The sequence below is a fragment of the Callithrix jacchus genome, chromosome 5 (genome assembly GCF_049354715.1).
Source record: "Callithrix jacchus isolate 240 chromosome 5, calJac240_pri, whole genome shotgun sequence".
In the NCBI taxonomy this organism is placed as follows: Eukaryota; Metazoa; Chordata; class Mammalia; order Primates; family Cebidae; genus Callithrix; species Callithrix jacchus.
The window spans coordinates 39,796,531-40,083,467 of record NC_133506.1 but is presented as its reverse complement, the minus strand read 5'-3'; the positions used below and the strand labels follow the sequence as shown (position 1 = coordinate 40,083,467).

Sequence of the window (286,937 nt, the reverse complement as noted above, 5' to 3'; positions counted from 1 at the left end):
AGTCTCTCTGCATCTCAGTTTCTTCGTATGTAAATTTCCTCACAGTGGATGGCACTGAATAAAATAATGGGCATGAAGTGCCTAGCACAGTGCCTGGTATTTAAGATCCCCATAAATATTAGTTATTTGGCAGCCAGAGTGTGTGGCTCGCCATGGTCCCTCAGTGTGAACCGCGGCTTTCTCTTCTCTTTGGATAAACAGCATCTTACAGGTAGGGGGCGCCCGGCTGTGTGGAGTGGTGCTTTGACCCGGTGGCAAGGATGCTGAAGATTCCAGGATTCTTGTGCCTGGAACAAGATGGCAGGTTCGCCATGGTCTAGCTTTTTCTCTGCTCCACATCTCCCTCTCTGTGAATATTTTGGTGTCCTTCCTTCTAGTCTTTTATGCCAGTAGTCCTCAACTAGGGGGATTTTGCCTCCCAGGAAAGGTTTGGCAATGTCTGGTGACATTTTTGGCCATTGCAATTAGGGAGGTGCTACGCGTATCTAGTAGACAGAAGCCAGGGATGCTGCTAAGCCCCCACAGTGCAAGGAAAGACCCCTAACAAATAATTACTTGCCCCAATTGTCACTAATGCTGAGGTTAAGAAACTCTGATTTCTACCCACATGTGTGTGCTGTACGTGCATGTATATGTGTAGATACACCTGTATACATGCATAGGGATACACTTAGTGGAGATTGAGTTGGAAATACACCTCTTTTTCTTTTCTTTCTTTTTTTTTTTTTTGGTTGAGATGGAGTCTCACCCTGTCACCTCGGCTGGAGTGCAGTGGTGCAATCTTGGCTCACTGCAACCTCCACCTCCCAGGTTCAAGCGATTCTCCTGCCTCAGCCTCCTGAGTAGCTGGGATTACAGGCACCCCCCTCCACCCACCACGCCCAGCTAATTTTTTTGTATCGTAGAGATGGAGTTTCACCATGTTGGCCAGGCTGGTCTCGAACTCCTGACCTCATGATCTGCTTGCCTCAGCCTCCCAAAATGCTGGGATTACAGGCTTAAGCCACCATGTCCTCTTTTCTTCTTTCCTGCTTTTATCCATAAGGCAAATACGCTTTCTCTCCTGCTTTTTATCCATAAGACAAACTCATTGGTGTTTTTCTATGTATTTAAATAATTCTATCATATACCATCACAGGGACAGTAAGAGCTACCTCTGATACAGTACCATGTGCCAGGCTACAGCTGCTTGGTTTGCACAAACCCATGTGGTTCTCACAACGCCATGAAGTGGATGCTCTTATTGTCCCCATTTTACAGCCAGAGAAGCTGAGACACAGAGAAGTTAAGCAACTTTCTCAGAGACACAGCAATGAGGAGGTGGCGGGGCTGGTCAGAAACCATGCACCTGACCTATAACACTTGACTGCCTCTCGTGGGTGGCAGCAGCATTTATGAAATTAATCCTCCTCTTTTCAGTTGCCTTTTTGAAAAAGTCACATTCATGTAATAATTTTCAAAAAGCAACACAGCAACAACAAAAATCTCTAAAATTGAAGAGTTTTAGTGGGATGGTGGGAGGTAACCATCTTCTCTCCATCTCCAGCCCCCCCAGGCCCATCTCCCAGAGCAGCCACCTTACCTGGTTCAGTTTTGAGTTTCTTTTTTAATAACCCCAAATAATAATAAATTAATACATTATTGATATGTATCCATATATTAAAACACAGTCATATTATATATTCTAAGCGCTTACCTCTATTACATCTCTGAAATGTGAGAATGTGGTTCACGTACCCTAACCCTCCTTTCCTCTCCCCACTCTGTCACCCAGTTTTTATTTTTAGTTATTTGTGGTTGTAAATTACACATCTCGACGGCGGTGGCTTTTTGTTTATCAGTTTTAAAGAGGCCTGTTGACCTTCCACTCCTCTTTCTTTTTTTCTCTTTTGGGACGGAGTTTCGCTCTTGTCGCCCAGGCGGGAGTGCTGTGGCGCATCTTTGCTCACGGCAACCTCTGCCTTCCAGGTTCAAGCTATTCTCCAGCCTCAGCCTCCCAAGTAGCTAGGACTACAGGCGCTGCCCCTATGCTCGGCTAATTTTTGTAATTTTAGTAGAGACGGGTTTCGCTGTTAGCCAGGCTGGTTTCAAACTCCCAACCTCAGGTGATTAATTGGCCTCGGCCTCCCAGGCGTGAGCCACCATGCCCCGCCCTCCACTCCGCTTCTAACTCCCTCTTCAGCCTCTGCCCCTCCCAGCTCCTGATGTGTCCCTGGGTCCTGGCAGCCAGGAAGCCCCACCCTGCCCACCCCCCCCAGGTGGTCCTCTGCACCCTCAGGCAGTCCTGCCCCGACCTGGACCAGCACTGCGCTCACCTTGGGCTGGAAGGGGCTGGGCTGCCAGTCCCCCTCCTTGGTCGCACACCCACTCAGGGCAGCACTTGCCGGGGACCTCGACCCTCCTGGGGTGGGGGCAGTCCCAGCTGGGCACCCGCACATCCTCAGGGCACAGAGGCACACAGGTGAAGCCCCCATCCTCGCAGCGGCAGCGGATCCTGCAGTGGGGCTGAAAGATCTCCCCTTCCCGATACAGGCGGCCGTTCACCTCACAGCTGCCGTCCTCCTCTGCCACTGTGGAGGAGAAACCGCACCCCCATCAGTGACCCGCAAAGCCGCACAGGTCTCTCTGCAGAGCTGCCCAGATCCCCCTGCGGGAGGCAGCAGCCTCACAGTAGCTGAGCCCTGCCCAGGGCTCCCACTAGGATATGCGCCTCTCCCCAACCCTCCCCTAGCCTTTTGGGGCACCCTGGATCCTGGCACAGGGATTGCAAGAAGACGGGCCTGGACCGACCGCCCCAGCTCCGCCCTTTCTTAGCTATGGACCTGGCCAAGTGATTTCCCTTCTTCTTGCCCCAGTTTCCTCATTTGCAAGCTGGGCTATCATGGTACTTATTGTCCAGGTGGCATAGAGTACTTGGAATGGTGATCCCAACGTAAACACCTTCCGCAGGTCCTCGCTGCTGCTATGATCATTGGTATAATTACTGTCTGTTATAACGCTTAAGTAGCCTGTGCCCACTGAGATTTCATGCAACAAACTCATCCTCCACGGGTTGTGTTGTAGTCATCACTGTCAGATCAGGACTTAACTTGCTGGCTGTGTGTCTTTCAGTAAGTTACTTAACTTCTCTGAGCAGCCTGAACAACAGCAATGCTGATCTTGGTAATTGTACCTTCAGGTTCCCTGGGGTGACATGTGCACAGCCTCTAGCACACAGTGCTACGCATGGCCTAGGTACCCAGGGAACACTCTTTCAATGAAGCCCTCAAGGTGTGGGCGTTACTGCCACTTCCTCCACTGGACATGAACTCCATGAGGGCTGGGGCTGATGGTGTTTGTCCCTGCATCTCTCCAGCAGGCTCAGGGCCTACATTTGACACATAGGACCACAGGAAATGCCCCTTGAATGAATAATTGGCATAGGCTTGGCACAGGAGAGGCACTGATGGAACAGCCCTACTCCTGATCATTCCAGAGGTATTTACTGTTTCCCTCCTGTGTGCCGTAGCCACTGTGCTCCTGGACAGAAAGAGGACAGATCCTGCCTCGAGGGACTCATGGGCGGGGCGGGGAACAGGTGTGAGAGCCTCACGTCCAAGACAGAATGAAGTAAGAGCTCTGGAGAGGTGTGTGAGCTGCTCAGGAAGTGCAGATGGGAATCAGTGTGTGTGTGAGACCTGGGTGGCCGCTGAGCTGCGTCTGGGGAAAGGACTTCTTGGCAAGCAGGTTCTCCCAGCTCTTCTGAGAATACCTTCCAGTGGGTCTACACACACACACACACACACACACACACACACAGGGGTTTCAGAACCACACAGACTGAGGTTCAAACTCTGGATGCCACTATGGTGCCTGGGACAAGTTATTTTGCCTCTCTGAGCCTTGGTACCCAGCTCACAGGACTGCTGGGGGAATAGATGAGCTAGGGGACTTATAGCATTTTGCCCCGAGCCTGGCGCATGGCAGATGCTCAATAAATGGGAGTGGGTTATGCTTCCATATAGCATCTGCTATGCACCAGGCTTGGGGGGAAATGCTTTACATCCCCTAGCTCCTCGAATCCTCCAGCAGGGAAGGCCTCACTGAGAAATAACGCTGGTAGAGGGAACAGCCAGTGCAAAGGCCCTGAAGCAGCACAAATACCACACCCTGGGGTATCTAAGAAACAGCAAGGGGCCAATGCGGCTGGAGCAGAGAGCAGGAGGAGATGAGGTCAGAGAGGAAACAGGAGCAAGATCCTGTGAGGCCTCGTAGGCCACTGGAGACTTCGGCTTTTACTCTGAGGTGGGAAGCCACCAGAAGGCTTGGGGCAGAGGAGGGAGGTGATCTGATGTAGGGCTTCTCAGGAGCTCTCTAACTGCTGTGTTGTGAATAGACCAGGGGCAAGGACAGAAGGAAGGAGACGATTATGGGGCTACTGCAAAATCCAGGCCAATGATGACAGGGCTCGCACCAGGGTGGTAGCCACCGAAGGGATGGGAGTGTCGGATGCTGGAAATCGCATGATAAATTTGCTGGTGGATGGCATGTAGGAGGTGAGGAAAGAATGACGTCTAGGCCAGGTGCCGTGGCTCACGCCTGTAATCCCAGCATTTTGGGAGGCCGAGGCAGGTGGATCACTTGAGGTCAGGAGTTCCAGACCAGCCTAGCCGACATGGTGAAACCCCATCTTTACTAAAAATACAAAAATTAGTCAGGTATGGTGGAGTGCATCTGTAATCCCAGCTACTTGGGAGGCTGAGGCACAAGAATCACTTGAATGCAAGAGGCAGAGGTTGCAGTGAGCCGAGATCATGCCACTGCACTCCAGCTTGGGTGAAAGAGTAAGACTCCATCTCAAAAAAGAGAAAGAGATTGAGAGAGAGACATCTAGAACGACTCCAAGGTCTTGAGCTTGAGCCATGAGACGGATGGATGGGGAGGCCGATCTGCAGGGCAGGAGATCAGGATCCTGGCATTGGATGTACCTTTACCACGATGGTGAATCTGCAGCACATCTCACAGCTCAAAGCTCGTCCTTAGAGAAGCATGTTCAACGAGTAAGTGATAGGACTGAGGTTTTTGGCAGCATGTTCCCTGCGAAGCCCTAGACTGAGCCTTTGCGATGTCTTAGCTGGACTCTGACTCACCTTTGGGGCTCACCAGATCCCAGCCTCTAAATTCAGTTTAAATCATTAAACCCTCACGAGCACCCACCATGTTGTCAGACCAAGGTGGGGAGTTTTGGGAAGGACCAGGCACCCAAGTACATCCTTGGCCTGCAGGTGTTTGAAGTCTGAATTAAGATGGAATAAGAAAAGTCCCTTAATAAAGGTATCGACAATCACAGCCTATATACTAATCACATGCTGCATGTCAGGAAGTTGAGCAATGGAGCTTGTGAAGCCAGCTCCCTGAGTTCAAATCTCAGCTCTGCCACTTATGAGCTGTGTGAGCGTGGGCCAGTTGCTTAGCCTCTCTGTACCTCTTTTTTCCATTTATAAGAGAAGGGTGACATTATACCTACCTCATGTGGTTGTGAGATTAAATAGGTTTATATTTGTGAAGCCCTCAGTGTCTTGCATGTGGTAAGGGCTGTGCAAGTGTAAAATAAACTCTGTGGGTGCTGTTTACACGTGTCACGGGGAATGTAAATAATGGCTTTGTAAGCAAAGTGTTACTTACCTCAATTGTTTTTCAGATACATTTTCATAAGCAATCCTCCCTCAGTCTGTGTAACGAGTCACCTCCTTATACTTTCAATGCTTGTAAATAAAGCATTTCACATGGATTACCTTTTGTGTGTGTGTGTGTTAGGGTTTGGTCTATTGCCCATGGGTGCAATCATGGCTCACTGCAGCCTCAAACACCCAGGCTCAAGCAATCTTCTCACCTCAGCCTCTCAAGTTGCTGGGACTACAGGCATGTGCCACCGTACTTGGCTAATTTTTTATATATATATAGAGAGAGAGAGAGATAGGATCTCACTATGTTGCCAAGGCTGGCCTAGAACTCCTGGGCTCAAGTGATCCTCCTGCCTCAGTCTCCCAAAGTGCTAGGATTATAGGCATGAGCCACTGTGCCTGGCCTGTTGTTTTTTAACAAGGCTTTTCCTACAGATAGATTCGTTGTCAATGATTCATGAGCTCTTCTCTCTCTCTCTCTCTCTCTCTCTCTCTCGTTCTTATTTTTATAAAAGTGTGACATGCTCATAGATGAAAGAGGTAAATTGTTCTACAAGGCTTATTATTAAAAAAGGGGGAAAAAGAAGAACACACTCTTGTTTCTGCATTTCTCTAAAGGGATGGTTCTCAGCTGCAGATTTTGCCCCCTGGGGAAATTTGGCACTGTCAGAAGATGGACTGTCACAACCTGGGGGATGGGAGTGCTCCTGGCATTGAGCAGGTGGAGTTTGGGGGTGCTGCTAGAAGTCCTACCATGCATAGGACACCCTCCCATGCACGGGACACCCTCCCAGGCACGGGACACCCTCCCACGCAGGGGACACCCCCCCCACTCATGGGAAACCCTCCCACGCACAGGACACCCTCCCAAAGCAAAGAATTCTCTGACACCAAGTCACTACAGCCAGCTTGCAAAACCCTGCCCCAAAGCATCAGAGGATATCAAGGTCTAGAAGAGTGGGAAGGAATGCAACGTGCTCAGGTGACTGGTGAAGACGCAGCAAACCCAAGATTCCAACAGTGTTCTGAGGGCTCCCACACTCAGAGAAGACAGAAAGAAATGTTCCTTAGGGCCTATTGGATCCAGTCTCAGGCCATGTGACATGAAGCATGTCCCTTAATGCTGGTGAACCTCCGTTTCCTCATTCATAAAATGGATCTGAAAGTACTTCCCATCCTGAGGTTGCTGTGAGGATGATGTGATTTTTGTAGCAGGTGCTTAGCCCAGTTCTGGACACATATTATGCCCTAAAGAAGAGATGGCACTTTTCCTCATAGCGTTGTAAGGATCCTGGGAAGGGAACAGTGGCATCGGTTTGAAGAATCTGGGGAGAAGCTGTTTGAACTTGGCTTTGAAAGTTGGCAATGATACAGACAGGTAGGGATGGAGGAAGGTTATTGGGGTAGTGGGATGGTTTAAGCAGAGGCCAAGAAAGGAGAGGGGGTGGGGAGCCTTGGACCACCAGGTTCGGCTAGAATGGACAGGGTACCTGAAGTGAGCATCAAACGGGTTAGAGAGAGGAGGGCTGCGCTGTGATTCAGGATGCCATGGCCTTGACCCCCCACCCCTCTTAGACACCCCCCTCAGTCCTGCAAACCTGCTTACAGAGGCACAGGGCCCCGTGGCCCCCGGGTCCTGCCCTGGGCTGGCAGACCAGGCCCTGGCTGGCGTCGCAGACGTGGAGTTGGTCGCAGGGCTCCCCCAGCCGCCGTGCACATACCCAGCAGCAGCCACAGCCATCCATCACCAGGGGTACTCCCAGCGGGCATCGGGGAGGTGACCAGGGGCAGGCACATGGCATTGGGCACAGCTGGGCACACACCTGAAGAGACAGAGACCTCACTCAGCCACAGCTTTCGAGATGGGTGGTGAGACCCTCACAAATGGCCACCTCTCTGCTAGGCGGGGCAGTGTGGGGTCCACACCTTAGCCTCAGAGCCATGCAGACCTGGCCTCCAAGGCCAGTAGCCCCGTGGCATGCCCTAAGAGGCAGTTTGGCATTGTGGTTATGGGCAAGGACTCTGGGCTACAGTTCCAGCCCTTTTTTTTTTTTTTTTTTTTTGAGTTAGAGTCTCACTCTGTCGCCCAGGTTGGAGTACAGTGGCATAATCCCGGCCTCACTGCAACCTCCGCCTCCCAGGTTCAAGTGGCTCTCGTGCCTTAGCCTCCCGAATAGCCGGGACTACAGGCATATGCCACCATGCCCCGCTAATCTTTGTATTTTTAGTAGAGACAGGGTTTCACCATGTTGCCCAGAATGGTCTTGAAATCCCGAGCTCAGGCAATCCGCCCGCCTCAGCCTCCCAAAGTGCTGGGATGACCACGCGAGCCACTGTGCCTGGCGAGAATTCCAGTTCTAATTCTGCCCCTTATTAGCTGAGTGACCTCGAGGAAGTTACTTAAGTTCTCTGAGCGTCAGTTTCCTCAAACTATCTAACTCAGAGGCTTGTTGTGGGGCATACATGGAACTGGTTCGCAGCAAACCCTCAGCCCGGGGCCTGGTGTGCAGCAGACACTCAGTGCTCTTAGCTATGCTGAGCGTTGCGGTTAATTACAGCAGAGGGCTCAGCCCCTGCCCTCTGGGAGCTTACAGAAAGGCAAAAGCAACAAGTCAAGGATGAAAATGCCAGGCTCTGGTGCGTTTTCCAGCATATGGATACCTATCTTAGGACTGAACAAACTGAACAGTATCACAGATGTTTTTGGCCTTTGGATCCATTCAGCAGGTTTCCCAGCTCTGAATGCACATCTCATCAGCCAGGAGACTTGGGAAAATGCAAACCCCAAACCCATTCTGGGACTTACAAAATAGAAGTCCCAGAGTCAGGGCCCTGGAATCTGTCTTTTTAACAGGCTGTCCAGTGGCTTCTGAAGCTCAGCTAGGTTTTCAGCACCTCTGCCCCCGTCTAACCTCCTCCCCTGCCAGGCACAGATGGGGAAACTGAGCTCCAGAGAGAGACAGGGAGTTGCCACAGTCCATGTGTTTGATTCAGGGCTGGGGACATTCCCAGGTCCTGCTCCCTCAGTGAGGACTCAGGGTCACGGGGTGGGGTAGACTGTGTCTGTAATAGGAAACACCTAAACCAGGGACCCACTGCACAGTGACAGGATCAGGGTCTCAGCCCAAGTGACCTGCCTGCCCCACACCACCCACATCACAGAAACAACCAAACCTTACATCAGGTGCCGAGGGCTTTCTGTCTGCCCATTTAAGGTGTGGACCAAGAAGGAAGTATCATTCGGTACGCTCCCAGTTGGCCCATCTGTCAGGGGCCAAGTTTGAGTTTAGGAGGATTTTTAGGGGCTGAGGGTTTTAACGAGAGGAGGGGAGACTTGCAGCTTAGAATGATGGAATTAATGACCTTTCTCCTGTGCAGCTCCAAAGCAGGCAATGACCCCTTTGCCCTGCCTTGCCCTCTTCCCCGCCCAGTGCCCCCACTACCCGCAATCCTGCAAACCTGATTTCAGTTGCCAGCAACTCCCACACTGGCCACCAGGAGCCATTGCAAACTGGCTGACCAGCCTCTGGTGGGGGCCACAGAGTAGGACGTGATCACGGCCCCCACTGAGACAGTACTCTGTAGCGGACAGGCTCACGGAGCTAGGTGCCTGGCTGCCTCACGAGTTAGTGGTCCCATAGCTGCAGGCTGTTCAGATTCTAGAGACGATAGCCTTGCCTCCTCGCCCCTCAAGGTGTCTGAACTAGCCACAGCAGCATCACCTGGGAGCTTGTTAGATAGGCAGCTTCTGGAACCCCTCTATAAATCTGAAGCCAAATTTGTATATAATAAATCCGAATCTGCATTTTCATAAATCCACAGGTGATTCACATAGAAACAGTCAGTCTGGGCTTTGGGGTTTCCTTTTAAGTCAGAAGTTCAGCTCCCTTGGCTTGTGGAGGACTGGCAGAAGTGACTCTCAGGTCTCACCCACCTGAAAACAGCAGTGCCAGGAAGTAGACCAGCAGCTGTGCACCTGAGCTCCCACCGTGGCTGTCTCTACCGGCCATGCTTGGCTGGCGCAGGACTCTGTAAGCCCCAATACCCAGGAGAGGCTATGAATGATATCACCTATTCTAGTGAACAATGATCACATGTGATGCCCTATGTATGCCATGTGCCAAGTGCTGTTATCTCATTTACCCTCCAATGTGAGGTGCCATCGTTATGCCCATTTTAAAGAGGAGAAAATTGGAGCTCAAAGTGTGTAGTAACACAGCCAGTAAGAGGTAGATTGACATCCAAGCTCAAGCTGACATCTAAGACCCAAACTCAAGTTGTCCAATTGTGCCTCAGTTTCCCCAGGGCCTTGCCATGATATCTGGGGGAAAGAGAGCCAAGACTCATGATATCTGGCATAGGAGCACTGGACATGGAGTTTTTTGGGCAAGAATTACGATTCAGCTTCTGCCACTGACTTGCTACCTGGCTGAACACATGGATGAACAGCTTTGGAATATGGAGGTGAAGTTCCGTTTTCTCCTCTGTGAAGTGGAGTAGAGACCACCTATTTCTGTGATGATGGAGATTAAATGCGGTCCTGGCCAGTCCTTGACCAAAGTAATTTTGCTTGCGTCCAGGTGTCTGCCTCCTGCTCCGGTCCACAGCCAGGAGCCCAGGAGCCAGCAGCCAGCCTGGAAGATGCAGAGCTCTCTCTCAGAGGGTTGCTGTGGCTTTCCATGTTCGTGGTGATGACGTCTCTGAGTTTCTGTGCAGTCTCTGCTTCCTGGGACCAGGGAAGATGGTCCCGTAAGTCTCACCCTAACGGTGAGTCTAGAACGGCTTTACTTTGGTCTTTCATCATCCTGGGCCCCTTTTCCCCCTAGAACCCCAAGACCCCTATTCCAACTACCCAAGCCATCCCCACTGGCACCACATCCTACCCATCCCCTTTGGAAGAACAAACAGCAGGGCAGGATGCCAGCGTGGTTCTCAGCCTTCCCCGGCACCAGTGCTTGGAGCCTGAGGGAGAGAAGCTCCTGCCCGTGCACTTCAAAGGAGGGTGAAAATACAGTGAGATCGTGGCTTGTGGTGAGGCCAATTCCACGGTTCTGGGAACTCAGCATTTGTTGAGGGGATGACAAGCTTAGCAGCTGTGGCCTTGTTCCAGGTTAGGCTGCGGGAGGCACAGACTGGAGTGCCTCTCCCCTACAGCCATGTCTATTCTGGGCTCCACCTTGGCCCTCCTCTGTTGCTCTGAACTTCCTTTGCTGTGTGGCTTTGGACAAGTTGCTTACCCTTTCTGAGCCTCACTTGACTGAAAGCTGGGAATAATAATTCCTTATGGAGTCATTGTGCATGTTAGACAAGGGAGATGTCCCACAAGCTCTTTGGTGAATGTCCTTTGCAGCATTCCGGCATAAGGCCATTACTCCACAGAGGTGTCTCCTGTCCCCTCTAGCTAGGGTGGGCAGGTCACTCACTGCCTAAGAGTCCAGCAGAATCGATGTCCTTGCAGAATGAACCTTCCAATCACTTAGGCACCCATCCAAATCCTGGCTCAGAGTTAGGCCAAGAGTGTCCCCATTCATAATGAAGATACATTAAAGTCCTCTTTAATTTGCCTGGTAAGTTTGATGAATGATCATGAATGGTCTTCACAAACACCTCACAAACTGTACACCCTTCACCTGGGGAAGATGCTGAGAGGCCCAGAGAAGGTGAGGCATGTGCCTGACGTCACACAGCAGGGCTGGCCAGAGGCAGCTCTTTGGGTGCCAGGGAGAGAAGCCTTGCTTAGGCACGGTGCCCAGACTGTGCCTGATGTGTGGCCCTGGAGGAATTCTGCCAAGGGGGTCCTTGGCTGTGATTTTACACACCCACTCCCACCCAAACAGTCAGCAGTGCCTTCCAGGGCCCATGCCTCCTTACCTTTGGGAGGAGGCAGAGGAGGGAGAAGGACAGGAGGTGGGTCTGCAGTGTGCCTCTCATGTCCCCTGCAGAGCCAGCTTTCAGCCTGGAAGGCGGACCTGTGAGTCTTTATGTTCCAGCAGCTGTGAGGTCACTCCCAAGCACACACACGCGCGCGCACAGGCACACACACACACACACACACGCACGTGCGCACACACTAGCTTTTTCGTTCCTTGCTTTGCTTCCCATCCTCTTGGCCCCAAGGATGAGCCCATTTACCTAAAGGTGAAACTGTGAAAGCCACCAAATGGGTCCCTGTCCATGTGCGTATGTGTGTGTGTAAGCCCGAGCCAGTGCCAGCACCAAGAGCCTGTGACAGCTTGCAGAGACCTCTTTAGCTCCTCCCAGCCCAAGAGGGTCCTAGCCCTGCTATAGTCGTGACGCCCTACTCCAGACCCCCTGTCCGAACCCCAGGGGGGCTGCAGATACAGGAAGCATTCAGCAAACACCCCCTTTATAGAACTGACCCGAGGTCTCCTAAGCCCCGTGGCCCTGACTCTGGGTAGCTGCGGCCCAGCCTGCGGTTTCTGGCAGGCAGATTGGCAGCCATCCAGAGGCGGGTGTGACCCAGAGCAAAACTTCCCTGGGCGGCCTGTCTGCTTTTGGCAATGAGGGGTCTCCCTCAGCCTGCCTCCCAGCTTGGGAAGGGGGTCCATGGTTGGTGAGTTCAGGCAGGCTGGACCCACTGTGTGCCAGTGCTTGCTGGGGACCGCTAAACGATGGGGTCAAGCCAAATCCATTTGGTTTCATTCAGCCGCCTCTGAGGTCACCTCTGCAGGAGCTGGAGGCACAATCATAACCTGAGGACAAAGCCCAGAGAGGGAGATGACAGAGGGAAAGCAGGTGGAAGTACAGGAATACCAGGCAAGGTCCCTGGCTCAGACCAACAGTGAGGGATGCTTTCTGATGGAGGTGCCATTTCAGAAAGCCAAGAAAAGAGAGGTGAGAGAGGGCAGAGTGTTCCAGGCCAAGGGAACAGCATGTACCAATGCCAAGAGGTCGGACATAGCATGATAGCCTGCTCATTCTGGGAGCCAGACTGCCGGGTACGAGTGGAGCCTTCTGTGCAACGGGAAATGGTGATGTCTGTGAAGGGTGAGGGGTCACACCACCAAGATTTGGGGACATCTATGATGTTCCAGCCATGGGAGCAGGGGATGGAAATACACGAGCTTTGCTTGTAGAATTTGGCAAAGATAAAAGAGGTGATGTCTTCAGCTGCCTGGTACTCCCATCACCTCCATCAGTAGTAGCCCAAGCCTCAAAGTGATCTAGCTAGATGGCAGAAGGTTCCAGAATGGGCGATTGGTGAGAAAGACATGTGACTTGATGTAGTGGCAAGACGGGGATTGTAAGCATGGAGATTCCCTCACAGCTGCTGTTCTGGGGGAAGAGGCAATGGAAACAGAAGTTGAAGATGAAAATGTGGGCTTTGATTGTTTGTGGAAGGAAGAGGTGGCCAGGATGGAGATGGGGGTCTAGAAACCTGGAGGAAAAGAAACACAAGGGGTCTCCTTTTTAATTTTGTTTTATTTTGGGCTCCTTGTGGAAATGCTGGTGTCTTAGAAGCATGCCTAGAGCACTTTACATCCACGATGGATCCTCTCCAACACACCTCTTCCTTCACATGACAAAATTATTTTCAGTAATCATCATGAAATGAAACAAGTATTTTTCAAGTATGAATTAAAATTTGCACTTACCAAACAAAATCATTACCACTCACTGTTCACAGCGTTTTACTCTTCTAAAAACTATAAATGCAAATCAAAAATCCAAGTAGTTTCGTAAAATGACAAAATCACCACTCTGCATTCATTGTTGATTTCACTCTACTGTTTAAATATAGAAATACATCCGGGCCGGTGGCTCATGCCTGTAATTTGGGAGGCCAGGATGGGAGGATCACCTGAGGTCAGGAGTTCAAGACCAGCCTCAGCAACATAGTGAAACCCCATCTCTACTAAAAAAAGGTACAAAAATTAGCCAGGTGTGGTAGCTCACACTTGTAATCCCAGCACTTTGGGAGACTGAGGCGGGTGGATCACCTGAGGTCAGGAGTTTGAGACCAGCCTGGCCAACATGATGAAACCCTGTCTCTACTAAAAATACAAAAAAAAAAAAAATTAGCTGGGTGTGATGGCAGGCGCCTGTAATGCCAGCTACTTGGGAGGCTGAAGCAGGAGAATCACTTGAACCTAGGAGGTGGAGGTTGCAGTGAGCCAAGATTGTGCCATTGCACTCCAGCCTGGAAAACAAGAGTGAAAGCATGGGTTTTTCTTGGAACTTTTTCTCTCTGATAACTGAGGATGGGAGAGTATTGTCAGTAGAGGCCCTGGGGCCTGGCCAGATCAGGAAGCAGGCATCATTGTCAAGGGTGTTGGGTAATGAAGTGTGAGGGATGGATCTCAGTTCAGTGTGGGTGGGTGTGGTGGGAGTGGTGGGAGCTGCCACTTTGCTGATTGGTTTTCTGTGGTTCCGCCCACCTTCTAAACTGTCCAGTTTTGGCACTGGAGGGACATACGCACCCAGGGAACCCATGAGTCTTTTGGCTGCAGCCACAGCCCCCACATAAGGGCCCAGGGTGAGTGTGGCTGCCCTTTGCTTTCCCGGAAGAAAACACGAGCTCAGGAGTCAACAGGTCCCAGCTTCAAATCCTGGCTCCCCCCACCAGCTTATAGGGCTTGGGCCATGGTGAGGTGACAGAGGCATGTAGGGTACCACATTTAGGGAGGCTCTCATTCTCAGCTGCTGACCTTGTACATGCAGGACCCCAGGAGCGAGTGCCTTGTTCAGAATGAGGCACCCAGGTCACACAAGGAGTTCATGGTAGGAACTCAGTCAATGTTGGCTGATGAGTAAATGACGATTTTCATAAGACAATGCTGCAATCACAAACTAATGCCCACATCTCAGTGGCTTATCCCAGTGAAGCTTATTTCTTGCTCATGAATAGTCGAAAGCGGGCCAGGCACATCTTCTGGGGCTAAGTCCTGTAGCTCCTCCCTACTCAAGTGTGTAGGGCCAATGTAGTGTAGGACTCAGATGTGTCCAAGGACCAATGGCATCAGCGTCAGCTGGTTGCATGTTGGAAATGCAGACTCCTCAGTCCCACTGTCAGAATCTGCATTTTAATAAGACCACCAGGTGATTTGCAAGCACATTACAGTTTGTGAATCCCTGTTCTAGTCCAGGGGCCTCCAAAGCCACCTTGGCAGAAAAACAGAGGGATGGAGAAGCCACATCATGACTTCTACTCACATCTCATTGGCCAGAGCTAGTCACATGGCCTCAACTTAACTGCAAGGGAGGCTGGGAAATAGCATCATTTTATGTGTACCTATGAAGGAGAACCGGAGCGAGGGACATCTAGGTAATGTTCTTTGCCACAGTTCCCTCGGTATCTGGGACACACACTTTTGCTTCTCTGGGTCTCAATTTCTCCATCTGTTAAAAAAAAAATAAAAGTGGCCTACATGTTCAGGCCTGGGCCAGGCTGAGCATTTTTAGCATCTAAGAAATGCATCTGGCTGGGCACAGTGGCTCATGCCTGTAATCCCAGCACTTTGGGAGTTCGAGGCAGGCAGATCACTTGAGGTCAGGAGTTCATGACCAGCCTGGCCAACATGGCGAAACCCTGTCTCTACTAAAAATACAAAAATTAGCCAGGCAGGGTGGTGTGTACCTATAATCCCAGCTACTTGAGAGGCCGAGGCAGGAAAATTGCTTGAAACTGGGAGGCAGAGGATGCAGTGAGCTGAGACTGTGCCACTGCACTCCAGCCTGGGCCACATAGCAAGATTCCATCTCAAAAAAAAAAAAAAATGCATCTGAAAAGTGAAACTTATGAAACATGGCCATCAAGGCATAGCATATGGAAGCCACAAGTAAATATCTGCATTTGAAAAGGGGAAGCCAGTCTCAGCCCTTTACAGTTTGTCAGCTCCCTGGGTGTGTACCTGCCTTCCCGCTTACAATCTCTGCCCCATGCCAAGTCCCAAGCTGACACTGGGGAGGTGGAGCTCACAGGTATGACATCATTTGGTCATGGGGACAGAGAAATCCAAACAGATCCTGACCCCAGCAGGGCTTGAAGTGAAGAAGAGCAGTGCTCTAGAGGCTAGATGTACCAGGGTGTGAGGGGACACCTGTACCATGGGAAGGTCAACAGTCAGGAGAACATCCCAACTCTGTGGCTACTTTGCTTTGTGGCTGTGCCTCAGTGAGGCAGGGATCTGTGGCAGAGCCTGATCAATGCCTGTTCCCATATCCTTCTTCCTCCTCCCTCAGTCACTGAACGCTGATTTTTTGTTTGGGGTGGTAATGCACTCAGCGTTGTAGGAGGCACGGCCATGGGATAGGTGTCAGCAGTGAGATACGAGCAGAAGTGGTGTGTGCCAATCCTGGGAAGGCTCCTTATAATGAAGGACTTCCCTTTGGTGACCCTGCCACCACTCATTGCTCCCTCCTGCTTCCAGTCAATAATATGGACGTGATGGTGGAGTTCCACAGCCATCCTGGACCATGAGGGTACCCTGAGGATGGACTTCGTTTGCAGAAGAGGGTGAAGGGGAAATAAAGAAACTTGGATCCCTGGTGTGCTGACACCCAGAGCTGCCATATACACCCTGGACTCTATGTGTAGATTTCATTTATGTGATTAGAAACATAATAATGTGTGTGTGTGCATGAGGGCGTACAGAGACACTATTATGTATACACACACACTATTTTTATACTTATATATATGTACTTTTTTTTTTTGAGACAGAATCTCACTATGTTGCCCAGAATGGAGTGCAGTGGTGCAATCACGGCTCACTGCAGCCTCCATCTCCTGGGATCCAGCAATTCTCCCACCTTAGCCTCCTCAGTAGCTGGGACTACAGGCATGTGTCACCATGCCTGGCTAAATGTTTGAAAAAAAATTTTTTTTTGGCAATATGTTGCTCAGGCTCGTCTTGAACTCCTGGGCTCAAGCAATCATCCCACCTCAGCCTCCCAAAGTGCTGGGATTACAGGCATGAGCCACTATGCTCAGCTGTGCTTTTAAAATGTGTGTGTGAATACGTTATATATAATATATATATTTTTGTATACATTATATATAATATATATGCTTATATATATTATATATTAAAAAAACCTTTCTAGGTCAAAGTTATTTTGTTTTTCTGGCTAGTTATTGCTGACGTAAAAGTGTCATTGATTTTTGTTGTTGATTGTGTATCTGGCAATTTTGCCGAACTCTCTTTTTGTTCTAATATTTTCTCAGTTTATTTGGTTAGTTTTTCAGGGTAGACGATCACACCATCTACAAACAATGGGAGTTTCATCTCTTCCCTTCTGATAATTATACCTCTTATTTTCTTTCCTTATACCTCAGCCCAGCTCTCCAGCTCTATGTATAAACAGCAGCAGTAGTAACTGGCACTCTTTCCTTGTTCCTCTTCTTCAAAGGCATGCACTATATATGAAGTTTCTCCACAAGGAATATTCTCTGTAGGTTATTGGTGTTAAAAATCCCTACTAAATTAAGGCACTTCTCTCATGCTCCTAGTTTGCTAAGAATTTTTTTAAATCGTAAATACATCAGGACCTTATCAAAAGCTTTTCCTGCATCAGTTGACAACATTGGATTTTCCTTTTGATCGAATAATGTAGTGAGTTACACTGGTGGATTTTCTGGGATGCTTTTCTGGGATAAACCCTTCCTGATGGTGATGTGGTATCATTATTTTAACTCTGCTGAACTCAGTCAGCAAATATTTTGCGTACCATTTTTCTCTCTATGTTCATAAGTGAAAAGGGCCTATAATTTCCTTTTTTGTAATGATCTGGCTTTTATAATCAAGACAATACTTTTAAAATAAGCTAGGTTGGTTCCTTTTTTTCTTTTGTTTTCTTTTTAAGCAACTTGCATAACGTTTCTAAACTGTTCCTGCAGGCCTAGTGCGGTGGCTCACGCCTGTAATCCCAGCACTTTGGGAGGCCAAGGTGAGTGGATTGTTTGAGCCCAGGAGTTTAAGACCAGCCCAGGCAACATAGCAAAACCCTATCTTTACTAAAAATACAAAAATTAGCTGGGTGTGGTGGTGCATGCCTGTAGTCCCAGCTACCTGAGGGACTGAGGCAGAAAGATACCTGAGCCTTGGGAGGTGGAGGTTGCAGTGAGCCATGATTGGGCCACTACACTCCAGCCTGGGCAACAGAGTGAGACCTTGTCTCAAACAAACAAACAAAAAATAGTTTACCAGCACTTACCCATAAGACCATCTGGGGTTGATTTTTGGAGAGTGGGAGGGCTTTGATACCATTTCAGTTTCTCTGATTGACCTATTGAAACTCTCAATTTCTTCTTGAGCCAATCTTTTGACATTTTATACCTATCTAGGAATTTCTCCATTTTCCCAGAATCTTCAAATTTATAAGCATCATAAATACAAAAGGACCCTATCAAAAGTTTTTTCTGCATCAATGTACATCATAGATTTTCCTTTGGATCTAATGATGCAGTGGATTACACTGGTGGATTTGCTGGGATGCTTCTCTGGAATAAACCCTTCCTGATGGTGATGTGGTATCATTATTTTAACTCTGCTGATATTTTGTTTAGTGTTTTTCTATAGACATATTCATAGGTGAAATGAGCCTATACTTTTTTTTTGTACTGTCTTATTCATAACAGCTCTTAAATTACTTCAAATTCTGTGGTTAATGATGTTCCCCCTTTTTGCTCGGCATTTGATTTTACTCCCTTGCCTCATACCTCTTTCATCTTGATCAGTGTCATCAGGAGTCTCTGCCTCGTGTTAATTTCATCCTAGACATGGCTTCTGATTCTGTTCATCTTCTGCCATCTTCCTTTGTTCTCTAATTCATTGATTTGTTCGCAGAAGCTTTTCTGTTGAACGCAGCTGAGCCTTTCTTTGGCTCTTAATGACTCTGAGTAGTTCCATGTCTTCAGCGAGGTCACATACTTCATGGAAGCCCCATAGAAGGCCCAGCAAATTACCCTGGCCCACTCAAGGCTGGGCTCCATCTCTCCAAGCCTGGCTACCCCCACACTGCCCCTGCCTTGGCCATGGTGGGGCGGGTGAAGGGGGAAGTGCAGCATGCTGCCTGCTCAGCTGGCTTGCAAATATCCAGCCTCCAGGCACCTCCCTACGACCTCCTCTCGCCACATACTCCCTGGTTTGGGCAGGAATTCAGAGGTCTACTCCTGCCTGTGAGCTCCCGGTTGCCATGCAACAACTCCCCTGGGGCAGCTGTGGGGCTTGAACAGTTTAATGCCTGGCTTCTGTCTGAGCTGGCAAAGATGAGCGTGCAGGGACTAACACGGTCACCACTGAGGCTGAGGATAGAATGTGCACCTCACAGCGCACACATGTGACTGCCTCCTCTGCACACGGCAGCCCACACCAGTGCCAGCCAGGCTTCCTGACAAGGAGGTGTCCTCATTTGCTGGGAGACGGTGTTGTCATAGGGGGCATGCCACGCATACAGCTAGTGAAGCAGAGACCAGCCTGCTGGAGAGCTGGAGGAGGTCATATGAAGCATGGAAATAGCTTTTAAATTAGCATGAAAGTTTATGTACAGCCGTAGCATGTCCGGGAAAAGGCATTGAGCCTGGCATTTTAGGAGCTAGATACATACTTGCTGTATGAATGAATAAATTAATTGAAAGACCCAATCTCTAATCCCAGCTCTATTACTGTGTGTCCTTACGCAAGTTTCTTGGCCTTGCTCGGCCTCAGTTTCTTCATCTGTAAAATGGTAGGTGGGTGAATCTCATCTTTTTTACACCTTTCTGGCTCTAGGGGTATATGTTTCTATGCTTGAAAGCATTTATGAGGCAACAGCTGTGACCTGAAGAGTGGCAGGGAGGGAGGGCCTCAGCATTGCAGAGTCCCTGGATGTCACAGGCAGGGTGATTCCTATAGCCTCCTGTGTCAGATGAATTACCGGAGTTCAGGAGACCCCACTGAGTTGGAACCAACTGGTCGGAAGGAAGCAGGCACCAGGGCAGGGGTGCTTTGTTCTTGACCAAATATCTCTTGGAGAAGGCAGATAACAGGTTAGGTTATTCCCTTTCCATCCAAGAGACCCTTCATCAATCAGGATATTCAGGCTCCAGGGATTTACTTCTCACTGTCTGAGTCCCTACAGATGCCATAATCTGCCTGATTTATTCATCCACCTGTCCATCAACCCACCTGTCTACTAATCCACCTATCCATCAATCCATCTGTCCATCTGTCCATCCATTCATCTGTCCATATATCCATACATCCATCCATGTTTGTTGGTCCATTTGTCCATTCATCTACCATTTGGTCATCTATCCATCCATCCATGTATCTATTCTTCCATCCATCCATTCATCCATCCATCCATCCACCCACCCACCTATGCATTCATTCAGCAAATGCTGAATGTAATGGGTCATTCCCTACTATTAAGAACAAAAACTAAGGTCACTTTCCACAATGAGCTCACAGACTAAGGGCAATATAGGGACAAGCAAAGAGATGATTCCAGCACAGTGAGTGGGTGGTACCAGGTCCTGAGGGAGCCTGGGAGGTGGAGGAGGTGGTTTTGAAAGGCTTCCTGGAGGAGGTGACATCTGAGCTGAGTCTTGAAGCAAGATTAGGAGTTGTCTAGATGAAGAGGAAAATAAAACAGAGCAGCAGGAGAGTACGGAGGCCTGGAGGTGGCCTGAGAGCAGGAGCTATTTGAGGAGCTGTGAGTAGCTGAGCCTGGATGAAACCATGAGAGCCAGTTGGAGGTGGGGTGAGATGAAGCTGAGAGGCTCTGTGTAGTTGGGGAGGACATTTGCAACTGGAGGTTGGAATGGGGACCAAGCCTTTGGGCACATCCAAGAACTATCTGGAGAGGTAGAAAGGCTCTGGGTCAGGCATGGGAACTCCAGGTTCCTTCCTCCCTTCTTCCCCCGAGGGACATTAGGCAGTTCACCTGGCCTCTCTGGGCCTCAGTTTCCCAGCTGTGACATGACATGTTGCCCTTTTAGCCTCTTGGGACTCTTCCAGCTCTGAGGGAGCTCCTGAGTCACATGTGGTCAGCAAAAGCAATGCCCACGTGAACATGTGGCCTGGCCTTAGGAGGGAGTTAATCGTTCCCAGTCTCTATGTGTGTTAGGGGCAGGATGGGGGATGGGCCTTGGTTACAGGGACCTTGGTTGGGAGCCACCCCCGAGGGGCTCCCAGTCATGGGATGTCAGGATGTGCCGAGAAGGGAGTGAGTCACTGGCCAGTCAGTAGCTTGGGCTCCAGGGTCCCTGAGTGGGGGCAGGGAAGCCCCATTCCCTGCTCATCACAGAGCCTCCTCCTCAAGACGGCTGACCCTTTGTTAGAGCAAAACCCCAGTCACGCTCTAATATTTAAAACAGGCCCAAGGACAGTGGCTTGGGATGAAGCAGATGGTGACAGCCCTCGCCCAGAGCATCCCCCAAGGCCCCACCAAGGAGCCGCTCCAAGTCTAAGAGTCCAAACGCCCAAATCCCTCAGCAGGAGAGACAGGCCCAGAGTCAGTAGGGACTGACTGGGACTCACACAGCACATTCATCCACTTCTCTCCTCTTCTGGGCTCTGACACTGCCCTTCCCCCTTCCCGGAAGACTGGAAGGTAAAGCCAGCCTCCTCCACCATCCCCTGTGCTCTGCAGAGCCTCCCTTCCCTAGAGCGGGTCATGTGTGGAGTGCCTGGAGGCTCCTTTCAGCTCAAGCACATGGTGACTTCTTGGCGACACCATAGGAGACATAGCTGAACCATGCTCTGCCCTGGGCATGACCCCTCAGAATTTGCCTCCATCTCTGGGCCTGCGTCTCCACCTCTTCAATGGGAAGACTGAGAGGCTGGAATAACTAGCATGGTACAGGGCTTACTATGAGTCATGCCATCCTCACAGAAACCCCCTAAAGCAGGCATCATTATCCTCATTATACAGGTGGGGAAACTGAGGCACCAAGAATTTGAGCAACTTGCCCAAGGTTACATAGCCAATAGGAAACAGCTGGGATTTGAACCCGGGTGCCTAGCCCTCGAGTCCCTGCTCTCACTCATTGTGCTATATTGCCTCTTAAAAGATGACCTGAGGCTGGGCACAGTGGCTCATGCCTTTAATTGCAGCACTTTGGGAGGCCGAGGCAGGTGGATCACAAGGTCAGGAGGTCGAGACCATCCTAGCCAACATGGTGAAACCCCGTCTTTAGTAAAAATACAGAAAATTAGCTGGGCATGGGATTATAGTGCCTGTAATCCCAGCTACTTGAGTGGCTGAGGCAGGAAAATTGCTTGAACCCAGGAGGCAGAGGTTGCAGTGAGCTGAGATCGTGCCACTGCACTCCAGCCTGGTGACAGGGCAAGACTCTGCCTCAAAAAAAAAAAGATGACCTAAAAGCACCTGCCAGTTCCTGCTGCCTGTCATTTGGACAGTAAGATGGACGTGATTTAAGGGAAAGGAAGAGACTTGGCCATGTCCCAGCTCCGTCATTTACTCACTGTGTGACCTTGGGCCAGTCACTTCCTCTCTGAGCCTGTTTCCAAGCAGGATTGTTGTGAGAATTGAAGGGCTGGGGCAGTGGCATTCAGGAAATGGTAGAAGTGACCATGGTTAGTATTCCTCCAGTGCCCACGCCTGCCCCACGGGCCCCTGCAGACACTGTCTTTGGGAGGGAAGAGGTGGCAGCTGCAGTGGAGACCTCTTCAATCTCGGAGCTGCCTGGGAGTATCACCAGGAGAAGCAGTTCCTCTAACCCCCTCAGATCCCCAGAAAGGACCAGGGGAGAGTCTAGCCACACCCTGTCTCTTGGGCTTAGCCCTGCTCCATGCCCAGAGCCCAAGACCTGGTCCCTTAGAGGCCAGTTCATCCTCAGGGACCAGCGTGGGGCTATGGGCTCCCCAGGCTGTAGGAAGGGGTGTCTAGACCTGCTTCCAGAAGCCCAGGGTGAGGGTACATGGGACAGGAAGACCCCAGTGCCCCACCCCACCAGCCCCATCAGCTCCCCTAGCCCCAGAGAAAACAATTCATTACTGAAAACCCAGCCAGGCAGAGGGGGTGGATGGCCTTGTTAGCGGAAACCGTGCAAGGTCAGCCAAACCTCAGGCCCTCTTGGCCAGCAACCCACAGACCAACCACGTGGGGCTGGCTCACTGGGTGTTTACGGAAACGCTGGCCCTGAGGTTGGCCCAGCTGCTGGGCTGGGATCTCCTGGGACACCCCCACGCCTCAAAGTGCCAGCTTGGCAGGAGTCATCAGAGGCTGCAGCTGGGACCTTGTTTGCCTCCACAGCCCACCTGGGAAGCAGAGTACAGAGAAGCCCGGTAGGCAGTAGAGATGGGCCAGGTCTCCCTGGACAGCTGCCTGAGCTAGTACCAGGGGCCAGGCCCTTTCTGGACACCCCTGGGAAGGGGCATCATCTCGGGAGAGGGACATAGAAAGTGGACGGTGGAGGCAGATAGTCTGGGTTTGAATTCTGGCTGTGGCCCTTGCAGGCTCCGTAACTCTGAGATGTTTACTTAGCTTTTCTGTGCCTCAGTTTCCCCACCTGTGAAATGGGAATGGTAAAAAGAGTATATACTTCACAGGGATGTTGACATAATTAAATGATTTTAGTAAGTTATCTAAATAAGTGATCATTGGCCGGGTGCAGTGGCTCATGCCTGTAATCCCAGCACTTTGGGAGGCCAAGGCAGGCAGATCACTTGAGGTCAGGAGTTCGAGATCAGCCTGGCAAACATGGCAAAACCCCATCTCTTAATACACAAATTAGCCAGGCATGGTGGCTCATGCCTGTAATCCCAGCTACTTTGGAGGCTGAGTCAGGAGAATCGCTTGAACCCAGGAGGAGGAGGCTGCAGTGAACCAAGATTGTGTCACTGCACTCCAGCCTGGGCAACAGAGCAAGACTCTATCTCAAAAAATAAATAAATAAAATGTACAAATAAATAAATAAGTGATCATTTAATAGACTATATAAGTGACGTGCTTAAAACAGTCCTCGTCACTAAGCGCCACCCTTAGTGCTGCCGTGTTCAGCCTAGAGTGTCCTCCCTCCTCTGAGATCCTCATGCTCTGCTCATGAACTCCCAAATGTTTGTTATGGAAATCCCTTCCACTTAAACATTTGCTGAGCATTCCAACCGCGAATAATGAGGAACTGAGGTTACAGAGACAAATCTGATTCAGATCCTGCTCTAGGGAGCTTCAAAGCTCAGGCAAGGATAGGAGGTGAGGCCTGAGCGGCTGGGCGGGTGACATCCCTAATAACAGACCCTATGGTAACGGACTGGGGTAACTAATTGGCTGTCCAGTGTCTGTGTTTGTAGGAGCAGGAGCTGCATGGTCCATCCACTGCTCTGTCCTGGAGCCCAGCCCAGAGCCTGGTACCAAGTCACTAATGACCGCCTGGCTCTAGAAGGACTACATGAACACCCAATGCATTTAGAGCCCTGGCCGAGCTGCCCACACTGAGCCTGCAGCCTCCAGCCCATGGCTCCTTCCCCCTCAGCACCTTAACGGCGTAGGGCATATCATTCTATGTTCAGAGAAGCAAACCGAGGCTCAGAGAGGGCAGTCCAACGTCCCACAGCTGGTGGGAGATACAGCTGAGGCTGAACCCACATCTAAGTTCAAAGCCTGCATTTTTAGCTACTCAGCCATACATTATCTTCCTGCAATGTCAGTGTAGTACCAAATTACAACAGCCCTCAGCCTAGGAGTTCAGAGGAGTGCCCAGCCCGACCCAAGAGGATCCAGAGGAAGGGAGGGAGGACTTTCTAGGCAGAGGGATCCACCTGCAGAAAGGCAGCACTGGCCCCTGCGCTGCTCCCAGTGACCTGTGTGTGGAATAGCAACTGTGGTGTGCAGGGCTGGCGTGTGTGAATGTTGGGAGCAATGGGCGGTGGGGTTGTGGAATGTCTGCAAACAGCCTCAAATGCCAGGACAGGGTTTGACTATCCTGTGGGGCTTGAGTCCCCAGAGAGTTCCCAGCAGGGCCTGCCTGTGGCCAGGCTGAAAGATGAATTACAAAGAAATGAGTAGGAGGCTGGGAGAAAACCAGTTTGCCCAAATAACAAGCCTCAGCATCATTATCATGGAGGAGCCGTCTCCCCAAATCCAAACTTGCCTGCCTGGAGTTCCACTGCATTTAAAGCAATGTGTGCATGCCTTGGTGGTCCAGAGCCTGGCATGGAGCAGCCAGACTTCAAGTCCTTGGAGCCCCGAAATGTGCTTTCCTCCCCACCCCAGCCCCAGCGCCTTCAGTGCCTTCCTCTGGGGTTAATCCCATTGTGGCCATGGTGGCTGCCAGCAGGGAGGAGGCACAGAGGTGGTGGGAACAGGGCTGAGGGATACACAGGGCCCTCAGAAGCCATCCTTAACCCCCAGCTCATCCAGGATTCAGACAATACTTGTCTTGGATCTGCCACATACAGGACCTTGGATCTGCCATACACAGGAGCTGTAACCCTGGGCAGGTGTCTTGAGGTCTTGACACCTGAGTTCCCACACTTGTCACCTAAAGGCAATAATAAATGCAAAGGCTGCATGAGGACTGTGGAGACCCTGAGCAGCAGGCATGGAGCCCAGCACTACCTGTGCTCTGGTACAGTGTGAGCGCTCGATAAACAGGAGCCCAATGCTGTTGTTATTACCATAGCCTGCAGGAGAAGCCGCCATCTGGTCTGGGAAGGACTTGGAAATGGCCTACTGTGACCTAGAGATGCACAGAGCGCATCTGGTCCCTCTGCCTGTTCTCAGGTGCCCAGGGCCTGACTTAGCTCAGGGAGGCCAGTTTCCGCCAGTGAGCAATAAGGCCCCCTCTTGGAACCATCTGTTTGTACCCTGCAGGGCAGAAGCTGGCAAAGAGTGGAAGAGGCAGTGTTCTGGGTTCCACCTCATGGGTTCTGGGGATTAAGCCATCTTGATTCTACACTCAGCTCCATCCTTTTCTAACAATGCATCCTTGGACAAGTTACTCAAATTTTTTCTTTCTTTCTTGTTTTTTTTTTGAGACAGAGTCTTGCTCTGTTGCCCAGGCTGGAGTGCAGTGGTGTGATCTTGGCTCACTGCAACCCCCACCTCCCAGGGTCAGGTGATTCTCCTGCCTCAGCCTCCCGAGCAGCTGGGGCTATAGGTGTGCACCACCATGCCCAGCTAATTTTTGTATTTTTAGTAGAGACAGGGTTTCACCGTATAGGTCAGTCTGATCTCAAACTCCTGACCCCATGATCCACCCACCTCAGCCTCCCAAAGTGCTGGGATTACAGGTGTGAGCCACCGCACCCAGCCAAGTTACTCAATTTTTAAGTGCCTCCATTTCCTCATTTGAAAATGGGTATAATCATAGTCCCTACTTCATAGGGTCATTGTAAAGATTTGATGAGATCTGGTGTGCAAATGCTTAGCCCAGGGCCTGGCACATGGGGAGCACTTGGTAAATATTAGCAATCATTGCTTCCAGGCCATCAACACAGAGCAGGAGAAATAAAACAAGGAAACAGTAAATAGTGGGAATGAAACCATGCTATAAGAGATAAATAATAAAAAGGGTATAATATGTACAGTTGGAGGGAGAGATGGAGGCCATGGTGAGAAGTCCAAGGCAGGGCCACGGCTGGGAAATGGGCCCAGCTAACCTCAGAAAGGCAGTCAATAAAAATAATTGGAATAGGCTGGGTACAGTGGCTCATGCCTGTAATCCCAGCCCGGCACTTTGGGAGGTCGAGGCGGGTAGATCACTTGAAATCAGGAGTTCTAGATCAGCCTGACCAACATGATGAAACCCTGTCTCTAAAAATACAAAAATTAGCTGGGCATGGTGGTGCACACCTACAATCCCAGCTGCTTGGGAGGCTGAGGCAGGAGACTCTTGAATCCAGGAGGCGGAAGTTGTGGTGAGCTAAGATTGTGCCACTGTACTCCAGCTTGGGTGACAGAGAGAGACTCTGTGTCAAAAAAAAAAAAAACCAATAAGAGCATTTTTCTTAAGAGTGAGCACTAAGGGCATGCTAGGTGCTGTGCAAACATGCTTTGTATAAAATACCTCATTTCCTTCCTACGACAATCCTGGGAATAAGGGATGAGGCAGCAAGGTGACCAGGGTGCAGATCCACTGAAGTGCTCACTCTGGGACCCGTGCAAGTGCAGGGTTGGCGCCTCAGAGCAGCATCTCCTGAAATGTTATGCCTTGAGCATCTGGCTTGCTATACCCTAGTCCCAGGCCTGTTGAGAGGTTGGTATAATAATTAGCCCCATTTGATGGATGTGAAAACCAAAGTTTCCCTACATTGGGTACCTGTCCAATGTCATATAGCCAGTGAGAAAGAGGCAGACCCCAGGATTTTGAAGCCTAGAGTTATTTTTATTCTGAGGAGCTGCCTCCCAGCATGTTCTCAGGTGCCCAGGGCCTGACTTAGCTCAGAGAGGCCAGTTTCCACCAGTGAGCAATGAGGCCCCCGCTTGGAACCATCTGTGTGTACCCTGCAGGGCAGAAGCTGGCGAAATTCAGCCTGGGGATGGAAGGTTCCAGTCTACCTCCCAGTGGTCCAGTAACTGGAAGAGCTGCCTAGAACTGCCCTCATCTGGCTGGACTGGGTGGCTGGGAGAGCTAGCTTCTGAGGGGGAGGTCTGGAGATTCCTCTCCACATTCCTGGGGGTTAAGTCTGGGGACCCAGATTCTCAGCATCAGTCATCACGTTCCCCAGAAGGAATCTCTATTCATAACAAACCCTAAAGGTCACTCGTCTGGGAAGGAGTGTTCTGTCTCCACCCCAGAGTAGAACAGAAGGTCCCAGGCTTTGTGAGAGCACTGGGTCCCCAGAGGCAGATCACCTGCTTTTGGCCAGCCTATGAGTCCCTCTTCCTCCTCTGGGTCTCCTCTGTAGATGGTGTCTAGAGGGGATGAATACATACCCCAGTTGAAGACGAATGGACATTCCCCCCAGAGAGCAATCGTGCATTAAATGCATGGGCTCAGCCTGCCTGAGCTAAAATTCCCCTCTCATCACCTCCTAACCATGTGGCCTTGGGGAATTTCCGTTTCCTCCCCGTGTCTCAGTTCCCTCTTCTGTAAAATGGGGGACAATTATAATACCTACTGCACAGGGTTGTGTCATGAGGATTTAATGCCATCTACCCACTCAACAACTATTTACTGAAGGTCTACCAACTTCCAAGCAGTGAGTAATAGGGCAGTGAATAAAACAGACAAAACTCCTTACCTTCAAGGTTTTTAAAAGAAAAGTTTGTGATGAATATTATTTACTTCAGAAAATGCCAGCACCAAAAACATGACGCAAATATAGTAAAATGTTAACAGAAATCTAGGTGATGGGTAAATGGTAAATGGGTCTTCGTGATATGTTTTCTGTAAGTTTGAAGGTTTTTATGTTTTATTTTGTTTTGGGGTTTTTTTTTTTTTTTTGAGACAGAGTTTCACTCTTGTTGCCCAGGATGGAGTACAATGGTGTGATCTCAGCTCACGGCAACCTGCGCCTCCTGGGTTCAAGTGATTCTCCTGCCTCAGCCTCCCAAGTAGTTGGGATTACAGGCATGTGCCACCATGCCCAGTCTGAAGTTTTTTATAAATAAAAGTGAAAAGAGAAAAGAGGGAGAGAGAGGACTATCTGCCATTTTGAAACTTACAGTCACGTGGGGGAAATAGACAACAAACACATAAGTATAACTGGGTGTGGTGGTGCGCCTGTAATCCCAGCTATTTGGGAGGCTGAGGCAGGAGAATTGCTTGAACCTGGGAGGTGGAGGTTTCAGGGAGCTGAGATCACCTCTTTTCAGTCTTGGTGACAAAGTCAGACTCTGTCTCAAAAAAAAAAAATGTAAAACATGGTATGTCAGTTGATGTTAAGGACTCTGGAGAAAAATAAAGAAGAGGAATAGAGAACGCGCAAGGTGGTGGAGGAAGTTCCTTTTAAGTCAGGCGGTCAGGGAAGGCCTCTCTGGGAAAGTGACATCAGGCAGGAGAGCCTAGTTCTCCTGGCTTCCAGGCCTAGGTACTCCTAGTGTCCATGTACAACCTTCTGCCCAGTGAAAGAGTCATTGCCAAAGCCCAGGACTGAAGCCTCTTGGGATTGTGGAATCTCAGAGTTATATGCAGCAGGCACAAATCTCAGTCTGAAACTCAGATGGGCTGGAAATGTAATCTATTTTAAATTCATTTCATTCCAATGCTCCATTCCATATGTGGGCAGAAGATTCCTCTTAAGCAATGTTATTTTTCCCCCCCCAACCCCTTCACTTTCCCAGCTCCATTCATTTTTCCCATGATTATGTCTAGTGTGAAGTTGTCTCAGGCCCTCTTGGCCATTTTACCTCTTGAGATCCTCCCTGCTCTCTGCTTCTGAATTCTTCAAAACTCTGTGGGGTCCACTGACCAATAAAATCCAAAATATGCTCACTCATAGCTTTTTCTCTGACCTCCTTCCCAGCCTTCTTAGATGGGAGGCAGGAGGGAGGGCAGGTAAGAGATGTGCATCAGTGAGGGTGGGGTGGGTTCTGCTGCAGTAACAGCAATGCTCAAGTCCTGTTTCTCAGTGGCTTGTGCTGCACTTCCCCAGTCCTGCTCTATGTCTCCTTGCTCCTGGATCCCAGCTGATGGAACAACCACCATTTCAACTCTTGTACAGCAGAGGGCAAGAGAAAGCATCAAGCCACAGACTGGCTCCTAAAATCTCCCCCAGGAAGTGGCACACTTCAATTCTGCACACATTTCATTGGCCAAAGCTTGTTACTTGGGGCCAGGCGCAGTGGCTCATACTGGTAATCCCAGCACTTTGGGAGGCCGAAACAGGTGAATCACAAGGTCAAGAGATTGAGACTAGCCTGGCCAACATGGTGAAATGCCGTCTCTACTAAAATACAAAAACTTAGCCAGGCATGGTGGCAGGCGCCTGTAGTCCCAGCTACTTGGGAGGCTGAAGCAGGGGAATTGCTTCAACTCGGGCAGCAGAGGATTCAGTGAGCCGAGATCACGCCACTGCACTCCAGCTGGGTGAGTGCAAGACTCCCTCTCAAAAAACAAAACAAAACAAAACAAAAACCTTGTTACTTGGCTCTACCTAACTTCAAGCAGAGGAAATCCTACTATGGGCCTGTGCTCTGGTCTGAATGTGTCTCCCAGAGTTCAGATGTTGAGACCTAACCCCCACAGTGATGGTCTTAAGGGGTCTTTGGAAGTTGGTTAGGTCAGAGGGTTCCACCCATGAATGGGACTCATGCCCTTGTAAAAGAGGCTTGAGGGAGCCCCTCTGTCCCTTCTGCCATGTGAGGACACATAGAAGTCACCATCTATGAGGAATAGTCCAGATGCTGAATCTGCTGGAGCCTTGATCTTGAATTTCCCATCCTCCAGAACTGTGAGCAATGAATTTCTGTTGTTTATAAATCAGCCAGTCTAAGGTATTTCATTATAGCAGCCTGAACAGACTAAGACGGCCTAAAGGGAAAAGAAACAGAATATTTTGGACAGTCCCTAAAGACAGTCACAGAAAGTGAGAGCCTCTTTCAGATTCATTAGGTGTTCAAGATGCCCAAGTCCCTTAGGAATGTTCTTTTCTGACGGGAAGGGGGGCTTTCAAAACCCATAAATGTGTTCTCTGCTTTCACGAAAACATCTTTTTCCTGAGTCAGTACATGTTCTGCAGTCTAACTGCCTAAATAGGGAACAAAAAATTCCAGGGAATGCAGTCTTACATTCCTGGATTTTGAGTATCATGTGATCTTAGACTCGAACCTGAGCAAAGGGCTCTGAGAATCTGCCCACCACAGATTTTCAAACCTGAAAGGTCTTTGAATCCAATGTCACTTTCTATGCAGGAGCTGCCCTAATAACCTTCCTTGCAGGTGGCCATCTGACTTTCTCTGCTTGTTTCCTCCCAACACCAGGGAGCGCATCACATCCCAAGGCGGCCTGTTCCATCATGGATGAGCTCAAAGTGTTTGAAAGTTCTGCTTTATCAAGTGATAAAACTTCCTCTCTCGGGACCGTCCACTCCAGGTCCCAGTTACTCTACTGGAGGAGCGAAGGTAAAGCCATCACCAGGACAAGCGTGGTGACAGACAGGGTGGATTGGCAGCCAGCTTTTGGGGATGAGTTCAGGGAACCCTGAACAGCCATGAGACCCAAACGTATTACTCTCCTGACGCCTAAAATTCCACTCTACTAGTCTGGTGGTTTCTGTTAAGGAGGCTTATACATGGTGGAAAGAATGAAGGCTTGGACTCAGCCCTAGGTTCAAACCCTGCGTCTTGGCCTGGCCTGGAGGCAAGTCTCATCACTTCGCTGAGCTTCGGCTTTCTCATTTGTCCAATAGGAATAAGAGTAATAACAGTTATAATACCTCCCGTGCAGGATTGCTGGTATTTTCAATGGGATAATATATCCAAACACCTCACACAACGCCTGGCACATAGCAGGTGCTCAGTTAGATCTGTATTGAAATCCAGGCTCTGTCTAGATTTTATATCTCCTTGGTTTATATGTCCTTGGACTTCATTTCCTTGAACCCTAGACTCCCCATCTCTGAGGTGGGGTTGCTATTATTCACATCCCACCAGGTTCTGGTCAGAATTTTTTAAATGCTTATTTACAGATAATGTGCCAAGTTCTTGATTGGGAATTGGATGTAATCCTCTACTCTGTGGGTAGAACATTTATAATCACCCAATGTTTTTAATGGGAAAGCTAGGGCTCAGTGGGATTGATTGACTTTGCCCAAGGTCACACGGCCGGTGAGGTGGCAGAGTCAAGGTTTGAGCCAGGCATTTTGCTCCCGCATATACACTATGTATATAAAGGACCTGGCACAAAGCAGCTGCTCATTTTGTGCTTGAACTACTGTACCTTCTGTCACCGCCTCCAAAAAACCACAACATCCAGAGCAGGTCAAAGCTATGTTACTTGGCTCTACCTAACTTCAAGCAGAGGAGGGGTTTCAAGGAAACCAAGCATTTGTGGTGCAAAGCCACTGAGGTGTTGGAGTTATCCGTTGTAGCAGCTGGCATGGCTTAACCTGCCCTCTTAGCTGTTTTCAGCATTTGCACCTGAGTGTCAATCAGTCAGGAGGTTTTAGGCTTGCAGCCTAAAATAGGTAATAGAATACCCTATTATCCTGAATTCAACAATAGGTGCCTTCGCAGTCAAGAAATCTGGAGGTTGGGTGGCTCCAGGTTTGGTTCATTCAGAGGTTCAATGATGTCACCTAGGTCCCACATTTTGGCTCCAGCACCCTCATTTTATTGGCTGTAGCCCTCAGGCTTGGCCCCTCGTGCTCTCAACATGGCTGCCAAAGTTCCAGACATCACATTCTCATGCAACCTCTTAAAGGGAAAGAATAGGGGACCTTCCACACACCCCTTTTTATATAATAATTGAGGCCAGCCCTTCTCAAACCTGCTGCCCCAGGAGACTTTCTTTATGTCTTATTGGCCAGAACTGGGTCATATTCTTGTGGACAACTACCAGGGCTTACTAATAGTTCTTCTTCCTGGGCACATATCTGGGATACATTTCCCAGCCTTCTTTGCAGTTAGATATGGTCATGTGACTGAGGTCTGGCCAATGGGATGTAAGCAAAAATAAGTGTACAGATTTCAGGTCTGGCTTATAAAAATCTTCCCACAGTCCTTGCTCTTTCCACCCTCCGCCTGCTGAATGGAGAGGACTCTGAGAATGAGGAAAGCCACAAAATAGGAAGAGGCTCAGTCACTACACGACCTGCAGAAAACAGCCCTCCTGTCAAGACTTATTGCAGTTTGATGTGAGAAAGAGCCAAGCATTTACCATTCAAAGCCACTGAGGCTTTGGAGTTATTTGTTACAGCAGTCAGCATGGCTGAACCTTGCCCATACATGCTAGCCAGGGGTCCAGAGAGCTTTGAATGGTTTAGCTCCTGAGTTTGGGAAAAGATTTATTCCTTGAGTACATTGCCCACTCCTTGTAGAGAAGGATGAAGGCAAGAAGGGGAGTAGGCATTGGGGTTTAGACTTGAGCTAAACCTAAGACATAGGAGGATAGAGCTTAGGGAGACAGCTGCCTTCCTCATATGCTGGGGCTATGAGGGGTGCGAGCAGGGAGGAGAAGGGCTTCTGCAGATCTCCAAATCTGACCCAGTCAGACCTTCCCACAGTAGGGTCATCAGCACCCCGGGGCACCCAGGACCTCTGCGGGCTTGACCCTCTGGACTGTACCCCATGTCTCCCTTAGTGGACAGCAGGGAATTGGGCAGCTGTTAAATCATAGCATCATGGTCCTTCACTTGAGAAAGTTCCATTTCTTTGAAGCATGCATCTGTGGAGTCTCAGGGTACCAGAACCTCAGGGCCTGGGGGGCTGCATAGTGGGGTGTACAGGCTGCTTCTCTCCCATTTCCTAGGGGAGGCAAATTTGCATAGTGGTTAAGAGGCCAGACCTTAGCATCTCAATTCCACAGCTTCTCAGCCCAGTCACCTGGACAAGTGAACTTACTTCCCTGAGCCTAAGTTTTTTCATCTGTAAAATGGGTACAGAAAACAAATTTCTTCAACCTGAGTGAAGAAGAAATGAAATAATCAATAGGAAGTCTTAAGCCAAGGTTCTTGCACCTGCAAGTGCCCCTTAAGTGCCCGGTGTCATCATTATCTCTCCAGGGAGGGTTTACATTCGGATCCCATCACCACCCTGTCCCCAGCCAATGATCCACAAGGGTAGGTTCCTGGACAGAGCTTTCTCTTTCTGAAAGCAGCTTACTGGACAGCAGCCTGCCCTGGCAGGGAGGGTCCCAGCTCCTTCTCCTCTCACCCGCATGCCACCAAGCTGCTCTCAGCCTCAGCTTTCCCGCCTGGACAATGGGCACAAGCAGCTCCCCCTGCCTCTACCTCACAGAGCTGTAACAAGACTCAGTGGAGGAGCAGGGCCTGTGTTTCGGGACAGACTCTATAGGATCCCAGCCCTGCTTCTGAATCCCAGCTCTGGCCTTCTCTCAATGTGTCACCTTGAAAATGCCATTGAACTATAGTTTGGGGACATTTGAATGAGAACGCTCATTGCCTCCTCATAAGAAGGATGAAATGTGATCAGACATGTGAAGTGCTCAGCTCTGATTAATAGTTTCAATATTAATCAAGATCTGGGGACATATACAGAGGGGCTGTAAGTCACAGGGTTCTCGAGCCAGGCTCTGTGAGACAGAGAAGAGGGAAGTTCCACCCTCACCTTGAAGCCACTTGGGTCCTCCCGTTCTGCCTGCTACAGAGCTCACCTCTGAGTCCCCTCTTCCTATCATTGGGACCATGTGGGATTCAGTGCTGTGCATGGCTGGGAGCCTGAGGTTTTGAGTTCCAGGCCAGCTTCCACTACTCTGTAGCTGTGTGACTCTGGGAAAGTACATGACCCTTTCTGAGCCTCCTTAACAGTTATGTGAGGCAGTGGGACTGGAGGCTCTCACCCTAAGCACCCATGTGATTATGACATTCACTGACGCCTTCCTCACAGCATCCAGTGGCCAACGAGAAAGGGTGTGGCTCCCTCGGGGGCTCAGGGTCAGGGTCACTGTTCTGTGTGGAATCTGGACTCTGCTGCCCAGAACGGTCCTCCTGATGTCTGGAATTCCACCATGAGTGACTCATGCCTTTGGAAAGCCATTGCCCTGACCCCACTGAGTAATAACAATAACAGCCCCTCGTGGCTTTTCCTTTGCTGAGACTTTTCATAATCCATGGTCTCATCTGGTCCCCAGTCACGGCTGTGGGTAGGCGGTGAAGGTGGAGAGAGTTAGAATCGCCATACACGATCCAGAAAGCAGCGTGCGCACAGCTACACAGCAAGCTAGTGGCCAAGCCTAAAGTGCTGGACTGTGGCTTTTTCCCCAAAAACACTTTGCTTAAAAAAGGCTACCTCTGATATCTGTGTGTCCATGTTCATAGCAGATTATTCACAGTGCCAAAAGGGGAAAGCCACTCAAGCCCTTTGCTAGATTAGTGGGTAAGCAAAATATAGTGACCCATATAATGGAAGATTTTCAGCCTTAAAAAGGAAGGAAATTCTGATGAAGGAAAACAGGGATGAAGCTTGAGGACATTATGCTAAGTGAAATAAATCAGTCACAAGAGGAGGAAAACTGTGCGATTCCATCTACAGGCGGGATCTGTCCAAAGTGGTCCGATTCATAGAGACGGCAAGTGGAATTGCCAGGGGCTGGAGAGCGGGAGAGGAGAAGTTTTCTTAATGGGTCTAGAATTTCAGTTTTGCAAGATGAAGAGTTCTATGGAAGGATGGTGATAGAAACACAGTAATGTGAAAGTACAGAAAGCCATGCATGGTACATTTAAAATTGCTTAGATGGTAAATTTTATGTTCTGTGTGTTTTGCCAAAATGTAAAAAGTTAAAAAAAAAAAAGTCTTCTCCTAAGAGGTAGGTGGTAAATTCTAATATTTTTCAGGACACATAGATTAGCTTATCATGAGTGTATCAGTCAGGATACACTAGGTCACGCTGCCGTAACAAACAGCTGCAAGGTCCGCCTCTAGATTAGAATCCCCTCACTCTAATTCTGTTCCTCCTGGGGCATTCCTCTTCGCCATCCTAAAACTTTCCCAACTCTGCCTGTACCCCAAACCCAGAATAAGGCAATAGAATCAGACATACTCAACCTTGTCTGGCTGTTTGGCTGTGGGCAACCCAGTTAACCTCTCTGGGCCTCAGTTCACTCATCTGAAAAATGGGGACAATAAATGAACCTTGAGAAGAGAATTCAAGAGTATGGAAACATTTAGCATGGTCTAGGGCAGGGTGTCAGGCTGTGGGTATATTTAAACCTCATGCCGAGCTTGGCACCCAGGCAGGAATGGGGTGGGCTTCAGTCTCCTGCCAGTCAGGCCCTCAGCTTGAACAATCCCAGGAACACCTTCTTCCAGCCAGCCTTGCGTCAGGGCCGGGGAATGGGTGGGACAGGAGCCAGAGGCTGCGGAGACAGCCGTCTAGCGCCTGGGGTACTTTTCTCCCCAATAATCTGTTTTCAATTTTTCATTATTATATTTTTTCTTTTTCAAACCCATCCTGCCAAGGAACAGGAACACAAGTGTGGTCAGCTGCCAGCGCAGCCTACATCAAACTCTTTGAGAATTTCTGCTTTGAATCATGGGGAAGGGGACCCTGCCATATGTCATGTGTGTCCAGCCTCCACACCTTTGCATGTGCCGTTTCCACACCCTGCCAGGCCCCATCTCCTCTGTCTTTCCCGATTCTGTTCAGCATCAGTCAAGGCTTGGCCACAGGACTCTCCCTGGCCAACAGCTCTCTGATCTCTTTCCCTCTCGTTACCTCACCCCCTACAGTCTTACCAGATCTGGGGACGTGTCTTGAATCTCATTTTCTTGATTTAACACCTTTGAGGGCAGAGACCGAATCATCCACATGCTCTGACGACTTTCATAAATTGATAAAGTGTTTTTATCGCCGACATACCAGTGGCAGGAGAGATGATGAAGATGTTTATTCCCATTTTACAGATAAGAACATGGAGGTCATGAGACCAGAAGTGATAGTCACCCAGTTGGGGAATCAGCACCTCTATCTCGATGCCCCCGCTCCCTCTAACCTGCCCTGCTGGGCTAAGCACACAGTAGATGTGTGCCTAAATGTGCATGAGTGGGGGCTGGGCAAAGGCTGGGGACTGGCAAGCTCTTCCCTCAACTCCCCCCTTCTTCTGCCTGGACAAATGGTGAGTCTGCATTTCCAGCCTTCCTTGCGAGGAAAACACAGTCTCTCAGTGGACTGATGATGAAAGTAGGCCTGATTCTGCACCACTGTTTCCACACCCCTTTGCAATGTGACTTTCCCTTCGTTCCCTCCCATGGGGGTTGGCCTTGGGACTCTCTTTGGTCCATTGAGTGTGATGGAAGTGACCTTGTGTTAGTTCTGAGCCTGAACCTCAAGAAGACATGCAGTCCTTGCAGATTCCCTCTCTCAATCTCTCTCTCTCTCTCTGTCTCTCTGTCTCCCCACCTTCCCCAGGCCCCCGAACCTGACCTCCCCCTGCCCCACCGCTGGCATCCTCCATCACAAGACAAGCCCAGGCCAGCCCCTTGGAGAATGGGAGAGCCCAGAGAGTGGGACCAACACTTTTTTCTTTTTCTTTTTTTTTTTTGAAATGGCGTCTCATTCACTGTCATCCAGGCTGGAGTGCAGTGGCGCGATCTCCTGCTCATTGCAACCTCAACCTCCCGGGTTCAAGCGATTCTCCTGCCTCAGCCTCCCAAGTACCTTGGACTACAGGCCCACGACAACACGCCCAGTTTTTGTATTTTTATTAGAAGCAGGTTTTGCTATGTTGGCCAGGCTGGTCTTGAACTCCTGACTTCAAGTGATCTGCCAACCTTGTCCTTCCAAAGTGCTGGGATTACTGGTGTGAGCCACTGTGTCCGGCCCCAATTCTTACATAAGACAGTTCTACCATCACTTTAAGTCACAAACATGGTCTCAACTCAAATTTAAAATGTCCAGTCAAGCTATTAATCCAAACTCCCAGTTGGATTTGGATTTAAACCTTCACCCCTTGTCCAGCTCGGGCCTGTTGTGGGGCAGCGGTTTGGGGGGTTCTTTCGCTAGCTCTCCTCCCCTCCCCCACAGGTGGGGGCTGCGGAGATAGCAAGGGGAGAGAAAGGGTCTCACTTGAGCTGCTGCCATCCTGCTAGCTTTGAGCTGACAGTGTCACAGATGTCCCACAGATGGCCATGGCTGCAAGGCCCCTCACTCTTTACCCTGGGGGGACGCACCTCTTCTCCTGGAGTTCTCTTGCGAGTCCTTCCTTGGCCCTGAGGAATCCAATATCCAACTCCAGTTTCTTGCTAAGACCACTCCACTTCCAAAAGGCCCTAGGGGACAAGACTCAAGCTGACCCCTGCAGGTTACCCCCACCCCAGCCCACATCTAATCCCCCAAACCCTTCCAGATCCCCTGCCCAGCATCTGGAGGTGAGGAGTGGTCCCCTCTGGGTGAGGTCTCATAGCTGGAGCTGCCGCTCCTCCTGCAAAAGCTCCTCCCCAAGCCCCAAGCCCTTTATTTTCCCACCGTCAGTGAGGGGTGAAGGCTGCGGAGAGAGAGCTGTGACCACCTTCTTTGTAAATCCGTCGTACCTGATGACCTAGTCTAGAATTTCGTGTCTTTCCTATCCTGGGATCTTCTGTTGAACATTTTAATATATTTCAACAGCAGGAAACAGCCCTTGTAGACCGTTCTTGCTCTTGATTTTGTTATCTTTATATCTTGAATATTTTCTCACTTTTCCTTACAGATGCCTCACTTATTTGTTTTAATTGCAGCAAAATATACATAACATACAATTTAGCTAATTAACCATTTTAACTGTACAGTCTTGTGGCATGAAGTAGTCACATGGTTGTACAACCGTCACCACCAAACCTCTCCAAAATGTCACCTTGCAAAACTGAAACTCTGTACCCATTAAACACAAGCATCCTGTCCCCTCCTCCCAGCTCCTGGAACTGCCATTCTACCTTCTGTCCTTATGAATCGGACTAGAATTGGACTACTTTTTTTTTTGAGCCAGTTCTTGCTCTGTTGCCCAGGATGGAGTGCAAAGGCACAATCTCAGCTCACTGCAACCTCTCCACCTCCCAGGTTCAAGCAATTCCCTGCCTTGGCCTCCTGAGTAGCTGGGACTACTGAAGTATGCCACCACACCCTGCTAATTTTTGTGTTTTTAGTAGAGACAGGCTTTCACCATGTTGGCCATGCTGGTTTTGAACTCCTGGCCCCAGGTGATCTGCCCTCCTTGGCCTTCCAAAGTACTGGAATTACAGGTGAGAGCCGCCGCGCCTGGCCAAAACCAAGTTTTAATCCCACCAACAATGTATGGAGGAGTGTCTCTCCATATCCCCACCTGCATAACCTTGCCAATTTGAAAGTAAAACAGTCCCTGCTCAGGTGGTGTGGATTTAACAGGTGTTTCTCTTCCTAGGAGTGAAGATAAGCATCTTTTTATCTGTTAAAAAGCCACTGCACATTTTTTTGTGTGAACCATTGGCTCACCTCTTTGAGGGCTATTTTATACTTCTCTGCACCCCTCTCCTTGTTCCCCAGGTCCCACCAGAGCTGAGACTAAATGAGGGCCCAAAGCCAGATAGTTCAGAATCATGCCTTTATGCTGGGCAAATTCTGTTGGCCTGAGTTCTGGGAAGCAGGGCTTATTTCTGAGGGCACACCTCCCCCTGCTGGCCAAGCTGGGTGTTTCCTCCCCAGCTAGGACCAGGCGAAGAGGCAGAGCGGCTGGAGATTGAGGGGGCTGCCTCTGGAGTCTGGGTTTGATTTCACGTTACCATTGACTGCTATGTGACCTTGGGTAAGCAACTTTACCTCTCTGGGCTTTCCACCTCCTCATCTATAAAATCAAAATCTCAGCAGTGAGCTGAGATTGTGCCTTTGCACTCCATTCTTCTCACTCATGGGGTTGTTGGAGGAATAATCCAGTGATAGGGCGTGAAGGTGCTTCACAGTGTGTGACACAAAACAAGTGCTAAATAAATAGTAGCTGGAATTCTTGACATTCAGGAAGACCCTGCGGGAAGAGCGAAAGGATGATGGGAGCCTAGCGAAAGAAGCGGCTGGTGCAGCTGGAATCTCGTAGGTCTACTGCCTCGCCAACCTGCTTCCTCTTGGCGACCTCACTTTCCAGCCATAGGCTGGTCATACTGCAATGCTGAGAACTCCGTGCCCACACCAGGCAGGGCTTTGACCTCTCCCCTGCGTCTGGCTGGGTACACTAGAGTGTTGAGCAAACTCAACCCCCCCCAAACACACACACACACACACACACACACACACACACAAAGCATCTGTATATCTTCTTCCAGGGAGCTTGTAGACACCCTACTAGAGGCCTCTGTGATCACATCAGCTGAGCACCAGCTCTCTGTGTAGTGCTGGAGAAGGGGAGTTTTATCTGAGCCACTCTGGCCCCCCGCTGTAGGGCCCTGTCCTCTTATCTGACATTCAACTCTTGCCTAATTGACAATTACATTCAAATCCTCCCTCTGCTCTGCAACCTTCCATAGCTCCCCAGTGCCTCCCATGTAAGCCCAGATTCCTCACCCTGGCATTCAAGGCCACTCATGGCATTGAATGGTCTGTGTGTGGAGGGGCCCACTAGGCTACATGAGAAACACCCTCCAATCCTGCCCTTCCTTCAAGACTGAACTAAATGCCACTCCCTTCCTTCCTTCATTTCTCTACGCATCCAGTCAACATGATTTATTAAACACAAAGTGTATTTACGAACAACACATTTATTACCTACTCTGTGAAGACATTATGCTAGGCAGTGGAGAGTCAGTGGTCTTAGCCAATTGCAAACAAAATGTCTTAGTTTTGCAAATGTTGTAAACCATATGCCCATGTGCACGCGTTGGAGATTTCCTCCACGGCCCTGGGAGAGGACATGCAAGCGAAGAGCCCTCAGGCATTGCTGGCCTCACAGTAAATTCACTTCTGTGCCCAACCATGCCGGGCCGTCCAGGATCGTGGCCTCTTCCTCCTCTGAGCTCCAAAGACTTTCACTCTCAGCTCTGCCACTGACCAGCTTTGTGATTTGGGAAGTCATTTTTCCAAGTCTCAGATTATGTACGTAAAGTGATATATAGGAAGTGATTCCTACCTTGAGAGAGGAATGAAATGTTAATTTAATTGTTTAAAGGGGTTAATTAGATTAGGTGTAAAAATGCCTGCACGTGGCAAGTGCTCATTGAGCGGCAGCCAGTGTTATTATTACCATTAGCGGCAGCTGACAGCAGCTGACACGGCCAACACTGGCTACCGGCTTCCCGATGGATCCAGAGCTTTGCTTTCTTTGCCCACTGGAGGGCAGCAGAAAGCACAAACCTGCATTCCAGAGCTTTGCACCCAGGCTGACGCCTAACACAGGCCTCCCAAGCGGCAGGCGGAAGGTAAGGGGTTTCCGGGCTCAAAAGTGAGGCTGGTCAGTGAAGAGCCTTGTTCATTTCCTGTGTCCCTAGGACTGGATGTTAGTGGCAGGGGTAGGCTCCCTAAACAGCTCCAGCAAATGAAAAGGCAGCCAGCTCACCCAGACCAAAGCCCCAGTGTCGGTCCCAGGCTGCATCCCACAGTCCCGGACAGGGTGGGCTGGAGTTCTGGCCTCTGGAGCTGCTCTTCACATTTCTGTCTGTGTGACCTTGGGCAAGTGCCTTGACCTCTCTGTGCCTCCATTTCTTTTTCCATGAAATTGAAATATTGCTATTTCCCCCAAAAGGAAAAGCTTCCATATATGCAGAGGGATGGCCATGCTTGTGTTGCTTTTCATCAGGCAAATCTGTTACACTGTAATTAGCTTTTTTCATCTGATTACAAGTGCAATGTATTAATTGGTTTGAATGTTTTATAGAGTGCCCTACAGCAGGCCAACACCTGTGTGAGCTGATGAAATTAGCAAAAATGAAGCTAGTTGTGTTGTTAAGGTGGTGGGATCCTGGATGACAGAGTTCCCCATGTCAGCACCCGCCACCCCGTTCTCCAAACTTCCTATAATGTTGCATCACCTTTATGATGATAGAAAAGGGAGATCAGGAGGAATGCTGACTGAGCACCTACTGTGTGCGGGGTGTTTCCATTGGTCTTTTCCCGAATTCTGCAGGTGCCACACAGGCCAGGCCACGTCTGCGTGGCTTGCCACTGTATTTCCAGTGCCCAGAACCACACCTGACATGTAGGTCCTCAAAACATACTCATTTAGCACCTAAAGAAATGATTTGTGCAAAGTTTGCAAATGAGGAAATTGAGGTTCAAAGACACTGTGTGACTTGTTCAATGTCACCTAGCTAGTGGGACGCAGGGCCAGGATCATCGAACCTCAGGTCCTGAGGAAGGCCTTTCTACTCATGCCTGTGTCTCCTCCTCCTCACATTCCCACACCCTCTTTGTGATGCCGACTTATTTTTCAGGCCTCGGGTGCAGGTAGCCTGCAGGAAGAGTGCACTCTTAGCTAGCATGGCAACGCTTCCTCCCTGAGTGTGCCCTGCATCTTCTCAACCCCCTGCGGAGACCTCGATAATCTGAAGCATGCCCTCCAGCTGGGGCTTTGCCTGCAGGCGAGGCCCCTTACTTGCTGTGGTCCATTTGGAAGTTCGGCAGGTGGGTTTCTAGAGCAAGGCCAGCTCTGCCCTTTGAGCCCGGAGCCATCTGTCTGGGCCCCGCCCAGTCCTGCACACACCTGGTAGCAGGTGTAGAGGAGGCAAAGCCAGACTTTGTCCCTTTGTCTGCACCCCTTTTCCCACTCTCAGGCAGATGTGTGTCCAACAGTGTTTGACCTGTGTTGTGTGCATATGGGAATACGCACATGTCTACACGGGTGTCTCAGGCACATACCTGTGCATACAGGCAGCCCCGTGTGCGAGCACATATGTGTGTCTGAGTGTGGCTTGTGCGATCCTCCATGTGCCCATGTGTGCAGATGTGAATCCGAGTGTGAACATGAGCTTATGTGTAGCTCTGTGTGGGTAACACCAAAGAATGGCCCACCAAGTAGAAGAGTAACTCCTTGCCCCACCTCAGTTTCCTCGTCTGTAAAATGGGGACAGCAATGGCATCTAATAGGTGGAACCAGCCAGGCACACAGTAAGTGCCATGATAGTAGCTCTTTTTATTTTGTTCCCCAGGGCTGTGTGCAGATTCCACAAAATAATAACACTGAGAAGGACTGGGGCAAGAAACTTTTCTCCCATCATTCTTAGGTCCATAAGTATTTCTTCTGTTCTCTTGGTTTTATCACTGAAAGGCAATATAACAACAGTAGAGCAAGTTTGGGAAAGAGACATGGGCAAGGGGGGGATGCCTGTCGCCCAGAAACCCACCACTCCCAACACAAGGGGGAGTTTGGTTTTGCTTTATTTTCCTGCCTTTGTCCATGAGCTAGCACAGAGCTTGGCACACAGCACAGTGCTTGAAAAAAATATTTGGATGTTTTAACGAAAATATATTAGCTAAAATCACACACTGAGTATTTTTCCATCCTGTGTTTGTTCACACATCATGCACATTTTCCATATGATAGCTGGTCTTTGTAGTTATTATTATTATTATTTGAGATGGACAGCCTGGCTCTGTCTCCCAGGCTGAAGTGCAGTGGCACGATCTCAGCTCACTGCAACCTCCGCCTCCCAAGTTCAAGTGATTCTCCTGCTTCAGCCTTTCTGAGTAGCTGGGATTACAGGTATGCAGCTGCAATGCCAGGCTGATTTTTGTATTTTTAGTAGAGATGAGGTTTCACCATGTTGACCAGGCTGGTCTCAAACTCTTGACCTCAATTGATTCATCCACCTTGGCCTCCCAAAGTGCTGGGATTACAGACATGAACCACCACACTCAGCCCAGTCTTTATAATTATTAAGGATAATAAAAGAAAATTAGGAACTACCCAATGCCCCAAACAGGCAAACAGTTCACTCAGTTATAGAAAAGCCACTGTATTAAGGAATGTCATGTCACAGTAATGAACATCTTTTTCCATTAGAATTTTTTTTCTTTCTTTGGGACAAGTTAGTGTTTCTACATTGGGAATAGGGTGTCCCAGGATCTATCTGCCCCTGGACACAAAGGAGATTCCATTAAAAAAAAAAATTAACCTTTAAGGAACTACAAATCAAAACCACAATGAAATCCCACTACACACACCCCTGAGGATGGCTACAATCAAAGACACAAACCATAACAAGCATTGGTAAGGAAGCAGAGAAATCACAACCCTTATACATTGCTGATGGGGATGAAAAAAGTGAAAAAAAAAAAAACAGTCACAAAAGACCACCGGGCTGGGCACAGTGGCTCATGCCTGTAATTCCAGCACTTTGGGAGGCCAAGGCGAAGGGATCACTTGAGCCCAGGAGTTCTGGACTAGCTTGGGCAACATAGGGAGAACCCATCTCTACAAATAATTTTTAAAAATTTGCTAGGCCAGTGGCTCACGCCTGTAATCCCAGCACTTTGGGAGGCCGAGGCGGGTGGATCACGAGGTTAAGAGATCGAGACCATCCTGGTCAATGTGGTGAAACCCCGTCTCTATTAAAAATACAAAAAATTAGCTGGGCATGGTGGCGCGTGCCTGTTATCCCAGCTACTCAGGAGGCTGAGGCAGGAGAATTGCCTGAACCCAGGAGGCGGAGGTTGCGGTGAGCCGAGATCGCGCCATTGCACTCCAGCCTGGGTAACAAGCGTGAAACTCCGTCTCAAAAAAAAAAAAAAAAAAAAAAAATTTGCTAGGCATGTTGGTGCACCTGTGGTCCCAGCTACTTGGGAGGCTGAGCAGGGAGGGTCACATGAGCCCTGGAGTTGGAGGCTGCAGTGAGCTGTGATTGCACTGTTGCACTCCAGCCTGGGCAGGAGAGGGAGACCCTGTCTCAAAAAAAAAGACAGAAAGAAAGAAAAGGGAAAAAAAGACCACGGATTGCATGACTTCTTTTATATGAAACATCTAGAATAAGCAAATCCATAGAGACAGAAAGGAATGGGCAGTTGCCTAGGGCCAGAGAGGGGTCAGCCACAGGAATGACTGCTAAAGGGTACAAGGTTTTCGTGGGGATGATGGAAAAGTGTAAAAATTGACTGTGACAAATACATGAGAAGTTATTGAAGTGTACACTTGGTTGTTTTTGAGACAGAGTCTTGCTCTGTCGCCCAGGCTGGAGTGCAGTGGCACAACCTTGGCTCACTGCAACCTCCACCTCCCGGGTTCAAGTGATCTCCTGCCTCAGCCTCCCAAGTAGCTGGGATTACAAGCATTCACCACCATGCCCAGCTAATGTGTGTATTTTTTGTAGCGACGGGTTTTCACCATGTTGGCCAGGCTGATCTTGAACTCCTGACTCAAGTGATCTGCCTGAACTGTACACTTTAAATCAGTGAATCGTACGGCCTGCAAATTTGATCTCAATAAAGCTGTTATAGTAATGTATTTTTTAAAAAAGGATGGAGACCCAAGATGACAATTAAAATACACAGCATCATTGACTGGGAGCAGGGACTATTGCCAGGACTCATTAATCTCATGTATCTTTCACAATAACCCTGTTGGGTTATTTTCCCCGTTTTATAGATGAGGACACTGAGATTCAGAATGACTAAGTAACTGGCCCAGCAGCACTTAGTTCTTTATAGACCTGTGATGTAAACCCAAGCCCATGCTCAATTTGAAATACTTTTGTTGCCTCCTTAGAAGGCACCAGGAGCTAAGGCACCAGGCTGACGGGACAGACAGGGGCCCAGATCAGGGCCTCCTTTCTCCCCTGCCACTATCTGGCCTGGGCAGCCAGAGCTTACCATCTCTATCTCTCTGTCAGGCCTTCTCCCTGCATCTCCCTGTGTATGGCCCCTCCAGCAGAAACCCAGTGGAGGCATTGATCTGGTAAACAGATCTGACTCAGGCCTCTCCAAGGCAGCTCTCAAGCCTGTCCACCAAGTAGCCTCCAAAACTTACTGCACAGAAATAATAATACACGTGTACAAAGATGGACAGACAAAGATGTTCATCACAGCATCGTTTCTAATAGAGAAAAACTAGAAAGAACCTAAATGTCCAACACTGAAGGACTGGTTATTCCATGACAGAATGTGCAGTGGAATAATTCTGTGCAGTCCTTAAAAATCCTATGGCAGCCAGGTGCGGTGACTCACTCCTGTAATCCCAGCACTTTAGGAGGCTGAGGTGGGCAGATCACAAGGTCAGGAGTTTGAGACCAGCTTGGCCAACATGGTGAAACACTGTCTCTACTAAAAATACAAAAATTAACCAGGTGTGGTGGTGGGCACCTGTAATCCCAGCTACTCAGGAGGCTGAGGCAGGAGAATCACTTGAACCCGGGAGGCAGGGGTTGCAGTGAGCAGATACTGTGCCACTGCACTCCAGCCTGGGCAACAGATCAAGACTCCATCTCAAACCAACAAACAAAAAAAATCCTATAGCAGAAGAATCCAAAATCCTATAGCAGAAGGATCCTCACGGACATAGGAAAATGTTCACAGTATGTCAAGTGAGAAAGGCAGACCCCTGCTAGCTGCTGCCCCTGCCACCCAGGCCCACCCCTGCTTGTACCTACAGTCCAGCCACATTAACCCTCTTCTGCTCCCCCAAATGCCCCAGACTTTTCTTCTCGGGTCTTTGCAGTTGCTGTACCCTCTGCCTGAAATCCACTTCCCATCTCAACCCTTGTCATTCTCTTTCTTTTTTTTTTTTTCAACCTCTCGAGTAACTGGGACTATAGGTGTGCACTACCACACTTGGCTAATTTTCACTTTTTTTTTTTTTTTTTAGAGGGAAAAAGAGGAAAAGAAGGGGAAAAAAAGAAAGAGGGAAAAAGGAATATTACTTCATTCCTAAAATGGGTTTCAATAATGGCCGATCAATATTTTGAGTGTTGAAAGTGGTTAATGCATATTTTATGTGTTTAAAATGGAGACCTCTATTGTGTTTATTTGTTCTGGCTCTGAGTTCAAGTCCTGGATATCGTTATCAATTTGTTGTCTCGTTGAATCTAAATCTCATTATGTGTCTTATGTATCTGGGTGTTAAGATCTCTTATTGTTACATTAATCCTTTTACCCTTGCATCCTTGTAGCTTTGAAATCTATTTTATTAAGTGTGAGAATTGCAACTCCTGCTTTTTATTTATTTATTTTTGCTCTCCATTTGGTTGGTGAGTTTTTTTCATCCCCTTGTTTTGAGTCTTTGTATATCTTTAGATATATCGTTAGATTTTGTGGATAATGTATATTTTGTGTGTTTAAAATGGAGAGCTCTATTGAGTTTATTTGTTCTGGATCTTAGTTCCAGTCCCGGATATCGTTATCAATTTTCTGTCTCGTTGAATCTAAATCTCATTATGGGTCTTATGTATCTGGGTGTTAAGATCTCTTATTATTACATTAATCCTTTTACCCTTGTATCCTTGTAGCTTTGAAATCTATTTTGTCAAATGTGAAAATTGCAACTCCTGCTTTTTATTTATTTATTTTTGCTCTCCATTTGGTTGGTACATTTTTTTTTCCAACCCTTTATTTTGAGTCTATTTATATCTTTGGATATACTGTTAGATTTTGTCTGTATCTTTTGATTGGGAGATTTGGTCGATTTAAATTTAGGGTTGCTGCCATTTGATATTAACTGGCTATTTTGTCCTTTCGTTGATAAAAATTCTTCTTTATGTTAATGCTCTTTACTTTTTGGTGTATTTTTAGAAAGGGTCATACTGGTTGTTCCTTTCTGTGTATAATGCTTCTTTTAGAAGTTCTTGTAAAGCAGGCCTGATGATAATAAAATCTCTGAGTACTTGCTTGTTCCTAAAAGATTTTATTTTTCCTTCAAATGTAAAGCTTAAATTGGCAGGATATGAAATTCTGGGCTGAAAGTTCTGTTGATTAAGTATATTGAATATTGGCCCCCACTCTCTTCTAGCTTGTAGGGTTTCCATTGAGAGATCTGCTGTAAGCCTAATAGGCTTACCTTTATGGGTAACTTGATCTTTCTCTCTGGCTGCCCTTAATATTTTCTCCTTCGTTTCAATCTTGGTGAATCTAACGATTATGTGCCTTGGGGTTGGTCTTCTTGAGGAATATCTTTGTGGTGTTCTCTGTATTGCCTGGGGTTGAATAGTGTCCTGCTTTGCTATTAGGAAAATTTTCCTGGATAATGTCCTGGAGAGTATTTTCCAGCTTGACTTCATTCTCTCCGTCACATTCAGGTACACCAATCAAGTGTATATTAGGTTTTTTCACATAGTCCCATATTGCTTGGAGACTTTGCTCATTCCTTTTTATCCTTTTTTCTCTATTCTTGTCTTGTTGTTTTGTTTCATTAAGTTGGTCTTCGACCTCTAATACCCTTTCTTCTGCTTGATCCATTCGGCTGTTTAAGCTTGTACATATTTCACTAAGTTCTCGTGTTGTATTTTCCAACTCCATAAGTTCATTTGTATTCCTCTCTATATTGTCTATTCTTTTCAACATTTCATTGAACCTTTTTTCCAAGTTCTTAGTTTCTTTACATTGGGTTAGAACAAGTTCCTTTAACTCCCAGAAGTTTCTTATCATCCACCTTTTAAAGCCTACTTCAGATAATGGAACACAGTCCTTTTCCATCAGGGCTTGTTCGGTTGCTGATGAGTCCTTTTCCATCAGGGCTTGTTCCGTTGCCGATGGGTTCTGATTTTGAGTATACTCGGCCTTCTTAGGCTGTTTTTTTCCCCTTCATTGTAGATGAACCACCTTTCTAATTAGGTTTCTGAGTTGACGTCCGACTTATTGATTCCCAGTGTTGGGATCCGAGCAACCCACTGTGGCAGCCTAAATAGCAGCGGTAAGACTGATTGGTGCTCTTCTGCCCGGGAATCTCTGGTCTGGCTTCCCTCTTGAGTCCGCAACAAGCGGCTCTGACTTCCCGGAGCTCCAAACTCCGGTCAGTAGGGGAAGCAGTCCCGTTGGCTCTGCATGAAGAGCTGCTGCGCCGAGGTGCCGGCAAAACTGCTGCGGCGGCCACAAGAGTCGCGCTGGCGACCCGTGGGGCTCCTCCACTGGGAATCAGCTAATCGGTGAGTGACGAAAATTCGTCTAAAGATGTGGCGTCGTCTCGTTCTCTGAGCTTTCACTGGGAGCTACAATCCTGAGCTGTTAGTGGTCGGCCATCTTGGATCCCTGTCATTCTCTTTCAAGCTGGCTAACTCTGCCGCAGCCTTCAGGTCTCAGCTGAGCTCTCTATTCCCCTGGGAAGTACCCCTGGGCCCTCAGGCTGGGGCAGGGTCCCTCCCTGTGCCCTCACAGCCCTGTGGGCCCCCCATCATGGCACCTATCACCCTGTGACTGGCCATTTAACTAATGCCATCTGCATTTGACTCCAGAAGACAAGTCCAGACCTGTCTAACTGGACTGACACTGTTTTCTTAGTGTCTGATCTCAGAGGAGGCCTCTTCCAGTGACTTCTGTGGCAACTGGAGTGAAAGCCGGTCTCCTCTGCATGTTCTCCAAGGTCTTGCGTGGTCTGGCCAGTGTCCATGCCCCAACTCATCTTCTATGTTTTTTCTCAATCATTCCGTTCCAGCCTCATGGGCCTTCTAGATGGTTCTCCTACATGCCGAATGCATGCCTGCCTCAGGACCTATGCATTTGCTGTTTCCTCTGCCTAGAATAAAATGGCAGAATAACCAAGACCTGAAGCTTCACCTCAACTGGCCCTCCTCTGGGCCCTGCTCTTCTCACCTGTAAAACAGAGGTGACCACCTGCCCAGTCTCTCTCTCTTCATCCCCCTCCCTCCCCTGCAGGCCATTGTGAGGGTCCCATGAGGCCAGGGTTGAAGCATGTTTGATGAAGCATGCAGGGCAGAGGAACCTCGAGATATTTTAGGGGCCTTGAGAAGAACTCACCTAGTTAGCACAGGTATCACAAGCACAGTCTAATGGCCAATACTTGATTGGCTTCGTGTCCTTGAGAGGCTTTTCAAAGTCTCATCTGAAACTCCTTATAAAAAAGTTCTGGTAAAGCCAATTTAAAGGGAGCCAATCACGATTCTTGCTGCACTTTATGCAACAAATCGGGTCAAGTATAATAAGTCTAAAATTTATTTTACAAAGAAATCAGTCCTACTACGATTTATCTTTGCTAAACTTGGGGGACTGGAGAGGGAAAAATTGTCATGATTAGTTGTTGTTATAATGGCATAGAGAGCTGGGGACCCAGCTTCCTCATGAACCAAGAAGGGTAGGAGGAGGGCAGGAGGAAAGACAAAGGCAGGCTGTTTCCCACTTTGCCCCAGGCTGGGCCCAGCTAGGCTTGGCAGGCCACGCTCTGAGCTCATTGCCCCAGGTGCAGCCTGGCCTTTAGCAGGGAGTTGCTGAGGCTGGGCAGGGCTTCTGTGGAATCAGGCATCTGGTGACTGCTTATCTAACCTTCCCAAGCCAGGAGGGCCTGGGGCAGGTGGCAGGGTATCTTCAGCCCTCTGCCTTCCTGGTGTGAGTCTCTCTCTCTCTCTTTCTTTTGTTTTTGTTTTTGAGACAGGGTCTCACTCTGTTGCCCAGGCCAGAGTGCAGTGGGGCAATCACGGCTCACCGCAGCCTGGACCTCCTGGGCTCAGGTGATCTTCCCACCTCAGTCTCCCCAGTAGCTGGGACTACAGGCATGTGCCGCCATAGCCAGCTAATTTTTTGGTGTTTTTTGTAAAGATGGGGTTTTACTGTGTTGCCCAGGCTGGTTTCAAACTCCTGGGCTCAAGCCATCTGTCTGCCTCGACTTTCCAAAGTGCTAGGATTACAGGCATGAGCCGCCATGCCTGGCTGAGTCTCTCTTTGTTACAAACTTAATTTTCTCTTCTCCCAGGAGAGGCCCCAGATGCCAGATGGGATGCCAGAGGCTCCAAATAATCAGCTCTCAGGGGTCCCTCTGCTCTTTTGGCCCATTCCTGGCTCCCTAAGTGTTTAAGGGGGCGCCTAATGTCATATATACATACAATAGGCTATTTTCAAATTCTTACTAAATGGCTCTACCTGAATGTCTGACAGGCTTAAAAATATTTTTCAGGCTAAGAAAGGAAGGACATTCTGACGGGTGCCACAAGATGGATGAACCTTAAGGACATTGTGCTAACCGAAACAAGCCAGTCACGAAAAGACAAGTACTGATTGCAGGTATATGAAGTATCTAGAGTAGTCAAATTCATAGAGACAGAGGGTAGAATGGTGATAAGCAGGGCAGTGGGGAAGGTGAATGAAGAGCTACTGTTCAGTGGGTGCACAGTTTCAGTTTTGTGAGATGAGAAACTTCTGGAGACCTATTGTACAACAATGCAAATATACTGAACATTTTCAACCTAAAGAAGGCAAATTAATATAGGTAGAGAGTTTATTTGGGCCAAGGTTGAGAATTGCAGTCCAGAAACACGTCCCAAGTTACTTTAAGAAATACTGTGGAGAACAAAGAAGATGTTCCAGGTTTTTTAGAAAGAACAAATCATGAGGGGGGGGGCAATTACAAAATTGTTTTTCAGGAATTCTCATTAGTTTCCAGAAATGACATTAACTGTTGATTGACTCTACCTAGTTGTACTATAGGATATGAGTTATGGTGTCTAGTGGGGGTCAGTGTTAATTTATAGATTTTGGTGGTGATACTCAGCCTAGAGATAGCACAGCAGGCAGCTTTGAAATGATTATTTAACTCCAAGTGGGCGGGAAAACATGATTGCTGTCTCATTCCAGTGCCTCTCTGGGCCTGATCATTTAAAAGAACCTTGCTTTTCTTGGATAAAATAATTCTTTTCTGTCTCATTTCTCCCTTTCAATCAAAAATCTTTTTTCTTGAGAGCATTGATTAAAATCTAAGTGTCAAGGTGTCCCTCGTCACTGGGAGGGCTCATTCCTGGACAGTCCTGTCTCATATAGAGGGGGAAGGAGAAAATGTCTCAGTGAGGAATTTTAAGGGTGCCCAGAAGCCGAATTGGTACAGCATCACAGCGTGGCAAAAAATGAGACCTCAGTCAAGTCACTGATTTATATAGCTGCTGTCATTTGTTAAATCATCTCTCATTTTCAGAACCGGGATTTTAGTTTTCTTTGGAGAAGTAAAACAATGAGAGATATTTAACATTAATAATTTGAATAGTACAAATTTAACATTCATAAGAATTATCACAAAGAGAATTTGTTTGCCAAAAAAAAAAAAAAAAAAAGAACCTATTCCATTAGGAAGCCAACTTGAAACATCATGAAGAAATTAAATCCAAGTTTTTCTTTAGAAACTTGTAATGAAAAATAATTCAGGATTCAGTTCAAATTTTGGGCAAAAAATAAAAACTCAAAGACCATGGTCAGGGCTAGAAGCTAACAGGTGTGCTATTGAAACAATTTTTCTCTCTCCTGTCCCCCCAATTTTAGCAAAGATAAATCATAGTAGGACTGATTTCTTTGTAAAATATAAATTTTAGTCTTACTATACTTGACCTGATTTTTTGCATAAAGTGCAGCAAGAATCGTGATTGGCTCCCTTTGAATTGGCTTTACTGGAACTTTTTCATAGGGAATTTCAGATTAGACTTGTCAAAGCCTCTCAAGGACATGAAGCCAATCAAGTATTCACCATCAGACTGTGCTTTTAATATCTGTACTAACTGGGTGAATTGTTCTCTCCTTAAGGTCCCTAAAATATCTTGAGGTTCCTTGGACTTCTCAGAAAGTGACATTCTTTACTTACCTCAAGGTCAGGAACCCTGTAAAGGAACCACATAGACAAGATATCAAGCCAGTCTTTTACCAAGCCTATTAGCTTTATAAAGTCAACTCAATCCCTCAAAGCAGTCTGAAAATCTATGAAAATCACCCATTCTAGTCAAAGCCTGAGTAAAATAACCAGTGTTCTCAATGGTGTCAGGTTCTTATTGAAATAACTATATTGCAATACAGTTTGCAATAACTATGCAAATAGTTACTTTAGAAGTGCAAATAACTATATTGCCATAAAATAAGAACACTCGCAAATAGTTTCTGAGTTCTGGAGCAATCAGATAGAAAAGCAAATGTGGCCGGGCGCAGTGGCTCACGCCTATAATCCCAGCACTTTGGGAGGCCGAGGCGGGTGGATCACAAGGTCAAGAGATCAAGACCATCCTGGTCAACATGGTGAAACCCCGTCTCTACTAAAAATACAAAAAATTAACTGGGCATGCTGGTGCACGCTTGTAGTCCCAGCTACTCGGGAGGCTGAGGCAGGAGAATTGCTTGAACCCAGAAGGCGGAGGTTGTGGTGAGCCGAGATCGTGCCATTGCACTCCAGTCTGGGTAACAACAGCGAAACTCCATCTCAAAACAAACAAACAAAAAAAGAAAAGCAAATGTGTTAATTTGCTCACAAAAGTATAGTTCACCCAATTGCTCTAAGTAGCTTAAAAGAAAAGTTTTCTTGACTCTGGAAAACAAAACACAAAATGAATCCACAATATTTCAAACAACAAGTAATAAAACATCATTTTAGACCTTCATTAGTTAAGTACAATGTAATTAATTCTTATTCTGGTTGATGCTGGGTTAGCAATCTAACTCCTCAGTGTTTTAAATTAAGGTTCTGAAAGTTTTTCCCTAGACCAATGTTATGATCTTAAAACTTATCAGAAACCTGACAACTATTTAAGGATACTTGTCATTGTCCTTTCCACAAATTTCTTGAAGAAGCAGCTAATTTTGGACTATCACTGACTATAAGACACTTTTTGAGAAAAATCAAAGTCAAATAATAATTGTCTACAGATGATAAAAAACTTAGAATAGCCATGGTTAAAGACACAGCTGATAAGGAAATTTGGTTATTTTTGTGGCATACAACAATTTAACATAATGTTCATAATTATGACTGATAACATACCAAGACATATCATATTTTTTGAAATTTCATACAACTTCAGCACACATATTAATAACACATTTATATAAATATAATTTGAAGAAAGTTAAACACCATTTCTTATTTGGTAATGCTTCCCATATGATTTTAACATACCAAATAAACTTAGTATGTCTCTCTTGGACTTTCAAGGGTTATTTTTTTGAATGTCCAAAAGTTAGTTTGAAGTCAAAAAGATTCAATTTAGAATTTTAAATTTGATTTTGAGAAGTATGTCAAATCTAAAGGCTTAAAACATTTGATATCAAAATAAGATCACAGGTCAGTGTAAAACTATAGTCATTGGTCTAAAAAGCGATTATTCAAATATTTCAAAAAGCAAATCTTTACCCTTTCATAGAGAGGAGATTCAGTTTTTAATCAAAAGACCTGATAAAGACAGCTTAAGTCTAACAGAATATCTCTCCCTCTCCCCCATTTCTTTTCTTTCTCTTTCTTTCCTTCCTTCCTTTTTTCTTTCTTCCTTCCTTCCTTTCTTCCTTTTCCTTTCTTTCTTTATGAAGCTTACTCAAAAGGTAAACAAAAAATCTTTTATTATCTCTTATTAATACTATATGAGACTGGACATAGTGGCTCATGCCTATAATCCCAGCAATTTGGAAGGCCAAGATAGGCATATCAACCTGAGGTCAGGAGTTCAAGATCAGCATGGCCAACATGGCAAAACCCCGTCTCTCCTAAAAATGCAAAAATTAGCTTGATGTGAAAAAAAAAACATTATCTGGTTCAAAAGAAAAAAAACAATTCTACTTTTTAAAATTAAAACATTATAAATATGATGCACACATTTATAATGTGCATCAGCACATTATAAATACGAAGCCTATTTTTGTTGTTGTTGTGGTTTTTGAGACAGAGTTTCACTCTTGTTGCCCAGGCTGGAGTGCAATGGCACCATCTCAGCTTACCGCAACCTCTGCCTCCCGAGTTCAAGCGATTCTCCTGCCTCAGCCTCCCGAGTAGCTGGGATTATAGGCATGAACCACCACACCCAGCTAATTTTGTATTTTTAATAGAGACAGGGTTTCACTGTGTTGTTCAGGCTGGTCTTGAACTCCCGACTTCAGGTGATCTGCCCGGCTTGGCCTCCCAAAGTACTGGGAATACAGGTGTGAGCTACCATATCCAGCCCTAATTTGAATAAAACCTTATAAATAAATCCATCCAATCCCAATCAGCTTTGACCACATAAGATAATATTTCCATAAACCTTTTGTAACCTCTTACAGTTTTTCCATTCCTCTTTCTTTTCTCAACTTTCTGTATTCATTCAGTTAATCTATTTCATTTTTTCCTTCTTTTATCCCAATTTAATACAGTCTTTAACCTCTAAACTAGGCAAAATCACATTCTCTTTAACAAAAACCATATAATTACGTCTTGTAATCTTCCATCCTAAAAATATATCTTACTTTCCTTATATATTCTGAATACAGAATTATTTTCCTTCTGGTCTCTAGTATTAGTTACCATATATTAGTCAGAATTTTAAATCTTAGTAATCATAATTTATGCTGAAAACCTAAGAAGTAATTTTTTTTTTTTTTAGACAGTCTCACTCTGTCACCCAGGCTGGAGTGCAGTGGTGCAATCTCGGCTCACTGCAACCTCTGCCTCCCAGGTTCAAATGATTCTTCTGCCTCAGCCTCCAAAGTATCTTGGACTGCAGCTGCACACCACCACACCAGCTAATTTTTTGTAGTTTTAGTAGAGACAGGGTTTTACCATGTTGGCCAGGCTGGTCTCGAACTCCTGACCTGAGGTGATCCACCCACCTTGGTCTCCCAGAGTGCTAGGATTACAGGTGTGAGCCACCACACCCAGCCAGAAGTAATTTTTAACTGTCAGTTATGTACTAACAATTTATGAATACACATTTTATAATAGTTGGAAACAGGCTTTCTACTAGAACAATTTTTCAATGTGGAATAGGATATTTTTACTAACAAATCTTATTTATTTTATTTTATTTTTTTGAGACAGGGTCTTACTGTGTTGCCCAAGCTGGAGTATAGTGGTGTGATTATAGCTCACTGCAGCCTCAGACTCCTAGGCTTGAGTGATCCTCCTGCCTCAGCCTCTTGAGTAGCTGGGACTACAAACATGCACCACCACTCCTGGCTAACTTTTAAACTTTTATTTTGTAGAGAAAATGTCTCACTATGTTGCCCAGGCTGTTCTCCAAATCCTGGCCTCAAGCAATCCTCTTACCTCAGCTTTCCAAAGTGCTGAAATTCTAGGTATAAGCCAGCACACCCAGCCCCTAAATATCCTTTGTTTCTATGAAACACGAAATCAAAAGTATATGAGCTTAAAATTATATGTAGTAATTAATGTCTTAGAATTATGTCTTCTTTGGGAGTGATCTTGATATTCAATAAATATTCATAATTTTTTTTTTTTTTTTGTGGAAGAGCGATTTATTAGAGAGAGAAAGAGGGAGGGAGAGAGGGAGAACAGCTCCCACGCTGTTGTGGGAGGGGAACCCAGAGCGAGAAATCTCAATATTCATAATTTAATTTAGCTTGGCAAAACTCTAAAGGTATAGTTACCAAAAAGGTTTGAAAAACGTTTTCCCTTTTGTAGCCACTGCCAAAGCGGGAGGAGCCAAAACAAAATTTGATCCCTTTGTGACTTTCTTTTTGTTTGTTTTTTATTTTGTTAGTTTGTTTGTTTCTGAGACGGAGTCTTGGAGTCTCAGAGTCTCAGAGTCTCACTCTGTCACCCAGGCTGGAGTGCATGATCTTGGCTCACTGCAGCCTCTGCCTCCCAGGTTCAAATGATTCTCCTGCCTCAGCCTCCCAGGTTCAAATGATTCTCCTGCCTCAGCCTCCCAAGTAGCTGGGATTACAGGTGCGCACGACCATGCCCAACTAATTTTTGTGTTCTCAGTAGAGATGGGGTTTCACCATGTTAGCCAGGGTGGTCTCAAACTCCTGGCCTCAGCTTCCCAAAGTGCTGGGATTACAGGTGTGAGCCACTGTACCCAGCCTTAATTAATTTTATTAAATAACATATTTTTGTTCTTTTTAAAAAAAGAAAACTTCAGAATTTGCATGTCATCCTTGCACAGGGGCCATGCTAATCTTCTCTGTATTGTTCCAATTTCTTTCTTTCTATCTATCTATCTATCTATCTATCTATCTATCTATCTAGAGACAGAATCTCTCTCTGTCACCCAGGCTAGAGTGCAGTGGTGCAGTCTTGGCTCATTGCAACCTCCAACTCCCGGGTTCAAGCAGTTCCCCTGTCTCAGCCTCCCAAGTAGCTGGGATTACAGGCATGTGCCTCCACACCCAGCTAATTTTTGTGTATGTAGTATAGTTGGGGTTTCACCATGTTGGCCAGGCTGGTCTCAAACTCCTGACCTCAGGTGATCCACTCACCTTGACCTCCCAAAGAGCTGGGATTACAGGTGTGAGTCACCACACCCAGCCCTCATTCCAATCTTCATATATGTGCTGCCCAAGTGAGTACCTACCTCACTGAATTTTAGAGAACAAGGTAGGAAATTTACATTTCAAAGCACAGAGAAGGAATTTAAGGTTTCCAGAAGGCCACTGAAGTTTTCCATTTTTTTCCTTCAGCAAAAAATCATACCAACAAGAAAGGAAGGGAACTGAGAAAGGGACTCACCAGAGAATTAAAAGAGGGGTTTCAGTCACTTGGAAGAAATTCCCCAAAACAAGATCCAAAATAGAAAAAAGCAGAAATCCCCTATTTAAAAAATTATTGTCTGAATATCTGCTTTTAATTAAGTTAACTTTGGACTATAGAGCCCTTAAGAAAATCTTTTTATCAGGTTTTAGACAGGTAAATAATGAACATTCTTGTGTGTGTGTGTGTGTGTGTGTGTGTGTGTGTGTTGGCTTTTCCTTTCTGAAATTTAGTTTAAGAAGAGTTTTGGAGGAGGGGCATATTTGTTTATTAGAGGTCTAGAGTAACCACTCTTTTTTTTTTTTTTTTTTTTGTGAGATGGAGTCTCACTCAGCCACCTAGGCTGGAGTACAATGGTGCATTCTCGGCTCACTGCAACCTTCACCTCTCAGGTTCAAGAAATTCTCCAGCCTCAGCCTCCCAAGTAGCTGGGATTACAAGTGCCCCATGTCTGGCTATTTTTTTTTTTGTATTTTTAGTAGAGATGGGGTTTCACCATGTTGGCCAGGCTGTTCTGAAACTCCTGACCTCAGGTGATCTGCCCACCTCGGCCTCCCTAAGTGCTGGGATTACAGGCGTGAGCCATCACGCCTAGCCACAAGTTACTCAAAGCCAACATATATAGGTGTGCATGAGACCAATAGCAGGAGCCCATAGAGCCCAGTAAACAGTAAGCACTCAGTGCTGGCTAGCTGTTCTCTTTATCATCATCATTGGCATCCTCATCTATGTATGGGTGGCTGATAAATCTTCGAGATCATGGATGAGGAAGACTTTGGAAGTCAAGACCCAAACTGTGAAGAAGGACAGGTTATCCCAAGCAAGGGCAAGATACTAGAGCTGCCTTGTAGCACTGTAGAGTTATAATAAAATGGAACCAGCAGCCCATTATTTGTGGGGGTGCTGGGGAAGATGAGGACCCAAGGGGAAACCACTGAGAGCTAGTGGTCAGCTTGACTCAGGAACTTCCCACAACCAGAGTTTTGACCCATGATAGTACAGGATTTGGAGGAGGGGTGAGTTCCCCATCCCAGGAAGTGTGCAGAGCCAAGGCTCAGTGGGCAGCTGTCATCAGGAAGAGGATTCATGCACTGGTGACAGGTTGAAGGAAGTGGCATATCAGGTTCTTTATTTGGTCTTGGTCTCTCTGAATAAGGGTCCCAAGATTCTCTCCCCTGTTGTGGTCACTGAGCCAGCAAGGGTTCATAACATAATATGTGATTAAACATATTAAGGCTGGGCAAGGTGGCTCATGCCTGTAATCCCAGCACTTTCGGAGGCTGAGGCAGCACTTTCCCAACCTGAGGTTGGGAGTTCGAGACCAGCCTGACCAAAATGGAGAAGCCCCATCTCTACTAAAAATACAAAAATTAGCCAGGCATGGTAGTGCATGACTATAGTCCCAGCTACTTGGGAGGTTGAGGCAGGAGAATTGCTTGAACCCAGGAGGTGGAGGTTTCGGTAAGTCAAGATCATGCCATTGTACTCCAGCCTGAGCAACAAGAGCAAAAATCTGTTCAAAAAAAAAAATTAAGTTACATATAGCATAATAAATATATTTACATAATAACATTACATTTTCATTTATAATTACATTAAAATGTACACATTTACATTCATATTTACATTAATATGATACATATCTATAACTATTTCATTCTTACATTTTGGTTGTATACTTTTAGGTTGACTTCTTCATGTGACATTGATTTTGTAATGTCATTTTCTTTAGAGAGAATAAGAAGATTTTAGTCTTTTCTCTAGCACAGTTGACCAATTTTTTTTTTTTTTTTGAGACAGAATCTTGCCCTGTTGCTGGACTATAGTGGTGCTATCTTGGCTAACTGCAACCTCCACCTCCTGGGTTCAAATGAGTCTCCTGCCTCAGCCTCCTGAATAGCTGGGACTACAGGTGTGCCATCATGCCTGGAGAACTTTTGCAATTTTAGTAGAGACGGGATTTCACCATGTCAGCCAGGCTGGTCTCAAACTCCTGGCCTCAAACGATCTGCCCACCTTGGCCTCAAAGTGCTGGGATTACAGGTGTGAGCCACCACACCCGGCCCCCATTTTTTTTTTTAAGACAAGGTCTTACTCCATTGCGCAGGCAGGAGTACAGTTGTCTGATCTTTGTGCACTGCAGCCTCAAACTCCTGGGCACAAGGGATCCCCCTGTCTCAGCCTCCCAAGTAACCAGAACGCTGGGCATGCGTCTCCATGCTTAACTAATATTTTAAGATTTTGTAGAGCCCACTCTCACTATGTTGCCCAGATTGTTTTTGAACTCCTGGCCTCAAGCCATCCTCCCACCTTGGCCTCCCAAAATGCTGGGCTTACAGACATAAGCCCCACATTTTTTATGGTCCCACATATTTTATAGTTAAAGTTTCTTTCAGCTTCACAACTTATCATCGGCACAGTAACTCCCTCTTGTGCAAGGTTTTGTTTCCTGAGGTTTCAGTTGCCCATGGTCAACCAGAGTCTGAAGATATTAAATGGAAAATCCCAGAAATCAACAGTTCATTAAGTTCTACATTGTATGCTCATCTGAGTAGCGTGATGAAGTTTGGTGGTGTCCCACTCCACCCAATCCTGTCCCACCGGGGGCGTGAATTGTCCCTTTGTCCAGCATCTTCACTACCTGCCCATTAGTCAACTTACTAGTTGTCTTGGTAATCAGAACAAAAAAAAAACATAGTCTAAATAGGATTCCATACTATCCAGTTTCAGGCACCCATTGAGGGTCTTGAAATGTGTCCCTCGAGGATAAGGGGAGACTACTGTAGAGTCATAACATTCTAGGATTGCCGTCAAATGTAGAAGAACCTCTATCAAGTTGCTTTCATATCAGAGCTGTAAGATTTCTGGACTTGCTATGTTTCCTTCATAACTAATCTTAAAAACTTTCTGAACTGATGCCATCTATTACACCCTTTTTGTAGTGGTATATTTGGACTTTTGTTATTTTCATCAATGTCAGTATTCTGTGACAACTTCTCCTTAGCTAGATCCCCCAAAATACCAGAACCACTTGGGCAGAACCCAAAAGCAGGGGAAGTGTGACAAAGAGGGAAGCTGGAGGGGAAAGAGGCAGCATTCTTGATAAATTACAGCTAAAACATCTTACGTTGGCAAATTCGACTAAGACATGTGATGCCTAAGTAGGCATTTCTCAGCCCCTCCCAGGACCCTGGAAGGCGCCTGGCAAGTGAGGGACTCTAAGGCTTAAGCTTGTGACTTTCACAGTAAGTTTGCTACATCCACTTCTGCCTCTCCCCAGCATAAAATCCCTACCTCACCCACACCGGATGAACATGCTCAACAGTGCCTCATTTTGTCCACCTCCACTCAAGCATTGTTTCTTACAGGAAGCCTCCAGAACAAGTTAGCTGCCCCTGCCCCCACCCCATTATCTGTGTCGTGAGGCTGGAGGCCATGACTGTCTAGTTCCCTCTGTACCCTCAGTAGACTGAGCAGTGGCAGGTACATAGAATCAGGCTCAGAGGGCTGAAGTAAGCTGCTGGGGTCATGCAGATAGGAACTGCCAGACCTGGGGGATCAGCCAGAATTAATGAATGAATGAACTCCAGCTTCCCAGGCTCAGTCAGGGAAACCTCATTTCTTTCTTTCTTTTTTTTCCTTTTTTTTTGAGAGAATCTCCCTCTGTCACCTAGGCTAGAATGCAGTGATGCGATCTCAGCTCACTACAACCTCCACTTTCTGGGTTCAAGCGATTCTCTTGCCTCAGCCTCCCAAGTAGCTGGGACTACAGGCACACTTCACCACTCCTGGCTAATTTTTGTATTTTTAGTAGAGACAGGATTTCACCATGTTGGCCAGGTTGGTCTGGAACTCCTGACCTCAAGTGATCTACCTGCCTCAGCCTTCCAAAGTGCTGGGATTACAAACGTGAGCCACCATGCTCGGCCAGAAGCCTCATTTCTTACCAGAGCCCTCCATGGCCTGCTTCCCATCCTCCATCCTGGAAGAGTCATCTGGAACCCCAAGAGGAGGTTTTCTGCGCCCTGAGGCAGAGGCCTGTCACCTTGAAAATGAATCTAATGACTGCACTTCCCTTGCAGCAGGAGAGGACTACAGATAGCATGGGATTGGAGGAGGAACTCTGGCCCTGGAGACAGCATCGTCGAGCAGTAGCTTCATCTTTGTGAGCTGGGGCCTCGGCAGAAGCTTCCTCTTCTCTACAGGCTGAGCCTGTCTCGACCCGCCCCCCTACCTGCACCCTAGTCCTTTGGGGTCACCTCAAGGCTTTGGCTGATGCTTCTTTGCTGATGTCAACCAAGGTGATAAACCTGTTTGTCCTCATAAAGAAACTCTTGAACGGGCATGCACTTCTTCCTCCCTCCTCTTGCTTTAAAGGCTGGGTGGGCACCTGCCACCATGGGCAGGGTGAGAGCCAGCCCCATACCTTCGAGGTCAGAAGGCAGCTGTCCCTGGCCTGTGGGTGTCTCTCAGAGGGGCCAGGCCTTCCTCACCATCGGTCCCCAGCACCTAGCCTGGGGCCTGGCCCAGGGGCACGCTCAGTAAATGCTGGCTGAGAATTAAGGGGGACTTTCCGGTTCCTCTCCAACTCTTTCATTTTCTTTCTCTTTCTTTTTTTGAGACAGAGTCTTAGTCTGTCATCCAGGCTGGAATGCAGTGGCATGATCTTGACTCACTACAACATTTGCCTCTTTCCTGAGTGGGTCATGATCCTCATGTTGCTCATAGCAAAAGAGGCCAAAAACTAGAGTGATCAAACCATCCTGGTTTACCATGTCTGAGGAGTTTATCGAAATACAGAGTTTTCAGTGCTGAAAACAAGAGTCCCAGGGAAATTCCCAATGGTTGGTCACCCTACAGAACAACCATACCAACAGGATTAGCCCTCACACACCCGCCTGGGCACGCACGGTACACAATTACTCCCCTTTCTGTTGCTATCATAGAACCCCTGGGACTGGGTAATTGACAAAGAAAAGGGGTTTGTTTCTTACAGTTCTGGAGGTTGGGAAGTCCAAGATAGGGTGGCTGCATCTGGTCAGCTTCTGGGGAGGGCCTTGTGCTGTGTTGTAACATGGCAGACAGCATCGTAGGGTGAGTGGAAGAGAAAGCTGAGGCAGCCAAACTCACTTTTGTAATGACCTGCTCTCAATAACTAACCCACTCCTATGAGAATTAACCCACTCCTGTGAGAAAGGCATTAACCCCTCCTAATGACCTAATCCCCTCTTCAATGCCCCACCTCCCAATACCATTTCACTGGGGACCAAATTTCTACATGCGTTTTGGTGGAGATGAACCACATCTGAACCATAACACACACACAGCGTAAAATGGTTATCCCCTGTTGCTTACCACAACCCCCAACCTCCAGGCCCACCTCAGCAGCCCTTTTAAGAGAAATAGATGGTAAAATGGTTCAGAGGGTAGCCTCTGGAACTAGGCTCTGGGAGCTTCAGTTCCAGCATTCATTAGGTATATGTGTTTGGGCAAGTCACTTTGCCTCTTTCTGCCTCAGTTTCCTCATCTATAAAATGGAAAGAATAACTGACACTAAGTTCTACCCTGTCAGGTCATTGTAAGGATTGAGTTAACAGATGCAGAGCAGTTAGAATGGTGCCTGTCATGGAGTAAGCCACACAGGTCATGACTCCTTAACTGAAACTCCAATGTCTCAGGGTCCTGATGCATTTTGGAATTTGGGGAGTTTCGGGGTTTTGGAAAGCACATGACTTATTTAACACACTAGTGGGTAGTGGAATCTGGCTCAGCATCCCATAATGGAACACATTAATATTTCTGCAGAAAACAATATGTGAGTATTCATTCATCTATTCAGACTAGGTTTTTGCTACTGAATGAGTTTTGGTATTAAATTATTTTGTTCAGAAACGTTGGGATCTCTGAAGTGTGGATAAGGGCTTGTAGATGTGTGTAAGGGTTTTTATCATTATTGTTCAATGTGCATCTGATATAACTGCCATGCAGTTGCTTCTTGAGGACAACTCTGAGCTTTCATGCCCAAGGCCCTTCTGAGCTCTTGGAGTTTTCTAACAGGGCCTTCCTGCACCAAGAGCTCTGAACAACCTTTGAAGGCTGACGGGACACTCTTCTTCCTTCTCTACCCAGGTCCTCAATTTAGTGATGTCCCCCTGATCCTTTCAGTGTGGTAGTAGAGGTTGGCAGGAGAGGGGTAGATTGCAAATGCCATCTCCATGAGCCTTCCCCAGCCTGACCCCCCACCCCTCAATCCCAGCTGGTCCCAGCGTGGGGGAAGGGGAACAGGTTATGTGGAAGTGATGCAAGCCACTCTTCTGGCAAAGCTATCATGGGTTCAGGCACTTCTGACCTGCACAAGCAAGATAATGGAGCTGAAGGAGGCTTATGACCCCACGGCTGCCCGTGGGCATGCACAGATGTCTCCGTGGCAGATACTGTAGCACTTTCAGAAAAGTGTTGGGGCTGGGTGCGGTGGCTCATGCCTGTAATTCCAGCACTTTGGGAGGTCAACGCAGGTGGACCACTTGAGGTCAGGAGTTCAAGACCAGCCTGGCCAACATGGTGAAACCCTGTCTCTACTAAAAATATAAAAATTAGTTGGGTACATGGCACATGCCTGTAATCCCAGCTACTCAAGAGGCTGAGGCAGGAGAATCACTTGAACCTGGGAGGCAGAAGTTGCAGTGAGCTGAGATCACACCATTGTACTCCAGCCTGGGTGACAGAGTGAGACTCCATCTCAAGGAAGGAAGGAAGGAAGGGAGGGAGGGAGGAAGGAAGGGAGGGAGGGAGGGAGGGAGGGAGGGAAAAACTTGCCCCGAAGCCACAAAGTTGTAAGTGATCATCTACATTTGATCATGGCCTCAATCTGGCCACCTGCCTTGCCCTCTCAAAGTGCTGGATTACAGGAGTGCCACTGCACCTGACCCTGATCATCTGTATTTGAATTTGAAACTTTTTAAAAATTTTGTTTAGATTCTATGTGGTTTTTACAAAAACTTAAATTTTTTTTGGTTCAGATTCTATGTGTTTTTAAACATTTCATTTATTTTGAGACCGAGTTATGAGACTGGCTAATTTTTGTATTTTGGGTAGACAGGGTTTCACCATGTTGTCCTGGTCTTGAATTCCTGGGCTCAACAGGTCCACTTGCCTTGGCCTCCCAAAGTGCTTGGATTACAGGCATGAGCCACTGCACCCAGCCTGAGTTTGCAACTCCTGATTTCTCAACCCCTTGCTCAAAGTTTCACCGAGGAAGACCCTAGAGCCCAAGGGAGTCTCACTCTGTTACCCAGGCTGGAGTGCCATGGTGCGTCTTGGCTCACTGCAACCTCCGCCTACCAGGTTCAAATGATTCTCCTGCCTCAGCCTCCCGAGTAACTGGAATTACAGGTGTGCACCACCATGCCCAGCTAATTTTTGTATTTTTAGTACAGGCAGGGTTGCACCATGTTGGCCAAGCTGTTCTCGAACCCCTGACCTCAGGTGATCCACGCGCCTCGGCCTCCCAGAGTGCTGGGATGATAGGCGTCAGCCACCATGCCCGAGCTGAAATAGATCTTGAACTAGATTTTTCAGGAGGGCTACATGAGAGGTGGAGAGACATTCTGAAACCTGCTCCATCTTTGCTGTCTTCTCACAGGAGTGGCATGCTGTGTGGTTAATGAATGTGTGGATAATGAATGTCTCTCTCCAGCCCCTCCCAAGCTTTCTGTAGTCGCTGGTCCACTGTGTATTGCTGTGAAGAAGCTCAAGACTAGCCTGTATCATTTGGGGTCACGGCAGGAACTAGGTGCCACACTCAAACTGTGTAACTGAAGAGGGTTTAAATTGGGAGTTATTTACAAAGGTGTGGGCTGGTGTAGCTACCCATATGCCCTCGACGTCACCTCTACATGACAATAATTACTTATTGCTAATACCTGAGCCCCTCTCTCATTGCTGCGGGTATTTTCTAGCCATGCAGGCAAGCTCAGCCAGTTATGTTGAACAAAGTAAGAATGCCAGGAAGTTAATGTCCTGGAAGCATTGCCAGAGGGGAGGGGCAGATAGATCCCGCAGCTTCCTCGCTCCTCAGTTGGGTTAAGGCTGTGATATAATCATCATCTCCATCCACCCAGGCATGGAGCTCCAGGTGCCCAGGGTGGTGACCTGCTCATGTATTTATTTATTTTTTTATTTTTATTTTTTTGAGAGGGAGTCCTGCTCTGTCCCCCAGGCTGGAGTGCAATGGTGCAATCTCGGCTCACTGCAACCTCTGCCTCCCGGGTTCAAGTGATTCTCCTTCCTCAGCCTCCAGAGTAGCTGGGATTACAGGTGTTCACCACCATGCCCTGCTAATTTTTGTATTTTTAGTAGTGACAGAGTTTCACCATATTGGCCAGGCTGGTCTCAAACTCCTGACCTCATGATCCACCTGCCTCGGCCTCCCAAAGTGCTGGCATTACAGGCATGAGCCACCGCACCTGGCCTCCACTTTCCTGTCTTATTTCTGCCCCCACCCCCTTCCCATGTTTCCTCTTCCCAAATAAACAATTGCATTCAAATTTTTGTCTCAGGGTCTGCTTCTGGGGAAACCTGAACCTAGAGAGGAGAGTTTAAGGAAAGCAGCAAAGGGTAGTGTGGTACTCTGGGGCTGGTGAAAAAGGGAGCCACTGCCTTTCAAGAAAACAGCAGGAGGCCAGGCACAGTGGCTCATGCCTGTAATCCCAGAACTTTGGGAGGCCAAGCTGGGTGGATCATTTGAGGTCAGCAGTTCAAGACCAGCCTGGCCAACATGGTAAAAACCCGTCTCTACTAAAAATACAAAAATTAGCTGGTCATGGTGGCAGGTGCCTGTAATCCCAGCTACTCTGGAGGCTGAGGCATGGGAATTGCTTGAACTCGAGAAGCAGAGTTTGCAGCAGGCACATATCAACCCACTGGACTCCAGCCTGGGTGACAGAGTGAGACTCTGTCTCAAAATCAATCAATCAGTAAATACATAGGCAAGAGGGAACCTGGAGAGGGGAGGGCATGGAGAGGAGGGCCAGGAGGACTGTCAGGAACTGTGGCCTTGGTAGAGACCCAGTGACTATGCACGGAGGGAGAGGGGAAAAGAACATCCTGACCTCTCTCCTCTCACCTGCTGATCTCCTGCTGGTGCTCCCTGTTGACAAAACCCAACCAGAGCCAGAAGGCAGTTGCCTCCTTCCCGGTATCCTGTCCTCCCTCACCCCCACTGGCTCCCTGTAATGCCCTCCCATCAGCAGGGAGCCCAGGCTTCACAAAGTGCCCTATGAGAGCAAGCCACCTGGGGATCCTGTTTGTATAAAGTACAGATTCCAGTTCAGTAGATCTGGGATGGGGTCTGAACATCTGCAGTTCTAGTCAGCTCCCAGGTGATGTGGGTGCCGATGATTCCTGGATCACACTTTCAGTAGCTGGAGAACATTTTTCCAAAAAAAAGTGTGATTCTGTCTTGCCTCCACTTAAAACATTCCACTGACTTCCTAGAAATCCCAAATCATCACTGGGTCCCACAGCCCTGGCAAGATTCAGCTTCCATCTGACTCCCTAGCCCCTTGCTCTCCACTCTCTCGTCCTCTCTTTCTCCCTTGTTTGTGGATTTGCTAATTTATTTATGATGAAATGAAATGAAGCTACCATCCACCCCAGTACTGGAACATTATCAATACTCTGTGGCCGGGCAGGGTGGCTCATGCCTGTAATCCCAGCACTTTGGAAGGCCGAGGTGGGTGGATCACCTGAGGTCAGGAGCTCCAGACCATCACGGCCAACATGGTGAAACCCTGTCTCTACTAAAAATACAAAAATCAGCCGGGCATAATGTTGGGCGCCTATAATCCCAGCTACTCAGGAGGCTGAGACAGGAAAACCGCTTGAAACGGGGGCGGGGGGCGGGGGACGGAGGTTGCAGTGTGCCCAGATCGCGCCACTTCACTCCAGCCTGGCGCGAAACCCCATCTCAATACATAAATAAATACATAACCTGTAGCCGGGTGTTCTTTCCCTCCGTCCTTACCTCCTCCCAGCTCCTCACCTTTCACCTGAGGTAACCACTCTTCTTGTATCTATGCTCATGTTTCCCTTGCGTTAAACTTTTTCCACCGCTGCATGTGTCTAAACATGCACACTTTTGGTTTTGCATTACACATTCTAAAAGATGCACCGTTGTATGCGCTTTTCTGCATGTTAGTTTTTTCACTCAACGTTGTTTCTGAGACATTGTTTCTGCTGCTGTCTGGTTGAAACATTGTTTCCGTTGTTGTATGGCTGAAGTTCATTCCGTTTCACTGCGGTCTAACGTTTCATGGTGTGGCTATTCCGGTTTATTTGCCCACCTGGCCGTGGAGGGGCATTTGGGGGTATTTCCAAAGTTCCTGTTAATCGGAATCGCGCCAGTGTGAACATTCTGCACAGGTCTCCGGCAGCGCCTGGACGGGTTTCTTAAAGGCGAATGCCCAGGTGAGGCTCCTCTGTGTTCTCCCTCCCTCCGTGCTCCAGCCTTCCTCGCCTCCTTTCACTCCCAGCTCCCTGGAGTCTTACGCAGAATATCCTCTCCACCCCCACCCACCCCTAGTGAACTCCTGCAGTTTCTGCAGGCCACGGCTGGCCCTCCTCGAAAGCGCCCTTACTATATAATTACGTTGTGCGCTTCTGCGATGAGCGTCCGTCTATCCGGTGGAACGCATGCCCCTGGAGGCTTGCGACGCTCCCGGGGTCCCCGCTTCCAGCTCGGGCCTGGCGCACCGCAGCGTCCAGGCTGCAGGGGGACGCTTGAAAGTTGCTGGAGGACCCGGGGGGGGGGCGGGGGGGGGTAAGGCAGCTCCCACAGGTGGGTCTGGTTGGGCGCCGCGGGGCCGCAGTTTTCAGGTCCGCGGGCGAGGACGCCGGCTCCAGAATTCCAGGAAATGCGCGACCCGAGCCGGCGGGGCGGGGGCTCCAGCACAAGGGCGGGACGGGGGGGCGGGCCCCGGAGCGGAGTGGGGCGGGCAGGAGGCGGGGCCCAGCCCGGTTAAGAAAAGCGTGGCAGCCAGGCCACTGCGGGCCCCAGGGAAAGTCGAGTGGCCCACGAGCCTGCGGACACCCACCGGGCGTCGGCGGAGGGATCAGCGCCGGTGCGCGCGCGGAGACCATGGCCCAGACACCCGCCTTCGACAAGCCCAAAGTGAGCGCGCGCGGGGGCTCTGGGGACGGGGTCCAGTGCCTGGGCGGCCCGAGCGGTTTAGCCGGGCCCAGCCCCGGGCGTCCGAACCCCGGGAACGAACGGGGTCTCCTGCAAGCACGTTCTTCCTTCGGCTTAGGCCGTGGCTCGCCTGAGGGCTAATCGGGGACAATGGGGCAGAGGAGGTCCAGAACCCGGAGGCCTCCAAGGTCTGCTTCTGCCCCTGACTTGACCCCTCTGGGTCTCAGTTTCGCCGTCTGTTAAGTGGGCATCCTAGCACCTTGAGCGCTGTGTGGGCCTGAGCAGGGGCTTGAGGTCTCTGAAGCTCAGCTGTGCGATCGGGCTGATGTCTACTCGCATAGGCACCTGTGCTGTGCCTGGCGCGTACTGAATGCTCAGGGAGTGGAAGCAGCTTTGTACGCCAATATTATGGTGGTGAGCGCCAAGGAGCCCAGGTTTGTGGATGCGCCCCGGTGCGGGAATAGTCGTGGGCCCTGCCAAAAAGGGAGGGAGGGGAGCAGGGCACCCCCTTCCCCACGTCAGAGGAACAGGGGCTAGGTAGGCCCTGGGTTTGGGGCCCTGACAGGGTTCACTTGAGGCCAAGCCATGGCCAGCGGCCCCAGGGGAGAATCCCCTTGTCCTCCGCCCACCAGCTGTGGCGTCTTGGGACTGGTGGGGTCAGAGAGGGTCCAGACCCCATTGGCCTGTCTTAGAGTCCAAGGGGAGGGACCCAGGAGTCTGCCAAGCAGGGTGAATCAGCCAGTAGGGTGTGAGAGTGGGGGGTTGGGGGAGGAGTAGCCAACTGCAATCAACCTCAACTTACCCTTATGAGAAATAGGTGTGAGTGGCCCAGCACAGTGACTCACGCCTGTAATCACAGCGCTTTGGGAGTCTGAGTCGGGAGGATCACTTGAGTCCAGGAGTTCGAGACTAGACTGGACAACAAGCTAGACCCCATGTCTCCAAAAACGTATAGGGGAGGTGAGTGTGGTGATGCACTCCTGTAGTTGCAGCTACTCAGGCACTTTGGGGGGCTGAGGTGGAAGGATCGCTTGAGCCCAGGAGATCAAGACTGCAGTGAGCTATGATGGCGCCACTACACTCCAGCCTGGGAGACAGTGTAGACCCAGTCTTTAAAAAAGGAAGGAAGAAAGGAGAGAGAGATGGAGAGGAAGGAGGGGAGGGAGTGAGTATGTGTGTGTTAGTGTGAAGGAGACCGCCTGTGGGAGTGAGAGCCCACCTGCCTTCTTAAGAAGGTGAGGCCTGGCCCCCACTGCTGATGTCCCCAGCCCAGGGAGAATGCTCAGTTACACCCTGGCAGAAGCTGGGAGCTTTGAGGCACTGTACAAGCCCTCCTGCCCCCACCCCTGCCTCCTTCACATCTTACTGGAGCCAGGGGCCCATCATTAGCGCTTCTCCTTTCTTCAATGCTTTGGGCTGGGGACCCACCATACCCTGATGTGAATCCTATGGCAGTAGCAAACCTCCTTGATTGCAAGTGTGTTGAGAGCTGTGGAAGGAAACAGCAGGGCCCACTTCCAGAACACTTGCCGCAGGCGCCCAGTGGGTCCTCGAAGTTCTTCTGTAATAGCCCCATCAAGGGACGGGCTTATATCATTATTCCCGTTTTTGGCGTTGCCTGGTCCTCTCATCCGATTCAAGCTGGCAGGTCATTTCCCCATTGGGGCCTCAGTGTCCACACCTGGGGGGTGGAACACCAGCTGCTTATGTGGGTGTCCTGAGGCCACAAGGTGATGCTTGAGAGTGAAAGTAGAATGTTACCTGCCATGTGTTTGAAGCACGACAAATCTTGTATGACTGTAGGGAGGAACTTACCTGAGCTGGCAGGAGAAGTGGGAAAAACTATGAATCTCAGAGCCACTGTGACCAGAGCCAGCTCCCTGCCCTCTCGTGATGAGATAGAACAGATGATAGTTATAATTATTAGCATTACTAGCTGCAGCTTATGTAGTATTGATGGTTCTGTGCCCGGCACCATTCTAAACACATTATCTGCATTACTTCACTTAACCCAGGCACAGAAAGGTTAACAAGGCCCAAGATCACACAGCTGGGAAATGTCCAATCTGAGGTTTGAGTCCAAGGGAGGCTGGCATTGAAATCCCATGCCCCTAACCGTGTTTCCTGAACTACCGCTGCAGAAGCCTTTGGGGATAGAGGTGCTATTGTGCCGAGTGCAAACCTCCTGAGACGGGAGCCTTTGCTGTGCCCTTCAGCTTCTCATACCTGCCACCAGCTGAGGCCGGGGACCTGGACAGCTAGAAGAAAGCAGAGCAGGGCAGTGCTTTTCAAACTGCACTCAAATCACCTGACTTTTCATGTTCACGCCGGGATTCTGTATGGGTCAGTGGGGCCTGCGATGCTGCACTGCTGACAAGCTCCTGGGAGGTGCTGATGTCACTGATCCAGGATCAGACTGTATGTAGCAAAGCCCCGGGCATCTGCCTTCTGTTGTGCAGGACCCCTCCTGACTCCAGTGGAGACAGCACCAGGCTCAAGGGGCCAAAGGTGAGGTAGCAAAGAAGCTGCGGGGTTTTGCTGGGGGCTTACATACGGTGGAGAAAGTCCAGTGGCGGCCGGCTGAGCAGAAGAACTGCAACTATTTGTAAAAGCATGTATTTTATATAGCTTGCTTTCTCTCTTTCTCTCTCTCTCTTTCTCTTTCTCTCTCTTTCTTTTTTTACCTGAGATGGAATCTTGCTGTCTTCCAGGCTGGAGTGTAGTGGCCTGATCTTGGCTCACTGCAACCTCTGCCTCCCAGGTACAAGCAATTCTCCTGCCTCAGCCTCCTGAGTAGCTGGGACTACAGGCGCCCACCACCGTGCCCAGCTAACTTTTGTATTTTTAGTAGAGATAGGGGTCTCACCATCTTGGCCAGGCTGGTCCTGTACTCCTGACCTCGTGATCCAGCCACCTCAGCTTCCCAAAGTGTTGGGATTGCATGTGTGAGCCACCACGCCCGGCCATACATAGCATTTCCATTTCACACCTTCCCCTAACCACCTCCACCTAGTAACCTTCATTTAACCCAAAACAAATGGCCTCTGTCCCCTATACCCCTACATGGCCAGTGTCCCATGGGATTGGGGTGGGGCTCAGATGGTCCTCATAGATAAGGAATGGATCTCCAGGTTGGCTGCTTCTGTATTCCTCCACTCGGAACTCTGAACACAGTCTGTGTCACACAGGGTCATTGTCAGGGGGTGCCCAAGTCAGGATTTTCCTGTCAGGCGCCTACCATACACCTACCTGGTTTGACTGAGCACCTGCTGGAGGAAGTAGAAAGGGGGATTGGAGGGGTGGCCTTTATCAGCCTGTGTCCACAGGTGGTACCAGGCACTCAGGCATTCTGTGTCCTGGAGGCCAGAGCTGATCACATGCCTCTTGTTATAATAACCATAACGATGACTATCCTTGGCATAGTCCTGAGTACCAGGTGCCTTCCGTGACTATGTGTTTGAGCCGGAGTCTCACTCTATCACCCAAGCTGGAGTGCAGTGGCACGATTTTGGCTCACTGTAACCTCTGCCTCCTGGGTTCATGCACTTCTGCCTCAGCCTCCCAGGTAGCTGGGACTACAGGTGTGTGCCATAGAGTCTCCCTCTGTTGCCCAGGCTGGAGTGCAGTGGTGTGATTTTGGCTCTCTACAACCTCTGCCTCCTGAGTTCAAGCAATTCTCCTGTCTCAGCCTCCCAAGTAGCTGGGATTACAGGCGCCTGCCACCATGCCTGGCTAATTTTTATGTTTTTAGTAGAGACAGTTTCACCATGTTGGCCAGGCTGGTCTCGGGCTCCTGACCTCAAGTGATCTGCCCGCCTTGGCCTTCCAAGGTGCTGGGATTACAGGTGTGAGCCTCCACGCCCAGCCAGGTAACTTTTATCTCAGAATCCTCTGGGTGACGTGACAAGGCATAGGTCTTTATCCCCATTTACAGATGAAGAAACTGAGGCTTAGAGAATAGAGAGACTTGACAGGGCTACACAAAATCTGAGAGCCTGGAAGCTGTAGACTGGTCCCGGTTGGGACAGCAGCTTTCAACTGTCCCTGTGTGCTGCAGAGGAGAATTAGGGCTAAATCAGCATGTGCCTTTTCTGTCTCATCTGAACGTCTACTCTGTCCTGCTTTGCACACCGTGACTCATTTAATGTTCACGTCAGCCCTCTAAGGAAGGTCCTGTTGTATTAGCAACTCTACTTATCCATGAGGAAACTGAGACTCAGAGAGGGAAGGGTACTTGCCAAAGTCGCACAGCCAGCAAGCAGCAGAGCTAGACTTGAACCCAGATCTGCCTGCGCTGAAGAAGCTGTTCATTGCTTTGCACATTTGCCAATCCCACTTTGTGCTAAAAACAGGAGGCAGTGTCGGGGGAAGAGTTAGAATCAGGGTGGCAGTGTGGGCCAGTGTGTTGGCCCCTGGCTTCAGATGTCCTGGGGTTGAATTTCTGCCTTGCTGCTTAGCAGCTAGGGTGCCTCAGGTAGGCAACTCCTGAACCTCAGCTTTCCCCTCTGTAAAATGAGATGACAAAACTAAGATCTTGAGGTTCTCAAGGAAACTGACATGCTGATTGTTGCTTGTGCAGTGCCAGGTTGGCACCAGGAGGCCCTCAGGGATGCACTTCCTTCTTGGGGCTGATGTAGGGGCTGCAGTGAACTCTGGGATGCTCCCCCAGCTGCAGAATCTCTCATCTTCCTGACACAGAGCTCCCCAGCTGCACTTCTTTGAGCTTGCCATGGCTTTCAGTTACCAGAACCACCTGTTAAAACAAAAATGTCCCTGGGAAGAGCCTGCCTTACCCATTTTAACTCACATGGCAATTGGTCGGGGAGGGGAACAAAGGAGAGTGAGTTTGTGGATGACTTTGCTTCACAGAAGAGGAAGGGAGGACCAGAAGGAGGAAGTGGTCTGTGGTCACACAGGGAGGCAGGGGGGGCAGACAGCCTCCCAAACCCATGTCTAGCCTCAGGGTGGACTTGGCCTGGGTGGCAGAGGGCCCTGTGATCTTCAAGAGACTTGTCCACCTGCCCAGGTGTCTTGAAGGGGTCGCTATGGTACCCCCTGGGGTGGGGCAAGGTAGTAGGACCACAGTCTGGCTGTGGGTGGTGAAGAGGAGCAGGGCGCAGCCCCAGAGTGAGACTAGAATCTATATTTATCCAAGGTAAATATAGACTGGGGGGAGGCTTGCCCTCACCCCTTAGTATTCTCAGGCCCCAGAGTGGTTATGGGGGATAAGCTCCGCACTCCTCAGCAGGGAGCTAGATCAGCAAGGAATTTGAACTTGGACACCAGCTGGGGCCAGGCTCTCTGGGTCTCAGTCCTGATTTCCCACTTCCAGCTAGAGGAGCTTGAATGAGTCATTTAACTTCATGGTGCCTCCGTTTCCCCTCTCTAAAATGAGAATTATACCCATGCCCACCTCTCAAACACCAAGTGCAGGCCTGGCTCAGAGCAAATGTTTCAGCGATAGCTGCCAATGGTCATCAGCATCGTCGTGGTTGGTAATGGCCCTGCTTAGAGTTTTGAGACGGAGTCGCACTCTGTCGCCCAGGCTGGAGTGCAGTGGTGCAATCTCGGCTCACTGCAACCTCTGCCTCCCAGGTTCAAGTGGCTCTTCTGCCTCAGTCTTGCAAGTAGCTGGGATTACAGCTGTGTGCCACCACACCTGGCTAATTTTTGTGTTTTTTAATAGAGACAGTTTCACCATGTTGGCCAGGCTGGTCTCAAACTCCTGACCTCAAGTGATCTGTCCACCTTGACTTCCCAAATGGCTGGGATTACAGGTGTAAGCCACTGTGCCTGGCTCCTGTTTAGACTTTAGCATGACTGACCCAGTACCTTGCTATGCAGCATGAGGGGAGTATGCTGCCTTTAAGACCTTCAGCTTTAGAGTCAAACAGTTTCCTGGCTGTGGTGTGCATTAGACTCCCTAACTCAGGGTCCTTCTACTCTCTGAGCCTCTGTCTTGTTACCTATAAAATGAGTATAAGTGTGCTGGGTCCCTACACTGTGGCTCCACAGGATTTCCCCAGGTAAAAGACGTACTTTGCCTTCTGTGAAACCTCTGAGCAGCAGAGCTTTCAGGCCCCAAGTCAGCAGGAGACATACTGCAGGGACTGCTCAGACCCTTCCACTGTGTACCTTGGAAGCACCAGAGCTTAGACGACGCTGAGCACAGAGGATTTCCTGGAGGAGGTGGAGCTGAAACAGTTTATCAGCCCAGGGCTGCTTTGTCTCCTGGCCTCACACTAAAAGTCAGCTGAGAGGCCATAGTGGCATAAGACACTGACCCTGGCACTGCCCAGCTCATCACCAAAAGCAGGGTTGGGGAGGGAAGGGATGTTCAGCTGGCAGTGGGCACCTGTGGCTCATCTGGGTTCTGGCCATGGTGCTCAGGTTCTGTGGGCTGGCCAGGTAGCCCTGGCTCTTCTGCCCTGTGTAGGTTTCACCAGGTCCCATGGGGCAGGTCAGCCCCTTCCTAGTTGCAGGGAGAGCACCCAGCATTGCTGCCGTAGGACAGGAAGAGGAGGAAATAACAGTGTGGTCACCGGACACATAGAAAGCACTTTGTGCTATGCAAGATGCTGTCCTAGGCACTGACAACACCACATGATGACACAGACAAGGTCTCTCCTCTCAGCAAATGGCTAGTGAGGGAGATAGACATGCTAAATACATGACCCCAAAAGTCAGATGAAAATGTTTGGGAGGCAAACCCAACTGCTGGAGGGCGAGCAGGGCCATCTACTTCTAAGGCAAACCCCGTCAGACAACTAAATTTTGTGTTTTTCATAGAGACAAGGTTTTACCATATTGACCAGGCTGGTCTTGAACTCCTGCCCTCAAGTCATCACCCACCTCCGATTAGACAACTAATCTAACAGGGTTCGCCATGGAGGTAGATGGCCCTGCTCGCCCTCCAGCAGTTGGGAATATGGGAACATGAGTCAGATCTGGGAGTATCTGGCCCAGGAATCCAAGACCCAGGTCCTCATGGTAGCTCTGCCACTGATGCAGAGTGATCTTAGGTAACTGAACCTACTGCCCTGGGCCTCTCTGGCAGGCATCTCTTGAAAGCAGGGACTTAGTACATTTCCCAGGGCCTCCACAGCGCCTGGCACATAGTGGGGCTTAGTAAATATTTGTTGGTAACTGAGGATGCTTCCTGTTCACATCAGCGCTGGGAGGATTTCCTGCTATTCCAACAGATGCTGGGCTGGCTGAGAGTCAGCCTTGCAGAGAGCAGAGGCAGTGGGAGGGGGGCATGAGATTCCCCTCCAGAGAGGTCAGGAGGCCAGGCACCTTCTCAGCCTGAGTGCTAGGGAGGGGGTGTGGCCTGTGGGCAGGTCTTGGGCTTAGAGGCAGGGAGCTTGTGTTCCACCCTAGCTCTACCAGTATCAATTTGCATAACCCTGGACAGGCCAATGAATTTCCCTGGGCTTAGCCTGGTAAGTCCATTTCCCCATCTGTAACATGGGCCAGTATGTCCATTGCCTAGGGATTCAGATTAAATGAGATAAAGCGTCTGAAACTAGTAGGTAGCTGCTTTATCATTATTGCTATATTATTGATGTCTGAGGCTAGGCCCACAGAGGCAGAGTAGAGTGGTCAGGAGCTCAAGAATCAGACCAGGATTCAAATTCTGACTCCATCACTGACTGTTTTGGGGTACTTTGAATCTGTTTCTTGATCAGTAAAATGGGAGTGGAGTCCCTGCCTTGCTGGTTGTAAGGATGAAATGCACGTAGATCATGCACATAGATGGTCTAGCACAGAGGAGATACTCAAAAGTTCGAGGCCATTGCTGATCCTTTTCCCTGAAAGGGGACAGGAGAGCAGGGTCCCCACCCCATTGTCATTGTCATCTGGAATAGGTTGACAGGAGACTTCCTATGGGGTGTTGCAGTTTTCTAGAAAGTTCGGTAGGAGGCTGGCCTGAGCCACCCGGGGAGGTGGCTTCCTGCCTCTGCTCCTCTCCTGAAACACACAGGGGCCTCTTCCCAGGCAGCCCTGAGAAGGGATGAGTGCTGTGGGGCCTGGTGGGTGGCTGGCTCTGCCTTCCCCCTCCCTGGAGGAGCTCCTGGCTCCCCGGGCCCTTTGCTCCTACACCCAGGCACTGTCTGGCTCCTGCTCACTGAGTGCCAGATGCTGCCTCGAGTACTTCCCTCGTGATATTCAAATTCCAATCAGCTCTTCCCTCCCACGGTAGCTTGGTAGCCCATCTTCTGTTCTGGCTTCCTGCCATCCTGTCCTCAGCACAGCAGCTGGGAAAGGCTTTTTTAAAGGGGACTCTCCAGTGTAACCCATTTGGGTGGAAAACCCTTTGTTGCTGCCTGTGCAATCTCCCTGCCCCCTCTCAGCTTTGCCCTGGCCTCATTTCTCACCACTAACCTCCCTCTGCACTCCCGCCAACTGCCGACTGCTTCCTGATTCAGACACTAAGCACATGCAGCTCCCTCTGCCTAGAGCCATTCTCCTTCTCCTTCCTTCCTTCTCCCTGGTGAACTCCTCCTCTAAGTGATCTTTTCCCCAGCACACTTTCTAAATTGCCCCAACCCTTCCTGGCCTCCCCCTCCACCCTGTGTGATTTTTCTTTATCTCATAGCACTTGGTTCTGCTTCTCATCACAGTTTGCAAGACTGAGTTCAGAAAAGTGTGTTGGCTCATTGTCAGGCAGGCGAAGCTACCTCGTGCTGCAATAACAAACAGCCCCCAGGTGTGAGGGGCCTGCAGCAACCCAGGTTGGCCTCATTCTTGCTCACACTGCTTGTCCCTCCAGGGCCTCCAGTGAGGTTTCTCACCTTGCTCACTCAAGGCCCCAGGTAGATGGGAAGATTTCACCCTGAACATTGCCAGTTGTGCCAGAGTAAAACAGAGCTGGGAGGCAGAGCTCTTGAATTGCCATTTAAATACTTTCTCCAGGCTGGGCAGGGTGGCTTAGGTGGCTTACATCTGTAATCCTAACACTTTGGGAGGCCTAGGTAGTTGGATCACAAGGTCAGGCGTTGAAAACCAGCCTGGCCAACACAGTGAAACCCTGTCTCTACTAAAACTGCAAAAATTAGCCGGGCATGGTGGCAGGTGCCTGTAATCCCAGCTACTTGGGAGGCGGAGGCACAGGAATCCCTTGAACCTGGGAGGCAGAGGCTGCGGTGAGCTGAGATTGGGCCACTGCACTCCAGCCTGGGTGACAGAGCCAGACTCCATCTCAAAAAATAATAAATAAATACTTTAGCCAGAAGTAGCCATGCAGACCCCCCCAGCCCCACCCACAAGAGGACGTGACCACCGCCCTCATTCACTGCCTGATCCTCATGTTCTCAGGGGCTCCATGGCCAGGCCTGGTTTTACCTTCTCACTTCCTCCTGCCTTCCCAGTAACCTCATGCAACTCTTCTCACCCAGCCTCAGATCATCCCCACGAACACTTAAACTTGCCCAAGACATCCCCATCTTAAAACGAGCCCCCATTCTCGACCCACATGCACGTCCTGCCCTTCCAGGCTGCTAGTTCCTTTAGGGGCAAAGTTGTGAAAGAGTAGCCTAAACCAACTTTGTCGTTTTACCTCTGCTTCTTTTTTCTTTTTTTTTTTTTTACGGAGTTTTTGCTCTTGTTACCCAGGCTGGAGTGCAATGGTGTGATCTCAGCTCACTGCAACCTCCGCCTCCTGGGTTCAAGCAATTCTCCTACCTCAGCCTCCTGAATAGCTGGGATTACAGGCACGCGCCACCATGCCCAGCTAATTTTTGTATTTTTAGTAGAGACGGGGTTTCACCTTGTTGACCAGGATGGTCTCCATCTCTTGACCTCATGATCCACCCACCTCAGCCTCCCAAAGTGCTGGGATTATAGGTGTGAGCCACTGCGTCCGGCCACCTCTGCTGCTTTCTTACCTTATTCTAGTGTGGTTTCTACCCTCACTCAGGCCTCTAGAATGGTTCCCAATCTTGACTACATGTTTTTTTAAAACAGGCTCCCCCGGGCCTGCCACCAAGGATTTGCTTAACCAACCTCAGATGGGACTGAGGCCTTGGGAACTGGCTAGAACTTTCTGTGCTCCTAACTTGCAGCCAGGGTTGAGAACCACGCCTCTGAGGTCCACAGTGTCTGGGCTTTTAGCCTGAGGAACATATTTCCGCTCTTCTGCCCTGTGACCTCCAACAGGGCCTGACCCTGTGAGTCCTGTGGCTGTGGTAACAAGTTACCACACCCTAGGTGGCTTCAACCAACAGAAACATGTGCCCTGGCAGGTCTGGGAGCCAGAAGTCCAATGTCAAGATGTTCTCAGAGCCACACGCCCTCTGAAACTCTCGGGGTGGGGGGATCCATTCTTTGCCTCTTTTGGCTGCTGGTGGTTCCAGGCATTCCTTGGCTTGTGGCCGCATCAATCCAGTCTCTGCCTCTGAGGTCATGTTGCTGCTTCTTCTTGCGTCTGTCTCTCTTAAAACTCTGCTTCTCCCTTAAAAGGGTACATGTGATTGTATCTAGGGCCCAACCAGATAATTCAGGATAAACTCTTTCTGTCAAAACATTTAATAATCACACTTTGCCATATAAGGTAATTTTTTTTTTTTTTTGAGATGGAGTTTTGTACTTTCACCCAGGCTGGACTGAAGTGGCATGATCTCAGCTCACTGCAACTTCTGCCCCATGGGTTCAAGCAATTCTCCTGCGTCAACCTCCCAAGTACCTGGGATTATAGGTGCCAGCCACCATGGCCAGCTAATTTTTATATTTTTATTAGAGACAGAGTTTTGCCACGTTAGGCTGGTCTCAAACTCCTGACGTCAGGTGATCCACTCGCCTTGGCCTCCCAAAGTGCTGGAATTACAGGCATGAGCTACCATACCCGGCCATAAGGTAATATTTTCTTTTTTGAGGGGGAGTCTTGTTCTGTTGCCCAGATTGGAGTGCAGTGGCTCAATCTTGGCTCACAGCAACCTCTGCCTCCCAGGTTCAAATGATTCTCCCACCTCAGCCTCTCGAGTTGCTGGGACTACAGCTGCATACCACTATGCCTGGCTGATTTTTGTATTTTTAGTAGAGATGGGATTTCACTATGTTGGCCAGGCTGGTATTGAACTCCTGACCTCAAGTGATCCCAAAGTGTTGGGATTATAAGCGTGAGCCACCACACATGACCCATATAAGATAATATTTACAGGTTCTGGGGATTAGGATTAGCATATAGACAGCTTTGTGGGGGCTGCCATTCAGCCCACTGTGTTACCCCTGTGAACCACTGTTCACCTGTCCCTGACATCTGACAGCATTCTGCACACCACACACCTGCCCACCTCTCTGGCTGTGATTCAGGCTTGGCCTCTTCCATAAAGCCACTAAGTGCTGGCGCTGGTCAAAGCTTCATCCTAGGCCTTTTCCTTACCTCCATTGATGTTCTCTCCCTAGATGAGCTCCTTCAAGCTCATGGCTTCCGTGCTCACCCACATTGCCACCTATATTCCCAGCTTGGGCTTCTCAGGACAGCTCTAGACTCTTGCACCCCATTAGCTTCCTCCCTTTACCTTTGGATATCTCAAAGGCATCTCCAGTTGGCCGGCCGAGGTGGTTCACACCTGTAATTCCAGCACTTTGGGAGGTTGAGGTGGGAAGATCACCTGAAGTCAGGAGTTCAAGACCAGCCTGGCCAACATGGTGAAATCCCATCTCTACTAAAAATACAAAAACTAGCCAGACTTTGTGGTGGGTGCCTGTAGTCCCAACTACTCAGGAGGCTGTGGCAGGAGAATCGCTTGAACCTGAGAGGTGGAGGTTGCAATGAGCTGAGCTAGAGCCACTGCACTCCAGCCTGAGTGAGAGAGTGGAACTCCATCTCAACAAAACAAAAGGCATCTCCAGTTTAACATAACTAAGACCAAACCAATCCTGCCTTCCTCCCCCACATCCTACCTTCTGGAGGGAGATCCAGGACTTGGTCTTCTCTTCCAGGGTCCTCTGTCTCAAACTGCAGGAATCACTGCCCACCCAAACCGAACCTGCAGTGTGATCCTTGGCATCTTCCATCCACCAGTTCTTCCCCTATGCACCTCACAACCCTGGTCCAAGCCACTGTGGTCTTTCAAATGACTGCATAGCCTCTAACTGGCCTTGTATGAGCCATCCTCTTTCTCTAACCAGCTTCCAACCCTGCAATGCCTTCTCTGTGCTTTCGAGACAAAGCCTGACTCGTTGTGGCCTGCACAGCCCTCCCTGGGTGGTCTTACCCTGCAGCCTCTCCAGTCCCGTGAACCCTCCCTTCTCTGAACCTGTATTTAATTCCTCACACACGCCATTTTCTCCTGCCACAGGGCCTGGCACATGCTGTTCCCTCTGCCTGGAATTTTCTTCCCGCCTCCCTCTGAACCCCTGGTGGGTTCTTCTCTATCCTCGCCTTTTAGCTCAGGCTCAAGGTGGGCCCTCTAGCTGTGTTCACATCTCTTGTTTGTTACCCTCTGTCATAGGACTGTGTTTGTGCTTCCAAAGCATCGTCTTGGTTTGTGACTGTATGTGTTCCCAATTGCTTAACGCCTTTCCCACTTTGGGGCCTGTACAAGCCCCAGGAAAAGGATTTGGACCCTTCTGTTTAACTCTACAATCTAGCATCCAGCAGGAGCACAGGCCTTCATTGACTTTTATTTTTGAGACAGAATTTTGCTCTTGCTGCCCAGGCTGGAGTGCAGTGGTAAAATCTCGGCTCACTGCAGCCTCTGCCTCTCGGGTTCAGGCACTTCTCCTACCTCAGCCTCCTGAGTAGCTGGAATTACAGGCATGTGCCACCATGCCTGGCTAAGTTTTCATATTTTTAGTAGAGATGGGGTTTTGCCATGTTGGACAGGCTGGTCTCGAACTCCTGGCCTCAGGTGATCCTCCCACCTCAGCCTCCCAAAGTGGTTGCATTATAGGCATGAGCCACCACGCCCAGCCTTCATTGACTTTTAGTTGACAGCTATTTAGCATTTGCGATGTGCCAAGAACTACCCGTGCACTAACACGGTTAACCCTCACGGAGCCTAGGAGGAAGGACTATCATTATCCCCATTTAACAGATGAGGATGCTGAGGCACAGGGTCATGCTGGGAGTGAGTGGAGGAGCCGAGATTCCAGCTCTAACTGCATGTGCTATACAGTGTGACTCTAGCTCACTGGCTGGGCCCTCTCCATAGCCCTGTGAGGGTTAAGGATAGAAAACAGAGGCTCAGAGAGATGAGGCCTCTTGCCTGAGGTCACACAGCTGGTTGGCTGTTCCCTGGGCTATAAGCTTCAGTATTCCCAATGCTGAGCGTATTTTGAGAACCTGAGAAACATTTGGCTGAGTGGGAACTGAACTCATTTTGTCAAGGAATCCAACAACTCAACTGGCCCCGAGCCTGGGGGTGAGGACCCCTCGGTCCCTTGCCAGCTGGATGACCTCGGGAGAGATCTGATGACTCTGAGATCCTGCTGATAGGACCTCTGGTGTCTCTGTTCCCTGCTGGCCTCCCATGGGCGCGGGCTGGGTTTCCTCTGTAGGAGGCAGCTCATGGATATGCGCCTACATGCCCCTGGGCCAGCAGTTCCTTGGCCAGGCAGTTCCCATTCCTGCCTGAGCCAGGGCAGCCAACTTATCCAGCTCTCAATGTTCCCCATCCCAGCATGAGATGTCAGCTGAGAGTTTTCTGGATCTCCCCTGGCTGGGGGGAAAGCTTCCATCATTTGGAACGGGAACAGCAAAAACAGCAAAGTCCCTTTCCCCACCATCTCCCACTGCCTGCTGTGCTTCATGATAAACACCCTGGCTGAGTGGCAGGGGCTATTTGCTTTGGGCTGTCCATGTCCACCTACACTGTCCTTTGTAATCTTTACAATTTTTCTTGGATAGGGGAGCATAATATTCCACTGTTTCTCAGTTGAGGAAACCGAGGCTCAGAGAGGTGAAGTGTCTTGTCTGAGGTCACACAGCCAAAGAAGGGGCAGAGCTGGGAGTCCAGCCTCATGGGCTACCTCCAAGGACCCTGCTCTTAAACTCTAGAGTACTAGAAAGATCTTGTATTGCCTAATATTGATTCCTGATAAGCTATGCCTGAGTAGCATCTCCTTTTGAAAATGGAGCCTGAGTTGGTCACAGTGGTGCATACCTGTAATCCCAGCACTTTTGGAGGTCAGGAGTTTGAGACCAGCCTGGCCAACATGGCGAAACCCCATTTCTACTAAAAATACAAAAATTAGCCGGGCATGGTGGCACCTGCCTATAGTCCTAGCTACTCAGGAGGCTGAGGCACAAGAATCACTTGAACCTGGGAGGCAGAGGCTGCAGTGAGCCAAGATTGTGCCACCGAACTCCAGCCTGGGTGAAAGAGCGAGACTCCATCCATCTCAAAAAGACAAGAAAATAGATTCTGAATTTTGAAATATACTGTGGCTCTTCCCTAGTTCAGGACATCCCTGGGTCAATCCCTTTTGTTAAAATAGTTTATTTAGTTGGCTGAGAGCAAGAGCTGCCTACGTGACCTGGAGCACAGGCCTTGAACTTGGGCTTCGGTTAGAACTCCACCTCTGCCACTCACCCGCTGCAATTAAGAACAGAGATACTGGGTTGGACTCCTGCTTCTATGACTTGCATGCTGTGTGGCCTTGGATGAGATATCTAACCTCTCTGAACCTCAGTGTCCTCAATCATGAAAGAGATAGAGATAACAGCTGAACCCCTTCCCCAGGAGCGGATTAAACAAGATAGTGCAGTACAGAGTTTACCGAGGTGTATGGAGTCAGTGGTCGGCCAGTAAATGGTAGCTAATGGTTATCATGATTAATGTTAACATTAAGCTCTGAAAGTTCCTTTGGGAACTCATAGGGATTTGTTCTCTCTCCCTTTCTCTCTCCCTCTGCCTCCTTTCAGGTAGAACTGCATGTCCACCTAGATGGAGCCATCAAGCCTGAAACCATCTTATACTATGGCAGGTAAGTCCATAGAGAAGAACGCTCTCTCCCTGAGATTTGGTGGGGGCCACAGCGACACCCCGAGGCCCCTGGGGAATCCCAGGGTCACTGTTCCTTCCTGTATCCCTGTGGAAATCAAGCTCCAGGCCAGAAGTGGGGCTGTGGGGTTGCAGGGGCCTGGGCACTGAGCTGGAGACCTGCAGACCAGCTCCTCAGCCTCTGGGCCTCTGACTCTTGCCCTGCTAGTGTCAGGTGAGCCAGGCCTGAGCCTGTTCTCCCCACCCACCCACATACATGCATGAAGGTAGTTCCCAGAGCTGAATCAGTCTGTCTTTTTTTTTTTTTTTTTTTTTTTTTTTTTTTTTTTTGAGACAGAGTCTTGCTCTGTCCCCCAGGCTGGAGTGCAGTGGCACAATCTTGGCCCATACAACTTCTGCTTCCCAGGTTCAAATGATTCTCCTGCCTCAGCCTCCCAAGTAGCTGAGATTACAAGTACACACCACCACATCCAGCTAAATTTTTTTTTTTTTTTTTTTGAGACAGTTTCGCTCTTTGTTAGCAGGCTGCAGTGCAGTGGAGCGATCGTGGCTCCCTGCAACCTCTGCTTCCTGGGTTCAAGTGATTCTCCTGTCTCAGCCTCCTGAGTAGCTGGGATTTCAGGTGCCCACCACCACAACTGGTCCAATTTTTGTATTTTTAGTAAAGATGGAGTTTCACCACGTTGGTCAGGCTGGTCTCGAACTCTTGACCTCAGGTAATCTGCCCATCTCAGCCTCCCAAAGTGCTGGGATTACAGGCGTGAGCTACCACACTCGGCCTAATTTTTGTATTTTTAGTAGAGACAGGGTTTCACCATGTTGGCCAGGCTGGTCTCCAACTCCTGACCTCATGTGATCCACCCAGCTTGGCCTCACAAAAGTGCTGGGATTACAAGTGTGAGCCACCATGTCTGGCCCCTGTCGTTTGACTTGGCTGAGAGCCTGTAGCAGGTGATGTGCCCACAGGAGATGCCAGTACTGTTTGTTGAGCATCTCCTAAAGCTGGGCTGGACTGTACCAGCTCACTGAACCCCTCACTGAACACACTCAGAAGAGGAAGATACACTCTGCATTTTACTGAGGTGGGAATGGGATCAGACAAGACAGTTGCCCAAGGCCACACAAGTTAACAGCAGATCAAGAGTTGAACCCAAGGCAGTCTGACCCTAAGGCTTTACTACATCATCAGGGTCATAACCTGCTAGGAGTCACGGAAAAGTGGTTCCCTCTCTCTGGACCCAAATCTCTGCATTTTCCAAGTGAGAACACATTTCCTGCTTCAGCTCTCAGGGATGCTGGTGGACCAGAGGGTCGCCCTGTTCCCCAGTGAGGAGGGTTCTTCCCTTCCTAGCCAGACCTCAAGGGCTCACGGCAGTTCCTCTTTTAGGACTAGCATTTAAGAGCAGGAACTTTGGGTGACTCACGCCTGTAATCCCAACACTTTGGGAGGCCCAGGTGGGGGTGGATCACCTGAGGTCGGGAGTTCAAGACCAGCCTGATGAACATGGAGAAATCCCATCTCTACTAAACATAAAAAAAATCAGCCAGACGTGGTGGTGCATGCCTGTAATCTCAGCTACTCAGGAGGCTGAGGCAGGAGAATCGCTTAAACCTGGGAGGCGGAGGTTGTAGTGAGCCAAGATCCTGCCATTGCACTCCAGCAGCCTGGGCAATAAGAGTGAAACTCCATTTCAAAAAAAAGTGCAGGGACCTTGAAGGCCAGTGGATCTGGAGTCAAATCTGGACACATTACCTCCTGTCTGTGAACTTGGTCTCTATCAACTGAGGCTAAGAACAGGGCCCTCCCTGACAGCTGACCTAGGAGACGGGCTCCTCATCCACACAGCCCTGCCCCGGCAGACCCGTGTCTCTTACATGTTTGCACAACACTCATTATGTTTGGAGCTGGAAGAACTCAGCCTCTCCCCTATGGTCTTGAAATTCAACTCTGGACCCAAATTTGAACATTTCTGCTCCATAAGCCAGAATCCTGTTATTCAGAGGCCTCCCCTGGGGAGAGAATGCGGGATTCCTGGGAGGCTGCTGCCCCAGCTCTGGGAGCATCTCCACCAACTCCCTGGGAGAGTTCTGGAAAGTCCACTCTTCTCCATCTGTTCGCACTTCCAGGGAACAACTTCTACTCCAAGAAGCTGCCATTGATTTAATTTATATTTAACTGCATGGCATAAGCATATTGGCATCTCCTGTGTGCCAAACACTTCTTTAAATGCTTTACCTGGGTTATTAAATCCTCCCAACAACTTGTAAGATAGGGACTTTATTGCTATCAATTTACCGATGAGGAAACTGAGCTGTGGTAGGGGAGTAACTTGCCCAGTAAGCACAGGGCAGAGGTTTGAACCCAGATGGTCTCCCCGAGTCCATGCCCCTGGCCATTAACCCCTGCCAGTTAGAGGTTTCGGTGAGGTGACGCACATGACATGCTTAGTTCAGGCCCATTAATGTGCTCCATAAATGTCACTTAATGATAATATTCTTATTAATTAGAACTTATGTCTCTAAGTGGGGTGAAGCTTATCTCTGCCTGGCCTTTGCCCATGTCAAGCTGCCAACTTGCCACAAGGCCCCTAATGAGGTTGTTCAGGGGGGCATCAAGATGAGATTGAACGGAGTCACTCATTAAGGGGTCACAGAGGGCTCATCGGCTGTAGCCAGGGGCTGGGAGTGCTGGGTGGGTCCAAGAGACAGGGGAAAGGAGTCGCCGGGAGGGGCACCAGTCTGATCATCCATTTCTCACACCACCTCTGGGGCCTGGAGATGACGTCCGGCAGGTGCCAGCTGGAGCGTGGCCTGAAGTCAGCAGGCAGGGGGATTGGAGAGTTTCTTACACTCAGATATGGGGAGTGGGCTGAGAATGGAGGGAAGAGGGGACCCCCTGGCCTGAGCCCTGCTAGGCCCAAGTCAGTAGCCCTTTTCCCAGCTCTGGAACTCAGGCCTGCCTCATTAACTGTTCTCACCCATTGCTTCTTCCTCCAGCTTCTGGGACTCTGCCCTCTTCAGGGGATTCTCTAATCTCGTTCTCCATCTTGTTCATAACCCTGTCAGCTATTGCGCCAAAGATTCTGAACCTGGCTGCTCTTTCCTCCTGTCACCACCGTGGTCTGGGCCACCGCTGCCCCTCACTGGTGCTGTGGTCTTCGGATGGGTCTCAGCCATCTACTCTGGCCTTCCTCTCTGCAGGCCCTGCAGTGCTGTAGCTGGAGCAAGAGTCTTAACCCATGATCTTCCCAGCTCATTCCCCTGCTCAAGACCCCCACCTCACTCGGGGTCAAAGCCAAAGTCCACACACGGGCCTTAAAGTTCTGCCAAGCCTGCACTGCCTCTCTGAGCTCTCTACGGCTCCTTGCTTAGTCCACACTGGATATTTTTCAAACATGCCAGACCGAGTAAACACAGAGGGTGGGTAACTTTCCCAGGGTCCCATAGCCTTTAAGTCACAGAGCTGGGATTCAAACCCAGACCACTGAGCTTCAGAGTCTGCTGTCTTTCTCATGACACACACACAGTTTCATTTCTTCCTCTGTGCACCCTTATAAAGAAAATATTTTTTACTGATGTGATAAATAGGGCTGGGAGATGGACTTGACCTGCAACCCCCTGAGCTCATCATCCCTCCCTGGGCTCCTGAGGGTGGGCTTCTTGTGGCTGTGTTGCCCACCGAGGCAGGAAGAAGACCAGACAATGCCCCAGGGCAGCAGCTGTGGCTGACCAGGGAGTAGGCATCAACTAAGAAAAGAGCGTGCACAGTGGCTCACATCTGTAATCCCAGCCCTTTAGGAGGCTGAGGTGGGTGAATCACATGAGGTCAGGAGTTCGAGACCAGCCTGGCCAACCAACCTGGTGAAACCCTGTTAGTTGTTGACAAAAAATTAGCCGGGGGTGGTGGCGGGTATCTGTAATCCCAGCTACTCAAGAGGCTGAGGCAGGAGAATCACTTGAACCAGTGAGCAGAGGTCGCGCCACTGTACTCCAGCCTGGGCAGCAAGAGCTAGACTCCGCCTCATACACATACAAAAAAAGTGTGGCCTTATGAGGAGCCTTGGCTTCTATGGGCAGCCGGGGACAGCAGGAGGTGCCAGGGCCCTAAGAACAACTCTATCCTGCTTCAACTTTGGGCCCCAGATGGGGCTTTCCAGCTTTGTCTGAGCAGCTTCTGGAGGCCGAGTCCCATGGGAGACACTGGAAGTCCCCTGTGCTGTCTGTCTCCAGTCGGGCCCCTGCATTCGTGCTCTGGCCTCAGCTCTGGCTTCCCGCCAGTTTCCCACACAGCAGCCAGAGGAGCTTTTAAAAAGGTAAATCATTTCATGCTAGTCCTGTTTGAAATCTTACTGTGCCTTCCCAGTGCTTTCAGGCAAAGCCCCAGCGCCTTCCTTAGTCCAGCCTAGCCCTGCCCTCCCAGGCGCCTCATCTGTACAAATGCCTGCTCTCTGAGAGCCAGACACCCTTCGCTTCCAATGCTCGCCACTGCCTGCCTGCAGTCTTTGCATGGACCCCTCCCCTGCCCAGAACCACCTCCATCCCAAGGCTTCTGCTTAAATGTCACCTCATTAGAGAGGCCTTCCCTGGCTGCTCTATGTAAACTCTGTTGAAAAGGTCTTGTTAGATTTGAGGAGTGTTGGAAATAGAAGTTAGAAACAGAAGCCCGGTGCTGCCAAGAAAAATCAGCACTGAGACAAAGGATCTTACAGCAATGCAATTTTTACTTCCTGTACTGCAGGAAGAGTACCCTCACTAGCCATTGTGCCACAAGAGTACAATGAACAAAGGAAAACAGACAAATTTATCCCTTACACATTTGGGGTCATCCTTACTGCTGTGTTTGATTTCCGTTGGCTACAGCCAGACCTTACCATTTAAACTAAAACCTGATTGGCTAATAACTTAAAACTTTTTTAAAGAGGTAAAAACCATGGAGAGTTGGGACATGTCTGTGAGCACCTCCAGCACAGTTATCTTGGTTAAAGTACAAGGACATAGAACGTACTATGTGCCTGTAAGCATGGCATGTCTAACAGCTACATAGGATAAGGCTTAACAAATAGTTATTAGCACACTTACTCTTTTTTTGTTTTGTTGAGATGGAGTTTCACTCTTATCACTCAGGCTGGAGTGCAATGGCTCGATCTCTACTCACTGCAACCTCTGCCTCCTAAGTAGCTGGGATTACAGGCGTGAACTACCACGCCCAGCTAATTTTTGTATTTTTAGTATTTTTGTATTTTGTATTTCTCCCTATTGGCCAGGCTGGTCTCGAACTCCTGACCTCAGGTGATCTGCCCTCCTCAGCCTCCCAAAGTGCTGGGATTATAGGCGTGAGCTATTGCGCTCAGCAGGACACTTACTCTTTAACAAGAAAAGAAACTTTGAAAAGGAACTTTTCTACTTCTCACAAGCAGGGAGGCTGGAGGAGAATCAAAGAGGAGAAATAGAAAGCAAAATCATTTGTTCTTGGGGACTGGCTGGCGGTGGGCAAGGGGAGGCACCCGTCTCTGGTGTGGGCAGCTGGGTAGGTGGAGGAGCCGTATTTGGAAATGTGGAACCAGGGAGGGGAGCGATCTAGAGGAAGGGGAAAGGTGGCATGAGATGCCTGCCTCCCAACTGGCAGTCAGACACAGGGGTCCATCTTGGTCACTGCTCTCTGCCCAGCACCCAGCACATCACAGGCCCTCAGGGGTGGTGTGTGGGTATAAAGGGTTAGAAGCTGTGGACCTCTGGATCCTAAGCTGAAGACCACCAGAGGAGATGAGTTGACCTGGCCAAGTGTGTAAAAGGCAGAGTCTGAGAGAGAGTGGCCAGAGGGAAGAGCCCCCACAGGTGGAGTCTCTGGAGTTGAAGGGAGACCCTTGGGAGCATCACACACAGCGGGTGCAGCAGGCCCTAGGCAAATGTGGTCACTGGGTTTGGCAGTATGGAAGCCAGAGCCCTAGTGTCATCTCCCTGCCTTTACTCAATAATTCTCAGAGTGATATCCAAAACAGTGTTTGACAACTGGTACAGGTTCTTCAGGGGCCACAGTTACTGGGCAAAGCCTTGCAAGGGTGACTGGGGCAGCTGGCCAGCAGCGGGAGTGCCAGTGCTGTACTGGGGTACCATTTCCCCCAAGGATCTCAGAGGGATTGGAGCAGCTAGGGAGCCATGGTGGGCTGACTGGCAGGCTGATGGGCACCAGGGTGACTCCTTGGTGGTACCCTCTGTGCGCTCTTGGGGACTGGGGCTAACAGGGAAGGGAGCACACTCAAGGGGTTTAGAAAACATTTATGTAGGGAAACATACATATATATATAAATTTTTTTTTTTTTTTTGAGACAGAGTCTTGCTTTGTTGCCCAGGCTGGCATGCAGTGGTGCGATCTTGGCCCACTGCAGCCTTGACTTCCCAGGCTCAGGTGATCTCCTACCTCAGACTCCCGAGCAGCTGAGACTACAGGTGTGTGCCACACACCTGGTGAATTTTTGTGTTTTGAAGGGGTTTTACCATGTTACCCAGTCTGATCTTGAACTCCTGGGCTTAAGCCATCTGCCTGCCTTGGCTTCCCAAAGTACCGGGATTACAGGTGTGAGCCACTCCGCCCAGCCTCCTATTTTTCTGTTCTTGCTTTGTGGATAATTGGATGCTTGGCCCTCCTGATTTAATCTTATCATTTTCTTAACTGTTTACTCCTATTTTTCTGTTCTTGCTTTGTGGATAATTGGATGCTTGGCCCTCCTGATTTAATCTTCTCATGTTCTTAACTGTTTACTCCTATTTTTCATCATCTTGCCTTTTTGTTCTACTTTGTGGAGGATTTCTTCACTTTTAGCTTCCAGTTCTTTTATTACATTCGGACGGTTGCTACCATATCCTCTATTTATTTATTTTACTTTAAGTTCTGGGTACATGTGTAGCTCGTGCAGGTTTGTTACATAGATATACCTCTTTTAAATTTGAGAGCTCTTTCTTATGTTCTGAATGTTCCCTTGTTTCACGGATGTGATGTCTTCTCATCTCTTTGAGGATACTCATTTATTTTCTGTTTTGGTTCTTAGGTTTTTGTCTATTCTCTGCATTGTTTCCTCAAAGTGTTTTTTGTCTATTCTCGTTTTGTCCCTCATGTTAGAAGCATTTCTTAATTTCTGGTGTTCTCTAGCTGTCCCTTTTATCTTTAAAAAAAAAAAAAAAAGGGAAAACTGAGGCTCAGGGTGACCTTGTGAGCTGGAGCAGAGCCGGGATAGGAGGAGGAGGCAGGAGTGTGTACAGAAGGGAGGAAGCCAGCTGGGCACAGTGGCTCACGCCTGGAATCCCAGCACTTTGGGAGGCCAAGGCAGGCAGATCACAAGGTCAGGAGGTCAGGATGTCCTGGCCAACATGGTGAAACCCTGTCTCTACTAAAAATATGAAAATTAGCTGGGCTTGGTGTGCATCTGTAGTCCCAGCTACTCAGGAGACTGAGGCAGAATTGCTTGAACCCAGGAGGCAGAGGTTGCAGAGAGCTAAGATCACACCACTGCACTCACACCTGGGGGAAAGAGCGAAACTCCATCTCAAAAAACAGAAAGGAGGAAGCCCCCTCCGAGCTCTCACCCTGCTTTCCAGAGCTGGGAGGGGAGGCTGAGAAGCTTGGGAAGAAATGGAGGTCCAAGCCAGGGGGGCTGTTTCCAGCACACCCTTACTAAGTGCTGCTATAGTCCAGCCCACTGTGGGGACTGTGGACAGGGAAGGGAGAGAGGTCTGAGCTGGATGGCGGCCCAATGGGCCCTTCCCCTGAGCTTCCACCAGCCCTCTCCCAGTGCACTGGGCCAGGCAAGCCTCTGATATGCCAGCCAGTTGGAGGGCGGAGGACGGAAATCCTGACGCCTGCCTCTACCCTGGGAATTGTGATGCTGCAGTTACTGCCCCTGATAACCCCAGACTGGGCATAGTACCAGCTGGCTGTGCCAGCTCCTGGGGCTGATGAGGAAATCATGAGCTTGCCTTGTACTTTCCTTGTCTCCAAGCATCCGTCCACCAGGGATATGGAGGGGGTGCGTACACAGGCGTCCATGTATGTATGCATGTGCATACACACACACAACTTCAACCTGTTTATCCCCCTTGAGATTTGCTGACTTGTGGCTGGGCGCAGTGGCTCATGCCTGTAATCCAAGCACTTTGGAGGCCAAGGTGGGCGGATCACCTGAGGTCGGGAGTTCAAGAGATTTGCTGACTTGTGCATTTGGGGCAGAGGGTGCTGGAAGAATTCTGGTCCTGGTTCTCAGTTTCCCCATCTGGTCAATGGGAACAGCTGGACTGGGAGATCCCCATGTCTCCTGCTGTGGTCCTGCAAGGAGGCTGGTGCTCCTGAGTTTGCTCCATCTGGACTATCAGGCTGGTTGGATCCTGCCCCGGGTTGGTCTACTAGTCACTGTTTTGTTTCCAGGAGGAGAGGGATCACCCTCCCAGCTAACACAGCAGAGGGGCTACAGAACATCATCGGCATGGACAAGCCGCTCTCCCTCCCAGGCTTCCTGGCCAAGTTTGAGTACTACATGCCAGCTATCGCGTGAGTTGCCCCCAACCTGCAGGTCCTGGGGCAGCATCAATTCCTATGACTAGGACCAGGCCTGTCCCTCAGCCTGTGGGGGCCGGAGAAGGAGCTCTGGGACCCTGACTGGCTTTCTCACCATTGTATACACTTAGTGAGTCTCTCCAGTGCCTTTAGGCTTCAGTCTTGCCTTCTGAGATGTGCATGTGATAGGCTGAAATTGCTTTAGCTTCTACAGACAAATGGCAGAATATAAGAGTTAAGAACACAGATCTGGCCAGGCGTGGTGGCTCATGCCTGTAATCCCAGCACTTTGGGAGGCCAAGGCAGGAGGATCACTTGAGGTCAGGAGCTGGAGACCAGCCTGGCCAACATGGTGAAACTCTGTCTCTACTAAAAATAAAAAAATTAGCCAGGCATGGTGGTGCATGCCTGTAATCCCAGCTACTTGGGAGGCTGAGGCAGGAGAATCTCTTGAACCTGGGAGGCAGAGGTTGCAGTAAGTCGAGATCATGCCATTGCACTCCAGCCTGGGCCACAGAGTGAGGCTCTGTCTCAAAGGAAGAAAGGAAGGAAGAAAGAAAACAGATCCTAGTATTAGACTTTCACAAAATAACTATGACATTGGATAAAATTACCCTTTCTGGGCCTCATTTCCCTCATCTCTACACTAGGGCTTGTGATCTTCCTGCCTCACAGGCTGGAGTTGGACCAGGCCCAGCACTGTCCTCAGGCCGCCCCCTCTTGCTTTGAAGAAAACGGCAACCTTTACTGACAGGCACTGTTAGATCAGCTGTCATGGCTTCCATTTCTTAACCGCAGAATATCTCCAGCATGACACTCACCTTTTGTAGCTGTCAACGGTCCTATAAGGTAGACACAATCTTCGTTTGCAGATGAGGAAATGGAGGCTCAGGGAAGTAACAGAGCTCACCCAGGACCATGCAGCTGGCAAGGGGTGAAGCCCAGATACTTGCCCTAGTGCCACTTTAAGCTTCCTGGCATGAGGCAGGCAAGAGTTTGGCCTTGGCAGTCACTGCTGCAGGAGCTCAGGAGGGGGAAAGGTAGAGGGGCCGGGGGCACTTGGGGAAGGCTTCCTGGAAGAGGAAAAGCAGGCTGGGCCTTGAGGAACGGAGAGGGTGTGTGATCTCGTCCAGAGAGCTCGATGCAGGGATGGTTTGGAGGCTGGGCCAAGTACAGATTGTTGGAGACCGGTGAACCAAGTCTTTGAGACAGATGGAGGCCACTGGCTGGGACAGAAATGAGGAGTCCTGGGGAAGGAAGATGTGTGCAGGGTGCAGAAGATGTGGTGCAGAAGCCTTTGCGCTCAGCCTGGAAGGTACCGACTGCCCTTATCCTTGGCCCTGGTGGGCAGATGCACAGGCGCACCCATGCTGCCTCCCTGGGGTACCTGATGTGTCTCCTAGAGACACTGCCACAGTGAGACACACGTGTAGGTGGAGCTTCTGTACACACTGAGGCATGTCATGGGGACACGCCACCCTACAGGCAGGTTCTACCTCTCTATCCTTGAAACAGAAGAGTCCCATCCCTGAAGGCCTGCGCTGGGCAGGCTGTCAGCCACTGTCTCATCTGAAGCTGCCTGGCCTTTCGGGCTTGACCTCCCCTGACTTCCTTGCCACCATCCACAGATGTTGGATGAAGTTCGAGCCCTCTGGTAGAAGTAAACTGAGGCCCAGGAAGACACAGGGTCAAAAACAATATAGGGCTTGAAACTGGCCCATCTATCTCTTAGTTTAGGGCCTTGTATTGTGAGCAGAGGGGAGGCCTGAATGTGAGATGGGGGCGGGAAGAGGCACGAAGATTCTCTCAAAGGCTTTTTCTTTTTTCCTGTCTGGAGTCACTGGGGAGCATTGCTAGGTACTGAAAAGGCCCAGAAGGGGTATGGGCAAGTGCTACAGAGAAATTCAATGATGCATTCATTCATTCATTGAGACAGTGTCTTGCTCTGTCTCCCAGGCTGGAGTGCAATGGCACTATCTCGGCTCACTGCAACCTTCACCTCCCAGTTTAAGGGATTCTCCTGCTTCTGCCTCCCAGGTAGCTGGGATTACAGGCACCCACCATCATGCCCTGCTCATTATTTTGTATTTTTAGTAGAGATGGGGTTTTACCATGTTTGCCAGGCTGATCTCGAACTCCTGACCTCAAGTGATCCACCCACCTCAGCCTCCCAAAGTGCTGGGATTACAGGTGTAAGTCACCACACCCGGCCTCCATCCTCATCCTGGAGATTCGAGAACTTCACATGACGCCTTCTTCTGAGAGTGGCTGCTCTGCCCTGGGGCAGGGCACTTTCTTCCCGTGCTGGGCCCTCCCGGTACTGTGTGTCTCCCTCACGAATTCTAGTAACCACTTCATTTTCACTCTTCACCGAGTCCACCGTCATGTAATCAACACAGTGGCCCTGACAGGCCAATTAGTGCCTTGCTTCTGGAGCAAAGACGCAGTAATCAAAACCAAAATGTTTGAGCATGTGTCTGCTCTGCTCCATGCCTGGGAGGGGTTGAAGAAGTTTGATTCCTTTGTCCCCACAATAACTCTTTGATGTACGTGACAGAGGGTGACTAAGCAGGGGCCACACAGCAGATAGGTGTGGGTACAAGGGTTCAAGTCCATGACTATATCCTGGGTGTCCCCCCATCCAAGCGTCCCTCTGGACTTGTCCAGCTGTGTCCTTTTCTCTTACTTCTCTTCCCTGCCAGCCTTATCTCCATCACCAACAAATATTTGGCTACTCTGTCCTAGGCACGGTCCTTAGCTGAGAGGTCACAGCTGTGACAAGACAGAGGAGTCCTTGCCACATGGAGACTGCATTCTAGTAGGAGATACTGCAAACTGGCTGAGAAGTCATATGACACACAGTGCTGAGTGGTGATAAGGACCTGGGAGTAAAAGCCCCAGAGAATGGTGGAGGGGTCATTTTAAGGCGGTCTGGGCCGGGCGTACCCGGTGGCTCATGCATGTAATCCCAGCACTTTAGGAGGCTGAGGCAGGCAGATCACGAGGTCAGGAGATTGAGACCAGCATGGCTAAGACGGTGAAAACCCATCTCTACTAAAAATATAAAAATTAGTCAGGCGTGGTGGCACGCACCTGTATTCCCAGCTACTTGGGAGGCTGAGATAGGAGAATCACTTGAACCCAGGAGGCAGAGGTTGCGGTGAGCTGAGATCATACCACTGCACTCCAGCCTGGTCAACAGAGCAAGACTCTGTCTCAAAAAAAAAAAAAAAAAAAAAAGGATAAGGCAGTCTGGCTGGGCGCGGTGGCTCACGTCTATAATCCCAGCACTTTGGGAGGCTGAGACGGGTTGGGTAGATCACCTGAGCTCAGGAGTTCGAGACCAGCCTGGCCAACATAGCGAAACCCTATCTCTACTAAAAATACAAATATTAGCTGGGTATGTTGGTGTGCGTCTATAATCCCAGCTACAGAGGCTGAGGCACGAGAATCACTTGAACCTGAGAGGCAGAGGTTGCAGTGAGCTGAAATTGCGCCACTGACTCCAGCCTGAGCAACAGAGCAAGACTCTATCTCCATAAAAAGATAAAGTGGTCAGGGAAGGCCTCTCTGAGGAGGTGAAGCTTGAGCTGGCTCTAAACCAGGGGACTGGAGAGAGACACAGTGTGGGACAGTATCAGGGAAGAGCAGGCCTGCAGACGCAAAGGCCTGGAGTGGCAACAAGCTTGACTGTCCTTAGATAGAAAGAAGGCTCTGGTGGCCTCGGGGAATGAGCGAGAAGGAAGGTAGGGGAGGCTGTCGAGGCCTGGAGGATGCATGCCTTTGGGTGGGATCTGGGAGTTGCAATTTCATTCTCTGTGGCAGGAAGCTATTGGGGCTTGGAGGGGAGAAGTGATATGCTTTGATTTACCTTCTTAAAAGATTGTCTCAGGTGCTGGGTGAAAAACAGGATGACAGAGGCCAGCATGGAGACAGGGAGGCCAGTTAGAGATGGCATGATTCAAGCCAGGACAGAAGGGTGAGAACTGTAACGCACTTCCGAAGTAGAGCTCATAGGACTTGCCCAGTGTCTGGGATCTTATCCAGTGGATGCCCAGAGCTTGGGTCTGGGGGATGAGGAAGGGCCAGAAGTGGGTTTAATCATCTGCCAAGGTTTGGGGACGTCATTTGCTCCCAGAGCTCCCAAGAGACTTAGGGAATGTTGTTTCCAACGCCTTTCTTCCCTTCCCAGGGGCTGCCGGGAGGCTATCAAAAGGATTGCCTATGAGTTTGTAGAGACAAAGGCCAAAGAGGGCGTGGTGTACGTGGAGGTGCGCTATAGCCCGCACCTGCTGGCCAACTCCAAAGTGGAGCCAATCCCCTGGAACCAGGCTGAGTGAGTGATGGCCCAGGAAGAGCAGTGCTGAGGGTGTGGCTGGGAGGCCCTGAGTCTGGTAGGGCAAACTGCTGGTCCCTGACCCAAGCAAGACCTTGCTCTTGCCCCTGCCCCTAGTCTGGTCCATGGGCTCAGAAAGATGGGTTTAACTGTCACAAGAGACGTGGTTCCAATCTCGCTTTGGAATTGTACTCTTACCTTGGGCACAAGTGTTTGGCTGTGTCTTGCAACCCACAGCTCTGGCCACAGGCCTGCTGTCCAGGAATGTTAACCTGCTTAGCCAGCAACTTCTAAAGGTCCTGCTCTAACTTCATAACTGGAGTGAGTCTGGCCCATTTCCAGCCCCCTGCCTGGACCCCCACAGATCCCTAAGTGGTATCACAGAACCACCCTGCCCCATTTTCTGAGCCATGATTCTGACACATATAGAGAGTGAACGTCATGCCAGTCCCAAGCTTAGCAATGCTCTCCCTATGGGGGTGAGGAGGGCTGTGTGGACACCACACACCTCCCACTAAGATCGAGGGGCACCCAGATGCTATAAGGGCCAGAAGGGACATGCTAGGGCTTGGGGGTGTCTCTGCCAGTCTTTCCTCTGAGGCAGTGGGTCAGTGCGGGATGAGGGTCCTCCCCAGAGCCTCCTCTTCCTCCTCTGTCCCAGTCCCAAAGCTGCCCTTTGGCCTTCCCTTTGCCTCAGGCCCATCCCTACTCCTCTCCCCACACAGAGGGGACCTCACCCCAGACGAGGTGGTGGCCCTAGTGGGCCAGGGCCTGCAGGAGGGGGAGCGAGACTTCGGGGTCAAGACCCGGTCCATCCTGTGCTGCATGCGCCACGAGCCCAGTGAGTAGGATCACCGCCCTGCCCAGGGCTGCCCGCCTGACCCTGGTCCTGACCTCCTGGCCTAGCACCCCCATGACCTGACCTCCCCTGTGCCCCACACCCCCATGGTGTCCCCTGGAGCCCACTGTCAGGAACTCGGGGCTTCCTGAAATGACTGGAGACCTCCTAGGCAGGCTCAGAACTTCCTAGAGACATACTTTTCTCTCCAGGGATGCCATGCCTTTATAGCCACCCTGCTGGAAACTCAACACCAAATAGGAGGTCAACTATTGAAAACAAAAATCTAGGCCAGATTCTAATCAGCCCATGTTCCTCCCTTGAGACCCCGTGGACCAGGCCCCATCCTGTCTGGGCCACAGAAATCATGAATAGGTCTGATTTCCCAGATTTCTGATCTCAAGTTTGTGCCTCGTGGTGCACAGCCTCACTGTGTGACTTTGGGCAGGTCACACCAACTCTGGTTGTGCACTGAGACACCTCAGTTGTGCACTGTCATAAGGAGATGATCACACTTACCTCATTCCTTTACCCCCAGGATTAGTGAGAACCAAAGCTACCTGCACGCATCTCCTCTAATCCTTACAGCAGGCTGTATAGTAGAACTACCATTGCTTATTCCCATTTGACAGATGAGGAAATTGAGGGGGAGTGAGGTGCAGCCTCTTGGAAGGCATGAACCCTGGATTTGCATCCAGGGACATCTAGTTCCAAAGCCTGTGTTCATTCTTTTTTAAACACTTTGTAATAACTTTATTAAGAGTAAATAATACATTAGCAATATGCCTCATAGTACTCACAAGTTCTGTCTTAGACGACAAGTTACACCGTCCTTCATTTCCTCATCTGCGCATGGGAGTAAGCCTACCATGAGCACTGTTGGAAACACAGGTGAGAGAAGGGTCTGTGTGTCATTTACTGAGCTCAGACCCTGTCGGTGGTGCTTTACACACATGGCCTCGGCAAAGCCTTGCCACGACCCTGTGCAGTAGCTGGCAGTGTTCTTTCTGAAAAGGGTGGAAACTGAGGCGCTACATAGCAGTTTTCCGCAGGCCATGTGGTTAGGACGTAGCACAGGATTTGAAGACACTGAGCTCTGTTATGTGTTGGTCTCCCATGGGGGGGTGGTGGGGGGGTTGGGTAGGACAGCAGGCAGGTGGTGGGGGGGTTGGGTAGGACAGCAGGTAGGTGGGCAGGGAGGTCTCTCCATGGTGCTGATCATAGAGCCTGGGTGGGCACCTTGCCCACAGACTGGTCCCCTGAGGTGGTGGAGCTGTGTAAGAAGTACCAGCAGCAGACCGTGGTGGCCATTGACCTGGCTGGAGACGAGACCATCCAAGGAAGCAGCCTCTTCTCTGGACATGTCCAGGCCTACGAGGTGGGTCCTGTGAGAGGGAATGGAGAGGCTGGCCCTGGGTGAGCTTGCCTCCCACCGTTGGGAGAAATCACAAGAACCAGGGAGCATGGGGTCTCCTGAATTCTGAAGTGTGTCTTAAGGCATGAAACTGGAAGTCCCCCAGGCCAGGAATGGTGGTTCATGCTTATAATCCCAGCACTTTGGAAGGCTGAGGGAGGAGGATTGCTTGAGCACAGGAGTTTGAGACCAGTCAGGGCAACATAGTGAGACCCCATCTCTGCAAATATAAAAAAATTAGGTATGGTGGTGTGTCCCAGCTACTTGGGAGGCTGAGGTGGGAGAACTGCTTGAGTTCAGGAAGTCGAAGCTGCAGTGAGCTGTGATTATGCCACTGCACTGGGTGACAGTGGGAGACCCTGTCTCAAAAAAAAAAAAAAAAAAGAAAGAAAGAAAAGAAGGGAGGGAGGGAAAGAAAAAGAAAGGAAAGAGAAAAAAGCCTCACTTGGTGTTGGGAGTCCTGTTTGAGCCTGCTTCTAGCTGTGATCTAAGCAAGACCCTGGGCAAGACTGTCTTCTCTGGGCCTCTGGTTCTTCTATTGGGATGACTGAGTTAGAGCCGATATCTCAAAAGCCCCTTCCAGCCTAATGATGAATGTGCTTCCTGTGGAAGGGGAGCACCATGGTGGTGAAGGGTCAGGGTTCTGGAGTCCCACTGCCCGGGCTCACCTTGGTTCCACACTTCCTGTCTGACCGTAGTCATGTTGACTCACCTGAGCTTCAGTCCCCCATCGTAAAATGGGTGAGGTAATAGTTGTGAATATTAGATAATGTACACAAGTCACTTCATATACTGCCTGACACATGGTAACTGGCTAATAAGTGACAGCCACCACTTAAAGACTTGGGGGGTAAAAGACAGGTTTCCCCATGCTGTTGAAGGAGGCAGCCTGACTGTGGGATGGTTCAAGCTCCACAGCGTGGTCAAGGCAGGGCCTGCAGGGGCCCTCCCTCTAGGGCACCCATGACCTGACCTGGCTCTACCCCTTCCAGGAGGCTCTGAAGAGCGGCATTCACCGTACTGTCCACGCCGGGGAGGTGGGCTCAGCCAAAGTGGTAAAAGAGGTGAGGACCTGGGCTGGCCATGGGGTCCTTCCTGTTTCCTCCCATACTTGGCTCCATTCTGCTTCTCTACAGGCTGTGGACATACTCAAGACAGAGCGGCTGGGACATGGCTACCGCACCCTGGAAGACCAGGCCCTTTATGACAGGCTGCGGCAGGCAAACATGCACTTCGAGGTGAGCGGGCCAGGGAATGGGGAGGAACCATCCCCGGCTGTCCCTACTTCCTGTATAGAGAGGCAGAAAGCAGGGTGGGTCCCTGGAGCTAAAGGGGTGGCCCCAGGCCCAGACATGGGGGGGAGGGATCAGCATGGCCTGGGCCATCCCTGCCAGCCACACACCTGCTCTTCCAGATATGCCCCTGGTCCAGCTACCTCACTGGTGCCTGGAAGCCGGACACGGAGCATGCAGTCGTTCGGTGAGCTCTGGTCCCCTATTCAGTTATGTTCCAGGAAGGCCAAAGAGGGAGGAAACTGTAGGAAACAGGCATCAGCCCACGCCGGGTCTCTTAGCTATGAAATCTCTTTGACGCCCTGGGAAGCAGGCATTGCTGTCCTCATCTTACAGACGAGGAATCCAAAGCCAGATGTGCTGTGGCTTGACTGGGATTAACCAGCAGAGCTGGGGCCTTACAGCTCATTCAGCTGCAGCAGAATGCTCTGCTGCTCTGAGGAAAGCTTCCACACTTCCAATTCCCCCAACTCCGCCTCCTGGGCATCACGTAGGAAGCAGGAATCTCTCCTGCCAGTATGTTTTCTGTACTTGGCACCCCTGGGCATTCCCCTGAATGCCATCTTAAAGCTTTCCACTGGAGGGTCTGTTCCATCCTCCCTGGCTCCCATCTGTAGTCTAACCAGGGCCAACCCCTAGGAGTAATATCAGGCCAGCACTGATCCATCTGCCAAGCTTATGAGAAGAGGAGGGGCTTGGGCTCTGATGTTCTGAAGACAAGGGGGTCTTGAGGCTTGCCTTAGGAACATGTGGCACCTGTGGAGGTTCTTGGAGGCATGTGGGTACACCATGGGCTGGAAAAAGATCCAGGAGTCATCTGCACAGATATGGTGGTTGAAGGAGCAGTAGCCCCAGGAGGTGGTATAGCAAGAGGGCCTAGGATAGAACCCAGAAGGACAATGATATTTAAGGGACCAGCAAAAGAGACAAGTAGGAGGAAAGTCCAAAGTGTGGTGTCAGAGAAATCTAGGGAAACAGTTTCAAGAAAGAGTCAGCATTGTTAAATTCTGCTATAGGAGTCAATTATGGTCAGAGCTAGGAAAGATCATTAAATATAAGATGATGGTCAGGGATCGTGCTAAGAACAGCTTCCGTGGTATGTTGGAATAGCCCACTCCCAGTGGGACTGAGGAAAAGGCAGGGTAGGGTGCAGAGGGGAAGGTTAGAGAGGGTGGCAGCTGGAGGAGGATGCTACTTTTTTGGCTTCCTCCCCCCACCACCACTGGTCATCATTCTGCATGGTTCTCACGTCTGGCCCCTCTGCTGCCTTTGCCCAGCTCTGGTCTGCAGGATGGGTTGGAGTCTGGAGTTTCCGGTTACATAGCCTTGGGCAAGTCATGGACAAGTCACCTGAGTTCTCTGAATTTATTTCCCCCTCTGCCCAAGGATCAGCTCTTTCAGATCTGTTTGAGGCTGCTGTGAGGATCAAAGGCGGGTGCACATCAATGTGCTCTGACTATGTAAGAGTAAAAGGAGGATCGTTCTCTCCCCTTCCCCTCCTGCAGTCTCAGAAATGACCAGGCTAACTACTCACTCAACACAGATGACCCACTCATCTTCAAGTCCACCCTGGACACTGATTACCAGATGACCAAACGGGACATGGGCTTTACTGAAGAGGAGTTTAAGAGGCTGGTGAGTGGGTGTGAGCCATACTGGCCTTGACTAAGGTTTGGGAGTATGAGATTTACAGGTCCTGCCGAGGGCCTGGAACCTTTGGGGAGAGGGAGCAAGTTTGCCTGAACAGTCCAAGACAAGCCCAACCTAGACACTTACAGAGAAGACATCTTTGGGTTGATGTCCTGACCTAGGACCAGGTTTTTGATCCTTTGCTTGGGTTGAGTACCTTTAAAGAATCCAATGAAAACTGACAACCATCTCCCCAGAAAGGTGTGTCTTTCTGGGTGAAAGTCACATGTCTTTCTGGGTGAAAGTCATCCAGCGATGAAGTCTTGCGTGCTCTCTTCAGGTTGTTCTTAGATCCCAGGCTGAGTCTGTTCCTGCAGGTGTCTTTGGGGTATTTCTGCCCCCCTCCATGCCACCCCGTCTCAAAGGTTTCCCCAACTTCCTTCTCGCAGCCCTTTATCACATAATGACACATTAAAAACAGGACCCCATGGTCTCCACTCTGGCATTTGCTGCTGTGTGACAGTGGACAAATCCCTCCCCTATAAGCATACCTGCCCATGTTCAGTGAAGAGGATGGACTATCACTACATTGCAAGAGCTGCCTTCTTTGTTCTCTGATTCCATGTTGTCTGGATTCTGGCCCTTCCAGAACATCAATGCAGCCAAGTCCAGTTTCCTCCCAGAAGATGAGAAGAGGGAGCTTCTTGACCTCCTCTATAAAGCCTATGGGATGACACCTTCAGCCTCTGCAGGTAGGTTCCTATCTGGGCTTTCTGTGGGACTTCTAGCAAGATGCTCTTCCTTTCTTGGGCAGCGCCAAGAAGCTGTGATGACTCCCTGGTTTCTGGGCCCTGGCCGGGAGCAGGGTCTCATTAGATTGGCTTGTTTTCCATATAACTTCTTGAGAGGCTGTTTGAAGGGGGGACTTTCTGAAGCCCAGTCCCAAAGATCTGGGGATCTTGGGACATCGCCATGGCTGCCCAAAGCCAAGGGCAGGGAGTCGGGCCCAGGCTTGTTCTGCTCCTTTCTACCACTGTGGTCCTGGCATGGCATCCCTGCCATCAGTAGGAAGTTCTTTTCTGGTTCTGGTGTCCTATGATTTTTACAACATCCTGGGTACTGCAAGTTGCCTGATTTTTCTGCTTCTCTGAACCAACGAGCAGGGCAGCACCACTGAGGACGCCACTCCTCCAAGCCTTCACCCTGCGGAGTCACCCTAGCTCTGTGGTGCTGAGCAACATTCTTAAATGTATTCCTTCCAAGAAGACCATGATCTCGATGGTCAGTTACTGATGCTCCTGAAGCCTGTGTGTCCATTTCTGCATACACGTGTACCTCGGCATGGCTGCATCACTTCTCTGATCATGTGCCCTGGACAGGGATCAGCACCCTTGCACACGGGTATGGTTGAATCTAAACCCCTCCTTCTGTGGCAACTTGTACTGAAAAGCTGGTGCTCAATAAAGAAGCCCATGGCTGGTGTCATGCAGCAGGTGGCATGTAATTTGGTCTTGGGCAGGGTGAGAATGGAAGGAGCTAGGTCAGCCTGCTCAGTAGCAGGGCTTGAGCCCAGGGAAGGCTGTGAATGCTAGGCCAGAGCTGCTAATGCTGTGGGCCAAGAGGGGTCCAGAGACTGTCCTCCTTCCAGAAGAAACAAGGCTTCTCTGGTTGTCTGCTCAAACATTCCCTCAACTCTGAGCCCCTCCTAATTCTAGAATTTAAGGAGTAAACCTTGCTTTTGAGTTCCTAAAACTGGCAGCTGGGGTGACAGCAGACAAGATGGAAGAGGGCTCATCAGACACTGGGCCTCGGAGTGGTGCTGGCCTCTGTGGAGCGCCGCATCGTCTCAGAATCTTACCCTCCAGAAGCCTGGGGCAAGTCGGCTAATTGTGGACTCAGGGAAAATAAGGCCCAACGCTGTTTTTGCTGCTTTAAGGAGAAATAATCTTAAACCAGTCACACAAATCATCAGCATTTATTTCCTGGGTCCTAGGTGTCACTTATCCTGGTAGAAAGGGCAGAGGTGGTCAAATAGTTTTGAGCCCAAATCCCTTTCCTAAAAATGGATCTGTGAAGCTCCATGAGGGAACCTCAGAGCTGCACAGACAATGAGAGTTTAGTTAAAATGGCTTAAAAAAATGTGGATTGTCAGCTCTCTCTGTCTCTGCTGAAAAAAGGTTTAAAATTTTTAAAAAGTTTAAAAGTGATTTCTAAAAAAGGGACAAGAAGGTCTTGACCCAGAAGGTTGGGGTTGGAAAGGAGGTGTTGGTGTTGGGACAGGGACCCTGCCCAGGCTGCTCGCGAGAGGAACGTTCCTACATGGGCTGCTCACTGTAGGGCAGGGCCCTGCCCAAGTCCCGGCACCAGCTCAATAAATAACATTTGTGGTTACAGTGTCTTGAAAGTGTACCTGGGAACAGTGAGAAGGTGGTGGGAATGTGGAGCCTGTGGGTGTGGGCAGAGGGCTTTCCCGGAGTGGAGGCCACAGAGGCCTCTTGGGAGCCTTCTCAGTCTGGCCTGATTTATCTGGGACATGGGGCTCAGAGAAGAGGCTGCTGGGCCAGTGCCAGGGTTCCCCCTCTGGGAGGGGACAGAAGGTATCTCGTCCAGCCTACTTGGACGAGATCAGACTCAAGACGAGGTGGTCCCATCGCTGCTCTGGGGCTGGTTGCCGGCTTCCTTGTCTTGGGCACTTCCCTCCACCTGTCCTTCTGGAGAGGAGAGAAAGGTTTTTCTTGGGCACATATACACAAAGTAAAGCACAGAAGGGGGTGTAAAAGGGCCCAGCCAAATCAATCACAATGGATATGCCCTGGGGAGCAAGACAGGAGCTGGACTGGGGTGGTAGTGACCAATGGGACTTTGCCCTGGTCTGTAACATCTTTTTACATGGAAATGCATGTGCTGTTAGTATAATTAAAAGTCAATTGAGGGCCATTTTGGATGGGTGCTTAAAGCATCTTGAAGGTCATTTTATTTGTGCAGGTTCCCAGAGGGGGAGGCCAAATGTTAAGTCCCCAGAGTGTAACAGGTGCTCAGCAAATGGCAGCTGTTCTTCTAAGACAGTAAAGAGCCCTGAACCAGGCCAGCTCAGGGAGTGCTAGGGTGTGGCCTGCATTAGGCCTGTGGCTGCCAACTGTGCAGCATGGGGTATGTGCTGGGACCCCTCCCCAAACCCGTCCTGCCGGACACCTTGGCAGCCTGAAGGACAGCAGCAGGCTCACAGAGGGGGAGCACCTCCCCAGGGAGGCAGGGTACAAGCCGGATCGCCACTCTCAGCTTCCGTTGAGCCCCACTGTGCAAGGTGGTTCAGGCAGCCCCTACCACCCACTGTACCAGCTGTGCAGGATGAGGGAAATACCAAACTCACACCCAGGCCCCCAGTCTCCATGCCCTCCTCCTCAGGCTTCATGATAAACATAATCTTTTTCACAAGGTGCCCCCACATGGGGCCTGGCATGTGAGCAGAGTTCTATCAGTAGTGCATTCTTAAACCCCAGTGACACTGTGCAAGCTCACTGACAGACTGAGTTCAAATCCAGCCCAAACAGACCACACCTTTGCATCCTTCAGGCTAAGCCCTTCACAGGACCAGGAGAACCACCACCCTATGCCTAGCTCCAGGGTCTGCAGACAGATGGGCACTTTTTCTTGCAATGCACACAGTAACATGGAGGTATAATGAGGGTCATGATATGCACAAGAAAACCGAGGCTCAGCAAGGTGAGCTGATTTGCCTGGATCAAGGGTGGAGAGCCCTGCTTGCCACCAAGGCCAATACCTCTTCTACCAAATGTCACCTCTTCCAATAAGCAGCATCCCTGAAGGTTTACAGAGGCCTGGCGTCATCAGCACTGCCTCACTGTGCCCTGCAGCAAGCTAGGAAGTGGGTGGTAGCTCAGTACCCTATCCTGGGAAGCCTGCTCTTATTCCCAGTGGGGCAGCACCTGGAACTCTGTACTCCCCCTGCCTTGAAGAATCTGCTGGACTGAGCCTGGCCCACAGCCCTGCCCGTGGAAACAGAACTGCTCACTGTGGCCTCCTGGAAGGCTCCCTGGCCAGTTGCTCTTGCCTGGACACCACCATGAGTGTTTCGTTTCCTCAGCTCCCCTTTTTAAATGTCAATCACCCTGGCAGGCAAACGTCATGTACGCAGAGGAACCCCACTGTAGGGAATCTGAGTCAGGGAAAACAGTTGTTAGGAAGGCCTAGGCACATGGGCCAGCAGCTCCAACTGCTGAGGTGTAGAGGGAGACAGAAACAAGTTCACGAGAGCTGAGGGTGAGGACACAGAAGCCTTGAGACACAGCCCAGGGCAGTGTGCCCAGTGTGGCAGCTGGACATGCTGGTCATTCAGTCAGTCAATGAACAGCCATTGACTTGGCACTGAGGGCACAGGACACAGAGCCTGTGCTGAAGAAGCTCCATCTAGAGCAGGGCACTATGCTCAATGGGCTCATGGAGACCGATCATGGAGGTGTCTGGCAGGGGCACCTGCGGTCAGGGAAGGCTTCTCAGCTGAGCAGATGCCTGGGTCTCTGAGAATGAAGAGAGGTCAGCCAGGCAAGGGGAGCGAGGGAGAAGCAAACAGAGGAGCAGTATGTGAAGGCCCACAGGGGCTTCTGAGCGATCAAAGTACTTTACTCTGGTTAATGAGAGTTGAGGCTGGAGAGGTGAGCAGGGTGAGCCCCGTGGAGGTTCTGCCTGGGCCACCTGACAGAGGAGGACTAACAGACCACGGAACAGGGAAGGCTTGGGGGATGAGGTTCCGTTGACAGGTGCTGGGGACTCGCAAGGTGGCCAGATTCTCATTCTATGTTAACTTCCTGGTGGCCCTGAGCAAGTCCCCCAACTTCTCTGGCCTCAGTTTGTCCATCTATAACATGAGAGGGCTGGTCCATGCCCCTGCAAAGCCTTCTCTGTTCCGTACTTTTAGTTCACTTCTGGCCAGTGAGGCCCAAGAAGACTGGAGCTCCCCAGGGAAAGGTAGGCTGTGACCCTCCAAGGACAGCCCCGGGGGAACAGACGCAGCCTGACAGCTGTGCTGTGATGAGACACACATCCTCTGTGGTGCTGCAGGAGCAGGAGGGAAAAGGCCTCAGCCAGTGCAAGGGTCAGGGAAGCTTCCCAAGGAAAGTCCCAGGCTGACCGTGGACTTGAGCCAAGGGGTTCTCTGGGTAGTGGAGGGAGGGCGGGGGTGTCCCAGTCAGTACTTGGGTGTGTGGATGCTGTTTCCTTTTGTCATTCAGTCTGTGGTTACCAAGCACCTCCTGTGCGCCAAACAGAACACAAGGCCTCTGCTCTCCTGGCACTCACATTTGGCCACATGAGACCTTGTCAGAGAGTGGTGAGGGTCACGTGATTGGGAAAGGGTGATCTAGCAGTCAGAAAAGGCCCCTGGAGAGGCTTGACTGAGAAACAGACCAAAGGTGGATGTAGCTGGAGGGTGGCAGGGAGAGAAGTGGCATCATCAGGTGAGACTCGGGCAGGGCCCGGCCTACAGCAGGACTGCCCCAGGGCACTGTGACAAGCTTAGCTTCACTAAGTGACACACGCGGGAATTTTTTGGCAGAAGCATGAAGACAGAATGGTTTAAACGAGGGCTGCCAGCTGCTGCATCGAGCTAAACAGGAAGGGCAGAAATGGGTGCAGGCAGGCCAGCGGGGAGGCCGCTATAGTCAGCCAGGTGAGAGCTGTGAGTGGCCAGAGCCAGCTATGGCTGTGGGGGTGGCGAGAAGTGGAAGGACCTGGGATGTACCTTGGAGGAGAACTGACAGGACTTATGGGTGGATTAGGGGGCAGGGGGACAGGAAGAGCCCTGGATGCCCGGCCAGAAAGTCCTTGGAGTCTGAGACTCAAACATCTTCCAATCTAGAGACTGCTGGACTCAGTCACTGGCCATGGGACAGGCCTGATTTAAATGCGGTTTCTTCTCTAGGAAAGTGTGGGCAGTCTAGGACTTGGAGGCCAGCCCGGGGCTGGGCAGAGGGCCTCTGGCATGCAGGAATGCCAAGGACCTGCTGGCTCTTACCTGCCCCCTCAAGTGCTAGCTCGCCCATGTCTCCAGCCAGCTTCCTCACGCTCACAGCCTCTGAGTCTCCCTGGATGTCGGGGACCGCATTCCGACGGCCTGTCCGGTCACAGGAGATGAAGTCCGAGTAGGAGGACTCGACCTCCATCATGCCTGTCGCATCGCTCCTCAAGCCTGTGGGGACAGGAGGCAGGGGGCAGAGATAAGTCCAGATGCATTCTGCACAGAGGACAGCTCCAGTTCCCCAGCACAGGTGGCTTCTGTCAAAATGACAGTTATTGCCTCTCAATGAAAACAAAGCAAAAAGCACAGAAAAGTACAAAGAACAAGTTACTCATAATTCCACACCCAGACAACCACCATCAACATTTTGAAGAACATGGGTTCAGACTTTTTTGAGATGGAGTTTCCCTTTTGTTACCCAGGCTGGAGTGCAATGGTGTGATCTCGGCTCACCGCAACCTCCACCTCCTGAGTTCAAGCAATTCTCCTACCTCAGCCTCCCGAGTAGCTGGGACTACAGGCGCGCACCACCATGCCCAGCTAATTTTTGTATTTTTAGTAGAGATGGGGTTTCACCTTGTTGACCAAGATGGTCTCTATCTCTTGACCTCGTGATCCACCTGCCTCGGCCTCCCAAAGTGCTGGGATTATAGGTGTGAGCCACTGTGCCCGGCTCATACTTTTCTTTAAGTAAAATTATTGACAAACATGTATATACATTTATCCATACCACATGCCAGGCACTGGCCATAGACTGCAGATGCCGCTATGAAGAGGTTGGCCATGGTCTCTGACCTCACAGAGCTTACCATCTACCACAGGTGGCATAAAATCACCTTAGACCTAAGACCTGGCCTTGGTGTGCAGGGTTTCAAGGGAGAATGCAGGCTGCTGGCGTGATCACTAGGGCTTGGCCAAGGCTGAGGGTCACGAAGTGACATTTTAGTTGAGAACCAAGGATGACAAGGCTTCATGTAGATGAAGAGTGAGGGAAAGAGCATTAAAGAGAGGGGAAGAGCATGTGTGCAGGTTCCGAGGAAGGCAGGCATGGGGGCTTGGAAAAACAAAGAGCCAGCAGGCAGGAGTATGGCAGAAGAGGGACAATGACAACAAGGACACTGCTGAGGTAGGCAGGGGCCAGACCACATCTGGAACTTGGTCCCTGAGGGGCTTTAGGCCAGGTCATGAAGGAGCAGCTGTGCATTTTCAAAGATGACTCCAGCGTTCAGGCAGAGCGTGCTGGGAAGGGGCAAGTTAGGAGGCTTCTGCAGAAGTTCAGACGCCAAGATGGTGGGTGGAGGAAGGTGGTGGTGGGGATTCTAGATGTAACTTGGAAATCAAACTAGCAAGATGTAGTGTTGGACTGCTGGGTAATTGATGTGAATAAAGGTGAACAGATGTGTGGTTTGCTGACATGAATAAGAACAGAGGAGGAATATTTGGGGGCATAAAGTCCTATTTGGCCACAGTGGCGCTGATATGCCTGTGAGCCCTCCAAGGGGAGAGGTAGAGCCTTAGGTACATGGAATGAGAAGGCTGGAGCTCAGAAGAGAGGTGGAGTGGGAGGAAAGATATGAAATTAGTAGTTCTTACTACAGAGATGGCAGTTAACAGCCCTAGTGGTTGGTAACACAGCCTAGAGAGAGAAGAGGCCACATATATAAAGAGCCACAGAGATTCAGAAATGATTTGGGGCCATACTTTATGTTGTGTTTTATAGCCTACTCTCTGGGATGCTTTAGAACATGTCGCTAAGGCTCCCTCCACATGGGTTTTGTGCCAGCATACTTGGATGGGCCATGATTTACTCTAGGATCAGTCCTCCAGAAATGAACATGGAGGTACTTTCCAGTTTTCTACCACCATATACGGCACGGGGCCTTTATGTAAGTCTCTGTGCCCATCCCTATTTCCTGAGAGTATATGCCTAGAATTGCTGTGCTAAAGGGAAGGGTGAAGGAATTTTTAGACTTCTGACACACTTCCAAGTTGCTTTCCCAAATGGCACAGTGGTATTTATGACAAAAAATTGGCAGAAAGACTTATAAAGTCAGTACTGTTTTTATTTATATTCCCACCAGTAGCACACAGGTTGTCTATCTGTACTCTAGGCAACAAGAAGTACCGCTACTATATTAATAAAAGGTTAATTTGCTAAGGGGATACTAGCATCTCTCTCATTGAGTGCCTATGGTTTTCTGAAGGCAATTAAGAAGCAGTCACTGTATGAACTCTGGCTACCTGACAGACCTGAATTAGGAAGTGGGAGGGGTGGTCTAAGCACTGGTCTGACTTGAGGAGTTCACAGTCCAGTGGGGTGGGCCCAGCAAATCCTAGTTCTAGACCCACTCAGGCAAATGCCCAGTGTTTTCTACAGTGTGAGGATGTCTATTGCACCTGGTCAGTAATAGCAACCTATAGGAAACCACCCAAATGTCCACCAGGAGGTTAGGCATTGTGTGAATTATGAAGTATTCATAAAAAAGAAACTTGCTGGGCAGGGTGTGGTAGCTCATGCCTGTAATCCCAGCACTTTGGGAGGCCGAGGTGGGTGGACCACCTGAGGTCAGGAGTTTGAGACCAGCCTAGCCAACATGGTAAAACCCCGTCTCTACTAAAAACACAAAAATTAGACTGGCATGGTGGTGTGAGCCTGTAATCCCAGCTAGTTGGGAGGCTGAGGCAGGAGAATCACTTGAACCTGGGAGGCAGAGGTTGCAGTGAGCTGAGATTGCGCCACTGCACTCCAGCCTGGGTGACAGAGCAAGACTCCATCTCAAAAGAAAAAAAGAAGAAACGTGCCATACAGCCACTATGGAAAACAGTATGGAGGGTTTCTGAGAAAATTAAAAACAGAACTACCAGATAATCCAACAATCCCACTACTAGGTATATATCCAAAGGAATGACATTGGTATGTCAAGAAGACATCTGCCTCCTATGTTTACTGGAGGACTATTTATACCAGCCAAGACATGGAATCAACCCAAATGTCCAACATGAGTGAATGGATACAGAAAATGTATGTATATGCAAAGGAATACCATTTAGCCATAAAAAAGAATGAAATTGTCATTTGGGACACCATGAATAAACTTGGAGGACATAAAGTGAAATAAGCCAGATACAGAAAGACAAATATGCATGATTTTATTCATATATGGAATCTTTAAAAGAAAGTATTATAGAAACAGAGAACAGTGGTTATCAGAGAATAGAGAGGGAAGAGGAGAGAAAAGGATGGAAAGTTGGTCAACAGGTACATAGTTACAGTTAGATAGGACAAATAAGTTCCTGTTCTATTGCACAGTATGGCGATGGTTAACAATAAGGTATTCTAGGCCGGGTGAAGTGGCTCACATCTATAATCCCAGCACTTTGGGAGGTCAAAGTGGGTGGATCACCTGAGGTCAGGAGTTCAAGACCAGCCTGGCCAACATGGTGAAACCCTGCTTCTACTCAAAATATAAAATTAGGTGTGGTGGCACACATCTGTAATCCTAGTTACTCTAGAGGCTGAGACAGGAGAATCACTCGAACCCAGGAGGTCGAGTTTGCAGTGAGCTGAAATTATGCCACTGCAGCCTGGGCAAGATAAAGCATTCTATATTACAAAATAACTAGAGAGGCTTTGAATATTCTCATCAGAAAGAAATTATAAATGCACGGGATAATGGATAAGCTAACTGCCCCAATTTGATTATTATACAACATATATGTATCAAAACATCAAGTTGTACCCCACAAATATGTACAATGACACGTCAGTAAAAAAATAATAATAAAGTAAGAAATGTGCCAGATGGACCTGTACTGACATAAGACGATGTCTGAGATAAACTGGCAATTGAAAAATGGAGGTTGCAAAACACCAAAAATAAAACTCAGTTCCTGTGGGGAAAGACAGCAGACATAAGAAAAAAAATCTGAAAAAACATGTATCAACCTTGTCAATTGTGGTTGTTTGTGATTAAGGGGAACTTTCATTTTCTAAGTCTATATTTTTTTCAATGGTTGAAGTTTTTATAAACCCAAATTATTATGCAAGGCTTTTATAAGGTAGCTGACATTGGCAGGAAGTACCCAGAAAGCAACTAGGGTGGGACTGAGCCAGTAAGTGCTGTAGAGGGGTGTGTGTGTGTGTTTGTGTGAGAGAGAGAGAGAGAAGAGGAAGATCATTATGGAGGGTTGGGCCCATATCCCCCGACAACACCTAGTGTGTGTGTGTGTGTGTGTGTGTGTGTGTGTGTGTGTGTGTGTGAGAGAGAGAGAGAGAGAGAGAGAAAGAGAGAGAGAGAGAGAGAGGAGAGGAGGATCAGTATGGAGGGTGTGTGTGGGTGGGGAAGAAAGAGCAATTGAGAGAGGAGAGGAGAAGAGGATCAGTATGGAGGGCTGGGCCCACATCCCCCCCAACACCTAGATCAGAGGAGACACCTAAAGAATGAATTAGGGGCACTCAAAGATCAGATACCTGAGACAGGGAGGTGTCCCATGGTAGAAAGAGCAAAGAATGAGACACGTGACCTTAAACCCAAGCTCTGCCACCAAACCCTGGGCAAGACCCTGCCTTTCTTCGGGCCTTCGTTTCCCTTGTATAAAATAGAGGAGGCCAGGACACTGTCCACAGCAATTCCCCCTGGCTGCAGCAGATGGCGCGCCCTGCCTATCTTCCTAGTGGCCTTGAGCACTGCCCTAGTCATGTTCCGCCTCCTCCTTGACTAAAAGAATTCTCAGAAGTTCCAGAGGTGGCTCCTTCTGCAGATCACAGAGGTTCACTCCTGTCCTCTCCCTCTGGGAAAACTGCTCGGTGATTCAGGACAGAGAAATGGCTTATGATAATAACAGTAATAACAGGATAAAAATGATGCCGAAATTATTCCTGCATTAAGAAAGGTACCACGGACCAGGTGCCGGTGTTTTCACACACATCATGCACTCAGTGGCCACAGCTGTCCTCTGAGGTGAGTGGGGCTGGTTTAGAGCAACAGCTCAGAAAGGCCTCAGCCCCACCTGAAACCCACTGCTCTGGGGAGGGACAAATGCTGAGCAGGCCACGCCGGCTCCTGGAGCCTCCAAGTCCTCAGCTCTTTTCCTCAGTTAGAATGTCAGCTCCACGGGAACAGGAATTTTGTATGGATTTCTCCCATGTCCAGCTGAAACCTAATCCGGGTAGCTGAGCCAACAGGCTCCAGCTGTGCCATTCCCTGATTCTCCCCCAACACCTGGTGAACAGCAGGCGCTCCGTGCACACTCGCTGGATTTCACTCAGGCCTCTAAAGGAAAGAGAGTTTGTATCTATCCGTTTTCTCCCCCAGTGCCTGCCCCACCCCCTCCGTGGGGAGGAGAAGCAGTTCCTTCTTGGGAGTGGTGAGAAAGGCCTCCATGCCCTGTGAAGGACTGTGCAGGTGTTCTTGTCCTAGGAACTGACACCATGGGATGGAGTTACAGGCTCCATCTGAAAGGCCAGCTTCCAGCTGGAATGTCTCCTGGTGCTTTGATCTCACGCTTGCCATCTGATGTTACAAGCTGCCCAGTGCAGGACATGACCCTCAGGACACGGAGACAGCAAGTGCCACACTCAAAGCCCAATCCTAGAAAACATCAACTGGGCCAACATCCTCCGGCTACCCTATCCCCTCAGGGAACAGCAATTCTGAAGACCGGTCTGGGGAGCTCTCCAATCCAAAGCAGAAACACATAATTTCACTTTTCTCCTACATTTGTATTCGTCACTCACTGTCTCATCTTTAAAGTCAACAGCAGGCCGGTCACAGTGGCTCACGCCTATAATCCTAGCACTTTGGGAGGCCAAGGCAGGCGGATCACAAGCTCAGAAGATTGAGACCATCCTGGCCAACATGGTGAAACCCCGTCTCCACTAAAAATATTTTTAAAATTAGCTGGGCGTGATGGCATGTGCCTGTAGTCCCAGCTACTTGGGAAGCTGAGGCAGGAGAATTGCTTGAATCTGGGAGGCAGAGGTTGCGGTGAGCTGAGATTGCGCCATTGCACTTCAGCCTGGGCAACAAGAGCAAAACTCTGACTCAACGAAATAAAAATTTTTAAAAATAATAATAAAGTCAACAGTAAATGGGGAAATAAAGAATCCTGAGAGTTGGAAAGCATGTCAGAAAATGGTTATTCTCAGGTGTAAACCGCCAGGACCTCCTCGGGCAGTGACTTGACAGTGTGTATCCAGAAACCTCAACTTTTTTCATATCTTTGAGCTACTAAATCAGTTTACAATAATCTATTCTAAGAAAATAATCTAAGATGTCCATGAAGATAAAGTGTACAAAGATGTTCGTCACAGTATGATTATTTTTTTTGAGACAGGGTCTTGCTGTCACCCAGGCTGGAGTGTAGAACTACAGTCATGGCTCACTGCAGCCTCAACCTCCTGGGCTCAAGCCATCCTGCTGCTTCAGCCTCCTGGGTAGCTGGGACTATACCATGCCTAATTTTTTTTTTTTTTTTTTTTTTTGAGATGGGAATCTCATTATGTTAACCAAGTGATCCTCCTGCCTTGGACTTCCAAAGTTTTGGGATTACAGCCCGGAGTCACTGCATCCGGCCCACAGTATTACTTGTAAATAGCAGGAAACTAAGGACACCAAAATGAGTTCCTAAATGGACATGTCAAATGTCCTAAACGGACAACGGAGAATTATTAATATATACATATTTAACTAATTTATATCTAAATGAAATCCCATTCAGGCATTAAAATTACATTTGTGAACATTTTTTAAAGACATGAGAAAATGTTCACATATAGTTAAATGAAAAATAATCTGATATAATTACCTACATTAATATTTTTATAAGATTTTTAAATCGGTTATATTTTCTTTTTTATAGTGAACACATTCACTTTGTCAAAATTAGATTATGTGTTGTGTGTGGTCTAAAATTCAAAAGGTACAAAAGGACAGAGATAAGAGCGTAGTCTCCTTCCCATCCTATCCAGACACCCTCCCCAAGGCAAGCATATTCTGGTGTCCTTCCAGACAAAAATCTATACAGTATACATGTTCCCTCTTTTTCTCCTTCCCTTCCTTTTTCCTTTATTTAAAATAAAATTTTGTTTTCCATCTTGCCTTTTTTTCATTTAAAAATATGTCTTGGCTGTGGGAGGCCGAGGCAGGTGGACTGCTTGAGGTCAGGAGTTACGACCAGCCTGGCCAACATGGTGAAACCCCATCTCTACTAAAAATACAAAAATTACCTGGGTGTAGTGCACACCTGTAGTCCCAGCTATTCAGGAGGCTGAGGCAGGAGAATCGCTTGAACCGGGGAGGCAGAGTCTGCAGTGAGCTGAGATTACACCACTGCACTCCAGCCTGGGTGACCAAGTAAGACTATTTCAGTACATACATACACACACACACACACACACACACACACACACACACGCCTTGGAAACAACTGTAGATCACTCTGAAGCCACTACAGCATTGATTATATCAAGACACTGAAAATAAACCCAAAGTAATAACTAAATTATTCCTTTTATTGTCCACAAGATATTCTGTTGTCTCGTTGTATATTCATTTAATTACTTCCCTATTGAAGGGCCTGAGGGTTGTTTCCATAAATGTGTAATTGCCACCTCAAAGGACTTTTTTATTATGATAGGTATTGCAAAATTCTTCCCAGAGAAGTTACTTCCTGTCTCTCAGTCCATTTTGTGCTGCTACAACAAAATAAGTCTGAGTAATTTCTAAAGAACAGAAATTTATTTCACACAGTTCTGGAGACTGCGAAGTCCAAGATCAAGGTGCCAGCCTGTGGTGAGGCCTACTCTCTGCTTCCAAGGCAGCACTGTGAACACTGTGTCCTCATAGGGCAAATGGCAGAAAGGCACAAAGGGTCAAACTCACTCTCTCAAGCGCTTTTATTTATTTATTTATGTGTGAGTGGAGTCTCACTCTGTCGCCCATGCTGGAATGCAGTGGGCACAGCCAGGGGTCACTGCAACCTCCTCCTCCCGACTTCAAGCAATTCTCCTGCCTCAGCCTCCCAAGTAGCTGGAATTACAGACTTGCTAATGTTTGTGTTTTTAGGAGAGACGAGGTTTCACGATGTTGGACAGGCTGGTCTTAGAGGTGGTCCGGCTACCTCGGCCTCCCAAAAGTGCTGGGATTACAGGCATGAGCCACGGTGCCTGGCCTCCAGCTCTTTTATAAAGGCAGCTAATCCCATTTACAAGGAAGGCACCCTCGTGATGGAATCACCTCTTAAATACCCTACCTTTTAACATTATCACATTGGCATTTTGGAGTGAACACATTCAAACTATAGCAATTCCCAGTAGGTTTATGAGATGAGCATTTTGTTTCACCAGAGTCTTCTTGATGCTGTTTTGTTCCTAATCTAAAAGGTGATTTTAAACATAGTGCCTGATTGTTTTAGTTCCTACTGCTCCTAGGAGTGAACCTGAGCCTCTTCCCATGTGCATCTCTTTTTCTGTTTACTGTTTCTTCACATCCCTTTGCCCATCTCTAATGGATTTTAGGTCTTTTTCTTAATGATTTGTCGGAGCTCTTAATATATTAAGGCAATTAGTCTTTTGTCTCATTAGTAGTTACTAGTATTTTTTACTTGTCATTTGTACTTTGACTATTTTTAGCACTTCTCCCCACACACATTTTTTATATTCATTAGTAAAATTAATCTACATTTTATTTTATGGTTTCTGGGCTTTGGAATATAATTAGAAATGTCTTCCCCACTCTAAGATTAGTAAAGAAACCCCCTTGTTTATTTTTGGTACTTGGTTTTTTGAGACAGTCTCATTCTGTCACCCAGGCTGGAGTGCAGTGGTATCACTTAGCTCACTGCAACCTTGAACTCTTGGGTTCAAGGGATCCTCTTACCTTAGCTTCCTGAGTAGCTGGGACTACAGGTACATGCCAACATGCCCAGATAATTTTGTTTAAGAGATGGGGTCTCACTATGTTGCCCAGGCTGGTCTTCATCTCCTGGGCTCAAGTGATATTCCTGCCTGAGCCTCCCAAAATGCTGGGATTATAGGTATAAGCCACCATGCCTGGCCTCTAGTACTTTTATGGCTTCACTTTTCATATTTAAATCTTTGATTGATCTAGAACTTATTTGTAATAAGCTATGAGTTACAGAGCCACCTTCATTTTACCTATCTGAAATCATTTGTGGAGTAATCCATCATTTCCTCACTGATTTGAAAAGCTATCATTGTTACGTACATGAGGGTCTGTTTCCGAATCTTTGAATCTCTTCAACTGATCTAGCTACTCATGTACTAGTAACATGTTTTCTATTACTTCAGCTTTAAATTAAAAAAAATAACTGTAGGTTTTTTTCTCATGGCTCAAATCTTTTTTGACTTTAGATTTTTTTTTTCTGGCTGTTTTTACTAGTCTGTTTTCTTATGAGTTTAATAGTCATTTGTCTCTAGAAGAACTTTTGGGTTAAAAGAAAAAAAAATCGTTATTTAACTTGTCCCCCAAATTCTCTTGTATTTATCAGGACTGCACTAAATGTATACAGTAATATCTGGCACCTGAATATAGGTGGAAATCACATTTTTATTGACACTTAGTCTTTTTTCTTTCACAATTCCTCTCCTACGAGGTCAAGCACTCAGACTTCCCTTTTGTTCCTCCGTGTACTCCAAAGGGCTGACCCAATGCCTGGCATGTGCTGGTGCTTGACTCTTACTACGGAATGAACGATGAATTACTGCATGAGTTCTACTGCTGATGGGCAAAGTTAAGTGCCTTCCATGTCTTCTCTCATGTAACCCTAAGCACAAGGAACAGGCACTATTCTAATCTTCATTTTAGAAATGAGGAAACTGAGGCTTAGGCAATAAAGCAACTGCCTTCAACTTCTTAGAATGCTCTTTTACACTCTCCTAGTATAACACCTTGACTACTTGTATACCCCCTTAATTCCATCCTTTACTCTCATCTACTGTTTCCTCTAATTGTTCTACGCGTCTCATCCTCTCTCATGACATTATCTTCCATTCATTTCAATGTCAGTCCTCTCACTGCTGAGCTGCAGACATCTGGCTGAACCCACCCAGAGGATATGAACAGAATTATGCTCTCCCTCCTCCAGGACTGTCTCTCATTCATTCTCTTAGTCAACAGCCACCTCCATAATCAATTATGCAAGTCAAAAGCTTATTACCATTAACACATGCCTGACTTCTTCCTCTCTTTAAAAAGCCATCCTGCACCTTAAAGCTCAATTACCCAGGTTCATTTATTTTCTCTCTTCAGCACTTCAGGTCCATCCTCCCATTTTTTCCATGCAATAATCATGGCTTCGGTTAGGCTTCATCATCTCTATTCGGTCTATTCCAACCTTCCCCAATTTGTTTTTCTGCCTCCAGTCTTCTCACTTATTCCTCGCCTTGTCCCCCCCCCACCCCCAATTCATCCTCAAGCTCTCTGTCCTTTACTTCAAGGGGGGACATTCCCAAACATCAGTTGGCTCATCCTCACACCCAGCTCAGAAACCTTCAATGATTAAAAAAAAAAAATCAGGCAGATCCATTTACTGACATGGAAGGATGTTCTCAATAAATTATTACTAATATGCCCTAACACATGGGTCTACAATCTTTTTTCTCTTGCGTTCTGAGTCTTTACTTAATAGCCCATGACCTATCTCCAGCAGGCAGACAGCTTTGATTCATTCAGGACTGTCACAGGGCGAACAGCTGTTTAATTAATGAAAAGTTGTAGAATCTAACTGGAAGACATCCCAGAGCTCATCTAGACAAGCCTCTCATCAACAGCTGCAGAAACTGAGGCTCAGAAAGGGAAAGGGTCTTGTTCAGGGTTCTTGATCTAGCGGTCCTAACTCCTGGTCCAGAGCTCTCTGGGCCACATCACACTGCCCCCTCAGGAGTCCCAGATGACATTACAAATCTCTGAGGGGAATGGGTAGCAGGGTAGAAGGCATCTAGGGTGCTCGTCCAGCCCAGCTCTGCTGTTTAGCAGCTGTGAGGCCGTGCACAACTCCCCTCACCTCAGCAAAGCAGGGCTAACAGTCACACCCTGCAACTCAGGGGCTGCTGTGAAGATTCAGTGAGATGATGATGAAGAAAGTATACTGAGTGATGTGGAATGTAAACGGCATGCAATTAATAAAATATTCGTATGGTTCATTTGTGGGCTGAGTTAGTAAAACCTGCCTTCGGACATTTCATTCAGCTCCTTTGTTTTTACTCTGTTTAATGGTGCTACCGAAGATTAAAACTTCCTTCTTTGGTGCTTTACAGTGTTGAGTGGTAAGAATATCAATTCCACAGAAGTGGTGTCCCTGGCTGGTGTGTTTACTGTTACATCCAGAAGGCCCGGCATATACTTGAAGTTCAATGAATAGTTGATGAATGAGTGAATAATAGAAGATGTTCTAGATTACAGGGAAGAAAGAGGAAAGAATGTGCGGCCCTGCATCATAACAGTGGGTGAAGATCTGGTTCAACACCCAGGCAGCAGGGTGACCCCTGATGAGTCCCCTTTTCTCTCTCAGCTTCCTTTCCTACCATCTGAATAATGAAGTTTGAAATATCATCTCCAAGCCTTCCAGGTTTTTTTTTTTGTTGTTGAGACAGTGTCTCACTGTGTCGCCCAGGCTGGAGTGCAGTGGCACAATCTCCACCTCCCCAGTTGAAGTGATTCTCCTGCCTCAGCCTCCCGAGTAGCTGGGATTACAGGCATGTGCCACCACACCCAGGTATTTTTTTTTTTTTTTTGTAGTTTTAACAGAAATGGGTTTCACCATGTTGGCCAGGCTAATCTTGACCTCCTGACCTCAAGTGATCCATGTGCCTCCGCCTCCCGAAGTGTTGGGATTATAGGCATGAGCCACAGCATCCAGCCTCCAAGTCTTCCAGTCTTGATATTTCATTTGTTCATTCAATGTACTGAGCACCTTCTATATGCCAGGCACTGTGCCAGGCACAGGGTATACACTGGAAACTAAAAAAGATAGTTACAATGTGAAAAAAGAAAAAGGCACTGAATAAGTAAATGAATCTATCATCACAGACTATGATATATGCTATGGGAGAAGAGGAGAAGGTTCTCTGCATGTGGATCATTCAGTTAATGGCTATATGATCAGGAAAGGCCTCTTTGAGGTTTTTGCTGAAATCTACAGAAAAGTTGGATAGAGAGTAACCCAGAGAGCCAACAGGCAATCTGAGTCTAAAAACAATCTAGAATCTCCTAGCTGAGCCTGAGCCCTATGGGGTGGCTAAAGAACAAAGCTCTTTCTTTTCCTCATCCTCAGGAGGTTTTGGTGTCTTGTGGGATCTGAATGACTGCCAAACATGTGACTGACCTTGAATGCCCAGGACAAAGGTTGAAGCCCTTATACTCTGTCCCCAGACCTTTTGAGGCCCTGGGGTCAGAGATTATGGTGCCTGCAGGTGCTTGCTCAGGGCATTTCCCCACAGGAAGCCACTTCTCCCCTGGGTTTTTAATACTCCCCCCAGCTTTGTAAATTTAAGAGGCCCCAGGCTCTGCCAAGAGCTACATGGTCTGTTCCAAGTCTGCAGCTATTAGTCCTCATTGCTCAGGCAGATTCCATTACAAGCTCCAAATTGTTTTCCAAATATACTAGAAAGGTCATTTCCTGTTTTTTTTTTTCTTTTTAAAAAATTCAGTATTTGCAGAGACCATACAAAAAGCAAACAGACTTTTGCAGAAAACACAAAGCATAGAAGTGGGACTTGGTCTCATGGGAGAAGTTTTATCAGGGGTGGTCGAAACACTCTCTAAGGCTTCTCTGAGGGAAGAAAGGGCCATGGAAACAGAAATGTCAGGGCCTACTGAACTGGCATTCATCAAATTCCAAGAGTAGCGGCTTCTCTCTGTGATGAAAACCCAGAAAAGAGAGGCACTGAGGCCAACAGAAAACTCAGGGCCCCAAATTGAGAACATTCCAAGAACCTGGGAAAGGACGGGGCTGCTGGTTCTAGCCATGTGTCACCTGCCCGGGGCTGGCTGTAAAGCCCTACCCAGTGCCTTAGGGGCACATCCAGCACAGGGTCACCAGAGAGGAGCCTGTCGCCTGCCTGGACAAGTGCCTGCTGCCATTCAAAGAGTGGCCCTGGGTGAGGCTTTGTTTGGAGGCAGAGAGGCAAGGCCCTGGCCTCTGCATCTGCAAGACCTAGACCCAAACAGGCCTGGATGCAGTGGTAGGGAGGGAAGGGTAGGGTGCTGGAGTCAGACAAGGTCCTGAGCAACTTCCACGCTGCCTTTCCCCAGGGACACTTTTCTGTCCTCCTTGTCCAACTCATTTCTTCTAGGACCACTCCCCTCATGGGACTTCCAGACACCACACCCTTTGGGCCTTTCTCCAACCACTCTGCACAGCCACCCCCTCCTGCTGGGACTTTTATCTTAGGACACTAGTCTCTTCTGTTTGCTCCCTAAGGGCTCTTATCATTCCCTGAAATAAACTAAGCTGGTGACCCCCAGAGAGCCCCAACCCTCTCTTAAGAGCTCTAGATTTGTGACTCAGCCTATTGAGCATGTCATTTGGCTATCCCACCAGCACTGCAAGCTTCAGATGTCAAGCCACCAGCCTACTTGCCCTGGCCTTTCCAGCTTATCAAGGGCACTGCCATCTGCCCAGCTGGAAACCTGGGACTATCCTTGACCTCCTTTCTCCTTCACCACCCATGGACAATTTTTCACCAAGTCCTGTCATTTATTTATTTTTTTCCTTAAAAAAAAATGTTTTTTTTATAGATAGGGTCTCACTATGCTGCCCAGGCTAGTCTTAAATTCCTGGCCTTTAGAAATCCTCCCACCTTAGCCTCCCAAAGAGCTGGGATTATAGGCATGAGCAACAGTGCCCAGCCTGGTTTTGTTTCTACCTGCAAAACAGAGCTTGACTCTGCTGACCTCTCTCCTCCACATGTACCACTCAGGGTCCAGGATGTCTCCCTGGGACCCTCAGCAGAGCCCCTGACCAGAGTCCTATGTCCCTCTTACCCCTAGCCCAAGGTCTGTTTTCTATATGGCAGCCAGGGTAATGTTCTCAAAATGGAAATTGGGTCATTGGAATTTCCCTGCTTGGTTCAACTTTTGATGCTTTTCTATTTCACATCTAGTGAAGTCCACATTCCTGATGCCAGGCCCTGAAGTCCTGCATGGATCTGGCTCTGCCTGCCTCTGCAAATAGCCTTTGTCTCATTTCTGCTCTCTTCTTGGTCCATTTTGCTCTGGTAACACTGGGCCTCTCTTTAAATCCTCAAACCTCATTTAATTCCTGACCTCAAAGCCTTTACTAGACTATTTTCTCTGTGTACAACATTCTCTGTCACCTGCTCTCTATAGAGCCTCTGAAGTGGATAAGCGGATTCCTGGCCTTGGTTTTTCAAACATTCCTGCTCTAGGACCTGACATGGGGCTCTTGTAGGGCACAAAGCCTCCTGAGTTCCTCCGTCCCCAGCTACTGCGTGTCAGGAAAACCCTGGTAGAGCTGGCTGGAGGCTAATGTGATGGGGTAGACACCACAAGAACTTCAGAGTCTCCACTGCTGTCCCTTCAGTGGCACATGGTGCTGGGCACCTCACCTGACTGCAGGTGCCCCTTCTATAAAATGGGAGGGCTCACACCTGTCTAAAAAGGTGGCTGTGGGGATTAACTGGAGCCAACAATTCTTTCTTACTGCATGCCAGACTGTGCTAAGCATCTTTTTTTTTTTGAGATGGAGTTTCGCTCTTGTTACCCAGGCTGGAGTGCAACGGTGCGATCTCGGCTCACCGCAACCTCCACCTCCTGGGTTCAGGCAATTCTCCTGCCTCAGCCTCCTGAGTAGCTGGGATTACAGGCACGCGCCACCATGCCCAGCTAATTTTTTGTATTTTTAGTAGAGACGGGGTTTCATCATGTTAACTAGGATGGTCTTGATCTCTTGACCTCGGGATCCACCCACCTCAGCCTCCCAAAGTGCTGGGATTACAGGCTTGAGTCACCGCGCCTGGCTGTGCTAAGCATCTCACAAGCATTATCTCATTTAATTTTATAGCAACTCTATGACACAGAAAGTATCATTATCCCACAGCACAAAAGAGGCAGCTGAAAGTCAGAGAGGTTAAGGAGCTTGCCCAAGGCCACATACTCAAGGAGTGTGGAGCAAGATGGAGCCTGTGCTACTGGGTTATAGAAGCAGGGAAATGAATTAGTATCATGCCTGGCATGTAGGATGGGTTTACTGAAAAGTACCCATTCCCTTTTCTGACCACCTTTTTCCCCTGCCCCCAGCTTCATAGTAAGGCATTTCTGAAGGAAGGACAAGCAAGCAAGCAAGTCCCTGGAAAACATTCTACAACGTTGTCTATAACATACACCCAGAGGCATTTCACCCATGCTTAAGCAGACTTCTGTTACGAATATTCAGCTGGAAATACAAACCTTCAGAATCTTTTCCGTGATGTTGGACTGATTCTCTTAATTCTACCACCACATTCTACTCTTTGGTATCTAACTTCATAGCAATAGTAAAAACAATTATTTGGGGGTATGATTTTTTTAAACTTTTACCTCCTCAGCAGTCATATCCTACTGGCAGGGCAGTGTTACTGTTTCACATAGGGCCAGGGCTAGGGACTGGAACTGTGACACCAACTATCTTTAACCCATGAAAGTCTGTGCTTCCACGGAGGTCTTTGGAAAGCAGCAGAACAGTCCAGCTGTATCACTGCTTGGTGCCTGGCATGCTGGGTCCTCCCCGAGCCTCCTGCTGTGCCTGTATTATCAAACTTGCTGAAGCCTAGTTACACAGCAAGGTTCCCAGAGATTGGCAGTCTCCATCCTACTGTGAGGGGAGGGGCAGGAAGGGAAAGTGAGGTCACTTCCTAGCAGGCCTGCCAAAGGCCCAGGGGCTGGGCCACACTCTAGATCTGCCCATGCCAGGCTGGGTGCCTCTGGACAAGGCTCTTCCCCCTCAAACCTCAGGAGTCTCAAGTGTGGAATGAAGGGGTAAACTGGGTATCTCTGTGGTTGTTCTGAAACATGTCTGCAAATTACCTGACATTCCTCCTCTCAGGAAGTGGAGTTTAATTTCAATTTCCCCAAATGACCTCTAACAAATAGGATGTAACAGAAATGATGTTGTGTGACCTCCAAGAAGAGGCTATAAAGGGTTATACAGCTTTCACCTGGCTCTCTCTGGGGACACCTGCCTCTAGAGCTTTGAGCTGCATATGGGAACTCTGAGGCGACCATGCCATGAGGAAGTCCAAACAGGCCCTATGAGGTGATTACAGGGGACAGTCCTGAGACAGCCAAGAAACAGCAGCAGTCTGCCAGCCTCCAGTGGTGCTGGCCCCAAACTACTCCAGTTCTAGCCACTGTCTAACTACAACTGCATAAAAGATCCAAGCCATAACTGCCAAGCCAAGCTATTCCCAATTCCTGACCCACAGAAACCACGAGATATCATAAAATACTGCTGTTGTTTTAAACCACTGAGTAACAAGGGTGACGGCTTACGCAGGAGTGGATAGCCAAAGCAATCTCTAATGTTACTTCTAGCTCTGGGGTAAGGGAAGAGCTTTCTAGCTCTGAAGGAAGGGCAGGAAAGCAAGGAAGTCCCTAGAAAACTGCCGCTCCCTTCACGGTAGGACGGAGATTGCCACTCTCTGGGAACCTGCAGTGTAGCTGAGCCTCAAGTCTGGATCACACATCCACAGCAGGAGGCCTGGGGAGGACCCAGCATGCCCGGCACCAAGCAGTGATCCAGCTGAACTGTTCCACTGCTTTCCAGAGACCACTGCGGAAGCACGGACTTTCATGGGTTGAAGGGAGTTTGTGCCAATCCAGTTCCTCTAGAATTCTATAAAATGCATTCTCAAGATACACTGTTGAAAATGAAAAGCAGCAAGATATCTCTACAACATTCATTCATTCCCTCAGAAAAATCTGATCCCTCAGTGTATACCAGATTTGGGACTAGATGCCACAGATACAAAAACAGTAAGAGAGCATGTGCCCCTGAGGAAAGTCCATGGTCTAGTTAGAAAGCTCAGTTCATAAACCCCTAATTCTTAACCAGTGGTAGTAGAAGGGCATATATCACAATTACCAGAATCACTAGAGGCCAGTTTCTAATAGTAATGCTAATAAGGCCAGGTGGGTGGGATCTGGTGGGGGGTTATTATTATTCTAATAATGCTGGGTGGGGGGAACTGGTAGGGAATTATTATTATTCTAGTAAGGCTGGGTAGGGGGACCAGGTGGGGGGTTATTATTATTCTAAAAATGCCTGCTGGGGGGACCAGGGGTGTGCTCTCTAGCTAATGTTCACTGTCCTCATCAGCTGCTGTTACTAATGGTTGGGTATCATAGCCCACAACACATGATGAGAGAGAGGAGGTTAGAAACCCCTTCTGTATATACATCTAAATATGCCAGGCAGAGAGAACAGCATGCCAAGAAGCAAGGGGAGCCTGGTGCCCAGAAAGACCAATAAGAGGCCATGGGGCTGGGGAGCAGTGAGGGGGAGAGGAGGTGAGTGGGCTGACAGTCACTGGGGCCTTTCAGGGTCTTCAGGGGCAAGAGCAGACTTTGCATTTTGCTCTGACTTTGATTTTACCCTTAATATGTTAATGCTTCCCTTCCATGCCAATATTCAGAGGCTTCTTGCTAGTGTAGGTGAGTGAAGCCCTCAGGCAGTGAGGGAGGGCTTTCACTCACTGCCCAGACACTGCACTGTGTGTCCACAGCCACTGCCAGTGATGGCTGGAGCCCTGCTATCTCCAGCTTCAGGAGGGATGTCCTCCCATCCTTCCTGCCTCCTGACAGAAGTAGGTTTCAGAACCCAGAACGTGCCACACAGGTAAATACTGGTTGAACAACAACCTCCCTTGGAACCTAGAAGAGCAACATGTGTGCAAGCCAGGGCCCATCACCACTTGAGCAGAGTGTAAGTGTCATCGTACCTTTGAACCACATGAACATCATTTACACAAGGTTCCTAAGCCCTTGGTTTTCAGTATTCCAGCCCTCCACCCCCACCTCCAGATACTGGGTCTTCAAGGGAGTGCCAGCCCCTGGTGAACTGTCCTGTGGAACTCCTAGTGGCCTGGGGCATAGACCCCTTAGCCTGAGTGCCTCTTCCCCTTCCCTGACCCACCAGAAGAGATGAATTTCCCTTGTCTGCCACATGCAGCACCTTGAATTCTTTCTAATAATGACTGCACTCAAAATTCATTCAACAGTCATTCAACAAATAAATATAGAAATGTCCTGTGAGCCAGGCACGATGCTGATATGGTTCAGCATCAGTTGATGAATCAGATAATGAACCATTATCTGCCATTCCAACTGATTCCAAGAGGGCAGGTACCCTGCCTTTCTTGTTTGTCACTGTATCTTCTAAATATAGCATAGCTCCTGACATATAGGTTTTAATCATTCAGTGACTAAATAACCATCTAAGTCCTGGCTCCTGACCAAATAAATAATAACAATGATAATAGTAAAACAAAACAAAAATGTATTTAAAATTAATTTATTTAAAATTTAATAAAATTTAAAAATGGTTACCACTTGCAGGGTGAATACACTATGTTCAAACATGTTGACATGTTTGGGGTGCTGGGCATGCATTTTCGTGATTGCATTGGGGGCATCACACAGGACAGTTGTACTTTTATGGCATAAAAAGTACTTGGGGCATCCCAAAGGACGGCTGTACATTTATAGTTATAATTGTGAACTTCAGCAGTATTTGGTACTGTATCGCAGTTCACACCTAAGCAGAACAACAGAGGCCTGGTGTGGTCTCCCACGATTCTGTCATCTGAGAGGCTGGTGCCCAAGGGAGCACACTGGCCCACAACACTCTGGGTTCTCTCTAGACCAGTGCTCTTAAACTTTAAGAGTCACAGACACATTTGAGAGTTTGAGGGAAGCTACGAATACTCTGCCCAGAAAAGTATATACTCTCTCTGTGTGTGTAACCATACCCATAAGCCCCTGGTTAAAAACCCCAGCTCTAGACTTCACATGACCCTGCATTCTTAAGGTTCGGAGGCTCTGAACCTCGACTCTCCAAGCACAGCTGGAACAGAAGCCTTCCTAAAATGGCCTTGGCCAGAAAATTAGTCCTGGGAGCTGAATGCATCCTAGTCACTGCAAACATCTGCAACCAGGGGATTCCCAGGGGCCCTGAGTCAGAACAAGTCACAAGATGGCTGGCTTAGAAAGTTGCTATGGCAAGGCCCTGAAGCCTTGCTGATAAGCAGCCGAACAGTTCCAACCTCAAGGCAGCTTTCCTCCAGTTGAGACCCTTGCTATGACAACAGTGTAAAGGACTCTTACGAGAGGTGCTGGAGGCAGAGTAGGCCAAAAGAAGGAATTCAAAGGAGCTCGAAATCCCCCAGACTCCCAAGACAACTAGGACCTGGAGAAGTAAAGGCTGGATTTTCTGTTCCAATTGCAAGGAGACAGAGCTGAAAGGTGGTGATAGGGGTGGGAATGGGGGAGGCAAGTAAGCTATGGATCAGAGCCTGTATGAATCTTGGGGAGGCAAGTGAGCTATGGATCAGAGCCTATACGGATCCGGGCTCCACCAATTGCTAGCTGTATAATGTTGAACAAATCACTTAACATCTCTGAGCCTCAGTTTCTTCTTCTGTAAAACAGAGATACCAACCCCCAACCCTTAGGGTTGTTGTGAAATTAAAGGAAATTCATGCATAATTTTTTTTTGAGTCCTTTCCTCCTAAGAACTTGAAAAAGTAAGGAACGAAGGAAATATAGGATGATAGTTGAGAGCTCACTCTAGTCTCAGAAGAAACTTGTTAAGCAAAATTCGTGACCTCTCTGAACCTCAGGTTCTTCATATGTGAAACAGGGACAATGATACTTTCCTTGCAAAGTTCTACTGGGATTAGAAGGGATGGATGTATAATGCCTGGCTCACATGACGAGATGCTCAATAAAAGGTGGTGGTTACTATTATCAGAAAAGCAAAGCTAAATTCAAGAAGTCGTTTTGGTGTAGCTGAAAAATAGAAGATGTGGAGCTAAAAAAAGCTCAAGTGAAATCTTGGTTATGCAACTTTCTAGCTCTGGTACATTGGCCAAATGATGTCATCTAGTCTCAAAAAGCCTCAGTTTCCTCCTTGGTAAAACATGGATAATAACAGAAGCTACCTAATTAGACACTGGATGTAAAGGTTTAGCCCAGCATTGGCACAAGAGCACTCATCCATATGCTATAAACCATATTCTTTGGGTTTACACACAGCTTAGGGTATGACTGATGGCTTCCTGTGACCTAGGCAGATTCTTTAATTTTTTTTTTCAGTTTTATTAAGTTATAAATGACAAACAAAAATTTTATATATTCACACTGTGACACGACTACCACAATCGAGCTAATTAACATATCCACCACCTCATACAGTTACTTTCTGTGGTGAGAATACTTAAGATCTACTCTCTTAGCAAATTTGGAGTATATAATACCGTATTGTTAACTATCATCACCATGCTGTACATTAGGTCTCAAAATGTATTCATCTTAGAACTGCAAGTTTGTACCCCCCATTTCCCCAACAACCTTTCTACTGTCTCTGAGTTCAACTCGTTTAGATTCCACATACAACTGAGATCCTGTAGTAGTATTTGTCCTTCTGTGTCTGCCTTATTTAACTTAGCATAATGTCCTACAGGTTCCACCATGTTCCTGCAAATGTCAGGATTTTCTTTTTTAAGGCTGAATAATATTCCTCCCCCCTTTCTCTCTCTCTTTCTGTGTGTGTGTGCATTGTGTGTGTTGATTACTATAGCATTATAACTTTTTTTTTGAGACACAATCTCACTCTGTCAGCCAGGCTGGAGTATAGTGGCATGATCATGGCTCACTGCAGTCTTGATGAGATGCTTGGGCTCAAGTGATCCTCCCACCTTGGCTTCCTGAGTAGCTGGGACTACAGGTACACACCACCATGCCCAGCTAATTTTTGGATTTTTTTTTTTATAGAAACAGGGTTTCACCATGTTGCCCAGGTTAGTCTCGAACTCCTGAGCTTAAGCAATCCTCCTGCCTCAGCCTTCCAAAGAGCTGGGATTACAGGTGTGAGCCACCACATCCAGCCTGCAATATGATTTGAAATCAGGTTGTGTGATGCCTCCAACTTAGTTTTTCTTGCTCAAGACTGCCTTAGTTATTTGAGGTCTTTCATGGTTCCATTTTAAGATTATTTGTTCTATTTCTGTAAGCAATGCCATTGGAATTTTGATAGGAATAGAATTAATCCTGTAGATAGCTTTGGGTAGTATGGACATTTTGACAATATTGATTCTACTGGGCAGATTCTCTAAATAGTTTGGTGTGGACACAGCCGCAACTCTTTCCAAAACTGGGCATTAGAGATCTTGTTCAGCCAGGCAGGATTCTCACTTTTACTCTCTCCACTGGCTTCACTGGCTCCTCTAAAGGAGTTTTCCTCATGGCTGGGAGATAGGGAGTGACTTTAGTGTCCATGGCAAACCATATGAGGGGGTGGCCTTCTGGTAGAAGGAATAACTATTCTTCCCAGGATGCATGGCCTGCCTTCCTTGCTGAGGTGCAAAGGAGAGTAGCCTGGGAGATAAGGGGGCATATTCCTTGCTGCCAAGCAGTTTGCCCATATGGTGGGAAGGTAGCAGCCCTGTTTAATGCACTTGGGGAAAAGGACTGATTGAGGGGAAGTGCTAAGTGGGCACGCTGGCCCCAGGATTCAGACCATGTTTTGTTTGTCTGAGGGCTCTGTATAGGATTTTCAAGGTTTGTAAGAGAATCCCTTGATTCTTCTGTGTCCTTTGCATTGTCTGAAAGGTCTGAAAGACCACCAGTGGAATGTCAAGCGTTGTGCACAGAAGTCAGAGAGCATGGCCTCTAGACTCCAGTTCTTCTCCTTCTTCCTGTGTCACTACCAGCAAATAGTTCCACCTCTTTGGAGGTGTCTGGCACATGGCTTAAATAATAGTTCTAGAAGCTTTGCCCAAACACTTTTTTGTCTGTGGGTGTGGCCAAGAACACACCTGGCTTTCACTCAGTGTTTGCTCTCTCTCCTCTTTAGACTGATCTTTATGTGCTGCAGAGAGAGAGCTGTGAGACTGATCCCAAGGCTAAGGTGTCTTCACGGCTCTTATCCCAGGAGATAAGCTGCAGCAACAGGACGCACTTAATATGCTCTTGAGGATTTCAACAAATCCTTACATAACAAGCAAACGAGCGATTTCTCTGGAAGCCATAGCTGGGCATGTAAAATATTCAGGTGAGATGAGAGAAAAGAAGAGTAATACTTGCTATCTTCATTTAATGGATGAAGAAGCTGAAGCTCACAGGTGTGGTGACTTATCCAAGGCCACCTGTATGCTCTGATTTACACTGCGTGCCCTGACCCACCCCCTCTCCACCCACCACCACTTCCTCTTTTCTCTCCAAGGAGACTATCTTATCTTAGACTTGGGGCTCTGTCCCTGCCTTCTTGATGGTCCAAGGTAACGAGGAACACGGCGCTAAGAGAGGGATGAGAATGCGCCGGGCAGAGTATGGAACTCCCTCAGTCCTTTACCCAAACTGGAGCTAAGCCTCTCTCCTGCTTAAAAGCCTCCAGTGACTTTCCATTCAGAACCATCAGGATAAAGTTCAGATTCGCTGACAGCCACTTCCAGACTCAACTCCAGCCAGGGCATCCCCTCTGCACTGTGTACAGCCCATGGAATTCCATGGAGTACCACGCCCCTGAGCCCCCAGGCCTTCGCCATGCTGCTCCGAAAGCCCACAGCCTCTCCCTGTGCCTGCTCCAAGTCATCTCCTGCACACCTTTCAAGCCTCAGCACCCTCTGCCTACTAGCCCTCTGGACCTACCACAGACTACTGCTACAAGTCTACTGTCAGCCAGATACATAAGCTTCCTGAGGGAAGGACTGTACCACTTGTGCTTTGTTATCTAGTGTCCAATTTATAAAAGATGCTCCATAAATATCTGCTAAATAAATGTCAAAATGAGAAAAGCTTTACCTGGCTGAGGCAGGAGCCTAAAGTGAGCTGCAGCAGACACAGCTAAACTGCGCCCCTTGTGCTGCTGAAGACAGAGAAACTAATAAGCTGCTCTCCTCATGCAGCTTTCAGTCCCCACACCATCCTTAGTTTATGGACAGATGCACAGTGGATTCAGCAAGCTCTTCAGAGCGAGGAGCTCACACCGAGGCTCTCTAGCCTCCTCGTGAAAATTCCAGCTATGGAGAAAGTCCATGTGGGTATAGGCCAATCTAGAATACCTTTCAATTCTGATACCTTAACAATTACATCCATGGAAGCTGATGGATGCCTAGTGGGTGAGATGTCATCTGTGGACCCGGTACTTCCAACTTGATGATTCAAAGAAATTCACCAGATTTGTTGATAATTACTGTTTTAGGTAAAAAGTTATGTTATGTTATGTTATGCTTTAGGTAAAAGGTTATGTTACGCTGAGTTTAAAAATATTAACTTATTCCAGAAACATTTAGATATCATAAACTATGAACACTGACCCAAGGTGGCGATACTGCCAGGCAGGCCACTCATGCTCTATTGAACGGCAACTTGTTCTCAGCAGGAGGGGCTACATCTTCATTTCTCCTCACCAGACTACTGGGCCGAACCCATTTCTTTGGGTTGGGTTTTGCTTGCTTTTGCTCCTCCTTTACAGCATTAAAATGAAAATTCCCATCATGTGCCCTGGTCTTTGTGAAAACAGCTTTACAGCAAACACTTGGTAGAAAAGAAAGCTGGCACCAGGCCCAAAGTTGGTAGTAACTCCTGTGTATGATTCCTGCTCATGGCCAGGAAACCCATTCCCTCTTAAGCCACTGGAGGTAAACTGTCTTTCTGATGCTATACATATTTTAAAAAAGAGCCTGAAAATGGAATCTTGATTGTGAACTTGCAGCGTGATGTTATGTATATAAATTCTGAAAAGAGCCCTCCTGCCTTTTCTTCATGGGGTCAAAACCTCCCTCTAACTTCATTTGGAACTTATGTACCTTCTTCCTTCAATCAGAAATAAAGGTATTCAGGCAGAAATGTGTGCTGCTCTGGCAGTATAGCATCAACAGCGTCACTACCCACCTGGTTTAATTTCTTTTTCCTGCTTGCATCTCTTCAAATTTTCCACCGTTGACTAATCAGTATGGGAATTCTAAAGAACCAGAAGAAAAACAAAAATTAGAGCCAGACATACTCTGGGATTATAAACTGAAACAATCTTTTGAAAAGACAAGTTGACAATACCTATTAACATATTACATGTGCATATATAACCTTTGGGGTCAAATTCCTGGACATATCACATTCCTGAAATGTCCAGGAATTTATACAACAGATATATTTATCTAATAAAAAGATACTCAGTGAAACATTGTACAGTAGCAAAACCAAGGGGGAAAACAACTTAAACGTCTATTAATAGAAAAAGAGTCAAATTATGGTGTATCAATACCATGAGACACTATACAGCTATTTCAAAGAATGAAGGAGATTTCATTGAACTGATATGGAAAAATGTACAAGCTTGTTAAAAAGTATATGGTAAAATTGCTTATATTATCCTTTTTTAATTAAAAAAAAAGAACTTAAAATATTTTTTTTTATTTTAAGAGACAAAGTCTCACTCTGTCCCCAGGCTGGAGTGTACTGGTGCTGTCATAGCTCACTGTAGCCTCAAACTCCTGGCCTCAAGCAATCATCCCCAGTCAGCCTCCTGTGTAGCTTGGGATTATAGGCATAAGCTACTGTGTCCAACTCAAATATGAACATGCTTATTTATGTTTAGAAAAAAGAACAGCATTTGTGTACATGCACATTTTAGAAGGTATATAGTTTAAATTTAAATAATTTTCAGTATACAAAGAAAAGAGCAAACTATAAGCAATGGTTTCCCATGGGAAATTTCTCTCTTTAGAAAAAAATTCTTTTCTTTTGAGAAATTGTGGGGAAAAAAATGAAAGACTTTCACTTGGTATATTATCTATTTGTTTTGATTGAAAACTTTTAAAGAGGCATGTATAACTTTCACATTCATTACACATGCTATGCAAAAAATTCTATAGTTAACATATCAAATACAAAGGCAAAAAATATTTTCAAACAAAGAATGGGCAAGTTTGCCATTCACAGACCCCAAGAATATTCTCCAACAGAAAGGAAACTGAACACAGAAAATAAGTGAGATTTTAGAACAAACAATGAGCAAAGGAATTAGTAGGCATATTGGTAAATTTAAATACATACTGATTTAATAAAAAAAAGCTAACAGGAGATACAACAAATGTGATATTTGATATTAAATATCTGAAAATAACAGGATAGAAGAGATAAAATTTTTAAGTTCCCTGAGTATTCAGAACACAGAAATACTGTTTTACTTTCCATAATACATCCATGATGCATATTAAAATTCTAAAGGTTAAAAACAACAAAAAAATAAAAATAGAATGCATAAATACCACACCAGTTAGCATGTGGTCAACTTGGCTGGAAAAGCCTAGTTATCAAGAAATGTCAATCCTTTAGAAATCACTATGTAATTTTAATTAAATTTCAGGAAGAATACCAATTGGTTTTCCAGTGGCTGAATGGATAAAATTACTTTAAGTGCATACAAAATAGCCAAAAAAAATTAGCCAAGAAATAGTCCAGAAAATTACAAAAAATAGGGGATTTGTCTTATGAGATTAAAAAAATGTACAATAAAGACATTTTAACAAAAAGATATGGTATTAGCATAAGAATAGACAAATAGGTCTGTGGACTAGAACAGAAAGTCCGGAAATATTAACAGATACAAGTATATAAAGAAACTTATTTATAAAAATATGGGATTTCAATGTAAAAGGAAAAGACCTTTTTTTAAGAAATAGTATTGGCATAATTAGAACACAGCTAGACCACTTCTTCTTGCTATCTATAAACATAAATTCCAAAGGAATTAAAGATTCTAGGTTAAGTTAATTAAAACAATACAAGTATTAGGAAAATATTTACATAAATTTGATGTGTGGAAGTTATTTTTAAATAAGGTAAGAAATCTAGACACTATAAAGAGAAACAGAAAATACATTTTTACAATTAAAAATTTTATATTTTGCAATAAAAGCAAATGATAGATTTGGAAGAATATTTGTAGCACATATGGTATCCTTAATATGTAAATATACAAAGAACTCCTACAACTTGTTGAGATAAAGGCAAACAAGACTATTCTAAGACTAGGTGAAGGAAATTCACAGAACGAAATGGCCAATTAACGTGAATCAATGTCTAATCTTACTAAGTAGTAAAGTAAGCAATTATCAGACACGATTTTCCCCCATTAGCTTGGCCACAAAATCAAACAATAGAGATAGAAAGGAAGGGAGGGAGAGAAGGAGGAAGGAAGAAAAGAAGAATAGTGAGGATATCTAATATTGGTAAAAATTCTGGGAAATGGAAGTACTTGTATATTGCAGGGGAGAATATAAATTATTACAACTCTTTGTAAAGTAGGATGGTATTATCTATTAAAATGTTAAATATGGCCAGGTGCAGTGGCTCATGCCTATAATTCCAGCACTTTGGGAGGCCAAGTGAGGAGGATCACTTGAGCCCAGGAAGTTGAGGCCTGGGCAACCTGGGGAGACATGTTTCTCCAAAAAAAAATAAACAAAATCAGGTGGGCATGATGGCATGTACCTGTGTTCTCAGCTACTTGGGAAAGTGAATAGCCTCCTCACTCCATTTCACTGTTGCCTTCCAATCCATTCCCCACACAGCAAACATCCCCCACAAAGGCCAACATCCCCCAGGCCGAGCCTAACTCTCTTAACCTCCTCACCCTAATTTTCACCCATTTCTTCCCCTCCTCTCCCTCTGTGCTTTGGCCACAAAGGCCTACCCTCAGTTTCTCCAACACTCTGTATGCTTTCCTGCCTCAAGTGCTTTCACATGTGCACTTCTACCTGCCTGGATTATTCCTTCCCACTCCACAAACCCTTCTTCACTCCCTTTCTCTCCTTTACTCTTGATATAACTGACTCCTCTTCTCAGTTTTTGTTTTGTTTTGAGATGGAGTCTTGCTCTGTCACCTAGGCTGGAGTGTAATAGTGCGATTTCAGCTCACTGCAACCTCTACCTCCCAAGTTCAAGCAATTCTCCCTCCTCAGCCTTCCAAGTAGCTGGGACTACAGGTATGCACCACCACGCCTGGCTAACTTTTTGTATTTTTTTTTTTAGTAGAGATGAGGTTTTGCCATGTTGGTCAGGCTGGTCTCAAAATCCTGACCTCAGGTGATTCACCCACCTCAGCCTCCCAAAGTGCTGGGATTACAGGCATGAGCCACCGTGCCTGGCCCTCTTCTCAGTTTCAACACGTCTTCAAGGAAGACCCCAGCCACACTCTCCTCTTCTGCTGCCCCTGCTTATTGATTTCTTAACGCCACCATTTGTGCTTGTAAACTTCATGCAGGTAAAGGCCATGCCTGTTTTATTTAGCATCGTCCACCTATCACCTTGCCCAGTACCTGGCAGATATTAGGTTCTCAACAAATATTGGCTAAATATGTGAAAAATTTATTGAAGGCTCAGCTCAAATGGTACTGCTCCTCCAATTTCTCAGGCTTTCTACAGGACTCTGTACCCATCCATCTTGGGGCACATTATCACATATGTTCATGTTATCTGAGTCCTTTTTCCTATCAGGCTGTGAGCAACCTCAAAGTCTTATTTACCCTGACATTCCCCACAGCACCTTGTGTAATGCCTAACACATAGGGGTGTTAGCAGTAGGTGAATCCATGTACACATACATGAAAGTACTAATGAAGACCACAGGCTCGAACCAATCCCAGATAGTGGTTTCTCTCCTCCCCAGTGATTGTAAGCCCAGAACACAAGCACCTTTGAGATATGCAAACAAACATGAGACTCTACCCAGGGAGAAATTAAAATTAGAGCTGAACTTGAAATATAGCGGTATGTGGGTGGGGGGGGGGATTGGGAGACAGGCCCTTATTCAAAAACCAGAGAAGTGAAATCACTGAGTGATGATTTATTTTAAGTATGTTTTTCTGTACTATCTAGCTTTTCTTCCCATGAACATATTCTAATTTTGCAATCAGGAAAAAAAAAACCCACAATAAATGTTATAAAAACAAACCAACGGAAAATCAGTGGTGATTTTAGACTACAAAAATCCCCCGTCCCTCTGTTTCCTTACTACAACTTTGGACTTCAGATTCAGGGCCCTGACAGGTGGGGCCCATACATTTTGTGAGGAAGTGTTCTTTCTGCCCCTCTTAAGCCACGGGAGATAGGAAGGTGTCAGAATTGAGTGCTTCACCAGGGGCAGCTCTCAGTTGCTCCCTAATGCAAATGCTGGCAAAGCTCCCAGAGTCAGGAACTACAGGGAGAGCGCAGGAGGAATCAACCCAGCACAAGATCAGGACCTCCACAAGGATGCTGATCCAGTGTCTGGCATTTTGGAGCACTTGGGCATATTTCCTTTGCAGTACTTTTCACATGCCATTTAAATTATTCACTCCTCTGCCTATCTTCCCTTGATGCACAGAGAACTCCACAAGACCAGAGGCTGTGTCTACCCCAGTCCTCTAGCCCAGTGCTTAGTACTAACAGGCCCTCAATGTACGTTTATTGAATGTTAAAGACCACATTAATAAAGTACTAAAACAGTAAGTGACCTAGATCCCTGGGACATAGTAAGAATGCACCAAATACTTTCTTCAGTGCTGTGAAGGGCCATTATTCAGTTCTGAAGAGCCAAGCTAAAGCTCGTCATTTCTTCAAAGATTACAGAGACTTCTTTTAGGAAATGCTGGCTTGTCCAGTAGAGCAGATCTGCAATTCATAATCAATGAATTGTGTGTTCTGATCTGCAATTCATAATCAATCAGCATCAGAGCTGACTGCGAATTCCAAAGAAACCACTCTTTGAAGGAGCAGTACTCAGTTTTCCTAAGGCATTTCTGAAGGATTTCCAGGAAGCAGTGAGCTCAGCCTAGGGTCATGATTAATAACCTGTTTCCCAGAACTTTAGATTTCCCCCCTCAGTTTCCACTTAGGAATTGCTTCTGGCCCCTCATGAAAGCACTTGGCAGAGTTAATTGTGCCAGTTCAACTTCTTGTCTGTCACACCCAGCACTTGCTACCAGGTTCTTCCTTAAGTTGCTGGGCCAGGGTCCTCTGGTCCGAGGAGAATAGCAGCCCCTTCTGCTTTTGGCCTCAGCACTGGCTGGCTGATTTGAGGCTCAGCATCACACTTGACTAGGTGAGAGGAAATAGTGCTAAGGCTTGGTTTGAAGAGCCAACATGGCAGCTCCAGGGTCCATCACAGGGGTTTCAAAATGATGAGTTCAAAGATAACTTCCGGTTCCTCATACAAATGCCATCCTATGTCTGAGGGGGCAGATGCCTGTGTATATTGGCTGACATTCTCTTTCTGGAAATTGTGAGCAGCTAATCCTAAGCTTGTATTTTTATACCAACTAAGTGCTTTATGATCCCTATCTCATTTCATCCACATGGCACCCCTTTGAGGTCGGTATGACTGTGACCCTCACCCCCACTTGACAGAAAGAGAAGTAGGTTCTGTAAGATGAGGTGATCAGTCCAGCATCTCCCAGCTAGGAGGTAGTGAGAGCAGAGCTCTTACCTGCTATCCCTTTCCAATTTCTCACTGAATTCTAGACTGTCAAAATTGAAAGAGACAGCGGACACCAACCAGACCCAGGGTTGCAAATGACTACAGGGAGCAGGGGCCAGGAGCCAGGGGCCAGGCAGGGGACTAGAGGGCGGGGCAGGTGAATGCGCAGACCATAATGAACTAGAGAACACACCTGCCTAAAGGCATTCAAATTAAAACCAAACACCACTCTGACTTCAGACTCTAGTTCACTCGTCATCATTTCACAGATGGAGAGACTGAGATCCAGGGAGGTGATACGGAAAAGGCAGTGCACTGTGGTAAAATGTTCAAGAGCTTCGGGGACAGCCAGTTCTCATTGACTCAAGCTCTATCTCTTGCCAGCTGTGAGACTCTGGACAATCCACTGCGCCTCTCTGTGCCTTTCTTATGTGTAACATGGACATGATCTCTGCCTCATATAATTGCTGTGAAGATTAAGAGAAGTCAGCATATGCAAGATGCCCAGCCCTGTATGTGACATTTATTTCAGGAATATACAAAAGCCAGGGAAGATCTCTGGACATGTCTTTTCCACATGCTACCTCTACTCCCAAGATAGCCTAAACTCACTGCAAGGGTGACTGAGGTGGGGTAGGTCAGGAAAAGCACACGGATAACAACAGTGACTTTGACACACAAAATAAGAATCAAAAGCCACCCTCGTCTGGTACATGAAAGCCTGGTTGAGGAGTATAAGGCATTCCACATTTCCACTCCCCACTTCTTGGACCACAAAGTCTAGGTTTCCTTCGAGAACATCACTTCCTCACACCACCTTAGGAAAAAGCATGTCTTTTTTGATTACTCCAAATCTCAAGATCCTGAGGGTGCTGGGATGAAGCAGAGGAGGAGGCCCTGGCCTTCCTAGTGCCCATGCCCATGGGTGGGTCCATGGCAGCAACAGTCCACCTTCAATGGGATGAACTGCTGGGGAAGACTGCAGCTTTAAGAAATGCCAAGGGCCGTTAAGAACCCTCCTGTTAACTAGTATCTTAATTCAAATAAATAGTTTCTAAATATCACAACTTCCTGAGGATTTGGGTCTCTTATGCCCTTAAAGAAAGGCCTTTATTTGTCAAGACCTAGGACCTTGGAAATTCAAAATTCAAAATCTGACATCTTTTGCTTTTCTTTTCTTTTTTCTTTCTTTCTTTTTTTTTTTGCACTCTGGCTGTGTCTATCCCTCCCTTGCGGCAGGAGAGGGCAGATCTATGTTAAATGATGAAAGAGAGGCAAACAGAGAGATGTTCCCCCTTCTTCTCCCTCTTTCTTGCCTAACTAGGAACAAGGATGGCAGGCTTTAAGTTTAAATTAAGTTGTGTCTCCTTTGTACCTATGTGCCAGGCTTTCTACTGGGCAATGGGGCATAGCGATGGGCTAGACAGACACACAGAGAGGGTGCACGTGGTCTAGTGGAGACACAGGGAACTGAAGTTATGCTGGTAATTATCTAAATACAGTTCAGTTAAACATGAAGGGGTTCAGGATCATAAGAGAACATGTAAGTAGATGGTTGCCCTCAGTCAACAGTGTTAGGGAATAATACTGACCATCTAGTGCTATGTAAATGGTTGAGCATAATACAGGGCCTAGTGCTTAAGAGATACTCAATAATGTCAATTCCTTCTTTCCTCTCTCCCCAAGTATACATGCTTGTGTATATGTGTGCACACATATAAACATACATATACACACACCACTAACACTTTACCTAAAAAAGACCCATAAAAACTCAGAAGTAACTTAATGCTGACTATTTTATGCCTTCTTTTAACTGCCCTACAGGCACCAGTTTTTAGCTCCTCTGGGAAACTGAAAACCTCAGGTACTTTGCTCCTAAAGCCATAAAGGCCCAACACAAAAGGAACAGAAATATGGACAGTTCATTTCATACTCAATCTGGAAATACAGAGATCATCTAGTTTTGTCCCCTCATTAGGTACAAACGAAGAAACAGACCCAGAGAGTGTGAAACACTTGCCCAAAGTGACAGTTTCCTTGGGTGACCCTTCTAATACATGGTAGTTTTTTGGTTTTTTAAGCTGAAATCTTACCCTGTTAGCTTTAACTTTTCAAATATATATACTTAATGTGCTAACTGGGAGGTGGGCCCCCACACATTCAAGCCATCTCAAGCCACCTGGGAACCCTCAGTTCAGGGACACCAAGTGACAGACCTGGGCACAACAAGGGCCCCCTCTTTTCCTCTCCACAGAGTAGCTTGCTTAGTTTCAAATCCTGAAAACAGATACCAACAATAAAACACCGAAGGGCTTACATGTCCTGTTTATATTCTAGGCATAAACAGCAAACTTTTTAAAGGAAGCAATAAAAAGATCACAAACCCAAGGTTAAAGATTTCCAGCCCCTTTCCATCTTGGAGTTTTCCACACGGCTGCTGCAGCACTGGGTTTATATGTGATAAATTCATGAAGTCTGACCATATCTGTAACTGAAATTTAACACAACAACCGTATTCATGAGGGGGAAGATTATAGGGGATTTTCACTACTTTCAGAGACTTTTCTTTCCAGAATGTTTAAAAAATTTTATACCACCTTTGTAATCAGAAAAAAAAGCAAAGGTCTTACAAACACCAATTTCTCAGGGAAGATTTATTTCTTCACCTATATCTGGAGCAAGGAGCCGCTTTTAAAGCTCTGAATATTCTGTCAAAGTTCTCTGGGTAAAAATGAAACAGTATCTGAATGGAGCCCATCTGTGAGACTTAAGGCTCTGACTAGCCTTAGGCAGTTTCAGACAAAGCCATAATTTTCAGAGCAAGCTCACATATATCATAACATAAAAATAGACAGTTTGTGGCCAACAGGCTGGAAAGCAAGCTCTCCAGAGAGCTCGGCCTCCAAGCTCTGCTTCTCCCTGGAGGTGGTGGACAGGGGAGGAAAGTAAAGTTCTACTTACAAGAGCAAAGTTTCCTCAAAATTCAGTGGTCCTCAGTCAAAAGTGGAGGCAGAACTTAAGACACCAGGATTCAAGGTTAGCAGTCCAGCCAGACCTGTGGTGCAGGCAGGATTCTCACTTTACCCCTCTCTCTCTTCCCCGTGTCTCCTAAATGAAAAGCACTTCGAGGTTTTAGTGGGTGTTTCCCATGTCTCGGGCCAAGTAAGTCCCCATTTGTTGTAATCCAATGCTCGGCCTGATGATGTCAACCACACAACTCACAAGCTCAGTTTCCACCTCTCTATCCATGGGAGAGACCCATTTCCTGTGGACAATAAGCCAGGGGCTGTAGCTGCACCCCAGGCCGCCACACTCGCCTAACATCCTTCCTTCAATTTTCAACCCTGCAGCTTTAGTAACAAAAGGCTTCCTATCCACTCACTGAGCCAGGGCTTCTGGGTAAACCCCTTTGCTTCTTAGTGAGTTGTCTACTTTGCCATGTGTTTAATTCATTTCTTTGGTATATAACATATTAGTTAGGGTGGAGATCTTCATCCCACCCCACACCTATCTCTTTCTTCCTGCCCAATTTTCCAAGTTGTTTAATTTCTCCAAGTTTCCCAGGTACATGCTGGGCACAGTACATGAGATAGTCCTTCAAGTTGGGGAGGTGATGTGTGCCCACAGGGAAGGCTTGGAAACATCACTGTCTTGTCACCTGGGGAACTGGGTTCAGGTCTTGGTCAGGCCTTCAACTGAATGAATGACCTCAAGCAAGTCACATCCCTCTCTGGACCTCAGTTTCCCCATCAACAAAATGCTGGCTTTGGTGCTTTCCACTTCTGAAATTCAGTGACTAAAAATCAGTGACAGAGGAGCTTATCAACAAATGCATTATATAGAGAGCATTTTACTACAAGCTACCTAACTACATGCTTGAAGGAAGGAAGAACCTGGAGAAGAGGCCACTGCCCAAGATGCCAGGCTCAGCTGGGCTCCTTTAACCCCCTTTTATAAAGGAGACAAACAGATTCTCTGGGAGTAAAACCAAAAGAATTCACTGAAAAAGTCCTCAGGGACATAAAAAGAAGCAGCATAAACTACCAAATAAGATAAACAAGTAAGAGAATTTAAACGTCCTTAGGGACTAACATGGAACAGTGATAGTTGGGAGAGAGAATTTCTTGCATTTGTCTAGTGCTTGATGGTAAAGACAAAGAACATCTCTCTACTCTTGTGTATAATGGGAAGCAATATGACAAGCGCAGTGGTTAGAAACATCCTTTGGGGGCCACAGATGTGGATCTGAGTTCTGTGTGACTTAATTTCTCTGAACTTCAGCTTTTTTAACTGTCAAGTGAGATACTAGTGCCTCTGTTTTAGGATTGTGGGAATTAAAAAACACATTAAGGAAATTGAAAGTATTTGGTACATACTAAGTATTGAATAAACGTTAGCTCTCATTGTACATAATCTCATTTGATTCTCATAACATCCTTAGGAGAATTAGATATTCAGAGGCATAGTAATCTCCCTTTCCTGGATAAGAAGATATATACAGAGAAGTTAGGTGACATGCCCAAGGTCACACAGCTCAACGCGAAACAGACAGAATTAGAAATGGAGCCTCAACTCCTACCTAGGTCAGCACACGTGCTACACACATGCCAATGCCAATGTCATTTCTCAAAATTGTTGCTGCAGCCAACCTGGTAAAGGAAGCACTCAGGCCACTAGGTCAGAAAGGCTGCTTTCCTCGTATTGCTACCAAACCCTGTGTGGCCTGAAGCAAGTGTGGGCTTCAACTAATTCTCTCAAAAGGAGCAGATCTCTGATCTGTTTCAATGCTACTTTGATAATGATGGGAAGGTAGGGATGGAGCTCTGCTGGCAAAGCGGTTCTCTATAGGTTTGGAAGAGGCTGTGATAGTTTGTGGTTTAATAAGATTTTTTTGTTGGTTCTCAGAAAACACAAATGCTTATCAGAAAAGACCTGAGAAAACATGCTATATTAGGAGGAAGTTTGCCAATCTGAAGACTTTCAACAACTGTTGTGGAATAAAAACCACACCAGCCTGGTAACCCACAGAGAGCAGTCATTCACAGTTCAGAGACCTGGGCTTCCTTCTGGTCCCCAGACCTTCTTGTTGTGCCTTGGTTTCCCAATGCAAAATGAGAATAACAGCCTTACTCTCCAAGGTTCTTATGTGGGTTAAATGCCTGCCACGTAGTATTCATTCAAAAATACTTGAAAAATAAGCTGCAGTGTTTTCATAGTAAAGACACTGTAGCTTATTTTTTTTTCTAATTCTGAATTTTTGATGAAATTCTAATTTTATCATCCGTTGCCCTAATGGTGATGTGACAATGAAATAAAGTCACATATTGGCCAGGAAGTCAGGGGTCCTGTATTTCTCCAGAATGTCAGGATGATTAATGAACAAAAACCCACCCATAGCTGTCAGGCCTGATCTTGGCAGCAACACTCAGTTTGGAGGGACTGGAGTTGGGGCCACTGTTTGGCTGAGCCTTAATTCCAGAAGCCTGAGTGGGTGTCAGGAAATAAGGGTGGGTTCTTGAGATGGGTGCTTGAATCATGTTTTGTTACTTGAACAAAAACAATAGTAAGGAGCCCATTCATAAAAACAACATCGTTTTCTTTAAACATGTACTTTGCAACACTTCCTTTGTGAACTGAATAATTCTAGGTCTGTGACAGAATCCAGGAAGACAGAATCATAGCAACACTGGCACATTCATTTCTTCTTTTCTTTCTTTCTTTTTTTTTTAGATGGAGTCTTGCTCTGTCACCCAGGCTGGAGTGCAGTGGCACGATCTTGGCTCACTGCAACTTCCGCCTCCTGGGTTCAAGTGATTCTTCTGCCTCAACTTCCCAAGTAGCTGGGATTACAGGTGAGTGCCACCATGCCTGGCTATTTTTTTCTATTTTTAGTAGAGACAGGGTTTCACCATATTGGCCAGGCTGGTCTCAAACTCCTGACCTCATGATCCACCCTCCTCGGTCTCCCAAAGTGCTGGGATTACAGGCATGAGCCACCACGCCCAGCCCCATTTCTTCTTATAACTGACAATATTGGACACACTATGTGGACTGGGGGCCATAGTGTGCACTGAGCACTCTCTAAACACCACTACACGTCATCCTCACAATAATCAGGTGCAGGAGACATTATCAATATTCACATCCTGCAGCTGTAGCAACAGATGCATGGCAAGCCAAACAACCTGCTCAAAGGCTCACAGGAGCAAGGGGCAGAGCCTATGCTCTAACTGGGGACCATTCAGGGCCAGTCCTGAATCCACAACCCCCTTGCACTACTGCCTCTTAAAGGGCTTCCCTTCAGGAAACTTGGCTGTTTTTCACAGACAGCAGTATCAGCTCCACTTGAAGATGAAAGAAACTTTGGCTGTTTAATTCCACCCTCTACCCCCACTTTAGAAGGAGTCTCTCCTTCCTCTGAATTTCCTTAGTACTTTCTGTTTCTCTCTTAAGAAACTTACCCTTTTCTCTTCTGACACATACTTTTTGGGGGCAGGTCTAATTTCCCTAGAATCTGCTAGAATCCTAACTTCTTAAGAAAAAGATCCGTGTCTAATTTAGCAGCATTTTGTACATATTATAAGATACTTATTAAAATAAGGAAATCTATAAACAAACCCCAAAACTATTACTGGATGTTTACCATATGCTAGGTAATATTCTGCTTTATTATATTTTATTTATTTATTTATTTTTGTAGAGATGGGGGTCTCACCATATGCCCAGGTTGGTTCTGAACTCCTAATCTCAAGTGATCTGCCTGCCTCAGCCTCCCAAAGTGTTCAGATTATAGCTGTGAGCCACCATGCCTGGCGGTATTCTAACTGCTTTATATAATCACCTCATTTAATCCCATAAGGATCTCTATGAGGTTGGTATCATTATTATCCCCTCCAGACACATGAGAAAATCAGATACAGATTGATTAACTTGTTTGGATGAAATGTTAGTCCATTTTGCATTGCTATAAGGGAATACCTGAGGCTGAATAATTTATGAAGAAAAGAGGTTTACTTGGCTCATGGTTCTGCAGACTACATAAGCATGGCTCACGCCTATAATCCCAGCGCTTTGGGAGGCCAAGGCAGGCAGATCACGAGGTAAAGAGATTGTGACCATCCTGGCCAACATGGTGAAACTCCATCTTTACTAAAAATACAAAAATTAGCTGATCGCACCACTACATGCCAGCCTGGCAAAAAAGCAAGACTCCGTCTCAAAAAAAAAAAAAAAAAAAAAAAGGCATGGTGCTAGCATCTGCTTCTGGTGAGGCCTTAGGAAAGGGGAGCCAGAATGTCGCATGGCAAGAGAGGGAGCAAGTGGAAGAGGGAGAAGTGCCAGGCTCTTTTTAAACAACCAGGGCCAGGTATGGTGGCTCATGCCTGTAATCCCAGCACTTTGGGAGGCCCAAGGCAGGTGGATCACCTGATGTCAGGAGTTCAAGACTAGCCTGGCCAATGTGGTGAAACCCTATCTCTACTAAAAATACAAAACTTAGCCAGGCTTGATGGTGCACCATGCATTTGCAGCTACTCAGGAGGCTGAGGCAGGAGAATTGCTTGAACTTGGGAGGCAGAGGTTGCAGTAAGCTGAAATCACACCACAGCATTCCAGCCTGGATGACAGAATAATAATCTGTCTCAAAAAAACACAAAAAAACAATGTTTTGAAATCAGAAACTTAAACCTTTTTTGGGGGAGGGGAGTCAAACCCATAAAAGATGACTAAGACATCACTCAAAGTATTTTTTTAGTTTTAGAGTACATGTGGCTGCTTTTTCTTCAGGGTTTGATGTTCAGAGGTTCCACTTCACGGTCCCCTTTGGACTGCTGATTGGGTGTGTCTGAGGGAGAGCTACAAGGAGAAGAGAAGCCTGACCCCAGTGAGTATGTGGCTAGAAACTGGACAGGTTTATAGAATATCACATTGTCCCCTCCCTGCATTTTTTTCAAACCACTTCCCACCAGCTTGAGATAAGTTTCCAACTAGGGCTATTTTGGGAGAGATGGACCTTCACTTACATTAACTTTTTAAACAGTCTTGGATTCATTGATTTTTGCAGCTGAAAGGAACATGTGGTCTCCTCATTTTAGGGGTGAGGAATGCCAGATCCAGAGAAGGCAAGAGACTATCCTGAGGTTGTACAGCCTGGTGCTCTAACAGGAGAAGGACCTTCTATTGGTTTGAGACTCTCACTTCCTACTGCACTTTAAATATAAATTTGAAGGGCTCTTCCCTCTTGTTTTGGTTAACTCTCACCCAGCCATCAGATTCCATACTAAATGTCACTTCCCTAGGGTGACCTTTTCTCTGAGCCACATTAGCTCCTCCTGCTGTAAGGGTTTCATGGTACCCCTAAGTCTCTTCTCATAACCCTTAACATATTTGTAAGTATACCTCCCATGTGTTTCCCTACCAGACTGTAAGCTCCACAAGGTCAACACTATGGCTCCCTGGTTCACTGAATACATCTATCCCAAGTGCCTAGAAGAGAGTGCCTGGCATAAAATAGGAAACCCAATAAATATTTTCTAATCTCTCTCTCTCTCTCTCTCTCTCTCTCTCTCTCTCTCTCTCTCTCTCTCTCTCTCTCTCTCTCTCTCTCTCCCTTCCTCCCTCCCTCCCCCACCCCCACTCCCTCCCTCCCTCCTTCCCTCCCTCTCCTTAATCCAGTCTATGGTAAAACAATAACATACTTTTTGTGAAAAGCAACATGTCTTCTAAACTACAAATTGGGCCTTCTTGGTGAAGGAAAGATCACTAGAGGACAAGAGATTTCATTTCAAATAATCTCCAGAAGATAGAAAAAGTTCAGAGAGGCATGACAACAGAACCTCAAGTTCAGAGCACAGGGACAAGAAAGCACCATTAGAAATGAGAGACAAAGGCCAGGCACGGTGGCTCACGTCTGTAATCCCAGCACTTTGGGAGGCCGAGGCAGGTGGATCACGAGGTCAAGAGATCAAGACCATCCTGGTCAACATGGTGAAATCCTGTCTCTACTAAAAATACAAAAAATTAGCTGAGCATGGTGGCACGTGCCTGTAATCCTAGCTACTCGGGAGGCTGAGGCAGGAGAATTGCCTGAACCCAGGAGGCGGAGGTTGCGGTGAGCCGAGATCGCGCCATTGCACTCCAGCCAGGGTAACAAGAGCGAAACTCTGTCTCAAAAAAAAAAAAAAAAAAAAAAAGAAAGAAATGAGAGACAAAGAATGGCATGGAACCTCAGGGAGGCTCCAGGCCTGAAGACAGCAGGCATGGAGAAGATTCAGGAGAAGGGCCATAAATGAAGGGATCCACTGAAGGTCCTGTGCCAGCCAGCTCCTCTGTCCCATACCTGGAGCACACATAGGGCCTCAAAGCTCTGTCGAACCACAGGGAAAGACAGGAGGCCTCTTTAAATAAATTGAACGAACTGCCTGGGATTGATCGAGGGCTTCTAGTGAGAGTCTGGACTCTTTATTCTGACACATGAAGGGTGCTCAGTCTAACTGCTGCTCCTGCTCATGTGCCCTCAAGCATCTTCCGCTTAGTTCCCTAGGACCCTTCTAGTACCCAGCAACTTCCCAGGCAGGGCAGAGGCCTATGGGACAAACAGATGACCCATTCCAGAGGAAACCGAGACCTATCCCCTGAAAGAAGTCTTTTATTATTGATTGTGAGTGGCCAAATAAGCATGACAAGATGTCTGATGAAAACCAACTGCATGACAGTAGTTCAACACCAGCCTGGCCAACATGGCAAAACCCCATGTCTACTAAAAATACAAAAATTAGCTGGGCATGGTGGTGAGTGCCTGTAATCCCAGCTACTTGGGAGGCTGAGGCAGAAGCATCATTTGAACCCAGGATGCAGAGGTTGCAGTGAGCTGAGATGGTGCCACTGCACTCCAGCCTGGACAACAGAGGGAGACTCTGTCTCAAAAACAAACAAACAAACAAATGAAAAACTGATGAGTCAAGAAAAAGCAGTATGGTAATGTGAGGTCCTTCTTTGGATCTGACTTGAAAGAAGAAAAAAAAATTAGGAGTTAATTGGAGATCACTGCTAATAATAAATTATTAATTATTTTATGCATGATAGTAGTGTGGTTATATTTTAAAAAGGAGTCCTTATTCTCTTAAAAATACATACTATGCCGGGCATGGTGGCTCAAGCCTGTAATCCCAACACTTTGGGAGGCCAAGGCAGGTATATCATCTAAGGTCAGGAGTTCAAGACCAGCCTGACTGATATCGTAAAACGCTGTCTCTACTGAAAATAAAAAAATTAGCCAGGCATGGTGACATGCGCCTGTAGTCCCAGCTACTTGGAAGGCTGAGACAGGAGAGCTGCTTGAACCCGGGAGGTGGAGGTTGCAGTGAGCTGAGATTGTGCCACTACACTCCAGCCAGGGTGACTGAGCAAGACCCTGTTGCAAACAAACAAACAAAATTATGCTAAAGTAGTTACTGATAAATTGATGTCCAGAATTTACTCCAAAATAATCTAGTGGCAAGGGAAAAGTGGCTACCAGCATAGATGATACAAGATTGGCCATGGGTTGTTGATTTTTGAAGTCGGGTAATGTGAGGTACATGTGGATTCATTATACTATTCTTTCTAGTTTTGTACATGTTTCAAATTTCTGTAATACAATTTTTAAAAAACATATATCTCTATAAGCATATTATTTAGCTACAGAGAGATAAATACCATCAAATGCCTAACAGGATCAAAAGTGTAGGCTCTTGGGAGCAGGATAGGAGGAAGGATAAAGAAAGGGTGGGGGCAGGGAAGAGACAGTTTTTATTGTTTTTACAATATTTGACCTTAAAAAAGACTATGTGAATGTACTATTCTGACAAAAACAAAATTAATTTAAAAAAGGAAATGGGAGTGATATTATTTAGAGAAATAGAAGTAACCACCAAAAGAAATGAAAGCAGAAAAATAAAATGACTGCCTTAGGGTGAGGGGAGTAAGCAGGAGACAGATGCCTTCCTGGACTCAGAGATTTTTTTAAAAAGTCATATTCATGTATTACTTGAATTTTTTAAAGTTAGCTATTATTATCAGTTAATACTATCAGTTATTAGCAGGGCTTTTGCTAATCTCTACATCTATAAACTGAATACTTCCTCAGGTTTAGAATCCTAAATCACCCAGAGTGAGTATCTCCACATTAAGTGTAATAATAACAATTATTGCCATTAAACTATTGTTTGCCATTTGTCAGTACTTTACATATGTTATTTCTAATCCTTCTAACACTCCTGCAAGGCAAGTATAGATATTCCCATTTTACAGATGAAAAGGTTAAGGCTGAGAGACAACTGCTTGAAGTCACAGTGTGGGCTAGGCCTGTGAAACTCAAACACCAAGCTCTTTCCATTACCTCACTTCCCCTCTGCATTCCATTTGTTCAGTATAGTCCAGAAAGTACCTTTACATAAATTTTCTCATCAACCCCGAGAAACAGGAGGGACATGACTATCTTTACTTGGCAAATGAAGAAACCAAAGCTAAGAAATGTTAGGTAACTTGCCCAAGAATCCAGGCTCCTGATTTTTAATCTAGTATTCCGTTTACCATTCCTTATGTCCCCTCAACAACAAAATGTTAAATGATTCATAATCTCCTCATGGGCATTTGACATAAGAGTCACTGTACATGAATGCACCCATGCAGCTGAAGCAGGAATTTTAAAAAGAGAGAGAGAGGAAGACATTTTTTCCAAAGGAAATATAGTAATAAACCACGGAATGTCCTCAGTTGCTCTAATGACAGCATGTTGCTTGAGTCCTCAAAGGGACTCTTGAAATGTCAGCAGCCTGCCTGCCTGGCATAGAGCAGATCAGCTGCTGGCACAGGCAGCCTGCAGCAGTTCTGACAACCAGTGCCACTCTACTTAGTTCCAAAGAAAGAAATGAGCCGTGCATGCTTCTGCCCTGAAAAAAGAACTTCTGTGCTTCCTAAATCTACTTCAGTCAACAGCCATGTGGCCCCAAGGCTTTTTAATAGTTGCCAGGAATCTTCTTAGATCAGTGCTACTCAGAGCAGAGGCATGTTTATGAAACTGTACATCAAATCGCATAGGGGTGGGAGCCAAAGGAGGGGTAACTAAAGAGGGTGAACATGTGACCCTTGACCATCTCAAGTCCAGGATAGCTGAAGGCTCTGCCCAGAAGAGAAGCAGCCCAAAATTTGGGCACAAGAGCCTTCAGCCTGGTGTGAGATGTTCCTCAGTCTGTGCTGGCATCTGAATAATGGCCAAGCAGCAGCTAGTGGAAAGAGGCTGTTTACTTGAGTTCAAACTATTTATAGCACCAGCAATCTGCACATATTTGGATGACAAATCTCTGGGCTTCAAGTAAGTGGTGCTTTGCTCCTGGACAATTTCATCAAACACATTCCCTCCCCACGCCACCCCCAGTCCCCCTCACTAACACATGTTGCCCTCAGGATGTTTTATTTAAGTTGCTGAATTTTAAAAGATTATAAAAAGAAACCACATTTTAAGAACAAGTGACTTTTAATCCATCTATTTCCATGTTTGAACTACATATTTTCTTTAAGGCTTGAATGAGAAATTAAATTATAATACATGTATATTTTATAAAAATATACATTTGCCCCATATATGAACAAAACAGTAATTGAATGATGGCTATAATTTAACATGAATATTGACCTGGCATGTAATCCCAGGTGTGATTACTTTGGGAGGCTGAGGTGGGTAGATCACTTGAGGTCAGGAGTTCGAGACCAGCCTGAGCAACATGGTGAAACCCTGTCTCTACTAAAAATTCAAAAAAATTTAGCTGGGCATGGTAGCAGATACCTATAATCCCAGCTACTCAGGAGGCTGAGGCAGGAGAATTGCTTGAACCTGGGAGGCGAGATTGCGCCACTGCTCTCTAGCCAGGGCAACAGAGAGAGACTCCATCTCAAAAAAATAAACAAACAAACATGTATATTTTTGTAAAGATGCTGAGGCCTGCTCAAGACCTACAAAGAGAACATTTCTTACAGTACAATTAACACAAGATGATTAAAAGCTTTCAGAACAGATCCACAAACAATGTATAACCATATACACATTACAAACAAAAGAGGTCGTATTACCTACAGATTCTGGGGAGAAGCAATGGTAGTATACAGTGTTCACCAAAGCCCACTGCCCCCACTGCATGCCATACAGGAAAAAGCCTCAACTGTAACAAACACATGTGCAGAGCCTTCTGCACAGTTTAACTCACAGAAGGTGTTACAGCCTTGCCAATAAATTTGTTTGGAAAAACCAGTCTACCCTAAAAGCTGCCTTGTTTTTGTAGCAAAAGCAATGGTGATCTGCATCTTTTAACTCTCCTGACCTAGGCATTGCCTAATTCTAAAGAATAAAATGTGCTTGTTAGTCAACATGCATGTTGGCAGCTTCCAGTACTACAATGCAGGCAGGATGTGGTATAGAGAAAAAAGGCCAGTAAAGTAAAGAGAAAGGTTTATAGTACAACGGGTGATGGTGGACAATTAACTTAGGGAAAGGAAATAGAAGAAATTCCTAAAAGGCACTTAGGTGTTTTCTTATCTTTTCCCTCTCCCAATGAAGAGCATTAGAAGTTCCCTAAGACAATCTTTCAACAACCCCACTTTTTTTAACATTAGGAAAGCAGTTCTGGTGATGGTAAAGAAAAAGAGGCATGTCTATACATAGAAAGAATGTCAATTATTTAAAATTTTTTTCAGGTCACTTTGTCATTATTATTATTTTTTTCTTGAGAGAGAGAGTCTCACTCTGTCACCTAGGCTATAGTGCAGTGGTGCCATCTCAGCTCACCGCAAATTCCGCCTCCTGGGTTCAAGCAATTCTCCTGCCTCAGCCTCTTGAGTAGCTGGGACTACAGACTTGCACCAACATGCCCGGCTAATTTTTGTAATTTTAGTAGAGACAGGGTTTCACCATGTTGGCCAGGCTGGTCTTAAACTCCTGGCCTCAAGTGATCTGCTCACTTCGGCCTCCCAAAGTCCTGGGATTAGACCAGCCACCATGCCTGGTCTAATGTTTGTAATGTTTGATCCCACGTTTCTATTTCCAGGAATTTTCTAATTATAAAACTATCTTTTTTTTTTTGAGACCGAGTTTCCCTCTTGTTTACCCAGGCTGGAGTGCAATGGCGCGATCTCGGCTCACTGCAACCTCTGCCTCCTGGGTTCAAGCAATTCTCCTGCCTCAGCCTCCCAAGTAGCTGGGATTACAGGCACGTGCCACTATGCCCAGCTAATTTTTTGTATTTTTAGTAGAGACGGGGTTTCACCATGTTGACCGGGATGGTCTTGATCTCTTGACCTCGTGATCCACCCGCCTCGTGATCCACCCGCCTCGGCCTCCCAAAGTGCTGGGACTACAGGCGTGAGCCACCGATTCTGGCCCTATAAAACTATCTTCATCATGCAGACCTTAGCTGAGATGTCACTTCTTCAGAAAAACTTTCCCACCCTCATTTCTTAACCACAGCTTCAGGCAAAAAAAAAAAAAAAAAAAAAAGAAAAGAAAAACTTTCCCAAGCCATTCAACCTAAAATAACCACCCATCCACCTACGACATCACTTTCTGTTACATGTCCGTACTTTTTTTGTTGTTTATTCACTTCTTTACTGCCTTTCACTGCTACCTCCTCCTGTCCCACATTAAAATGTCAGTTTTGTGACATGAGGGGCCTGGTCTGTGTTGGACACTATTCTTCCTAGGTGCTGGACACTAGCCAGGGACATTGCAGCATCATCTCATTTAATCTTCACAGCCATATGAAGTTTCTGTTATCCTTCTACTTTAGAGCTAGGCAAACTGATGTACAGTTTCATTTTGGTGAGTGGCCAGTAAGTGGCAGTTGAAATCTAAATACTGGTATGTATGAGGACAAAGCCCACACTCTAAACTACCTCTCTCAAGATGATACAAAAGTTTAAATAGTTTAAATGTGCACACTTTTTAAACCAAACAATCCTAGTTGTGAAAATTTATTACATGGAGATGATCACACAAGAATACATCATTAGATACATCTTATTTATTGCATATAACTTAACATAGCAAATACTGGAGATGTTCAGGTAAGTCACCAGTTACCCGTAAACTTCAAGTTTGCTTTTTGGTAAACAGAGGCCCCCAGAGACAATGCATAGCACCTGGCTTATAGTCCATGTTTTGTGGTTATTGTTATATTTATTCATTCATTCGAGATAGGGTCTTGCACTATAACTCAGGCAGGAGTGCAGTGGTATCATCATAGCTCGCTGTGACCTCAAACTCCTAGTCTCAGGTGATTCTCCCACAACTCAGCCTCCGGAATAACTGCGACTATAGGCATGCACCACCATGCCTGGCTAGTTTTTTTCATTTTTTGTAAAGATAGTCTCACTATGTTGCCAGGCTGGTCTCAAACTTCTGGTCTCAAGTAATCCTGATGCCTTGGCCTCCCAAAGTGCTGGGATTATGGGCATAAGCCACTGAGCCCAGCCTACCTTTAAATCTCTAAAAGGATATACAATATACCAAATAGTTAATAGAGGATATCTCTGGATGGCAGGATTACACGGGGAGCTTCATAAACTCATTGTGTACTTCCAAGTTGTTCTACTTTTAATAAAATTCATATTAATCCTATATTCATAAAAAATAAAGATTACTATTTTGAAAAAAAGAGAAGAAAATAAAACTAGAGGAGGAAACTCTTTTATGGAACAGAGATGGAAACTACTAGATCTCAAAATAAAAACGTTCCTCCTCTTTTGTTCTATGTGAGAACCAGATCTTTAATATTCATATAGGTCCTATCCTATTGTGAGGGCCTATATTCACAGTTAAGTAAAGGAGGTTCTTTTTTTTTGAGACGGAGTTTCTCCGTTGTTACCCAGACTGGAATGCAATGGCACAATCTCGGCTCACCGCTGGGATTATAGGCATGAGCCACCGTGCCCAGCTGTAAAGGAGATTCTTAATAAAAATACAGGCCTGGCTGGGCACGGTGGCTCACGCCTATAATCCCAGCACTTTGGGAGGCCGAGGCGGGTGGATCACAAGGTCAAGAGATCGAGACCATCCTGGTCAACATGGTGAAACCCCGTCTCTACTAAAAATACAAAAAATTAGCTGGGCATAGTGGCGCGTGCCTGTAATCCCAGCTACTCGGGAGGCTGAGGCAGGAGAATTGCCTGAACCCAGGAGGTGGAGGTTGTGGTGAGCCGAGATCACCATTGCACTCCAGCCTGGGTAACAAGAGCGAAACTCCGTCTCAAAAAAAAAAAAAAAAAAAATATATATATATACAGGCCTAAGAATTTAAGATGGCTTCACTAACAATTTGAGATGTTAAAGCAGATATACAGAAAGAAAAAAAGTTCTTCATAATCACATCTGCCTCCTAGAGAGAGAGAGGCTCCTAACAAATGGATAGCCCTTTAGGCTATTGATAACTTTTTCGGATTCAGCAATGCAAAAAATAACAAACAAAAGCTGGGGACCAAATGAGCCAGGCATGGTAGTTCAGGCCTATTAACCCAGCACTTAGGGAAGCCAAGGCAGAAGGATCTCTTGAGGACAGGAGTTTGAGACCAGCCTGGGCAACATGGCGAGATCGCCGTCTCTACAGAAAAAACATGTTTTGTTTTGCTTTTTCAATTAAAAAAGAAAATCCTGGGAGTTGCTAAGCACCTCTATAAAATAAAGAAAGAAGAACTGGAATTCCAGGGTAAATCTGTGAGCTATGAAAGAAAGAGAAGGAGCGAGGAGCCAGGGAGGTGGCAGAAGTCTGGATTTTCTGCTGACCCCTTCTTGGGATCTCCAAATCAGAAGCAAAGTAATTAATACTTACAGATGCTTTTTGTGAATGTATTCTTTGTTCCCAAAAACCAAGGAAGGGACTACGTTTCAATTATGAGCTGATAGGTTGAGAAAGAGGGAGGAGGAGGCAGAGATGACCAGGAGAGCATATGCCACACATTCGCCCCCCAGCCAAAAAAATATCTATAGAATCTTCTGAAAACTTTGGACTTCCATAGGGCATGAAACAAGGGGTCATGCTAATCAGATCTAGATCTTCAAATGCTGAGATATCTGGGTCATATAAAGTTTACTTATCAAGTGGGATCAAGGAATATATTAACATGTGTGCAAAAATAAGTTGCCTAGGTGGTTCATGCCTGTAATCCCAGTACTTTGGGAGGCTGAGGTGGGTGGATTACCTGAGGTCAGGAGTTCAAGACCAGCCTGGCCAACATGGTGAAACCCCATCTCTACTAAAATACAAAAATTAGCCGGGCATGGTGGCAGATGCCTATAATCTCTGCTACTCGGAAAGCTGAGGCAGGAGAATTGCTTGAATCTGGGAGGTGGAGGTTGCAGTGAGCCAAGATGGCACCATTGCACTCTAGTCTGGGTGACAGAATGGGACTCCATCTCCACTCCACTGAAAAGCTTTGCATAAAATTGTGTAGTGATTCATACTTTTAGGTCACATATTTCTTTGAGAATCTAATTAAATATCCTTCTCTGCAGAAATTACAAATGAATATAATTTCAGGGGGGTTGTGGAACTCCTGAAAGCCATCTTTGGACACAATGCAGGTCCACAGTCCAAGTTCAAGAACTCTTGCTCTAGGGAAACTGCCACTGTTGATGAACACTGCTTGTTGTACAATGGGTATCACAAGCCACTTTGCAATTTATGCAGAAGGCCTAAGAACATTGCCAACATTCATTAATTTATAAACATTGTTGGGGGCCTAATATAATAAACTTTGTTTTTGGTGGGGTTTTTTTTTTTTTTTTTTTTTTTTTTTTCCAGAGTCTTGCTCTGTTGCCCAGGCTGGAGTGCAGTGGCACAATCTCGGTTCACAGAAACCTCCACCTCCCAGGTTCAAATGATTCTCCTGCCTCAGCCTCCTAAATAGCTGAGACTACAGGCACACATCACCACACCCAGTCAATGTTTGTATTTTTAGTAGAGACAGGGTTTCACCATGTTGGCCAGGCTGGTCTCAAACTCCTGACCTCAAGTGATCCAGCCTCCTTAGCCTTCCAAAGTGTTGGGATTATAGGCATGAGCCACTACGCCCAGCCTAATAAGAGAGTCTGAAAGTATAAAGATTAATGTGCTCTCTGTATAAACAGAGTAATAGTTAATAGAGATAAGCTAAAAAGAAAACAGACCACAACAATATAGTGAGATGAACCAGATTAACCTTGTCCCTCAATTTCCTTTTTGGCTCCAGGACTTACTAACCACAAAATAAAGTAACAGGTGAAAATGATTGACATGACTATTGAGTATAAGCAAAGAAAAAAGCAATAAGGGTCTGGGATACTGGGTACCATTTTTAAATAGCCAGTCTGCCCCTCCTATGGACTTTTGATTTCCCTCTGTATCTGCATAAAAATATCTCTAAACACAAAAACAAAACAGAGCTCTTTTTAACACACAGTTACCACAGAGTTTTTTTTAATGCCACTTTAAGAAAAAGGAATTAACCAAAAGATTTTTCTCAAAAACTTATCTATTCCACAAAGCCCACAGCCAATACTACTGGTTTGCATGGTTAGATTTGCAAATATTGATTGAGCTCTGAAGTAATAACAACGTCTGATACTGGCATTGCAGGGAAACTCTCACAAAGATTATCTCATTTCCTGTGCAAAACATACCTCATTACAAGTGCTTATATTTCCATTAAATAGAAGAAAAAATGGAGGCAAAGAAGGGCAAAGCCACTTGCTGGGGCTCATTTATATCTTCTAATTCCTGAAGCCAAAAATCAGAATACAGACCAATCTACCTTTTCCTAACCTTGCAGGGAAGTGTCAGTAAGGACAAAAACAGAAGGTGAGGAGGGGAAATGGAGGGGTAGGGGGACCTGGGGAAAGAGTGGAGAGAATATGTTAATGTAGCACAGTCATAAGTATTGAAATTCAATGGACTTGAGGTAAAATCCTGGCTCCCCCACCAACACCCTCGTACTAACTATATGACCTTAGGCAAATCACTTAACCTCTTTGAGCTCTGGTTTCTCATTTGTAAAATGAAGAAAATAATATTTCATTTGAATATTGAGACAGAGGGAACAAGACAGGGTAGAATGAAATGGAGGATACTAATTTCTTCATCTCCCACAGAGGTGAGTCAGGAGGTAAAGAGTGAGGGGATCAGGACGGCTATTTCCAGTCAATGTGATGAATTAAATCTCCCGAGATCCTCTTCCCACAAACACCTAAAATGATGGATGCGATCACCCTTGCAATATGCCAAATGTAGGCAAGGGCTGAAAAGAAAGCATGGAAAGTTTTCTGAGGTCAAATAAAAGATCACAAATCCAGCAGGATAAGTAAGCACCAGAGCCTTAAAGCATCTGCAATTCTAATAATACAAAACTACTTATCAAAATAACTGGCTAAAAAGACAAATTTAAAAATTACATGTTGGCTGGGCACAGTGGCAAGCCTGTAATCCCAGCACTTTAGAGGGCTGAGGAGGTGGATCACTTGAGATCAGGAGTTTGAGAGCAGCCTGATCAACATGGTGAAACCCCATCTCTACTAAAAACAGAAAATTAGCCAGGTGTGGTGGTGCATGCCTGTAATCCCAACTACTTAGGAGGCTGAGGCAGGAGAATCTCTTGAATCTGGGAGGCACAAGTTGCAGTGAGCCGAGATCATACCACTGCACTTCAGCCTGGGCAACAAGAATAAAACTCCATCTTAAAAATAAAACAATAAAAATTACATGTTTATGTATATTTTATTTACAGTTTTGGAGGTAACCACAATTATGAAAAACCTCTAAGGTAAAAAACAAACAGCAGCTGGGTGCGGTGGCTCACACCTCTAATCCCAACACTTTGGGAGGCTGAAGCAGGTGGCTCACCTGAGGTCGGGAGTTCAAGACCAGCCTGACCAACATGGAGAAACCCCATCTCTACTAAAAATACAAAATTAGCTGGGTGTGGTGGTGCATACCTGTAATCCCAGCTACTTGGGAGGCTGAGGCAGGAGAATCATTTGAATTCGGGGGGCAGAGGTTGCAGTGAGCCGAGATCATGCCATTGCACTCGACTGGGCATCAAGAGCAAAACTCTGTCTCAAAAAAAAAAAAACCAGCTTTCAGAAGGCCTGGCTAGAGCAAGTGGGGATTTTTTTTTTTTTACTTTAATCGTTATATCTTCTGTTCTATCTGAATGTTTATTTCTGTGTCTGTGTATTACTTTTATAATTTTTGTTAAATTGGCAAAAAAAGGCAGATTTGTGGAATTGTGTGATCACTAACCACAATAAATAATAATGAACTGACTAATGTAAATATAAATCTCAGGAAAAAGAAACTTTAGTCTTACCTTGACATGTACCTTATCAAAGATTTCTTTTTAATGATACTTCTCAGTGTTGTGGAGATATGGGAAAATGTAGGTGAAAATGGAGAATGGTACAACTTTCCTAAAGGGCAATTTGACAATACATACTAAAATCCTTAAAAATATAGGGGTATATGGGACCTCTCTGTACTTGCTGCACAGCTTCACTGGGAACCTAAAACTGGTCTAAAAAACAAAGTTTCTTAATTAAAAGATGAAAATGCTCTCTGACCCACTTATTTCACGTCTAAGAATTTATCCAAAGGAAACCACTACAGAGGCGCGTGCAGACTTGACTTAAAGTTGTTCGCTTCAGCACTGTTCAGAATACTATAAAACTGAATATCCTGAAAGGCCACAATTCGGGAGTAGTTAAATAAACTTCGGTAAATCTACAGAATGGAACATTATACAGTCATAATAAGTGATACTACTGAAGAGTATATCTGATGACATTAAAAAATAGTCTCACTTTAATGTAAAGGTAAGCCCCTATATATATAGAAGGGACTCATGTTTGTAAAACGGAAAGCAGAAAAAAATGGAAGAAGCTATTAATCAGTAGTATCTCAGGATGATAACACTGCAAGTAATTTTTATTTTCTTATTGGTATTTTAGTTTTTTTATAAAATGGTATTTTATAATAAAATATAGCATTACTTCTACACAAAGAAAAAATATAAGAAGTTATTTTTAATAATGACTTGGACAATACATACCAAGTGCTAAAAAATGGGCACACACTGACTTATAAATGAGAGAGACATTTATATCAGTTATTTATTTATTTACTGTTTAGTTTTGAGACAGGGTCTTACTCTGTCACCCAGGCTGAAGTGCATGATCAGTAGCATGATCATGGCACAGCCTTGACCTCCCGGACTCAAGTGATCCTCCCACTTCAGCTTCCTGAATAGCTGGGACTATAGGCATGCACCCCATGTCCAGCTCATTTTTATATATACTTTTTTTTTTTGTAGAGATAGGAGTTCACCATGTTGCCCAGGCTGGTCTCAAACACCTGGGCTCAAGCGATCTGCCTGCCTTAGCCTCCCAAAGTGCTGGGATTACAGGCAGAGTTATTTACAATAGTGAAATAGAAACAATCAAAATATCAAATACACTGGCCATTAAAAGGGGTGAAGAGAGGCATAAGCCACACTCTGTCAGCTGAGAACAGTCTCCCAGTCTCTAGGGGCCTGCTCCTGTCCTTACTCCCAGGCCTGGCCCAGAAGGTGTGCCACCCAGCCTGTGCCTGGCACTGGAAGGTGCACAAGAAACACACACAAGCTGGACAATAACCTCGATGAGGAGTGGCTAGAGAAGCTGTTGAAGGTATACTGAAAACGGGAAGAAATGAGCTCTAACCTTTGTTCAGGTACCTCAGCCATGAGTTAAGCCAGTGATGATATGAATGAGTAAAAGTATAAAGAAAAGAAGAAGGAAAGGAGCAAAGTAGATAGCAGAAGAAAAGAAAAAGAAAATAGGAGAAGAAAAATTAGGATTTTTAGAACAGTAAGATGAAGATGAAGCAGGATTCCAAAAGATGGAAATGCCCTGAGCAGCCTCTGAGCTCCTGAGCCAGGAGAGCCCTTCTTCAAGAAGCTTTGCTGAGACAATCACAGACTGAGTTCTTAACGGGGCTGATCTTGCAGGATATCTGGCAGCCAGACCCTAGGTGCACAGGTGCTCAGCAATGGCAGCAATAGGGTTTTCTCATGGTGTAGTTAGATGGTTTTCCCAGGCCTGCATTTTATTTGCTGCTTGATTCCCATCTAGGTAGCACTAGGATCTGTTCTCTGACCCTCTATAAGATTCTATAAGATCCCTAAATTTTTCTTAAGCAATGCTTTTCTGCTTAAACCAGCTGGATAGACACTTTGTTAGTAGTATCTGAGAACCCTGACAGATTTGAGTAATAGAAATCAGAAGGGAATGCAGACAAAACTCCTAAGGAAATGAAAGCGATCTTGGATAAGTCATGAATGGAACATGCCTATTCCTGTACCTGTGGATTACAACTGATTTGTGGATCATGAAATCAATTTAGTAGACCAGAACTAGCATATTTTTATTTTTATTATTTATTTATTTTGAGACAGTCTTGTTCTGTCGCCCAGGCTGCAGTGCAGTAGTATGATCTCGGCTCACTGCAACCTCTGCCTCCTGGGTTCAAGCAATTGAACCTCAGCCTCCTGAGTAGTTTGGATTACAAGCATCCACCACCATGTCCAGCCAATTTTTGTATTTTTGATAGAGATAGGGTTTCACCATGTTGGCCAGGCTAGTCTCAAACCCCTGGATTTAAGTAATCCTTCCACCCCAGCCTCCCAAAGTGAGCCACCATGAGGCAAGAGCCACCATGCCTGGCCAGGACTAGCATATTTTTTACAACATGAAACAGTATAGAATAGAATGAAAAGAAGAAAATGTTTCATTGACATATAATATATGATATGCACACGTGAATCAATATAAACTGCACATCTTATTTGCAAAGTCAAAAAGTTTGAAAGAAACTGATTTATCTTACCTGCTGAACTTAAGAGGCAGGGAAAATTTATTAAGCATTAAAAGAGGGGTTGGTAAACTTTTTCTGTAAATAGATAGACAGTAAACACTTTAGGCTTTGCAGCCTCTGTTGCAACTACTCAACTCGCCACTATAGTGCAAAAGCAGCCACACACAATGTGTAAACAAAATGAACATAGCTGTATTCCAATAAAACTTTATTCACAAAAACAAGTGGTGGGCTGGATTTTGCCTGCAGGACATAGTTTGCCAATCTCTGTCTTGGAGAATGAGATGCCGGTAGTTAGTGGCATACAATGTCAGAAGAGCTTTTAAAATAATCACCTGTGATTGCCTGAGGTAAAGTCCATATTAAAGTAAAGGCTATTCCAAACTCAGTAGCAGCTGCTATAGACCAATGAAGGGCATGAAGGATATAAAGATTATGAATGGGCTAACTGCAGTAGAAGACATAAAGAAAATTATAAGCGCATGTTCTAGGACTGTTATGGGACAGTTGCTGATGTCCAGTATCTGACGTTACCTGTGCTGGTAAAGGCAGCAGTAGTGTTTTCTCTAGATGAGTCCCCCTTAGTGGGGTTGGCCATTTTTCTCGGAAACATTGTCCGTGATTGCTTCACTTCCATCTGTGTAACATCCAAGTGCAGATGTTAAACTACCTTTCTGCTTAAACCAACTACAGTGAATTTTGTTGTTTGCTACTAAGAATCCTAACCAACACATGCCCCCAATAACACTTCTATTATAGTTCCCAGCACAGCACACTGTAACTGCTTGTTATATTCTATCTCCCTTCGTAGGTGGAAAATTTTGTCTTTTATTCAACTCTATAGTCTGAGCACCTTGCAGAAGGCCTGACAGGCAGAAGGAACGTAATAAAGGAGCATAAGTAGACATTAGAAAAAACCCACAAACACATGAAAGCTATTGCTTTAGTTAGAATGGTGAGACAGGTAATTTTTAAATGATGCTTTAAAACATTTTCATAAGCACCCAGGTCAAAGTTGGTATCATTCATCCAAGGCCAACTAGCATAGTAGTATTCGTATCAAGGTCAATATGTCCTAATGAAGAAAAAGAACTGTGGATTTTCTTTATTTCCACTAATGATTTTTACTGGTTGTTCAAAGGACTTATCTTAGACTAAGCCTCAAAGGTCTGAGAGGTTTATACACATCTGAAACAATGACAGGAATATGAAATCATGATCATGAAGGTCTGTTTTCTCCTATATTCACAGCCTATCTTATAATAAATGAATGAAGTGTTATAGAAAGTTACAGAAAGACAACTGCCAGAGGGGGACTTGGGATCAAACAAACAAAATCAGAAAGGAGAGTCCTCCAAAACTGATCCCAGAAATACGGGCATGATGATGCACATCTGTAGTCCCAGCTACTCAAGAGGCTGAGGCAGGAGGATGGCTTGAGCCCAGGAGCTCCAGTTCTCCCTGTGGAAAACACAGCAAGACCCCATCTCTAAAAATAATTATAATGGCTAGAATTCACAATAACTCACACTATATTATAATTTAGAGAGAGCTTATAAATAAAATGAAGCTGTGTCCTTTCATGACGTCAGAAAAAAAAAACACTTTAAAATAGAACAAAAATGAGACCATGAGGCCAGTGATACCACAGTAGCAGAAAGTCTTAGGAAATGAAAAGGAATAGTGACAAAGAATTCAGTTTAAAACTATTTTTCCCACCTGCTGTAAGGGAGAGACAGCTTTGACTTCAGATGCTCATTCCAACTCCTTTGGGCAAAAGAGAGTAATTCCTAACAATCCCACACCCTAAGAGATGATCAAGATACTTTACCAGAGCACCATTCTCCACAGCCAGAATTAATCTCTCTGACTGAGAAAAGTGAGGTTAATAAGTAGTCTTTTTTTTTTGAGACGGAGTTTTGCTCTTGTTTACCCAGGCTGGAGTGCAATGGCATGATCTTGGCTCACCGCAACCTCCACCTCCTGGGTTCAGGCAATTCTCCTGCCTCAGCCTCCTGAGTAGCTGGGATTACAGGCACATGCCATTATGCCCAGCTAATTTTTTGTATTTTTAGTAGAGACAGGGTTTCACCATGTTGACCAGGATGGTCTCGATCTCTTGACCTTGTGATCCACCCACCTTGGCCTCCCAAAGTTTTACAGGCGTGAGCCACCGCGCCTGGCCCAATAAGTAGTCTTATACCTCATTCCCCAAAATAGCTCCTGGTAGATCCACAAATCTAAATGCAAAAATATGAAACCATATAAGCACTGGAAAAATACATGGCACATTTTATGATCTCACAATGGAGAAGGTATTTCTAAGTACTATGACATAAAATCATTAAAGAAAATTACCATCAAAGTCATTAAAGAAAATACTAATAAATTTGACTATATATAAATAAAAATATTCTGCATGGCAAAAAGCATGATTATCAAAATAAAAATCAAATGTCAAACTAGCAGAATTTGTATTTCCTATCAACAAACAGCTTATTTCCTTAATCTGCAAAGAGTTTTTAGAAAATGGTAAGACAGATGGCCAAGCGCTGACGCCTGTAATCTCAGCACTTTGGGAAGATGAAGTGGAAGGATTGCGTGAACCCAGGAGTTTTAGACCAGCCTGGGCAACACAGTAACACCTTGTCTCTACAAAAAAATACAAAACTTCGCTAGGTGTGGTGGCATGTGCCTGTAGTCCCAGCTACTCAGGAGGCTGAGGTAGGAGGACCGCTTGATCCCAGGAGGCTGAGGCTACAGTGAGCTATGATTATGCCTGGGCATACTCTAGCCTGGGCAACAGAGCAAGATCCTGTCTCAAAAAAAAAAAAAAAAAAGAAAAGAAAAGAAAAAGAAAAATTGATAAGACAAAGATCAACAAGCCAAGGGCTTGATTCCAAACCCTCTCTGAGTCTTCCCAGCTGGGAATCCAGACAAAATGGAACAGAAACAAGCCATCTTCAATGTGCCCAGTTCAAACTTCTGACCCACAGAATCTCTGGAAAAAAAAAAAATCAGTTGTTCGAAGCCATAAAACTTTGGTAGTTCCTTATACCATAATAATAAGTAAAATATTGGATTTTGCTTTGCTAATATATAGTTGGGAATTTCTCATAGTAAAATGTAGAAATTTTCATGAGTAAAATGGCTTGTGATTTTTCCTTTCTCATAATGTCACTGTTAGGTTTCTGTTCCACTAATCTCTTTCCATTCTCAGGAAGCATCTGTGTAATATTAATTCTTTCTCTTAAGTGCTTAAGTACCTTCCTAGTGAAAGAATAGTTTTCTTTAAAAGAAGAGTTTAACTACTGATTCCATTTTTTTTTTTTTTTTGATACGGAGTCTCACTCTTTTGCCCACACTGGAGTGTAGTGGTACAATCTCCACCTTCCACATTGCAACCTCCGCCTCCCATATTCAAGTGATTCTCCTGCCAAGCAACTGGGACTATAGGCACATGCCACCATGTCCGGTTAATTTTTGTATTTTTAGTAGAGACGGGGTTTTGCTATGTTGACCGGGGTGGTCTCGAACTTCTGACCTCAGGTGATCCTCCTATCTTGGCCTCCCAAAGTGCTGGGATTACAGCTGTGAGCCACCATGCCCAGCTGACTCCATTTTTATTAATAGTTATATTACTAATAAATTTATCCATTCACCTAAATTTTCAAAAATTTTGGTTTAAAATTATTCATACCATCATTATTTTGTTAATGACTATACAATCTCCCTTTTTCACTTTTTTTTTTTTTTGAGATGGAGTCTCACTCTGTTGCCAAGCTGGAGTGCAGTGGCACAATCTTAGCTCACTGCAACCTCCGCCTCCCAGGTTCAAGCACTTCTCCTGCCTCAGCCTCCGGAGTAACTGGGGCTACAAGTGCATGACACCACACCCAGCTAATTTTTGTATTTTAAGTAGAGATGGGTTTTCACCATGTTAGCCAGGATAGTCTTGATCTCTTGTCCTTGTGATCCACCCACCTTGACCTCCCAAAGTGCTAGGATTATAGGTGTGAACCACTGCGATCAGCCTACTCTTTTTTTTTTTTTTTATCTTTTCTAAGAACGATACTTTCACTTCATTGATTTTCCCCACTATACATTTGCTTTATATTTCACTAACTTCTACTCTCTTTTCATTCATTCTTTCCCTTTATTTTATTTTCTTTTTTGTTTTGTTTTTTTTTTTCAGAGACAGGGTAGGGTCTCACTGTGCTGCCAGGCTGGCCTCCAACTCAAGCATTCTTCCCACCGCAGCCTCCCAAGCAGCTCGGACTACAGGCATGCACCACCATGCCTAACTTATCTTTATCTTCTTTAGAATTATTTTGCTGTGTTTTCTCTGACTTACAAAATCTGGTGTGACTTACAAAATGGATGCTTGCTCAGTTTTTAGCTTTCTTCAAGGCTATATATACACTTTTGAATCTGTGAATAAATATCTTTCTGCAGTTCTGGAAAATGATCAGCTATTACCTCTTCAAATATTGCTTCTTTACCATTCTTGCTCCGCTCATTTTGTAATTCCAATTAAATGTATAATAAAGCTGGGCACAGTCCCACCTACTTACTGAGGTGGAAGGATAGCTTGAGGTCAGGAGTTTGAGGCCACAGTGTGCCATAATCTCACCTGGGAATAGCTACTGCACTCCAGCCTGGAAACGAAGCAAGACAAAGCTTGAAAAAAAACTTTTAAAAATGTATATTACGGCCGGTTGTAGTGGCTCACACCTGTAATCCCAGCACTTTGGGAGGCCGAGGCGAGCGGATCACGAGGTCAAGAGATCGAGATCATCCTGGCCAACATGGTGAAACCCCGTCTCTACTAAAATACAAAAATTAGCTGCGCATGGTGGAGCGTGCCTGTAGTCCCAGCTACTTGGGAGGCTGAGGCAGGAGAACTGCTTGAACCCAGGAGGCAGAGGTTGCAGTGAGCCGAGATTGCGCCACTGTACTCCAGCCTGGCGCCTGGCAACAAAACGAGACTCTCTCAAAAAAAAAAAAAAAATGTATATTACAACTTATCCCTGGGTCCTTTTAATTATCTAACCATCTTTTCTATATTTTACATTTTTTAAATCTCTTGATGGTTTATTCTGGAGAATGTTCTTCTATCCTATCTTTGGTTCACTAATTCTCTCGTTAGGTAATCTGCTTCATTCTTGTTATTGATTATTGTATTTTTTTGGTTCTAGAATGCCTTTTTGGGTTTTTTCAAATCGGCTGTCACTTTTGACAGTGTCTACTTGCTGACATTTATACCTTGGCTTCTATTTCTTTTTGGATAGTAAATATGGTTGCTTTATATTCTGCATCTGGAATTCCAGTATCTCATGGCTTTGATACTTTTGTTGTACAGGACTTTTGCAAATTCTTTTCGTGGTATCTTATCTCCTTGTGAACTTGGTTTTAATTTTATGTGCTAGTCATTACCTAAAAAATTATTTAGAGGACTATTTTGATGTCCAAGATGATAACATCTTCCTCGAGAGGAAATTTTCACTCGCTTCTGCCAGCTGCCTGATGGCACTATTTCTTGAGTACCATAAAGATGAAAGATCTCAGTCTAGGTTCCCTGGACCTAGAAACTCTGCAGCAAGGCTATATGAGGGCCGGCTTAGTTCAAGTTCCCTCTTATGCCCTTAAGGGTTCCATTCAAACTAGAAAAGTGGTTTATTTGATTCCCCATCCTTGATGGACAATAAGCTGAGAATTCTGTCCTCACATGTGAAGCCACCAAAAGTACAGCTTAACCCTAAAAATGGTTTCTCAGGATTAGCAAATGCTTTGGTAGCAAAAATGGCTTTGGTAGCTAGGCTTACCTCTCTTGACTTTTGCATTCTTCCATATGTTGGCATGGCAGTCCTCCAATTATATATTTTATAAACTTTTCAAAGCATTCATGAAAATGTTTTTATATTTTGCCCAGCTTCTTTAATTTTCTTCAACAGAAGGACTGATTCAAATTACCTAGTCTGCCATCACTGGAAGAGAAATTCCCACCATATACCTTTCGTAACTTGTATTATTTTGTACCATATAATGGTACTACCTACTCAAATAAATACAACAAATTTTGAAAAGATAAGAGGTAATGAATACAATATTGGAGAAAACAGAAACCCAAAAAGAAGAAAAGGGAAGGTGATTTTCCTTTTAACATTTTATAGGACATCTATAGAAATACAGATGCAACACCATGCCCAGCTCATTTTTTTTTTTGTATTTTTTTCATATTTTCTTCTTGCGGTTTTGCCCATGAAAAAAATGTTGCCCAGGCTAGTCTTGAACTCATGAACTCAAGCAATCTGCCCACTTCAGCACTTCAGCCTCCCAGTTTTGGGATTACAAGCATGAGCCACTGCACCTGGCACCACATCAAAATGTTAAATATACATACTCTCTGATCTAGCCCAGACTTCTTGGAATTAATCTCACAGATATACTTACAAAAATGCACAAAGACATACATAAATAATTTTCTTCGCAACAGTGTTTTTTGCTAGTAAAAAATTGAATATGACAACCTGAATATTCACCAAGAAGTGGCTAGTTATTAATACATAAATTATGGCATATTTATACAACAGAATACCAATATAATGGAAATGTATCTCCCCCCACCCACCCCCAGATGATGTCTTGCTCTATCACCCAGGCTGAAGTGCAGGCACGATCTCAACTCACTGTAACCTCTGCCTCCCGGGTTCAAGCAATTCTCTTGCCTCAGCCTCCCAAGTAGCTGGGATTACAGGCAACTGTCACCATGCCCAGCCAATTTTTGTATTTTTAGTAAAGACAGGGTTTCATCATGTTGGCAAGGCTGGTTTTGAATTCCTGACCTTGTGATCCACCCGCCTCGGCCTCCTGGGATTACAGGCGTGAGTCACCGTGCCTAGGTGGAAATGTATAATTTTTTAAGCTTTCCAACATTCAGTCACCTCTTTCTATTTGGGGTACTTCCCTATTGTGTTTGTGCATAGTCTCATTGGGACTCTGAATCTTAAGTAATCACACTATGATAAAGGACCAGTTAGAATTTATTCCTGACAGTCTGAGGGCAGTGATGGCAACATACTGGCCTGGCTGCTTCAGCTAAAACAGGATGATGATTCTCTGGCCTGCCTTGGTTCTGACCACTTTCCAAGCCTTGTCTGACACTCCTTCAGTACATTCCCTGCTTCTGACTCAAAGCCAAAAGGTTTATAAGAGATACAACCATGAAGTCATTTAAAAAAATAAAATGCATCTATGTGAACACCAGTAGAATATTTTGTATAATATGACCTCATTTACAGAATTTTTAAGCAACCAATAGATTTTATATTTATGTTTGGATATGTGTAATTTCTGGAAGGATTATCCAGGAAATTGTTAAGAATGGTTTATTTCTATGAAATGAGGATTTGGGGAAAAGGGAGGAGAAATCTTACTTAAATATTCTGTACCTTTAAAACTTATTTTTAAAAAGTTTATTTTAAGAAGAAAAACAGGCAGATGAGATGGACTGTTCTGAAGCTGAGTAAATTGAAATCTTTAGGTGCTTATACTTACTGGGGGCCATTCAAAGCCAAAGCCCACTGTCATTCTTTAGGTGATAAGTGATAAGAAATGACACGTGTAAAGAAGAATTTAGGCATAACTTCAGCAGAAGGAGCTTTATTAGCTGGACACAGTGGCGTGTACTTGTAGTCACAGCTACTTGGGAGACTAAGGCAGGCAGATCACTTCACTTGAGCCCAGGAGGTGGAGGTTGCAGTGAGCTGTCATTATGCCACTGCACTCCAGCCTAGGCAACAGAGCAAGATCCTATAAGAAAGAAAGAAAAAGGAAAGAAGGAAGAGAAGGAAAGGGAAGAAGGGAAAGAAAGAAAGAAAGGAGGAGGAAAGAAAGAGACAAAGAAAAGGAAGGAAAGGAAAGAAAGAGGAAGAGAAAGGAAAGAGAGACAGAGAAAGAGAAAGAGACAAAGGAAGAAAGAAAAAGAAAGAAAGGAGGGAGGGAGGGAAGGAGAAAGAGAGAGAGAAATGTGAGCTTGGACTGGAGTGTTGGCAGTAGGAATGGAATAGAAGGGAATAGTCCAAAGACAAGATGATTTTCCATCTCGTACAATTATTGTTACCCAAATACTTACTGTCTATTTTAGAGTGTCAAGCACAGGACAAAAAATATCTGAACTTTATCAAAATCAACCAAACAATCGATCAATCATATAGTCCGCTTATCAAGTCCCAGTTCTCCTACCCATAAAATGGAGAGAATAAAATGCCTAATTCATAGAATTATTATAAGAGTTAAAGAAAGCTATGTATATGAAACATATGAAGTCTTCCATATGTTAACTACTAGTACTACTAATATTACTATTACTACTACAATGAGGACAATTTAAAGAGCAACCTCTCTGTGTATTAGGACTCAAGTAAATCTAAGCAGCCTATCTTTCAGAAACACATTTACATTACAGAAAGGGATGACACAGAGTATATATTCATTCTCCTTTTTAAAATTTAAAACTAATATGGTCATTTAAAGACAAAAAGTTTTATTCCTAATGACTAGTGATTTTATATGGGTACCCCTCTGCCATGCAAAGGCTGCCTCCTGAGTTCTCAGACATGGAAAAGCCGTAGGAATCCAAAACAGCACCAAGTCTCATTGTTTGTACCCTATACTCCAGCACAGCTTTTTTTCCTTTTTTTTTTTTCTTTTTGAAATGGAGTCTCACTCTGTCACCCAGCTAGAGTACAGCATGATCTCAGTTTACCGCGGCAACCTCTCCGCCTCCCAGGTTCAAGCAATTCTCCTGCCTCAGCCTCCCAAGTAACTGGGACTACAGGTACTCGCCACCACACCATCTAATTTTCATATTTTTAATGGAGACAAAGTTTCACCATGTTGGCCAGGCTGGTCTCCAACTGCTGACCTTGTCAAGTGATCCACCTTCCTTGGCCTCCCGAAGTGCTGGAATTACAGGGGTGAGCCACTGCAACCAGTCCCCCATAGTACTTAGAGAACAAGGAATAAGGGTATAGTTTCTTTTAAACATTTACTGTTCAGGAAAGACTGAAAACCGTACAGACAAATGAAAAGTACAAGTCCCTCTCATTAAGTATTGATTACTCTAAATACACTAAAAATCACAATAAAATCATGTCTTTATAAATGACCTTAACAGAGTAGGTAAGATTCACAGCCCCCTTTTTATTGAAGCACTCATATTGCAAGATGCATAAAACCCCCAGCTGTTTATTTTAAAACTGCAAACAATCCTGGACTTTTATTCCACTATCATAAAAATAATGAGTGGGACCTTTTGAAAAGCAGGGCATATTCCAAAGACTTAGAAGAAAGGAAATCATATGAAGGAGATTACACTTATATATCTAGTATGATTTTTACATACCAATTTGAGAAAACAAATAAAGTCAATAAATATCTATCAACTCTCTACTCTGCCATAAATAAAAAGGAAAAAAAGAAATGTTTTCACTTGGAATCCAAATTTAGTAGAGATCTTCATTAACTTACCACTATTGGCCAGGCGCAGTGGCTCACGCCTGTAATCTCAGCACTCTGGGAGGCCGAGGCGGGCACATCACCTGAAGTCAGAAGTTCAAGACCAGCCTGGCCAAGACGGTGAAACCTCATCTCTACTAAAAATGCAAAAATTAGCCAGACATGGTGGCGCATGCCTGTAATCCCAGTTACTCAGGAGGCTGAGACAGGAGAACCGCTTGAACCCAGGAGGCGGAGGCTGCAGTGAGCCAAGATTGCGCCACTGCACTCTAGCCTGGTAAACAGAGCCAGATTCCATCTCAAAAAACAAACGCACGCCCGGTGCGGTGGCTCATGCCTATAATCCTAGCACTCTGGGAGGCCAAGGTGGGTGGATCACCTGAGGTCAGGAGTTCAAGAGCAGCCTAGTCATCATGGTGAAACCCCATCTTAAAAAAATATCTAGGCCGAGGCAGGTGGATCACGATGTCGAGATCGAGACCATCCTAGTCAACATGGTGAAACCCCGTCTCTACTAAAAATACCAAAAAAAAAAAAAATTAGCTGGGCATGGTGGCATGTGCCTGTAATCCCAGCTACTCAGGAGGCTGAGACAGGAGAATTGCCTGAACCCAGAAGGCGGAGGTTGCAGTGAGATCGCGCCATTGCACTCCAGCCTGGGTAACAAGAGCGAAACTCCGTCTCCCCCACCCAAAAAAAAAAAAAAAAAAAAACTATATCTATATCTATATAAAAGAAAAAACAAACAAACAAAAACCTTACAGCTATTATGAGCCCAAAGACACTATTATGGCTAATAATTAAGTTTGGGTTGTAACATATGAGAGATAATGTGATATATAACCCAAACACTGTTTTTAAGCTCAGAGATTCAGCTAAATAATGAGAACAGAAAATAAAAAGATTATTTTAGGTAATGAATAATTTAATTGTTCACCGTAATAAATCAGCAATGAACTTTAAATTAGGTCTCTAACACTCCTTCCAACTCTCCGGTTTATGACCTTATCACACAAGTATTTTCTTTTTAAAAAAAATGAGGTTCCCTAGCAAGCATAGACACACACACACACATACACACACACACACGAGGAACAATAAAATCATCTATACACATATTCACACACAAAATGAGTGGGAATACTAAGATGAAAGAAATATTTTCAGAGTATGAACAGGATGCTTTTCAGATAAAATCCTCAAGTATCAACAAAGAACTGTGGGTGAGCTTAAATCATGTGCCTAAACTACTCTGTAACTTATCTAAAACCAACAGGCTGGTAACTCTGAATTTAGAAGCAGAAAAATACATGGTAGTCTGGATACTTAGAAGGATTTAGTTTAAAGGCAATGTGTGCAAGAATATTTATAAACTTACATAAAACCTATAGAGTTTGGCAAGCTTTGGAGAGACAAACAAACATTTCTGGTTGGAAATGAAGTTCCTGTAAATATATTTCAGTGTTTTGGCAGTAAACTGTAAGCACTATTCCTTACAGTTTTTGTAAAAGGAATAAAAGGGGCCAGGCGCAGTGGCTCATGCCTATAATCCCAGCACTTTGGGAGGCCGAGGCGGGTGGATCATGAGGTCAAGAGATCGAGACCATCCTGGTCAAAGAGGTGAAACCCCGTCTCTACTAAAAATACAAAAATTAGCTGGGCATGGTGGTACGCGCCTGTAGTCCCAGCTACTCGGGAGGCTGAGGCAGGAGAACTGCTTGAACCCAGAAGGCGGAGGTTGCGGTGAGCCGAGATTGTGCCATTGCACTCCAGCCTGGGTAACAAGAGCGAAACTCCGTCTCAAAAAAAGGAAGGTAGAGAATACGCAGTTCTCTCAATACATTTTCATGTTTATTTACTTGTTTGTTTTCAATTGAAATAAAAACATTTCTTAATTTATAATACTAAGGATAATTCTATTGATAGAACCTTCTCTTTTTTAAGGATAACAACATAAACAAAAATAATAATGACAACATCAACTAAAATAGCACAGTAACATGTTAAATGATTTCTGGCAGTCTGTCAAAAATAGTTATTAAAATAGGACACTTAAATGATATTAAGCATCAATAAATCCACAAAACCCAGAACTCTAATAATTTTTAATATCCTACTCTTCAGAAAAGATAAAATATCACGTTACTGCAAAATAAAAATAAATCAATAAGGTGATTATTTTCCTGTATCTGATCAATTGAGTTGGGGGAAATCCTGTCTCTGTAGCTGCCCCCAAGCCCCCTGCCCTTTTCAGAAGACTTTCTTCAAATTGCAGGCAGCTGGAAATCTTCCCAGAAAATCTTTGAAAAAACAGTCTGTTGTCTTCTGCATAGACACTTGGGATCTTACAAAGCACTTAGAAGTTTGTCCTCTGCTAAAAACAAGTCAGGAAAACCAATAATCTGTTTTTTTCCCCAAGCTGGAAGCTCCTGCCCACCAGCAAACTACTGCCTATTTTAGCCCTCTCCCCACCAGTACTTGCCACCTCCTCACCCCTTCACCCTTGCCCCAGTTCTTAGCTAGCAATTAGCATCAAGTCTGGGCCCTGCTCAAAAAAGCCATCCTTCCCCTTGCTCTGAATATCGTTAAAAGTCCCTCCTCAAAATGGGGTGTTGGCTACTCTGTGTCTGTCATCTCAAATCCATCTGTGAAGACATCACAGCTCTGGCTCTAATTCTGCTTGGGTTTCCTATCTCAAAAGAGGAAATTTTCCAGGTTCAACTTAAGGCAACAATTTTCTTTTCTTTTTTTTTTGAGGTCCAAGGTAGGTATAAGGGTGACAATTTTCAAAGAGCAAAATGTGTTTACTCTTAACATGTATGCTTCAGGCACTTGTCTAACCTCTCAGCCAACAGAAGTGGTTTGTCTAGACAAGGGTTTATGTGAGGTATTTGCTACATGCCATTGGCCATCCTGGCACTCCAAGGCAGCATAAACTTTAGCCTTTCCTGGGATGGAATTAATGACGTGACACCTTCAAGCTTTCAACTTTGGAAAATCAAAAAAAAAGTAAGTCAACTGATTCCCTAAAAATTCTCTCCCTTGCAAGGTTGTTATGAGGCGGTGGGAAGAAAAATGAGAAAGATGAGTCAGTGTGAGTCAGTGTTAAGAAAAAAGCTCTGCTTCTGGTAAACAGTTTGCTCTTTTACTGACAGGACTAGGATTACCCGACTCCCACTTCTAAAAATACACAAATAACAGGTGGTATATATTATATAAGTGGTTCCAAAACACAGACTCAGATAATTGACTCTAAAAAGAGAACAGTTAATCAGCAATGAGCCAGACCTTCCGCGAGCCTGCTTCTTCTAGGAGAAGCCCCCAGACTAAGTATTTCCCTAAAGGCAATTAAGATCCTAAGTACTTCCACTGCTCACTCAAGTGACCTAAAGGAATGACTGAGCCTCCCTTTCAACAACAATCACTTCGTGAGCACCTACTATGTGCCAGTAACTCTGCTAGGCTTCATACAATTCATCTTTAAACTTTACAACAATCCTGTAAGATGGCTGTTATTATTCATGTTTTATAGAGAAGGAACCTGGATCACAGAGGTTGGGTTCGATTTATAAAAAGTTGCATAGTGGCAGCACCAGATCTGATTTGGAAGTGCTTGTTTCTTTTTCTTCCAAACTGAATTCAGAAATACATATGAACCACCCTATGCAAAGCAATGCATCAGGTACTACAGGGGCTATAAGGCTAGAAAAGGCCACTCCAATTATCAAGAACGTAAGATATGAAGTAAATAGGACTATCTAGGAGAGCTTCATCTCTCTATTTCCAAGATCCCAAACAAGGCCTACCACATAGGAGTTGCCCAGGAAATTACTACTGTAACATGTGGAAGAAAAGGGAAATACACAATCAAATGTAACACAGGCAGTATGTGGTTAGTGTCACAAGACAGAATGTGCTGTAATGATTTAGATTATATCTCGATGGAGAGCTTTGGGGAATATGCATGAACAACATGGCATTTGAGGTAAGTCTGACAAATAAGACTGACAGGCAACAGAGAAAAGTAAAGAGATCAATGGAGTATGTGGGGTAGTAACAGTTGAGACAAACCGTTCAGTATTCTAGCAGTACAAGGAGAAATAAAGCTAGAAAAAAAACAGATTCTATATTGTGTTGGCCCTGAGTCTGCTTCAAGTCCCTTTTTATATAGAAAAGCATAGAAATTACAAGTATTTTCTATCTGATTCAAATATATGGGGAGACACTCTTAATGGCTAAATAAACATAAATCTGCTGTATAACCTTTCTGGAACACAGTGGTGGTGACGGTAGAACAGAATAGAATAAATGAATATCTGTTTAAAAATCTAGAACATATGTGTTTGTAGAACTAAAGGAGCATTACAGGTAAGTTCTACCACCTTTATCGCCTCAACTCTGAATCATGATGATAAGTGTTCTGTGACAGCACATTTTATTTTAATCTATAGCTCCTTCAGTAGAGGACCAGTCAAGTCAATGACAGTCAACAGGCACAGCTGGCTAAAGGACTTTCTGGAAATGCGAGAAGGATGGGAGGCACTTTTTGGCTGACACATTTGATTGTTTCCTCACTCAAATAGGCATTTAGTAGGTAGAGACCAAGATGTTAAACATCCAGCAAATTATGGGGCTGTCATATAGAAACAAAAACTGTCCCTTTTAAATAGTGTTTGACTTTTAAATACCAAGATATTTATGTAAAGCCTCTTTATAGTTATCTGAACCTAGAATTCTACTCCTTTTTGTCTGTAACAAAGAACTTTTGCATGATTTTAGAGGAAATGTATTTTCCAAGAATGCATCTACCAAGTAAAAGGAAAATGATGCTTTGTTTTGTATTTAAGGAGTGAATTATCATGTCCATAATATATGTTCAAATAGTTCAGCAAAAAATTGAAATATATACATGCAGATAAACTATATGCAACAAAATGTTAACAACTGGGCTAGATTTTCGATACAGGTGCTCATCGTACTCTTGTTAATTTTTTTCCACGTTTGATATTTTTCATAATGAAAAGCTGGAGGGGAAAATCCATCTGGCCCTCATTAAGTGAGAGGGATTAAGTAGAGATTAAGACCACTGACTCCGGAGCTCTGGGACCTTAGGCAGGTTACATTCCCTCTCTTTGCCTCAGTTTCTCCATCTGTAACATAAGGATAATAATAGTACCTATCTCGTGGAGCAGTTATAAGAATCAGATGAGTTAAAAAATGAAAGTTGCAGCTGGGCACAATGGTTCATGCCTGTAATCCCAGTACTTTGGGAGGCCAAGGCTGGTGGATCACCTGAAGTCAGGAGTTCGAGATCAGCCTGGCCAACATGGGGAACCCCCATCTCTACTAAAAATACAAAAAATTAGCCTGGCGTGGTGGTGGGCACCTGTAATCCCAGCCACTCAGGAGGCTGAGGCAGGAGAATCGCTTGAACCCAGGAGGCAGAGGTTACAGTGAGACGAGATTGCACCATTGCACTCCAGCCTGGGCAACAAGAGCAAGGCTCCATCTTGAAATTAATTAATTAATTAATTTTTTAAAAATGAAAGTTGCTTAGAACACAGCCCAGCACATAGAATGCCAGAAGGCACTGCTGAAGTCATAGCTATATCATCATATCTCGGTAAAGTCATTCACCCACCCACCTGCCCATCTCTTCACCCTGAGTTAATTGTACAAGCACAAGGGTTGGAAATACTTGACCAAGAGTCATATTCACTCAATTTTCTTCCAATTAGATCCTTTCTCTCTATCCACTTTTGAATATGCTCCAGCCAAACAGATCTTACTTGTGCCTCTGACTCTCTAATGCATTTTTTTCTTACACATCTCCTGACCTTATTCTCTCCTCCATCTCACCTGAACACCATTTTTCCTTCCTCTCTCTTACTTCTTATTCATTCTTCAGAATGCTGGCCAAGTACCAGCTCCTTTGTGAGCCCAGCCAGACTCAGCCACCACTTGGCTTTCCTCCTCTGGAGTCCTTCTCCCAGGAACATAACATAGGACTGCCTTCAAGTGTCAATTACCTTTCAATCTGTAGATACCTTTTTAAACACTTTAAACTCCTTAAGGACAAGGGCTATGCTATTCTTTGCTATATATTTTCTTAGGCTTCTTACAGCCTCTAGAACAAGATGCATGGTGAAATCTTTCTTTAACCTAAGCTGCTACATTTGCTCTCTGATGAACCTTCACTTGTTTTTAATATGCCTCAAATAAAACTTGACCCAAAGGCTTTGCCCCAAACAGAACACTTTACTTGACAATATCTTCTGTGCTAACATAAAGCCAAGGGTGGTCCCAAAGAATTCCAAGTTGCATGATCCTCAGAGGCCAAGGCACACTAAAGTACTGGGTGCCACAGGTGTCTCTTCCTGAACATTCAAAGTCCAGCATGGACTGTGTCTTCCTTTCCCTTCCAGCAAATCCATTATTCTGCCTATATTCCCTACTAGAAGGACCATTGTGATGTGATTAATGGGTAGTATTCTGAAGAAGGACCAGAGTCCTTCTGAAATGGTCTCAAAGAGAAATACATACATAAGTGGGGGTGCAGGTGGTGGGTAAAGCAAGGAAAAGGAAAGCATCCTTCCAGACTGGAACTGTGGTCCCAGCACCGGAGCAGAAATCCAGTGAGCAAACAACCATGTTGTTCATGGCATCTCCTTGCTTACAACCTGCGAGCACTTCCCACTGTGCCTAGAATGAGATCTCTAGTACTTGTGACAGGCTCCAAAGCCTGAGGTGACCTGGTTCCTATTTGTCTAGTCTGAAATTGTGCCACTCTCCCTCTCATTGTTTATTCCCCAGCCTTGTGGTCCTGTCTGTTGTTTGAACAGGTCAAACTTAATGCTACAAAAGGGCATTTGTGCCTGTGGCTTCCAGTCATGGTTCCACTACTTACTAGCTATGTGACCACAGACAAGTTACTTAATCATTTTAAAACGCAGTTTCCTCATCCATAAAGTTCAGTCATTTATTTATCAATCATCTACTACATAAAATGACCTGTTCTAGGCATTAAAGGAGAAGCAACAAATAGCACAAGGTTCCCACTCTCTTTAGCTCACCTTCTAATGGACAAAAAGCAATTAAACAATTAAGATCATTTTAGACAGTAACAAACTCTATAAAGAAAATTAGGCAAAGTAATGCACAGCTGAGTTGAAGAGGATGGGAGCAGGCTACGTTAGAGTGGTTGGGGAACGCTGCCTGGAGGAGGTGACATTTGAGCTGAGACCTGAGGAAGAGAAGATGTTAATACATGAAACACTGTGGAAGAGAATCCCAGGCAGAAATATAATCTGCACTGTGGAAGAGAACAGTGCAGAAATGCCCTGAAGAGGGAACTTGCAGCAAGGGTTCCAAAAAAGCTGTGCCAGGCTAGAACCTAGTAAGCAAGAGAAGTAATGTGGCTGGAGAGGCAGGCAGAAGCTAGGTCCTAGAGGCTTTGCAGAGTGGTGTTAAGGAATTTGGATTTCAATCCATATGCAATGGAAAGCCACTGAAGTGCTTTAAGCTGGAAGTCACGTGATCAAATTTATATTTTGTTTTGTTTTTTGATGGGGTTTCACCCTGTTGGTCAGGCTGGTCTTGAACTCCCGACCTCAGGTGATCCGCCCGCCTTGGCCTCCAAAGTGCTTGGATTACAGGCGTGAGCCACCATGCCCAGCCTCAAATTTATGTTTTTAAAAGATCAATCTGTGGGGAAATCTGAACAACATTGGTGGACTGTATAAATATCAATGTCCTAGTTGTGATATTTGACTACAAGATGTCATTATGAAGAGAAACTGAGTAGTGGGTACATCGGATCTCTATCTATTAATTTTTACAACTGCATGTGAATCTATAATTATTGCAAAGTTTAAAAAAATCACCTTGGCCACTATGTGTAGAATAGATTTATATATGTATATACACAGGTGCTTTTATGTGTGTGTGTGCGTGCATGCACATACATATCTATATTTATTTTGTAGTGAGGCAAGAAAGGAATCAGGGAGACCAGCAAGGAGGCTGCCACCCTTGTCTAATGGCTCACAGGTTTGCTGCATGGTATCTTGCTGTAACCAAACATAACTGATGTGGACAGAAGAGTGAGGGAGATCAAGGATGAAGATGAAGTTTTTAGATTATACAAGGGGTCTTCAAAAACTTCATGGAAAATATGTATTATGAAAACACTATACATGAACTTCAAAAATGTTCTGCACCGGATGGACACAGTGGCTCACGCCTGTATTCCCAGCACTTTGGGAGGCTGAGGCGAGAGGATCATGAGGTCAGGAAATCGAGATCATCCTGGCTAACACAGTGAAACCCCATCTCTACTAAACCTACAAAAAAATTAGCTGGGCATGGTGGTGGATGCCTGTAGTCCCAGCTACTCGGGAGGCTGAGGCAGGAGAACTATTTGAACCTGGAAGCAGAGGTTGCAGTGAGCTGAGATCACACCACTGCACTCCAACCTGGAAGACAGAGTGAGACTCTGTCTCAAAAAAAAAAAAAGTTCTGCATCAAAATAATCTTGTCCTAACTTCATTTCCAAAGATGATCTCATTTGGGGCACTAAGAATGATACAACATTAGTTTGAAAAGAGCAACATTAATTCCGCTAAAATTGAAGCAAGAGCAAACATCAAGTTTATAGTGAAGCTCAAGTCAAGGAATGGTGAAATCATTAGTGCCTTACAAAAAGGTTATGGGTACAATGCCCCAATGAAATTAGCAATTTACAAATGAATAACTCATTTTAAGAAGGGATGAGAGGATGCTGAAGATGCATCCCACAACAGCAGACAATCCACATCAATTTGTGATTTTTTAAAAAATTCATTCTGTTGGCTGGGCGCGGTGGCTCACGCCTATAATCCCAGCCTTTTGGGAGGCTGAGGCGGGTGGATCATGAGGTCAAGAGATCGAGACCATCCTGGTTAACATGGTGAAACCCCCGTCTCTACTAAAAATACAAAAATTAGCTGGGCATGGTGGTGCACGCCTGTAATCCCAGCTACTTGGGAGGCTGAGGCAGGAGAATTGCTTGAACCCAGGAGGGGAGGTTGCGGTGAGCCAAGATCTTGCCATTGCACTCCAGCCTGGGTAACAAGAGCGAAACTTCCACTTGTTGGGTGCCAAATCCATTGCACCCACATAAGCTATGGACAAGAGCAGAACTTTCAAAGAAAATTTTAAACAAGTGGGGTCAAGATGCTGAAGCATTTCTTCAAAGAACAGTAACAGAGATGAAACATAGCTTTGCCAGTCCAATCTTGAAGACAAAGCACAATCAAAGCAATAGCTACCAAGAGCTGGAAGTGGTCCTGTCAAAGCAAAAGTGAATTGGTCAAAAGCAAAGGTCATGGAAACCATTTTCTTGGGATGGTCAAGGCACTTTCCTTGTTGACTTTCTGGAAAGCCAAAGGACAATAATATATGCTTATTATGAGAGTGTTTTAAGAAAGTTAGCCAAAGTTTTAGCAGAAAAATGCCTGGGAAAGCTTCACCAGAGAGTCCTTCTCCACCATAACAACCCTCTTCCTGCTCATTCCTCTCATCAAACAAGGGACATGTTTATGAGATTTAAATGGGAAATCATTGTGCACAGAAATCATTATGCATTCACCCTACAGTCCTGATTTGGCTCTTTCTGACTTCTTTTTGTTTCCTAATCTTAAGAAATATTTAAAGGGAACCCATTTTTCTTCATTTAACAATGTAAAAAAGACTGCATTAATACAGCTAAATTTCCAGAACGCTCAGTTCTTTAGGGATGGGCTAAATGGCTAATATCATCACAAAGCTGCCTTGAACTTGATGGAGCTTATGTCGAGAAATAAAGTTTATATTTTTCATCTTTATATTTTAATTCAATTTTTCCATGAACTTTTTGAAGTCTCCTCTCACGTACCTAACAATGCTTCTGTGAGAATTAAATGAGCTAATATGTGCTAAACACATAGCCCAATGGTGAGCACATAGTAGATGCTCACTACATATTTAAATGAAAGAATAAAACTGGTCCTAAAGACTCAATATATAAAAAACTAAGGTATATCTCAGGTACTAGTAAAATTCCCCAGTTCCTTCAGAAGTTAAAATTAGTTCCAAATTCCATGTTTAAATGATTAACAAGGAAGATCAAAGAGTACATTTAGAGCTCCTCCTAACTCCCTTTTCACTGAAAAAGATATAATATTATCGGGAAAAAAAGATTTTCTATAATTACAAAAATCCAAAGCTTTTTCTGTCACTTTCTCAAATGGAAGTTTGTTTTCTTTTTTTTTGAGAAAAGGTCTCACACTGTCACCCAGGCTGGAGTGCAGTGAGGCAAACACAGCTTACTGCAGCTTCTGCTTCCTGGGTTCAAGTGATCCTACTACCTCAGCCTCGCAAGTAGCTGAGATTATAAGCATGTGATCGCATGTCAGCTATTTTTTGTAGAGATGGGGTCTTATTTTGTTGCACAGGCTGGTCTTGAACTCCTGGACTCAAGTTATCCTCCTGCCTTGACCTCCCAAAGTGCTGAAATTATAGGTGTGAGCCACAGCCCCAAGCCTTAAATGGAAGTTTATATTAGAAGTAATACATCATCAGTCAGGCACAGCTCACACCTGTAATCCCAGCACACTGTGAGGCTGAGGCGGGCAGATCACCTGAGGTCAGGAGTTCAAGACCAGCCTGGTCAACATGGTGAAACCCCAACTCTACTAAAAAATACAAAAATTAGCTGAGTGTGGTAGTGCACACCTGTAATCCCAGCTACTGGGGAGACTGAGGCACAAGCATTGCTTCAACCTGGGAGGCAGAGGTTGCAGTGAGCTGAGATCAAGCTACTGCACTCCAACCTGGGCAAAAGAGCGAGACTCCGTCTCAAAAATAAAAAAATAAAAAAAGAAGTAACAAGTAACACATCTTCTAGTATAAAACTGGCTAGATGACTACTGGAGATGATTTGTGCTGGAGTTTTTGAAAAGAAATATCTACAAAGCATACCGAAATTCCTGGAAAAATAATCAAGGAAAAAAGACTGTGTAATAAAACATTTACACAGATCAGTATGTGGAAGAAAAAAAATGAAGAGTTCCTATGTTACTGGGGCCAAATGATAGCTTTAGGATATTGCTCATTTTGAGATAAAACTGTATTTTGTACATGTTTTTTGTTATTTGGGCATAAAGTGGGAGTTGTTTGAATAAGTAAGTCTGTGAAAGTACAAGATGCTATAAATCACGAATACTAAGAATGCCAAAATTGTAGTACCTGAAAAGAAAAATTCAAGCTTTTAAAAAGTCAAATCAAAAGACAAGTGGTAGTTTTTAAAGAAGTTTTAAAAGTTTTAAAACTTCCTGAGAATTTAAGTCTAGAGCACTGACTTTCGGACCTGGGTTTACATAACTCTCATACCCAGGGGATGTGACAGCTGATTGTCTTGTCCAAACACTACAGAAAATTATTAAAATCATCAGGGATATTTCATTTCTTTTCCCACGGTATCTAATTCTTATCTCAGACAGATATGTGTGTGTGTGTTTGGATGAATGTTCTACATAATTAGAATTCTTTACAGTACTAAGGAGAAGGCAAAGTATTTTAAAGTCTTAAAAGAAAAACTAATTTTCTAGAGAAATTCTGGCTTTGGGAAAGTAGCAAAGTGATCTGTGGATGACAGAGTTATCTTTAATTAGGAGTTGAGCAAACAGTTATAAGCAAAATCTAGATAAATAAAGACACTGTTTATATTTCAAAGGCAGAGAAACAGATTCTGCTACAAAACTTTTCCAACACAAAGCCTCAGCAAATAGTTTTCCTTAGGAAAACTATTTTTATCCCTTTATCCACTGGTTGATAAGTATTTCATTTTCAGTGCATATATGAAAAAGGTATATAAAGTCAAATTGTTTTCATTATTTAAACAACATTTTTCAAATGGAGACAAAGCTTATTGTGCTGTAATGTTTACCTGCTAGGTTGGCAAATGATTCTGCCATGAATATTATGAAGTCTCAGAATGAGAATACATAGAAGGAATTGGCTTGACTCCCCAAAAAAACCTCCTGAACCATGGTCTTTCCCTCCAGACTAAAACACCACTCTGGAAACTAGTGATTAATGTTCATTAATTCAGAACATATTTATATATATATTATTCCACTGCCTGTGTGGGACAAGATGCTACCTTTTTGGTTTTTTGGTTTCTTTTCGAAACAGTCTTGCTCTATCATCCAGGCTGGAGTGCAGTTGTGTGATCTCGGCTCACTGCAACCTCTGCCTTCCAGGTTCAAGTAATTCTCCTGCCCCAGCATCCCAAGTAGCTGGGATTACAGGTATGCACTACCACACCCAGCTAATTTTTTGTATTTTTAGTAGAAACAAGATATCACCATGTTGGCCAGGCTGGTCTCGAACTCCTGATCTCCAGTGATCTGGCCGCCTCAGCCTCCCAAAGTGCTAGAATTACAAGACGTGAGCCACCATGCCTGGCCTATTTTTAACGGAGAACAGAGTTTCACCATGTTGGTCAGGCTGGTCTCAAATTCTTGACCTCAAGTGATTCACCCACCTTGGCCTCCCAAAGTACTGTGATTACAGGCATCAGACACCGTGCCCTGCTGATGCTATGTTTAAGATGCTATTATTATTCCCATTTTTTCAGATGAAGAAACTACAGCTTGGAAAGGTTGGTGTCCAAAGTCACGAAATTATTAAGTGCCACAGCTGCCACACTCAGCTCCCACAAGCTATGAAGGAGTGATAGTAATGACAGTGGCAGCACTTAAGCTGCACTCAGCATGTGTGAGGCACTGTTCTTTTTTTTTGTTTTTGTTTTGTTTTTTTTTTTTCTTTTTTTTTTGAACCCAGGAGACAAAGGTTGCAGTGAGACGAGATTGCTCCACTACACTCCAGCCTGGACAGCAAGAGTGAAACGCTATCTCAAAAAAAAAAAGGAATGTTTTGGTCTCAGTTTCCTCAACAGTTAAATGAGAACAGCATGGTACCTACATTAGAGCCCATGCTACATGATGTGAGCCCAATACATTTGGCTATACTCATCACCACCACCACCGTCATCATCATGAATATTTTGGTTCAGTCAACTCAAATCCCCCTGCCATGTCACCTTCTCAGATCGGTCAAACCCACAGCGATTTCTCCCTCTTCTGACCATAAGTAGCATTTCCCTTCTAACATCTAATCATATGCCATTTAAGATTTTTCTTTTTTTTTTTTTTTTTTTTTTTTTTAGGGAAAAAGAGAAAAAGAAGGGGAAAAAAAGAAAAAGAGGGAAAAAGGAATATTACTTCATTCCTAAAATGGGTTTCAATAATGGCCGATCAATATTTTGAGTGTTTAAAGTGGTTAATGCATATTTTATGTGTTTAAAATGGAGACCTCTATTATGTTTATTTGTTCTGGCTCTGAGTTCAAATCCTGGATATCGTTATCAATTTGTTGTCTCGTTGAATCTAAATCTATGTGTCTTATGTATCTGGGTGTTAAGATCTCTTATTGTTACATTAATCCTTTTACCCTTGTATCCTTATAGCTTTGAAATCTATTTTGTCAAATGTGAAAATTGCAACTCCTGCTTTTTATTTATTTATTTTTGCTCTCCATTTGGTTGGTACGTTTTTTTTTTTTCCAACCCTTTATTTTGAGTCTATGTATATCTTTGGATATACCATTAGATTTTGTCTGTATCTTTTGATTGGGAGATTTGGTTGATTTAACTTTAGGGTTGCTGCCATTTGATATTAACTGGCTATTTTGTCCTTTTGTTGATAAAAATTCTTCTTTATGTTAACGCTCTTTACTTTTTGGTGTATTTTTAGAAAGGATCATACTGGTTGTTCCTTTCTATGTATAATGCTTCTTTTAGAAGTTCTTGTAAAGCAGGCCTGGTGGTAATAAAATCTCTGAGTACTTGCTTGTTCCTAAAAGATTTTATTTTTCCTTCAAATGTAAAGCTTAAATTGGCAGGATATGAAATTCTGGGCTGAAAGTTTTGTTCTTTAAGTATATTGAATATTGGCCCCCACTCTCTTCTAGCTTGTAGGGTTTCCGTTGAGAGATCTGCTGTAAGCCTAATAGGCTTACCTTTATGGGTAACTTGATCTTTCTCTCTGGCTGCCCTTAATATTTTCTCCTTCGTTTCGATCTTGGTGAATCTAACGATTATGTGCCTTGGGGTTGGTCTTCTTGAGGAATATCTTTGTGGTGTTCTCTGTATTGCCTGGGGTTGAATAGTGTCCTGCTTTGCTAAATTAGGAAAATTTTCCTGGATAATGTCCTGGAGAGTATTTTCCAGCTTGACTTCATTCTCTCCGTCACATTCAGGTACACCAATCAAGCGTATATTAGGTCTTTTCACATAGTCCCATATTTCTTGGAGACTTTGCTCATTCCTTTTTATCCTTTTTTCTCTATTCTTGTCTTGTCATTTTGTTTCATTAAGTTGGTCTTCGACCTCTGATACCCTTTCTTCTGCTTGATCCATTCGGCTGTTTAAGCTTGTACATATTTCACTCAGTTCTCGTGTTGTATTTTTCAACTCCATAAGTTCATTTGTATTCCTCTCTATATTGTCTATTCTTTTCAACATTTCATCGAACCTTTTTTCCAAGTTCTTAGTTTCTTTACATTGGGTTAGAACAAGTTCCTTTAACTCCCAGAAGTTTCTTATCATCCACCTTTTAAAGCCTACTTCAGATAATGGAACACAGTCCTTTTCCATCAGGGCTTGTTCCGTTACTGATGAGTCCTTTTCCATCAGGGCTTGTTCCGTTGCTGATGAGTCCTTTTCCATCAGGGCTTGTTCCGTTGCTGATGGGTTCTGATTTTGAGTATACTCGGCCTTCTTAGGCTGTTTTTTTCCCTTCATTTTAGATGAACCGCCTTTCTAATTAGTTTTCTGAGTCGACGTCCGACTTACTGATTCCCAGTGCTGGGATCCGAGCCACCCACTGTGGCAGCCTAAATAGCAGCGGTAAGACTGATGGTGCTCTTCTGCCCGGGAATCTCTGGTCTGGCTTCCCTCTTGAGTCCGCAACAAGCGGCTCTGACTTCCCGGAGCTCCAAACTCTGGTCAGTAGGGGAAGCAGTCCCGTTGGCTCTGCGTGAAGAGCTGCTGCGCCGAGACGCTGGCAAAACCGCTGCAGCGGCCACAAGAGTCGCGCTGGCGACCTGTGGGGCTCCTCCACTGGGAGTCGGCTAATCGGTGAGTGACGAAAATTCGTCTAATGATGTGGCGTCGTCTCGTTCTCTGAGCTTTCACTGGGAGCTACAATCCTGAGCTGTTAGTGGTCGGCCATCTTGGATAGATCCCCGAGGCACTGTTCTTTTCATTTTCCTATGTCAACTCATGTAATCCTCAAGACAACCCTAGGGGACAGGTAGGCAGGTTTGTATTTGGATCACCAGTCTCCTCTTTCTCTACCCTGCCACCATACATGGCCTGCTTCTCTCCCCACAAAATCAAAATCAGCATCCCAATGTCATCATATTCTCTCTACCCTTATCTCAAATCAAAATCTGTTCCAAAATGCTGGTAACTGTTGAAGCTTGATTACAGATAATGGAGATTTCTTTATACTATTCTACTTTTGCCTATATTTGAAATTACCTTACAAACAAGTTTAGATTTCATCCATGGCACAAATCTCAGTGTATAAAAAGCAAAGCAAGCTTGTAATCATTTAACTATAAGTAACACATTTAACATTTTTTGCTCTAACATGGAATGTAAGCTATTGAAAAGGCTACAAGGGCTGGGCGCGGTGGCTCAAGCCTGTAATCCCAGCACTTTGGGAGGCCAAAGCGGGTGGATCACGAGGTCAAGAGATGGAGACCATCCTGGTCAACATGGTGAAACCCTGTCTCTACTAAAAATACACAAAATTAGCTGGGCATGGTGGCGCGTGCCTGTAATCCCAGCTACTCGGGAGGCTGAGACAGGAGAATTGCTTGAACCCAGGAGGCGGAGGTTGCGGTGAGCCAAGATTGCGCCATTGCACTCCAGCCTGGGTAACAAGAACGAAACTCCGTCTCAAAAAAAAAAAAAAAAAGGCTACAAGACTAGCTCCACTGACAATGAATTCAAAGGAAGTGTTACTGAAGATGGCCATGTAATAATAGAAGACAGTGACATTGCTTCATTCTCTCATTCCATGAACATAAATTGAGCACCCATTGTTAGGTTAGGATGTACAGAGGTCCAAGGAAGAACTCCTGTCTTCAACAAGCTAAGAGTTTAGTAACAGACACAAAATGAACACAAAGGTAATTATGGAGGAGGACTATTTATGAGAAATGTTATAAAAAGAAAAGTTTGAAGTGCTATGTAATTTGGAAAAAGAAGCAACATCAGGACAAATTCCATTACATTGAATTCCCTGAAACAGTCCCAACTTTTTGGTATATTAAACATTATTTAAAATCAGTGAGTGGCCTGGGTGCAGCGGCTCATGTCTGTAATTCCAGCACTTTGGGAAGCAGGCAGATCACCTGAGGTCAAGAGTTCGAGACCAACCTGGCCAACATGGCGAAACCCCGTCTCTACTAAAAATACAAAAATTAGCCGGGCATGGTAGTGCATGCCTGTAGTCCCAGCTACTCAGGAGGCTGAGGCAGAAGAATTGCTTGAACTAGGAAGGCAGAGGCTGCAGTGAGCCATGATTGCACCACTGCACTCCAGCCTGGGCAACAGAGTGAGACTCCATCTCAAAAAAAAAAACCCGAAGAAACAAAAAACATACTTACTAGAGAAGATGTCTTGGAAAGCAGCTCACCAGGGCACCATTTATAATGACCAACAATAGGACTTGGTGATATTCATTTCAATTGATACACAGTAACTCATAAATAACAATTTAAGAAACAAAGCAGAAACTCTCTCCCTGATGGAATCAGGAATGATAATGGTATTAATACATTTTTTTAAATACAGTTAAAGAGACAAATCATTAAAAATGTATGTTTATTTTCCAAATACTTGTTAAGAGATGAAAGCCTCCCCTCTCCTCCCTTCCCCTCCCGGTTTCCCTTTTCTCTTTTCTGAGACAAGGTCTCTCTCTGTCACCCATGCTGGATTGCAGCTGCATGATCATGGCTGACTGCAGCCTTAACCTCCCTGGGCTCAGGTGATCCTTCCACCTCAGCCTCCAAGTAGCTGGGACTATAGGCATGTACCACCACATCCTGTTAATTTTTGTATTTTTTGTAGAGACAGGGTTTTGCCTTATTTCCCAGGCTTGTGTCTTGAACTCCTGGACTCAAGCAATCCATCTCTCTCAGCCTCCCAAAGTGCTGGAATTACAGGTGTGAGCCACTTCGTCCAGGGAAGGCCTTTTCTTGAGTTAGTTCAAGCAGCTAAAGTTCCTGCATGAACCACACTCTTGATGTATGTCTATGATTTCCAGTTTTTACTGGAAAGACACTTGTGAAGTATTCTGAAGGCAGAATCATATATACACACACACACATACACATTTTGGAGACAGGGTCATACTCTGTCTCCCAGGCTGGAATGCAGTGATGTGATCACAGCTCACTGTAACTTCAAACTCCTGAACTCAACTGATCCTCCCGCTTCAGCCTCCCAAATAGCTAGGACTACAGGGACATGCCACCACATCTGGCTAATTTTACTTTTTGTAGAGATAGGGTCTCACTGTTGCCCAGGTTGGTGTCAAACTCCTGGCCTCAAGTGATTTTCCTGCCTCAGCCTACCAGTATTAGGATTATAGGTGAGAGCTACCCCACCTGTCAGAATCCCCATATTTTTTTAAGTTGTTTTCTTCAATCTTTTCAGCAGTCTCTTCTACCTCTAATTTGACAATAATTTTTTTTCTTAGCCATTTATCTTTATCAGGTAAACACATTCAACTTATTTTTCATAAAAGCAATATATTTTTTCCTTTTTCCCTTTATATTTCACTGGTTAAGATAATATTTAATTATTTCATAATCACAACAAGTAAAACTAAAATAAGCAGGCTAGGGAAGAAACCCAGCTGACTCTTATTGATTGCCACTGTTATCAACACATTATGAGCAAACATTTATAATGTGGGCTTGGTGCAGTGGCTCACACCTGTGTAGTCACAGCACTTTGGGAGGCAGAGGTGGGTAGATCACCTGAGGTCAAGAGTTCAAGACTAACCTGGCCAATATTAAAAATACAAAATTAGCTGGATATTGTGGGGCACACCTGTAATCCCAGCAACTCCAGAGGCTGAGGCAGGGGAACTGCTTGCACCAAAGAGGTGGAGGTTGCAGTGAGCTAAGATCGCACCACTACACTCCAGCTCAGGCCACGGAGCAAGATTCCATCTCAAAAAAAAAGAAAAAGAAAAAAGATAGTCAATGTAAAAAAACACAATTTTCGGCTGGGCGCAGTGGCTCACGCCTGTAATCTTACCATTTTGGGAGGCCAAGCTGGGGGGATCACAAGGTCAAGAGATCGAGACCATCCTGGTCAACATGGTGAAACCCCATCTCTACTAAAAATACAAAAAATTAGCTGGGCGTGGTGGTGCGCACCTGTAGTCCTAGCTACTCTGGAGGCTGAGGCAGGAGAATTGCTTGAACCCAGGAGGCAGAGGTTGCAGTGCGCCGAGATCGCACCATTGCACTGCAGCCTGGGTAACAAGAGCGAAACTCTGTCTCAAAAAAAAAAAAACCCCACAATTTTCTCCAAATAGAGGGTATAATTGACATTGTTGGCCGCCTCCTGTGATAGGCACTGCCCATTTCCAGGCCTAAAGCTATTCTTCCATAGCTGCAGAATTCCTCTGTTCTTGGAAATGGCAATGTATGCAGCTAAGAAACTGCATTCACCAGCCTTCTTCACAAATAAGAATGGACAAATATGTAAACTGAACATGGTGGTTGAGACTTAAGGTACTTTAAAGGGTGTTCTCTGCCCTCCCCTTTCCTACTTCTTCCTGCCTCAAGAACCGTTTGGCTAGAGTCAGAGCAACACGTGTGACCAGAAGGTGACTGCAAGCTGTGTGATAAGGATGGTGAAACAGAAAGAGAGAAAGATCTAGACTGCCTGATGGCACTGTGGAACTGCCATGCCAGGAATAGACTATCTACTTTGGACTAATATTTCTTGAGAGAAAAATAACCTGTGTTCCTTAAAGCACTGTTATCAGCAGCCAACATAATTCTTCTTCAACCAATCTACTCAACATCTATTCCCCTACTCAAAGAAAAAAAACTTACCTAACAGAAACACAATTCTGTTTCTGATTGGTCTAGACATAATTTCATACCTCTTGTAAATGGCTTGTTAAAGAACCAAGCCTAAGCCCATCAGGGCATTGCACTGCCCTACTGACAGGAATTGGCTCAGGAATGAGTACATGACCCAATCCATGCCAATGAGTTTCTAGGTTTAGTTTTCTGGAGGCTTCTGTTTCACTCTAAGGAGAACAAAGAGACAATCTTTCTTTCTTTTTTTGAGATGGAGCTTTGCTCCTGTTGCCCAGGTCAGAGCGCAGTGGTGTGATCTCAGCTCACTGCAACCTCCACCTCCCAGGTTCAAGCAGTTCTCCTGCTTCAGCCTCCCGAGTAGCTGGGACTACAGGTGTCTACCATCGTACCCGACTAATTTTTTGTATTTTCACTAGAGACTGAGTTTGACCATGTTAGTCAGGCCGGTCTCAAACTCCTGACCTCAAGTGATCTACCTGCCTCAGCTTCCCATAGTGTTGGGATTACAGGTGTGAGCCTGTAATAGACGTTGAGTAGATTGGTTGAAGAAGAATTGTGTTGGCTGCTGATAACAGTGCTTTAAGGAACACAGGTTATTTTTCTCTCAAGAAATATTAGTCCAAGACAATCTTTCTATTCCTTGGGGGGGGTGCCATACACAGATCTGGGGCATAGGCCTATTGCAGCTATTTTGCTGCTAGCCTGAGGAAGAAGCCAATACTCTAGGGAGGGCCACAACCAAGAAAATCCTAGGGAAAGAAGCCCATGACAGATTAACTTAACCTTGAAGTGTGTCCAGGACAAGCATAACTGTATCAACCAAAACATATACAAGTTGCATCAGTCATCGCAGAAGCAATGGAACAGGTGCTGAGAGTTAGTCAAGTATTTTGAGAAGGCCAAAGTCAGTCAGGTTCCCCAGTGGACATGCAAGGTAGGGCATGGGTTTTCAAAATATTTCTGTGCCTTTTCCATATGAGGCCTGATGAAGAACTTACTATATAGTAAGTTTGCAAATATTGAGGCTTTTTTGTTCTTTTGTTTTGAGACAGAGTCTTGCTGTGTCGCCAGGCGCCAGGCTGGAGGGCAGTGGTGCGTTCTCGGCTCACTGCAATCTCCACCTCCTAGGTTCAAGCAATTCTCCTGCCTCAGCCTCCTGAGTAGCTGGGACCACAGGAACGCACCACTACGTCCAGCTAATTTTTGTACTGAGTTATTTTAAAAGTGCTTTTTGGACAGGTTTTTGCAAAAAAAAAAAAGAAAAAAAAAAGTTACTCGATAAGTGTGCACGTGTCAAAGACTTTATAATAATAAACATAAAGGCTAAAATCTACATGTTAAGTTCTTTCTATCTGCCAAGACTGTGCTGAGCCCTTTATTTTATGCAATCCTCACAAGAAACAAGGAACTCTCACAGTATCCACTTTACAAGTGAGGAAGCCCAGAAGCTTAGAAAAGTTAAGTGTATTGTGCCTGGGATAAGATGTGAATTCATGGCCAAAGGACTCCAGAGCCTCATTCCTAACCACAAATTTGCACTGCTTCCTTATGAATACATAAAAGCACAGTGACCATTTCTCTGAGTATACATCTTCAAAATATTCTGTTGTTCTAACCCTCTTAAGTATACTATACTTATCACACAACAAGTCCCAATTTTTTGGTTTATACATGGCTGCTGAGCGCAGTGGCTCACACCTATAATCCTGGCACTTTGGTAGGCTGAGGCGGGCAGATCACTTGAGGTCAGGTGTTCAAGACCAGCCTGGCCAACATGGTGAAACCCTGTCTCTACTAAAAACACAAAAATTAGCTGCATGTGGTAGCACATGTCTGTAATCCCAGATACTTGGGAGGTTGAGGCAGAAGAATCGCTTGCACCCAGGAGGCGGAGGCTGCAGTGAGCCGAGATTGTGCCACTCCAGCCTAGGCGACAGAGCTATAATGTATCTTAAAAAAAATTTTTTTTAAAATATGGCCACTACATTTACTATGTACCACATATAACATGCAGAGATCACCAAAATCCAATGAAAGTTAAGCATTATGTACATAAGAAAAGAAGAGAATCACGTTATGCTTAACTGACATTGAAAATCAAGATTAAACCACCAGCTTTTTTTTTTTTTTTTTTTTTTTTTTTTTTAAGTTTCATTCTGGTGATTAGCAAAAGCATGGAATAGGTAGGTCTGCAAAATCAGGACTGGGAGAAAGGAAGATAACTCACATTAATTAAGTCCCTTCCAGTGGGCAAGCTTTATAATGATTAACTCTCACATGATCTCATGAGACATTTTACAGATAAGGAAAACGAGACTCAGAGACTTGCCCAAGGTTACCCTGGTCCTCCTGAAAGCCAAGTTCTTGTTCTTCTCATTATACAACTCTGCATTCCTCTGAGTTCTAGCAATTTCTAAGGATTGGCTAACAAAAAACAATGACCTTAAAGCCACAGGAAAGCTACGTAAGTTATTAGCCTCTCTGGAAATATCATTTTCATTTTCAGTTGCTTTCAATCATAGTGTCTTTGGCTTTAATAAATTATAAATAAGAAAATAACAGGCCGGGTATGCTGGCTCATGCCTGTAATCCCAGCACTTTGGTAGGCTGAGGCAGGCAGATCACGAGCTTTATAATGATTATAAAGGAATTCAAGACCAGCTTGACCAATATGGTGAAACCCTGTCTCTACTAAAAATACAAAAATTAGCCAAGCGTGGTGGCCTGTGCCTGTAGTCCCAGCTACTCAGGAGGCTGAGGCAGAAGAATCGCTTGAACCCAGGAGGTAGAAACTGCAGTAACCTGAGATCATGACACTGCACTCCAGCCTGGGCAACAGAGCAAGACTCCGTCCCAAAAACAGAAAAAAAAAAAAAAAAAAAAAAAAAAACCAGAATGCAACCTTGGCCAGGCATGGTGGGCTCACATCTGTAATCCTAGCACTTTGGGAGGCCAAAGAGGGCATATCACCTGAGGCCGGGAGTTCAAGACCAGCCTGACCAACACGGAAAAACCCCGTCTCTACTAAAAATACAAAATTAGCCAGGCATGGTGGCACATGCCTATGATCCCAGCTACTTGGGAGGTTGAGGCAGGAGAATCGCTTGAACATAGGAGGCAGAGGTCATGGTGAGCAGAGATGGAGCCATTACTTGCACTTCAGTCTGGGCAATAAGAGCAAAACTCTATCTCAAAAAAAAAAAAAAAGAAAAGAAAAGAAATAACCTATACTTGGCCAGGCTGAGGCAGAGGGATCATCTGAGGTCAGGAGTTTGAGATCAGCCTGACCAATGTGGTGACACCCCGTCTCTACTAAAAATATAAAAATTAGTCAGGTATGGTGGCGGGCACCTGTAAACCCAGCTACTTGGGAGGCTGAAGTGGGAGGATCACTTGAGTCCGGGAGTTTAAGGTGACAATGAACTGCAGTTGCACCACAGCAACTCCAGTCTGGGTGACAGAAAGAGATCCGGTCTCAAAAACAAAACAAAACCATGGTCTAGTCTTTAAAAGTATACCGCCCATGGAGAATAACTTACAAAATAAATCAAAGATGGCCGAGTGTGGTGGCTCATGCCTGTAATCCCACACTTTGGGAGGCTGAGGCAGGTAGATTACCTGAAGTCGGGCGTTCGAGACCAGTCTGGCCAACATGGCAAAATGCCACCTCTACTAGAAATACAAAAGTTAACCAGGTGTGGTGGCAGGTGCCTGTAGTCCTAGCTACTCAGGAGGCTGAGGCAGGAGAATCACTTAAACCTGGGAGACGAAGGTTGCAGTGAATCAAGATGGTGCCACTGCACTCCAGCCTGGGTGACAGAGCGAGACTCCCTATCAAAAGAAAATAAAATTAAATTTAAAAATAAATCAAAGTCTGTATTTCCTAGTCCTTCATTGCTGATGTCACTAAATATTCTACTGCTCATGTCCTAAGCCCATCCTGATTAGGAACGAAATTAGGGCTACTCTTCCTACCATCATATGCATAGGAGGTCCAGCTCCCTCTACTGTATTCCCATGCCTAGAAGCCAACCAAAGGGCTGAGTTAGTTTCTCTACCCACTCACTCCTGCCCAGTCCTAACTTCCTTCCCCTCTCCAAACAACTAATACTGATGAGCCCCTGCATTCCTTTAACAGTTCCTGTGCTGGTTAGAATCACTTACTCTACCTCAAGTATAACCAGAAAATCAAAAACATCGGTACAGCCAGGCACCGTGGCTCACCCCTGTGATCCCAGCACTTAGGGAGGCCAAGGTGGGTGGAACACCTGAGGTCAGGAGTTCAAGACTAGCCTGGCCAACATGGTGAAATCTTGTCTCTACTAAAAATACCAAAAAAAGGTCAGGCACAGTAGCTCACATCTGTAATCCCAGCACTTTGGGAGGCCAAGGCAGGCAGATCACAAGGTCAGCAGTTCGAGAGCAGCCTGGCCAACATGGTGAAACCCTGTCTCTACTAAAAATACACAAATTAGCCAGGTGTGGTGGCGGGCACCTGTAATCCCAGCTACTCAGGAGGCTGGGGCAGGAGAACTGCTTTAACGCAGGAGGCGGAGGTTGCAGTGAGCCAACATTATGCCATTGCACTCCAACCTGGGCAACAGAGCAAGACTCCATCTCAAACAAAAACATCAGTACATATGAAAATCTCTGGAAGGTTTTTCACATTCCTCACATATCCAGTTCAATTTGAATACCAGGGGATTAATTTGGTCTTTAGGGATAACGTAATTAATTTTGGTTCCTTGGTAGTCACCCAAGGAAGCCTTTGAAGGAAATTCTAAAATGAATCCATACACTGTATTATTTTATAAATGGATAAATATACTGTATTATAAGTAGCAGACTTGAACATAAATGAATCCTTGACTGAGAAACTTGCTATAGCACAGGGTGGTTGTTTAAATACTAGAAAAATTAGGCTGGTGCAGTTGGCTCATGCCTGTAATCCCTACACTTTAGGAGGCCAAGGCAGGGGGATCATCTGAGGTCAGAAGTTTGAGACCAGCCTAGCCAATGTGGTGAAACCCCGTCTCTACTAAAAAAAAAAAAAAAAAAAAGGCAAAAATTAGCTGGGCGTCATGGCATATGCTGTAATCCCAGTTACTCAGGAGGTTGAGGCAGGAGAATCACTTTTTTTTGTTTGTTGGTTTTGTTTTTGTTTTTTGTTTTGGCAGGAGAATCACCTGAAGTAAGGAGGCAGAGGTTGCAGTGAGCTGAAATTACATCACTGCACTCCAGCCTGGGCAACAAGAGTGAAACTCCATCTCAAAAAAATAAATAAATACTGGAAAAATTATATGACTTGACTAGGACCCCAATAAAAAATATATTTTACATCATGGCTCAGAAATACATAAATGGAGCTGAAACAAAACTTTTACAAGACAAAACTTATTCTTACTCTATATGATGTATCTGAGATGAACTGTGATTTTTTTTATTCTTCTATTAAAAAAAAATGCTAGGCCAGGCATGGTGGTTCACACCTATAATGCCAGCAATTTGGGAGGCCATGAGGGAGGATCACTTGAGGTCAAGACTTTGAGACCAGCCTGGCCAACATGGTAAAATCCTGTCTCTACTAAAAATACACAATTATCCAGGCATGGTGGCACATACCTGTAATCCCAGCTACTTGGGAGGCTGAGGCAGAAGAATCACTTGAAACAAGAAGGCAGTAGTTGCAGTGAGCTATTGCACCACTGCACTCAAGCCTGGGTGAGAGTGAGATTCCATCTAAAAAAAAAAAAAAAAAAAAAAAGATGCTGTAACCTTTACCCCAAATATTCCTCAATCTACATTAGCCAGCTACTAATGTAAGTTGAGGAATAGCAGTTTCAAACAGGCAGCCCTTCCGCTGTGTGGTCTTGCAAATACATAAGCCAACCCAGGAAAGCAATGTTGGGAGAGGCTGGTGTTGGACAGAGCATATAGATTCTGGTTTGTTTTTTTGTTTTGTGCAATGGCACGATCTTGGCTCACTGCAACCTCCACCTTCCGGGTTCAAGCAATTCTCAAGTCTCAGCCTCCTGAGAAGCTGAGACTACAGACGCATGCCACCACACCCAGCTAATTTTGTATTTTTAGTATGCTCAGGATGGTCTCAATCTCCTGATCTCGTGATCCACCTACCTTGGCCTCCCAAAGTGCTGGAATTACTGGTATGCGCCACCATGCTGGGCCTCTGGTTCTTTTTTATTACTATATTAAGCTGAGCTACTAATTGAGGAATTTTTTTTCCCACCTACCAGAGTGGAGCATAGATGACAGTGTGTAAAGGCTTCCTTTAATTAGGAGATAATGGGATTAAACAAAGCACATGACTTGGCATCAGAAAATGTGAATTCATTTTGCCACCCCTAATATACTAAAATAATGGATTTGACAGTGATTATTAGCAGGTGCTAAAGCCATTCCGTGAAAGACTGATGGGAGACTTTAAACAGCTGGATCATGCTATCAACACCTGAACCCCATGATCAATCTTACAATCACACAGAGAGAGCTAACCAGACATCACTCTTCAGTGTCTCCCGACATAATGCAATAGGCTATGCACAGCATCACCTATAAGGTACAATGGATAAAAGACATAAAAGAAATAAACATATCAAAGGGATGCTGGCTCTACTAAAAATACTTAGGAATTGCTAATATTTCCTTAGGTATAATAATGATATTGTGACTACATGGGGGAAAAGGAAAAAGAAAAAACCTTTTCTCTTAGATGTGCATATTGAAGTACAGTATTCATGGATGAAATATGATACCTAAGATTTGCTTTATGATAATTTAAGGTGGGGTGGAAGTGGGCAGTACAGACAAAATAAAAGTGACCATATGTTGGTAACTGTTAAAGCTGAGTATATTAGGCGTCTTTTATTATCCTTCTTCTTTTGTATATGTCTAAAATTTTCCATAATAAAAGGCTAAAACATAAGAAGAAAATAAAACCTGGATTCAAACTCCAGGACTTATTAGATATAGAACCTGAGAGGGGTCTGTCACATCCTCTGATCTTCCATTTTTTTATTTGAAAATGGGAGTGATAATCCCTACCCCACAGAATTGTAAGGAGAACTAAAATGAGACCATGGATTTCCATCTTTTGGAAATCCAGCTCTTGTAAACTGCAGAGCTATTTACAAATGTTAGCACAATAGTTAGCTCCCTCTGTCTGTAATGCTCTGGAAGTAGAGAGAGACTACAGGTTTGTGGGAGTAGAGCTAAGCGATGGGCTGAATCCATCTGGACCCTAAAAATTTTCATTTTGTAAGAGTTCCTTAATATGACACTGTGTACTTTATACTGTCTCTCAAAAGGAGATTGTCAGAATTTTCAATAAAATGTGAAAAATTTTAAGTTTTAAAATTTTAACAGAATTCTAAACATTCTGTTAAATGACATTCTCTACTTTGAATTATTTTTGTTTCTTGTTTACTTTCCCAATTATTCATATTTCTCCTACTAATGTTAGAAAGTATATTTACAGAATGTTGGGTGCAGTGGCTCATGCCTATAATCCCAGCACTTTTGGTAGGCCAAGATGGGTGGATCACCTGAGGTCAGGAGGTCGAGACCAGCCTGGCCAACATGGTAAAACCCCGCCTCTACTAAAAACGCAAATAAAAATAAAATAGCCAGCATGGTGGCGCTACTTGGGTATCTGAGGCAGGAGAATTGCTTGAACCCTGAAGGTGGAGGCTGCAGTGAGCTGAGATTGGAAAATTGAAGATCAGAGGATGCGACAGACCCCCCTCAGGTTCTATATCTATATTGCATTCCAGCCTGAGTGATACAGTGAGACTCTGTCTCTAAATAAATAAATATCATAGTATATTTACAGGAGACTGTGTTATTGAGATAAAACTGAACACGGGCAGGGCACGGTGGCTCATTCCTGTAATCCCAGCACTTTGGGAGGCTGAGGAGAGCAGATCACTTGAGATCAGGAGTTCAAGACTAGCTTGGCCAACGTAGTGAAACCCCATCTCTACAAAAACACAAAAATTAGCTGGGCATAGTGGTGGGTGCTTGTAATCCCAGCTGCTTAGGGGCTGAGTCAGGAGAATCACTTGAATCCAGGAGGCGGAGGTTGCAGTGAACTGAGATCGGGCCATTGCAACAAAAACAAAAACGAAACCAAACAAAAAAACTGAACACAATTAGGCATCAACGTATTCTAAATAAAACTTGGTTTAAAATATTCCAGGTGCTTTTAGGAGAATAATATGTGTAATTCAGTACTAAAGGTTCATCTCAAATAAAAGGAAATGAATAGAAGTTCAAGTATAAGCAACACAAAGTGATATTTGGCACTATCAGGCTTCAGCTTGAAGAAGGGTTGGAAACAGCCAGTGTAATCTCTCTATGTGCAAATCAGATCAAGTTATTTCACTTCCTTTCAATGGTTTCTCTCTACCTTCTAGAAGTCCACACTGCTAAACAAAGGCTTGGGTGTCTCTCCAGCCTTATTTCCTCCCTCTTCCCCTAGTCAAAGCCCCACCAGGACTGATAGCCTTTCCAACCACAGGCCAAGAAGGCTTCATCTTCCACTCCTCTCTCCCTTACCTCTTAGTGGTCAAGTCCTGTTGATTCTCCTTCTGAAATGTCTCTCAAATCTGCCCTCTCCTTTCCTTTCTCACTGCCACTGCTGTTTTTTACCCTTATTTCCCCAGAATCCTAAACAAGATACTTCCCGATTTTTTTTTTCTGATTATGAAAGCAATTCATGCTCATAAAAAAGGAAAATAAGGAATAGAATAAAAGTTTTCCCATGATCTCATAAACAGCTTACCTTTCTAGAACACTTAGGTTTCATTGCAGTATTATTCACAATAGCCAAAAGATGCAATCAACTCAAAGTGACCATCAATGAATGGATAAACAAAGTGTGATATAAACATACAATAGAATATTATTCAGCCTCATAAAAAGAATGAAATTCTGACACATGCTACACAATAAGGATGAGCCTTGAGGACACTATGCTAGTGAAATAAGCCCATCACAAAAAGACAAATAATGCAAGATTCCACTAACACGAGGTATCTAGAGTAACCAAACACATAGAAGACAAAAGTAGAATGGGCACCGCCAAGCACTGGTGGAAGGGGGAAATAGGGAGCTAAACCTATTAAAGGTATAGTTTGCCTTTTGCACTTTTACAAGATGAAAAAGTTGTGCAGATTTGTTGCACAACATGAATAAATACTACAAAACTGTATACTTAAAAATAGTTAAGATGGTAAATTTTCTCACAATTAAAGATTTAACATTTTTTAAAAGATGTTTTTAGTATTTCCATTTTTATTATAAATATGCATATATTTAAAAAACAGGAACATACTGTAATATAATCTGCTTTTTACACCTAACCATATGATGTAATGTAAACATCTTTCTAATATATATAGCTCCCACCTAATTATCTTTTTCTTTTTTTGAGACGGAGTTTCACTCTTGTTGCCCAGGCTGGAGTGCAAAGGTGCAATCTTGGCTCACTGCAATCTCTGCCTCAAAGGTTGAAGACATTCTCCTGCCTCAGCTTCCTGAGTAGCTGGGACTACAGGTGTGCACCACTATACCTGGCTACTTTTTGTATTTTTAGCAGAGATGGGACTTCACCATGTTGGCCAGGCTAGTCTCCTGCTCTCAGATGATCCACCCACCTTGGCCTCCCAAGGTGCTGGGATTACAGGTGGGAGCCACCACACCAGGCTAATTTTTCAATTTTATAAAAACATGATACTCAATATCTCATGATGACTTATGATAGACACCTATCCCTTCTCTAGTATCAGTACTCTGATATTCCCACGGGAAAACTACTTTATCTTACTCATTCTGTCTTCCCACCCCCATGCCCAGTCAACTCTTACTCTGTATGGCTAGGCCGGGTACATGTATTTTTAAGTTTATTTCCAAGCATTTATTTTTTCATGTTGCTATTGCCAGTCCTCCTATTACCTTTTCTATTGTTGCTTGCATAAAGCTATTGCTTTTTGTCTATCTTATAACTGCTGTTCATTATGTCTATCTTATAACTGCTGTTCATTCTCCTGCTGAGGCAGGAGAATCGCTTGAACCTGGGAGGCAGAGGTTGAAGTGAGCCAAGATTGTGCCACTGCACTCCAGCCTGGGCGACAGAGTGAGACTTCGTCTCAAAAAAAGAATGGTGCATGAGGTCAGGCACAGTGGCATTTCAGCCTGAGGGACGGAGTGAGACTTCATCTCTAAATTAATTAATTAATTAATTAAATATATGTACAGGAGACTGTGTTATTGAGATAAAACTGAACACAAGCAGGGCACGGTGGCTCATTCCTGTAATCCTAGCACTTTGGGAGGCCAACGCTGGTGGATCACTTGAGGTCGGGAGTTCGAGACCACCCTGGCAACATGGCAAAACCCCATCTCTACTAAAAATACAAAAATTAGCCGGGGGTAGTGGCTCACACCTGTATTCCCAGCTACTTGGGGAGGGGCTGAGGCAGGGGGACTGCTTGAGCACAGGAGGCAAAAGCTTCAGTGAGCCAAGACTGCACCTCTGCACTCCAGCATGGGCTATAGAGTGATACCCTGTATTAAAAAAAAAAAAGAAAGAAAGCAAAGAAAAGAAGAAGAATGGTGCCTGAACAGTACTTAACACAATACTAGTTCAATAAATGCCTGCTATCTACTGATAATGAAAATTGTGACTTTCTTCCACACTTACACCTTTTATTTATTTTTGTTCTATTACACTGGTGTACTCCTTTCAGGAATTACCTGGCTTCCTACATCTCCAAAAAGTAACAGGCATAAGACTCCTATTGAAGGATCTGTGCTGCAGAGCTCCTCCACTCCCACCTTCTCAGGAAAGTCATACTATCAATTCTCCCCTTCATATCCTGTATCTTCTCAGCCTTTCCCTCTCAACTGGCTCTTTGCCAACAGCATTTAATCTCTCTCATGCTCAAAAAACCTTCACCTTATTCCCCAATCGCTCCCAGCCTTCTCTCTCCCTCCCTTCGCAGCCAAACTTCTTTGAGCTGCCTACACTTTGTCTTTCTCACATCCCACTCCTATCTCATCCCACTGATATATTATATTGAACCGCTGAAAGCTGCTGATATTATAGATTCCGCCCCAACCATTTCATCAAATCTGTTCAATGAGGTTCCAACTGACCCTCATATTTATTTACCCAAAAGGACACAATTTAATTTTTAACTTATATTACTTGACATCTCAGTAACATCTAGAAAGGCCAACCCCTTCCTTTGGCCTTCACTACTGTACTTTGCTGGTTTCTCTCCCGTCCCTGATTCTCTAGCCAGTTTCTTTCTTTTTTTTTTTTTTTTTTTTTTTTGAGACGAAGTTTCGCTCTTGTTACCCAGGCTGGAGTAAGGGAATGCTCTTTCTTCCAAAAGTATGCAATGCAGTAGCCCTGAATAAACTCAGCCTTTTTTTTTTTTTTTTTTTTTTTTTTACCTCTCTGGATGGATCTCTTTCAATATTGAAGTTGCCATTGTAGTGGACAGCTTTTGGCTCCACGAATGTACTTTTGAATATGTTTGGAATATCCCCACCATAGCTAACTCAGATTATTCCCTCCATTTTATCAAAACCCTACCTGAATCTCTAAACTACGATAGATTGACATTATTAACATGCAACCCCTTTCACAATTATCATCACAATTATAATCACTTGTTTGATACATAGTTTCTTTCTTTCTTTTTTTTGATATATTTTCTTCACCAATCTGTGATTTTTGAGGCCAGGGACCTGCTTCCTTACTACTTACACAGTGCCTTGCACATAGAAGATGCTCATTAAATATTTTTTAATTAGCCAGGCACAGTGGTGTGCACCTGCAGTCCCAACTACTTGAGAGGCTGAGACGGGAAGACCACGTGAGCCCAGGAATCTGAGACCAGCCTGAGCAACATACAGAGACCTCAACTCAAAAATAAATACATGCACACACTGACACACACACACACATATGAATCACAAATGAATGCCTGCAAAGTGAAAAACAGATGGGAGGAATGATAAGAGAAAACAAAAAACTGACCTTTCTGAAACCATACCTCTGATCAAAAACACACACCACCTGCTTAAAACCCTCTGATGGCTTCTCCGTACCCCCAATACAAAGCCCAAACTCCTCCACACATACAAAGACAGCCTTTCAGGAGGAGCACCTGCTTGCCTCTCAAACGCCATCTAGCCAGACTTCCCCCAGCTCACATAATCTGCTCTCCAGCTAGCCTGAAATCCTCGGAGACTCCCAAAAAGTCTGCACTCTCTCCCCAGGGCTTTGCACACACTGCTTTCTCTGCCTACAGCAAGGTGCACCCCACCAGCCTCATCTTCTGGACAACACAAAGGCAGCCTTCATGTCTCATTTTGGAAGTCACCTTCTTTTGGCATCTCTCTCTGACCATCCACGCTAACCTCACCTCCAGAAATCCAGTTTTCTCCGTGCATTCACAGCCCTCTGTATATCCGAAATCATAACTGGAATCATTGTGAATTCTTGTGTACGGGTCTGTCTCCTCCGGAAGATTGTGGAGTTCCCTCAGGCCAAGATGTCTCTCGTTCACTTTTTTACCCTGGCAATCAGCCCTGGCCCTGGCTCAGGCTCACAATAAATGCTCAGTGATGGTCCTCCTTGTAGTAGTAGTAATAATAAAAGCTCCCACGTATTGAGGACTTACCTCCGCGAATTTGATATATTTACCTTGTAATAAGGTCATTAGATAGGTGCTACCATGCCCATTTTGCAGACAATAAAACTGACGCACAAAGAAGTCAATCCCCTCTGGCCCCAGAACAGTCGCACACACATACAGGTTTTCCGCACAGTCTTGAGTTACTCCCCAACCCCCAAATAAGAAGGGATTTTTTTTTTTTTAAAAGAAACTTTGTCATGAGGTCGACCAATGGCTACAAATATAATAAACAGACGAAAGCGGACTCTACCTGAACACGGGGCGGGGTCAAAGGGTGTGGGGGCGCCGGCCCCTGAGCGGCTGAAGGACTAAGGTCGGGCCGCAGCCTCCCTCCCCGGGGGTCTCCCGCGGCCCAGCCCCTCGCCCCCTGCGACGAGTCGACGCCAGGCCCGGAGCGTTGGGGTCGCGACCCGCCCTCCAGCTCCTGCTCACCTGCGGTCTCGCCGCCTCACCGAGCCGGGGCCGCCGGCCCGCAGCGCCTCCCGAGGGCAGCCTGGCGCCCGCAGCCCGCAAACCGCAGCGAAGCCCGTTGCCTTGGCGACCCGAGCTGCCGAAATCCCGCGGCGCTCGCGCTACGGCGGCTCGGATGGGACCAGGAGGGTTCGCGTCCCCTTCCGCAGCCGCGGAGGGAGCAAAGGAGGGAGGAGATGGGAGTCTCAGGGCTGAGCAGTGAGGGAGGGATCCGGGTTGGAACTTGGGCTGGGGAAGATAGGGAAAGGGGGACAGTGAGGCCAGGGGGAGGTCTTGGGCCTCGGATGCTGCTTGTGCCTCAGTTTATCTCTCTGTAACCTCAGATGGGGACCGTGTGAGAAGGAGACGGGGTCTCAGGTGGCTTCCTAGACAGGGTTTTTATTTTTGTGTTTTTGTTTTGAGACAGAATCTCACCTGGTCGTCCAGGCTGCGACGCAGTGGTACAATCTCTGCTCACTGCAACCTCTGCCCCTCCTGCTGGGTTCAAGCGATTGTCATGCCTCAGCCTCCCGAGTAGCTGGGATTACAGGCATGTGCCACCATGCCTGCCTCATTTTTGTATTTTTAGTAGAGACGGGGTTTTGCCATGTTGGCCAGGCAAGTCTCCAACTCCTGACCTCAGGTGATCCACCTGCCTGGGCCTCCCAAAATGCTGGGATTACAGGCGTGAGCCACCACTCCCTGCCAAGACTGGGAATATTTAAAGACAAGAAAACTGATGTGGGAGGGGTGGCAGATTCCTCTATTTTATAGTCTCTGAAGGGGTGGTGTGGTGAAGAGTGAATAAATCGGTTTCTTTGATGGAGAATTAGATCACCAGATTTAATTTCAATTTGAGGAATAATTTATTTTTCCTCGTGTCTAGCAATTACACTTCTTGGAATAACTCCAGATATGCCAGAACCTGAGCACAAAGGATATATTCATGACTCTATTTTTGCAAAAGCAAAAGGGTTGCGACCAGTCCAACTATCTATCAGGGGCCAGGTGCGTTGGCTCACAGCTGTCATCCTGAAACCCCTTTGCAAAAAATCGTAAGGGAGATATCAGACCTAACTGACCCATCTTGCTTCTAACCTCTAAACTGTCCTGTTCATTCGTGGGTGTAGGCCAAACTAGCTTTGGGAAGGAATTCAATGTATAGTTTAAATAATAGCCCTTTCCAAAAAGCTAACTTATTCTTGTAAAACAAATGAAAGGCCGCATGGCCATGAAGGCAAGATGAGAACAGCTGGAATTCTAAACATTACCTGCCATTATTCTAGAGGTCACAAGATTTTTTTTTTTTTTTTAAGACAGAGTCTTGCTCTGTTGCCCAGGCTGGAGTGCAGTGGCATGGTCTTGGCTCATTGCAACCTCTATCTTGCTAGTTCAAGAAATTCTCATGCCTCAGCTTCCCAAGTAGCTGGGATTACAGGGACCCACCACCATGCCCGGCTAATTTTAGTATTTTTAGTACAGACGGGGTTTTGCCACGTTGGCCGGGCTGGTCTTAAAACTCCTGACCTCAAGTAATCTGCCTGCCTAGGCCTCCCAAAGTGCTGGCTTCACAGGCATGAGCCACTGTGTCCCACCCCCAATTACTCTTGAAGGTAAAATCACTATTGTGAACCTAAGATCAGCCTTTTGAGATGTCTTTTCAGGTTTTTGCATTTCTGACAACCAGATGGCCCCACTGTACCTGCCAACCAGTTTTATGGCTCCCATCCACTGACACAGCAGAAGAAACGTCTTTGACTCCCTATAATTTCATCCCTGAGCCAACCAATCAGCACTCCTGATTCACTGGCCCCCCTACCCACCAAATTAGCCTTAAAAAGTCTGATCTCAGGCCAGGCATGGTGGCTCTAATCCTAGCACTTTGGGAAGCCAAGGCGGATGGATCACCTGAGGTTGGGAGTTCGAGACCAGCCTAGGCACTCTAGCCTGGACAACAAGAGCAAAATTCTGTCTTAAAAAAACAAAGAAACAAACAAAAAAAAAACTTGATCCCTGAGTTTTCTGGGAGATTGATTTAATAATAAAACTCCGGGCTCCAGCACAGCAGGCTCTGTGTGAATTACTTTATTGCAATTCCCCCTTCTTGATTAATCGGCTCTGTCTATGCAGCATGGAAGTTGAACCCCTTGTACGGTTACAATCCCAGCACTTTGGTAGGCTGAGGCAGGCAGATCATTGAGCCCAGGAGTTTAAGACCAGCCTGGGCAACATAGTGAGACTTCACCTCTAAAAAAATAAATTAGCCACCCATAGTCCCAGCTACTCAGGAGGCTTCAGCCTGGGAGGTAGAGGTTGCAGTCAGCAGAGATTGTGCCACTGAACTCCAACCTGGGTGACAGAGGGTCCTGTAAAAAAAAAAAAAAAAAAAAATTCCCTATCCTTAGGGAATTGAGGACAAATTATGATACATTCATAAAATAAAATAATTACTATAGTAAGAATTAAGAGGAACCAGCCGGGTGCGGTGGCTCACGCCTGTAATCCCAGCACTTTGGGAGGCCAAGGCGGGTAGATCACGAGGTCAAGAGATCGAGACCATCCTGGTCAACATGGTGAAACCCCGTCTCTACTAAAAATACAAAAAATTAGCTGGGCATGGTGGCGTGTGCCTGTAGTCCCAGCTACTCAGGAGGCTGAGGCAGGAGAATTGCTTGAACCCAGGAAGCAGAGATTGCGGTGAGCCAAGATCGCGCCATTGCACTCCAGCCTGGGTAACAAGAGTGAAACTCCGTCTCAAAAAAAAAAAAAAAGAGGGACCAGGGCTGGGCGCGGTGGCTCACGCCTGTAATCCCAACACTTTGGGAGGCTGAGGTGGGTGGATCACGAGGTCAAGAGATCGAGACCATCCTGGTTAACATGGTGAAACCCCGTCTCTACTAAAACTACAAAAAATTAGCTGGGCATGGTGGCGTGTGCCTGTAATTGCAGCTACTCAGGAGGCTGAGGCAGGAGAATTGCCTGAACCCAGGAGGCAGAGGTTGCGGTGAGCCGAGATCGTGCCATTGCACTCCAGCCTGGGTAACAAGAGAGAAACTCTGTTTCAAAAAAAAAAAAAAAAAAAGAATTAAGAGGGACCAAGGTAGATATAGACATAGCTACAGTTTAGGTACAGAGCTGTCTTCCAACTATGTAACTGCCTAGTGGGTTCATCTTGCCTGCCACCTAGGCAGAGCTGACTTATCAAGACGGGGGAATTGCAATAGAGAAAGAGTAATTCACACAGAGGGGGCTGTGCAGGAAATGGAAGTTTTATTATTACTCAAGTCAGTGCTGAGCATTTGGGGATCAGAGTTTTTGTTTGTTTGTTTGGAGACATAGTCTCACTCTGTTGCCCAGGCTGGAGTGCAATGGGACAATCTTGGCTCCCTGCAGCCTCCACCTCCAGGGTTCAAATGATTCTCCTGCTTCAGCCTCCAGAGTAGCTGGAACTACAGGCATGCACCACTACGGCCAGCTAATTTTTGTATTTTTTTAGTAGAGATGGAGGTTTCACCACGTTGGCCAGGCTAGACTCAAACTCCCGGCCTCAAGTGATCCACCCGCCTCAGCCTCCCAAAGTGCTATGCATAAGCCACCACAACAGGCTGGGAATCAGAGTTTTTTTTTCGAGACGGAGTCTCGCTCTGTCACCCAGGCTGGAGTGTAGTGGTGCGATCTCCATTCACTCCAACCTCTGCCTCCCAGGTTCAAGCAATTCTCCTGCCTCAGCCTCTGGAGTAGCTGAGATTACAGGTGCCTGCCACCAAGCACTAATTTTTGTATTTTTAGTAGAGACGGGGTTTCACCATGTTGGCGAGGCTGGTCTTGAACTCCTGACCTTGTGATCTGCCCCCCTGGGCCTCCCAAAGCGCTGGGATTACAGGCATGATCAGAGTTTTTAAGGACAACTTGGTGGGTGGGGGGAAGCCTGCAAGCCAGGAGTGCTGACTGGTTAGGTAGGAGATGAAATCATGGGAAGTTAAAGCTGTCCTCTTGTACTGAGTCAGTTCCTGGGTGTGGGCCACAGATCAGATGAGCCAATTTTTCAGTTTGTGTGGTGCCAGTTGATCCATCAAGCTCAGAGTCTGCAAAATATCTCAAGCACTGATTTCAGGAGAAGTTTAGGGAGGGTCAGATCTTATAGCCTCCAGTTGCATGACTCCTAAACCATAATTTCTAATCTTGTGGCTAATTTGTTAGTCCTACAAAGGCAGTCTAGTCCCCAGGTAAGAGGAAGGTTTGTTTTGGGAAAGGGCTGTTATCTTTGTTTTAAACTATAAACTAAGTTGCTCCCAAAGTTAGTTCAGCCTACACCCAGGAAGGAACAAAGACAACTTAAAGATTACAACCAAGATGGAGTCAGTTAGGTTAGATCTTTTTCACTGTCTCAGTCATAATTTTGCAAAGGCAGTTTCAGCTATATACACTAGTTCAGAGCAACAGTCTCCGAACTAGTCCCACCATTGCTTCTACTATTACCTTCAACCCTAACCCATCCCTGCTCCAGTCTTTATTCCAACCAGCAGCCACAATGATCCTTTTTTTTTTTGAGATTGAGTCTTATTCTGTACCCCAAGCTGGAGTGCAGTGGTGCCATCTCGGCTCACTGCAACCTCTGCCTCCCGTGTTTAGCGATTCTCCTGCTTCGACCTCCTGAGTAGCTTGGATTACAGGTGCCCACCACCATGCCCAGCTAATTTTTTTTTTTTTTTGTATTTTTAGTAGAGATGAGGTTTTACCATGGTGGCCAGGCTAGTCTTGAACTCCTGACCTCAGGTGATCCACCCACCTCAGCCTCCCAAAGTGCTGGGATTACAGGCATAAGCATGTACTAAAAAAATACAAAATTAGCTGGGCGTGGCGACGCATGCCTGTGATCCTAGCTACTAGGGAGACTGAGGCAGGGGAATCGCTTAAACCTGGGAGGTGGAGGTTGCAGTGAGCTGAGATTGTGCCATTGCACCAGTCTGGGCAACAAGAGTGAAACTCTGTCTCCAAAAATAAATAAATAAGTAAAATAAAATAACTTAGGTTTGACAAGGGACGTGCAAAGATGGGAGGAGCTGCCTTGGGTGCCTGCAAGTGCCCTGCCCTAGAAGAGATGTTGCTGAGGGGCTCCTGCCTGAGGTGGGAAATTGGAGTAGATAGTCTCAAAGATCTGCTCTCCTCCCTTTGGCCAAGTAGAGGTGACACACTCAACCAGTTAGGGCCAGAAACAGTAAGAGATGGGTGGGATCCTGCATTTGGGAAGACAAATGCTTGCAGGTAAGAACTGTTCAGCCGACAGCTAGACCTAATGTTCCTAACTGAACATAAATAGTGATCACAGAATATAAACAAGGATCAGACAAGACCACCACGTAGTTGGAATAAGATACAGACAAGGCCACTCTGGTATCACAAATAGGACTCAACATCTTCCAATTCTGACTAATATGAGTGGGTTCTGCTTCTTTTCCAAGGACAAAGCTAGCCTTATTTTAATCCTTCTACCTCCTGGATAAAAATTTTTAACATACCTAATCACTGAACTGCCTCTACTTCTTTTTTTTCCCCACCCCTCCCACTCGCCTCTACTTCTTGACTGTCTAATCCAAAACTGTTCCTCACCTCCTTGAACTCTCCTTAGAGTTTCCCCAGCATAAACCCAAATCCTAAAATAAGTCCTCCCCAGTTACCTCTTACCAAGACACCTTATGTTTTCTCTGGTATGTGTTCTCCCTTTCTAAACAAGCTAAGTAAAACTAATTCTTTTTGAGTACAGGTATGTTTCACGTAGAATTTGATCTATGAAATTTATCACAGTTGTAGCTGTCTTAAGTCCAGACCAGTAATACCCAGACAGGAAGAAGCAAGAATGTTAAGGGCTACCTAGAAAGTTCAGTGGTCCTGAAGCAACCTGACTTGAACTGGTTTTTGTGTATGTGTCATGATGAGAGAGATCTGGGAAAAGAGAGATAGGAATTATTAAATGTGAGTAGTTCTCTTTCTTCTTTCATCAACCCATTTCATGAATTTGGAATACATTTTCAAGGAATCCAGAAAATAACATTCCTCAAAAAGGAAAAGCCCCTCTGTGCATGTGCTGTTTCCCAAGCAATCACATTGGTATGTGCGCACCACTATGCCTGGCTAATTTTTGTATTTTTAGTAGAGACGGGGTTTCACTATGTTGGCAAGGCTGGTCTATTCCTGACCTGATGATCCACCCTCGTAGGCCTCCCAAAGAGCTGGGATTACAGGCGTGAGCCACCTTTCCCAGCCCAGAGGGACTTTTCATGAATTTCCCTTAACAGACTAAAGGCTGATAATCCAGAAGAAATTCAATTATGAATCCCCTTTCAGAGAGTTTTTTTTTTTTTTTTTTTAATTTTTTTTTTAGGGAAAAAGAGAAAAAGAAGGGGAAAAAAAGAAAAAGAGGGAAAAAGGAATATTACTTCATTCCTAAAATGGGTTTCAATAATGGCCGATCAATATTTTGAGTGTTTAAAGTGGTTAATGCATATTTTATGTGTTTAAAATGGAGACCTCTGTTGTGTTTATTTGTTCTGGTTCTGAGTTCAAGTCCTGGATATCTTATCAATTTGTTGTCTCGTTGAATCTAAATCTCATTATGTGTCTTATGTATCTGGGTGTTAAGATCTCTTATTGTTGTATTAATCCTTTTACCCTTGCATCCTTGTAGCTTTGAAATCTATTTTATTAAGTGTGAGAATTGCAACTCCTGCTTTTTATTTATTTATTTTTGCTCTCCATTTGGTTGGTGAGCTTTTTTCCATCCCCTTGTTTTGAGTCTTTGTATATCTTTAGATATATCGTTAGATTTTGTGGATAATGAATATTTGTGTGTTTAAAATGGAGAGCCCTATTGAGTTTATTTGTTCTGGATCTTAGTTCCAGTCCCGGATATCGTTATCAATTTTCTGTCTCGTTGAATCTAAATCTCATTATGGGTCTTATGTATCTGGGTGTTAAGATCTCTTATTATTACATTAATCCTTTTATCCTTGTATCCTTGTAGCTTTGAAATCTATTTTGTCAAATGTGAAAATTGCAACTCCTGCTTATTTATTTATTTTTGCTCTCCATTTGGTTGGTACGTTTTTTTTTTTTCCAACCCTTTATTTTGAGTCTATGTATATCTTTGGATATACCGTTAGATTTTGTCTGTATCTTTTGATTGGGAGGTTTGGTCGATTTAAATTTAGGGTTGCTGCCGTTTGATATTAACTGGCTATTTTGTCCTTTCATTGATAAAAATTCTTCTTTATGTTAATGCTCTTTACTTTTTGGTGTATTTTTAGAAAGGGTCATACTGGTTGTTCCTTTCTGTGTATAGTGCTTCTTTTAGAAGTTCTTGTAAAGCAGGCCTGGTGGTAATAAAATCTCTGAGTACTTGCTTGTTCCTAAAAAATTTTATTTTTCCTTCAAATGTAAAGCTTAAATTGGCAGGATATGAAATTCTGGGCTGAAAGTTCTGTTGATTAAGTATATTGAATATTGGCCCCCACTCTCTTCTAGCTTGTAGGGTTTCCGTTGAGAGATCTGCTGTAAGCCTAATAGGCTTACCTTTATGGGTAACTTGATCTTTTTCTCTGGCTGCCCTTAATATTTTCTCCTTCGTTTCGATCTTGGTGAATCTGACGATTATGTGCCTTGGGGTTGGTCTTCTTGAGGAATATCTTTGTGGTGTTCTCTGTATTGCCTGGGGTTGAATAGTGTCCTGCTTTGCTAAATTAGGAAAATTTTCCTGGATAATGTCCTGGAGAGTATTTTCCAGCTTGAATTCATTCTCTCCGTCACATTCAGGTACACCAATCAAGCGTATATTAGGTCTTTTCACATAGTCCCATATTGCTTGGAGACTTTGCTCATTCCTTTTTATCCTTTTTTCTCTATTCTTGTCTTGTTGTGTTGTTTCATTAAGTTGATCTTCGACCTCTGATACCCTTTCTTCTGCTTGATCCATTCGGCTGTTTAAGCTTGTACATGTTTCACTAAGTTCTCGTGTTGTATTTTTCAACTCCATAAGTTCATTTGTATTCCTCTCTATATTGTCTATTCTTTTCAACATTTCATCTAATCTTTTTTCCAAGTTCTTAGTTTCTTTACATTGGGTTAGAACAAGTTCCTTTAACTCCCAGACGTTTCTTATCATCCACCTTTTAAAGCCTACTTCAGATAATGGAACACAGTCCTTTTCCATCAGGGCTTGTTCCGTTACTGATGAGTCCTTTTCCATCAGGGCTTGTTCTGCTGCTGCTGAGTCCTTTTCCATCAGGGCTTGTTCTGTTGCTGATGGGTTCTGATTTTGAGTATACTCGGCCTTCTTAGGCTGTTTTTTTCCCTTCATTGTAGATGAACCGCCTTTCTAATTAGTTTTCTGAGTCGACGTCCGACTTATTGATTCCCAGTGTTGGGATCCGAGCAACCCACTGTGGCAGCCTAAATAGCAGCGGTAAGACTGATGGTGCTCTTCTGCCCGGGAATCTCTGGTCTGGCTTCCTTCTTGAGTCCGCAACAAGCGGCTCTGACTTCCCGGAGCTCCAAACTCCGGTCAGTAGGGGAAGCAGTCCCGTTTGCTCTGCATGAAGAGCTGCTGTGCCGAGACGCCGGCAAAACCACTGCGGCGGCCACAAGAGTCGTGCTGGCGACCCGTGGGGCTCCTCCACTGGGAATCGGCTGATCGGTGAGTGACGAAAATTCGTCTAAAAGTGTGGCGTCGTCTCATTCTCTGGGCTTTCACTGGGAGCTACAATCCTGAGCTGTTAGTGGTCGGCCATCTTGGATCCACAAATTCCCCTTTCAGAGAGTTTTATCAGTCAGGGAAGATTAACACACCACAGGAGAAAAGATTGAAGTGTGACACCTCATTGTCCAGACATCATCATTGTTTGCCACATTCCACCTAAACTATTATGTATGTAAGTAAATAATGTTTTCATTTTCTTCTTTAAGTGAACTCTCAAATTTTATATATATATTTCGAAAGGAATATTTACATCACCGTTTAAACGGGAAATCAGCATTGCTTGGTAGAAATGGAAAGGTTATTGCAAACAAACACCTCAAAACAAAACAATGTTTTAAAACTGCAGGCATGCATGGTTGCCTGTTGGAGAGATTTAGAAAATGAAGCCTTTACTCTGTTAAAAAGGGAGATAAACGTTAGAAAGATGTTAAATACCATACTGGCCTCAAACATCTTGCCTGTTTTGAAATGGGACGTTCTCACTCTGCTTTTTCAAATCGCATAATGTCCTGTTGCTGCACCCTTAGATTCGTCCATTTCTCCCAAATGGGGTACATCCCACATTTTAGGAAACGATTCCTGTCGTCTCTCGGTTAACTTGGACTTATCCTTTAGTTCGCAGATTAAAAAAAAATCCTTCAGAGGAGGCTTCCAAGACTACTGACCAATTGAATTACTTTCCCCTTACAATAATAGGCACTAAATACACCTTTATTGAAAGCGTATCCCCCCATATTCCTTCGTAGTACTCATTAGGGCATGGTGCATTTATGTCGTGAAATCTCCTCTTAACTTGATCGTCTGCGGTCAGACGATAAATTCTGAGGGCAGATACTGTGCCTCTCTGTACAATTCTGTAGTCTCCAGATCTTTGCACATAATGGGTGATCAATGAATACAAATGATGTAAGGAATGATACCTTCATCGGTCCTGCAACCCCAGAATGCTTTAGCCCCGCCTTCCCCCTCAACCAATGGCAGGCTGCCTCTCGGCCGCTCCGGTCGCGGATGGTGGGCGGGGCCACGTCGTGAAGCATCAGTGCGTCAGTGGAGGGCCGCGTTTCCGGTCTGAGAAACCGTCGCGTTTCTGGGGAGACGTCTTAGCTGGCACTAACCACCGCATCACAAGGCAGCCTCAGGACCGGCCACCTCCATCACTGGCGTCGCCATGGGGGCTGTGCTGGGTGTCTTCTCCCTCGCCAGCTGGGTGAGTTCGGGGTCCCGAGTCCTCGCCGGACTTGCGGTTTTGGGGGAACGGCCTCAAGCCCAGCACTGTGCGGGCCGTAGCTCCAGAGACCCTCGGGATGTCAGGAGGCCCTGGGCTACAGAGGGTCTCCGGGGCCCCAGGCCCATATCCGCGATACCCTCAGGTCAGGATCAGGCGACTCGCCTTCCGGGTTCGTCGGGGAACCGCGGAGGCTAGGCCGCCATTGTTTACAAGTCGGATGGCCCCGCCCTGCGAGGCTTCCTGAATGTAGGTTTTTCTGGAACTGGAGTAGGACCAAGGAATGAGAGCTCCCAGCGCTGGGGCTCCGCTTCCTCCCGAGGCACCTCTTAAGGTGACATCATTTAATTCTGGGTGGCTCAAGTAATTTTTTTAGCCCCTAGCACGGAATTTGCCAAAACTAGAGTATGAAACTCGGATTTTAGCGGAGGCTTGTCTGCAGTTCTGGGTGCAAGGGAAAGAAGGCCTTGTAGATTGTTATTCGAAATTGGAAACGAGTGCCTGAATATTTAGGTACTGCTATTAGTCGTTTATCTGAGGATAATCACCCCAGCATTCCTCTCTTCGGTTATGACAGTGAAGTGAGTAAATGGGTTTCATCACTTGGTAAACTGTAAACACTTTAAAGAAAATTTTAGGGCCCGTAAAGGAATGTGCTTGAGTTACTTCATTTACCCACTTCAAGGAGTTTGATTCCTTGATTCCTCAATCCCAGCAGACGTAGTTGACCAGGTGTGTAGAAAAAACACTCAGTTTCTCCTACTGTACTCATAGCACACTTTTGACATCAGATGTGTGGCGTGGGGGGATCCCCCCCAAACATCAGGCAAACAATCATTTCTGCAGGGGATGCCAACTTGGTACCCTGCAAGTCAATTCTGAAGCTCTCTGCTTGGAGATAGCATCAAATCCCACAAGTTGCGGGCTGTCTCACGAGACCAATGGCAAGCCTCAGGTGGTTTTACCTGTGATTCTGACCAGCCAGCCACCTATAAATCAGAGTTCCCATGACCCTCCTTGGCTTTGAGTAATTTGGTCACAAAACTCAAGGAAACATGTTTGCTGGCGCTTATTATAAAAGTACTTTATTATTAGCCAGGCTTGGTGACGGGCACCTGTAGTCCCCAGCTACTTGGGAGGCTGAGGCAGGAGAATCTCTTGAACCTGGGAGGCGGAGGTTGCAGTGAGCTAAGATCTCTCCACTGCGCTCCAGCCTGGGCGACTGAGCAAGACTCCGTGTCAAAAAAAAAAAAGTATTTTATTGTGTGTATTTACATATTTTTAATTCTAGATTCAGAGGGTACATAGGCACTTTTTGTTACATGGGTATATTGCTTTATCTTTAGGTTTGGGCTTCTAATGATTCCGTTGCCCGAGCAGTGAACATAGTATCCAGTAGGTGGTTTTTCAACCCCTGCCCCCCTCCTTCTCCACTCTTGGAATCAACAGTCTTTTTTGTTGCCATCTTTGTGGCTATGTGTTCCCAGTGTTTAGCTCCCACTGGTAAGAGAGAATATGCTGTATTTGGTTTTCTGTTTCTGCATTAATTCATTTGAAATAGCGGCCTCCAGCTGATCTTTGTTGCTGCAAAGGACATGATTTTCTTCTTTTTTATGGCTACTATTATATATTTTTAAAGATACAGATGAAGTGATATGTAAGACAAGGTATAGGGAAAGGGGTCTGGAGCTTTCTTCATGCACTCTCTGGGGTGTCTTGAGGTTCCACCCTTCAGAAACCATGTGTTCAGCTGTCCAAAAACTCTTTTTTCTTTTCTTTTCTTTTTTTGAGACGGAGTTTCGCTCTTGTTACCCAGGCTGGAGTGCAATGGTGTGACCTTGGCTCACTGCAACCTCCGCCTCCTGGGTTCAGGTAATTATCCTGCCTCAGCCTCCTGAGTTGCTAGGATTACAGGCACGTGCCACCATGCCCAGCTAATTTTTTGTATTTTTAGTAGAGACAGGGTTTCACCATGTTGACCAGGATGGTCTCGATCTCTTGACCTCGTGATCCACCCGCCTCGGCCTCCCAAAGTGCTGAGATTACAGGCTTGAGCCACCGTACCCAGCCTCTTTTTCCTTTCTTTTTTTGAGATAGGCTCACTTTGTCACCCAGGCTGGAGTGCAGTGGCACCATCTCAGCTCATTGCAACCTCCACCTCCTGGGTTGAAGCGATTCTTGTGCCTCAGCCTCCGGAGTAGCTAGTGTTATAGGTGTACGCCACCATGCCTAGTTAATTTTTGTCTTTTTAGTAGAGATGTGATTTCACCATATTGGCCAGGCTGGTCTAGAACTTCTGGGGTGTGAGCCACCACTCCCAGCCAAAAATTTTTCTGAATTTTGTCCTTTTGGGGTTTTATGCAGGCTTCATTATGTAGTCAGCATTGATTAAATTACTGGTTTTTGGTGATTGGCCTAACCTTCAGCTCCTCCTCCTTGGAAGTTCAGGGGTGAGACTGAAAAGTCCCAACCTCCTCCAGTGACCAGCCCCCAGGGGCTGCCAGTCACCACTCATGTCATTAGCATACAAAAGGACATTGGTTATTCCAAGGATTTTAGGAATTGTATGCCAGGAAATGGGCACCAAATATACATATATTTCACTGTGTTACACCAGGGATTCTATTTCAGCTCATTCTACATGCCTTTTTTTTTTTTTTTTTGAGACCGAGTTTCGCTCTTGTTTCCCAGGCTGGAGTGCAATGGCGCGATCTCGGCTCACCACAACCTCCGCCTTCTGGGTTCAAGCAATTCTCCTGCCTCAGCCTCCCGAGTAGCTGGGACTATAGGCGCGCACCACCATGCCCAGCTAATTTTTGTATTTTTAGTAGAGACGGGGTTTCACCTCTTTGACCAGGATGGTCTTGATCTCTTGACCTCGTGATCCACCCACCTCGGCCTCCCAAAGTGCTGGGATTATAGGCGTGAGCCACCGCACCCGGCCCCTACATGCTTTTTTTTTTTTATTGGAGGGGGACAGTTTTGCTCTGTCACCCAGGCTGGAATGCAGTGACTCAATCATAGCTCACTGCAGACTTGAACTCCTGGATTCATGTGATCTTCCAGCCTCAGCCTCCCCAGTAGCTGGGACTACAGGTGTGTGACACCATGCCTGACTTCCTTTCACCATTTCTTAGAAACAATGTATTTTAAGATTGTTGATCCTAATCAAAAGAGTGTTCCATTATTAAGGACTTTGTTGAGAGCAGTGTTTTTCTAATTTTTCTGACCTTGACCTAAAGAAAGAGTTTGCATAGTTGATCTGATGCACCCATATAGAGACAAAGTTTTATGAAAGAATCCTTTACCATCTACTATACGATTTTTATTTTATCTTCTATCACATTAGAAAATCCTGGTCAGTTGAACGTGTGGTGGCTCATGCCTGCAATCCCAGCACTTTGGGAGGCTGAGGCGGGGGGATCACAAGGTCGAGAGATCAAGACTATCCTGGCCAACGTGGTGAAACCCAGTCTCTACTAAAAATACAAAAATTAGCTGGACATGGTGGTTCATACCTCTAGTCCCAGCTACTCGGGAGGCTGAGGCAGGAGAATCGCTTGAACCCTGAAGGAGGAGGTTATAGTGAGCTGAAATCGTGCCACTGCATTCCAGCCTGGTGACAGAGGGAGACTGTCTCAAAAAATAAATCAACTAGTGAGTTGATTTTTACAATCCACTGGTGGTTCAAAATCACTATTTATGACACACATTCTTTAAAAATGTAGTTAAGGTCATTAGATAAGGAGTGAATTGTTAATTTGAAACAGTTTTTTTTTATTCATAACTGGAAATGCATTTTGGCTTTGATTGAAAGCTAAGATTTGAATTGATGCCATCCAAGCATTTCTATCTATATGGTACTTTTATATTTTATTAATCCCTTTTATTCAATAGAAACGTTAAGGAGTTTTATATACCAGAGAATAGAATGAGTGAGGGAAAGAGTAATAGAAAGTGAAATCAGGAAGGTAGAGAGAAAAATCATGTTTATACCCATTATATGGTCTTGCAGGTTTTTAAGGACTTTGGCTTTTACTCTTAAGTTATATGGGAATCCATTACAGAGTCTGAAAAGAGGAGTGATGTGATCTGGGCCTGTGTTTTAACAAGGTGGATTCTAGTTGCTGTTTGGAGAATAGATGGTAGAAAAGTAAGGGTAAAGCAGTATAGGGAGGGAAAAATCTTCCATCAGCCTGTTGGGTTCTGCTTCAGGGGGCTTGTGAATTAAACTGACAAAACAGATTATTTAGAGAAATAAGAGTTTGTTTACGCATGCAAGACATGTACACATAGGAGTGCTCAGTAATAGTAACTCAAAGGGGGTTGTTAGAACTTGAAGATTTCTTTTTTTTTTCTTTTTGAGACCAAGTTTTGGTTGCCCAGGCTGGAGTGCAATGGCACAATCTTGGCTCACTGCAATGTCTGCCTCCCGGGTTCAAGTGATCCTCCTGAGTAGCTGGGATTACAGGCATGCACCACCACGCCTGGCTAATTTTGTATTTTTAGTAGAGACAAGGTTTCTCAGTGTTGGTCAGGTTGGTCTCGAACTCCCGACCTCAGGTGATCCACCCACCTCAGCTTCCCAAGGTTCTGGGATTATGGGTGTGAGCCACCGCCAAGGCTTTCTAATTTAATAGGGAAAAGGAAGCTGGGAGAAAGGAAAGTATGAGAAGAACAAATAGGTTTCTTTAGGAAAGACAAGTTTGTTTTTAGGAAAATAAATAAGAAATAAGAAAGTTTGTGGTAGTACTTGTTTATGCAGGTATGAGAAGTCTTTCCAGCTTCTCCATGGCCTTAAAACTTCCCTGGAGAGGGAATTTACGGCAGCCTCATTTCCCAGAAGTTGCTGCTTTTAGTTAGATAAGGGAAGTTCTGAGAATGCTTTTTTTTAAAACTGCATCTATTGACTATCAGATACTTTCAGCTTAAAATAATCTTTATGACAACTCAGAGCTGCTTTTTAATTTTTTTATTTTTATTTTTTTTTTGAGACAGAGTTTCGCTGTTGTTACCCAGACTGGAGTGCAATGGCACGATCTCAGCTCACCGCAACCTCTGCCTTCTGGGTTCAAGCAGTTCTCCTGCCTCAGCCTCCCGAGTAGCTGGGACTACAGGCACGTACCACCATACCCAGCTAATTTTTGTATTTTTAGTGGAGACGGGGGTTTCACCTTGTTGACCAGGATGGTCTCGATCTCTTGGCCTTGTGATCCACTCGCCTCGGCCTCCCAAAGTGCTGGGATTATAGGCGTGAGCCACCATGCCCCGCCTTTATTATTTTTTTAACAGTCTTGCTCTCTTGCCCAGGCTGGATTGTTCTGGCATGATCTTGGCTCACTGCAGCCTCCACCTCCCAGGTTCAAGTGATTCTCCTGCTTTAGCCTCCAGAGTAGCTGGGATTATAGGTGCCTGCCACTTTGCCTGATTAATTTTTGTATTTTTAGTAGAGATGGGGTTTCACTATATTGGCCAGGCTGGTCTCAAACTCCTTACCTTGTGATCCACCCACCTTGGTCTCCCAAAGTGCTGGGATTACAGGCATAAGCCATTGCACCTAGCCTTTTTTTTTGAGACTGAGTCTTGCTCTGTTGCCCATGTTGGAGTGCAGTGGTGCCATCTTGGCTCACTGAAACCTCCGCCTCCCAGGTTCAAGCAATTCTCCTGCCTCAGCTTCCCTAGTAGCTGGGACTACGGGCAAGTGCCCCTATGTCTGGCTAATATTTTGTGTTTATAGTAGAGATGGGGTTTCACTATGTTGGCCTGGCTGGTTTCGAGCTCTTGACCTCAGATGATCCACCTGCCTTGGCCTCCCAAAATGCTGGGATTACAAGCGTGAGCCACTGTGCCTGGCCAACTCAGAGCTTCTAAATGGGTTCTCTACAGCAGTGAGATGGGAGCTATCACACTAAATACAGATGAGATATAATAGTTGTAGCTTGGACAAAGGCAATAGCTAAGGATACTGTGAAGATAGTCAGATTTGCAAATATTTTAAGGATAGAGCTGATACACTGGCAGATTGGATGAGGATTTTGGGAAAAGGGAAGGCATCCGGGATTACTCCAGGTTTTGGGCCCAAGCAACAGGAAGAAGAGAGTTGTTATTCACTGAAATGGGAAAATGACATAACACATAGTAGGACAGATTTGTCGCACAGATATTTACTGAGTATCTGCTCTGTAAAGGTGCAAAAGATATACATTGTAAAAGTAGTCTCCCCTTGGAGATAGTTACATTCTTTTTTAGAGACAGGGTAAGTTTATTAATTTGCCAGGGCTGCATAACAAAGTACTACAGAGCCGGCTTAAACCCCGTGATTTCTTATCTCTGAATTGTAGGTACTGGAAGTCTAGGATGAAGGTGTCAGCAGGGTTGGTTCCTTCTAAGGGTGGTGAGAAAGCATCTGTATCATGCCTCTCCCCTAGCTTTTTTTTTCTTCGTGGTTTGCTGGCAGTCTCTGACGTTCCTTGGCTCATAGATCTCTGCCTTCACATGGCATATGGCATTCTCCCTGTGTTGTAAGCCTATGTCCAAGTTTCCCCTTTTTATAAGGACACTAGTCATATTGGATTAGCTGCTCACTCTACTCCAGTATAATCTCATCTTATTACATCTGCAGTGACCACGTAAGGTTACGTTCTAGGGTATTGGGGATTAGGACTTCAACATAAGAATTTGTGGAGGACATGCCTCTGCAGCATTTGGCCTGTATTGTAGTTAAGAATTGGGGCCGGGCGCGGTGGCTCACGCCTGTAATCCCAGCACTTTGGGAGGCCGAGGCGGGTGGATCACGAGGTCAAGAGATCGAGACCATCCTGGTCAACATGGTGAAACCCCGTCTCTACTAAAAATACAAAAAATTAGCTGGGCATGGTGGTGTGTGCCTGTAATTGCAGCTACTCAGGAGGCTGAGGCAGGAGAATTGCCTGTACCCAGGAGGCGGAGGTTGCAGTGAGCCGAGATCGCGCCATTGCACTCCAGCCTGGGTAACAAGAGCGAAACTCCGTCTCAAAACAAAACAAAAAAAGAATTGGAAACTGAGATTGGCTGATCAATTTTCCATTGCTATTGCAATTATAAATAATAACGGCTACCACAATATATTGAGCTGATATATGTGTCAGGCATTATACTAGGTGCTTTGTATTCCTGACATCATTTCATTCTTTACTCAATAAAACCCTGTTGGAGTAGGTGGTATTATGCTCATTTTTACAGATGAGAAAACTGAGCTTTTTTAGAATGTTATCACCTTGCTGCAAATCACACAAAATTATCATAGAGTCCACACAAGGTACCATCTATAAAAAAATGAAGATTAAGGCTGGGCATGGTGGCTCACACCTTTAATCCCAGCACTTTGGGAGGCCGAGGCAGTTGGATCATGAGGTCAAGAGATCGAGACTATCCTGGATAACATGCTGAAACCCCATCTCAACTAAAAATACAAAAAAATTAGCTGGGCATGGTGGTGCGTGCCTGTAATCCCAGCTACTCAGGAGGCTGAGGCAGGAGAATTGCCTGAACCCAGGAGGCGGAGGTTGTGGTGAGCCGAGATCGCGCCATTGCACTCCAGCCTGGGTAAGAAAAGCGAAACTCTGTCTCAAAAAAAAAAAAAAAAAAAAGAAGATTATTATTCCTGGGACCATATTGTAAGACCAGAGTTATTCATTGTTTACATTTGCTAATTCTGAATTAGCCTGTCCTTGTAATGTGATTTGATAATGTCACATTATCAAGTGTAGTTCAGACAGTTTCATAATCAAGCATAATGTCTCAAATTATATTCTGTCTTAGCTAAGCATGGTGGCGCTTGCTTGTACTCAGGAGATTGAGGCCAGAGGATCGCTTGAGCCCAGGAGTTTGAGGCTGCAGTGAGCTATAAGCACACAGCTGTACTCCAGCTTAATCAACAGAGTGACATCTGTGTCTTTTTTAAAAAAAAAAAAAGGCAGGCACAGCGGCACATGCCTGTAATCCCAGCACTTTGTTTGGGAGGCCAAGGCAGGTGGATCACTGGAGGTCAGAAGTTTGAGACCAGCCTGGCCAACATAGTGAAACCCTGTCTCCACACAAAAATCAGCTGAGCATGGTGGCACATGCCTGTAATCTCTTTAATCCCAACTACTCCGGAGGCTGAGGCAGGAGAATTGCTTGAGCCGGAGGCTAAGTTTGCAGTGAGTTGAGATGGCATTATTGTACTCCAGCCTGGATGATAGAGTGAGACCCTGTCTCAAAAAAAAAAAAAAAAAAAAAAATTATATCTTCTCTCATGTAGTGTGGTCATTAACAAATTTTAGCAGACTAAAGATCTAGGTTACTCTTAAAAAAAAAAGGAGGTAAAGTTTACATAACATAAAGTTAACCATTTAAAAGTGTATAGTGGGCCAGGTATATCTCATACCTGTAATCCCAGCACTTTGGAAGGCTGAGGTGGATGGATTGTTTGAACTCAGGAATTCCTTAGCATGATGTTTTCAGGGTTCACCTGTGTTCTGTCATGTGTCTATCAATTATGTCTGAATAAGCCATTGTATTGTTGTAACCCAGCAAGTTGTAGAGAAAGCGCCACACACTGAGATTCAATCAGGAGTCCTTTATTGCCAGCGACCAAGAGATGGCTAATGCTTAAAATTCTCAGCTGAAGAAGGGGCTTGATTCCTTTTTTTTTGCCTGCCTCCTTCCCACCGCTTGATTCCTTTTTATACCCTGCTTAAAGGAGGGGAGGAGGAGCCTAGCTGAAGCAAATTTTACAGAAGCAGAACAAGCAAAAGTTAAAAGATAGCAGTTGCAGATGTAGGGGCTTTTCATATTATCAGTAGGCGCATTCCTAAGCTAGGACGGCACAGCTTGACCTTATCAGTAAGTGCATTCCTGAGTGCCCTTGAGTACTCTTGACCTAGCTATATGCACTCAGGGGAGGGATATAGTGGGAAGGGGAAGACGGGCCTGTCCAGCTCTCAGCTAAAATGGAGTCAGTTAGGCTGACACAGGTTAGGTTAGCACAGTATAAATATACCTTCTTTTTTCTTTTTTTGAGACCAAGTCTCACTCTGTTACCCAGGCTGGAGTGCAGTGGCATGATCTCAGCTCACTGCAACCTCTGTCTCCTGGGTTCAAGGGATTCGCCTGCCTCAGCCTCCCCAGTAGCTGGGACTATAGGCATGAGCCACCACGCCCGGCTAATTTTTGTATTTTTAGTAGAGATGCCGTTTTATCATGTTGGCCAGGCCTGTCTCGAATTTCTGACCTCAGGTGATCTGCCTGCCTCAGCCTCCCAAAGTGCTGGGATTACAGGTGTGAGCCACTGCGCCTGGCCTGATATACCATATTTTACTTAGACCATGTTTACTTATCAATTAATGGACAGTGGGTTGTTTTCACATGTTGGTGATTGTAAATAGTGCTGCTGTGAACATTCATGTACAAGCTTTGGTTTGAGTAGCTGTTTCAAACAAGACAGCTATCGGGGTCAGGTATGTACTTGCTGGGACATATGGTAATTCTATGTTTAACTTTATGAGGAACCTAGTTCCTCTTGAATTGAGCTAAATGACCCTTGCTGTTATTATTTATCAGAGGGTTTCCATGTAGTGTTGCTTTATGTTGTAATATCAGCTTTGGTAACTTGGATTCGCTGTAAATAGCAAGTGGAGTTAGGTTTGTTTGTATTCTTCTCATATTTTAAAACAGATGATGCTTTCAGAATGTGATAAACATTTATTGAGCTGTTAATATGCTTTAGGCAGTGTTGAGTGTCCATTTAATACAGCAAAGGCTGAGGGAGGAAAATTCTATTATTGAGTTCATTTTATAGCTGGTGAAATGGGTTAAGAGTACGTACCTTGCTGGGGTACAAAGTGGCAGAAGTAATACTTACTTCAGAGCCCATGCTTTTAACCACTTCCTCCCAGCCACGATTCTCTTGGTTAAAACTGTTAAGTCCGATTTGCCTCGTCTTCTCTTCTGTGACATCTGTGTCATAAAGGAGTCTACTAAAGGAGGTCTCAGGTGAACATGGTGTGCTCATTTCAGGTTCCATGCCTCTGCAGCGGTGCCTCATGTTTGCTGTGTAGTTGCTGTCCTAACAGTAAGAATTCCACGGTGACTCGCCTCATTTATGCTTTCATTCTTATCTTGAGCACTGCTGTATCCTATATCATGCAGAGAAGAGAGATGGAACCTCACCTGAAGAAGGTAAGAAGCAACAATGCACTTGATGTGTTGGTTATTTTATTTTTATATTTTGCAAAATGCTAGTTTTTTTATTTCTTCATAATCACGTTCAATGTAATTTGGAGACTTTTTACTTATATAGGGATGTGGTCAAAACACAGAAATATGAGGACATTAGTCCTTTTCCAGAAATACGCAATGAACATCTTTAGGCTGTAGTCTAACAACTAAGAGAAAATATTAAAAGAGTGGCTCCAAAACATTTTCTTTCCTTATGTGTTAAGATCGAAGCATCTAAACTGGACTAGTTCTTCACCTTTGGAAGGAGTCACTCGTGGCTGGAAAATCTCATGGGAAAATGGCAGACAGCCTCTTCAGCATAAAAGAGCTAAGAAGAGAGAGCATTTTTATTTTTAAAATGCAGTTTGTTTATACTGTTTGGTAACAAGATTGTAAATGAATTGGAAGGCGAAGAGAAAAATTCCATAATCAGTCTTGTAGTTGTTGAAGTAATTTTCTAAATCCAGTCTTTCCTGTGCTGGGGTAGAATCTCTCTAAATGTAGATATTCTCATAGCATTGAAATTGCTTTTTTCCAGATTCCTGGATTTTGTGAAGGGGGATTTAAAATCCATGAGGCTGATAGAAATGTGGATAAAGACTGTGATGTGCTGGTTGGTTATAAAGCTGTGTATCGGATCGGCTTTGCCATGGCCATCTTTTTCTTTGTCTTTTCTCTGCTGATGATAAAAGTGAAAACAAGTAAAGATCCTCGAGCAGCAGTACACAATGGGTATGTTAGATTTATGATTAACTTGTTATATTATGATGTGGCTCTTCCTTCCCTTCAGCAGTTAATGTTGCCGTTCTGATGGAATCAATGGAATATGTAAATGAATGGCCCAGGTGTATTTCTGGTTTGTTACACCTGTGAAATTTTTTTAATGTCATTTTTAATTAGATCCCTGTAACATGGAGGGGATAGGGAGTCTTGTCTTTTTATTTATTTTTTTCTTTTTGTGACTGAGTTTCGCTCTAGTTGCCCAGGCTAGAGTGGAATGGCGAGCTCTTGGCTCACTGCAACCTCTGCTTCCTGGGTTCAAGCGATTCTCCCGCCTCAGCCTCCCGAGTTGCTGGGATTACAGGGATATGCCATCACGCCTGGCTAATTTTTGTATTTTTAGTAGTGGCTTGGTTTCTCCATGTTGGTCAGGCTGGTTTCAAACTTCCAACCTCAGCCTCCCATAGTGCTGGGATTAATAGGCGTGAACCACCACGCCTGGCCCAGATTTTAATTCTCAATTAAAGACTGAATGGAGTTTTATAAACTTAGTGTTTATTACAATTCCCTTTTTACACATGCAGTAACTGAATTTCAGAAAGGTTAAATAAATTGCCTGAGATCTGTTAACCAATTGGAGGTTGGAGCTAGGATTGACACTTAGGTCTGTTCAGCCCCAAAGCTTGGTTCTTTCCACTCTGTCATACGAGGCAGTCATTAAAGATCATGAACTGAAAATCAGGTGCCAGTGATGAGCTGGGTCATTGTGGACAAGATAATCTGTGCCCTGTGTTGCAAACAAAAGATTCATGATCACTTTTCATCCAGACCTTATAGTTAATGGCTCTGTGGGTAGCTAATACTGTTATTTTAGAACTCTCAGAATGTTAGAAAAATGCCTACCTTTAAGTGCTAAAAGTAGGGAAGCTCTAAATTTTTATTTTTTTTCTGATTATAAATATGAATGATTTATTCTCTGTGCTAATATCGTCCTTTAATTTTATGAAATATTAAATGAATTAGCCTCATGTCAGATGAAGAAAATAGTTCAGACAATCATGTTGGGGAAAAAGCGATTATTTTTGCATTTCAGAAATGAATTTTTCTCAGTATAAAGGTGAAACTTAACATTTCATAAATGCATTTTTATATTTTAATAGGTTTTGGTTCTTCAAAATTGCTGCCCTTATTGGAATCATGGTTGGCTCTTTCTACATCCCTGGGGGCTATTTCAGCTCAGGTAGGGTTCACCATGGAGGGGGTTAATTTTAAGCTATATAAACTCTATAGATAATTGAGTTAAAGCTACATTTTAGGCCAGGCGCACTGACTCACACCTGTAATCTCAGCACTTTGGGAGGCCAAGGTGGGTGGATCACCTGAGGTCAGGAGTTTGAGACCATCCTGGCCAATGTGGTGAAACCCTATCTCTACTAAAAATACAAAATTAGCTAGGCATGGTGGCGCATGCCCATAATTCCAGGTAATCAGGAGACTGAGGCAGCAAAATTGCTTGAACCTGGGAGGCGGAGGTTGCAGTGAGCCAAGATCATGCCAATGCGCTCCAGCCTGGGTGACAGATCAGGATTCTGTTTCAAAAAAACGAAGTCACATTTTAATTATGTTTTTGCAGAACTGGCAATTAAATGAGATGGTGTCCAACTAATATGACTTGGTACCTGCAACTCAATGTATATATTTTTTTAGATGGACTCTTGCTCTGTCACCCAGGCTGGAGCACACTGGCATGATCTTAGATCACTTCAACCTCTGCCTCAGCCGCTCAAGTAGCTGGGATTACAGGCACCTGCCGCTATGTCTGGCTAATTTTTGTATTTTTAGTAGAGATGGGTTTCACCATCTTGGCCAGGCTTGTCTTGAACTCCTGACCTTGTGATCCACCTGCCTTGGCCTCCGAAAGTGCTGGGATTACAGGTGGGAGCCACTATACCCCGCCGCAACTCAGTATGTGGATTTAAAGTCAGGAGGCATTCACTGCACCTCTCAGGTTTTCTGGACCCATATATTGCCAATATCTTAATTGTTTGTGTTCTCACTTGTTGCAATGCAAAGTTAATTGGAGAGCCTATCAAAATAACGGCTTACAACTCTTATGCTCTCCTATCTCTGTCTTAACCTACTTCCTTAGCTTGGCATCAGGTAACATCTTTAGATTTCTTCTGTGATTTTCCCACCTCAAAAAGAAAAGACAGTATCATTTGGAACTCAGGTTGTAGGCTCCCCTTGGCACAAGCTAAAACATGTTTTAAAAGGTCTGAAACCCAGTAGAATGTTTTTAAGAGAATGCCTTTTAGTTTGGAATCTTGCTATACTGCTGGAGACAGAATGTCTTTACCACCTCTGTCTTGTTTTAATTGAAATCTGTTCAGAATGTTGGACCTTCTGAAATGTTACTCTATGGTAGAGAATAACTTTGCTCTCTTGGTTCTTGTAGCCTGGTTTTTCGTTGGCATGATAGGGGCCGCTGCCTTCATCCTTATTCAGCTGGTGCTATTGGTAGACTTTGCTCATTCTTGGAATGAATCATGGGTAAATCGAATGGAAGAAGGAAACCCAAGGTTGTGGTATGCTGGTAGGTATCTCTACTCCCTATGTTAGCCATACTGCTACATTAAGGAGGGTGTACAGTGAAAATGATCGTCACAGTCCCTGCAACTAGAGTCCTCAGCAACAGAAGGCCAAGGTGGGAGAATGGCTTAAAACTAGGAGTTCAAGTCCAGACTAGGCAGCATATTGAGACTCCATCTTTACATTAAAAAAAAAAAATTAAGGCCAGGCGCGGTGGCTCATGCCTGTAATCCCAGCACTTTGGGAGGCCGAGGCGGGTGGATCACGAGGTCAAGAGATCGAGAACATCCTGGTCAACATGGTGAAACCCCGTCTCTACTAAAAATACAAAAAATTAGCTGGGCATGGTGGCGCGTGCCTGTAATCCCAGCTAGGTTGCGGTGAGCCGAGATCGCACCATTGCACTCCAGCCTGGGTAAGAGCGAAACTCCATCTCAAAAAAAAAAAAAAACTATTAGCCGGGCATGATGGCATAGAGCTATAGTCCTAGCTGCTCGGCAGGCTAAGGCAGGAGAATCACTGGAACCCAGGAGTTCAGGACTGCAGTAAGCTGTCATGCCACTATACTCCAGCCTGGGAGATGCTGTCTCTAAAAATATTAATAAAAATAAATAAAAGGAAAAATATCTATAATTTCCTGAATTTGGCTCTGAGTTATATGCATTACTGAAATAAAGTGGCACAGATAATATCAACTGTTGGATTTCCCCAGTTTATTTGAGAGTCATATATTTAGTGACTTACTTCTGGTTTTGATAATCTTGTTTCCATGGAGAGGAAACTCAGATGGGTTCAACATATGGGGCAGTTGCCCACCAACTTTAGGCAGATAGGAGTAAGTAGTCTGATGGCCTTATTCAGAAAGGGACCCCACACCTGCTATTAAAAGCTTTCTGGTGGGAAAGGAGCACTTACAATTTCTAGGCTGAGAATAGGAGTTAACAGTAGCTTGTGAATATATTTTGGCTATGGTAGAGCACTAACTACCTAATAATATATACTTGCACACATTTCTGATTATTTCCTTTGGACAAATTCCCAGAAAGGGAAAAGTCAAAGTGTATGAATATTTTAAAATACTTTCAGTACATATTATCAAGTTGCCCAGTTTTGTTTTCATTTTATTTATTTAGTTTACTTTAAAAAATATTTACATGTATTTTAAAAAATACTATGTTTACCATAAAAACAAATGATAGAACTTTTTAACTTTATAAAGAATAAAACATACAAATCTTCACCTATCTACAGCCCATTTTCCTTTCCAGATGTAGCCACTCTTGTGGACCTTTATGTATTTATGCATTCGTCTTGCTTTTGTATTTAAATGTAAACAAGATTGTACTGTATATTGTTCCATCACTCGCTCTTTTCACTTCCTACATGATGAATATCCTCCCTACCAGTGAATGTAGGTATGTCTTACTCATTTAACCTGCATTCAAGCTCCTGACAGGGACTCTGCTGTCAGCTGCATGGTATTCCATTCCATACAATTCCATGGCATTCCGTGGCAGAGTATATTGTAATTCATTTAACCTTTGCCCTGTTGTTGGTCATTTAAATTGTTTGTAATGACTATTTTATTTTTACCTATTTCTTTCTTTTTTTTCCCCCAAAATTGGGTCTCACTCTGTCACCTAGGCTGGAGTGTAGTGGCACAATCATGGCTCCCTGCAACCTCTGCCTTCCTGACTCAAGCGATCCTTCCACCTTAGCCTCCCAAGTAGCTGGGGCTATGGGTGCACACCATCACACCCACATTACCACACCCGGCTAACTTTTGTGTTTTTTTTTTTTCTTTTTACCACTCCGCTGCCCTCCCCTTCACTTTTGTGTTTTTTTTTTTGTAGAGACAAGGTTTCTCCGTGTTGCTGGAACTCCTGGACTCAATCGATCCACCTGCCTTGCCATCCCAAAATGTTGGGATTACAGGCATGAGCCGCCACATCTGGCTGTTATTTTCTTTTTCTTTCTTTTTTTTTTTTTTTTTTGAGATGTAGTTTTGCTCTTGTTACCCAGGCTGGAGTGCGATGGCGTGATGTCGGCTCACCGCAACCTCCGCCTCCTGGGTTCATGCAATTCTCCTGCCTCAGCCTCCTGAGTAGCTGGGATTACAGGAGTGTGCCACCAAGCCCAGCTAATTTTTTGTATTTTTAGTAGAGTTTCACCATGTTGACCAGGATGGTCTCAATCTCTTGACCTTGTGATCCACCCACCTCGGCCTCCCAAAGTGCTGGGATTACAGGCGTGAGCCACCGCGACTGGTCCTGTTATTTTCTTTAATTCATTTGGATCATACAACTCTAGAAGAATTTAATGATTTGCAAATCGGTCATACTTTGTAGTAACTAAGTGTAGAAAAATCTTGTATATTCAGATGGGAAAATATTAAGAAGTGTGCGAGTAACTTAATGTACATCATTTAATTTTAGACATGTAAAATTCATTGAAGTAGGTAAAAACTAGTTTTCTTACATCTGGGCTTTGACTTGAATACAAATTAACTGAGCTTACCATTCCTGCAGTTGATCTGAGTGTATTATATGTGCTGTTTCGTGTTTTCTGATTTTCAGAGCTATACAACCAAATTGTTTTGTTTGTTGTTTGAGACAGGGTTTTGTTACGTTGTTCAGGCTGGAGTGCAGTGGCACCATCTCGGCTCACTGTAACCTCTATGTTCTGGGCTCAAGCAGTCCCCCTGCCTCAGCTTCCTAAGTTGCTGAGACCACAGGCACATGCCACCATGCCTGGCTAATTTTTGCATTTTTTGTAGAGATAGGGTTTTACCATGTTGCCTGGGCTGGTCTGGAACTCAGAGGCTCAAGCAATCCATCCACCTCAGCCTCCGAAAGTGCTGGGATTATAGACGTGAGCCACCATGCTCAGCCAACACAGCTAGTGAATGGAAAGGACCATGACTTTAGATAATGAAAAATAGCAAATGAGCCACTTTCCCAGTTCAGGGATGTACTCATTGTGATGGGAAATGGGTTTAGATAGCCAGTGGCTGCAGAGGGAAAAACTGGCATGGAAAGATACCTGTGTGTCTATCCTGTTTTCCTCTAGCACCATCCTGGTGTGGAGCTTGCTGTGAACTGGGTCATTTTGAGGGTATAGGAATCATCTAGGTTCCTAAGAAAAGCTTGCAATACATAGTAGTTAACATATAGTTAGCAGTTCCATCTAGCTAGAATGATCAAACATCTGGTAATTCAACCCATGAAATCATATTAGGTAATTCAGGAAGTGAATTCAGTTGCTTGGTGGATTTTGGAATTTAACATCAAGTCAATTGAATACAACGTTGATGCTTTAACTCTGAGGTCTCTGTAATTTTACTGTGAATTTCCCCAGAAAAGTGAAATAATGTCTCCTCATTTTTATATGGAGTGGAAGAAAATTGGTCTTCACTGTAAGTTTGTTATAGTTGCGGGCATTCACATTGGTTTCCCTTTCTCCAGCTTTACTGTCTTTCACAAGCGCCTTTTATATCCTGTCAATCATCTGTGTCGGGCTCCTCTATACGTACTACACCAAACCAGATGGCTGCACAGAAAACAAGTTCTTCATCAGTATTAACCTGATCCTTTGTGTTGTGGTTTCTATTATATCAATCCACCCAAAAATTCAGGTATGATTGTTCACTGCTTCTTCCTCTGTGAAAGGTTTTTAATTAGTTCTCAGTTTAAAATCTAGGTAACCTTTCTTACGAATTTATGTCTAAATTTATCCACTCGAACATTTTCTATATTATATTCTCATAATGATAACTTAAGTATACAGTTTACCATTTCATGCCTATATCATAATTAAATGAATTCGCTATCATTAAAAAAAACCTAGATAACTTGAGAATTTATAGCTCTTATAAAGTGTTTAAGCCATGGCAATGATTCTTATGAGTCATTAGCTAGGATATTTTAGGGGAATTAAACTGTGAAAAATCACTGATTTTTAACATTTAACAAAACTCATGCTCTTGAGTTTTAAATAACATAGTTTAGGCTAAATGTGGTGGCTCAAATTTATAATCCCAGCACTTAGGGAGACCAAGGCGGGGGAATCACTTGAGGTCAGGAGTTTGAGAACAGCCTGACCAACATGGTGCATGACTGTAATCCCAGCTACTTGGAAGGCTGAGTCAGGAGACTTGCTTGAACCCTGAAGGCAGAGGTTGCAGTGACCTGAAATAGCACCATAGCACTCCAGCCTGGGCAATAAGAACAAAACTCTGTCTCAAAAAAAGGAAGCAAACCATAATTTTAAAAAATTCATGGATTTTAGATATGAAATATGAAAATTGTATAGAAATCACCTTTCTTTTTAAAAGTGAGAAAACAGAAATCTCAAAGAAGTGATAGGTCTGACCCAGCTACTAATTAGTTGCAAAGCTAATCTTAGATCTTTGTACTACACCAAGGGATTAGAAAATCAAAGCCTTGTGTGATAAACAGGAATTTCTAGGATTACGAAATGCCTTGAGAACCAGTAGTACTTGCGTCGCCTTTCTTGGTTCTTCAGCAGGCTGACTGAACTGAAAGGTTGCTTGTCATCTCTCGACTCCCAAGCAGAATCCAAAAGTTCTCAGTTACTGATAGTTGAGGGAATCCCAGAGAAGTATGCTGCATTTTGGAAAGTCAACCCTTGGCAATCCCTGTGGCACTGTTTTCCTTTTGATTCCATAGGAACACCAGCCTCGCTCTGGCCTCTTGCAGTCCTCCATCATCACCCTCTACACTATGTACCTCACTTGGTCAGCCATGTCCAATGAACCTGGTAAGGAAATATCAATAGCACAATCAGTTGATAACAAGAAAGTTGGAAATTAGCCCTTACATAGGTGGTATAAAAACTAGAGTTAGGGCAAATGTGAAACAAACAAAACTTAAATGTACAGTGTTCACTGTAGATATGTAGGTATTTACCTTTTACATTTTAGTTCCCACATCTGTTCATAGCTATTTATAACTGATAGCCTAAAGGGTCACAGTCCTTTAGATGATCTAAGCTTTACCTAACCTAGGCTGAGTCAGACTAGTTAAGAGCTCTGGTCAAGGGCACCCTCGTTTTGGCCCTTTGTTTTGACTGAATTTTAGTTTGATGTCATGGTATCTGGAAGAAACAGCTGTAGGAAGTCTTCTGTAGTTGTTATAGGCTTGTTTCTCAGCAGAATATTCTGTGGGCTTCTTTTAAAGGAAAACAACTAATGCAGACCGCCCCTCTCCCAGTGATAACTTTTTTGTTCTTAAGTGACTGTGTGAAAAAATAGAAATAAACTTCTGTGCTTAAACCCTTGGCACTATAGAATTGAAAAGATTTGTCAGTTAAACTATAAAACCAATAAAATCAAGAATGACGTTTATGAAATTTGACAGATTCTGTTGTTTCTTTTCTTTTTTTCCTAATTCTTAGTCATTGATTGTGACCAAATATGTTACTGACTTTTAAGTTTCAGATTTTTTTAAGTAAAGAATTCCCATGTTTCACATCATGACTTAATGATATGTAAGGAACTCCTCAGATCCTTTCTTAAAACAAGATGAATTGTAACCAAGGATAATAAAAAATTTCTCCTTTTCAGATCGTTCCTGCAACCCCAGCCTGATGAGCTTTATTACACGCATAACTGCACCAACCCTGGCTCCTGGAAATTCAACCGCTGTGATCCCTACCCCTATTCCACCATCAAAGAGTGGGTCTTTACTGGATTCAGATAATGTTGTTGGACTGTTTGTCTTTGTTTGCTGCCTTGTGTATTCTAGGTAAGTTAAAAGGTACCTAGAACAAGATTTTCATGGAGGTTGTTTATAAAGTGAAGCAGCTATTCTGCTTTCAAAAAGCAGTATGAGGAATTAACAAACTTTACTCCCTTTACTTGCTTCAGTTACAGAGCTGTGTACATATATTTTTTTGAGACAGTGTCTTGCTTTGTCACTTAGGCTGGAGTACAGTGGCACAATCTCAGCTCACTGCAATCTCCACCTCCTGGATTCAAGTGATTCTTCTGCCTCAGGTTCCTGAGTAGCTGGGGTTACAGGCACACGCCACTAGGCGTGGCTAATTTTTGTATTTTTAGTAGAGATGGGGTTTCACCATGTGGGCTAGATGGGTCTCAAACTCCTGACCTCAGGTGATTCTCCCACCTTGGCCTCCCAAAGTGCTGGGATTACAGGTGTGAGCCATCGTGCCTGGTCTAGTATACAAGTCTTAAACCTCTTTTGTTTTTAAGCATTTTATTCTAAATAAAATTCTAAGTATTTTATTCTTTTTGATGGTATTATACATGAATATATGTTTTCTTAGCTTAACTTTTGGTTTATTTATTGCTACTGTATAAAAGTATGATTGGTGACCAGGCATGGTGGCTCATGCCTGTAATCCCAGCACTTTGGGAGGATCATTGAGTCCAGGAGTTTGAAACCAGCCAAAGCAACATAATAAGACCTTGTCCAGGTGTGGTGGTACACATCTGTAGTCCCAGCTACTTGAGAGGCTGAGGTAGGAGGATTAATTGAGCCCAGGAGTTAGAGGCTGCAGTGAGCTGTGATGGCACTATTACAATCCACCTGGGTGACAGAGTGAGACCCCATCTCAAAAAGAAAGAAATACAATTGATTTTTTTTTTAAGAGATTAAGTCTTGCTCTATCACCTAAGCTGGAATGCAGTGGTATGATCATAGCTCACTACAGCCTTAAGCTCCTGGTTTCAAATGACCCTCCCTCCTCAGCCTCCTGAGTAGCTGAAACAACAGGCACACCACCATGCCCAGCTAATTTTTAATTTTTTAAGAAACAGTCTTGCTGTTTTTTAGAAACAGCACTGGCCAATCTCGAGCTCCTGTCCTCTAGTGATCCTCTCACCTCAGCCTCTCAAGTAGTTGGGATTACAGGCATGAGCCACCACACCCAGTCCTGATTTCTGTATATTGATCTTGTATCCTGCAACTTTGCTGAACTTACTTATTGGTTCTAATAGTTTGCATGTGTATGTATTCCACAGGATTTCTATATACAAGAAGTCATCTACAGATAGAGGTAGTTTTACTTCTTTTCTAATCTGGATATCTCTTTTTCTTGCTCTGGCTAGAACTTTACTACATTGTTGGATAGAAATGGTGAGAGTAGGATCCTTGTCTTGTTCCTAATCTCAGGGGAAAGGTTTTTAAAAACCTTTTGGCCAGGTGCAGTGGCTCACGCCTATAATCCCAGCACTTTGGGAGGCTGAGGCAGGTGGATCACAACGTCAAGAGATCGAGACCATCCTGGTCAACAAGGTGAAACCCGGTCTCTACTAAAAAGACAAAAATTAGCTGGGCATGGTGGTGCGCGCCTGTAGTCCCAGCTACTCGGGAGGCTGAGACAGGAGAATTGCTTGAACCCCGGAGGCAGAGGTTGCGGTGAGCCGAGATCGTGCCATCGCACTCCAGTCTGGGTAACAACAGTGAAACTCCATCTCAAAAGAAAACCTTCTTTCACTGTTAAGTATGATGTAGGCTCTCAGTTTTTCATTTATTTATTTTGTCAGCCTGAGGAAGTTCTACTTTGACTGTTTTTGTTTTTATCATGGAATGGTATTGGATTTTGTCAGATATTTTTTCTCTGTCTATTGAAACGATTGTGTACTTTTTCTTCTTTAATTGTATTTATGCTTTTATTCAGTCATTTAACTTTTAGTGAGTTTCTGTAGTGCTAGAAATATATAGACTAAGATCATTGTTAAGGCGTTCTTTGAATAGCAGGGAAGACGGGCGTGGTAAGTGCAGTGTCAGAAGGAAGCCAAGAAGCTGTGGGAAGTTGGAGGAGTGTCTCGTAACCTAGCCTAGTGAGGGGTGATGTCAGGGAAGGCCTTCCAGAGGACGTGACAGCGAGTTGGAGAAGTGTAGGATGAGTAAGTTAGCTGGAAGGAGGTTGGCGTGTGGTACATTCCAATCATAGAAGCGGCACTTTTGAAGTCACGGAAACAGACACTGAGAACATGGTGTGTTTTGTGAAATTCCTAAGCAGTTAAGCCACCACGTCAAGTAGTAACTGGTGAGAGTGCCATCGGTCTTATGCTGACAGACAACAGTTCAGAACTTTAAGCAGGATCTTCAGAAAGCTTTCAGTCTCCAAAGTAGGAGCAGCTCAGCAATAAGTGTCTTGTATAATGGCCAGTGACAGCAGTTCTTCTTCATGGCCCTTTTCTGATTTGTCTTTGTGATCATTTTCTAGCATCCGCACTTCCAGTAATAGTCAAGTAGACAAGCTGACCCTGTCAGGGAGTGATAGCGTGATCCTTGGTGATACAACTACCAATGGTGCCAATGATGAAGATGATGGACAGCCTCGGCGGGCTGTGGACAATGAGAAAGAGGGAGTGCAGTATAGCTACTTCTTCTTCCACTTGATGCTCTGCTTGGCTTCCTTGTACATCATGATGACCCTGACTGGCTGGTACAGGTAGGAGGCACAGACAAAACTGACTAAAGAGCACTAAAACTCTTGGTGGCCTATAAAATCGCATCCTTTGTCCTGACCTCAGAACCGTTGCACTTACTCACATAATGAATTACCTTGGGTTAAATATTCTTGACTTTATCTCCTCTAGCATTTAAAACCCATTGGAATTCTTTGCAGTGCAGATCACTAGGAGCTCTTACAGAGCTGAGTTAATTGAGAGAGAAAATCATGACAAAGCAATCTGACCCATCTTCCTTCACTAATTTTCTGTGTATAGAGATGGCCATGTCAGACCATTCTGGTTCAAGTAATAATGTACTAAGGAAGGAAAGTTTCAGGAAGGCTATCTCAATCTAGACTTTTGCCAATAACTAGGAACATCTAAAGAACTTTCTCCTGATAGTCGGGGTCTTTCATGCTGGCAAGAAGAAAAGTCATTTGAGAGGCAGAGTCGATGAGTTCTTTAGTTCTTGGTCATAAACACTGAAAATAGCAGCTTCCTCCAGTCTTCTCTACAAACCTACTGGAGGGTAGTACCAGCCAAGTTTCACTGGAGAATTTCTTGGCCTTGGCTAGGGGCGCTGCAGGAGGCTGATAGAAGTCAGGTAGACCAGGCTTTTCTACCTGACTCTCTCTTGTTTTCTTAGCCCTGATGCAAAGTTTCAGAGCATGACCAGCAAGTGGCCGGCTGTATGGGTCAAGATCAGCACCAGCTGGGTCTGCCTCCTGCTTTACGTCTGGACCCTTGTGGCTCCACTTGTCCTCACCAATCGGGACTTTAGCTGAACGAACTTCTGAGTGCCAAGGACACCACTGCAACTCACAAAGGTCTCCTTCACTGAAAACTCACTTACCTTTTAAGTTTGCTTCAACTAAAATATTAAGTGAATGCTTTGCAAATTTGACTGTATCCAGATTTATATCAGAAGGCAAGATTGAAAAATGCTTGATGCAGAATCTATACTTCTCATTTATCTGTACATTATGTTTACTTCTAAGGATATAGCACAAAGAAAAGTTTTTTGTTTAAAGTGAACTACAGCTGTGCTGTGAAGAGAGTTCTTTATAAAGACTGTAGGTTCTTACAATTTTGGTTTAAAGTGTAAGATAGGAAAATGTTGGATATTTGAGGCCATGCTTAATATATTTCTATTGCAGTATCCTTTAAAAGCAAAAAAAAAAAAAAAAATGCATTTATATGACAGTTTTCCTCTGTGAAAGTCTTTACTTATATGATACAAGTACTCTGTTTTGTGTTTAAATTCTTTGGAGGGGTAGCATCAAAGTTCTTGGGGAAGGATTGTATATATAGGTCCCTTCCCTAGAAGAATGGTTGCTGATACGGCTACTGCTTCTACATCTTGAGGGTTTTTTTTTTTTTAATTAAGATGGGGTTTCACCATGTTGGTCAGGCTGGTCTTGAACTCCCGACCTCAGGTGATCCGCCCACCTTGGCCTCCAAAGTGCTTGGATTACAGGTGTGAGCCACTGCGCCCGGCCGAGTTTTTTAATTTACTTTTTTTACACTGTAGCATTGATGCTGCTTGATTCAAGTCTGGTCCTTTGCCAGATGTGTTAATTTCAATAAATGCTTTGTGAGTTTGATTAAAATGAAGATTCACTTGGGAAAACACTGCAACTTTAGTCTGTCATTATCTTGTTATGAGTATGTAAGAGTAAAATGCATGTGAATTTATTATATTTGCACTATAAAGGTATTTGATTAAAAGAGAAAGACTTTTAAGATTTTAAGGCCCTTTCTTCCAACAGCTTTTATGAGTTAGCCATTCTTTATTTTCTGGATGTCAGGTTTTATCAGCTTCTAGTCAGGATGCTCCTATTCCTTCTAAAATTACAGTCTAGTGTGTGAGCAAAGTCTTGAATTTACTAAAAAGTTGTCCTAAATATCTCCTCTAAGTAAGATATTTGGTAAATGAGAGACAGGGAAGGCATTGTCAAGAAATATTTTCATGAGAGGTGGTGTGCAAAAAGGTAGAATAAAAGAGTTCTTTCAACAAAGATTTACTGTCTGTTCTGTATCAGGCCCTGTAGGCTTTGGGGTACAACATTAAATGTGATAGAGGCCCTGCCATCTTGGACTTTAATAGTTTAGAGAAGAGTGCAAATGAGCTGACGGATTGTTGTAATACGGTGAATTTGTGCTGTGATTTAGGAATTAGAGTGAACTCAGAGGAGAGGTGTTTGGTGTCGTGGTAGGCTTTCTGGAGAAAGTGACGTTTAAACCAAGAACTGTTAGAAATTAGCGAAGAGAGAAATGGGAAGGTGAGATGACATTGTAGAGTAGATAAAACTGCATGGTAAAGGCAGGGGAGATGGGGGAAACAAAGTTCAGTAAAGCTGGAATGGGGAAATGTAGACAGGGACTGAGTTATAAAGGGCTTTATAAACCTTGGGAAAGAGTTTGGACCTTATGTTGAGGGCAGCTGAAAACACTGATAGTGTCATGAACAAATTTTATCTTCAGTTACTTGGGCTGATATATAGAGAATGGACTTTGAGAGATGAGACCAGGAGCAGTCTATATGAGATGCGAAATAGAGAAGTGGAATTGTAGGGACGGGAAGAAATTGACAGGTGAGGGCTACTTAGCAATTAGAATTTTAACACTGGCAGTTATGAATAATATGAGGGAGAGGTAGATTTTTGAGTGATTCTGGTTTCACCATCTGGGTGGATAGCAGTTCCATTTATTCAGGTGGCAGATATAGGTGGTCTCTTGGGTAACGAGCAAAACTCCATCTCAAAAAAAAAGAAAAAGAATGGTTAAGAGGCTTGGGAGTCTCAATATTTAGGTTTGCATCCCAGCTTTGCCATTTTCTGGCTATGAAACTGGTCAGCTAATATTTGTTGAGTACATACTATGCTTTATGATCTTGGGCAGCTGAGCCTCAGTGTTGGTGCCTAGTATGTAAGACTGTTCAAAGAATAAAGTTATCTTGCAAAGTGTAATTTTAGCACTGGCAGTAGCTGCTAATCTCATTATGGGCTAAAATAAAACAATATTCAAAGGTGAGAGACGTTTAGCCAGAATCTGTTGGAGGCTGGATTTCACATGTTGCAGAATTAAACACAGGAACACAGAGGGGACAGGCTCAGTTGGGGTGGAGGTAGTGGGTAGGGAAGCAGGACCTGATATCAATTATTGGAATAATTGTCTTTTAAACCAGTGGTTTATGTCAGGGTATAGCATTGCAAGGGATTTGAGGGACAGATGGGGAAATGTAGCCCCTTATTTTGCCAGTGTAAAGCAGATACCCCACTTTTCATTACAGTAGGGGAGTCAGCTTAAGAGCTTTAAAGGTCCTAAACTTCAAAAACATTACAGTGCCCATCCTCCGCCTTAATGTAATTCAAAATGCAAATGATACTAAATGTAAAATAAATGCAACTAAGTCCAATAAAGTTTTTATTTTTTTCTCGTGATGATAACTTTGATATTAATTTGAAGTAACAAACATTCTTTAAAAGTTGGGAGGCAGTGTCCCTGCTTTGCTTGGTCCTACCCTAAGAATTAGTGAAGTCGGCTTGTTAGTAGGAAACCCAGTAGTTTAATGAAGACTCAAGTGAATTATACACAAGCATAAGTAAGCCAGCATTTTGAGTAAGGTCAGGATCATTATTTATTTAAAGCAGGGGAGTATTTTGAGTCATCAGATCTCAGGGGGGCATCTCATTCCAGATGAGTACCTTGGTGTTTCATCACTATGAAAAGGCTTGTCTAGCCTTGGAGAATGCAGGTTAGAATCCTGGCTTTCAGGTCAGGGACATGCTGTAGGAACTCATCAAAGGCAACAGCAGTGGCTGCCGCTTTTACCTAGTTAGAGCTGGGAGAAAGCTGCTAGGTCCATGCCGGACTCCTTTATTTTCTAAATTGGTCTTGCAAGGTACCTGGTTGGGAAGTGAAACTTTGTCTTGATAATCAGAGAGACAGACTGCCAAAGAGTAGCCGTGGAGCTGGTTCTCAGTATAGAGGTTTTGTTTTTTTCTTTTTGGCTAGTCAAGTGAGGAATGGAGAAGGAACAAAGAAATCTGTAACTGGTTCTTTTTTTTTTTTCTTTTTTTTCCAAGACAGAGTTTTGTTCTTGTCACCCAGGCTGGAGTGCAGTGGCACCATCTTGGCTCACTGCAACCTCCCAGGTTTAAGCAATTCTCCTGCCTCAGCCTCCCAGGTAGCTGGGACTACAAGCACACACCACCATACCCAGCTAATTTTTGTATTGTTAGTAGAATGGGGATTTCACCTTGTTGGCCAGGCTGGTCTCGCACTCCTGGTCTCAGGTGATCCACCCACCTCGGCCTCCCAAAGTGCTGGGATTATAGGCATGAACCACTGCATCTAGCTGTTTTCTTTTTACGCATTCAGGCCAAAGCAGGTATTCACATAATGAGTCATGCATTTGATCTGTGTAGATTGATAACAGATAGGCTTATGCTTATTAATGGAAGCTGCTGTTCATCTCTACCCCTTTTGTGTTGGTCTATCCATGCTGTTACCTAGGCACCCAACTCAGTGATGTCCAAATTACTGATGGATGACTCAAGCTACACCATGCCTATGTCCTCAGGTAAAGAATAATAATAGAAACCAACATAGATAGGTACGTGTACAGGCATTAAATAGGCAGTATTCACATGCCTGTAAGGTGGTGATTATTTCCCTCCCTCCCTTCCATTTATATGTCAGTTTGAGGCTTAGAGAAGATAATGTCTTGCCTGTGGTTACTCAGTAAGAGGCGAAACAGAGAAACCCAGGGCTTGGCTTAAGAGTTCTTGTTTCAATTAGACCTCATTGTCTCTTGGCCCATAAGGATATGAGAGACGAGATGTATTAGAGACATGTAGGGGTCATCTGGCCCACTAATGACTCATCACCAACTCACCAGATTTACCATGGGCACCTAATTTGTGTGCACTCTAGAGTGCTTGCTCCTTTACCTGTCACTAACAAAGTAAAGTTAGTCAACTGAAGGCAGTGACTCATGTCTCTTACTAGGTCAGCATATTCCTAGTGGCTGGGACCTACTCAGGAAAGAGCATGAGTATATGGTTAAAAACATTTTCTTTGCAAGAGTGGTACCCTAAAGGGTCTTATTACTCACCAGCTTTAAAGGCAATAATGTGAAACTTTGCTGCCACTGAGTGTAAGGGTGCCAAACCAGTACTGTGTAGTAGTGGTGGCAGGGGGCATCAGGAAAATACTGACTCATAGCAGAGGGCCTCATGAGACTGCTGTGAGAGAAAAGGATTGGAAATTAGCTTTGTTTTTCCATACATGAGAAGCAGACTGAACTGAAGTTCCACAGCTTCCTCGGGAAGGCGGACCTAAGGGGCTGGTTTTGCTGCAGTGTTAAGCACTTAACCTGTTGCATCACCAAGAATGTAAACCTGTGCTAGTGTGTTTCTCAACTGACTCACCTAGTTTTGTCTCCTCTGGGGCACAGAGTGCCTACTTCTCTATAAAAACAGGACACAGAAACAGCTTAGCAAGCATGGGACCAGAGTTGGTCAAGCCATGCTCCAGTTGTCCCTCCGGAGTCTGGGCTTACTTCTGGAATAAAATGTTCAGTTACAATTTGGGTTTCAGAGATTAATAACCACTGCTTGTATTTTCAAGAAGCCAGGAAAAAAGTCAATTTCTTGTACTTTCTTACTCTCTGAAAGAGTCCTACTTCTCTCTCTTTTCAATATGGGGACTGGTCATTTGTCTTCAACCATCAGAGAAAATAGTGGGCTTGTCACACTTCCTGGGTTTGAATCCCATCCTTAGTACTTGGCTAGTTGTGTGTCATTGGGGAAGCTACTTTTCTGTACCTCAATTTCCCCACAGGGACAGTAACATAACTGCATTAAGAGTAGCTGAAGGTTAAATGAGATTACCACATGTGTGCCCAGCCCACATGCACATTCCGGAAATGGCTGGCTCTCATTAGAAAGATTCAAGGCCAGTCCAAGAAGTATAGCTGGGCCTCAAGAATGTAAAAATTTGCATATCACCTCTACCATTCTGTGTAACTAGCTGCATTCTCCTCTCTTCATATTGCAGCAGTCTAAATGCACATGATCCTCAGAGGCAGCCAGGGCATCTACAGAATGCACTGTGCTATCACAGTGCCCCTCCCTCCCTCACCTGCAGGGGAGCCTGTCTCCACCTGCAGGGGAGCCTCTGTCTCCCCCGGCTGTGAATAATGAACCTTGGAACCTTTATCCAAACCATCATCATCACAAAAGAATCAAGAATCCCACGCATATTTAACTTTTCAGGAATTTTTATTGTTTCAGACCCAGTCATGCATACTAAAATTACATATTTTCACCACTTTGACTTAGAAAATGCACTAGAAAAATAAACTTTTGGTCAAAACAAACACTGAAGTACATGAATCCACCATGTATCCCTATACACAAAGCCAAACTGAATTTCAGTTTGAAGCAAAGACTGTGACCAGTGGCTGAAATGATGGCCCAAGCTGGTCAGAAAATTAGCTCACCTCCCACTCCATCAGAGGCTCTTGGTCAGAGAGGTTTCAGGTATTTCACTTTTAACAGGTTCCTACCTAATATGCCAAAAGCCGAGGCACAGCCACAAGAATCCACAGCAACATCATCTCACTGCCTCACTAAACCTGCTGCCCGGTGAGATGAAAAGAAAAACAGCCCAGTGATAAGTAGGAATTTCATCATCTCTATTCACAAATCACATCGATCCTTCCCATGAAGCAAGTTCCTATAGACTCTACTGATGCTTGTTACTAGCATTTAAAGCAAACCATTTTTCCAAGTCAGGAGAGCAGAAGAATGAATGAATTTATTTCAGGGCAGCAGAATAATTTACGTATGTATGTATGTATTTGAGATGAAGTCTCGCTTTGCTGCCCAGGCTGGAGTGCAGTGGCACGATCTCGGCTTACAGCAACCTCTGCCTCCCCAGTTCAAGCAATTCTCCTGCCTCAGCCTACCAAGCAGCTGGGATTACAGGTGCACACCACCACACCCAGCTAATTTTTGCATTTTTTAGTAGAGGTGGGGTTTCGCCATGATGCTAGCCTGGTCTCAAACTCCTGACCTCAAATGATCTGCCCCTCCCTTGGTCTTCCAAAGTTCTGGGATAATAGGCATGAGCCACCGCACCTGGCTGAGAGCAGAAGAATTTAGATTTACAAAATTAACAGATCCCAGTGCGGAGAGTCATTACCAGAACAGACATCTTTCGTGAACAGTAGACATGTTTCTGTTTGGTATCTCCACACCTCTCATGGCCACAGGACAGCCACATGAATATAATTGGTTTAGCTAACATTTTACTCCCTAAATGAAAGGAGGCTTTAAAGGAAAACCTTAGATGTTGGCAACTTTAAAATGGTAAAACTTTTTAAAAAGGTATTATAATCGCCATGGCAGTACTCTGGCTTTTGCTACCCAAATGAAAAAAAAAAAAAAAAAAAATCCCACAGTTGAGCTGAGAGTCAAATAGCATCTAAAGAAATTGCCCACCCAGGGAGAATTCAGAAAGGCTCAATATAAAGGAATTCAGAGAAATGACTCTTACTGTCACATTTCTGGGAAAACCGTGTTTTGTAAGCTGATTTATTTTTTATTTCTATTTATTTTTGAGATGGGAGTTTCACTCTTGTCACCCAGGCTGGAGTGCAATGGTGCAACCTTGGCTCACTGCAGCCTCTGCCCCCTGGGTTCAAGTGATTCTCCTGCCTCAGCCTCCTGAGTAGCTGGGATTACAGGCACTCACCACCACGCCTGGCTAATTTTTGTATTTTAGTAGAGACAGGGTTTCACCATGTTGGCCAGGCTGGTCTTAAACTCCTGACTTCAGGTGATCCACCCACCTCAGCCCCCTAAAGTGCCGGGATTACAGGCATGAGCCACTGTGCCCAGTCTTCTAACCTGACTTATAAACTTCCTAAGATAAGTGACTCCTTGTGAAACCAGGATGAAATACGAAAGCTCTAAAGATACTTTTGTGTTGATATGTGCAGCAGCAATTGGATTAAAAAAAAATGCAAGAAAAAAATTAAAAAAATAAAGCAACCTTTGCCAAGAGCAAGTTAGAAAATCAAGACATGAAGCCAGGGTGGCACTTCTGGTTGTTTCTGTAGATTTCATCCAGTCTCTCCCCTGTGAAGGCAGAATAGGATTCTAGGAAGAGGCACAACTTCCCAGAATTCCATGTTGGGATGTGGGTGAAGAAGAGGAAGAAGATTCCCATATTCTGAAACTTACAGATTGATTTGGAAGCTTTTAGGTACCAATTCATTCAGACCTAAATTTCCTAAATAACAAGACGGTTGAGGGGGAAAAAAAGGAAAAAACTTCTAAAAAGAGAGAGTACAGTGTCTCTGTGGCAGTAAAGTCAACTAGATAACCAGGAATAAAGTTTGGAGTATAGATCTCCTTTCTCACAGAATTGCTCAGGGATGTTAAACAGCTCATCCAAGGCCACACAGTGAGGTAAAGGTGGAGCCCGCGTCTCCTAATTTACTGTCCCATTTCATGATACCACACTACCTTGAATTTAGGGAAAAGTTAATTTCCAAGTGTTCATATATTGGGCTAGAAGTTCTCCCTGAAGGAAAATACTCCTAGCTCTTGAGGTTCACGTGTTTGTCTCACCAGTGCGCTCCCCTCTACTGAGAAATGCTCACGGTGCTCCCTTATTCGTCATTCCCCACCCCGCTGAGGCAACGTGACACAAACACCCAGGTGAAGCCACAAGGAGACCACCTTGATTTTCACCCAGGGAGGGCTTGGTTTCACAGCTTGGTTCAAGCTTTCTGAGGAGTCAAAACTATTTGATATCTCTTTGGAGCCAAAACAAAGCAAGCAGCTCCTAGAGGCAAATGACCTAGGCCCCGACTTCTTCCAGAAGCTGAGTGAAACCACTCCTTCCTTGTCCAGCTGGAAAAACCTAAGAAACAAGCCTCTCCAAGTCTGGTCTTTGAGATAATCTCTTCTGGTGTTTGAGATAATTCTCTAGGAGCACTTTGGCCATGCCTATGTTAAGACAAAGGCCAGGAATGCAGTGTAGAATTTAAACCCCAGGGCTGAGTGATTCATCCCTCTTTACCTAGTTTTTTATTTTGTTTATCTGTCTTCCCTCTTGGGACCTAAGAAAGCCTCCACCCAGTTCTCCCATCCAGGCCACTGGGTTCTGAACCCCCTCCTTCAGCCATCCCACTTGCCCTACTTGGGCCTTTTCAGCAATGCTGGTCACATCATCATCAGATGGTACTAGAAGCAGCCAGGAGTGCTTTTCCGCACTTCCAGCTCGGCCAGGACCCTAGAGGATCCAGGGTTAGTATCCATGGTGAAAAGAACTCTAGAATTGTATTAATGAGGTAAAGTAAATTAATTTCCACCAATAACTTCTCCAGACATTTAGAAAAGCCATAGAGATGAACAACTTAGTAGCAACAGACTAGCCTTCAAATTTCAGAGTACTGTTCTCTCCCTAACTGAGCTATCTGCCTTGACTGGTTAGTTTATAAATGCATGGAGAAGGTGCACACACAACACATAATACTTGTCACTGTTTAACACCAAGATCACATGGAATACATCTGAAAGGAAATAGGTAGAAAGCTATCATGTGAACCACCTAATTTGGTGCTTGGGCTAAGGCTAAAATCTTGACAGGGAAGAGCTAAAGTGCTGAAATGCAGAACATTCGGGCTGGCTGGTTCACCCAGACCAGAGAGAGAAACTCAAGTGGGGCTGGGAGGGCAGGGGGCCCAGAAGTGACCCAGCAATAACCTGCCCTTATGTTCATTTCCAGAGACCAAAATTTAAGAATCTCAAGTAATTAACTACTATAGCCAGGTTTACAATATAGTACCAGAGTCTTAGGGGTGGAAGGAATTCATCATACAAGATCCTGATTGCTTCACCTAGCCCCACAAAAGCCATCTTTTCAAAATTTAACCGTCACTATAAAAAGGAAATTGGTATCACTGAGTCCCAGGAATACACATAATTGTTTCTTTAAAGGCAGGGCTAATTGGTGACACATCTCTCTTGCAAACACACGTGTACCACAAAAAAACAAAACCAAACCACAGGATCCAACCACTTGTATCTAGATAGTTACCTTTCTGGGCAGAAAATCTAACATTCAGTAACTAAACCAAATCTCAGAAGTCCATCAGCCAAAATGGCCCTAGCTGACATTTCATCCAGCCTCATTTTGCAGAGAAAGTTGAGGCCCACAGAGGCCCATGTCTTGTCCATAGTTGCACACTTGGGTGGGATCCAGGTCTCTGATTCCTAGACCAGAATTCTTGTAGCTACATGGGCCTGGAATGCAGTATTTTCGGTTGAGTAAAATCACTTCCTGCCAGGTCCCTGTATGATTCTATTGAGAACCAGGGCTAAGGCTTTGTGGATTTGGGAAAACTTAAGTTTCCACTGCAAGCTTCAACCAATGAGTCCTAGAGCTGCTTTGAAGTTTCCAGCTTCCACATTTGACCACAAAGTGCTGCTTTTGTCCTGATGCTTGCATGATTAAGTTAAGATGCTTTCCAAACCCAGTCACAGCAGCTGGGGCCCGCATCTCTAGTTAAGTTTCCCGATGAGCAGCAGAAAGACACAAACTCCCAGTGTCACATTTGGTCACACTGCAGGTTTGGCCAAATTATTTCATAGAAGTAGTTCTGACTGGCCAGAAAGGTTTTTCTCCTGGAAAGTGGGATCAAAGTGACTTTGGTCCTGATTTTTCTTGCTTCCAAGATGTGTAAGAACCAGATCACCACCCCCCAACCAAAAAAACAAAACAAAACAGATAGAGCCTCCAGATTAATAGTTGCAAACTGGGATCCCAAATGTTTAAGAATCAGTGGGGACATTTTCCATGTCTTCCATGGAGTAATTCAAGTAACCAAAGGCTTACCCCAAAATGGGCTCCCCCTCATATCTCACAGGCTGTTCCTCCATCTCGTAGTTTAATTACAACGAGCAAGACTGAATCCGTGGCACCTTAAATTCTTGTGCCTCTCCAAAGAAAAAAAGGAAAAGAATGAAGGATGGTGACCCTGGGGGACAGGCTAGTAGCAGGAGTATAGCTGTGACTTCACAGCTCGCAGGGAGTCATCACACTGTGTATCTGAGGTCAGGCCCTCAGGCAGCAGCGCCTGGCCCAGGATGCTGTCACAGGCAGGGACAGGTTGGCAGAACTCTTTCACAAAGTCGTCTTCTGAAGCCAGCAGCACTGCATTCCAGGTGGCAGTGTCCAGCTCCCCAGCCGTGCCCCCGTACTCCCTGGGGAGAATGCTTCTTGGAAGGCTTGTGTGGAGAGAGTTCAAGTCAGACCCATGGAGGAAGAACTAAAGGGAAATGAAATGAAAACACATATGTCTTTAGGTTAATCAGGAATGCAGAAATCTCCTTCGTGGCAGGTGCCCAAATAAATGTCTGTTGAATGAAGAAAGGAAAGGTTAATGGCAACCCTACCCTTCCTTTTTCAGCCCAGAAAGCCTGGAGTATCCTTAATTCTCTTTTCCTTATACCATACGCCCTGTTGGCTGGACCTTCAGAATGTATCCAGGATCCAGCCACCTCACCACCACACTAATGGCAGCATGTCACAGTGCTTCTCCCCTGGATTCCTACAGTGGCCGCCTACCTGGTCTCCCTGCCCCCAATGGTCTCTCTACAATCTAAGTTCTTTTCAATGAAAGTCAGTTCACAGTTGTTCCTCTGTGTACAGCCTTCCAGCACTCCCACCTCACAGACTCAGGGGCCCCTCACAATCTTGCCTTGTTACTTCTCTGAGTCCTCCTCTGACCACTTGCCCCTCCCGTTTTGAACCAGCTGCGCCAGCCTAGCTGCTCTCCCTGCATGCCAGGCAGACTCCCACATCAGGGGCGTGCCCTTGCTCGCCTCCTGGATACCTAGATGGCTCACTCCCTCACCTCTCAAGTCTGCTCAAATGTCTACTTCTCAAGGCCACCACCTCTAACCACTCAGTTGAATACCGCAACCTTTCCCACCTCACACATGCTATCCTTTTCTCTGCTTTATTTTTCTCTGTAGCACTTATCACATTCTAATACTCGATAACATAATTCACTGTGGCTCCCTTTAGAATATAAGCTTCCGAGGGGCAGGGATTTTGGTCTGTTTTGTTCATCTAGAACATGCTTGCAAGTAGAGTTGATCAATAGTTATTTCTGAATGAATGAACCTATGAAGGAACAAAGGAAGAACATTGTAGGCCCCAAACAGGCATTTTGCAGATGTCAAAGACTTGTCCAAAGGCTGCTTTGGTAAAAGTTCCAAACAGAATCTTTAGGGACCCATATGGGTCCACAGACAGGCAGAGAAGCCACTGAATTAGTGGTTTGCAAGTCTAGCTGTGCATCAGAATCTCCTAAGGGGATTTTAAAGCACAGATCCCTGAGCTGATGAATCAAATCTTCAGGGAAAGAACCTGGGAATCTGGAGCTGGATTTCGAGTTTCCTCCCTTACAACTTTGAGATTTTCTATCTATATATGTTAATTCTTTGAAAATGCAAGGGCCCAGCATGGAGGCTCATGCCTGTAATCCCAGCACTTTGGGAGGCCAAGGCTGGTGGATCACCTGAGGTCAGGAGTTTGAGACCAACCCAGCCAACACAGTGAAACCCTTTCTACTAAAAACACAAAAATTAGCCAGGTGTGGTGGTGGGCACTTGTAGTCCCATCTACTTGGGAGGCTGAGGCAGGAGAATCACTTGAACCTGTGGAGCGGAGGTTGCAGTGAGCTGAGATCTTACCACTGTACTCCAGCCTGGGCAACAGAGCAAGACTCTTTTAGAAAAAAGAAAAAGCAAGTAAAATTCAGGGCCGTCTTTGGAATGGTCATCCTAAGCTTTGGGAAGGAGAAAAATACCATCCATCCCATTTCAGTCAGTGGTGCTAGGAAAGGGAAGAGAGAGGTGGCTCTTCTGGGTCAGAAAGGAAGACTCAAAGTGCCACTCATCCCTTAAATAAGAGGTAAGCTAAAAACTCACCTAACTCATAAACGTTGAATTGTTCCACAAACTACACAGCGGGACAACATGTTAGGCAAATGGAAAGGCTTAGGCAGCATTTTTTAAGCCCCACAGTGCTAATGACTGTAACTTAAAAAAAATTATTTGAGAGACAGTGTTCTGCTGTTACCCAGGCTAGAACACAGGGGCAAGACCATAGCCCACCGCAGCCTTGAACTCCTGAGCTTGAGCAATCCTCCCACCTCAGCCTTCTGCATAATGGAGACTATGCCATCACACCAACCTAATTTTTTTTTTTTCGTTGAGACAGAGTCTCACTATTGCCCAGGCTGGAGTACAGTGGCATGATCTTGGCACACTGCAATCCCTGCCTCCGAGATTCAAGTGCTCTCTTGCCTCAGCCTCCCAAGTAGCTGCAATTACAGGCATGTGCCGCCACACCTGGCTATCTTTTTTTGTATTTTCAGTTGAGATGGTTTCACCATGTTGGCCAGACTGGTCTCAACTCCTGACCTTAAGTGATCGGCCCACCTCAGCTTCCCGAAGTGCTAGGATTACAGGCGTGAGCCACAGCGCCCAGGCACACCCACTTAATTAAAAAAATTTTTTTAGAGCTGGGGTCTTGCTACACTGCCGAGGTTGGGAGGATCTTATGATAAAAATCCTGGCTGTGCTCACTCTACTGGCAAATATTACATTCTTACTAACATCTTCCATCTTCCCCTCACAAAAAGGGACTGTTCATTTATTTTATCTTTAACTACTTTCCAAATTAGTTGTCCCAGGGCAAAAATAAACAAGTTCCAGATGTCACAAATAAATCAATGGAGGGAGGAAAGAAAAAATCTCAAGTCAATAGGATCATCACTTACTCTGTTTGCTATTTTCTCCTTCAGAAATGGTTTTATGATGGCAAAAATGCCTTTAAATATTCGAGGTTCATTTACAACATGGACTGCTTTTATCCGAATGGGGAAACCATCCTGTGTGGGAAAGGTAAAGGGGTTTAGAACATCTGCAGAGTCTTTCCACACCTTCCTCCCCCCCGTTAAATCTTCATTTTCAGCTCCAATACGTAAGTCTGATCTGATCCTGATGGCCGCCTCAATGACAGTCCACGTGGGGCCTAAATAGGCAGACAGACCTCAAGGAAAGTCTTCCCTGGGACCCAGAACTGGGTAAGAAGAGAGGCAAACAGAGGCTGGGTGTGGTGGCTCACACCTGTAATCCCAGCAATTTGGGAGGCTGAGGCAGGCGGATCACTTGAGGTCAGGAGTTTGAGACCAGGCTGGCCAACATGGTGAAACCCCATCTCTACTAAAAATACAAAAATTAGCTGGGCATGGTGGCACACATCTGTAATCCCAGCTACTTGGGAGACTGAGGCTGGAAAATTGCTTGAACCCAAGAGGTGGAGGTTACAGTGAGCCAAGATCATGCCACTGCACTCCAGCCTGGGTGACAGAGTGAGACTCTGTCTCAAAAAAAAAAAAAAATGAAGAGAGGCAAACATATGAAGAGCTGTTGCTCTTATAGCAGAAAACAAGTCTGAATCTATAGGCATGGATCTGGCAGATATCAGACCTTCTCCATCAGTGTTGCCAAAGTATATTTCTCAGGAAATTAGAGGTTATACAAAACAGGGCTCCACAGAACACAGTCCACTAAGCACAACCAAGTGGGTTTCTTTAACTGTAGTCCTGTTCAGAGCCTTTAACATGTAAATTCTTACAATGAAATTTACAAGAAAGGGACAGGCTATACCACATTTCCCAAACTTATTTAATTTTTTCACTTTGTTAGATGATGGACACTGATCCACACTCTTAAACCTGACACTTGAAACTACGTGGTGTTCAGCAGGAAGCATCAAAAGGAGTGCCAGTGAAGGAAAGCCAGGGTCGGCTCAAAGTCAGAATTCAAATTTATGATAATGTCCAAATGTGCACTGATTTCTTTTTGAGATGGAGTCTGGCTCTGTCACCCAGGCTGGAATGCAGACCTCGGCTCACTGCAACTTTCACCTCCCAGGTTCAAGTAATTCTCCTGCCTTAGCCTCTCAAGTAGCTGGGATTACAGGCACCCACCACCATGACCAACTAATTTTTGTAATTTTAGTAGATGGGGTTTCACAGTGTTGGCCAGCCTGGTCTTAAACTCCTAACCCCATGATCCGCCTGCCTCAGCCTCCCAAAGTGCTGGGATTAGAAGCATGAGCCACCAGGCCCGGCCATATGCCCTGATTTCTTTAAATAATAAACCTGGTGCACCACAGGGACCGAAACATTTGTGGAATCCAGCGAGAAGACCTACTATAGCATTGGCGCCCCAGAGTTCACAAAAGACAACACCCCACATGGTGGGTCAGAATGAACAAGTAATCAAAACCTGTCACACCTGTGACAGACTATATTTTCTCTAGGTCTCAGTTTCCCCATCTATCAAAAAGGAAGAACAGTTCTTGCCTTGCCTATCTCAGAGGATTTGTTGAAGGACTGAATGGGCCATGATGGCTGTAAAACCTGCAAGCCGTTAAACATGGTGCAGATATGTAGGGAACCCAGACTCCAGTGACTCGTGTTCTCAAACACAGAACATGAAGTACGAAGCATCTGACCAAAATACAGCCCAACAGAGCACCACATCCCCCAGGTCCACAGAGGGTAGGAGGGGCTCCAGCACCTTGGGCAGAAGCATCATTTCTTAAGTTGTTTTTTTTTTTTTTTTTGAGGCAGAGTTTTGCAGTTCTCGCCCAGGCTGGAGTGCAATGGCACAATCTCATGTCATTATAACCTCTGCCTCCTGGATTCAAATGATTCTCCTGCCTCACCCTCCCAAGTAGCTGGGATTCCAGGCACCTACCACAACGCCCAGCTAAGTTTTATATTTTTGGTAAAGACGGCATTTCACCATGTTGGCCAGGCTGGTCTCGAACTCCTGACCTCAAGTAATCCACCCACCTTGGCCTCCCAAAGTGTTGGGATTACAAGCATGAGGTACCACGCCTAGCCAGTTTTGTTTGTTAGGAGAATTTTTCCTCTGCCTTCCAGACCAAAAAAAGGCAAAAAGCAGTTCCCTAGTTTTTTGGACTCTTGCCTTAACAATGAAGTACCTACTCCAGAGGGTACTTGAGAGACTGATAAGAACAAGTGGTAAATAGGACTTTTAAATTTCTTCCCATAATGCTTTTGTGTTTTTCATATTGCAGGTGTGGGATGTGCAGTTTGTGTATCATGTGAGACCCACAGTAAACGGACAGGCCCTGGGGAAAGCCAGAGCCACCATGAAACAGGCAGGACAGACAGGGGTCTTACCTGGAGGATGCCAATCACCTTTTTGGCTATAAAAGGGCCAAAGTGAGATGCTTTTGATAAACTCACTCCTTTGTAGTCTGCAAGAATTACAATTCCATTCACTTGGGTTTCTTCCGACTGAATGAGTTTCTCTAAGGTCAAGTATATGGCTCGGATGTTTTCGGTAATTGGATAGTTGCTTGGTATCCATCTGTCTAAGGTCGTAAGAGATTGACAGTATGTTACAGAAATTAATATAAATAAGTGATCAGACAAAGATTTATCTCCTTTCTAACACTATTGTTTCAAAATGGAAAAAGGTGTTCTAGTGGCCGTGTCTCTATTTAGGTTAGCAAATGGAACAACAAGCAGCAGCTGGTTTCCTAACTCCAACCAGCAGCACATTTTGCAATGCAATACAATGGAGTGTTGAGGTTAAAAGCATGAGCTCTGGCTGGGCACAGCGGCTCATGCCTGTAATCCCAGTACTTTGGAAGGCCGAGGTGGGAGGATCGCTTAAGCCCAGGAATTCAAGACCAGCCCAGGCAACATGGCAAAACCCATCTCTACAAAATATACAAACATTAGCCAGGTGTGGTAGGGTGTGCCTGTAGTCCCACTACTTGGGAGGCTGAGGTGGGAGGATCACATGAGCTCAGGAGGTTGAGGCTGCAGTGACCATGATCATGCCATGTACTCAAGCTTGGGTGACAGGGCGAGACCCTGGATCAAAAAAAAAGACCCTGCCTCTCTGAGGTAAAAAGTATTCTCTCTGAAGTAAAAAGCATGCATTCTGGGCCAGGCACAGTGGGTCACACCTGTAATTTTAGCACTTTGGAATGCTGAGGCGGGCGGATCACAAGGTCAGGAGATCAAGACCAGCCTGGCCAACATGGTAAAACCCGTCTCTACTAAAAATACAAAAATTATCTAGGTGTGGTGGTGTACACCTGTAGTCCCAGCTACTCTGGAGGCTGAAGCGGGAGAATCACTTGAACCTGGGAGGCGGAGGTTACAGTGAGCTGAGGTTGCACCACTATATTCCAGCCTGGTGACAGAGTGAGACTCATTTAAAAAAAAAAAAAAAAAAAAAGTATGCATTCTGAAGTCAGACACACCTTAGGGTCTGAATGCTACCAGCTGTGTAACTGCGGGCAAGTTACTTCAATACCTCACTCTGAGCCCTCATCTCCTCATAAGAACAGGGTGGTAATACCTGCCTTCATGGACATCTGTGCTTTATGCCGTCATGTATTTCCCCTTATCTTCATAGCACCAACCTGATTTTCCTTAGGGAATTACCTCCTCCCTCTCTTGCCATGCAGTTTGGATAGAACTGACTTGACTCCTGACTTCAGAGGGGAGTGAGTGACTAGGGACCGATTGGCTAATCTGATAGCACATCCTTTTGGCCACAATGTGTGATCCAAGCCAGGTCAAGCAGAGTTGAGGAGACTCATTTCTAGGACTCTGGCCCTTGGGAAAGAGACCTCTTTCCTCTTGTAGTTTTGAGGCTGTGAGTCCGAGATTCATATGCCGCAGGAGGCAAAAGAGCTGGCCTGGGAATCAAGACCCTGTTGAGGACAGCAGTGGTTGAGACAGCTTTCCAGTGCCAGAGTTTGGGCCCCTGAATCCAGCTTCACCTGGACTTCAATTATCTAGCAACTGTGTTTTTTGCTTATTTCAACCAATGTGAGTTGGCTTTCTGTCACTTGCCACCCAAAGACTGAGTCTTGGCCAGATGTAGTGGCTCACGCCTGTAATCTCAACTCCTTGGGAGGCCAAGGCGGGTGGATCATTCGAGGTCAGGAGTTAAAGACCAAGCCTGGTCAACACGGTGAAACGCTGTCTCTACTGAAAATACAAAAATTAGCTGGGAATGGCGGTACATGCCTGTTGTCTCAGCTACTTGGGAGGCTGAGGCAGGAGAATCACTTGAACTCAGGAGGAAGAGGTTGCAGTGAGCCGAGATTGCACCACTGCACTCCAACCTGGGCAACAGAGGGAGACCCTGTCTCAAACAAAGAAACAAACTGAATCTTGACTCATACACAACCTTGAGGGGAGTACTGTGAGGATGAAGCATGGTGCTATGTTCCCTCATAAAACTCTTTCTAAGGTGAATACTTCTTTAACACGCTCCATGTATTTAATGATTCTTTCCTCTCTTTGGGGAAGAAAAAATGAAAATGCCCTTTTTTTTACTGTTAACCACTATTCTCAAGAAAATCACCACAAAAATCTGGGTGCCTCTTTCTTAAAAGATAAAACTTCCCCTCTGGGAGCAGTGACTCACGCCTGTAATCCCAGCACTTTGGGAGGCCGAGGAGGGCAGATCACAAGGTCAAGAGATTGAGACCATCCTAGACAACATGGTGGAACCCTGTCTACTAAAAATACAAAAAAATTAGATGGGCGTGGTAGCACACGCCTGTAGTCCCAGCTACCTGAGAGGCTGAGGCAGAAGACTCACTTGAACCCGGGAGGCGGAGGTTGCAGTGAGCTGAGATTGCAGCCCTGCACTCCAGCCTGGCGACAGAGCGAGACTTTGTCTCAAAAAAAAGATAAAACTTCACATTTGCCAACGAGATATGTGATATGTGCAAAATTCTTATGAAGGATCTTTGTCCCCAAATCGTGCCAGCTTGCTGTTTAACATTGCTGCCAATTGAACCTGCCTCTATTTAACTGGATATTATTCCTTTCAATCACGTCTTAAAAGAGCTTTAACAAAGGCAAAGCTGATGCCCAATTGAAAACAAATGTTTCTGTGTATGCCTCCTCCTAAAAGGCTGGGTTGGTGGGAAGGGGTCCAGATCTGCTCCAGACATATCGGGAAAAAAATTCACTCACGAGCAAAGCACTGAAACCATGCAAGCAAAGGTGCAATCAGTGTTGCAATATCTGACTGTGTTGTAATATTCTTAGGAGTTGAGTAAAGAAAAGCCGAAAAACCTGCTGACTGGTTTCTAGGTCTCCTGATGCCCTAAAATCTGCACTGCATTACTTATTTTAAAATAAACACCACTAATTTTGGCCAGTATCTTCAATAGCAGGTAAGCCATTAACAGTGGTCTTGGTACATACACAGTAAAGTCTGAAGAGAATGGTTTAGCTTCTAAAGAGAGTCTGGGGAATGACTAAAGGCAGAGGAAAGTGCATGGAGGTGTCAACTCCCCAGCAAACTTCCCTTCAAGAGGGCGTTTACATGCATGAGCAAAAGAGGGCTACCAGTGTGTTCTCATTCCCTGGCTTACTTGGGGAGAACACTGCATCTTACTTTCCATTTTTCTCTCAGCTCTGGTCTGATGGAAGCTAGGAGTGGAGTAGAACATTCCAAAGTTCATAATGCTTTTGGTGTCATGGAAGAGAACAGGCCTAAGAATCAGAAATCTCGAGTTCTGGCAGCCCCTGGTCACTGTTGAAATGTTCTTTAGGGAGCATTTCTTTCTTTCTTTTTTTTTTTGAGACGGAGTTTTGCTCTTGTTACTCAGGCTGGAGTGCAATGGCGCAATCTCGGCTCACCGCAACCTCCGCCTCCTGGGTTCATGCAATTCTCCTGCCTCAGCCTCCTGAGTAGCTGGGATTACACGCACGTGCCACCATGCCCAGCTAATTTTTTTTGTATTTGTAGTAGAGACGGGGTTTCACCTTGTTGACCAGGATGGTTTCGATCTCTTGGCCTCGTGATCCACCCGCCTCGGCCTCCCAAAGTGCTGGGATTACAGGCTTGAGCCACCGCGCCCGGCCTTCTTTTTTTTTTTTTTAACTTTTTGTAGAGACAGGGTCTCACCATGTTGCCCAGGCTGGTCTCAAACTCCTGGCCTCAAGCAGTCCTTCTCCCTTGCCCTCCCAAAGTACTGGGATTACAGGTATGAGCCTCTGCGCCTAGCTGGGGAGTATTTCTAAATGCTCTTTTAGTGGCAGAGAGCCCCCATTCATAAACTACCATGACAAAGAAATGTAAGGTATCCTGATTACTGCCATGAAGTGCTAAGATCAAAAAACAAATCCAAAGTGAATCCTGTCCATGGCTTAACAAAACAGAGGAAAGGAAGCAAAGGTTGGAGGAGGCACAGAGGAGGCACCTTTCCAGGTGTCTGCCCAGTCCACACCCTTGCACTGATACCTGTACCGCAAAGTACCCACAAAGAGGACTCAGTGAGGGCCCTGGCAGCCATGCTTGTACCCTGCACTAGGGGCAGGCTTCTCAGCCCCACCAGAAATCTGGAATCTGAATTGAGGCACTTAATTGGGTGGTTAGGCAAACCTGAGAGCTGAGGGGGTGCCAGATTTAACTACATGCACTGGAGTACGACAGCCATACACAGAAAAAAGTGTGAAGATGTGCAAAAGGCAGAAATGTGTGGCTGAAGGACACACAGCCCATCAGGCAGAGACAGGGAGAACAGCTGTCTTGCCTCCTGGTGGCATTCTGGTTCTTGGTTCTAGGCCCTAGTAAGAGCTGCCAGACCTCTCTTCTGGTTCTGGGATATACTCATTATATATCCCAGAGTATATATGTCATTAAATATACTCCTGTCTCCTTAGACTAAATCCTTCCTTTTTTCTGACGTTGGTTTGAGTAGGTTTTTGTCATCTACAATCCAAAGAGCCTTGACTATGACAAAGGAAGGGTAAAAAGGGGACTCAGATAGGAGGACAGGGTGCTGAATGGACACACTGCAGAAAGACTGGACGCGCACGCCCCACAACAGTCTAGGGAGATACCTGGGCGGATGCAGACGACATGGCAGCCCCTGGGGTCAGTGTGGGGCAGAACCGTGAGGAACCCGGAAGCAAGGACATCTTTTAAGGCTGATGGCTTCAAGTTATTGAAGACTTCGGGCCAGCTTCTCCTGCAGCTGTGGTAGTTGACGAGGAGCTGCAGGGCCCGGTCATAATCAAACTTGCGGGCCCGGAGGAAGCGCAGCAGGAAGGCATCGTCGAGGGACGTGGTCAGGTTCGGGTACTCCTTCCGCACCATGTCACGGAGGGCCTGCACATCTCGAAGTCTCCATTCCGGCTTTTCCTGCAGCTCTTCCCGGGCTTTGGTGACCAGTTCTTCTGTCAGTGAGCACACGTAGCCTGGAGGCTCAGGTGGTGGTGGCAGCTCATTTTCAGAGAGTGAGGCCACAGAAGGGCTGGTTCTCAGAGAGTCACTTTCTTCTGACATTAGCTACCAGGGTCCCTGCCAACACAGAAGCCCTAAGCCACGTTAACAAGGCTTAGCAGTGCTTATTCCAAATCCCAGGGCAGCACAGTGCAGGGGACAGGAACACTTCCTGTAAAAGCCGAGTAACCTCAGAGCAGTGTTTCTCAACTGGGGGCAATGAACTGGATCTAAACCATACACACAAGTCTGACCCCAGGCCAGCTGCATCCCCAGGGAGGTAGCCGGCAGCTCTAGCAGACTATACACTCCCTAATGAACACCAGGGCCTTACTTATAAATGTATGAATAGGTACTCAACCTTATTTGTCATTAAATAAATGTAAATTAAAACAACTCTGAGGCCAGGCAAGGTGGCTCATGCCTGTAATCCCAGCACTTTGGGAGGTCGAGCAGGTGGATCACCTTAGATAAGAGTTTGAGACCAGCCTGACCAACATGGTGAAACCCCATCTCTACTAAAAACATAAAATTTAGCTGGGCATGGTGGCACATGCCTGTAATCCCAGTTACTCAGGAGGCTGAGGCAGGAGAATCGCTTGAACTGAGGAGGTGGAGGTTGTAGTGAGCCAAGAGCACACTATTGCACTCCAGCCAGAGCGAGAGTCAGTCTCAAAAAAAAAAACAAAAAAAAACCAACTGTGAGATTCAGATTGGCAAAAATTAAAAAAAAAAGTGCTCTGATATGCTTGCTGCTGCTGGGAGTACAAATTGACATAGCCTCTTTGGAGGGAAGCTGTCAACATCTTCAGAATGTAAAGCCACATGCCCTTTGGTCAACAATTCCATTTCTAAGACATATACTTGTATATATGTGCAAAATATGCACATGGCCTTCACAAGTATTGATTATCATGATAAAAGATTAGAAACACCTTAACTGCCCATGATGGGGGGACTGGTTAAGTAATATTACCATATGAATGGGGTACTACTCAGTCATGAAAAGGAATTAGGAATTAGGCAGATCTTTATGAATTGACATGTTAAAAAAGCAAGTTGTAGAATAGTGTACAGAAAATCATGTTCTTAATATACACACATATATACACTTGTGAATGCACAGAAAATTTCTAGAAGGATATAAGGAACTTCCCAATGGTTACCTCTAGGGAACATAACTGTACAAGTAACATTAAAGATGAGAAAGGGGATTTTTACTGTACTGTTTGAATTTTTTACCATGTACCCACGTAATTTGTGGCAGCTGGGAATATGTGCCCGTCAGATTTCCTGCTGGGAAAATGTAATTGATAAAGGGCCCTAGTGGCTGTCCCTCTAGATCCACTCCAGGGGAAGCCAAAACTTCCCACAGCCCTCTGTGGCCTCACCGCTCATAGCCAATGATTGAGTGAGACATGGGACTCCTCTAACAGGCAGCTTTGGCTTGAGGGCCTGGCCAAACCTTTGTTGGGACTGCCCTGCAGGTAGACTTGCTGCCCAAACCTCCTTCACAGGAGCTGATTTGCATCACTGTCAATAGCTCTTCCTGACTTCTGCTCCCTTCCTCCACTGTTGTTCTTCACAGGGGCTGCCTCTAAATTTCTAGCATGTCTAATCTCATTCTAGTGTCTGCTTCTTAGAGGACCTGAATTCATGCACTTTTTTTTTGTTGACATGGAGCCTTGCTGTCACCCAGGCTGGAGTGCAGTGGCACAATCTCGGCTCACTGCAACCTCTACCTCCTGGGTCCCATCTAGCCTCCTGTCTCTGGCCTCAGTCTCCTGATTAGCTGGGATTACAAGCATGCATCGCGATGCCTGGCTAATTTTGACATATTTTTAGTAGAGATGGGGTTTCACCATATTGGCCAGGCTGGTCTTGAACTCCTGACCTTGTGATCTGCCCACCTGGGCCTCCCAAAGTGCTGGGATTACAGGTGTGAGCCAATGTGCCTGGACTTTTTTTTTTTTTTTTAAAGATGGAGTCTTGCTCTTGTCACCCAGGCTGGAGTGCAATGGTGTGATTTCAGCTCACTGCAACCTCCGCCTCCTGGATTCAAGTGATTCTCCTGCTTCAGCCTCCCGAGTAGCTGGGATTATAAGCATCCGCTGCCACGCCCAGCTAATTTTTTTGAATTTTTAGTAGAGATGGAGTTTCACCATGTTGGCTAGGCTGGTCTCGAACTCCTAACCTCAGGTGATCACCTGCCCTAGCCTCCCAAAGTGCTAGGATTACAGGCATGAACCACCGTGCCCAGCCATACTTTTTTTGTTTTTTAAGAGAGAGATAGGGTCTTGCTCTGCCACCCAGGCTTAAGTGCAGTGGCATAATCATAGCTTTCTGCAACCTCGAACTCTTAGGTTCAAGCAATCCTCCTGCCCCAGCCTCCCAGGTAGCTGGGACTATAGGCACACACCAACATGCCTGGCCAATTTTTAAATTTTTTTCTCAGGCTGAGCATGGTGGCTCACACTTGTAATCCCAACACTTTAGGAGGCTGAGGCAGGTGGATCACCTGAGGTCAGGAGTTCGAGACCAGCCTGGCCAACATGGCGAAACCCTGTCTCTCCTAAAAATACAAAAATTAGCCAGGCATGGTGGCGCACACCTGTAGTGCCAGCTACTTGGGAAGCTGAAGCAGGAGAATCGCTTGAAACCAGGAAGCAGAAGTTGCAGTGAGCCAAGATTATGTACTGCACTCCAGCATGGGCGACAGAGTGAGACTCCATCTCAAATAAATAAATAAAAATATATTTTAAAAGGACCACTCTGCTGTCTTGAGAATGAACTCTAAGGGGGTGAGGACCAAAGCAAAGAGGCCATTTAGAGGTTATTGTAATAATCCAGGTGAGAGATGCTAGTGGCCTGGAGCAGGTAGCCTTTGCTGACCCCCAGGCCAGGTGAGGCTTTTGCCCTACACTTCTCTCACTCTGCTGCAATTGTCTGTTGGCAATTTGTGAGCAACATCCAGGTATGTCTTCTTCATTATCTTAAATCCAGCATCTAACGTGGTGTTAGACACATAGTCTGCACTCCATAAATATTTATTGAATTACTTTCATCTGCTTGGCAGAGGTATGCTAAGTGAAGAATAGAACAACTATGGCTTTGTTTCTATGGAAGTCACCAAGAGATGCCTGCAAGAAGTCACCAAGAAATTTAGTGTCTACCTGAGACAAACTAGTGTTCACAAGGTATAGGCCTCACCTCCAGCCTCATTTCCCACCTCACCCCACCTTGATGCATATTAAATACCAGTCAAAACAAACTGATGACCCATCATCCTTGGAACACCTCGTGCACTTCTGATACACTCTACCTGAAAATTTCTCTTCTTTGTTCCTAATCAGACAGCTCAAATTGCCTTCAAGACCCAGCTGCCAGGTTACCTCCTCTGTGAATCCTTCCCAAACTACCTGAGGGTGATTCCCTCCAGTTTTCCACAAAACTGGGTTCCTAATTCATTTTTAGAAATTACAGTCCAATGGCAGGGGCGTTTACATAAAACCAGGCTCAATTTCACCACCCATTCATTTATCCAATAATTACTGATCACCTACCATAGAGGCACTGGGAACGCACATGCAAACAATCTAATTCTTTGCCTTATGAAGCTTACATCACAGTGGAATGAAGATAATGCATACTTGAGCATTTTACCATATATCAAGCATTGCTAAGCCCTTTATGCATTTCCTCATTTAATTTTCACAGTATTTGGTAAGAGCGCTGTTACTGTTCCCATTTTTAAAAGGACAAGGAGCACTGCCTCTTAGAATGTAAGTTTCACGAGGGCAGAGTGCTTGTCTGCCACGTCCGCTGCCACCTCCAGTGCCTGACACATGGCAGTGGCCTGTATACACCAGCGGGGGATATTGGTTAAGCAATGCGCCAAGGGGGCACCCGATGAGGCAGAGCAAGGATGCGTCTAGCCCCACCCTGGGCTCCTCATCTCTACCCTCCACCTGGAGCTTCCTATTGACTCTCCAGGGCCTCAGCAGTGCCGAGCGCCCAGCAGGGCTCAGTCACAGGCTGATGAATGAGCTGACAGGCGGACATATGAGTGAGATGCAGACACCACTTACGGGTGAAGCCGGGGATCTGCCCCCACATGGAGCCCATCGCTTTCCGGAGCATCACTTTCCTCTCCACCCCATCCACTCAACAAGCAGAGGTCAGGAGGCCATCTCTCCTGGAGCCCCCGACCCCCACATCTCGTGGACAACCTTCCGAAGCCCCCACTTCCGGCTGTCACCCCCTCCCCAGGTGTCCCCATTTCCTGGGGTCTCTCGCGCCTCTGGTACCCACTTCCGGTTATCCTTCCCTCTCAGAGGTCCCTCTCCTTGGCTCCCAGGGCACATGGACGGGCTCGCGGGCACTCACCGGCCCGGCTACGGGCGGAGCGCGGGTCAATCGGCGGCGGGAGCCTCGTCCGGCAGCGCGCGCAGAAACGACCCGCACTGCCGGCCCGGCCAGACCGGCCCTTCGCGCCGGAAGTGACGTGCCAGGGCGTGGGAGGCGGGGCTCCGCCTAGGGGCGCGCTTGTGCGACACCTCCCGGCAACGCCTGCGTTCTATCCCCACCTAGCGGCCGGGACTCAGCGCTGCGGACCCGGAGTGGCTGGGAGGAGCTGGGACGCCAGCCACTTGTCAAACCCGGCGTATAGATGGGGAAACTGAAGCTCAGAGAAGGAAGGAAAGAAGCTGCCATTTTCCAAGAGCATGCTAACATGTACCTGTTGTTTCACATCCATGATCTCATTAACTCCTCATATTTACGCAATTACCTTATTTCACGAAAAGGAAAGTGGCAATCAAGGCGGTAAAGGGCTTCAAACCTAGATCTCAGAATTAGCATTCTAGACTTTTCCTCTATTACGGCTGCTATCAGGACTGTCTGCTCCAAAAGGGGAGATTCCAAACCAGGAGACGTCTGTCTGTCATTAACTGAGTGACCTGGAGCAAGTCCCCTTTCCTCCTTGGGCCTCTGTTTCCTCATCTGAAACCTGATTCTTGCTCTGGAGCCTGATTCAGTAACTACTTTTTTCCTGCTTTGGGCTCACGAAGTTCCCTCCAGACAAAGACATGACTAACTCCCACCCCAGTCCATCAAGATCCCCTCGCAAGGATTTTGTGGAGCTGCAACTTTTAGACAAATCTCCTCGGTCCCTCTGAGGCAGAGGAAACACTAAGCCATTTCTAGAGAGAAATTCTGGTGGTCCAGGAGAACTCTGAGCCCCAAGAGACGATCTTAAACAGTCTTTTCGTTTCTCTACCCCAGGGGCGGCAGAGTCCCAAGAAGATGGGAAGTCATCCATGAAGGCCATAAGAACATGGCAGTTTCTGCCAGATGCTAGATTAAGGGGCAAGGGGGTGGCAGTGTGGTGGGGACCTGGGAATCATGAGTTTTGACTCCTGCTCTCAGCTTCATCGCTTCTAGGAATTACAGAAAAAATATAGAATATTCACTACAGTTTGAATTTCAGATAAACATGTAAATATGTTCCTTTCCAAACAGAAAAAAATAGGCCGGAAATGGTGGCTCATGCCTGTAATCCCAGCACTTTGGGAGGCTGAGGCAGGTGGGTCACCTGAGGTCAGGGGTTTGAGACCAGCCCGGCCAACATGATGAAACCCGTGTCTACTAAACATACAAAAAAAAAAAAAAAAATTAGCTGGGCATGGTGGCAGGCACCTGTAGTCCTCGCTGCTTGGGAGGCTGAGGCAGGAGAATTGCTTGAACCCAGGAGGTGGAGGTTGCAGTGAGCTGAGATGGCGCCATTGCACCCTAGCCTGGGCAAGAGCAAAACTCCATCTCAAAAAAATAAATGAATAAAATAAATCTAAAAATTAAAAAATAAAAAATAAATATGTCCTGCAACATTTGAGACATATTTATACTTTAAAAATTGTTGTTTGTGGGAAATTCAAATTTGGCTGCTGGGAATCATGAGTTTTGTCTTGTATGCTAAATCCATGTATTATTTTCCTGTTACTGTTACAATGAATTACTACAAACTTCATGGATTGAAACAACACATATATATTCTCTTGCAGTTCTCTAGGTCAAAAGTCTGAAGTCAAGGTGTTGGCAAGGCTGCATTCTTTGGGACATCAATTTCTTTCCACCTTTTTCAGTTTGTAGAGGCCACCTGCATTCCTTACTCATGGCCCCCTCCTTGAATCACCTCAACCTCCTGTTTCTGTTGTCACATCTAATACTGACTGATCCTCCTGCTTCCTGCTTCATATAAGGACTCTTGGGATTACATTGGGTGCTCCCAGATAATCCAGAATAATGGTACCATATCAAGATCCTTACATTAATTACATCTGTGAAATCTCTTTTAAAACGGAAGGTAAGGCCAGGCGCATACTTGTAATCCCAACACTTTAGGAGACTGAAGTGGGTGGATCACGTGAGGTCAGAAGTTCGAGACCAGCCTGGCCAACCTGGTGAAACACCATCTCTACTAAAAATACAAAAATTAGCTAGGCATGGTGGTAGACGCCTGTAATCCCAGCTGCTCGGGAGGCTGAGGCAGGAGAATGGCTTGAACCCAGGAAACAGAGGTTGCAGTGAGCTGAGATCATGCCACTGCACTCCAGCCTGGGTGACAGAACGAGACTCTGTTTCAAAACAAAAAACAAACCCAAAAACGTAAGGTAGGATATTCACAGGTTTCAGACATTAGCACGAGGACATCTTTTAGTGGTGCTGTGGAGGAATTATTCAGCCTACCATCTGGCATCCCTAATCCTGGCTGTGCCACCTTAGCCAAGTCACTCAAATTCCCGAAGCCTCCAGTTTTTTTTAATGGGCAAAAAGCTGATTAACTTACAACCATATAAATGAATTTACACCTTTTCTTACACCAGGTAAACAGGTATTTTTATTTATTTATGTATTTATTTTGAAAAGGAGTCTTGCTCTGTTGCCCAGGCTAGAGTGCAGTGGCACGATCTTGGCTCACTGCAACCTCCGCCTCCCAGGTTCAAGCAACTCTTCTGCCCCAGCTGAGTAGCTGGGATTGCAGGTGCCTGCCAGTACACCAGGCTAATTTTGTATTTTTAGTAGCAAAGGAATTTCACCATGTTGGCCAGGGTAGTCTTGAACTCCTGACCTCGTGACCTGCCAGCCTCAACCTCCCCAAGTGCTGGGATTACAGGCATGAGCCACTGCACCCAGCCAGGTATTTTTAATAGAGATGGGGTTTTGCCGTGTTGGCCAGGCTAGTCTTTTTTGGGGGGGTGGGGGTGGCAACAGAGTTTCATTCTTGTTGCCCATGCTGGAATGCAGTGGCCTGATCTCAGCTCACCACAACCTCCTCCTCCCGGGTTCAAGCGATTCTCTGCCTAAGCCTCCCGAGTAGCTGATACTACAGGCATGTGCCACCATGTCCTGCTAATTTTGTATTTTTGGTAGAGACGGGGTTTATCCATGTTGGTCAGGCTGGTCTCAAACTCCCGACCTCAGGTAATTTGCCTGCCTCGGCCTACCAAAGTGCTAGGATTACAGGTGTGAGCTACTGTGCCCCGCCAATAGCAGCTCTTGTGGCAAATGGTGAGGGTTGACCCTGTCCTAACCATGCTTTCCTAGGTATTGGAATAAGCCTCTTTCCTAAATCCCAAACCTAGAATCTACTACTGGTACATGGAGCCCAGATGGTAATCTGTTGTTCTATAGGATGTTTAATGTCATTCCTAGGCTTTACCCACTAGGTGGCAGTAGCACTCCACATTCACAGTGATGGAACCCAAAGATATCTTCGGTCATTGCCAAATACCACCTGGGAGACAAAGCTGCTCCAAATTAAGAACTACTATTGGTGGGAGAAAGAACGTTGGGTTCTGGTGAGACAGACCTGAGTTTAAATCCTGTGTCACTCACGAGCTGTGTGACATTGGAACAATTATCTGCCTCTCTAACTCTTGGTTTCATCAACCATAAAATCCTATACTAACTGCTACAAGGCGTTGAATGCTTTCATTGGTAGAGTGCTGAGCTCTTTGCATGGATAATCTCATTTTGATTGCCAATAACAGAATCCTGGGGCTGGGTGTGGTGGCTCACACCTGTAATCCCAGCACTTTGGGAGGCCGAGGCTGGTGGATCACTTGAAGCCAGGAGCTCGAGACCAGCCTGGCCAGCATGGTGAAACCCCCATCTCTCCTAAAAATACAAAAATTAGCCAGGTATGGTGGTGGGTGCCTGTAATCCCAACTACGCAGTAGGTTTAAGCAGGAGAATTGCTTGAACCCGGCAGGCGAAGGTTGCAGTGAGCCGAGATTGTGCCATTGCACTCCAGCCTGAGCAACAGAGTGAGACTCCACCTCAAAAAACAAACAAACAAAAATACCCTCTCAAAAAACCTTCAGAATCCTGTAAGGACACTGACTAGTGGAAGTAGGGAGGAAGATGAGGAGGGAGTGGTCTATATTAGGCATCTTCTCTGTACCTTGCATGAAAGCAGGTGACCTCACATACATTTCTGTGCTGTCACTGGCTGTGTGATCTTGGGCAAATCGGATTTTCCCCCGAGGCTCAGTTTTCTCATCTGTGAAAATAATACCAGCTGGGGAATTCTGGGAAGATGGAGGCAATAATGCCTAACAGATTTTAATCTCCCCAAATCCCCCCCACAAAAAATAGAAAAAAATTCATATACACATTTGCCACAAAACTAGATGACAAGGCATCTTCATGAACTCCAAAAAACAAGCGAGTGGGAACAAATCACCAACAGCTACAAGACCTGCATGCCATTGGCATCTCTGTGCAGTAGAAATAGAAGGGAAACGGCAAGGCGTCTGAGGGACCTGAGAAGTGGGGAGTGCTGAAATTGCAGCGTGGATTCACGTGTTGTTGGGAAAACAGTAGCTGAAACTGGAAAGCGTTTTGCCAACCACAGTAGTGGATGAGTGCAAGGTATTTGCCACACAACCTAAGGTTTAAAGGGGTTTTTAACCCTTATGAATTCTTTTTTTTTTTTTTTTTTGAGACGGAGTTTCGCTCTTGTTACCCAGGCTGGAGTGCAGTGGCGCGATCTCGGCTCACCACAACCTCCGCCTCCTGGGTTCAGGCAATTCTCCTGCCTCAGCCTCCTGAGTAGCTGGGACTACAGGCACGTGCCACCGTGCCCAGCTAATTTTTTGTATTTTTAGTAGAGACGGGGTTTCACCATGTTGACCAGGATTGTCTCGACCTCTTGACCTTGTGATCCACCCGCCTTGGCCTCCCAAAGTGCTGGGATTACAGGCGTGAGCTACCGCGCCCGGCCCTTATGAATTCTTGAGTCATTTTAACCAGTAATGATAGCATCTTCCCATTTTCCCAGCCTCTGTGTCCTTGCAAACAAAAGATTTCAAGTGTGGAAGAAAGGAACTACAGATGTAATACAGAAGAGGTTCCATAAACATCCTATAAAACTATTTGCATTGGATATATCAGTGTGAACTCGGGACTATTTTTAAAGGAAATTAATATGCATGCATTCTTATATATGACACCTTGTTCCATCTACTAAAAAGATTTAAACTGTGGTCTTGTAGCAATGAGCATACCTTGTACCCAGATAATATTTTTGATTAATAAAAATAAAAAGGACTTCTTGTCCAGCTGTGGTGGCTGGCATCTGTAATCCCAGGACTCTGGGGGCTGAGGCAGATGGTTCACAAGGTCAAGAGATCGAGATTATCCTGGCCAACATGGTGAAACCCCGCCTCTGCTAAAAATACAAAAATTAGCTGGGCATGGTGGCACGTGCCTGTAATCCCAGCTACCCAGGAAGTTGAGGCAGGAGAATCGCTTAAACCTGAGAAGTAGAGGTTTCAGTGAATCGAGATCGAACCACTGTACTCCAGCCTGGCAACAGAGTGAGACTTCGTCTCAAAAAAAGAAAGAAAAAAGACTTCCTGAAGAAATTTCTCATTCCAGATCTGTAGCAAGAAATATACAACATAAGCCTGGAGAATCTTGTCATGCCAAATGATAAGGAAGCCGTCAAAGGCTACCAGGGTCACATCAAAAGGACTTAGAAGCCAACCCAAAGATGAAACAACTTCAGCTGCAACAAAGATGATGCTTGCAGTTGATTGAAACTCATCAAATATGTTTAAAACCCTGGATTCATAATAATATCCAGCAAATTGATCACCTTCTGAAGACAGCATGGAAATAAATTATGTTCTTCCAAACTAGGTAAATAAAAACAAAGGATCTAGTCATTCTCCTGCCTTTCCTAAATGAACTGTAGCACTGGGTAACCAAAGAATAAAGGAATGAAACTCCCTATAAATTTACTACAGCTAATACATGAAAACAAACTGATACAATATTGCCATTTTCTTATTTACAGTGAGTTAATGTATCTAGCCATTTACACAATGGCAGTTAACATAAAAAAAAAAAAAAGAGCAAACTCCAACCTTGCAGGAGCTGCTTGGAAAGGAGTCCAGCATCAGCTACAATTATGCCAAAAAGATAGACGTTGAGTCTGACCCAGCTGCTAATTTGCAGGAAATGCAGAGGTCAGAGGGCCACGTTGTATTGTACTATGAGGATACAATTGACAAAATTCAGACTTTGAGAAACTATGTGTAAAACAGCCTGAATTCAACAGATAATCCTCAAGGAAAAAAAAAGGATGGAAGGGAGAACCTGTAGATTATTTTTAAAAAGAGTTTTTTGGATTAATAAAAGAGGATTTTGAACGGGCACTGTGGCTCATGCCTGTAGTCCCAGCACTTTGGGAGGCCGAAATGGGAGGATCGTTTGAGACCAGGAGTTCAAGACCAGCCTGGGCAACATGGTGAAACCCTGTCTCTACAAAGAAATGCACAAATTAGCCAGGTGTGGTGGCACATGCCTGTAGTCCTAGGTACTCAGGAGGCTGAGGTGAGAGGATGGCCTGAGCCTGGGGTGCTTGAGGCTGTGGTGAGCTATGATTGCACTGATGTACTCCCTCTTGGGTGACAGAGTGAGACTGTCTCCAAAAAAAACCCCAAAAAACAAAAAACAAAAACAAGGTTTTAAAAAGTGGATGCAGCCAGGTATGGTGGCTCATGCCTGTAATCCCAACACTTTGGGAGGCCGAGGCTGGCAGATCACCTGAGGTCAGGAGTTCAAGACCAGCCTAGCCAACATGGTGAAACCCCATCTCTACTAAGATACAAAAATTATCCAGGCATGATGGTGGGTGCCTGTAATCCCAGCTACTCGGGTGGCTGAGACAGGGTGGATTGAACCTGGGAGATGGTAGTTGCAGTAAGCCGAGATTGTGCCACTGCACTCCAGCCTGAACGGCTGAGCAAGACTCTGTCTCAAGAAAAAATTAAATAAAAATAAAAAGTGTACACAACTAAACAATACAATCTAGGGATGCACACTCAGATGATTAAGCCATGAAGAAATGCAAAGAAATAATTAATATTCAGATTAGTGGTTATTTTGTGGGAGAGGCTGTGATTGATATGGAGTACCTGGTGAGGTGCAGAGGGGAACTCTGAGGTGGCTGCGACAATTCTGTTTCTTGACCTGGGTGGTGATTACAGAGTGTCTGCCTTGTTATATATAACTCACTAGGCTACATTTTTTTTTTGAGATAGGGTCTCACTCTGTCGCCCACGGTGGAGTATGGTAGTGTGATCTCAGCTCACTGCAGCCTCAGACCTCCCCAGAATCAAGTAATCCTCCTACTTCAGCCTCCTGAGTAACTGGGACTAGAGGTGCACACCACCATACCTGGATAATTTATGTATTCTTCGTGGAGATGGGGTTTCGGGTTTTGCCACATTGCCCAGGCTGGTCTCAAACTCCTGGGTGCTAATGATCTGCTCACCTCGGCTTCTCAAAGTGCTGGGATTACAGGTGTGAGCCACTGCACCTGGCTGCTACCAATTTAATTTATGTGGTTTTCTGCATCTGTTTTGCTCTATAAAATAAAGGTTTTTAAAAATGAAGACAGAAGTTCCTGCTTCACATTATGTGTGTGCATATGTATGCATATCTTGGCTCACTGCAACCTCTGCCTCCCGGGTTCAGGCAATTCTCCTGCCTCAGCCTACTGAGTATCTGGAATTACAGGTTCCCATCACCATGCCCAGCTAATTTAATTTGTATTTTTAGTAGAGACAGGGTTTTACCATGTTGGTCAGGCTAGTCTCAAACTCCTGGCCTCAAGTGATTCACCCACCTTGGCCTCCCAAAGTGCTAGGATTACAGGCATAAGCTACTGTGCCTGGCCAGCAGCCTGGTTTGGAACCCAGGCAGTCTGATTCTCCACTCTGTCCTGTCATTCACTGTAGCATATGTACCATACTGGTGTTTATTTGTTTGTTTGTTTTGAGATGGAGTCTTGCTCTGTCGCCCAGGCTGGAGTGCAGTGGCGTGATCTCGGCTCACTGCAACCTCCGCCTCCCGGGTTCAAGCGATTCTCCTGCCTCAGCCTTCCAAGTAGCTGGGATTACAGGCACATGCCAGCTAATTTTTGTATTTTTAGTAGAGATGGGGTTTCACCGTGTTAGCCAGGATGGTCTCGATCTCCTGACTTTGTGATCTGTCCACCTCGGCCTCCCAAAGTGCTGGGACTACAAGCATGAGCCACCCTGTCTGGCCCATACTGTTTTTTATTTGGTGTCTAGTGCCTCTGTTTGCATAATAACTCCCCTTATGAAGTGCCTGCCAATGTGTGTGCCATCCTTTGACATTCACTACCTGAATCTCACATCAACCCTGGAAGGTGAAGGTACTTGTTAGTCTGCATTTGGTGGATGGGAAAACCAGAACTCAGAGAGCTGAAAGAACTTGCCCAAAGTAACAGAGTAAGCAAATGGCGATAGGTGGGGGAGAAGCGGGGGGGGAGTTTGAATTAGGGATGGGGAGGGTTCATACTCTGACCCTTGGGATTCTAAAAAACAAAATGTCCTATACTGTTAAACAGCTGCTCATCTGATGGGTCTGACCCAGTTTGAGGTCATGGGTTGCCCAACCAGTGGTCCGGAGCCTGGCTTGGCTTGAGAAGTGTCCAGACGAGGGCTGGGTGAAGTCAGAGGCTTGGCAAACATGAGACGTGCTTGATCCCAATCAGAGGGTCGTGCAAAGCTTGTGACCCCTGGGCCTGGGCTTCTTAAGGGACCAGACTCTGGCCCCTATTCCTCAGTGTGCCAGCCTTGTGCTCCTAAGCTGCAGAATCAGGACCTAGAATGGAGCTGGCCACCTCTCAGGAGAGGGGTAAAGAGATGCCCAGGGGTTGGCTGTGTGGATTTCCCAGAAGTGGGAAGAGCCTGGCTGTGTTTTTGTGGTCACGCATTGATTTCCTAACCTGAGTCAGCATGGCCGCTTGGAGGTACAGTGCGTCCTCTCTGTTCCCAGGGTCCTTGGATCCCAGCCTGGCTGAAGCATTTCCAAAACAGGGCCTGGAATAGTGAGGGAAATGGAAGGGGTGGAGATCCCACATCACCTCCATCAGCACCAGCCTACCCGCCACTGTATTAATAATGCCCAGCATGGACTGAGTTCTTACCAGGCGCCAGGTCTCAAGCTAAGCATGTCATATGTATGCACTTAACTAACATTACGGAGATGCAGTGGAGTAGAGGCACTTCTGAGCACCATTGAACAAAGGAGTAAACAGACTCAGAGAAGCCACATCACTTGTACATAGTCCCCTGGAGATGGAATTGCAGGTGTGTGACTGTGGAATCCTGGTGTGTCCCTCTGCAAATTCACTACTTTACTCAGTCCTCACCACAAATCCGTCGGGTAGGTGTCGTCATCCTCCGTAAGGATATGAAAAAAGGACTGAGGCTTGGGATGGTGGACATGTCTTGGGCGATGTTTCCAGAAAGCTCTGCTGTGACAACCAGTAACCATTTTTCAAGAGCCCAGTCCAAACCCACAGCTGCTACAGTCTGGCCATGATTACATAAAACCCCTACATGTCTTATTACCCCCATATCCACCACGTCCTCCTAGGATGGGAAGAGGAATGGGGTCATGGGGCTCCTGCATGAGTGGGGCCGCTATTTGGAGAGATGAATATGTGGCCACTATGAGGGCCCAGTGTTCTCAGGGGGCAGGGACATCTAGAGGCTGAGAGAAGCAGGCTGCCCGGCTGAATCGGGAGGTAGCCACACTGCGGGCATGCTAAGGTAAGCCACACTCCCAGGCCTTTCAGGGCACAGACTGCTGGAGTGTTTCCCATGGACCAATGCTGGCAGAGAGCAGCTAAAACGGGTCCTCTTAGGTCTTGTCCCCTAGGGCCTCATTGAGGGGCAGAGGTGTGGCAGCAGTGAGAAGCTTGAGTTGGATGTTGGGTTCCTAAGTATTGATGAAGGACTTGCGAGGGACCCCTGGAAGGAGAGTTGCATACCCCAGGGTGAAGGGAGGGCCCCTGTGACAACGGCCGTCTGCATGTGGCCCACAACAGAAAGCGGCAGCTTGAAGCCAGCCAGGATGGTGGCAGCTCAAGGGAGACCCTTTCTCTCCCCTTGCCATCTCCAATGGCCCCTCTGTGCCCCATGTGTGGGTGAGGGAAGGAGAGAGAGAAGAGCCACCCACACCATCTCCCTGCAGCAGGCCTGAGCTGGGAGAGGGGAGAAGGTTTCAACCCAAATCAAATTGGGAATTTTGGTTAGAACCTTGATTAGACATTCTAATTTATTTATTTATTTATTTCTTCTTTCTTTTTCTTTCTTTCTTTTTTCTTTCTCTCTTTCTTTCTTTCTTTCTCTTTTCTTTCTTCTTTCTCTCTCTCTCTTCTCTCTTTCTTTCTTTTATAACAGAGTTTCACTCTTGTTGCCCAGGCTGGAGTGCAATGGTGTAATCTCAGCTCACCGCAACCTCCACCTCCTGGGTTCAAGCAATTCTCCTGCCTCAGCCTCCTGAGTAGCTGGGACTACAGGTATGTCATCACACCCAGCTAATTTTATATTTTTAGTAGAGACAGAGTTTCCCCGCGTTGGTTAGGTTGGTCTCAAACTCCCGACCCCAGGTGATCCGCCCGCCTCGGCCTCCCAAAGTGCTGGGATTACAGGTGTGAGCCACCGTGCCCGGCCTGGACATTCTAATTTCTAAATTGAGGTCGTGTTTGTGAGCTGAAGTGACCATAGAGTTGTCTGTTTCCTCAGAATGAGCAGGAGAGTAATGGGGGGATTTCACCCAGTGGCAGGGAAAATGTTTCTCCACCAAATACATATTCAAAGGGACACTAGGAGATAAAAATTAAGGTGTGCTTTGATCGTGTCACAGGCTGGGTTTGTTCAACATGCTGGTCGCAGTGAGAAGGAGAATTCTCCAAAACAAGTCTAGGAAGTGAATGTTCCAGAATGTTCTAGAACTTGGTTCATTAGGCAGGCAAGAAGTGTGCCTCTGGGAACCTCTTGAACCCTTCATGGGCTCACATACCATCCCCCACATGCTTTCGTTGTTGACTTCTAATGGCTTACTATTTCCCTTTCTGCTGAGAACTGCCATCTCAGGAATCACCTCATCCTGGAGTTTATTCCCCTCACCCACAGGGAGGCTCACAGCCAACAGCTGACTCGTACACAGGTGCACAAAGCCAGCCTTCTCAGGTAAAGCCTAGACTTTACCTGAGACTACGTCTTCGCTTTGTTCCTTCCCTGTCTGGCTTCCCTTCATCCCTTACGGGTTCTTTCCTTCGTAAATCCCACAGTACCTAATCCTTGCCTCAGGCTCTGTGTCTGAGGAGCTGAAGATGATTCTGGGCATCAGGAGGTGCTTTTGTGACTGTTATTTCACTAGCTCTGAGCTAGGTAATCCATTAGTGAAACTTCTGGATCCTAAACCAAACTACATAGGTTCAAATCACAGCACCATTCCTTCACTGCTGTGTGACCCTGGCCAATGACTGGTTACTACATCCCAGTTTTCTCATCTGTAATACAGAGGCAAACCCTGACCCACTCCTCAGGGCTTCACAAGGATTCAACACAAGCACCTTGGATGGTGCCTGCCACAGTCGATGGTGCTATTGTTATTCCTTCAGGCTGATGGCACTGACAAGTGCAGAGAAAGTGGCTTATCGCCATCTAGTTGAGGATGCTGTATCCTAGGGTAAGTGGCCAGATCGTAGGATGGCTGCAGTTCAGTTGTAATGAAATAATAACCCTTGGCCGGGCGTGGTGGCTCAGATCTGTTATCCAGCACTTTAGGAGGCCGAAGCAGGTGGATCACCTGACGTCAGGAGTTCGAGACCAGCCTGGCAACATGGTGAAACCTCATCTCTGCTAAAAATACAAAAATTAGTCAGGCATGATGGCACACACCTGTAATCTCAGCTACTCGAGGGGCTGAGGCAGGAGAATCACTTGAACCTGGGAGGCAGAGGTTGCAGTGAGCTGAGACTGTGCCACTGCATGAGACTCCATCTCAAAAAATAAATAAATAAGCCAACAACAAAAACCCACCCCTTATGGAACCCTTACTATGGCCTAGTCCCTGTTCCACGTGCTGCATATGTGCTAGTTTACTCTGTCTTCTCTACCTTTCACAGATGATATAATTATCTCCATTTTACACAGGAGAGAACTGAGGCCCAGACAGTCTCAGAAACCATCTTTCAGATCCAGAGGGTAAAAAAAATGAGTGCATCTAAAATGACTACAACTAAAAAGGCCAGGCGGGGCACAGTAGCTTACAGCTATAATTCCAGCACCTTGGGAGGCCAAGGCAGGCAGATCCCAAGGTCAGGAGTTCTAGACCAGCCTGGCCATCATGGTGAAACCCTGCCTCTACTACAAATACAAAAATTAGCTGAGTGTGATGGTGCATGCTTGTAGTCCCAGCTACTTGGGAGGCCGAGGCAGGAGGATCCCTTGAACCTGGGAGTCGGAGGTTGCAGTGAGCCGAGATGGTGCCACTGTACTCCAGCATGAGTGACAGAGCAAGACCCTGTCTCAAAAAAAAAAGGTAATGGCAAAAACCACAATTACTTTTGTACCAATCTAATATATGTACGTCTACATCAATCCTACTTAGCAATAAAAAGAGACAAATTATTGATACATGCAATAACATGGATGAATCACAAAATAATTATACTGAATGAGAGAAGTCAGAAAGAGTACATATTGGCCTGGCGTGGTGGCTCACGCCTGTAATCCCTGCACTTTGAGAAGCTGAGGCGGGCGGATCACCTGAGGTCAGGAGTTTGAGACCAGCCTAGCCAACATGGCAAAATCCTGTCTCTACTAAAAATACAAAAAGAAATTAGCCAAGTGGGGTAGTGCATGCCTGTAATCCCAGCTACTAGGGAGGCTGAGGCAGGAGAATCGCTGGAACCCAGGGGGTGGAGGTTTTAGTGAGCTGAGATTGGGCCACTGCCCTTTAGCCTGGGTGACAGAGAGAGACTCTGTCAAAAAAAAAAAAAAAAAAAAGAATACATATTATCTGATTTTATTTCTATAAAATTTCAGAAAATGTAAAGCTGTCTATAGTGAAGGAAGGCAGTCTATAGTGATGATGGTTACCTGGGAACGGGGGTGGGATCAATGGGGAATGACTTGTAAAGGAGCATGAGAAAGCCTTTGGAAGCCATGGAAACATCTGGCATCTTGACTGTGGTGTTTGTTCTTTGGGTATGTACATATGTTGAAACTCATCAAATTATTCAATTTAAGTATGTATAGTTTATTGAACATCAGTTATAGCTCAACAATGTTGTTTGTTTTTTATTTTTATTTTTGAGACAAAGTCTCGCTTTGTCACCCAGGCTAAAATGTAATGGCATGATCTTGGCTGACTGCAACCTCCACCTTTCCGGGTTTAAGCGATTCTCCTGCCTCAGCCTCCCAAGTAGCGGGGATTACAGGCATGCACCACCATGCCCAGATAATTTTTGTATTTTTAGTAGAGAAGGGGTTTCACCATGTTGGCCAGGCTGGTCTTGAACTCCTGACCTCAGGTGATCTGCCTGCTTTGACTTCCCAAAGTGTTGGAATTATAGGCATGAACCACTGTGCCTGGCAATAATGCTGGTCTTTCCTTCTTTCTTTTTTTTCTTTTCTTTTCTTTCTTTCTTTCTTTCTCTCCTTCCTTCCTTCTTACTTTCTTCTTTCTTTTTCTTCCTTTCTTTCTTTCCTTCTTTCTTTCTTGAGACACTGTTTCGTTCTTATCACTCAGGATGGAGTACAATGTTTCGATCTCTGATTACTGCAACCTCTGCCTCCTGGGTGCAAGCAATTCTCCTGCCTCAGCTTCCCATGTAGCTGAGATTACAGGTGTGCACCACCAGGTCCAGTTAATTTTTGTATTTTTAGTAGAGACCGGGTTTCATGATGTTGGCCAGGCTGGTTTTGAACTCCTGACCTCAGGTGATCCACCCTCTTCCAGCTCCCAAAGTGTTTGGCTTACAGGCATGAGCCACTGTGCCCAGTTTTGTTTTGTTTTTTTGAGATGGAGTCTTGCTTCTTCGCCCAGGCTGGAATGCAGTGGTACCATCTCAGCTCACTGCAACCTCTGCCTCCCAGGTCCAAGCAATTCTCTGCCTCAGCCTCCAGAGTAGCTGGGATTACAGGCACCCGCCACGATGCCTGGCTATTTTTTTTGTTTTGTTTTTTAGTAGAGATGGGATTTCACCATCTTGGCCAGGCTGGTCTTGAACTCCTGATCTTGTGATCCACCTGTCTCAGCCTCCCAAACTGCTGGGATTACAGCTGTGAGCCACTGTGCCCAGCCTTTTTTTTTTAAACTAGAGTTTGAACCCACATATGTCTCACTGGACATAGGCCTAGGAACTGGTAAGTTATAAAAAGACCTCCTTTATTGGCTGGAGACGTAGAATTAATCCAATTGGTGTCACCTCCGGGAAGCCTTACTGTCACTTCCATGGAGGATGGTGGCCTGGGCTCTCACCACCCTACTGCCTGTCTTCAGGCTTTGTCAGTGGAGCCTTTCCCCACTTTCAAGACTCCCCCGCATCCTCCTCCATGTTGTCCTCCAAAAGTGCTGGCTGAGAGTCCAGTGCCAGAATTAGAGGGACCTGGGTTTGAATCCCAGCTCTGCCATTAAACACCAGCTGTCTGACCTTGACTGTGTTCTTTTGCTTCTCTGGGCTTCAGATTCCTCATCTGAATAATAATAGAAGCTACCTTGGGATTGCCTCAAGGATCAAATGCGAGAGAGTTCACCTTAAACAATTAGTGGAGGGCCTGGTGTGTAATAAAGCACTCAATAAATGTTAACTATTATTGATCTTCACCTGGGCAGTGGCTGCTGACTGTTTAAGTTTCTCAGCCTTTGAATCGGGTACTTCCGACCCAGCTCTATTTATCAACATGGAAAGATGCCCAAAGCGTACTGCAGAAGGAAAAAAAGCACGCTACAAAAGAATATCTGCCTCACAGGTCATTTTAAAGATCAAAGCTAACAATGGACATCTAGCTCTTAGTAGGGTACCTGGGACACAGGAAGCGGTCACTGAAAGCTAGCTGTGACTATTATTAATGTGAAAGCATTTTTGTAGCCCGTGTGATGCCACATTCAAATATTATGTGAGTTCCTGTGAAACTAGATGATATTTGCAATGTGCTTGAATCGAAGGGAGGTAGACCGGCGTGTTCCCTTCTGCTTTCCTCTGACACATTCAGGGAGCGATCATGGGCACAGCTTGACTTGGCCTTGGGACCTATTGATCCGATGTGAATTTTGCTCCTTTTTCTTTTTTAATTTCATTTTCTTCTCTTTCTTTCTTTCCTTCTTTCTTTCTTTCCCCTCCCTCCCTCCCTCCCTCCCTCCCACCCTCCCTCCCTCCCTCCCTCCCTCCCTTCCTTCCTTCCTTCCTTCCTTCCTTCCTTCCTTCCTTCCTTCCTTCTCTCTTTCTCTCTTTCTTTCTGACAGAGTCTCGATGTTCAAAGTCCAGTGGCTATTCGCAGGTGTGATCCCACCACTGATCAGCACGGAAGTTTGGACTTGCTCTGTTTCCAACCTGCGCCAGTTCACCTCTAGATCGGCAACCTGGTGGCTCTTCTCCCCCAGGAGGTCATGTGTTGGTCCTTTTTTATGTGGCCCTAGAGAGAAAGAAAAGAAAAGCATTGCCCTTTGGCGTTGAAACTACAATCTCGGGTTTAGGGTGCTCTTTGTAATAACTGAGGTGCTATAATAAATTAAACACTTGAGGGCGCTCCAATCTATCGGCAATACGGAAAAATACAAAAAGCGGCGATAACGATGCTGCTTTACATTTAACAATGCTGTTTACATTCAACATTGAGTTCTTACTACGAGAGACTAAAATGTAGTAAGAGAGTCATAAACTTTATCACATTTTAACCTTGCAAATATCCCATCAGTTAGATACTATTATCAAAGATTTTGTAATAGGGCGTATTGCTCTGTGGGATTTAAAAAATTAGTGTGTTATATATATGCATATAATTCTGTTTGAACGGGGTCTCATTCTGTTGCCCAGGCTGGAGTGCGGTGGCACAATCGCAGCTCACTGTAGCCTAGATCTCCTGAGCTCAAGTGATCTTCCTGCCTCAGCCTTCCCAGAAGCTGGGACTACAGGTGTGCACAACCATATATGGCTAATTTTTTTTTTGTAGAGACTCGCCACGTTCCCAGGCTCCTAAGTTCAAGTGATCCTCCTGCTTTGACCTCCCAAAGTGCTGGGATTACAGACATGAGCCACTGCAACTGTCCTAAAAACATTTTTTATGGAGTTGTGACTCACAAGTGTTGTAAAAAGTAAAAACATTAAGTGTACAGCTTGGTGAATTGTTACATGTGTATACACACAGGTAGCCTCCATCCAGATCAAGACATAAAGCTTTTCTAATATACTTTCTACTCACTCCTACTCCCACCAAAGGCAACCACGCTCCTGATTCTATTATCATTTATTCGTTTTGCTTATTTCTGAACTTCACATAAATGGAATCATACATATGCAAACTTTCGGGTTGCCAGGTTAGGCACATAAAAATCCCAAATGTCATTTTTTTTTTTTTTTGAGGCAGAATCTTGCCCTGTCACCCAGGCTGGAGTGCAGTGGCACTATCTCAGCTCACTGCAACCTCCACCTCCCAGGTTCAAGCAATTCTCCTGCCTCAGCCTTCCCACTAGCTGGGATTACAGGTGCGCGCCACCATGTCTGGCTAATTTTTTGTGTGTCTTTAGGAGAGACAGGGTTTCACCATGTTGGCCAGGCTGATTTCGAACTCCTGACCTCGTATCCTGCCCTCCTTGGCCTCCCAAAGTGCTGGGATTGCAGGCATGAGCCATTGCACCCAGTCCAGTCATTTACATTTGACTTGCTCCTGGGACTTATACTAAAATAGTCATTCATTATTTAATCTAAAATTCAAATTTAACCAAATATGCTGTATTTTATTTAGCAACTCTAGTAGTCGTGTGTGCTTGAATTTCTTTCAGCATGATTGTGAGATTCACACATGTTGCAGTTATCAATAATGTCTTTTTTTTTTTTTTTTTGAGACAGGGTCTTGCTCTGTGACCCAGGCTGCAGTACAATGTTGCAATCTTGGTTCACTGCAACCTCCACCTCTGGGGCTCAAGCAATCCTCCTACTTCATCCTCCTGAGTAGCTGGGGCTACAGGCACATGCCATCATGCCTGGCTAAATTTTTTGGTGTTTTTTTTTAGAAACAGGGGTCTTACTATATTGCTCAGGCTGGTCTCGAACTCCTGCACTCAAGTGATCTGCCTGCCTCAGCCTCCCAAAGTGCTGGGATTACAGGAGTGAGCCACCTCACCTGGCCCCAATGTGATCTTCTTAATGGATGCATAGTATTCTTCTTCTTCTTCTTTTTTTCTTTTTAGAGATAGGGTCTTGCTATATTGCCCAAGCTGGTCTCGAATGTCTGAGCTCAAGTAATCCACCTGCCTCAGCCTTCCAGAGTGTTGGGATTACAGGCATGAGCCACGGCGCCCAGCCTAATTGCTGTATAGTATTCTATTACATAAATGTACCGCCATCTATTTATTCCTTCGACTGTCAGTGACCAAGGGTGGGTTATCTTAGAAAAGCAGTGTAGAGTGATGTTAAGTGGGTACATTGTGGCATCAGAGGCCTGGGGCATTTATCTCTTCGCTCCACCTCTGACTTGTGACCTTAGCCAGGTTACTTAATCTCCCTGTGCCTCAGTTAGTTCAATGTTAATATGGACTAATAATAGTACCTCAAATGCTGTTGTAAGGTTTAAAGGAGATATTCCATATAAACCACTTAGAATCGGGCCCAGCACAGACTTAACTCAGTAGATGTTGTCTGTGTCATACCCATTAAACGTAGGAGAAGACAGGTTCAAAGGCTTGAAGAGACTTGCTGAAAGTCACATGCCCAGTATGTAACAGATCCCTTTGTCATGGATATTGGCTAAATTCAAGTAATTTATTCATTCAACAATTTTTTTGAGCATTTATTATGTGCCAAGCATTCTTTTAGGTCCTGTGACAGTCCAAAAGTTTCTACTAATATGAAATGTACATTCTTTTTATCTTTTTTGACATAGGGTCTCTCTCTGTTGCCCGGGCTACAGTGCAGTGGCGCAATCTTGGCTCACTGCAACCTCTACCTCCCACCTCAGTCGATCCTTCCACCTCAGCCTCCCAAGTAGTTGAGACTACATTTGCACACTGCAATGCCTTAGCGAGGTCTTAGCAACCTGCTAAGTTGCCCAGGCTGGTCTCAAATTCCTGGGCCCAAGTGATCCTCCTGCCTCAGCCTCCCAAAGTGCTGGGATTATAGGCATGAGCCACCGCACTTGGCCTGAAATGCACATTCTAGGGAAGCTAACATTCCTGTTCGCCTGCCGGACACTTGGCCTGTGATTTTCAGTTCAATGAAATATTGTCTGAAAAGAACTTAGCGTGGAGCCCCACATGCAACGCTAGCCAGGTAGTAGCAATATCTACAGAAATGCTGGGAGATGGGTATCAGCAGCCCGTTTTAGAGTTATGAAAACTGATGCTCGGGGAGGGTGAGGGACTGGCTTAAGAAAGTCATGGCCACCTGACTCCAAAGCCCTTGGGATTTCTCAGTGCGGGGTTTTCAGTTCTGATGGACAAGGAGGGTGGGATGGCTACTGCTTGAGGATTCAGCTCTGCCTGTGAATTCCAGATATCTGGGGTTCAAGGCTTAGCTGTGGGACCTCAGGCAAGTTTTTGGCTGTCTATGAGCCCTAGTTCCTATACATTTGTAATAGAGGATTAAACAGAAAGCTCCCAATGCCATTATAGGCAGGAAATAAACAATTGAGGGTGCTACTGCTGATCTACACTGAAGAGGGGGTTTTCTGAATGTGTCAGTTGCTAAGCCTCTAAATCAATTTCTTTTGTTTTTTTAGAGACAAGGTCTTGATCTGTCATCCAGACTGGAGTGCAGTGACACCATTGTATCTCACTGCAGCCTCAAACTTCCGGGCTCAACCCATCCTCCTACCTCAGTCTCCTGAGTAGCTGGGACTACAGGCACCCAGCTAATTTTATTTTATTTTGTAGAGATGGGGTCTTGCTGTTGCCTGGTTGGTCTTGAACTCCTGGCTTCAGGCAATCCTTTCCACCTGGCTTCCCAAAGTGCTGGGATTACAGGTGTGAACCACTGTCTCCAGCCTTAATCAATTCTTACTTATAGAAAGAAGCTTATGGCCGGGCGTGGTGGCTCATACCTGTAATCCCATCACTTTCAGAGGCCAAGTCGGGCAGATCGCAAGGTCAAGAGATAGAGAACATCACAAGGTCAAGGGATAGAGACCATCCTGGCCAACATGGTGAAACCCCATCTCTACTAAAAATACAAAAAATTAGCTGGGCATGGTGATGTGTGCCTGTAATCCCAGCTACTTGGGAGGCTGAGGCAGGAGAATTGTCTGAACCCAGGAGGTGGAGGTTACAGTAAGCTGAGATCGCGCCACTGCACTCCAGCCTGGTGACAGAGTGAGACTCTGTCTCAAAAAAAAGAAAAAAAAAAAAAGAAAGAAGCTCATAGACATGGGAAGGTGCCTGGGATATCATGTTTAGTGTGTGTATATGTGTGTGTGTATGTGTGTATGTGTGTGTGTGTGTGTGTGTATATATATATATTTATTATTGTTTTTTTAATCGGGTCCTAAGACTATAAGCAGGTGTGGTATGTCTTCATGGAGCCCCGTCTGAGGATACACTGGACAACCCTTTAGGTAACACTTATTCTGTGTTGGGTGCTGTGCTAACCACTCCACAAATGGTTAGCTTGTTTCATGCTCCTAACATGTAACACCCTGTGTGTGACAGGTGTTTCCATTATACAGCTTTGCAGGTGAAGAAACAGGCAGGGGAGAGGCTACACTCTAGCATGGTTAGGTTGCAAGCCAGCGCGTGGCCCCAGGCACTTTGGTCTGAGTCTGCTCTTGACTGCTTAACTCTGCTACCTCTGCTAAGAGTATTTTTCTCTGGGTAGTAAAATGTCCACGTTTCGAACTTTTTTCTTTGTTCTTCTCTTTATTGGTTGAGCTTTTGTGATAAGTAGGTTCCGTTTTCATTAAAAAACAAATACTAGAGTTCTACTATGGGTTTCGGATGCCTTGAAGAATTAGCTGTGAATGCCTACAGGGAGGGCTAGAATCCTAAAAGAGAGTCATTTTGCCAAAGGGACAAGCCACTCAGTCTTTTTTTGTGGCAGTGAAACTACTGTCCTTGGTGTTGGGGACCCAGGGGCCAACCCTAACTTCCTCACACCCTAGGGCCTCCTATGATCCTGGGCAAGTCCCTGGTGTCCCTGTCATTACCTTCCTCCAGCCAGGCACGTGGCATAAAGTGGGCCTTGGTAAATATCTATTAGAGGAAAAATTTATCACCGTCTCCTCTGGGCCTTGCTTCACTTCCACTACGATCAAAATTGGCTCTGTACTTTTCCTTGGGGCCTTGAGAATTAATGAATGAATGAAGTCACTGTAAAGTGCTCGTTGTTTACGGGTATATATGTATATATGTGTGTATGTATTTAGAGACAGAGTCTTACTCTGTGGCCCAGGCTGGAGTGCAATGGCACCATCTCTGTTCACTGCAACCTCCGCCTCCCAGGTTCAAGCAATTCTCCTGCCTCCGCCTCCCGAGAGCTGGGACTACTGGTGTGCACCACCATGCCTGGCTAATTTTTGTATTTTTTACTTTTTTTTTTTTTAGATGAAGTCTTGCTCTGTCACCAGGCTGGAGTGCAGTGGCGCAATCTTGGCTCACTGCAAGCTCTGCCTCCTGGGTTCAAGTGATTCTTCCACCTCAGCCTCCTGAGTAGCTGGGATCACAGGTGCATGTGCCACCACTCCTGGCTAATTTTTTTGTATTTTTAGTAGAGATGGGGTTTCAGCGTGTTGGACAAGATGGTCTCGATCTCTTGACCTCGTGATCCACCTGCCTTGGCCTCCCAAAGTGCTGGGATTACAGGCGTGAGCCATCGTGCCTGGCCGATTTTTGTATTTTTAGTAGAGACAGGGTTTCACCATGTTGGCCAGGATGGTCTCAAACCCCTGACCTCAAGCGATCCACCCACCTTGGCTTCCCAAAGTGCCAGGATTCCAAGTGTGAGCCACCATGCCCGACCTTGTTGGCAGGTTTTTAGAAAGGCAAACAGCAAGAGACATCGGACCCAACCAGATGGATGAGGAATGGTGGCCCATCAGGCTAGGGGAGTGACCTTCCAAGCACCCCTGAAATCACTGTGCAGGCCACATCGGAAACAGGCCCAGGCCTCCCCATGGCAAGGGCTGCTGGGAGTTTCCTGCCTGTGACCACCCCCACCTCGTGACCAGGCTTCTATCACCCGAGCCTCGGGAAGGCTGGGCCACAGGGCCATAAAAACCTGCTATCATCAGTCCGTATCTCTACAGCTGGGCTGTTTTCCAGGAGCCCTGCAATTATTTTTATTACATACAAGTCCTATAATTAATTTTTATCACTGTTTTCTCACAGCAGCCTTACAAGGAGGGCTAGTTTTGCTGTCTTTCAGTTTGGAGTTGGGGCAACCAGAACCCAGGCCTTGAAGGGGTTTCATGGAATTTCCTGGCTTTGCCCAAAGCTCTAGAGAGGGTCAGGGTTTGAACTCAGAGCCTGTGCTGGGGTCCAAGCCAAGAGTTTGCAGCGAGGCAGGGTAAGTGGTAGAGAATAGCCACTCAGAGTAAACGAAAGCCCTGAGGCATGGCTATTCCTAAGTGTGTGACCTTAGGCAAGTCACTCAAACACTCTGTTTTTTTTTTTCAAGAGACAGGATTTTGCTCGGTTGCCCAGGCTGAAGTACAGTGGCTCAATCATAGCTCACTGGAGGCTTGAACTCCTGGGCTCAAGTGTTCCTCTTGCCTCATCCTCCTGAGCATCAAGGACTACAGGCAGGCATCACCAAGCCCAGGTAATTTGAAAAACATTTTTTTTTGGTAGTGATGGGGGTTTTGCTGTGTTTCCCAGGCTGGTCTTGAACTCCTGGCCACAAGCAATCCACCCATCTCGGCCTCCCAAAGTTCTGGGATTAACAGGCATGAGCCACTGAGCCTGGCTGTGCCTCAGGAAGTAATTACAGTGCTCACCTCATCAGTTAGTACAGATGGGTGCTCAGTAACTGAGGGTCTATTGACTTTTGAGTTGGAACCTGGATTCATCCAGGACCTGTCCCATTGGATGACTTGGTCATGCCCCTTGCCATCTCTGAGTCTCAGATGCCTCATCTGTAATATGGGCATCATCTTGCCTGCTGCACCCCTGGGTCTCTCATCTCTAGTCCCATCAGCCTTCTTCACATCTTCCAACCACCCCAGCTTTGCCTCGTTAACACCCAATTCTCCACTCAGATATTCATCCTCCCCTCCCTCCTGTCTTCTCTTCACTTACTTAGTAAATATTTTGTGACCACCTGCTATGTGCCAGGTGATGGAAGAGACAGGCAAAGTCTTCGTCTTCATGAAGGGAGATAGACAGTAAACTAAAAAAAAGAAGAAAGGGCCAGGCACAGTGTCTCACATCTGTAATCCCAGCACTTTTGGAGGCAGAGGCGGGTGGATCACCTGAGGTCAGGAGTTCAAGACCAGCCTGGCTAACATGGTGAAACCCCGTTTCTACTAAAAATACAAAGAATAGACATGTGTGGTGGCGGGCACCTGTAGTCCCAACTACTCTGGAGGCTGAGGCGGGAGAATCGCTTTAACCTGGGAGGTGGAGGTTGCAGTGAGCCGAGATGGCATCACTGCACTCCAGCCTGGGCAATAGAGCAAGACTCCATCTCAGAAAAAAAAAAAATGGAAAAAAGAAAAAAGAAAACCCCCCAAAGACAAGGCAATTGCAGACTGTAATCAGCATTCCTAAGGGAAAGTTATAGTACCCTAAGAAGAAGTAACTGGGAAGGTGCTTCCTAGAAAGGCCTCTCCAAGGAGACACTTTTGTTTTTTGGTTTTTTTGAAACAGGGTCTGGCTTTGTTGTCCAGGCTACAGTGCAGCGGTGTGATCTTGGCTCACTGCAACCTCCACCTCCCAGTCTCAAGCAATACTCCCTCCTCAGCCTTACGAGTAGCTAGGACCACAGGCGTGCACAACCATGCCTGGCTAATTTTTGTATTTTTTGTAGAGACACAGTGTTGCCATGTCACCCAGGCTAGTCTCGAACTCCTGAGCTCAAGTGATTTTCCTGTTTTGCTTCCCGAAGTGCTGGGATTACAGGCGTGAGTCATTGCTCCCAGCTGAGGCTTCCGTTTTAATGTATTTGAATAGGCACATGGTGCGAATTCAAGCAGCTGTGCTGCCACAACGTCAGGCCCTTTTGTCCCCAGCTTTGCAGTCTTCCTCCCAAGAGGCCCTGTGTTGCCAGTTTCCTGAGAGTGAGTGACATTTGCGACATCCGAGTCACAAGAAGCAGCAGCTGTTTTGAAGATGTGGGAGAAAAGGAGTCCAGTCAGAGGGACACGGTGGTGGTGGCAAAAGCAAAGGCCCTGAGTGACAGGGGAGAGCAGAGGCCATGGGGGCTGGTGATTGGGGGCCTGCAGGTGGTAGGAAGGAATTTGCATGTGGGAAGAAATTTGCATGTTACTCCATGTGGCCTGGGGATAACTGGATGGGTTAGGGGCTAAGCCTGAGCATCTGCTGATTGGTTCATAAATACTAATCTGGTGATTTTTGTATAAACACCCAGAGAATGGACTCAGGGGCCAGAGTGGGGCAGGAGACCTGCTGGGAGGTAGCTAGGCTTTAGTAAATATTTTGTGACCACCTACTATGTGCCAGGCGATGGTGAGCACCAGGGCCGGGATGAAGGAGTGAGGCGGTGGGAAGTGGTCGGTTTGGGTTGTTTGGAGGTGGGATTGAGTCTAGGTGTCGGGGCCATAGGTTCTCATGACACCTGGCTGCCATTGGTGTCATGTGGCAGGATGCAAATGGCAGCATGGGTTTGCGGGATGATTCACGTGACTGGGATTGGTGGGAAGGAAGTGCCCATGGGGGACAGGCAGAATCTAGCAGGCAAGAGCCTGCCACAGCCATCTCTGCAAAGCTGTGTTCCCATTTACCAAGGGCCTCTCCACCCTCTAGTCAGTCTTTGGCAAACACGTGGCAAACTCACCCCCTATGGACACTCCAGTCTCTTCGCTGGCCTCCTGCCCCTCTTTCAGCCCCTGAGTTCATTCTCTGCAGTGTTTGTGTAAAACACTAATCAGAAGATGCTCAATCCCAGCCCAAACCCCACCCACTTAACTCCAGGCTGCGTCGCGTGACCTCCAAGTTCCTTCCCGGCACACCACGTCTTTGTGGTTGGATCATGCCGCCCCACTGTAACTTGGCACGGAGTGGGCCTTAGGGGAGGAGAGGGTGGAGAGGCCCTTGGTAAATGGGAATACAGCTTTGCAGAGATGGCTGAAGCAGTCTCTTGCCTGCTAGATTCTGCCCGTCCCCCATGGGCACTTCCCTCCCACCAATCCCAGTCACGTGAATTCCCCCAAACCCATTCTGCCATTTGCAGCCTGATTCTGATACGCAGGATTTAGAACCCCACCATCAGATTCTCATATTCTCTTTGCCGTGGGGGAACTTTTTTCCCCATGAAAGCTCGACATATAAAATCCATAGAAAGTTGTAACTTCAAATGCCTGAGAACTCAGGAAAAACAGGGGAGTGAAACAGACATGAATCTTAACGCCGATATCATCAAATACAGCAATTGTCAAGGAAAAAAAGAGGCTGTTCTATTAAGCACCACAATTTCAAATCAGGGCACACCTGACAATTGTATTCTTTTTTCTTTCTTTTTTTTTCTTTGAGGCAGAGTCTTGCTCTGTGGCCCAGGCTGGACTGCAGAGGTGTGATCTCAGCTCACTGCAACCTCTGCCTCACGGTTCAAGTGATTCTCCTGTCTCAGGCTCCCAAGTAGCTGGGATTACAAGCGTGTACCACTATGACCAGCTAATTTTTGTATTTTTAGTAGAGACAGTATTTCACCATGTTGGCTAGGAACTCCTGACCTCAAGTGATCAGCTCACCTCAGCTTCCCAAAGTGTTGGAATTACAGGTGTGAGCCACCAAGCCCAGTCCTGACAATTGTATTCTTTTCACCTGTTCAGCAAAGGGTCGACAGATGCTTCTGTACTTGGAATGGGTATTTCCTCATTTGGTTTCCCTTCTATCCAGACATAATCCTGCTTTGTCCAGAGAAATATTTCCAGATGGTAATGGTTTCTGTGTATATGTTTCAAAAAATTTTACATAAAACTTGAAGTATAACACACATAGCTGGGCATGATAGCTAATGCCTGTAATCCTAACACTTGGGGATTAAACTGGAGGATCACTCGAGCCCAGGAGTTGGAGGCCAGACTGGGCAACATAACAAAGACCCCCTGCCTCTACAAATAATAATAATAAATTAGCCAGGCATCGTGGCACATGCCTGTAGTCCCAGCTACTTGGGAGGCTGAGGTGGGAGGATGGCCTGAGCCTCAGGAGGTGGAGGCTGCAGTGAGCTGTGATGGTGCCACTGTACTCCAGCCCAGGTGACAAAGTGAGACCCCAACTCCAAAGAAAACAAAAACCAAAAAACAGACATCAAAAAATGCACAAAACTCAAGTGTGCAGCTCAATGAATCATCGCAAAGAGAACCCATATGCCACTGGGACCCAAGTAGCTGGAATTACAGGCACCCACCACCACGCCTGGCTAATTTTTTGGTTTTTAGTAGAGACAGAGTTTCACCATGTTGGCCAGGTTGGTCTTGAACTCCTGACCTCAGGTGATCCATCCGCCTTGTCCTCCCAACATGCTGGGATTACAGCCATGAGCAGCTGCGCTGGCCTTATTTTAAGATATTTTTAAAGGACCTTTTGTTTCAATCAGCGAATGTCTGCTGGTTTCCTACTACTGGGACTACATGGTGACTGACAAAGAGACTTTTTCCTCAAGGACTCAAGGCTGCTGGAGAACCCTGCTCACCAGGGTCTTTCTCCACTGCCCTATGGCTGCCTTGAGGGCAGGGAAGGGGTCTTTTCATCTCTGTGAAAGATAGATGATCAACAGCAGGTGTGGAAACTGGCAGATCACACCACAGTGCAGGGAGGGCAGCAGGAGTCCAGGATCCTCACCATGAACTGTCTGGCTCCAGGCAGGGAGCAGTGAGAGTCCCAAAAACTCATGGGGGATTCTCAGTCTCAGTGCTACTGACATTTGGGACTGGCTAATTCTGTTGTGGGTGATGTCCTGTACAGGGTAGGATGTTTAGCATACCTCTTTTTGTTTTTTGGAGACAGAGTTTCGCTCTTATTGCCCAGGCTAGAGTTCAATGGCGAAATCTTGGCTTACCACATCCTCCGCCTCCCGGGTTCAAGCTATTCTCTTGCCTCAGCCTCCCGAGTAGCTGAGATTACAGGCACCCGCCACCATGCCTGGCTAATTTTTTTATTTTTAGTAGAGATGAGGTTTCTCCATGTTGGTCAGGCTGGTTTTGAACTCCTGACCTCAGGTGATCCACCTGCCTCAGCCTCCCAAAGTGCTGGGATTACAGGCACGAGCCACTGCACCGGGCTTTGTTTAGCACTATCTGTTGCCTCCACCGGTAGCATCTTCTCTACCAGTCACAATGACCCAAAGTGTTTCCAGCCACCACTGAATATCCCCTAGGGGTGGTCACCCCAGCTTGTGAACCGCTGGCTTAACTGAAGCAAACTTAATAAGAAAGTGCAGAGGTGAGGCACACAGGGACTGCAACAGTGGGGAGCTGTTAGCACCCCAAGGCCAAAGGGGTGAGAGAGAGAACAGTGTTCCTTGACGCAGAGACAGCTGGAGCCATAGAAGTGAGGTCAAGGCAGGAGTTGAGGCCATGGAGAAATTCAGCCTCTGCCAAAGTTAAGGCAAAACAGGGAGGGAGCTGGCGATGGCATCAATACGCCCACTTCTCCCCCCTCCTGCCCTTTTATCTCTGCGGATTCCTCCCCTTGGCTGAATGCATTGTGAAGTCAGAAGGCACAGCTGCCTCCAGGCTACAGAGCAGGACAGACAGATGGGGTTGGAGATTGGACTGTGTGGATGTGGTGGGTAACCAGAGAAGAACCGTCACAGGGAGGCAGGGACAGGCACCGGAAGACAGGACATTTGCATACTTCTTCAGCTGGAGAAAGCTGGGAAGGAGTATCTCACCAGGGGGAAGAGCATGCATGAAACCATGGAGCACCAAGATAGCCTGGCTCCCTGCATTGTTTATTTAATTGTGATGGTTTGTTTGATTGACTCTGCTCTGTGGGCACGTGGTGAAAATAAAGCATTTCAAAAGGTCCAAAAGGGCATGAAGTGGGAAGTAGATCTTTCTCTCACCCCAGATCTTGGTTACCCAGCCCACCTTCCCGGAAGCCATCTTGCTCTCCAGTCTCTCATCGCCTTCCGGAAATAGTTCGTGCACATGCTGGCCAGTAAATGTATATGACTTGTGTCACTTGAACTCCTAATTTGATTTAATTTCATTGGTGTTTGCGGAGCCCCTACTGTGTGCAAAGAAATGATCTGAGCTCTCTGGCTTCAGACCCTAAGCCCAACTCTGACCCACTAAGCACTGTGCAGCTTCAGAACCACCACTGCTGGCCTCCCATGTCTTTCTCCAAGCAACAGGTAGGCCTGCCACAGTTGTGTTGTTAAATTTA

General features: G+C 45.7%; 5 protein-coding genes and 1 pseudogene across 34 annotated transcripts in view; 2 read left to right on the top strand and 4 right to left on the bottom strand.

Moving 5' to 3' along the window:
• CCN5 (cellular communication network factor 5) overlaps positions 1-11,616 on the bottom strand; it is a 12,411-nt gene extending 795 nt beyond the window's left edge. The window contains exons 1-3 of one of the 2 annotated variants that reach the window (XM_054255401.2): positions 11,535-11,616; positions 7,270-7,486; positions 2,316-2,570 (exon numbers count right to left, since the gene is read on the bottom strand). In XM_054255401.2, coding sequence (XP_054111376.2) covers positions 2,316-2,570; positions 7,270-7,486; positions 11,535-11,594 — 532 coding nt within the window. In that variant the 5' untranslated portion in view covers positions 11,595-11,616. Of the gene's footprint in view, positions 1-2,315; positions 2,571-7,261; positions 7,487-11,534 lie in introns of both variants that reach the window. The other variant, XM_054255402.2, reaches the window with a different exon arrangement.
• Positions 11,617-56,075: 44,459 nt separating this feature from the next.
• Positions 56,076-56,176, bottom strand: LOC118154259 (U6 spliceosomal RNA; annotated as a pseudogene).
• An 11,572-nt stretch (positions 56,177-67,748) lies between these two features.
• Positions 67,749-102,380, top strand: ADA (adenosine deaminase). 8 transcript variants are annotated; one of them, XM_078371735.1, is made up of 12 exons: positions 67,749-67,871; positions 82,759-82,820; positions 91,257-91,376; positions 95,575-95,718; positions 96,444-96,559; positions 97,807-97,934; positions 98,963-99,025; positions 99,107-99,208; positions 99,385-99,449; positions 100,768-100,897; positions 101,541-101,643; positions 102,055-102,380. In XM_078371735.1, exons 1-12 carry the CDS (start codon positions 67,839-67,841, stop codon positions 102,066-102,068), a joined length of 1,080 nt encoding a protein of 359 aa, XP_078227861.1. In that variant the 5' UTR covers positions 67,749-67,838; the 3' UTR covers positions 102,069-102,380. The 8 variants fall into 8 exon arrangements, with proteins under 8 accessions (XP_078227861.1, XP_078227860.1, XP_008994231.1 ...); XM_078371734.1 differs by having other exon boundaries at positions 98,963-99,034; XM_008995983.4 differs by having other exon boundaries at positions 91,254-91,376.
• A 467-nt stretch (positions 102,381-102,847) lies between these two features.
• PKIG (cAMP-dependent protein kinase inhibitor gamma) lies at positions 102,848-201,525 on the bottom strand. 16 transcript variants are annotated; one of them, XM_078371743.1, is made up of 6 exons: positions 201,430-201,525; positions 193,892-194,008; positions 131,057-131,126; positions 114,154-114,268; positions 106,923-107,096; positions 102,848-103,602 (listed from the first exon to the last, which is right to left on the bottom strand). In XM_078371743.1, the coding sequence occupies exons 5-6, from the start codon at positions 107,071-107,073 to the stop codon at positions 103,523-103,525; spliced, it is 231 nt and encodes a 76-aa protein (XP_078227869.1). In that variant the 5' UTR covers positions 107,074-107,096; positions 114,154-114,268; positions 131,057-131,126; positions 193,892-194,008; positions 201,430-201,525; the 3' UTR covers positions 102,848-103,522. The 16 variants fall into 16 exon arrangements, with proteins under 16 accessions (XP_078227869.1, XP_078227867.1, XP_078227870.1 ...); XM_078371741.1 differs by lacking the exon at positions 193,892-194,008 and adding an exon at positions 139,587-139,733; XM_078371744.1 differs by lacking the exons at positions 193,892-194,008; positions 201,430-201,525 and adding exons at positions 139,010-139,116; positions 139,587-139,739.
• A 9,739-nt stretch (positions 201,526-211,264) lies between these two features.
• Positions 211,265-236,858, top strand: SERINC3 (serine incorporator 3). The gene is made up of 10 exons (XM_002747577.7): positions 211,265-211,406; positions 221,463-221,624; positions 222,202-222,395; positions 223,544-223,623; positions 224,839-224,976; positions 228,437-228,606; positions 229,661-229,751; positions 230,557-230,737; positions 233,187-233,414; positions 234,062-236,858. The coding sequence occupies exons 1-10, from the start codon at positions 211,368-211,370 to the stop codon at positions 234,198-234,200; spliced, it is 1,422 nt and encodes a 473-aa protein (XP_002747623.2). The 5' UTR covers positions 211,265-211,367; the 3' UTR covers positions 234,201-236,858.
• Positions 236,859-239,683: 2,825 nt separating this feature from the next.
• TTPAL (alpha tocopherol transfer protein like) lies at positions 239,684-259,317 on the bottom strand. Of its 7 annotated transcripts, none has more exons than XM_035298681.3 (5): positions 258,911-259,317; positions 254,441-254,900; positions 249,731-249,924; positions 247,289-247,399; positions 239,684-244,765 (listed from the first exon to the last, which is right to left on the bottom strand). In XM_035298681.3, exons 2-5 carry the CDS (start codon positions 254,883-254,885, stop codon positions 244,487-244,489), a joined length of 1,029 nt encoding a protein of 342 aa, XP_035154572.1. In that variant the 5' UTR covers positions 254,886-254,900; positions 258,911-259,317; the 3' UTR covers positions 239,684-244,486. The 7 variants fall into 7 exon arrangements, with proteins under 7 accessions (XP_035154572.1, XP_035154570.1, XP_008994225.1 ...); XM_035298679.3 differs by having other exon boundaries at positions 254,441-254,917; positions 259,134-259,317; XM_008995977.5 differs by having other exon boundaries at positions 259,134-259,317.
• Between the last annotated feature and the right edge of the window lie 27,620 nt (positions 259,318-286,937).

What these genes read in the sequence shown, in the direction of transcription:
- ADA (XM_008995981.4), top strand. Translation starts at nt 67,839, where the DNA reads ATGGCCCAGACACCCGCCTTCGACAAGCCCAAA. An exon ending in TACTACATGCCAGCTATCGC is followed by an intron (nt 91,377 to 95,574) that starts GTGAGTTGCCCC and finishes TTCCCTTCCCAG; the next exon opens with GGGCTGCCGGGAGGCTATCA. An exon ending in CTGCATGCGCCACGAGCCCA is followed by an intron (nt 96,560 to 97,806) that starts GTGAGTAGGATC and finishes CCTTGCCCACAG; the next exon opens with ACTGGTCCCCTGAGGTGGTG.
- PKIG (XM_054255400.2), bottom strand. Translation starts at nt 107,073, where the DNA reads ATGATGGAGGTCGAGTCCTCCTACTCGGACTTCATCTCCTGTGACCGG. An exon ending in GCTAGCACTTGAGGGGGCAG is followed by an intron (nt 103,603 to 106,922) that starts GTAAGAGCCAGC and finishes TCTCCTCTCCAG; the next exon opens with AAGGACAGGTGGAGGGAAGT.
- SERINC3 (XM_002747577.7), top strand. Translation starts at nt 211,368, where the DNA reads ATGGGGGCTGTGCTGGGTGTCTTCTCCCTCGCCAGCTGG. An exon ending in TGGGGGCTATTTCAGCTCAG is followed by an intron (nt 223,624 to 224,838) that starts GTAGGGTTCACC and finishes TGGTTCTTGTAG; the next exon opens with CCTGGTTTTTCGTTGGCATG. An exon ending in TGCTGCCTTGTGTATTCTAG is followed by an intron (nt 230,738 to 233,186) that starts GTAAGTTAAAAG and finishes ATCATTTTCTAG; the next exon opens with CATCCGCACTTCCAGTAATA.
- TTPAL (XM_035298681.3), bottom strand. Translation starts at nt 254,885, where the DNA reads ATGTCAGAAGAAAGTGACTCTCTGAGAACCAGCCCTTCTGTGGCCTCA. An exon ending in AGGTGATTGGCATCCTCCAG is followed by an intron (nt 247,400 to 249,730) that starts GTAAGACCCCTG and finishes TTTCCCACACAG; the next exon opens with GATGGTTTCCCCATTCGGAT. An exon ending in AGGAGAAAATAGCAAACAGA is followed by an intron (nt 244,766 to 247,288) that starts GTAAGTGATGAT and finishes ATTTCCCTTTAG; the next exon opens with TTCTTCCTCCATGGGTCTGA.